The sequence below is a fragment of the Pristis pectinata genome, chromosome 8 (genome assembly GCF_009764475.1).
Source record: "Pristis pectinata isolate sPriPec2 chromosome 8, sPriPec2.1.pri, whole genome shotgun sequence".
Taxonomy (NCBI): Eukaryota; Metazoa; Chordata; class Chondrichthyes; order Rhinopristiformes; family Pristidae; genus Pristis; species Pristis pectinata.
This window is the reverse complement of record NC_067412.1, coordinates 102,063,474-102,351,831: the sequence shown is the minus strand read 5'-3', so window position 1 is coordinate 102,351,831 and position 288,358 is coordinate 102,063,474. Positions and strand designations below refer to the sequence as shown.

Here is a 288,358-nt window from a genome sequence, read left to right as displayed (position 1 = left end):
GAGAAAGATGATTGGAGGCAATTTCTGTGGTCCAGATTTTCTGTGGTCCAGATTTTCTGTGGTCCAGATTTTCTGTGGTCCAGTACCAGCCAGGTTCCAAAGGTGCCAGACTAGAGTGTTTCAACCTGTATTTTGTAAAGTACAATTAGCTGTTGAAATTCAAAAGACAGAAATGGGCAGAAACATAATTATTGGTGGAAGGGATAGGATATTGTGTGAAAATTTTGGCTGTAGTCTTGCCAGTATTAGGTTGCTATGAATTTCTGGATCTTTGACTTTCATGGCTAGAATGCACTGCCTGAGTGAATGGTGGAGGCATTTAAGACCTAGATAGACAAGCGTTTGAATCACCAAGGCATGTAAGGCCATGGGCCAAGTGCTGGTAAATGGGATTAGTATAGATAGGTGCTTGATGGTCAGCATGGGCATGGTGGGCCAAAGGGCCTGTTTCTGTGCTGTATGACTCTATGATACTATGATCATTCTGTGGTTAACAAAAGAGGTCAAGGGCAATATTAAGTCTAAAGTATATAAAGTGGCAAAATCAGGTGGTGGGCCAGTGGATTAGGAATTTTCAGGAACCAGCAGAGGAGGCCTAAAAATTTAACAAAGGAGGAGAAATGAGAATAAACCAGCATAAAATGTGGAAATAAAACAGCAGGAGTTCCTTTTGGAAATGTAAAATGGAAGGTAGCTACGGTAAGTATGGTACCTCTGGAGACTGAGAATTAATAACAGAAACAAGGAAATGGCAGATAATTAAGACCAATACTTTGCTTGTGTCTTCATGACTTGTTAGTCTAGGCCTTTGGGGTTACTAGTCTGGTAATTCAAATTATAGGTCGTCACAGCACAGAAACGCGCCCTTCAGCTCACTCTGTCCACCTATACAAATCTCATTTACCTGCACTTGGTCTGTACCCTTCTTTCATTCATGTACAACAGAAATGTTAAATATGTAAATACTAATCATGCTCCATTATGTTTGATCCTCAGCCTCCACGTACAGCTCACCCTGTGGTAAGGTTCTCCTGTGCTGATTGTGAACCAATGGTCATTGATAAATTACCCTTTGACAAATATGAACTTGAACCTTCACCTTTGACCCAGTACATTCTAGAGCGCAAATCTCCTCACACCTGCTGGCAGGTAAGTGCATTATTGCAGCGGCGACTGTTTATTCTATATTTGTGCCTATAGTCTTTTCCTTTAGGCCATTCTCATATTTATTCTTCCTGTAATATTGACAGGGAGTGGATAATAGAATGCTGTCTGCTACCCAACTGCAGAATGCTCAGGTGGGTGATATATATCTACATATACCATGCCAGTAGAGTACTCTTGCTCTTGTTAAAAGTCATCCATTGAAGACTCTCTTCACCTCATCAAAACTGACTCCCGCGATACCAGGTGCTGCTTTGTTACGAGTGCCCTCCTTTGTTAAACTCAGCCCCACATACCTGCTTCAGTGAATATAAAGATCCCATGTAATTGTTTGAAGAACAGGGTGTTCTCCAAATATCCTAACAAATAATTATCCCTTGAACAACACGTAGAAGAGTTTATCGGGCCATTTATACCATTGGTGTTTGTGAGCTTGTTGAACATTAATTGGCTGAATTATAGTCTGCCAGTTATTTAAATTTTGACCTTGCAGCTGGTTCTCTGACTTCTTGGGCAGGCATGATAGTGTAGCGGTTAGCATAACACTTTACAGCACCAGCGACCTGGGTTCAATTCCGGCCACTGTCTGTAAGGAGTTTGTATGTTCTCCCCGTGTCTGCATGGGTTTCCTCCGGGTGCTTCGGTTTCCTCCCACATTCCAAAGACGTATGGGTTAGGAAGTTGTGGGCATGCTATGTTGGCGCCGGAAGCGTGGCAACACTTGCAGGCTGCCCCCAGAACACTCCACGTAAAAAGATGCATTTCACTGTGTGTTTCGATGTACATGTGACTAATAAAGAAATCTATTCTATTCTTAGTCTACCGTTATTGTAGCCATAGTGCACAACATCAGCCCATAAGACAGGTCTGCCTGCACATCAAGTTTTCCTCAACCTCCACCACAAAGTCTACTTCTGCCCCATGTAGCCAATTACCTGATGAGCTGCCCCCACCACTGGCTTACCAGTAGTTTTTAGAAGTCATCAGGGCATCAACAATTCCTTAAATGATGGGGCCCGTGAAGCGCTATGGAATGGGAGTTGTGCTGTGGCAATAGATTGTGAGAATTCACTTTATGCTTGGCTCAGCAACTAGGCTACAGTGTCCAGCCTAATCCAACCTTCTGGACCCAAATTAAGATCCAGGTCCATCTCCAACTTTTTATGGACACGTATAACACTGGAGAACAGTAGGGTCACATTTTATTGGCACGGATTGCAGTTTGAAAGAGCTGGTGCGTGCACAATGGTAAGATTGTTTGAATTGCAATCCCTGCGATACCCTCCCTCAGATGTTACCCTTGTTAGAGGCAGGTATGTGTATATGAACTTCACTCAGTGACTGTTGGTGGTGGGCATGGAGCAAGTGTGCCTTCCTGATGGGCCTGGAAAATGTTTTGCCTTAAGGTGTGAACATATGCCCTTTGTTGGGGGGTGGTGGGGAAAGCTCTTATTTAGTTTTTATGAATAACTTAGTCAAATTAAAACTTTTCATGCATCTTCTGATCTTCTGAAAGTGGTTTTCCTTGTTGTGCCTTGCTGCATTATAAATCTCCTGCCAGGGGCACACTGCCATTTTCACAACTGGAGCCCTAGGATGGGAAGGTGCTGTGCCTAATTTCTCTTCACAAAGTTTATTTGCACCTTGTTAACAGCACTGTTGCAAATATCAAAATGGAGAGATTTTCATTTTCTGGGCGGAGGGGTGGGCGCCAATGGGTTGATAAGTTTTAAATTATTTGGTGACGGAGCAGATGTCACCAAACTGATATAAATCACTTGCATCATGATTTTCTGCTGCTAGTAATCTAACCTGGATAAAACAAACCAGAGACCTTGGTTCAAATGCTACCATGGAATTTAAATTCATTTATTAAACTGTAATTTTTAACTAAAATGCAAGATCACCAGAATGTTTGAAAACCCTTCTGTTTCACTAGTGTCCTTCAGGGGAAGAAGTCTGTTATCCAGCCATCCTTTCTTGCTCTGGGCTGTATGTGACTCCAGACCTACCATGTGATTATCCTTGGATGAACAGCATTCAAGTGTCAATCAGGGCTGGCAATAAATACTGATTCTCTAAATGTGAATTGAATTGGTTATCTTTGATTTGACTCTAGGATAATGAAAGTATGTTCTTTCATCTGGAGGAAAGCACCAAAGAAGCACCAGTGCTCCTGATGCAAATCAGTTTGAAATTACTGCAACTTATTTAAACACCACAATAAATACCATAATGATTATATACTAGTTGCACTGGTAATGGGGTCATTGATGTATTCAGTCCATTGTTCTGTGCTAGCTGTTTTGAAATTAGTTCTACTTCCCTGTTCTTTCCTCGTGGCCCTGTAATTGTTATCTCCTTCGAATATTCCTTTCAAATAGCGCCATTAATTCATTGTGTATGTATGCAGTTCTGCGCTTTACTGATTTTTCTTTTAAACTCTTTTCCCAGGTATTTGTGAGCAGTAGTGGAAAATACAGTGACCTGGGACATCCTTTCGGTTACCTGAAGGCGAGCACAACGTTAACCTGTGTGAATCTCTTTGTAATGCCTTACAACTACCCAGTGCTGCTCCCACAGCTTGGTATGTTTATATGCAACATAAGCTATTGGATTGGAAATGTACAAAAGTATGTTACTGACATATGTAGCATGGTTATTAAAACCATCAGCAAAAGAATTTTAAATCAAACATTTAAAGATGCTGTAGATTTATTTATTGTGCATTTTTGCATAGGGCCAGATTATACTGAATCTAGCTTGATGCTCAAACTCTGTCCGTGATATTGTCTTGCACTTATCTTTGGATGCAGAAGGCAAAAAGGGTAGATCCATTGCACTCAGGAAGCAGAGCAGGCTACAAGAGATGAGTAGCCATCAGGTGGCATAATGCTGAGGCCCAGCCCCTGGATCCTGATAACCTTCAACACCATGTTGGTAGACACATGTAAAACAATTCAAATGGATATATTTACTAAAAAATTAAATTTAAAGAGAAATTGCTTAAAATGCTTAAAAGTAATTAAAAACAAAGAAAATAATTCACTTACCTCGACACTCCTCTGACAGGAAGCACTATTCAAATAAATAAGATTGGCATCTGTAACCTGCAAACACAAGCATAACACTGAGGGGCTGAATGCAAAGTGCATTCAGTTCCTCCAGCACACCAGAGGTATAGGCATTTGAGCTCTAGGTCTTTGTGGACTTGCATGTTTGGTCACGTATGTGCATAAATTCAAGATGAGCTGTGAACAGCTGACACTCTTACAGAACTACCAGCTACCAGTTTGCTCAATTCTGCCCTTTTTCGGTAATTAATTAACCTATTCTGTTCTAGTTCGTAAAAGTAGCAAGTATAGCAGCTCCCAGATCTTCTGTAGTTTCTCAAGTGTAATGTTGATGCTGTTTTTAATGCCTTCATTCCTCATTGTCGCACTTGCAGGGGGTTGCTTCCTTGATGCTTGCACTGAGCAAGGCATTCTATTAGGGGAAAATTCTATTGGTGAGTAGCTAGACTGACTCACCAGAGATGACAATACTCCGAGGTCCCTCTGTTCCATTACACTTCCTAGTGCCCCACCATTCATAGTACAAGTCCTACGCTGGGTTGACTTTCCAAAATGCATCACCTCACACTTATCTGTATTGAAATCCATTTGCCACTCCATGGCCCACTTCCCTAACTGATCAAGATCCCCCTGTAATCTACAATAACTTTCTTCACTATTGACAAAACCTAATTTCATGTCATCTGCAAACTTGCTGATCCAGCCTTGTCCATTCGCATCCAAATAATTTGTATAAATAACAAGGGTCCCAACACTGACCCCTGCGGCACACCACTAGTCACCGGCCTCCATTCTGAGAAACAGCCTTCAATCACCACCCTCTCCTTCCTACCTCCGAGCCAATTTTGAATCCACCTAACTAGCTGTCCCTGGTTTTCATGTGACCTAACCTCCCAGACCAGCCTGCCATGTGGGACCTTGTTGAAGGCCTTGCTAAAGTCCAAATAGACAACATCCACTGCCCTACCCTCAACTACCCTTTTCAAAAAAAAAACTCAAAAGGTTCAAGCACAACTTTCTATGCATGAAGCCATGATAACTCCTAATCAGACTTTGTCTATCCAAATGCTGGTAGATCCTGCCCCTCAGAATTCCCTTTCCCCAACTTCCCCACCACTGATGTCAGGCTGACTGGTCTTTAGTTCCCTGACTTGTCCTTGCTACCCTTAAATAACGGAATGACATTAGTCACCTTCCGGTCTACGGGAACTTCACCAGTGGCTGACAATGAAGCAAATATCTCCAACAGCCTCTGCAACTTCTTCTCTCGCTTCCCACAAAGTCCGAGGATGCACTCAGTTAGGCCCTGGGGATTTATCCACCTTAATGCGCTGTAAGGCTGCAAATATCTCCCTGGTTATTCAAGACATCATCACTTGTTTCCCTCATCCCTTTAGTAAAAACTGATGAGAAACATTCATTTAAAAATCTCACCTGTCTCCTGTAGCTCTACGCATAGACAGCCATTGTGATCTTTAAGGGGGCATATTGTCTCCCTTGCCATCCTTTTACTCTTAATATAGCTATAGGACCTCTTGCGATTTTCCTTAACCTTGCCTGCCAGATCCATCTTGTACCCTCTTTACCCTCCTGATTTCCCTCAAGTGTATACTTAATCTTTTCAGAGTCATCAGTGGATTCTCTGGTCTGCCAGGGTTCCCTAAACTTACCAGATTTATTCTTCACCCTAACAGGAACATGCTGCCCCGGACTCTTGATATCACACTCTTAAATCTCCCACTAATGCAACACTATTATTCTTACAACTTTGAGCAATTTCCCTACACTTCTGCTCCAAGTTCTTGCTGACTATTGGGGGGTCTATAAATAAAGACCTACTAGAGTGACCTTCCCCTTCTTGTTTCTAAGTTCTACCCATTTGGCCTAACTGGATGATCCCCCAAGAATGTCATCTCTGTTGCTACGTCCTCTCTTATCAAAAAGGCAACATCCACTCCTTGCTTACCTGTACCTCAGTCATGCCTGTAACATCTGTATCCTGGAAAATTGCACTGCCAGTCCTGCCCTTCTTTCAGCCATATTTCTGTTATGGCTATAACATCCGAGTCCTCAGAGCCAATCCATGCTCTGAGTTTGTCCATTTCACAAGATCACAAGACAAGGGAGCAGAAGTAGGCCATTTGGCCCATCGAGTCTGCTCCAAAGAAAAGGGGAAAAAGAAATGAGAAATTGGGGGGACAAAAAAAAACACTATTCTAACCCCAATTTCTGGCCTTATCCCCATATCCCTTGATACCCTGACTATTTAGATATCTATCTATCTCTTCCTTAAACGCCTCCAATGACCTGGCCTCCACTGCTGTACCTGGCAAGGAATTCCACAAATTCACCACCCTCTGACTAAAGAAATTTCTCCTCATCTCTGTTTTAAACCTGTACCCTCTAATTCTAGGATTGTGCCCTCTGGTCCTGGACTCACCCACCAAGGGAAACAGCTTGACCACATCTACTCTGTCCAGTCCCTTCAATATTTTAAATGTCTCTATGAGGTCCCCTCTCATTCTTCTGTACTCCAGTGAGTACAGTCCAAGAGCCGACAAACGCTCATCATACGTAAGCCCTTTCTTTCCGGGAATCATCCTCGTAAATCTCCTCTGAACCCTCTCCAACATCAGCACATCTTTCCTAAGATATGGGGCCCAAAACTGCACACAGTATTCCAAATGAGGCCTCACTAGTGCCCCGTAGAGCCTCATCAACACTTCCTTACTTTTATACGCTATACCTCTCGAAATGAATACCAACATAGCATTCGCTTTCATTACCACCGATCCGACTTGGTGGTTAACCTTTAAGGTATTCTGCACGAGTACCCCCAAGTCCTTTTTCTCTCCTAGATAATAATCTGCCCATTTATTTCTGTTTCCAAAGTGTACAACTGCACATTTCTCAACACTGAATCTCATCTGCTATTTCCTTGCCCATTCTCTTAAACTATCTAGGTCTCTCTGCAACCTGCCTGTCTCCTCAATACTGTCTATTCCTCCACCTATCTTGGTGTCATCCGCAAACTTGTTAAGCTTCGTGCATTGAAATAAATGCAGTTTAAGTGAGTGTTCCTTTCCTTCCCTTTACAGTTCCCCTGGCTATCCTGATTAATAAACTTGCTCTGGCTGGTTACAACTTTATCCCATGACTTGCTTCTGCTCAGAGTCCCACCACACCACCCCCCCCCCCCCCCACCCTACCAATCTAGTTTAAACCCACCCATGTAGCACTAGCAAATTTCCCTGCAAGGATATTGGTCCCTCTCTGATTCAAGTGCAACCTGCTGATCGATCGAGGATTTGTTGATCAATCCTTGGGATAAGAACTTACTTCAAAGACAATGGTTAGGGGGACCTCGGTGACAGTATCAAATGTTACTAGAAAAACACCTCATAGGTTAACTGTCCATTTCCCTCCACAGATGCTGCCTGAACTGCTGAGTTCCTCCAGCATCTTGTGTGTTGCTCCACAATCCAGCATCTGCAATCTCTTGTGTCTCAAATGTTTCTTTGACTGGCTGAGCTGGCTGCAGCTGCCACATAGTGAGGCATCCAGCATATGGGCTAAACCTACATGGTCATGTCCTCAAAAAATCTGTTGCTGATGTACATCCCATGACACTATTAGTAGGATAAACCATCACCAGTCCTGGAAGAGACAAGCCCTTTCTTCACGCTAAGGATATCGTCCATTACCGTCATTCTAATAAATAGATTCAGAATTCATCTACCAACCAAGACCCTCTGGTACATCAGCAATTGCAGAATTGTATTTCATTGCGATACGTAATTTCATAGCCTGGCATATTCCTCACTGCTATTACAAGCATCCCAAGAAAGCAGCTTGGTGAAACTGAAACGGCTTCATGTATGTGAAATAGTGGAAGCAATGTGCATTGAACAGCATAGCAGTTCTAAAGAATTGTATCAAAATCTTCTAGTCATGAATGGTGACAGACAATTAATCACCTCAAAGGAAGTTTCCAAGAATATCTGCATATAAGGGTAGCAGAGCCCAACTCATGAGTGCCAAAAGTGTGCAGTTTGCATGATGTATCTTCTCCCTGAAGTCATCCTCATCACAGGAGCCACACTTCAGTTAATTCAGTTCAAATGATAACTAATACATCCCCCTCCCTAGTAGGACTCTCCACATACTGGTTCGGAAAACCCCCTTGAATGCATTTCACATATTCCTTGCCACGTAAGCCCCTTGCACAAAGGCAATCCCAGTCAACATTGGGAAGGTTAAAAACCCCTATGACTGCAGCACTATTGCTTTTACACCCTTTTATCTATGAATCTGTTCTTCTAATTCCTGTTTACTATTGGGAGGCCAAAAGTATAACCCCCATTAAAGTGACTGCCCCATTCTTACCCATAGAGCCTCATTGGCTGACCTCTCCGGGAAATCCTCCCTTACTGAGGTAATGCTCTCCCTGATCAGTGAACCACCCCCTTCTCTTTTGCACCCCCCTCTGTCATGTGTGAAACTTCTATACCCCAGAACATTGAGCTGCCAGTCCTTCCCATCCCTCAACCATGTTTCCATGGTTGCAGCAAAATCATAATTCCATATCCATGCTTTCAGTTGAGCCCCCCGGCCCCCTCATGCTTCCTTTGCTGTCTCAGCCTACTCTTCCCTCTGGATTTGCCTATTCTGCTTTCTGCATATGAGACGGCTCTTCTTCCTGTTTATTCTGGGTCCCAGCCTCCTGCCTCACTGATTTAAACATGTGATCAAGGTGGTCTGTTAATGCTAAAGCCATTGGGCATCAAGTGGAAAATATCTCAATAGTGGGAGTTATACCTCGCACAGAAAGTTGGAGGTCAATCATTTCAACCCTAAGACATTCCATCATTAGGCCAGGTGCATGCTGATTGCACAAGTCCATTCACAGCTCTTCAGAAAATAGGACAGTTTATGCCCACTTGCAACAAGTCCTAGACAAAATTTAGGCAAGAGTTGAGAAGTGCCGAGGGACAATTTTCCAGGCAATGGTCATCTCCAAGTCTCTCCATTATTTTTGCTGAGTCCGACAAGTTGTCATTGACTAGAAACTCAGCTGATACTGTCACAAACATAGAACAGTACAGCACAGGAACAGGCCCTTCAGCCCACAATATTGTGCTGAACTAATTAAACCAGTAATAAATGCCAAACTAAACTAATCCCTTCTACCTACACAATGTTCATATCCCTCCATACGCTGCACATCAATGTGCTTACCTAAGAGCTGCTTAAACATCTCTATCGTATTTGCGCCTCTGGCAGCACGTTCGAGCATCCACTACTCTGTTTCTTAAAAATAAACTTGCCCCACATGTCTCATTTGAACTTACTCCCTCTCACTTTAAATGCATGCCCTCAGTAAATGAATGCCCCCATCATACTAGGGAACCATTCATTTATCTTATAACAGCAAGATAGAAGCTGTCCTTGAGTCTTGAGCCAGGTTTTTGTATCTTCTGCCTGATGGGAGAGGGGAGAAGAGAGCATGTCCAAGGTGGTTGGGGTCTTTGATTATGCTGGATGCTTTACCGAGGCAGCAGGAAGTGTAGACAGAGTCCATGGAGGGGAGGCTGGTTTCTGTGATGTGCTGAGCTATGCCCACAACTCTGCAGTTTCTTGCATTCCTGGGCAGAGCAGTTGCCATACCAAGCTGAGATGCATCTGGATAGGATGCTTTCTATAGTGCATTGATAAAAGTGGTAATTCTATCAATAGTATGATGGAATATTCTCCATGTGGCCTGGTTTAGTAACTAGATTACTAAATGTGTTGGTTTATTATTGTCACTTGTACCGAGGTACAGTGAAAAACTTGTCTTGCATCCCGATCGTACAGATCAATTCATTACACAGTGCATTGAGGTAATACAGGGTAAAAACAATAACAGAATACACAGTAAAGTGTCACAGCTAGAGGAAGTGCAGTACAGGTAGACAATAAGGTGCAAGGTCATAACAAGGTAGATTGTGGGGTCAAGAGTCCATCTCATCGTATAAGGGAACTGTTCTATAGTCTTATAACAGTGGGGTAGAACCTGTCCTTGAGCTTGGTGGTATGTGCCCTCAGGCTCCTGTATCTTCTGCCTGATAGTAGAGGGAGAGAAGAGAGAATGTCCTGGGTGGGTGGGGTCTTTGATTATGCAGGCTGCTTCACCAAGTCAACGAGAAGTATAGACAAGAGTCCATGGAAGAGAGGCTGGTTTCTGTGATATGCTGGGCTGTGTCCACAACTCTTTGCAGTTTCTTGTGGTCCTGGGAAGAGCAGTTGCCATACCAAGCCGTGATGCATCCATACAGGATGCTTTCTGTGGTGCATCGATAAAAGTTGGTGACTGTCGAAGGGGACATGCCAAACTTCTTTAGCCTCCTGAGGAAGTAGAGGCACTGGCGAGCTTTCTTGGCTGTGGCATCTACATGATTGGTCTAGGACAGGCTATTGGTAATGTTCACTCCTAGGAACTTGAAGCTCTCAACCCTCTCGACCTCAGCACCATTGACGTAGACAGGTGCATGTGCAGTGCCCCCTTTCCTGAAGTCAATGACCAGCTCTTTTGTTTTGCTGACATTGGAGGAAAGGTTCTGTCATGACACCATGTCACTAAGCTCTCTATCTCCTTCCTGTACTCCAACTTATCATTATTTGAGATACGGCCCACTACAGTGGTATCATCTGTAAACCTGTAGATGGAGTTAGAGTAGAATCTGGCCACACAGTCATGAGTATATAGGGAGTAGAGTATGGGGCTGAGGATGCAGCCTTGTGGGGCACCAGTGTTGAGAATAATTGCGCTGGAGGTGTTGCTGCCTATCCTATCAGATTGCGGTCTGTTGTTCAGAAAGTCAAGGATCCAGTTGCAGAGGGAGGTGTCGAGTCCCAGGTCTCGGAGTTTGGCAATGAGTTTGCTTGGAATTATAGTATTGAAGTCAATAAATAATAGTCTAATGTAGCTGTCTTTACTGTCCAGATTATCCAGAGAGATGAGTGTAGGGCCAGAGAGATGGCGTCCACTGTAGACCTGTTTCGGCGGTAGGCAAATTGTCGTGGGTGAAGGTTTTCCAGGAGGCTGGAGCTAATGCGTGCCATGACCATTAAATCACTTCAGGATGGTGGATGTCAGTAGTCATTAAGGCACTTTACCTTGTTCTTCTTAGGTACTGGGATGGTCGTGGTCTTAAAACGGGGGGGAACCTCAGACTGAAGCAGGGAGAGGTTAAATATGTCTGTAAATAGCCTCGCCAGCTGATCACCGTATCTGGCCGGGGACACCATCTGGTCCAAATGCTTTCTGCGGGTTCACTCTCCAGAAGACTGATATTGTGTCCTCAGTAGTGACCGTGGTTTCAGGTGCATTGGAGGCTGTCAGGGTGGGTGGTGACAAACCACTCCCCTTCTGTTCAAAATGTGCATAGAAAGCATTAAGCTCAGCGGGAAGGGATGCACTGTTGTTGGCAATGCTGCCGATCTTTGTTTTATAACCCGTTATAGCATGTAAACCTTGCCATAGCTGATGGTTGTTCTAGGACTTGATTTTGGATGGTATTGTTTCTTGCCGTCTATGATAGCTTTATGGAGGTCATATCTCAATTTCTTGTAAAGATCAGGGTCACCTGATTTGAATGCTGCTGTCCTAGACTTCAGTGGAGAGTGGATCTAGTGGTTCATTCATGGGTTATTGTTTGGGAACACCTGAATTGTCCTCTTTGGTACACAGTCCTCAACTCACTTGCTGATAAAATCTGTGATTGTGGTGACATACTGATCCAGGCTGGCAGCCGAGTCTTTGAACGTGGACCAGTCCACTGACTCAAAGCAGTCATGTAGAAGCTCATCTATTTCCTCAGACCAGCACTGTACGACTTTCTGTACTGGATCCTTCTATTTCAGTTTGTTTGTATGCAGAGAGGAGCACAGCCTGGTGGTCTGATTTACCAAAGTGAGGGTGGGGAATGGCTTGGAAGACATCTTGCATAGCAATGGTCAAGGGTGTTTGGGCCCCTGGTGTGTCAGGAGACCAGGAGACGTGCTGTTAGTATTTTGGTAACACACTCTTGAGATTGGCCTGGTTGAAGTCACCTGTAATAATGAAGAGGACCTCAGGGTATCCTGTTTCAAGACCACAGAGTATAGTTCATTGAGTGCAGGCTTCATGTCCGTTTAGGATAGCTGAAGTGAACTCCCGTGGCAGGTAGTATGGTCGACACTTCACCATTAGATATTCCAGGCTGGGTGAGCAGGAGCTTGCCAGGACCGTCACGTCCGAGCACCATGAGTCATTGATTAAGAAGCAGACTCCTCCGCCTCTAACTTTGCCTGAGGACGCTGTACGGTCCATTTGCTGGATTGAGAAGTCCTCAGGTTGTATGGCACAAGTCAGGTGAAGCAGGTGTAAACTACGTTTCAGTGAGACAGCACACAGCAGTCCCTCACTTCTCTTTGGTAGGTCAGTCTTACCCTTGGTTCATCAACTTTGTTCTCAATGGCCTGGACGTTAGCTAGTAGTATGGTGGGGCGGGGGGGGGGGGGGGGGGGGGGGATCTTGTACCCATGCTGTTTCAGTCTCACCTGCAACCCAGCCCTCCTACCACGCTTCTGAGGTAAGTGGCTGTGACTCATCAGTCCTGGAGTGGAGCCACTTGGTAAGTGATTGCTTAAGGACAGACCTGGAGTGGATTCACCTGGACTGAAAGGCAAGTGACTGCTTGAGAACAGACTTGGAAGACCTGGAATGGATTCAGTTGGCCTGTGAGGTAAGTTGTTATTTCCATACAGGTCTGAAGTGGTCTGCCCCAACAGGTCTAGCGGGGCCTTGGTGTCGGGTCTCGGCCCCAGGTGCTCCGTAAGGTTGGGCTTCAGATCCAGAGGGGCCCTGATGTCAGGCCCCAGCATCAGGCGTCCCTGCAGGTCAGGCCTCACATCAGCTCGGGACTCAGCCTCCACTGGTTGGGCCCTGTGTCGAGTCGGGCCTTGGGATTCGGCCTCTTCACTCCGGGTCCTCTTGTCTCAGCGTCATGGGGTCTGGGAGTTGGGGCTCTGTGGGGTCGGCTCTTCACCCTGCGCAGGCTTCCACATGGACAGGCCCACCCTAGGCCTCGCTGGTCGTTTCCGTCTGGGTCTGGGAGGTTGGGTCAGTTGATCATTCGTTCCTGGAGGTCGGAGGATCGCCAGCCCTGTAAGAAGATTTAAAAGAACGTTATTAGTAATTCTTAGGGACACAGAATTTAAATTTAAAAGAGTAGAAAGATTATAGTAAAAATAATGAGTAGATCTGTAGAGAGCAGCTTGCAGTGAGTCGCCATGCTCCGGCACCATCTTGCCTTTATGGTTTGATTCCTGGCATGACAGGACTGACATGTGGAGAGGTTGGATCAATTAAGCCTATATTCATTGGAGTTTAAAAGAATGAGAAGGGACTTCATTGAAACCCGTAAAATTCTGATGGATGATTGCGACAAGGTCCAGAGTGGATGCTCCTGATGGCTGAGTCCACAGCTAGGGTCATATCTTCAGGACATCAGGTATGCCACTTAGAACTGAGATCAGGAGAAATTTCTTTACCCTGAGGGTAGCGAACCTGTGAAATTCTCTACCACAGAAATGGTGGAGGCAAAGGGTATTTTTCTTGATGCTAAAGACATAAAAGGTCATGCTGAGAGGACAGGAACAGGGGACTGAAGTGAATGATCAGCCATAAGCAAATTGACTGGTGACATGCTCCTATTTTCTGTGTTTTCTAATATGACCAAATAAGATTTGCAAGTTTATCTCTGGATGTATTTGATCAAATCTTTTGAGTTAGACCTGTTGATGTGGAGATCATTTGGTCGTGTAATACTTCATCATGTACCATTGTTACTGTCAAGCCACATCCAGATTGATTAAACTGTGACAATTAATGTTTGATTAAATTAACTACAGCTACTTTTATACAAGCTATTTTGGTTAATATACCAGATTATTATTCTTTACAGATGATTTGTTCAAAGTGCACAAACTAAAACCAAACCTGAAGTGGCGCCAAACCTTTGATAATTACTTGAAGACCATGCCTCCGTACTACCTGTTGGTATGTAGTAAATGCTGAAAACTTGTGTGATTTTGTTAGATAAGGCAAATGATCAATGTACATTCAGTTCCTGGAAACTGCTTTGCTGCTACTATTGGGACTTGCAGTAATTACATATCCATTGACACTATATAGGAAGAAAATCTGCATGCTGGAACTCTGAAATGAAAACTCAGCACGTCAAACAGCATCAGTGGAAAGAGAAACACAGTTAAAGTTTCAGGTCAAAGATCCTTGTTTTAGTTGAGAAGTACTATTGCTGCTTGCTAAAGTCTAATGTATATTCTCCAAATAGAACTAAATACCAGATTAAGTCAGTTACTCAAGGGAGCTGGTTACATATCTACCAGGTATGTTCTGCAGCATTCCATTTGTTCTCAGTTGACTCCACTTCTACTAATCTTACCTAAAAATGGCTTTTGCAAAGCTGATATGTTAATTTCACCATAGTGCATGCTACCTTTTTTCAATTACTTGACAGAATTTTAACATGAAGATCAATATTGCTGATTTTGTCCAGGGCCGTTGAGTATTGTTAATGCACAGTAGTGCTGCTACACATAACAATACCTGGGTTGCAGTATTCATATTGGAATGTTAAAGGTGGCAATATTTGTAGGAATAACATAATAGTACGGCAGGAGGCTCAACTTATTGTGTCTTTGTATTATTGCCTCAATATATGTAATACCTAGGTCTCTCTGTTGCTGCACCCACTTCAAAACTGCCACTTGATTTATATTGCCTTGCTGCTCCAATCAAAAAGAATCATACAGCATGGAAACAAGCCATTCGGCTCAACTTGTCCATTCTGACCAATGCGCACCCTTTCATATTAATTCCAGCATTTGGTTCCATAGCTCTCTATACCTAAGCAATTCAAGTGTTCATCAAGACGCATCTTAAATCCTGTCAGTGACTGAGCTTCAACCACTCTCAGACAGTCAATTTCAGGTACTTGCCTCTCTCTGGGTGAAGAAGGACCCCCTCATGTCACCGCTGAATCTTTTTCCCTTTGAGTAAATGTCCCTTTTTTGGCTCCAGGCTTCACCTTCCTATCCTGTCAGATTCTATCACGTGCAGCCCTTTTTGCCTGCACCTATCACCTCCCAGTCTGTCGCTATCTCCACTTCCCTCCTCCATTTGCCTATCACCCCTCCTCACCTGAATCCACCTATCGCATGTCAGCTCTTGCACCAACTCTTCCCTTATACTCTCTATCACCCCAATCTAGATGAAGGGTTTTGTTCCAAAACATTGACTATCCATTTCCCTCCATAGATGCTGCCTGACCTGCTGAGTTCCTCCAGCAGTTTTTTGTTCCAGATTCCAGCATCTGCAGTCTCTTGTGTCACCAGGATGTATCCTGGATTAGAGAGTATTAGCTATAAGGAGAGGTTGGACAGATTTTTCTCTGGCATGTTGGAGGCTGAGGGGGAATCATGAAAGAAGTGTATAAAATTGAAAGGTGTAGATAGTTTTTTTTCACCTAGGGTTGAAAAGTCAAATACTAGAGAGCAGAGGTTTAAGGTGAGAAGGAAACGTTTAAAGAAGATCTACATAGCAAGTGTTTTTACACAGTGGTAGCTGCCTGGAACATGCTGCCAGGGGAAGTAGTGGAAGCAGATACGATAGCATCATTTAGGAGGCATTTAGATGGGCATGTGAACAGGCAGGGGATGTTCCTGGGGCTGAAAAACTCATTGTCTAAATGGTGATAGATTGAGAAAAGGGAAAGTGCAGTTAAACCCGAGTGTCCTTGTACATCAGTCACAGAAAGCGAGTTATTGAGTAATATAGCATGGAAGGAGGCCCTTCGGCCCAACTTGTCCATGCCAACTATGGTGCCCACAAATCTAGTCTCATTTACCCACTTTTGGCCCATATCCCTCTAAACCCCTCCTATCCATGTACTTATCCAAATGTCTTTTAAGTGCTGCCTCAACCATTTTCTCTGGCAACTCATTCCATATACCCACCACCCTCTGTGTGATTGCCCCTCAGGTCCCTTTTAAATTTTTCGGCACTCACCTTAAACCTATACCCTCTAGTTTTGCCTAGACCCTATCTATACCCCTCATGATTTTGTTACCTCTATAAGGTCACCCCTCAATCTCCCATGTTCCAAGGACTAAAGTCCTAGCCTGCCCAACCTCTCCCTATAACTCATGCCCTCCAGTCCTGGCAGCATCCTCGTAAATCTTCTCTGCACTCTTTCCAGTTTAATGATTGTCTTTCCTATAACAGGGTGACCAAAACTGCACACAGTGCTCCAAATGGGGTCTCACCAATGTCTTGTACAACAGCAGCATAACATCCCAACTCCTCTAACTCAATGCCCTGACTGATGAAGGCCAGTGTAACAAATGCCTCCTTCACCCTGTCTACCTGTGATGCTTCGAACTATGTACCTGTACTCCTAGGTCCCTCTGTTCCACAACACTCCTGAGGGCCCGACCGTTCACTGTATAAGTCCTACCCTGATTTGACTTCCTAAAATGCAGCACGTTGCACTTACCTGAATTGAAAGCCATTTGCCAGTCCTCGACCACTTATCTAGCTGATAAGATCCCCCTGTAATTTTTGATAAACTACTTCATTGTCTACAATACCATCTATTTTAGTATTATCTGCAAATTTACTATCTGTGCCTTGTAGATTCACATCCAAATCGTTTATATAAATAACGAACAACAAAGGTCTCAGCACCAACCCCTGTTGCAGACCACTAGTCAAGTCTTAAGTCCAAGAGACAACCTTCGACCATCACTCGCTGCTTCCTACCTTCAAGTCAATCATGAATCCAGTCCACTAGCTCACCTTGGATCCAGTGCGATCTAACCTTTCAGACTAGCCTGCCATGCAGGACTTTGTCAAAGGCCTTGCTAAAGTCCATATGGACAACATCCACTGCACTACCGTCATCTATCCTCTTAGTTACTTTTTGAAAAGCCCTTAAGAGATTTGTGAGATACTATTTCCCACACACAAAGCCACACTGACTAATCCTAATTAGACCTTGCCTATCCAAATGTTGATAGATCTTGTCCCTCTAGTAACTTGCACACTACTGATATCAGACTTGCCAACCTGTAGCTCCTTGGCTTGTCTTTGCTGTTCTTCTTAAATAATGCCACAACATTAGCCATCCTCCAGTCTTCTGGAACTTCTCCTGTGGCTAAAGATGAAGCAAATATCTCTGCAAGGGCCTCTGCAATTTTTTCCCTAGTTTCCCACAAGGTCCAAGGATGCACTTGGTCAGCCCCTGTGGATTTATGCACTTCAAGGCCGCCAGTACCTCCTCCCTGGTAATTCGTATGTTGTGCAAGACAGCATGACTCATTTCCCATCCATCAATTTCTCCACAGTAAAAACTGATGCGAAATATTCATAAAAAATCTTACCCATCTCCTATAGCTCTACACATAGACAGCCATTCTGATCTTTAAGGGAACCTATTCTCTCCCTAGCTACCCTTTTGCTCTTAATATACCTACACAATCTCTTGGGATTTTCATTAACCCTGCCTTCCAGATTCATCTCATGCCCTCTTTTTGCCCTCCTGATTTCCCTCTTAAGCGTACTCTTATAGTCATCAAGGGATTCGCTTGTTGCTGATTGCCAAAACCTGCTCCTTTTTCCTGAACAGAGCCTTAATACCTCTTGTCAACCACGGTTCCCTAAACTTGTCAGCCTTGGCCTTCACCCTAGCAGGAACATGCTGCCCCTGGACTCTTGATATCACACATGTTCAGATGCAGCAAGTATTCAGGAAGGCAGATGGTATGTTGGCCTTCATTGCAAGAGTATTTGAGTACAGGAGCAAGGATAACTTGCTGGAGTCATACAGGGCCTTGTTCAGACCCCACCTGGAGCTTTATGTGCAGTTTGGATCTCCTTATCTGAGAAAGATGTACAGCAAAAGTTCACCGTTCCTAGGATAGCGGAACTGATATGATTGAGGCATTTGGGTTTAAGTTCAATGAATTTAAAAGAATAAGAAAGAATCTCATGGAAGCCGTAAAATTCTCACATGACCTGTCAGATTACATGCAGGAAGGTTGTTACCAATGGCTGGAGAGTTTAGAAACAGGTCACTGCTTCAGGATTTGGGGTATTCCAATTAGAATCGAGATCGAAAAAAATTTCTTCAGTTGGAGAGTAGTGAACCTGTGGATCTCTCTACCACAGAAGGCAGTTCAGACCAAATCATGAAGTACTGGAGGAATGTTGAAGGAATCAAGAGATACGGGAAGAGGGTTGGGGCAAGGTACTGAAGTGGATGATTGGCCATGATCATATTGCATGGTGAAGCAGGCTGAAGGACAAATGACCTACTCCTATTTTCTGTGTTATCTCACTAATGTATTTTGAAGGTGTTAGTTTCTCTGACCTCTGCTAAATTGTTACTCCATTGGAGTGATAGATCAGTACAGTGCAGGAGCAGGCCCTTCGGCCCATGTCTGTACCGAACACGATGCTGAATTAAGCTAAATCTCTTCTGCCTGCACATGACCCATCTTCCTCTATTCCCTGCATACTCGTGTGTCTGCCTAAAAGCCTCTTAAATGCCACTATCATATCTGCTTCCGCCATTACCCCTGGCAGCCTGTTCCAGGCACCTACCACTCTGTGTCTTTAAAAAAACTTGCTCCATGCATCTCCTTTGAACTTTGCTCCTCTAACCTTAAATGTCTGTATTCTAGTAGTTGACATTTCTCCCCTGTGAGAGAGATTTTGATTGTCTACCCTATTTATGCCTCTCATAATTATGAACTTTTTTATCAGGTCTTACCTCAGCCTCCACTGCTCCAGAGAAAACAACCCAAGTTTGTTCACCTCATACCCCCTAATCCAGGTAGCATCCTGGTAAACCTCTTCTGTACCCTTTCTATTCTTCCTATAATGGGGTGACCAGAACTGCACACAATACTCCAGGTGCGGCCTAACCAAAGTTTTATACAGCTGCAACATGACTTCCTTGCTCTTGTACTCTATGTAAACGCTTACACAGTTTAGCTATTTGAAAATATTGGGAGCTGAGGGTTAAAGCGTGCTCAGGGTTATGTAACCGTACCCTCACTGACTGCAACTCTCCATAGAAACCCACTGATACAATGGGGTGTGGTACCTGACCCTTTCATTGTGGGCTCATGCCCCTCTCTGCAGGGTCCTTATCCTGCACAATTATCTTAAATGCACAACAATTTATGTGCATGATTTCAAAAAGCTTATTACAAAGTCTTAGGTATTTGTGATGGTTAACAAAATAATATAAAGTTGATTTGTTTAATTTGTTATCCTCTCCTCTGATGTCTGATCATTGTATTTATGGTTCCAGCCATTGAAAAAAGCACTACGGATGATGGGGGCTCCCAACTTGATCAATGATAACAGCATGGATTGTGGACTCAGTTACAGTGTTATTTCTTACCTCAAGAAACTTAGCCAACAGGTAAATGCTTCCTGTCAGTGTTTGGCATGGGCAGGCTGTCTGCAGGACATTGCAAAAGTTATCCCCAGAGGGTAGGGGATGGTAATGGTTATTTCTGTGCATAGGATGGCTGTGGGATGGGTGGCATGGTCACAAGATCACAAGACAAGGGAGCAGAAGTAGGCCATTCGGCCCATCGAGTCTGCTCCATGAGCTAAGGAAAAGAAAAAGAGAAAAGAAAGGGAAAAAGAAATGAGAAATGGAAAATAAAACAACTATTCCTTTTTAGCCCCAAATTCCGGCCTTATCCCCATATCCCTTGATACCTTGACTAATTAGATACCTACCTATCTCCTCCTTAAACACCTCCAATGATCAGGCCTCCACTGCTGTACGTGGCAAAGAATTCCATAATTTCACTACCCTCTGGCTAAAGAAATTTCTCCTCATTTCTGTTTTAAACATGTACCTTCTAATTCTAAGATTGTGCCCTCTGGTCCTGGACTCACCCACCGAGGGAAACAGCTTAGCCACATCTACTCTGTCCAGTCCTTTCAACATTCTAAAAGAAGCATGAGGTCCGCTCTCATTCTTCTGTACTCCAGTGAGTACAGTCCAAGAGCCGACAAACGCTCATCATATGTAAGCCCTTTCATTCCGGGAATCATCCTCGTAAATCTCCTCTGAACCCTTTCCAACATCAGCACATCCTTCCTAAGATAGGGGCCCAAAACTGCATGCAGTATTCCAAATGAGGCCTCACTAGTGCCCCATAGAGCCTCATCAACACTTCCCTACTTTTATACACTATACCTCTCGAAATGAATGCCAACATAGCATTCTCTTTCCTTACTGCCGATCCAACCTGGTGGTTAACCTTTAGGGTATCCTGCACGAGTCCCTTTGTACTTCTGTACTTTGAATTTTCTCCCCTTCTAGATAATAATCTGCCCGTTTATTTCTTTATCCAAAGTGGACAATGGCACACTTCTCAACATTGAATCTCATCTGCCATTTCCTTGTCCATTCTCCTAAACTATCTAGGTCTCTCTGCAACCTTCCTGTCTCCTCAATACTCCCTACTCCTCCACCTATCTTGGTGTCATCTGCAAACTTAGCCACAAAACCATTTACTCCATCATCCAAATCGCTAATGTACAGAGTAAAAAGAAGCGTCCCCAATACCGACCCCTGCGGAACACCACTAGTAACCAGTAGCCAACCAGAACAGGATCCTTTTATTCTCACCCTTTGCTTTCTGCCTACCAGCCAATGCTCCACCCATTCTGTTATCCTACCTGTAATTCCATGACCTCTCATCTTATTAATTAGCCTCTTGTGCGGCACCTTGTCAAAGGCCTTTTGAAAGTCTAAATACCCAACATCTACAGCCTCTCCCTTATCCACCCTACCTGAGATTTCCTCAAAAAACTCCAATAGGTTGGTCAGGCAGGATCTTCCCTTCACGAAACCATGCCGGCTTGGACCTATCTTGCCTTGCACCTCTAGGTATTCCATAACCTCATCCATGGGGATCGATTCTAATAACTTTCCCACCACCAATGTCAGACTAATAAGTCTGTAATTTCCTTTATGCTGGCTCCCACCTTTCTTATACAGCGGAACTACATTTGCGACCCTCCAGTCCTCCAGAATCATGCCGGAGTCTATCGATTCCTGGAAGATTATCACCAGTGCCTCTGCAATCTCTAAAGCCACCTCCTTCAGAACCCGGGAATGTACCTCATCCAGTCCGAGAGACTTATCTGTATTTAGTCCATTTAGCTTTCCTAGCACCTTCTCTCTAGTAATATTAACTGAACTCAGTTCCATTCCTTGAGACCCCTGACTATCCAGTATATTGCTGATGTCCTCCACAGTGAAAACCGATGCAAAATACTCATTTAGTTCCTCTGCCATCTCTTTTATCATCCATTATAATCTCTCCCGCACCGTTATCGATTGGTCCTATATCAACCCATGTCTCTCTTTTACTCTTCAGATATTATCTGCCAACTTCCTTTCAAAGTTCATCTTTTCTTTCCTAATGACCTTAGTTTCTTTCTGCAGGTTTTTAAAAGTTTCCCAGTCTTCTATTTTCCCACCAATTCTTGCTTCCTTGTATGCCCTCCCTTTTGCTCTTATTTTAGCCTTAACCTCTCTCGTTATCCACATTCGTGCCTTTTTTCCATTCAAACCCTTTTTTTTCTTGGAATATATCTATCCTGCATTTTCCTTATTTCTTGTAGAAATTCTATCCATTTCTGCTCTGCTGTCCCTCCACTAGCTTCCAATCAACTTGGGCCTGCTCCTCTCTCATGCCACAGTAATTTCCTTTGTTCCACTGAAATATCGATGCACCAGTTATCAGCTTCTCCTTCTCAGATTTGAAACTGAACTCAATCATATTGTGATCACAAGTTCCTAATGGTTCCTTTACCTTTAGTTCCCTAATCACCTCCAGTTTGTTACACAGCACCCAATCCAAAACAGCCGATCCCCTGGTGGGCTCATCAACAAGTTGCTCCAAAAAGCCGTCCCGTAGACATTCCACAAACTCACTCTCCTGAGATCTACTGCCTTGCTGGATTTCCCAATCCACCTTCATGTTAAAATCCCCCATAATTATCTTAACGTTGTCACTCTGACACGTTTTTTTCTATTTCTAACTAACTTATAGTCCACATCCTGACTGCTGTTGGGGGCCTATATATAACTGCTATTATTGTCCTTTTACCCTTGCTATTTCTCAGCTCCACCCATAAGGATTCCACTTCTTCGGATCCAATGTCCTTCCTTTCTATTGATTTTATATCATTACTAACCATCAGGGCCACACCACCCCCTCCGCATACCCGCCTATCCTTCCAATACACTGTGTACCCCTGGACATTCAGTTCCCAATCACATCCGTCATAAAGCCATGACTCAGTGACTGCCACAATGTCGTATTTATTCATCTGTAGTTGTGCCACTAGGTCATCCACTTTATTCCTAATGCTACGTGTATTTAAATATAGTACATTTAGGCCAGTATCTGCTACTGATTTTGTTGTACCTCAATTGTTCAGCAAATTATTCTGACTTTTCACCTGCCTGTCCTTCTTACCATCCTCACTGCACACTATCTTGGACTTCTTTCTATAAACCTCTTCCTCTACCCTAACATCTTGTATCCTAACAACCTGGTTTCCATCCCCCTGCCAGATTAGTTTAAACCACCCCCAACCTCCCCCCCCCCACCCCAAACAGCTAAATTAAATATTCCCGCCAGGATATTGGACCCCTTGGAGTTTAGGTGTGTAACCCATCCTTAGTGAATAGGTCATGCCTCCCCCAAAAAAGGTCCCAATGATCCAGAAATTTGAAGCCCTGCCCCCTGCACCAGTCACTCAGCCACACATTCATCTGCCAGATCTTTCTATTCTTACTTCCATTAGCACGTGGCACAGGTAGTAATCCTGAAGTTACCACCTTAGAGGTCCTACTTCTCAACCTTCTTCCTAACTCCTTTTATTCCTCCTTCAGGACCTCTTGTCTTTTTCTACCCATGTCATTGGTACCTACATGTACAAAGACGTCTGGCTGATCACCCTCTCCCCTCAGAATATTCTGGACCCGGTCCGTGACATCCTGTACCCTGGCACCAGGGAGGTAACACACCATCTGGGATTCATTGTCGGGTTCACAGAATCTCTTATCTGTTCCTCTCACTATAGAATCCCCAATAACCACTGCATTACTCCTTCCCCGCTGGACCACAGTACCAGGCACAGTGCCAAGGTCCCGGTTGCTGTGGTCTTCCTCTGTCGGGTCATCCTCTCCAACAGAATCTAAAATGAGATACCGATTTTCAAGGGGGACCGCCACAGAGGTACTCTCTACAAACTCTTTATAACTTCTGTCTATTTCTTGCTCATTCTCCCTAATCAGCCAGATGTCAGCGAGCTGCTGCTCCAGACTCTCAACACGTTCCTTGAGGAGCCACATCTCGATGCACTTTTTGCAGATGTAGTCATCGGGGAGGCTGGTAGTCTCCCAGGGTCCCCACATCTGGCACTCCAAACATAGGACCAATCCCAGATGCAGACTGCTACGGCACTGTCCAATACTATACTACTAAGATAAATAAACCAGCGACTTACATCCGCTCTATAAATCTCGCCTCTTACCGGTGTTGGGGGAGGCAGTAGTGGGGAAAACCACATGGTGCAACATGAACCATCCAATACTGGAAGGTTGCCCATCTGATAACGGATCTGAACTCTGTTTTCTGAGCCAATTTGTGTAGCATCAGGGTTGTGATCAGCCCCAATTACTATCACTAGAAAGTGTATGTATGTGGATCGTGCAGTATCAGACCTAGCTGTCTCAGATTTTACCTCGAATATATGCTGTCTTTGTTCACTTGGTCTGATTTTGAATGTTGTGTTTGAGAGCAAGTAAGCAGTTTTAGAACATAGAATACTACAGCACAGTTCAGGCCCTTTGGCCCACAATGTTGTGCCGACATTTTATCCTGCTCTAAGATCTATCTAACCCTTCCCTCCCACATAGCCCCTTATTTTTCTATCATTCATGTGTCTATCTAATAGTCTCTTAAATGTTCCTAATGTATCTGCCCCCACAACCTCTGCAGGCAGTGCGTTCCATGCACCCACCACACTCTGTGTAAAAAAAACTTATCCCTGACATCCCCCTTGTGCCTTCCTCCAATCACCTTAAAATTATATCGCCTTGTGTTAGCCATTGTCGCACTGAGAAAAAGTCTCTGACTGTCCACTCGATCTATGCCTCTTATCTTGTACACCTCTACCAAGTCACCTCTCATCCTCCTTCTCTCCAAAGAGAAAAGCCCTAGCTCACTCAACCTATCCTCATAAGGCATGCTCTCCAATCCAGGCAACATCCTGGTAAATCTCTTCTGCACCCTCTCTAAAGCTTCCACATCCTTCCTATAATAAGGCGACCAGAGCTGAACACAATACTGCCAAGTGTGGTCTGACCAGAGTTCTATAGAGCTGCAACATCACCTCGCGGGTCTTGAACTCAATCCCCCGACTAATGAAGGCCAACACTCTGTACGCCTTCTTAACAACCCCACCAACCTGTATGGCAACCTTGAGGGATCTATGGATGTGGACCCCAAGATCCCTCTGTTCCTCCACACTGCTAAGAGTCCTGCCATTAACTTTGTGTTCTGTGTTCTGCCTTCAAATTCGATCTCTTGAAATATATCACTTCACACATCCGGGTTGGACTCCATCTGCCACTTCTCAGCCCAGCTCAGCATTCTATCAATGTCCTGTTGTAAGCTACAGCAACCTCCTACACTATCCACAACACCACCAACCTTTGTATCATCAGCAAACTTACTAACCCACCCCTCCACATCCTCATCCAAGGCATTTATAAAAATCACAAAGAGCAGGGGTCCCAGAACGGATCCCTGCAGAACACCACTGGTCACCGACCTCTAGGCAGAATATGCTCCATCTCCCACCACCCTCTGTCTTCTATGGGCGAGCCAATTCTGAATCCACACAGCCAGGTTTCCCTGGATCCCATGCCTCCTGACTTTCTAAATAAGCCTTCCATGAGGAACCTTATCAAATGCCTTACTAAAATCCATGTACACCACATCCACTGCTCTATCTTCATCAATGTGCTTTGTCACATCCTCAAAGAATTCAGTCAGGCTCATGAGGGGGAAAGAAATCTGGCACATGAATTGTAGGGAAATCGCTGTAGGACAGTTAGTCATACAGCACAGAAACAGGCCCTTCGGTCCAACTGTTCCATTCCGACCAAGGTTCTCCATCCAAGCTAGTCCCATTTGCTAGCATTTGGCCCATAACCTTCTAAACCTTTCAAATCTGTGTACCTGTCTTTTAAAAAATTGTTATTGTACCTGCCTCAACCACTTCCTCTGGCAGCTCAGTTGTTAGAACGTCTTTGATTTGTTACTTAAGTATTGTTGTTAAATGGAACAGCATGTTTTTATTAAAAAAATATGATTTTAAATGGAGAAAGACTGAGAATAAAGAAATTTGGGAGTCCTTTTTATACGAAACAGTTATCACATAGCTAGCAGGTAATTGGGAAGGCTAATGGAATGCTGGCTTTTATTTCAAGGCACTCGAGGCCACAGGTAGTGTACCATGAACAGTTTTGGTCCCCTTATTTAAGGAAAGATGTATTAACTTTGGAGGCAGTTCAGAGAAGGTTGACTGGGATGAATTGGGGTGTGGAGAGATTGCCTTGTGAAGAAACCTCAACTTGGAGTTTAGATGAATGAGAGGCAGTGCAGCTGGTAAACCCACTGTCTCACAGCACCAGAGACCCTAGGGAGTTTGCAAATTCTTCCTGTGACCGTATGGGTTTCCTCCTGGGTGCTCCTGTTTCCTCTGACATCCTAAGATGTGTGAGTTGGTAGGTTAATTGACTGCAGTAAATTGTCCTTTGTGTGTGTGGGAGGTGGGGGGGGGGGAGGTTTGTTGATGGGGAGAGAATAAAAAAATGAGATTAATGTAAGATTAAAGTAAATGGGTGGTTGATGGTCAGAGTTAGTGAGCTGAAGGGCCTATTTCTGTGTTGTAATTCTCTGTAACTGTTGAAACATGTTAGATTTTTGGGGCTTGACAGTATAAATGCTGGGAAAATGTTTCTGCTTGGGAGTTTACACCATAGTTTTGGAATAAAGGGACTCCCATTTGAGTCTGGGATGAATTATTTCTTCTCTAGCAGGGTGAGAGTCTTTGGAATTCCTTTTTCCAGAAAGCTGTGGAGGCTGAATATATTCAGAGCTGAGATAAATTTTTAATCAGTAAAAGAATTGAGGGTATAGGACAAGGGCAGAAAAGTAGATGAGGAATGTTGTATTAGTTATGATATTACTGAATGGCCTATTCCTCTACCTATTCCTTATGGTCTAAAAGATGTACAAGTATGATGTAGTATTTTCAGATTGAAATTTTTAATTTGAAGTACCGTATTTTGAGTTTTTTTGAGGCATTTTTGATCAGTTTGGGGGGAAAGTACACGTTGGTGGTTATGCTTCAAAGTGGAGAGTACTCACACTTTGAAGTTGGCAGTAGATTGACAGTGGTTAAAATCCTAATAGTCCCAAAGTCTCTAATTGGCAATGTTTTAGCCTTATTGGTAATCAACCAGCAGCTATTGTGGTGCCTGCAACATAGTGACAGATCTGATTTTCCAATTCTGGTCACAAGAGTTTAAAAAGCATATAGAGCCAAAAGAATGTGTGTAAAACTAAAATAAGGATGACAGCAGAAGTACCAGTTTATACCTCAAGGAAAGGACGGACAGACTGGGTCACTTTGTATTCCTAAAAAGGAGAATTTGAGGGGTGACCTGATGGATGTCTATGAAATTATGGAAAAGAAAAAGTATTCCAGTGTGGAAAAGGGAAAGACTAGATGCCATTTAATATAAGAAATTACTGGAAAATCAAGTGATTTCAGTCAGAAGTATCAAGAGAATAGTGAGAATGAGGAACTTGCTCCCACAGTAGTATGTATTTTGGGGGAAGCTGAATAAGTCCAAAAAGGAAAGTGGAATAAAAGAAAATGTTAAATGAACAAAGATGAGATAATGCTTAGATGGAACATGTACACTGGCATGTACTGATGGTCTGTCTATTCTGTGTGATTCTCTTCCAGCTGTGAATGCAAGGTGATACAAATAAACATGACAAATCAGGACCTTAAAAGTTCTCATTTCAGAAGAATGCAGAATATTTGGTCTATTTGTGTGCGATTGGTTGTTGGGGGTGAGGTGGACTGGGATTTGGGAAGGGAAAAGAAGCAAAGCACGTTCACTATCTTGTATTGCATGAAAACAAATATTGCTTAAGTGAGTGAGTTTGACAAATGAATGCAGGATATGGTTGCTGTAAATTCTTAACAGTCCTTTCTCAATTCAATTCTTGTAGGTTTGAGCATATGCAGAAACAACAAATCTTGATCAAATACCAAAGGAGTGGTATTGTTGCTTTTGCTGGGTTACTTGAATATGAAAGTAGATATTGGGTAGTGCAAGTCTACTGCACATCAGGGTAATGGCAACACTTACAGGGATGGCTGGCACCAAATCTGAGGGTTTTGACAGGATCTATATATGATAGAAATGAAACAAAACATAAATGCTGCAAGAACTCAGCCAGTCAAGTGGCATCTGTGGAAAGAGAAACCAGTCGATGTTTTGGGTCAGCCACCCTTCCTCAGGTTGTGGCGAAATGTTGCTCACCTGAAATGTTAACAAATTTCTCTTTCCACAGATGCTGCTTGACTGGCTGAGTTCTTCCAGCACTTCTGTTTTGTTTCAGATTCCAGCATCTGCAGTTTTATTTGTTTTCCATGATAGAACTGATGTATTTTTCAGGCCAAAATAGAGTCAGATCGTATAATTGCATCTGTTGGGAAAAAGACTCCACAGGAGCTGGGAATCAAGGTTAAGAACCAATCTAGTGTACTGTCCCTGGCTCATCGCAGAGATTTTAAGCAACTTCTGCAAGGAATCACTGGGGAAGTACCTCTCCGACCCTTGGAACTAAGCATGAAGGAATTTGCTGGCTTTCAGATAGCAATCCTAAGCAAGGTAAATGATGCTTCCATTTGTTAATGTTTGTGGAAGTAGAATTTGCTGATGATGCTGTGACAGAGGCTTTGTTGCCTTGTGAAGTATTTTGAGGAAAATTGTTTTTGAAATTTTTTTCCAAGAAAATTCAATTTAAAAGTGCCCTTGTCTTCAAAACATAGGATGTTAAACCTCAGACTTACAGGAATGCCTATGATATTCCTCGCCGGAGCCTGTTAGACCAGCTAACTAGAATGAGATCAAATCTACTGAAAACAACACAGAAATTGATTCGAGGGCAAGATGAAGGTAAGGAAAATGACTGGAATAATCCAAAATAGTGCATGCACACTGTTTTACATCTTGCTGATTACAAAGAGGTCCTTGTAAGATGCTATGCATTGGAGATGCAAAAAAAAGGTCAAAAAATATAGAAAACCTATGGGCTGGGTGTCTCGAGCAGTTGAAGGCCACAGTAGTGTAGAGAGGTGACACGGTAGCATAGTGGTTAGTGTAACTCTATTACAGCGCCAGTGACCCGCGTTCAATTCTGGCCACTTTCTGGAAGGAGTTTGTACGTTCTCCCCATGACTGCGTGGGTTTCCTCTGAGTGCTCAGGTTTCCTCCCACATTCCAAAGATGTACAGGTTAGGAAGTTGTGGGCATGCTATGTTGGCGCTGGAAGCGTGGCGACACTTGCGGGCTGTCCCCAGAACACTCTACGCAAAGATGCTTTTCACAGTGTGTTTCGATGTACACGTGACTAATAAAGAAATCTTAATCTTAACTGGTGCGCTGTGAGGCTGAATGTAGTTTTAGTTCACATGGAAGTTCCCTTTAGATGAAATCTTCTAAGGTTGGCATAAAAAGGCAGCCAAAGCTGGAAATGCTCTGATGCAATCAGTCAACTAAGGGTAGAAGCAGGGTAGGCCGGTCCAACCACTGGATAGTGGAGCATGCTGATGGCATTGGCCAAGCCAAGCAGGGAATACACCAGGATTGGTCTCACAGCTGTATTGTTCAGCTGCTGAAAGGAGTTTTGGAAATGTTCAGTTTCATTGCTTTGTTTTTAAGTAAAGCCACTATTAGGATACTTAAAGTAAAGAACAGAGTATAGTTTCAGATCTGCTTTTGTAACAGGATATTTAATCTGTCTAATTTCACCACAGTGATTAAATTACTAGACTAGTAATTCACCATCAAACTCACAGACAAGGGTGGTGCTGTTGTAGTCTGGCGGACTGACGTCTACCTTGCAGAGGCCAGGCGGCAGCTCTCAGACACCTCTTACCTACCCCTGGACCAGGACCTCACTAACGATCATCAGGCCATTATCTCCTGTACCATCACAGACTTCACCTGTGGAGATCTCCCCTCCACAGCCTCCAAACTTGTTGTTCCCCAACTCTGCACTGCCTGTTTCTACCATCTGCCCATCAAAACTTCCCCCCTCTTTTTCACCCTGCCCCTGCAAAAGTCTGGATCCACCTATCACCTGCCAGCTCTTGCTCCATCCCTTCCCTCCACATTCTTATATTGGCTATCTCCCCTCTTCCCTTCAGTTCAGACGAAGGGTCTCGACCCAAAATGTCAACTGTCCACTTTCCTGCATAGATGCTGTCTGACCCACTGAGTTCCTCCAGCATCTTGTGTTGCTAGTAATCCAGAGTAACAATCTGGACCTATAAATTTAAATCCCACCACTAGCTAGGAAATTCAAAATCAGTCAATTAAGTAACCTGGAGTTAAAATAAAGTCAGTGTTTGTAAAAGTGTCATGTAACTGTTATAAAAACTAGAGCTGTCATTTAATCATTGTTAAAGTGCAGTCTGTGTGGAGAGAAATTATTGTTATTGCATCTGTTACTATGTCATAGTCCTCCATATTTGCTATCTAATTTCTTTAATGAATTTAATTCCTTTAAATGAATCTATTCTGTAAGTATTCTGGGCTAGCAGTTGGTTAGAGTTAATCACACTCATTAATGTTAAAACAAGCTTGTTTTCTCTCTTCTCCAGTTCTGACTACAGGTCTTCAGCCTGAAGCATTAACTCAGTTTCTCTTTCCACAGATGCTGCCGGACCTGCTGAGTGTTTCCAGCATTTTCTGTTTCCCTTTCAGCTTTTTCTGCTCCAGGGAGAGCAACCCCAGCTCCAATCTAACCACTCAGTTGAAAGCCTTCATTCCTAGAACTATCTAGGACCTTCGCATTTTTCGTAAGGTCAGGTGACTGGGATGCAGTGTTCAATGCAGGTTCAACATAACTTCACTGATTTTCACTTTGCTTCCATTTATGAATCTTGTCTGCTTTACTAACCACGCTGTCAAGATCATTTGAACAGAAATTGCGGGAAATACTCAGCATGTCATGCAGCATCTCTGTCAACGTGTCCTGCTGCTTAAGTATTTAGGTGTGTATGTACCTTGATCTTTCTGTCTCTGCAACACTGTTTAGTGCTACTATTTAGTCTCCACTAGGTCAGAACTTCCATCCCAATGCCAGGACTTCCTCTGGAAGCCTAATTTCTGTAGTTAGCTCCAGCCTAAGCTGGTGGTTGTATATTTTGCCCAGCATTTGCCAGTTGCAGTTGTAGATAGGGAAGAAGGTTGTCTAGGGAAACAGATGAGGACATGTATCAGCTGGAAAGTTGAGCAGACTGATAGCAGATGGAATTTAATCCAGACAAGTGTAAGGAGGTGCACTTTGAAGTCACATTCTGGTAGGGTAAATGGCATAGATCTTGGGCATGTTGATGTACAGAGAGACCTTGGGGGTACGTCCATGTCTCCCTGAAAATAGAGGCAAAGGTAGATAGGCTAGTGAAGAAGACATCTGCTATGCTTGCCTTCATAAGCCAAAGGCACTAAGTATAAGAGTTGGGATGTCAAGTTGCAGCTGTAAAAAACACTGATTAGACCAAGTATTGTGTGCAGTTCTGGTCTCCACGCTACAGGAAAGATGTGGTAAAATTAGAGAGTGGAGAATAGATTCACCAGGGTGTTGCTTGGAATGGAGGGCTGTGAGATTGGATAGGCTGGGTTTATTTTTGGAGACACGAGACTGCAGATGCTGGAAGCTGGAGCAAAAAGCAAAATGCTGGAGGAACTCAGTGGGTCAGGCAGCATCTGTGTCGGGAAGTGGACAGCTGACGTTTTGGGTTGAGACCCTTCATCTGAACTGGTTTATAAAATTGTGTGGGGCATAGATAGGACAGATGGCTGGAGCCTTCTTTCTCAAAGCAGGGAGTTTAGAACTAGAGGGCACAGCTTTAAGGGGAGAAGTTTAAATGTGGTCTGAGGGATGTTTTTCACACAGAATGGTGGTTATCGAGAACGAGCTGCCAGGGGAGGTGTTGGAGGTAGATACAGTTACTAAGTTTAAAAGGCATTTGGACAGCCACTTGGTTAGGAAAGGTATAAAAGGATACGAGCCTAATGCAAGCCAATGGGATTAGCATCAGGATCAGCATAGACGAGGTGGGCCGAATAGGCCAGTTTTGGTACTGTACGATTCTGTAGAACTACCTTTGCTGCACTTGGAGTCCAGTAGGGTTCCATGATTTCATGGCCTCCCAATCCTCAGGTAGGGAAATCTGTCTGAGCCTGGATTATTGAATGGGAGACGTTGGCTTTTGTGAGTTATATATCAACTGTATATTATTTTAATTAATTTTGTCTGTGGGTATCCTTTTCAGCTGAAATGTTAAAGAATATTTTGTCTTTTTAAGTGTACCAGTTGTTACTGAATTTTTGTAAATGTCAGAGTTTCATAAATTTTAAATGGCTTTGATCAAAATGACAGATTTGACAGTTTGAGAACCTAGGGATGCACCTTGCTGCCCATCAAAGCGGTGCTGTGTGTGCAGCAGCTAACCACACCAAGGTAGCCCCTATCTCCACTGGGCTATAATGAAGTGCTGGGATCTGGGCTGCCAGTGGAAGACTGCATAAAGACCAATCTGGAGCCCACATGAACCTGTGATTCTGCCCCAATGCCCTTCCTTATTCTTTCTGCCAAAATTTCTCTGTTCTAAATTTAGATTGACAGTTTAAACTTTGGAATCAAAAACACAATTTCTAAATTTGTACCAAATTGGAGGGGATAGGTAATATTGAGGAGAATTACAACAAACTGAAAGACCATATTAATAAACTGGTCAGATAATTGTTAAATGAATTCAACACAAGTAAATGTGAACGACCACATTTTGGTAGAAAGAAGAGGAAGCTCACTTTATGTGATAGGGTGCAAATCTGTGTGGAGTCGAGGAACAAATGCATCTCAAGATGGGTGGGAGATATTTAAAAGGTATACAAAATATGCCTCTTATTGTATAGACAGAAGGGACATTGTGTAGGCAGAAGGGATTAGTAGTTTAATTAGTTCAGCACAACATCATGGGCCAAAGTGCCTGTTCCTGTGTTGTGCTGTTCTATGTTCTTTAAAATCGTGAGGGGCACAGATAAAGTGAATGATCAGCCTTTTTCCCAGGGTAGGGGAGTCTAGACGTGGAGGGCGTAGGTTTAAGATGAGAGGGGAAAGATTTAGAGGACCTGAGGGGCAACTTCATACAGAGGGTGGAAGAATATGGACCGAGCTGCTAGAGGTGGGTATAACAGACACGGACAGGTACATAGATAGAAAAGGTTTAGAGGGATATGGGCCAAATGCAGGTAAATGGGACTAGCTCAGGTAGGCAACTTGTTGGGCATGCTGTATGACTCTATGACTTTAATGCCCATCACCAATTAGCACCAGACTGAGTCCAAGATGAGATGTGAATGAGCTTATGGATATCAGCAGTTCTCAGCAATCTATTATGAAATAAGACAAAAATGAAATTTACAAAACACAGAAAATACTGGAAACACTCAGCAAGTTGGGCAAGATCTGTGAAAAGAGAAACAGTTAATGCTTCAGTCTGGGATCCTTCATCAGAATAAATCTGGTGACTCTAAACTCGGCATCCATGAGCTGCTGTAGTGATCCGTAGCAGCGGTACTGTCTTCCACTGCAATATGTAATGTCTGGAGCATTATGCTTCACTGTGCTGTTGCTGTCAAGTCAGAGAATCAAACCTAGTTAATTCAGAAGTGTGAAAGGGTAGGCTGACAGCAAGATTACTTAAAAATGAGGTGTAAAGCTGCAACACATGACTACATGAATTTAAATGGCTTGAAATAAAGCGAAGTGATGCCATAACCAATGAATCAGGTCAAAGCTCTACAGACTTGCCACAACCAATTGTGCATGATAATGGACAGTTTATGGAAGGAGGAAGCTCCAAAAACAATCCCCTTGGTAAATTGGTTTATTATTGTCTCGTGTACCAAGGTACAGTGAAAAACTTGACTAGCATACCATCCATACTGATCAATTCATTACAACAGTGCATTGAGGTGTACAAGGTAAAACAATAACAGAATGCAGAATAAAGTGTTACAGTTACAGAGAAAGTGTAATGCATGGCCATAATGAGGTAGATTGAGGTCAAGAGTCCATCCTCAATAGCAGGGCTCAGCAGGTGAGTACCAAAGATGAGGCTAAAGCTTTTGCAACAGAAAATACCAGAAATCCTGAGTGAATAATCCATCTCTGCTCCTCTGATCCCCATCATCACATCAGCCATACTTCGAGCAGTTCAGAGCTGCTTCCTCAGCTCTAGTGACCCTAGTTCAATCCTGACCTCTGCTGCTGTTGTGTGGAATTTGTATGTTCACTCTGTGACTGTGTGGGTTTCCCCCAGGTGCTCCAGTTTCCTCCCACATCCCAAAGATGTGCAAGTTGATGAGTTAATTGGCCCCTGTAAATTGTAGATAAGTGGTGAATCTGGGGGAAGTTAACAGGAATGTAGGGAGAATAAAAAAGGATTATGGTAAATTGGTCATGATGGCCAATGCAGACTCTGTGCTGAAAGGCCTGTTTCCATGCTGTATGATTCTCTGAAATAGCTGAGACCAGTAGATATAGTAAAGTCTATAGGACCAAGTGTCCCAGTTTTGATGCTGAAGAATTGCACTCCAGACCGAGCAATGCCTCCTGCCAAATTGTTCCTGTACAGTTAAAACACTGGCATCTATGTGGAAAATTGCCCAGGTGTGCCCTACCTTAAATCTAGGATAAATTCAATCTGGTTAATTACCAACCAATTAGTCTATTCTCAATCATCAAAGCAAAAGAAGATATCAATAGTGCTTATCAGGTGGCAGTTAGTGGCTGAGTAACTCTTTCATTGATGCTTAGTTTGGGTTTCACCGGGACCATTTAACTCCATATTTCTTTATTAATTTATTGCAACCATGGGATGAAGGAGTTGAATTCCAGAGGTGTTTGCTTTGTGCATCATTGGCAAAATGCAATCCAGTGAAGTTTCTTTTCAAGATTACTCTGACAACAAAAACAAAAATGTTGGAAAAGCTCAGCAGATCTAGCAGCATCTGCGGAAAGAGAAGCAGTCAACATTTTAGGTCTAATCCTTTGTCAGAACTGGGAGAGAGATGCAAGTTAATTTGGGAAAATATGGGGAAGAGATGTGACATCAAATGTTTTTCTGCATCTTGTCTATTTCCTGCACCTCTGCTTTTACCGCTGCTGGATGGAATGGAATAAGAACAGAGACACGAGTGCAGATGCTGTAATCTGGAGCAAAACAAACTACTTAAGGAACTCGCGAGATTTTCCAGATGCTGGAATCTGGAACAACAAGCACAAAATGCTGGAGGAATTCAGCAGGTCAGGCAGCATCTATGGAGGGAAATAAACAGCCGACGTTTCGGATCGACACCCTTCATCAGGACTACTGACCCTTCATCCCAGTCCTGATGAAGGGTCTTGACCCAAAATGTCAACTGTTTATTTCCCTCCATAGATGCTGCCTGGCCTGCTGAGTTCCTCCAGCATTTTGTGTATATTACTTAAGGAACTCAGTGGGTCAGGCAGCATCTATGGAGGCAGAAGGATGTCAACATTTCAGGTTGAGACCCTGCATCAGAAATAAAAACAGACTTTGCCTGGTCCTTCACTCCACCAGCCTCCACATTCAATGTTTCTCCTTTCATCTTCTCTACTCTGACAGCACCTACCAACCCAAATTATTTGAAGATCTAGAGGTCTATTTGAATAAAACATTCACATGAAGGTTATCAAGAGCCCTTCCACAGGAATTAAGTCCAGCCCATAGACAACTCCACTGCACATGTGAACTCCCATTGGTGTTCAAAAGGGCAGCACAGACTTTTCAGCTCTCAGTGCAAGTAAGAAGTTGCTGTCCACATTTCATTAAATAGACTTTTCTTTACATGAAAGAAACCAGTAAGTTTAAATGCAATTAATTGTTTTAAACAATAGTTTGTGTTTAAATAACTCTTTGAATATCTTTTTAATACTTCCCAGTTACTTTTAATGGTGGTGTCAAAGTTCACCAACATTCAGCTCTACTGTCAGCTTTGATAGCCAGTGAGCTTGAGGACAGGATCTCACTGGTTCTAGAAGCACAATTTTGATCAGAGAGCCTCTGCATTGCACACGCTGAGCTTCCCCGAACAACAGGGATTTGGCCATCTGGTGGAAAAGTGCACCCAGGATCACTCTGGGAGAAAAAGTGCAGTTCGAAGATAGTTGACTATTGATCAAGAACACAGCAGAAGATCTGCCCCAACGCTTGTTAGTTCACAAGGCCATCTAATTGAGAGAAATTAAGGGGATGGTAAAAAGCACCTGATTTACATGGAGAATTCACAATGTTATTGTTTCTGCGGCATTAATCCTGCATCTGCTCTTTGTTTCTTCATTATCTGCATTTGAGAGAAATATTAATTACCCTTGAACTAATATAGCAATGGGATCTCTGACTCTAGGGAATTATCACAAACATCTCTCCTAAACTCTTAAAAATTCCTGCCTCTCTTTTACTGATACAGTGCAGCCTTTTCCCTCCTATCTCAGCATCTGCCACTTGCTGCATCAGCTATAACTCAGCATAAGCAATGATATTCCTAAGGAATTTCGTAGGAAAATTTCCTGATGGATTCATGTAAACAGGGTATCTGCTGGTAATGCAGTTTATTTGGAGAACACAGGAGCCTCCCTGCATTGTTGGGTGTTTAATTATTATGCTGCTAGATGTGCAAAACTAGGTCACCATAAAACAATAACCCAATTTTATCTGATTTTACCCAGTTCTGAAGTTGTTCTTTGAGTTCTAACTCACTTGATTGGGAAGCATTTACATCTGTGTGAAACCAGTGCAGCATGTTAGCACGATAGGTGGCAGGATAATTTGGTGTGCATCAACTGACAAAATGCTGCAGATCTAATTAAACGCTCGTCATGAGAATGAATTTAAACAAAATGAGTTATTTTATGTTCACTCTAGGATGTAGCAATCAAATGTTTATAATTATAACTAACACATGTATTGTAGCTATGCAAGTCTGTAGCAGTTAATGCCACCTTTATTTCAGATTATCTGCACAGTATTCCTGTGGCACAGATGGGCAACTATCAAGAATACCTGAAACTTATGCCCCCGCCTCTTCGTGAGATTGACCCAGACCAACCTAAGCGACTCCACACATTCGGGAATCCTTTCAAGCAGGACAAGAAGGTAGGTTGCTGAATAGGTCACCAAGTTCTTTAAGTATTAGATGATTCTAGTTAGATGGAGCAAGCTTTCGGGCATGGGATGTGAAATTGTAGTGCTAAATACTCTAACCAAGTTCAAACAACAAAATAGCAAACATGGGCTGAGATCCTTTCAAATTTCGGACTGACCATAGCATTTTGATATCTTGTTTGCGATAGCTTGTTCTTAGCAGTGACCACAAACTGTTCAGAATGTTCGATAGCACCAAATGCCCAGTCACTAGAATTAGTCTGTTGAAGACTGGGAATAAGGCCAGTGAAAACTGAGAGTGGTGGCAAGATGGCTAAAGGTTATACCACAGATGGAGGGAATTGATGGAATACTTGGTGGTCCAGATTGTAATAGGAAAGTTTGTAGATGAGACCCCAAATCAGTGTTTGAATTTCACATTAAAACAAACACTCCCTGGCTCAGAATTCCCTTGCAACATTTGTGTGCTGGCTGCTTGAATTTCTGTGAAATCATTTCATTAAAGAGATTAGGGTGCCTACCATGAGGATCACAAGATTCACTATTTTTCTTCAGGTCCTCCATCTGTCTGACAACTAAAGCAAAAGAGGCAGATTATGTTGCATATCTGTGCACCACTCTGATCTTTACTTGTACATGTTTGGCTCTTGGGTGGTGCAGGCTACTCATAAGAACATTACAGCATAGGGCAGGCCCTTTGGCCCACCATGTTGTGCTGAACCAATTAAACCAATGACTCATAATTAATCTAATCCCTCTTTCTCACATATTGACCATATTCTTCCTCCTCTGCAATTCATGTACCTATCTAAGAGTTTCTTAAATGTTCCCATGCTATCTGCCTCTACCACCACCCCTGGCAGTGTATTCCAGGCACCCACCACTCTGTGTGTGTGTGTGTGTGTGTGGGGGGGGGGGGGGCGCAAGGGGGAGAACTTGCCCCACACATCTCCTTTGTACTCTTTTCCCCTCTCACCTTAAATACATGCCCTCTAGCACTAGACGCTTCAACACTGGGATAAAGATACTGGCTGTCTTTTCTATGTATGCCTCGCATATTTTTCTAAACTTCTATCAGGTCTCCCTTCGGCCTCCGCCGCACTAGAGAAAACAGCCCCATCTTGTCCAACCTCTCCTCATAGCACGTGTCCTCCAGACCAGGCAGCATCCTGGTAAACCTCCTCTGCACCCCCTCCAATGCCTCCACATCTTTCCTATAATAAGGCAACCAGAATTTAACATAAAACTCTGAATGTGACTTAACCAGAGTTTTATAAAGCCATTACATAACTTCCTGGCTCTTGAACTCAATGTCTCAACTAATGAAGGCAAGCATGCCATACGCTGCCTTTACCACCCTATCAACTTGTGCTGTCACTTTTAGGGAGTGATGTACCTGGACGCCAAGATCCCTCTGTTCATCAGTGCTGTTAAGGATCCTGCCATTAACTGTGTACACTCCCTTCACGTTGGATCTCACAAAGTGCAATACCTCACACTTGCCTGGATTAAACTCCGTCTGCCACTTCTCCTTCCATATCTGCAACAGATCTATATCCTCATCCTTCGGCAATCTTCTATGCCATTCACACCACCAATATACAGATCCCTGTGGATAAGTGGCTCTTCATCTCACAAGGCCTGCATTATTGCCAGTGAAGGCTCCAGGCCTGCAATTGCTGGAGCTTTGGGTCAGCCAACTTGAACTTTAAATCTTTAGTCTCCCAGCATCACATCCTTAAATCCAACAACCACCCTTTCCCACCTGTGGCTGTCCGGCCTCTCAAAGCAGCTGATGCCCCAAAGCATGACCTCCCACCCATTCCTCACCCACCACCTCACGATATAAGAAGCATTTGTCAGCCTGCCGCTGATCTAATGAGCTGATCCAGGTAGCGAGAGGTTTCAGGGTCCATATTTCTACTTCCATCTTTTGGTTTCTGAATAATTTGACATTCTATTAAATACCAGAAGAATGGAGTGAGCATAAACCACGTTGTTCTGTTTAATTTCCATGGAGATCTCATTACCTTCTGTATTTGCTATAATTGTGCTTTGCTTTCTATTATAAGGGAATGATGATCGATGAGGCCGATGAGTTTGTTGCAGGTCCACAGAACAAGGTGAAACGACCTGGAGAACATAACACACCGGGATCGCTGAAGAGAAGACGTAGCATGTCACCATTACTGCGACGGCCTCAAACTCCACCTGTCATCAATCACATTGGAGGAAAGGGACCTCCGGTTGCAGGAGTCCAATCACAGGGCTGTCCTGTAAAGCCTCTAGAAGTACATAATGGTAAAGGCATTTCTATTGCTGCAGTGTTAGAAATCGTGTGCCCAGCCCCTGGTTCCTGCTGTCAGGATTTAGAAATGACCCACATTCAGAGTTGTAGGATGATGGCCATCAATTTTTATGTCATGTCACTGAAATTGTGACGTCTATGAATTCACAGGATCACAGAGCAGGTGTAGCATGGTAGGGGACTATTTAAACCACTAAGTCAGTACCATCTTTATGTAAGAGCAACCCACCAAATCCACTCCCTTGCCCAAATTCTCTCCTTTCAAATACTCTTCCCTTCTTGAATGCTCCAATTGATTCCTTCACCATTACTACACTGGTAGTGGATTATAGGCCTCAACTAATTGTAATGTATAAAATGTCCTCAATTACTTTTTGTTCTTCTGCCCTAACTCTTGACCCCTGGACCATGGGAACAGTTTATCGCTGTGTCTATTCTGTGAATACACTCCATGACTTCAATTGCCTCTATCCAATCTCCCTGCAACCTCCTCTGTTCCAAACCTCAGCACATTCAGTCTATCCATATAACTAAAGTTCTTCATCCCTAGAATAATTGTGGTAAATCTCTTCTCCTTCTCCAAAGCCTTTACATATTTCATAAAATGTGGCCCCTAGGACTGAACATAATATTCCAGTTTCTGAAATATTCCATAATATTTCCATGTGTCTGAACCAGTATTTGAGAAAAGTTTAGAACATAGAACATTACAGCACAGTACAGGCCCTTTGGCCCACAATGTTGTGCTGACATTTTATCCTGCTCCAAGATATATCTAACCCTACCCTCCCACATAGCCCTCCATTTCTCTATCATTCACGTGCCTAAATGTCTTAAATGTCCCTAGTGTATCTTCCCCCTCAACCTCTGCCAGCAATGAGTTCCACGCACCCACCACTCTCTGTATAAAAAAAAACTTACCCCTGACATCTCCCTTGTATCTTCCTCCAGTCACCTTAAAATTATGCCCCCTCATGTTAGCCATTGTTGCCCTGGGAAAAAGTCTCTCACTCTGCACTCGATCTATGCCTCTTATCATCTTGTACACCTCTATCAAGTCACCACTCATCCTCCACTCCAAAGAGAAAAGCCCTAGCTCACTCAACTTATCCTAAGAAGACATGCTCTCCAATTCAGGCAGCATCCTGGTAAATCTCCTCGGCACCCTCTCTAAAGCTTCCACATCCTTCCTATAATGAAGTGACCAGAACTGAACACAACACCCCAACTGTGATCTAACCAGAGTTCTATAGAGCTGCAACATCACCTCGCAGCTCTTGAACTCAATACCCGGACTAATGAAGGCCAACATACCAGACGCCTTCTTGTGTGGCAACTTTGAGGGACCTATGAACGTGGACCCCAAGATCCCTCTGTTCCTCCACACTGCTAAGAGTCCTGGCATTAACCTTGTATTCTGCCTTCAAATTCAATCTCCCAAAGCGTATCACTTCACACTTTACTGGGTTGAACTCCATCTGCCACTTCTCAGCCCAGCTCTGCGTCCTATGAATGTCCTGTTGTAATCTACAGCAACCTTCTACACTATTCACAACAGCACCAACCTTTGTCATCTGCAAACTTACTGACCCACCCTTCCACATCCTCATCCAAGTCATTTATAAAAACCGCAAAGAGCAGGGTTCCCAGAACAGATCCCTGCAGAACACCACTGGTCACCAACCTCCAGGCAGAATACACTCCATCTACCACCACCCTCTGTCTTCTATGGGTGAGCCAATTCTGAATCCACAGCTGTTTTCCTGGATCCCATGCCTCCTGACTATCTGAATGAGCCTTCCATGAGGAACTTTATCAAATGCCTTACTAAAATCCATGTACAGCACTTCCACTGCTCGACCTTCATCAATGTGCTTTGTCACTTCCTCAAAGAATTCAATCAGGCTCGTGAGGCACGACCTGCCCCTCACAAAGCCATGCTGACTGTCCCTATCAGCCTATTCTTCTCCAAATGCCCATAAATCCTGTATCTGAGAATCTTCTCCAGTAATTTGCCCGCCCCATGAACTGATGGTGCTGATGGATTTTTAGATGTTAAAGAAATTGTGTGATGGGATTTAGTGCAGGAAAGTTGCATGGATATAAAAGATTAACAATGATCTTATTGAATAGCAGAGCAAGCAGGAGGGGATGAATAGCCTATTTCTTTCATATTTTATTTTCTTACAACAATGAAGAAATGCTCATTAGTAAATAACATTAAAACTATATATGTTCCTGAAATTATTCAATGGTCTTTATTGTTCTTTCACATTTAGATGCAAACTGTGTTGCAACAGATGAAGTAAGTGCAGAAAAGGACTTGTGGCAACCAGTGGATAAAACAATTGGAGATGTAGTGGAAATGGCTCCAGCCGAAGGACCTGCTTCAACATCTATTCACACGGCACCAGACATGCTGCTGCCCAGTGATTTTCACGCTGTTGCAGAACTCAATCACGTGGCTGACGATGCACTTGATTATAAACTTGGGCTGGATGTTGCAATGAGGGACTCCTTGAAGAGCCCATCTGAGATTGACAATGAAGCAGATGTGACACAGGAAAGCAATTCGGGCATCTCCTTGCCTACCTCTGAAGTAGCGCAAATTCAGCCAGTGGTAGAAGGGAATAATGCAGAGCTCAGGATCAAAGTCATGAAGGAGATTCGCAAGCCAGGGAGAAGTAAGTCTATTTTATAACTGCTCATTAATCTGAGTGCTAATGTGCGAAGCATAGGAAGCTGTATCAACATTTTTTGACCAACATTGTGTATAGTTTTGGTTACCCTGTTATAGGAAAGACGTAATTAAGCTGGAAAGAGTGCAAAACTTTGAGAATTTTGCTAGGACTCAAGGGCCTGAATTATAGGGACAGATTGGGCAAGCTAGGACTTTATTCATTGGAGCGTAGGAGACTGGGGGGTGATCTTGTAGAGCTGTATAAAATCACCAGGGGCATAGATAGGGTGAATGCACACAATCTTTTTCCCAGGGAAAGGGAATCAAAACTAGAGGGCATAGGTTTAAGTGAGAGGGAAAGGTTTAAATGGGACCTGAGTAGCAACTTCACACAGAGGGTAGCTAGTATATGGAACAAGCTGCCAGAGGAAGTGGTTGAGGCAGGTACAATAACAACATTCAAAAGACATTTGGACGGGTACATGGATAGGAAAGGTTTAGGGGGATATGGGACTAGCTTAGATGAGCATCTTGGTCGGCACGGCCATGTTTGGCCAAAGGGACTGTTTTCGGGCTGTATTACTCTGGATCTAACATAGCCTCTATTCGTTTCAACAAAGCATTATATAAGTTGAGGAAAATCCATTAAACAGGGAATTAATGCCAATCAGTTTAATCAAGAAGCTCCTGCAAGCCTACATTAAGTAAATTGTAAAGCAACGGGATCAAAGTGCAGAGGATATCTATTAAAACAATACATACATTGGACTAATTGAAGCATGTGGACAAATCTGCAGAAAAATTTATGCAGCAAAAATTTTGATTCAATTGCATTGAGAAATAGGGAGCAGTGAAAGTACATGTTAAGTCTCTTGAAGTCATCGAGCACTACTGCACATAAACAGGCCCCTTCAGCACATGAGATGATATCTTTATTAGTCACATGTATATCGAAACACACAGTGAAATGCATCTTTGCGTAGATTGTTCTGGGGACAGCCCGCAAGTGTCGCCACGCTTCTGGCGCTAACATAGCATGCCCCATAATTTCCAACCTGTACATCTTTGGAATGTGGGAGGAAACCGGAGCACCTTGAGGAAACCCACACTGTCACCGGGACAACATACAAACTCCTTGTAGACAGCGGCCAGAATTGAACCTGGGTCGCTGGCACTATAATGGCGCTATGGTAACCGCTACACTACGGATGATGGGCCTGGTTTTCTGTCTAGTCCCATCTGCATGCACCTGGACCATAGCCCTCCATACCTCTCTCATCCATGCACCTATCCAAACTTCTCTTAAATGTTACAATTGAACCTGCATTCACCACTTCCGCTGGCAGCTCATTCCACACTCGCATCACCCTCTGAATGAAGAAGTTCCTCCTCAGATTCCCCTTAAATTGGTATTGGTTTATTATTGTCACTTGTACTGAGGTACAGTGAAAACTTGTCTTGCATACCGTTTGTACAGATCAATTCATTACATAGTGCATTGAGGTAGTACAGGGTAAAAACACTAACAGAATACACAGAGTAAAATGTCACAGCTACAAGGAAGTGCATTGCAGGTTGACAATAAGGTACAAGGTCATAACAAGGTAGATTGTGAGGTCAAGAGTCCATCTCATTGTATAAAGGAATTGTTAGTCTTCTAACAGTGGGATAGAAGCTGTCCTTGAGCCTGATGGTATGTGCCCTCAAGTTCCTGTATCTTCTACCTGATGGAAGGGGGGAGAAGAGAAAATGACCGGGTGGGTGGGGTCTTTGATTATGCTGGCTGCTTCACCAAGGCAATGAGAGGTATAGACAGTGTCCATGGAAGGGAGGCTGGTTTCTGTGATGTGCTGGGCTGTGTCCACAACTCTCTTCAGTTTCTTGCAGTCCTGGGCAGAGCAGTTACCATACCAAGGTCCCACATAATAGGTTAATCAAGAAAGTTCGGATGCATGGGGTCAGTGGAGAATTGGCTGTGTGGATCCAGAACTAGTTTGCCCACAGAAGACAGATGGTGTTGGTTGAAGGGACTTATTCAGGCCGGAGACCTGTGAGTAGTGGTGTTCCGCAGGGATCTGTACTGGGATCTCTGCTGTTTGTGACGTACATAAATGACCTAGATGAGTATGTTGATGGGCGGGTTAGTAAGTTTGCAGATGATACCAAGATTGGTGGAGCTGTGAATAGTGTAGAAGACTGGCTACGGATACAGCGTGATATAGATCAGTTGCAGATGTGAGCGGAGAAGTGGCAGATGGAGTTTAACCCGGATAAATGTGAGGTGTTGCACGTTGGTGGGACGAATGTCAAGAGGCCGTGCACCCTGAAGGGCAAGACCCTTATCAGTGTTGAAGAGCAGAGAGACCTTGAGATTGGAGGAAGGTATAAGGGGGACGTCAGAGGCAAGTTTTTTTTACACAGAGAATGGTGGGTGTGTAGAACGCACTGCCAGCAGACATGGGGGCAGATACATTAGGGTCACAAGATAAGATATCTTTATTAGTCACATGTACATCGAAACACACAGCAAATACATCTTTTGTGTCGAGTGTTGTGGGGGCAGCCCACAAGAGTCGCCACACTTCCTGCGCCAACATAGCATGCCCACAACTTCCTACCCCATACGTCTTTAGAATGTGGGAGAAAACCGGAGCACCCGGAGGAAACCCACGCAGACATGGGGAGAACGTACAAGCTCCTTACAGACAGTGGCTGGAATTGAACCCGGGTTGCTGGATCTGCAAAGCGTTATGCTAACCGCTACACTACCATGCCTGCCCTATTTAAGAGACTCTTAAATCAACACATGAATGTTAGAAAAATGGAGGGCTATGTGGGAGGGAAGGGTTCAATAGATCTTTGAGCAGGATAAATGTTGGCACAACATTGTGGGCCGAAGGGCTTGTACTGTGCTGTAATGTTCTATGTTCTGTGGCTTGTTTTCTTCCCATGTGCCTGGGAATGATGTTTATGCAGCTGTATTGTGGTTTAAAAATGTTTTTAAAGCACTAAAAATAGTTTTTTTTGTGTGACAATAGCTTTTTAATTGAAACATTAATTAAACTGAGGTTTAACAAAACTTCAGACACTAATTTTTACAGGAAATATTATTACTTGCTCTGACACAGGATGAAGTCCATCAGTCCATGCTGGCTTCCAACAGAGCAATCCCTTCACTTCCATTCCTCCTCTGTTTATTTCCCTGTAGCTCTGCAACTTATTCTCTCTCACATACCCATCAACTCCCCTTTGATTCTTTTGACACTTGCCTATGCCTAGGAATAATTTACAGTAGCCACTAACCTACCTGCATATCTTGGGGTCTCTTGTCTATTTTGCAAATTCATTGACTGTTCTTTAATTTCAGATTATGACAGACTCTTCAGGTTATTGGAGGACATACAAGGTCCTTCAGAAATTCAGAGGAACTTTATTCAGAATACCATCAAAGAAGCTGCCAGGTATGTGTGTGTTTGCCTTGAGGCCCTCATTAACTTAAATCCATAGCTCCCTGGTCTTCGATCTCTTGAAGAGCCTTAAGGTGGATGTCCCCAGGGCCTGATGAGATCTATTTCAGGTTGTTGAGAGAGGCAAGAGGAGATTGCTGGGATCGTGGCAGAGACCTCCATATCCTCTTTAGCCACAGGTAAGGTCCCAGAGGACTGGAGAATAACCAATGTTGTTCCTCTGTTTAAGAAGGGAAATGGGGATAATCCAGCAAATTATTCTGGTGATCCTTGCAACAGGGAAATTATTGAAGAAGATTCTTAGGGATAGGATCTACTCGCTTCTAAAAAAGCATAGACTTAAGAAGGATAGTCAGCATGGCTTTGTGAGGAGGAGTTCATGTCGTACAAACTTGATTAAGTTTGTTGAGGAGGTGATGAAGATGATTCATGAGGGCAGGGCAGTGGATGTTACATACATGAACTTTAGGAAAGCTTTTGACGTGGTCCTTCAGCGTAGGCTGATCCAGAAGATTAAGGCACATGGTATTGATGGAAACTTGGTAGATTGGATTCAAAAGCTTTTTGACGTGGTCCTTCAGCGTAAGCTGATCCAGAAGATTAAGGCACATGGTATTGATGGAAACTTGGTAGATTGGATTCAAAATTGGCTTGGCCATTGAAGACGAGGGTAGTGGTGGAGAAGTATTATTCTGACTGAAGGTCTGTGACCATTGGGGTTCTGCAAGGATCGGTGCTGGGAACTCTGTTGTTTGTGATACTTATAAATGATTTCAATGAAAATGTAGATTGGCAGAGTTGTGGATAGTGAGAAAGGTTGTCAGCATTTAGAAGTGTGGGCAGATAAATGACAGATGGAGTTTAGTACAGACAAGTGTAACGTGTTGCACTTTGGGAGGTCAAATTAGAGGAAAATATACAGTAAATGGCAGGATTCTTAGCATTAATGCACAGAGGGATGTTGGGGTGCAAGTCCATAACTCCCAGAAAGAAGCAACACAAGTAGACAGGGTAGTAAAAAAGGCATACGGTATACTTGCCTTCATCAGTCATGGAGTTGAGTATAAAGTTGGGAAGTCATGTTGCAGTTCCTGGAGTATTTTGTGCATTTCTGGTTGCCGCACTACACGAAGGAGGTAGGAGGCTCTGGAGAGGCTGCAGAAGAGGTTTACCAGAATGCTGCCTGGATTAGAAAATATTAGCTGTATGGAGAAGTTGGACAAACTTGGGTTGTTCTTTTCTGGAGGCTGAGAAGTATACAAAATTTTAAGAGGCATAGATAAGGTAGATGGTCAGGTTTTTTTCCAGGATGGAAATGTCAAATACCAGAGGTCATAACTTTAAGCTGAGAGGGGAGAAATTCAAAGGAGATCTGAATGGTAAGTTTTTCCATACAGAGGGTGATGGTTATCTGGAAAAGGCAGATACAATCACAATGTTTAAAATGTATTTGGACAGGTACTTGGATAAGAAAGATGTAGAGGGATACGGGACTAACACAGGCAAATAAGATTAGTGTAAATAGGACATCATGGTTCAGCATGGACGAGGGTGGGCTGTAAGGGCCCATTTCTGTGCTGATGGTTCTGTGATCATGGATGTTCCCATACCTCATTCAATTTCATGCCCAGTCTCCATGATCCTTGTTCAACTCAGGATCAATACACAAATCTATTGATAGTCTTGAACATACTGAATGGCTGCATCCATAGTTCTCTTGTGTGGAAACTTTCAAATACTTATAATGCTCTGAGTAAAGACATTTCTACAACTTAGCCCTAAGTTGCTGACCTCTTATCCTGAGACTATATCTCCTGGTTCTGAACATTCCCGCTGAGTAAGCAACTCTTTGTCTTCTAGCCATTCTGAATCTTATACTTCAGTGAGGTCGACTTTCAAAAATTATTCTGCTGTCTTCCAGACTCTTTAATGTGCCTGGTTAGACTGGGTGGTGGTAAGTAGAAGCTGAGTATGGTAACTACTTTTCTTAATGTGACTTCGACTTGGGTGTACAGGCACAAATTTCCATTTTACAAGTGTAGTATATACTGTGAAAAAGACAGACTGGTAAAAGCGCAGGAATATTAGAGATGGGAGCAGGAGTATCCAACTGGCCTTTGAGCCTGCTTCTCAGTTTTTATTCTCTCCAGATTCCCCTCAACTGCTCCTTATTCTATCGCTCACCTACATACTTGTGTTAATTTTTAGCAGCCAATTAATCCACTAGCCCACACATCTTTGAATGTGGAAGCACCCAGAGAAAACCTACATGGTCACAGGGTGAATATGCAAACTCTACATGCAGACAACATTGGAAGTCAGGATCAAACTTGGGTTGCTCAAGCTGTAAGGCAGCAGCTTCACTAGCTGTGCCTTTGTGCCACCCTGAAAGTAAATAACAAAGATAAATGCTGTCATGTGGGTTTAGTAGAAATCACACCTTGGTTTGATTTATCATCAGAAGTTAACTGTGATCTAAACCCAAGAGAAAAATAGAGTGTAATTCCAAGTCAAATAAACTCAGGTGACTGGAGCTGTGAGGCAGCAGCTGTACTAGCTGGGCTATGGATTTTCTACCTTAGTGCAATTTTTTAGTACTATCCCAATGACCCTTGATTCCCTTTATGTCCAGAAATCTAACAATCTGTGTTCCGAATGTACACAACTAAATCTCCACAGCCCTCGGTAGAGAATTCTCCCAAAGGTTCACCACCCTCTGAGTGAGAAAATATTTCCTCATTTGGCAAGTGTATCCTTCCTTGGGTAAGGAGACCAAAACTAGTGCCATGTACAATAAGGCTTCCTTACTCTTCCATTCAAACCTACAGAATAAAGGCTGATATACCATTTGTCCTTTTAATTGCTTACTCTACATGTTGGGGATGTGCGGGCAAGGACACCTTGGCCACCTCTTTCAGAACCTGTTAGAGTTATACCACACTAAAACGAGCTCTTTGGTATACCAAATCCATGATGAGCATCAAGCACCCATTTATACTAATCCTATTTAATCCTCACCACATTCCTATCAACTTCCTCCAAATTCTACCACTCACCTACATACAAGGGGCAATTTAAAATGACAAATTAACCTACCAACCCGTACGCCTTTGGGTTGTGGGAGGAAACGACAGCACCCAGAAGAAACTCGCATGTCACACAGAGTATGTGCAGACTCTATATGCAGACAGCACTGAAGGTCAGGATTGAATGTGGGTCGCTTGAGGTGAGAAGTAGCAGCTCTACTAGCTCCACCTCTGGATTATAAATCATTGTCCTTGTAGTTTATTTGCTTTCAAGCTTTACAATTTCTCTGGTATTCCTTTTTTTGACTAATAGTTTCTTTGGTTTCTCATTCTTGCTGGACCCTTGATAGTCTAATATATCAGGCAGATTTTGTATGTCGTCATCTTGTTAATTCTGTGCCATTTCTGGTTTCCCCGTTGTAAATTCTCCTGCGTGATATAAAGGCAGTAGGTAGTGATGTGGAATGGTTTTGGGTGAAGTAGTGAATAGCAGGGGAAAGAAGACACAAGCAGGAGGAGTCTGTAGACCCCCAAAATATGACCTCTCAGTAGGTTAGAGCATAAATGGGGAAATATCAAGGGCATGGTTAAAGGGAACAGCAATGGAAAATATGTAGAGTATTTTTTTCTCTGCATCAGTCTTCACTGTGGAAGATGTGCTAATATCCCTGAGATATCATATGGGCTAATTTCAAATAACATGGTAGAACTTACAAAAATCACAATTACAAGATGTAAGGTATTGGGGAGACTCTGGGCTAAAGGTGGACAAATTGCCAGGACCCAGTGGACAACATGCTTGGGTTTTAAAGGAAGTGGCTGCAGAGATAGTAGAGCCATTGGTTGAAGGGTACCAGTATGACTTCCTTGTTCAAAAAAGGAGAAAGGCAGTGAACTACAAGCCAGTTAGTTTAACAGCTATTGCTGACAAGATGCTAGAGTCAATAATCAAAGAGGAACTAGCTAATCATTTAGGAAAGCTGAACATAAACCTGGACAAATTTGCTCAAATTCTTTGAGGATGTAACAGAGACTTGATAGAGGGAAACCTGTAGATGTATTTAGATTTCCAAAAGGCATTTGACAAGTTGCCACATAAGAGGCTGGTTCACAAATTAAAAGCCCATGGTATAAGGGGAGATGTGTTACAATGGATTGAAAACTGGCTGTCACATAGAAAATAGACAGTTGGAATAAATGGGTCCTTTTATAAGATTTTTTTATTAGTCACATGTACGTCAAAACGCAGTGAAATGCATCTTTTGCGTACTGTTCTGGAGGCAACTCTTTCAGGAGGTAACGAGTGGAGTACTGCAGGGATCAGTTCTTGCCCACAGTTGTTCACTATTTACATTAATGATCTGGGGGAGGGAACTGTATGTAAGGTTTCAAAATATGATAATGATACAAAAATAGGTGAAAGGGCATGTTATGATAAGTATACTGTGATTCTGCAAAGGGATATAGATAGATTGAATGAATGGGGAAGTATGAGGTCATGTACTTCAGTAAGATTAGTCAAAAAGTAGATTATTGTCTGAATAGAGACTTCAAGTGAATGAAGTACAGAGGAGTCAAGGTGTTCTAGTGGGTGAAGAAGAAAATGCTAGCAGGCAGGTCCAACAAGTAAGCAAACGACGTTTTGGTTTTCACTGCAGAGAGGTTGGCATTTAAAAATGAGGTTTTCTTGCAATCGTACAGGATGTTGGAATACATAGAGCAGTAGAGCACAGGAACAGGCCCTCTGACCCACAATGTCTGTGCCGAACATGGTGCCAAATTTTCACCATGGACGTCGAGTCCCAGTTCACTTCCATCCCACATCAGGAAGGCCTTGAGGCTCTCTGCTTCTTTCTTGAAATCAGACCCAACCAGTTCCCCTCCACCACCACCCTCCTCCATCTGGCAGAACTGGTACTCACCCTCAACAACTTCTCTTTAGCTCCTTCCACTTTCCCCAAACTAAAGGTGTAGCCATGGGCACTCGCATGGGCCCCAGCTATGCCTGTCTTTACGGTGCCTACATGGAACAGTCCATGTTCCAAGCATACAACTGTAACACTCCCCAACTCTTTCTCTGCTACATTAACGACTGTACTGGGGCTTCTTCCTGCACGCGTACTGAGCTCATCAATTTCATCAACTTTGCCTCCAACTTCCAATTTACTTGGTCCATTTCCGAACACCTCTCTTCCTTTCTTGATCTGTCTCCATCTCAGGAGACAGATTAACCACTGACATCTTTTACAAACCCACTGATTCCCACAGTTACCTTGACTACACCTCTTCCCACCGTCACTTGCAAGGATGCCATCCCCTTCTCTCAGTTCCTCTGTTTCTGCCGCATCTGTTCCCATGAGATTCAAGATTTTTCAGTAAATGGGGTTTCCCTTCCACCACCATCAATGCAGCCCTCACTCGCATCTCCTCCATTTCCCGCATGTGTGCCCTCACTCCATTTCTCACCTGTCCCCCCAACATAACAGGGACAGGTTTCCCCTTGTCCTTGCCTACCACCCTACGAGCCTCTGCATCCAATACCTCATTGTCTACAACTTCTGCCACCTCCAAGGGGATCCCACCACCAGGCACATCTTCCCTTCCACCCGCTTTCCAGAGGGATCACTCTCTCCGTGACTGCCCTGTCCACTCGTCCCTTCCCACTGATGACCCTCCCTGCACTTATCCCTGCAACCGCACTAGGTGCTACACCTGCCCCTACACCACCTCCCTCACCACCATTCAGGGCCCTAGATTGTCCTTCCAGGTGAGGCAGCCCTTCACCTGTGAATCTGAGGGTGTCATTTATTGCATCCAGTGCTCCCGGTGCAGCAGCCTCTACATCAGTGAGACCCGATGCAGATTGGGTGACCACTTCGTCAAGCACCTTCGCTCCGTCCGCCACAACCGCCAAGATCTTCTGGTGGCCACCCACTTCAATTCTACATCCCACTTCCATACTGACATATCTGTCCATGGCCTCCTCTACTGCCATATTGAGGCCAGACACAGGTTGGAGGAGCAACACCTCATATTCTGCCTTGGGAGAGTCTCCAACCTGACGACCTTAACATCGATTTTCCTAGCTTCCAGTAACCTCTCCCCTTCCTCCCCCCCCCTTTTATTCCCCCTTCTTCCCCCCCCCTTGTCTTCCCTCATTCCCGTGGCCCCCTCACTGCTTCTCTTTCCCCTCCTCCACCCTCATGACCTGCCTACTATTCCCCACCTCCTTCCCTTTATTTCATGGTCCACGGCCCTCTCCTGGATTCCTTCTTCAGCTCTTTGCCTCTTCTAACTATCACCTCTCAGCTTCTTGCATCACTCCCTTTCATCCTCCCTCCTCCCACCCACCTACCTTCCTTGTCTCACCTGGACTCGCCTGTAACCTGCCAACTTGTGCTCCTCTCCCTACCTTTTTATTTTGACTTCTGCTCTCTTTCCTTCCAGTCCTGACGAAGAGTCTCGACCCAAAACGTTGACTGTTTGTTTCCCTCCGTAGATGCTGCCTGACCTGCTGAGTTGCTACAACACTTTGTGTGTGTGTTGTTCCAAATTCCAGCATCTGTAGATTCTCTTGTGTCTCCAAATTAAATTAAAGCTCTATGTCTGCACATGATCACTGCATGTTCATTTGTCTAAATGCCTCTTAAATGACAGTTGTATCTGCTTCCACCATTACCCCTGGCAGCCAGTTCCAGGTGCCTGCCGTTCTCTGTGGGGAAAATAAAAATTGCTCCACTCATCTCCTTTAAACTTTCCCCCTCTCACCATATATGCATGTCACTTAATATTTGACATTTCTACCCTGGGGAAAAGATTCTGACTGCCACCCTATCTGTGCCGCTCATAATTTTTTAAGACTAAAGCAGGCTTGGAAACTGTATAAAGTGGTAGATCAGCAGTGGCAGACATTTAAGGAAAGGTTTTGTGATTGTGAACTAAGATGTATACACTTGAAAAATAAAGAATGGATGCTCCATTTGTAAATAAGGAGGGTATGGCTCATATCAAGTTGAAAGAAAAGGCTTATAATGTAGTGAAGATTAGTGGTGAGCCTCCAGATTGGGAATTTTCAAAACCAGAATATGACAAAAAGAAAGAATAAGCCAGAAAGAAATGTAAAAGCAGTAAGACTTTCCACAAGTTTATGGAAAAAGTAGCCAAAGTAAATGTTGGTTCTTAAGAGGGGATTAGGAAACTAATCATTGGAAATTACAGAAATTTTGAACAAATATTTTGTCTGACTTCATGGCTGGAGACACTACAGGCATCCCCGAAATAGCAGAAAATCTTGTGTTAAAAAAGAGGGAGGAGCTTAAAACTATCAGTAGAGAGAAAAGTGCTGGATGCAGTAATGGGATCAAAGACTGGGTGACCTGCATGCTGTGGAATTGGCTGCAGTAAATGGTGACTGCGTTGGTTGTGAACTTCCAAAGTTCCCTGGATTCTGGAGAGATCAGAACAGTTTGGAAAACCACAGATGTAATGCTTATATTCAAGGAAGGATGGAGACAAAGCAGGAAGCTATGGGTCATCTGTCATTTGGAAAATGCTAGAATCCATTTTTGGGGAAGTAGTAAAAATCAATGCAATTAAGTTGACATTTTGTGAAAGAAAAATTGCTTTTGACAACTTTGAGAGTTCTTTGAGGATGTATTAAGAAGAGTGGATAACGGAACTGTGACCATGCCAATCTGACTAATCACATCTGCCTGTAGAAGGTCTGTTTCTCTCCATTCCCTGCCTGTTCATGTGCCTGTCCGAATGCCTCTGAAACATTACCATCATCTTCCACCACCTTCCCTAGTAGCCCATTCCAGGCACCTACTACTTTTCTGTATTTAAAAAAAAAACTTGCTCCTTTAAATTGTTTCCTTCTCACAAGTCTATGCCCTCTAGATATAAGATAAAAGATATTTATTTATTTATTAGTCACGTACATCAAAACACACAGTGAAATGCGTCTTTTTGCATTGCTAAGAATGTGCTGGGTGCAGCCCACAAGTGTCGTCACGCTTCCGGCGCCAACATAGCATGGCCACAACTTCCTAACCCGTACGTCTTTGGAATGTGGGAGGAAACCGGAGCACCCTTGAGGAAACACACGCAGACACGGGGAGAACGTACAAGCTCCTTTACAGGCAGCAGCGGGAATTGAACACAGGTTGCTGGCACTGTAATAGCGTTACACTAACCACTATACTACTGTGCCACCTCTAGTATTTGACATTTCCACCCAAGGAAAAATAATCTATCTACCCCATCTATGCCTGTCATAATTTTATATACTTCGATCAGGTCTCCCCTAGCCTCCAATGCTCCAGAGAAAACAATCCAAGTTTATCAAACCTCTTATAGCCAATACAATCTAATTCAGGTAACATTCTGGTGAACCTCTCCTGCACCCTCTCTAAAACCTTCACATCCTTCCTGTGATTCCATGACCAGAACTACACACAGTACTCCAAATGTGGCCTAACCAAAGTTTTATACAGCTGCAACATGACTTGCCAACTGTTATGCTCGACATCCCCGACCAATGAAGGCAAGTAGGCTCTAACCACTCTATCTACTTATGTTGCCACTTTCAACAAGCAATAGACTGGCACCCCAAGATCCCTCTGTACATCAGTGCTCCTAAGTGTCCTGCCATTTACTTTCCTCTTACAAAGTGCAGCACCTCACACTTGTCTGGATTAACTCTATCTATATTTGCCCACATTTCCAACTGTCTATAAACTGCTGAATCCTCACTATCCACAACTCTGCCAACTTTTGTGTCGTCTGCAAATTTACTAATCACCCCACCTACATTTTTGTCCAAATCATTTTTAATAGACATATCTATATCACACACTCATGTTCAGCGCAGACATTGTGGGCCGAAGGGCCTGTTCTTGTGTTGTACTCACAGGTCAGGCAGCATATGGAGGGAAATAAACAGTCAATGTTTTGGGTCGAGACTTTTCATCAGGACTGGAAAGCAAGAGAGCAGAAAAAGGGTCTCAACCTGAAACGTTGACTGTTCATTTCGTTCCACAGATGCTGCCTGACCTGCTGAGTTACTCCAGCATTTTGTGTGTATTGCTTCAGATTCAGCATCTGCAGGTCCCAGCACTGATCCCAACAGGTCCCAGCACTGATCCTTGCAGAACACCACTGGTCACAGACTCCAGTCAGAATAACACTCCTCGACCACTATCCTCTGTCTGCTGTGACCAAGTAGATGCGATGTCTTTGAATTTTAAAGGTGTTGAGTAAGGCACCACATGAATGGTTACTGTACAGGGTAAAAGCTCATGGCATTGGCCTTAATATACCAACATGGTGCTGATGCCAGCAATCAGCCTTGATCTTACTCAATTCCAGAGCAGGCCCAAGGGCCTATTGCTCCTTCTGATGATGCGATAAATCTGTAATTTTGGCCCTTTGGATATCACAATTTTAACCATATCTTCAGCTGGCAGACCCAAAGCTCTGGAATTTCCTCTCTTCATTGTTTTCTAACTCTTTCTTTAAGATGCTCATTGAACAAGTGTTTATCAGTTGTAATATCTTTTTAATGACAAAATAGAATATGTTGGGAATACACAGTGGCTCAGGCAACATCTGCAGAGAGAAATATCTGAGTTAACGTTTCAGGTTGATGACCTTTCATCAAAACTTGTTTTTATATTTTAAATTTTCAGGATTTGCAGTATGTTTCTTTGGGGTAACTAATCTTACATAATTTGGTCTGAGATTTTGTTTGATAATACTTTTTGAATGACCATAGACATTTGGGTGTGTTGAATATAATATGTCTTTATCTTTCTAATTCTTGCTGTACATTTTATTCGCCAGGTTTAAAAGACGAGTATTAATCCAGCAGCTAGAAAGAGTACTGGAAGGTGTTACTTCAAGGTCTCTGACAGGACAGATCAACCATGTCAACAACAGATAATCCAACTGCAGGATTAAGGGCCAGCAATTTGCTTCCCTGTCATGAACTGGCACGTTGAATGGCGCATGAACTGCTCATAACTTGTTTGATTTAAGCATCCTGTCACTGCACTGTGGAATGGCACAATTGTTGCAGAACATGTGGAGCAGAGTCCCTAAAGGCTGGTCGAAGAGCTTTGCCAATACTGTGACAGCCATTGCTTTTGGAGATGGATATGGTGAGCATCAAAGAGAGGAGGAGGAGGAAGAATTGATGAAATGATCCTCTTTTAGCTACCTTTATTCACTTGGTTATTGAAGCTTTCTGCGTTCAGATATGGTGCCTCCTTTGGCACATGATCCAAGCACTGGTATATAGGGAAGAAAATGTGAATTTTTATTTTTAAAGAAAATAAAAAGCTAAATATGTAGATGAAACCATCTACCTCAGACTCACTTTACAGTTTTGTAGGTAGATAACATGTGGCCAATTCCTTCCCAGCTGTGTTTCACTCCATGAGGAGCACTGACTGCTGTGAGGAATTTGCACAAAATGGACACCAGGGGATTGACCTTTTTATTGTTCATATAAGAGGAATTATTTTTGGATGACATTGTTACAAATTTAAAACACCAAATTGTCATATTTTAAAGTGTGAAATAACTTTTGTAACTGTTATCTATTGAAAATAAATGCAGTTTATCATGGTATTTTGTATTTACATGTGAATACACATATCGAATACATTTTCAGGTGGCACTTTATACATTTGTAGGACATCACTTTTGATCTATTTGATAACAAAGATGTATTTCAATTATTGTGGAATTATCTTTATATTTAATCCTTTCAGAATGATAAAACAACTTTCATCTTTGAATATTGCAGTTTTGAATGCTGGAAGTTTAGAATGTCTGGACTGCGTAATTCTATGATTTATAGATACTATCTTTTAAAACGTAGCACATTTTACTGAATGCATGAATGTGTAATAGTCACACCTCTGCTAGACGTGTAATCTGATCTTTCTGTGGTTTATAATTTCAAAAAAAAACTTATTTGGTTAAAACTTTTTAGACCAAAATATATTTTAATTGTATTTTAAAGAGATATAATTTGAATGAACAAACCATTATACATAACCTGGTGGTCAGGTTTCTGTTTGTCTATTTGTATTTACATGGATGGAATACAAAAGGAGGGAGCTCTTGCTATAAGTGTCTAGGGCATTGTTTAGACAAGAGCTGGTATACAGCATAAAATATTGGTCTCTTTATTTAGGGTGGGGAACATTTGCTTTGGAAGCAATTCAGAGAAGGTTCACTAGATTGTGTGCAACTCTGGTTGCCTCATTACAGGAAGGATGTGGAGGCTTTCGAGAGGGTGCAGAAGAGGTTTACTGGGATGCTGCCTGGATTATAAGGAGAGACTGGACAAACTCGGGTTGTTTTCTCTGGAGCATCAGAGCTTGAAGGGAAACCTCATACAAGTTCATAAAATTTGATAGACATAGATAGGATAGACAGCTGATATTGTTTTTCCAGGATAGAAATGTCAAATACAAGAAGACGTCCATTTAAGGCAAGAAGTGGGCAAGTTTTTTTACACAGCAGTGGGTGCCTGCAGTGGGCTGCCAGGGGTAGTGATCAAAGCAGAATCAAGAGTGGCACTTAAAAAGCTGTTGGACACATGAAAATGGAGAGATATGGATAATGTGCAGGCAGAAGAGATTTAGTTTAATTTGGTATTGTATTCGGCATAGACATTGTGGGCTGAAGGGCCTGTCCTGTACTGTTCTATATTGATATATGGGATAAAGTGGAGGTCTTAATAGAAACAGTTGAGCAGGTTGGGCATGTACTTAGTGCTGTTTAGAAGAATGAGAGTTACACGATTCTGAGGGAGATTGACAGGGTGGATCCTCTGAGGATCTTTTCCCTCATTGGGGCGGGAGTTGAACTAAAACTAGAGGGCATGGTTTCTGGATAAAACTTCACCAATTTGAGATGGACGTGAGGAGGAATTTCTTCTGTCCAAGGGCTGAATTTTTTGATATCTATAACTCAGGGAGCTGTGGAGATTAAATCATTGAATATGTTCAAGGCTGAGATTCAACTGTAGGGTGATTGACGGGTATAGGGATTGGGCAACAAAGTTAAACTGAAACCAACATCCAGATCTGCTGTGATTTTATTGATTGGTGGAGCAGGTTCAAATGCTGCGTCACTTCATCCTATATCATTTCTTCTTGTTCTCATTTTTGGATTTTGTACTTCCACAATCAAAATCATTTAGAACATCCACAGAAGCTGGGAAACTCCATGCTCAAATTTTGGTCAAGGTATTTACTTTCTCATGAATGGACATGGTTAGGTGAAGGGTGTGATCCAGGTTTGTCATTCCAAAATGATTATAAATGTTTAACTTTGGACTTAATCTCAGAGTAAGAAAAGGAAACTGATTAATGAGTTACCATGCAGAACAAAAATAGTTTTTAATCATTCACAGGGTTTTTTTAAAACAAGCTTTTAGAAACATAGAAAACCTACAGCACAATTCAGGCCCTTCGGCCCACAAAGCTGTGCCAAACATGTCCCTACCTTAGATATTACTAGGCTTACCCATAGCCCTCTATTTTACTCAGCTCCATGTACCTATTCAACAGTCTCTTAAAAGACCCTATCGTATCCACCTCCACCACCGTTGCTGGCAGCCCATTCCACACACTCACCACTCTCCGAGTAAAAAAACTTACCCCGACATCTCCTCTATACCTACTCTCCAGCACCTTAAACCTATGTCCTCTTGTGGCCACCAATTCAGCCCTAGGAGAAAGCCTCCACCCAATCAATGCCTCTCATCATATATACCTCTATCAGGTTCCCCCTCATCCTCTGCCACTTCAAGGAGAAAAGGCCGAGTTCCCTCAACCTGCTTTCATAAGGCATGCTCTGCATTCCAGGCAGCATCCTTGTAAATCTCCTCTGCACCCTTTCTATGGCTTCCACATCCTTCCTGTAGTGAGGCGACCAGAACTGAGCACAGTACTCCAAGTGGGGTCTGACCAGGGACCTATATAGTTGCAACAATACCTCTCGGCTCCTAAATTCAATTCCCCGATTGATGAAGGACAATACACCATATGCCTTCTTAACCACAGAGTCAACCTGTGCAGCCGCTTTGAGCGTCCATGGACTCGGACCCCAAGATCCTCCACACTGCCAAGAGTCCTACCATTAATACTATATTCTGCCATCATATTTGACCTACCAAAATGAACTACTTCACACTTACCTGGGTTGAACTGCATCTGCCACTTTTCAGCCCAACCTTGCATCCTATCTATGTCCCACTGTAACCTCTGACAGCCCTCTACTATCCACAACACCTCCAACCTTTGTGTCATCCTCAAACTTACTAACCCATCCCTCCACTTCCTCATCCAGGTCATTTATAAAAATCACAAAGAGTAAGGGTCCCAGAACAGATCCCTGAGGTACACCACTGGTCACCGACCTCCATGCAGAATACGACCCTTCAACAACCACTCTTTGCCTTCTGTGGGCCAGCCAGTTCTGGATCCACACTGCAATGTCCCCTTGGATCCCATGCCTCCTTACTTTCTCAATAAGCCTTGCATGGGGTACCTTACCAAATGCCTTGCTGAAATCCATATACACTACATCTACTGCTCTCCCTTCATCGATGTGTTTAGTCACATCCTCAAAAAATTCAATCAGGCTCATAAGGCAGGACCTGTCCTTGACAAAGCCCTGCTGACTATTCCTGATCATATTATACCTCTCCAAATGTTCATAAATTCTGCCTCTCAGGATCTTTATATTGTCCTTTTTTAAATGGCTTGAAGAGGCATTTTGGGCAGTGGTTAACACTGCTGCTTCACAGCTCAAGCATGGATTGAGGTTCAGTCCTGACCTAGGGGTGCTGTTGCGTGGAGTTTGCATATTTGCCCCATGACTACTCCCAAATCCACCAGGTGTTCTGGTTTTCTCCCACATCCCACAGATATGCTGATGTGTTAATTGTCTACCATTAATTACCCCTTAGTACGTCGCAAAAGAATCAAAGGCGAGTTGAATGGAGTTGCAGGACTACAGAGAAATAAAGAGGAATGGGACTAATGAGATTATTTTCCTGGGAGTCAGCATGGGCGCAGTGGGCTGAATTGGTTCCTTTTATGTCATAAAAATAGCAGAGCGTTAACCACATTGTTGGGTTTGAGTCATATGGAGAGCAGGTAAAGGCATGTAAAGCTAGGTAAAGGCAGCCAGTTTTCTCTGGTGAAGTACATTCATGAATGTGATGTTTCCTGGTCAGTATTACTCAAGGTATTCATTATATTTCGGTTGTATTTATTACTTGTATTTGCTGCTGTTGGATTTGAGTTGTTATCTCCGGATCTGTAGCCCAGCCTCAGGACATTAGTAATAACCACTGCACTGCCATGCCCGTGTGACAAGGTGTCCAGTCTCGTCCCTGAGTCGGGGGTCTGAGTGTGCAGTGTCCTGTGGCGAGGGTCAGGGTGCTCAGTGCTGCAGCAATCTGCTGCTGTTTTATTTTGTTGGGTTTAAGGGCTTAATCTCAAGTACAGTTTTCCTCAACTGGCCAGGGGCTGGTGCTAGTGTCCTCGGCTGGTCTTCACTGCTCATGCTGCTCGCTTGCTCTGCGCTGTGTCCTGTGGTTATAAAGTTTGTCCTACGGACAAAGACGGGTTGTTTGGTGGAGAAAATCCAACTGTGATATAGAAGCTTTGCCCGCTACCAGAAAACCGCCCCACCTGCTGCCAGCAGCTCGTCAGCTGGAAGCGCGGTGCACATGATCTTCACTGCTTAAAAAATCCTGGCACCGTTTTCCAAATGTTCTCTAACCTCTTTAATAACGGACTCTAGCATATTCTCGGGTACTGATGTCCCCAGGATGCAGACGGTCGGCCCTGGGGATCGAACCGCCGACACCCTACCTCCCTGGGGGGCTCGGCGCTGCCCCCTCCTGGTCGCCGAGGCTTCTTGCGCCTGGGCTGCGCCACGGGTTGGGGACTGCAGCTCCGAGGCCGAGGGGACAGCGGCGGGTGAGGACAACCGCTGACGTTTTACTTTGCCATCGGCTGCTGATGTCCCGCGGTGTCCGGCACTGGGACGGAGAGAGGTCCGGGACCGCTGGGCAGTCCGGGGGGTGGCTTTCGCCCGGACCTGATCCCAGAATTGTCATGGGCTCGGGTAGCCCAGGGTGCTGCTTCGCGCTGCTCCCTCTTGGAATTTGCAGGAACAGGTAGGCAATGAAAAGGCAGATGGGAGCAGTTAGGGTTGGCAACACGTTGCTGTGCTGTGGTGCCTGACAAGGCTGCATCCTCGGCCCCCTACTCTGCTCCCTGTGCACTGGTGCCTGTGTGGCCAGATTCTGCTCTAACTCCTACAAGTTTGCAGATGATACCACCGCAGTAGGCCATATCTCAAACAGTGATGAGCCTGAGTACAGGAAGGAGAGAGCTTAGTGACATGGTGTCATGACAACAATTTTCCCCTCAATGTCAGCAAAACAAAAAAACTGGTCATTGACTTTAGGAAGTGGAGCAAAGTAATATAAGAAACAGGAGCAGGAGGAGGCCATCTGGCCCGTCGAGCCTGCTCCGCCATTCAGTAAGATCACGGCTGATCTGTCCGTGGACTCAGATCCACCTCCCTGCCTTTTCCCCATAACCTTCATTCCCCCACTGTGCAAATATCTATCTGTGTCTTAAATATATTTTCCCATGGCAAAAATGGCTAATACAAGGTGGCATAATTTTAAGGTGATTGGAGGAAGATATAAGGGGGATGTTAGGGGTAAGTTTTTTTACATAGAGAGTGGTGGGTGCGTGGAACACACTGCTGGCAGAGGTTGTGGGGGCAGATACATTAGGGACATTTAAGAGACTCTTAGATAACCACATGACTGATAGAGAAAGGGAAGGGTTAGATGGATATTAGAGCAGGATAAAATGTCAGCACAACATTGTGGGCCGAATGACCTGTACTGTGCTGTAATGTTCTATGAGGTAGCCTCCACTGCTTCCCTGGACAGATAATTCCACAGATTCACTACTCTCTGGGAAAAGCAGTTTCTCCTCATTTCTGTCCTAAATCTATTCCCCCAAATCTTGAGGCAATGTCCCCTAGTTCTAGTCTCACCTACCAGTGGAAACAACCTTCCTGCCTCTATCTTATCTATCCCTGTCATAATTTTATATGTTTCTATAACATCCCCTCTCATTCTTCTGAATTCCAGCGAGTATAGTCCCTGGCGACTCAATCTCTCCTCATAGGCTAACCCCCTCATCTCCAGAATCAACCTGGTGAACCTCCTCAGCACCACCTCCAAAGCCAGTATATCTTTCCTCAAGTAAGGAGACCAGAACTGCACACAGTACTCCAGGTGAGGCCTCACCAGTACCCTGTACAGTTGCAGCATAACCTCCCTGCTCTTAAATTCAATCCCTCCAGCAATGAAGGCCAACATTCCATTTGCCTTCTTGATAACCTGTTGTACCTGCAAACCAACATTTTGTGATTTATGCTCAAGCACTCCCAAGTCCCTCTGCACAACAGCATGCTGCAATCTTCCACCATTTAAATCTGATCTTCTATTTTTCCTTCCAAAGTGGATGACCTCACATCTACTAACATTGTACTCCATCTGCCAAACCCTTGCCCACTCATTTAACCTATCTATATCTCTCTGTAGACTCTTCGCCTCCTCTGCACAATTTGCTTTTCCACTCAATTCAGTGTCATCAGCAAACTTAGATACGCTGCACTCGGTCCCCTCTTCCAAATCGTTAATGTATATCGTGAACAGTTGTGGGCCCAGCACCGACCCCTGCGGCACCCCACTCACCACTGATTGCCAACCAGAGAAACACCCATTTATCCCAACTCTCTGCTTTCTATTGGTTAACCAATCCTCTATCCATGCTAATACATTACCCCCACTCCATGCATCCCATTCTTAAGGACGTCTTTTATGCAGCACCTTGTTGAAATGCTTTGTGGAAATCCAAGTACACAACATCCACCTGTTCCCCTCTATCCACTGCGCTCATTATATCCTCAAAGAATTCCACTAGGTTTGTCAAACAGGACCTGCCCTTGCAGAATCCATGCTGTCTGCATATCCAAATGTCTCGCTATTTCTTCCTTAATGATAGCTTCAAGCATTTTTCCGACGACAGACGATAAGCTAACTGGCCTATAGTTACCTGCCTTTTGCCTACTTCCTTGTTTAAACAGTGCATGACATTCGCTGTCTTCCAATCCCCTGGGACCTGCCCAGAGCATAGAGAATTTTGGTAAATTATCACAAACTCCTCTACTATAACTTCTGCCATTTCTTTCAGTACCCTGGGATGCATCCCATTAGGACCAGGGGACTTGTCTACCTTTAGGCCCACTAGTTTGCTCATCGCTACCTCTTTAGTGACAGCGATTGTATCGAGGTCCTCACCTCCCATTGCAGCCATAACATCTCTCTTTGGCACATTAGACGTGTCCTCCACTGCGAAGACCGACACAAAATAGTTGTTCAAGGCCTCGGCCATTTCCATATTACCCAATATTAATTCCCCCTTCTCACCTTCCAAGGGACCCATGTTCACTTTAGCCACCCTTTTCCACTTTGCATAATTATAAAATCTTTTACTATCTGTTTTTACTGGTTTCCTCCCACATTCCAAAGGCGTACGGGTTAGGAAGTTGTGGGCATGCTATGTTGGCGCCGGAAGCGTGGCGACACTTGTGGGCTGCCCCCAGAACACACTACACAGAAGATGCTTTTCACTGTGTGTTTCAATGTACCTGTGACTAATAAAGATCTCTTATCTGATCTTACCTCTTTATATTTTGTCCAAGTTTACTTTCATTATCTATTTCCCTTCCCTTATTGCGTGGTTCTTTGTTGCTTTTTAAAGTTTCCCCAACCTTCCAGTTTCCCACTACTCTTGGCGACTTTGTATGCATGAGCTTTTAGCTTGATGCCTTCTCTTATTTCCTTAGTTATCCAAGGCTGGCTCTCCCCACCCTTACTGTCCTTGCTTTTAACTGGAATATACTTTTGTTGAGCACTGTGAAAAATCTCCTTGAAAGTCTTCCACTGTCCCTCAACTGTCCCACCGTATAGCCTGTGTCTCCAGTCGACACTAGCCAACTCTTACAAGACTCAGCTTTCGTCCAATTTATTAAAGAACAGATTTCATTTTTCTTTTTAATTAATTTTACTGAAAAAATTTCCAGTGGGATAATATGGGATACTTTTAAAGCATATATCTGTGATCAAATTATTTCATATTCTGCTGCTTTGAAAAAACGAACGAATAATGAAATACGTATATTGGCTGACAGGATTAAAGAAATTGATAAAAAATATTCTGATACTCCGAATCTGGAGCTTTTTAAAAAGAGAACAGAACTCCAATTACAACATAGTTTATTATTAACATCTTCAATTGAAAATCTACTACTTAAAAACAAAAGTCAATTTTATATGCATGGTGACAAATCTGGCAAATTATTGGCCAACCAATTGAAAGCTACTTTATCTAAACGTCAGATTAATAAAATTCGTAAATCAGATGATCCCTACATGATAGATCCTGTTCAAATCAACAAATCCTTTCAAGAATTTTATTCTTCTTTATACCAATCAGAATCCACTGAGGATCCTACATTAATGTATGAATTTTTAAGAGATCTGAAGATTCCCCAACCATCTTTAAATGAATGTTCTACATTAGATGCTCCCATTTCGGAGGAAGAAGTAAAGAAAGTAATATTTTCAATGAACTCGGGTAAAGCAACCGGCCCTGACGGATATACAGCTGAATTTTTTAAATCCTTCTCTGGTATTCTTGTTCCCTGGTTAGCCAAAATTTTTAAAGATGCCCTATCAGTGGGTAAACTACCACAATCTTTCTATGAAGCAACTATTTCTTTAATTCTTAAAAAGGATAAAGATCCCACTGATTGTGCATCTTATAGACCTATTTCTTTATTAAATGTAGATTCAAAAATATTTTCCAAAATATTGGCTTTTAGACTGGAAAAGGTTCTCCCACAAATTATCTCTGAAGACCAGACAGGATTCATTCAGAATCGTTATTTACATTTTAATATTAGGAGATTAATGAATATTATATATACCCCTTCATCCCAAATTCCAGAATGTGTTGTTTCACTAGATGCTGAAAAGGCATTTGACAGAGTCGAATGGGAATATCTATTCAGTACACTTCAAAAATTTAATTTTAGCCCTAAATTTATACCCGCGATTAAAATGATTTATTATACACCTATGGCTTCAATACTTACTAATAATCAAAGATCCCCTTTGTTTAGGCTTTTTCGAGGTACTAGACAAGGTTGCCCGTTAAGCCCTTTATTATTTGATATTGCTTTAGAACCCTTGGCTATTGCACTCTGGGATTCTTCAAATGTATGTGGCATTACTCGCAGACAGATGATTCATATCTCTCTACGCAGATGACTTGTTACTTCATATTTCTAATCCGGATGAATCTATCCCCGCAGTACTATCACTACTAGATCAGTATAGTGTTTTTTCTGGCTATAGATTAAATCTTAATAAGAGTGAACTTTTTCCATTGAATATGCAAACCCCAGTTTATAGCCAATTACCTTTTAGATTGGTAACTGACTATTTTATGTATTTAGGTGTTAAAATTACTAAGAAACATAAGGACTTCTTTAAAGCTAATCTATTGCCTTTAATTGACCATGTTAAACAATTATTTACTAAATAGTCCCCACTGTCTCTATCATTGGTAGGCCCAATTAATGCGGTTAAGATGAATATTTTACCAAAATTTTTATATTTATTTCAAGCGATTCCAACTTTTGTCCCAAAATCTTTTTTTGACACTATTGATTCTAAAATTCTTTCATATATTTGGCAGAATAAAAACCCAAGGTTAAGTAAGAAATATTTACAAAAACTAAAAAAGGATGGTGGTTTGGCCCTCCCTAACTTTAGATTATATTATTGGGCAATTAATATCAGATATTTAATTTTTTGGAATCAAGGTTTAGATGTAATTCAATGCCCCAAATGGGTTCACCTTGAGTCCCAATCAGTACTTGAATTTTCATTAGTTTCTATTTTAGGAGCTTCACTCCCTTCTGCACTTACCAAGTTAAGTAAACATATGATTAACCCAATTGTTAAACATACAATACGAATATGGTTTCAATTTCGTAAATTTTTTGGATTGAATAAATTTAACCTGTCAAGTCCCATTCAATCTAATTTTTTCTTTCATCCATCCAGAGTTGACTCAGCTTTTTCCATATGGAAGAGGAAGGGAATCGTATGTTTCCGTGATTTATTCATTGATAACTGTTTTTCATCTTTTGAACAATTGTCTAATAAATATAATTTGCCTAAATCACACTTTTTTTGAAATTTGCAGATTAGAAATTTTTTTAAAACTACTATACCCTCTTTTCCAACACCTTACAAAATTGAAACTACGGGAAAAAATTTTAGGACTTAATCCTTATCAGAAGGGCTTGATAGCAATAATTTATGATTTAATTATGAAAATACATCTAGAATCATTGGACAAAATTAAGAATGAATGGGGAAGCGAACTCCAGACATCTTTACCTACAGAGACTTGGAAGAAAATTCTTCATTTAGTTAATACATCTTCAATGTGTGCCAGACACTTGTTGATACAGTTTAAGGTAGTTCACAGGACCCATATGTCCAAAGATAAGTTAGCTCGTTTTTATAACCGTATAAATCCTATATGTGACAGATGTAAATCGAATGTGGCTTCTTTGACACACATGTTTTGGTCCTGTCCTCTTTTGGAAAAATATTGGAAAGACATTTTTAACATTATTTCAAACATATTGAAGATTGATTTACAACCTCACCCTATCACTGCAATTTTTGGATTACCAAGGATAGAGTCTGGCCATCGATCTGCTTCCGCTAACCGTATGATTGTCTTTGTTACATTAATGGCCAAACAATCCATTTTGCTTAACTGGAAGGATCCAATACCCCCTACTACTTTTCAATGGTTCTCTCACACTATATCATGTATAAACTTGGAAAAAATTAGGAGTGGTACTGTCGATCCTTCGCTTAAATTTGAAGATGTTTGGAGTCCATTTATTCAATATTTTCACATGATATAGATCCCCTTTCAATAACTTTCCAACTTCGAGGAACAGAGTTGACGACATAATATTGCTCTGTTTCTACTGAGAAATTTTAACCCAGTTTTTTTTTTCCTTTTTTTTATTGTTTGTTTTTTTTTGACATTTTTTTGCTTAGTTTATATTGTTTACAATTTTTCTTATTGATTTGGGTTTTTTTAATTTATATAATAAATCTTTTTCTTTCCTTTTATATTCATTTACTAAGAGATCGTTGGATCTACAGATTTTTTATATTTTATTGTTCTTTATGATTATCCATGCCGTGATTGTTATCCTGATCTCTTTGTATTACATGTATAAACATTGATGTTATATATCAATCTGTATTAATTTGAAAACTAATAAAAAGATTGAAAAAGAAAGACACTAGCCAACTCCTCCCTCATCCAGTTGTTGTCTCCCTTGTTTAGGCATAATACACTGGTTTTAGATCGAACTATTGCACGCTCTATTTGTATGACAAATTCAATCATACTGTTATCACTTTTTCCAAGAGGATCCCTAACTACAAGATCGTTAATTTTACCTGTCTCATTGCATTGGACCAGATCTAAGACAGCATTTTCCCTTGTAGGTTCACTAACCTGCTGTTCAAGAAAGCTATCACAGATGCATTCTATGAAATCCTCTCCAAGACTGCCTTGACCAACTTGATTCATCCAATCTATATGCAAATTAAAGTCCCCCATGACAACTGCCATTCCATTCTTACATGCATCAGATATTTACATGTCCCTATCTGTGTCAATGGTGCTGAGGTGGAGATGGTTGAGAGCTTCATGTTCCTGGGTGTAAATATCACCAATAAGCTGTCCTGGTTCAGCCACGTAGACACCACGGCCAAGAAAGCTCACCAATGCCTCTAATTCCTCAGAAGGCTAGGGAAATTTAGCATGTCCATGATGACCCTCACTGATTTTTACAGATGCACCACAGAAAGCATCCTATCCATCACGGCTTGGTACAGCAACTGCTCTGCCCAGGACTGCAAGAAATTACAGAGAGTTGTGAACACAGCCCAGTCCATCACACAAACCAGCCTCCCCTCCATGAACTCTGTTAACACTTCTCGCTGCCTCAGGAAAGCAGTCAACATAATCAAAGACCCCACCCACTCCAGTAATTCTCTCTTCTCCCCCATTCCATCAGGCAGAAGATACAAAAGCTTGAAAACGTATACCACCGGGCTCAAAGACAGCTTCTGTCCATCTGTTATCAGGCTCTTGAATGGACCTCATGTATGATAAAGAACTCCTGATCTCTCAATCTACCTCATGACGGCTCTTGTACTTTATTTGTCTGCCTACACTCTCTGTAACTGTAATACTACATTCTGCATTCTGTTATAGCTTTTCCCTTGTACCACCTCGATGTACTTATGTATGGAATGATCTGTATGGATGGCATGCAAACAAGAGCTTTTCACTGTATCTTGGTACATGTGACAATAATACACTAATTACCAATTCTTAAACACCGGCTGTGGAAAAGACTGGGTATTCTGTGGAATGGTAGAATCGCAAAGGATAGAAAAACATGTAAGTTCTGTATCACGGAACATATGTCACAGAACAAATAGGTTCTGTGTGTGAATCACACAGGAGACCATTATGATGATGGGGAGCAGGAACTGACCATTCAGCCACTTGGTGATCTTCTACCTCAGCATCACTTTCCTGCACTACCCCTATCCTCTGGTTCCGGAAAGTCCTGTCAACTTTTTGAATGAACTCAATGACTGAGTCTCCACAGACTTCAAGGGTAGAGAGTTCCAGATTCACCACCATCTGAGTGAAGAAATTCTGCTCATCTCAGTCCTAAATGATCAACACAGACTGTGACTCCTGTTACAGACTCAGTGAAAGTCCCTTTAAGTTAGAGAGTGTGTGTGTGTGTGTGTGTGTGTGTGTGGGGCGTGCTTACGTCAATAGAAGATAAAGGACGTAATGACGTGGTTGAAGAAGGCAGAAGAAGAAAGAGAGAGAGAGAGAGAAGGGAGAGAGACACCAGCCTGCTAGTTTTCTCTATCGATGGATGAGAAACAATAACTGTGTTTGCCACTGAAATCCATGTATGGAAGTTGGAAGTAATCCGGTGGAGTTCACGTTGTTGCTGACCTGTAGAAGGAAACAGGTATTTGTGTGGACGACCACGATTCGGATGCTTTTCGGGGTGAGGAAGTCACTACCGAGTAAACACTGGAGTGTCATTTGGGTTCCATCGTGGAACATTTGGATTTCGTATTTACTCTCTCTCTGTTTCTCTACATCTACGTCTTATCTTCAGACAACGGTGGTTGTTGAAGAAGCCTTGCTCATGTTTCACCTTATGGCTAGCGGAACTGAACTTTAAGAACCATTCCTGATCGTGGAGTTTTGGACTTTGCCACACACACACGAAGAGTTTAGTTTTGGGGTTAACGTTCAAGGTTTAACATTTTTGAATTCTAACATACTAACATTTTTACTTTTATTTTACGTATTATCCTAAGTAGTGATTAATAAAATAGTTTTTAACACTGAATCATGCTCAGTGTGTTTCTTTTGTTGCTGGTTTGTGACACTCCCTTACTTCTAGATTCTCCCTGGTTCTAGATTCCTCAGCTAGGGGAAACATTCTCCCCATGTCTGCCCTTGTTTCAATGAAGTCACCATTGCCTTGCCGTTCTACTGTGATGGCAAATTGTTGTGCTGAACTTGCACTTACATGTGAGACGTGGCTGAAAGGTGAACTTTTAACTGCAAAGCACAAGCACTCACAGATAGCACAGTAGAGACTGTGAGGAAGGATAGGCGGTTGAAAGGGCAAAATTGCAGTCAGTTGGATGTCAGCTGAAGTGTGTCTATTTTAAACCAAGAAGTATCAGGAACAAGGGTGATGAACTTAGAGTGTGGGTCAGTATATGGAACTACAATGATGTGGCCATTACAGAGATTTGGCTGTCACAAGGGCAGGAAAGGCTGCTGGATGTTCCAGGGTTTAGACGTTTCAAAAGGGACAGGGATGGAGGTAAAAGAGGTGGGGCAGTGGCTTTGCTGATCAGGGACAGTGTCACAGCTGCAGAAAGGGAGGATGTCCTGGAGGGATCGTCCACTGAGTCAGTGTGGGTGGAGGTCAGGAACAGGAAGGGAGCGATCACTCTATTGGCCCCCCAACAGCAACAGAGATGCTGAGGAGCGGATCGGGAGGCAGAATTTGGAAAGGTGCAAAAATAACAGGGTTGTTGTCATGGGTGATTTCAACTTCCCTAATATTGATTGGTACCTCCTTAGTACAAAAGCTTTAGATGGGGCAAAATTTGTTAGGTGTGTCCAGGAAGGATTCCTGACACAGTATATAGGCAGACCGACTAGAGGAGAGGCCTTTCTGGATTTGGTACTAGGCAATGACCCTGGTCAGGTGTCAGATCTCTTGGTGGGTGAGCATTTCAGAAATAGTGACCACAACTCCCTGACCTTTACCCTTGCCTTGGAGAGGGATATGAGCAGACAGTACGGGAAAGTATTTAATTGGGGGAGGGGGAATTATGATGCTATTTGGCAGGAACTTGGGAGTGTAAATTGGGAGTAGAATATCTAGCGAAGAGGAAGAAAGAAGCTTGCTTAAGATTCAGGAAGCAAGGATCATCTAGGGGTCTAGAATTACAAGGTAGCCAGGAAGGAGCTTGAGAATGGACATAGGAGAGCTAGAAGGAGACATGATAAGGCCTTGGCGAGTAGGATTAAGGAAAACCCCAAGGTGTTCTACACGTATGTGAAGACCAGGAGGTTGACAAAAGTGAAGGTAGGACCGATAAGGAGTAGAGGAGGAAATATGTACCTGGAGTTGGAGGAGATAAGGAGGTCCTTAATGAATACTTTGCTTCAGTATTCACCTGTGAGAGAGACCTTGACGTTTGTGAGGACAGCGTAAAACAGGCTAATAAGCTAGAAAATGTTGATGTTGAGGATCTGCTGTAATTTTTGAAAAACATAAGGATAGATCAGTCCCCATGGCCAGACAGGATATATCCCAGGATACTACAGGAAGCGAGGGAAGAGATTTCTGAGCCTTTGGCGATGATCTTTGTGTCCTCACTGGCCACAGGAGCAGTATCGGATGATTGGAGGGTGGCAAATGTTGTTCCTTTGTTTAAGAAAGGAAGTAGGGATAATCCTGGGAATTACAGGCCAGTGAGTCTTACTTCAGTGGTGAGCAAATTATTGGAAAAGATTCTTAGGGACAGGATTTATGAGCATTTGGAGAAGCATAGGCTGATTAGGGACAGTCAGCATGGCTTTGTGAGGAGAAGGTTGTGCCTCACAAGCCTGATTGAATTCTTTGAGGATGTGACAAAACACATTGATGAGGGTAGAGCAGTCGATGTGGTGTATAGGGACTTCATTAAGGTACTTGATAAGGTTCTGCATGATAGGCTCATTCAGAAAACCGGGAGGCATGAGATCCAGGGAAACTTGGCTGTGTGGATTCAGAATTGCTCGCCTATAGAAGGCAGAGGGTGGTTATAGATCGAGCATAATCTGCCTGGAGGTCGGTGACCTGTAGTGTTCTGCAGGGATCTGTTCTGGAACCCCTGCTCTTTGTGATTTTTTAAAAATAACTTGGATAAGGAAGTGGAAGGGTGGGTTAGTAAGTTTGCAGATGACACGAAGGTTGGTGGTGGTGTGGATAGTGTAGAAGGTTGTTGAGGGTTACAACAGGACATTGATAGGATGTAAAGCTGGGCTGAGAAAGTGGCAGATGGAGTTCAACCCGGGAAAGTGTGAAGTGATTCACTTTGGAAGGTTGAATTTGAAGGCAGAATACAGGGTTGATGGCAGGATTCTTAGCAGTGTAGAGGAACAGAGGGATCTTCAGGTCCATGTCCATAGATCCCTCAAAGTTGCAGCACAAGTTGATAGGGTTGTTAAGCAAGGGTATAGTGGGATTGAGTTCAAGATCCGCGAGGTAATGTTGCAGCTCAATAGAACTCTGGTTAGACCACACTTGGAGTATTGTGTTCAGTTCTGGTCACCTCTTTATAGGAAGGATGTGGAAGCTTTAGAGAGGGTGCAGAGGAGATTTACCAGGATGTTGCCTGGATTGGAGAGCATGTCTTATGAGGATAGGTTGAGTGAGCTGGGGCTTTTCTCTTTGGAGAGAAGGAGGATGAGAGGTGACTTGATAGAGGTGTACAAGATGATAAGAGGCAAAGATCAAGTGGACAGTCAGAGACTTTTTCCCAAGATGAAAATGGCTCATACAAGAGGGTATAGTTTTAATGTGATTGGAGGAAAGTACAGGGGGGTATCAGTAAGATTTTGTTTACACATAGAGTGGTGGGTGCGTGGAACGCACTGCAGGCAGAGGTCGTGGGGGCAGATACATTAGGGACATTTAAGAGACTCTTAGATAGGCACATGGATGATAGAAAAATGGAGGGGTATGTGGGAGGGAAGGGTTAGATTGGTCTTAGTTAAAAGGTCGGCACAACATCGTGGGCCAAATGGCCTGTACTGTACTGTAATGTTCTATGTTCTATCTGCCGGGACATTGGTGGTGGATTTGTGGTGCTCAGTCCCAGACTCGGGTCCTTCCTTGTGAGTATTGGTCCTGGCTCCTTGTGCTCTCCCAAGTTTTGTTCTGGTGTTATCCAGTTTCCAGGACCTTCTCCCTCCTTCTCTTCTCTCATGGGATGGTTCCACATTGTCAGTGTCTGTGGAGGAAGAAGTGGAGTAAATGCTCTGATGAGTTTGTTAAAGGAAGCATATGTAAGGTGGGAAGCTGAAATCGGACAGGGCCTTTGAAGACTATAAAGGAAGCTGGAGAGAAGTTAAACAGGGAATCAGGAGGGTTAATGTTGCCGTGAAATGTCTTTGGAGAGTAGGATTGAAGAGAACCCCCAGGCATTTTACTCTTACATTAAAAACGAGGGGGTAACTGAGGAGAGGGTAGGACCACAATGAAGGAAGTTTGTGCCGGGGGCCAGAGGAAGTGGGCGAGGTACTACACAAGTACCTCACATCAGTATTCACCAAGGAGAAGGAGATGGAAGATAGTGAGATCAGGGAGGGGTATTCATTCTGTCAATGGCACATACTACAGCCAGTGTGTGCTGGTGGTGGGAGGGGGGAGTGTTCAGTGTGGCGGATGGGGTGCTAGTTGATGAAGCTGTACTGATCCAGGTCAGAGGAGAGTGCTCCATCAATGAGCCCAACACAAGTCTGAGGAACAACACCTTATCTTTCACCCACAGGTCTCAATATAGAATTCTCCAAATGTAAGACACTCACTTTATCTTTCTATATCAGACCTGACTGTTTCTGGTCATCCATCAGTGACTTTAGCTCAGCTTTACTCTCTCTACTCATCTAGCCCAACGCTGGGCAAGTCCCACAGCCCTGCTCTGAGCAACATATAACACAAAGAAACAACCTGTTTCTAATCACCACATTGGGTCTCACCCTATCAGAGATATTCCCCATGTTTTACCTTTCCCATCCACCCTTCTCCACAACTGAAAACCAACTTGTTTTCTTTCTTCCCTAGTTCCGATGAAGTGTCTTATTCCTGAAGTGCTAACAGTTTCTTTCCCCACAGATGCCACCTAAACTGCTAAGTGTTTCCAGCATTTTCTGTTTTTAGTTTGGATTTCAAGCATTGGCATTATTTTTGAAGTATTCTGTCATGGTCCTGACTTGTGCCTTGGAGATGACAGGTTCTGGGGTATCAGGAGGTGAGTCACTCAAGGCAGGATTCCTAGCCTTTGATCTGCACTTGTAGCTGGTCCAACTGAGTTTGTCATCAGTGGTGAGCCAGAGGGATGATTTGTGACAGTAATGCTATTGAATGTCATGATTAGCTGGTTAGCTGGTGGTCATTATCTGTGACACAGATGTTGATGCAACCTCTGGTGGACCCCTCTCCATCTGCAGAGCAGTTCTGCACCCCCTCAGTAATGTGCTCTACCCTGGCATAAGGGAGATAACATATCGTGTGAGGAAGGAGCTGAAGCAGGGTCCCTGCCCTGAAACATCAACTGGTTTCTCTTTCCACAGATGCTGCTTGACTGGCTGAGTTCTTACAGCATTTCTGTTTCTGTGTCAAATTCCAACATCTGCAGTTTTATTTGTTTTCCGTGTCCTGTGAGGATCCGCATTGATGTTCAGGTCCTCCTGACCAGAGAATCCCTTCTGACACCAATATTGTTTACGTTTCCCTGTCTCTGCAGTCCTAGGTTTGAACTGCATTGCTTTAAGTTGAGTGGCTTGTATCTGAGAGAGAGAGAGAGAGAGAGAGAGAGAGAGATTACTCTGGTGGTAGTACCTTTGAAAGCAGATAAATCACTAAGCTTGGATGAAATGTATTCTGGTTCCTAATAGAAACAAAGGAGAAAACATTTTTGAGGTGTAGAGGGGCTTTGGAATGCCTGCCCACGGAGGTAGCAAGGAAGCTAAACAGGATGTCATTTGACTGAGCCAGGAGCAGGGAGGTTGTGCTGGAATTGAATAAAACACCAGTCAGACCACAGCTGGAGTCCTGAGTACAACTCTGGTCATAGAACTGGAGACATTGCAGAGGAGATCAGCAAGGACAGTGCCAGTTCTGGGGGATGTAGTGAAGAGAAGTGACTGGGCCCAGGCTGTATGTAGGGAGTGGGGAACTTTGCTCATTGTCAACGATTTGACCAAGTGAATCAAATGATATATTTCCAAATTTTTGACGTACGAAACTGGGTGGGATAGTGAGTAGGGAGGAGTGTGTAAAGAGGCTTCAGGGATATGGACGAGCTGTGAGAGTGGGCGAGAACATGTCAGATGGAATGTAATGTGGAAGATTGTGAGGTCAGAGCAGGAATGTGTGTTCACTGGTGAGATGTCTGATTGTATTGACCTGGGTATGTTTGTACACAAATCACCAAAGGCTGGTGTGCAGGTGAAGCAAGTGATTGGAGGATAAATGGTCTGAAGACAGAAAAAGATTTGAGATGCAGGAATCTGGACCAGAAAGCAGAATGCTGGAAGATCCCGGAGGCAGATCCCAGATAAGAGGCACAGGTCGAGTGGACAGTCAGAGAATTTTTCCCAGGGCGACAATGGCTAACATGAGGGGACATAATTTTAAGGTGATTGGAGGAAGGTATAAGGGGGATGTCAGGGGTAAGTTTTTTACACAGAGAGTGGTGGGTGTGTGGAACGCACTGCTGGTAGAGGTTGTGGGGGCAGATACATTAGGGACATTTAAGAGACTCTTAGATAGACACATGAATGATAGAGAAATGGAGGGCTATGTGGGAGGGAAGGGTTAAATAGATCTTAGAGCAGGATAAAATGTCAGCACAACATTGTGGGCCAAAGGGCCTGTACTGTGCTGTAATGTTCTATGTTCTATCCCAGTGGGTCAAGCAGCTATGCAGAAGTCTTGACCCAAAACATCGACTTATATTTTTTGCCTCACAGATGCTGCTTGACCTTCCAGTGTTCTGGTTTTTGGGTTAATGGAATGTTGGCCATTACTAGAGGGATTGAATCTTGCTGCAAGTGTACAGGGTGTGGTGAGAGGGCCACAAGTGCGAGTAGATGAACCACCTCAGTTTCTTCTTCAGATCCCCACCAAGACCACACTTCTTCAGACCTCAGTCTTCATCCAGACCATAGAACCATAGAACACCACAGCACAGAAAAACAAGCCACTTGGCCCTTCTAGTCGAAACGTTATTCCACTAGTCCCATTACCTGCACCCAGTCCATAACCCTCCAGACCACTCCCGTCCATGTATCTATCCAATTTATTCTTAAAACTCAAGAGTGAGCCCACATTTACTACATCAGATGGCAGCCCGTTCCACACTCTCACCATTCTTTGAGTGAAGAAGTTCCCCCTAATGTTCCCCCTATCCCCTTTCACCCTAAAGCCATGTCTTCTCGTACTTATCTCTCCTAATCTAGGTGGAAAGAGCCTACTTGCATTAACTCTGTCTATACCCCTCATCATTTTGTAAACCTCTATCAAATCTCCCCTCATTCTTCTGTGCTCCAAAGAATGAAGTCCTAACCTGTTCAATCTTTCCCTGTAACTCAACTCCTGAAGACCCAGCAACATTCTAGTAAATCTCCTCTGCACTCTTTCAATCTTACTGATATCCTTCCTATTGTTAGGTGACCAGAACTGCACACAATACTCCAAATTTGGCCTCACCAATGTCTTATACAACCTCACCATAACATCCCAACTCCTATACTCAGTACTTTGATTTATTAATGCCAGGATATCAAAAGCCTTTTTTACAGCCCTGTCTACCTGCGACACCACTTTCATGGAATTATGTATCTGAACTCCCAGATCCTTCTGTTCCTCCGCAATCCTCAGTGCCCTACCATTTACTGTGTATGTCCTACCTTGATTTGTCCTTCCAAAATGCAACACCTCACACTTGTCTGCATTAAATTCCATCTGCCATTTTCTGGCCCATTCTTCCAGTTGGTTCAGATCCCTCTGCAAGCTTTGAAAGCCTTCCTCACTGTCCACTACGCCTCCAATCTTAGTGTCATCAGCAAACTTGCTGATCCAATTTACCACATTATCATCTAGATCATTGATATAGACAACAAATAACAATGGTCCCAGCACAGATCCCTGAGGCACACCACTAGTCACAGGCCTTCAGTCTGAGAAACAATCGTCCACTACCACTCTGTCTTCTCCCACACAGCCAATTTCGAATCCAGTTTACACCCTCTCCATGGATACCTAGTGTCTGAACCTTCTGAACTAACCTCCCATGTGGGACCTTGTCAAAGGCCTTACTAAAGTCCATGTAGACAACATCCACAGCCTTTCCTTCATCTACTTTCTTGATAACCTCCTCGAAAAACTGTACAAGATTCGTTAAACACGATCTACCACGCACAAAGCCATGCTGACTATCCTTAATCAGCCCTTGGTTGTCCAAATACTTGTATATCCGATCTCTCAGAACACCTTCCAATAATTTACCCACTACTGATGTCAGGCTCACTGGCCTGTAATTACCTGGTTTACTTTTAGATCCTTTTTTAAACAACGGAACAACATGAGCTACCCTCCAGTCCTCCGGTACCGCACCCATGGCTAAGGGCATTTTAAATATATCTGCCAGGGCCCCTGAAATTTCTACACTAGTCTCCCTCAATGTCCAAGGAAATATCTCATCTGGCCCAGGGGATTTATCTACCTTATTCGCTGTAAAGCAGCAAGCGCCTCCTCCTCTTTAATCTCTATATGTTCCATGACACAATTGCCTGTTTCCCTTCCTTCCACATCCACTATGCCAGTTTCCTGCATAAATACTGATGCAAAAAAATTGTTTAAGATCTCCCCCATCTCCTGAGGCTCCACACATAGACGACCACTCTGATCTTCTAGGGGACCAATTTTGTCCCTTACTATCCTTTTACTCTTCATATACTTGTAGAAACCCTTTGGATCTACCTTCACATTATCTGCCAAAGCAACCTCATGTCTTCTTTTTGCCTTCCTGATTTCCTTTTTTAGTATTTTCTTACATTTTCTATACTCTTCAAGTACCTCATTTGTTCCTAGTTACCTATACCTGCTATATACCTTTCGTTTTTTCTTAACCAGCTCACCAATATCCCTTGAAAACCAAGATTCCCTATGCTTGTTAACTTTGCCTTTAATCCTGGCAGGAACATGCAAACTCTGCACTCTCAAAATTTCGCCTTTGAAGGCCTTCCACTTACTGAGCACATCCTTGCCAGAAAACAACTTATCCCAATCCACTCTTCCTAGATCCTCTCATTTCCACAAAATTGGCCTTTCTCCAATTTAGAGCCTCAACTCAAGGACCAGACCTGTCCTTATCCATAATTAACTTGAAACTAATGACATTATGGTCACTGGACCCAATATGCTCCCCTACACATACTTCTGTCACTTGACCTGTCTGGTTCCCTAATAGGAGATCAAGTATTGCATTCTCTCTCGTTGGTACCTCTATATATTGATTTAGAAAACTTTCCTGAACACATTTGACAAATTCCAAGCCACCCAGCCCTTTCGCAGTGTGGGAGTCCCAGTCAATATGTGGAAAGTTAAAATCCCCTACTATTACAACTTCCTGTTTCTTACATCTGTCTGCTATCTCCCTACAGATTTGTTCCTCCAATTCTCTCTGACTATTGAGCGGTCTATAATACAACCCTATTAGTGTGGTCACACCTTTTCTGTTCCTCAGCTTCACCCATATGGCCTCTGTAGACAAGCCCTCCGGGCTGTCCTGTCTACGCACAGTTGTGATATTTTCCCTGACCAGTAATGCCACTCCTCCCCCTTTCATCCCTCCCCCTCTATCACGTCTGAAACAATGGAACCCCGGAACATTAAGCTGCCAGTCCTGCCCCTCTGCATCCAAGTGTCACTAATAGCAATAATATCGTAATCCCACGTGCCAATCCACGCCCTAAACTCACCTGCCTTACCTACAATACTCCTTGCATTGAAATAGATGTACCTGAGAACATTTCTATCACGTACAAACCTTTGATTTCTGTCGATACCTGCAGTCCTCGCATGACCTTTTTCCTCCTTCACATCACTATCTGCTCTAACACTCTGGTTCCCCTCCCCCTGCAAATCTAGTTTAAACCCTCCGGGGCAGCACTAGCAAACCTACCCGCAAGAGTGTTTGTCCCCCTCCAGTTCAGGTGCAAACCGTCCCGTCGGAACAGATCCCACCTTCCCTGGAACAAAGCCCAATTATCCAGAAACCTGAAGCCCTCCCTCCTTAGCCACGTATTTAGCTGCATGATCCTCCTATTTCTAGCCTCACTAGCACGTGGACCTGGTAGCAATCCTGAGATTGCAACCTTGGAGGTCCTGTCCTTCAACTTTGCACCTAATTCTCTAAACTCTTTTTGCAGGACCTCCTCCCTTTTCCTATCCACATCATTGGTCCCTACATGGACCACGACATCTGGCTGCTCACCCTCCCTCCTGGGCCAAATTGTACACTTTGGAAGTAGAAATAAGCGGGTAGATTATTATCTAGAAGGAGAGAAGATTGATAGTGCGGTAGTACAAAGGGACTTGGGGGTACTTATACAAGATACCTTAAAAGTTAACCACCAGGTTGGATCGGTGGTTAAGAAAGCGAATGCTATGTTGGCATTCATCTCGAGAGGTATAGTGTATAAAAGTAAGGAAGTGTTGATGAGGCTCTACGGGGCGCTAGTGAGGCCTCATTTGGAATACTGTGCGCAGTTTTGGGCCCCGCATCTTAGGAAGGATGTGCTGACGTTGGAGAGGGTTCAGAGGAGATTTACGAGAATGATTCCAGGAATGAAAGGGCTTAAGTACGATGAGCGTTTGTCGGCTCTTGGACTGTACTCGCTGGAGTACAGAAGGATGAGAGGGGACCTCGTAGCGACATTTAAAATGTTGACAGGTAAGGATAGAGTAGATGTGGCTAGGCTGTTTCCCTTGGTGGGCGTGTCCAGGACCAGAGGGCACAATCTTAGAATTAGAGGGTACAGTTTCAAGACAGAGATGAGGAGAAGTTTCTTTACCCAGAGGGTGGTGAAATTGTGGAACTCCTTGCCACGCACAGCAGTGGAGGCCAGATCAGTGGGGGTGTTCAAGGAGGAGATAGACAGATATCTAAATAGTCAGGGTATCAAGGGATATGGGGATAAGGCTGGCAAATGGGATTAGAATAGTTTTTTTTTCTCTCTCTTTTTTTCCCACCCCATTTCTTTTTCCCTTTTCCTTGGAGCAGACTCGATGGGCCGAATGGCCTGCTTCTGCTCCCTTATCTTGTGATCTTGTGATCTTGTGATCTTGTGAACTTGTGAGGTGAGAGTCACTGCCCCTGACGTCCGGGCAACATTTGACTGAATGCGGCATTACAGAGCCCAGGTAAAACTGGTCAATGGGTATTGAGGGGGAGTCAGCCCTCACACAGAGGAAGATGGTTGTGGTTGTTGGAGGTCTATCACTGCAGGAATTCCTCAGGACAGCCCTCACACAGTGGAAGATGGTTGCAGATGTTGGAGGTCTATCACGGCAGGAGTTTCTCAGGATATGGTTCCAGGACCAACCATCTTCAGCTGCTTCATTAATGGCCTTCCTTCCATCATAAGGTCAGAAGTGGGGGTGTTCACTAATGATTGCAGTGTTCAATTCCCTTTGCAACTCCTCAGTGAATGAAGTAGCCCCTGTCTGCAAGACACCATGAAGACATGGGCTGATTACTGGAATATTCACGTTGCACAAGTGCCAGGTCATAATACTCAACAAGAGAGTCCAGCCACCTACCTTTATTCAATGGCTTTACCATCACTAAGTTCCTCGCCATCAAAATCCTGGGGGACCCCCCAGGCAAACTAAACTGGACCAGCCACATAAACACTCCGATTACACAAACAGTTCAGAGGCTGGGGATTGTGTGGCAAATGACACATTTCCTGACACCACTGTCTTTCCACTGTCTACAAGGAGCAAGTCAGGAGAGTGATGAAATGCTGTGCCCTGCCCGAGGAGAACAGTTCCAACAATTGTCAAGAAGCTTGATATTATCCAGGAGAAAGCGGTCCACCTCATCAATCCCGTACCAGTAAGAATAGAAACACAATGAGCCAGATTTCCATAGAACAATAGAACCATAGAACAATACAGCACAATACAGGCCCTTCTGCCCACCATGTTGTGCCGACCTTTAGACCATGCCTAAGACTATCTAACCCCTTCCTCCCACATATTCCTCTATTTTAAATTCCTCCAAATGCTTATTTAACAATCCCTTGAACTTGACCAACGTATCAGCCTCCACCACCACCCCAGGCAGCGCATTCCATGCCCCAACCACTCTCTGGGTAAAAAACCTCCCTCTGACATCTCCCTTGAACTTCCCACCCATTACCTTAAAGCCATGTCCTCTTGTATTCAGCATTGGTGCCCTGGGAAAGAGGCGCTGGCTGTCCACTCTATCTATTCCTCTCAATATCTTTTACACCTCTATCATGTCTCCCTTCATCCTCCTTCTCTCCAATGAGTAAAGCCCTAGCTCCCTTAGTCTCTCCTCGTAATCTATACTCTCTAATCCAGGCAGCATTCTGGTAAATCTCCTCTGCACCCTTTCCAACGCCTCCACATCCTTCCTATAATGAGGCAACCAGAATTGGACACAGTACTCTAAGTGTGGCCTAACCAGAATTTTGTAAAGCTGCATCGTCACCTCGCGGCTCTTAAACTCAATCCCATGATTTATGAAAGCTAACATCCCATAAGCTTTCTTAACTACCCTATCCACCTGTGAGGCAACTTTCAGGGATCTGTGGATATGAACCCCCAGATCCCTCTGCTCCTCCACACTCCCCAGAATCCTGCCATTTACTTTGTACTCTGCCTTGGAGTTAGTCCTTCCAAAGTGTACCACCTCGCACTTCTCTGGATTGAACTCCATCTGCCACTTGTCAGCCCAGCTCTGCATCCTATCAATATCCCTCTGTAAGCCTCGACAGCCCTTCACACTATCCACAACACCACTGACCTTCATGTCATCTGAAAACTTGCTAACCCACCCTTTCTACCCCCTCATCCAAGTCGTTAATAAATATCACGAAAAGTAGAGGTTCCAGAACCGATCTCTGTGGGACACCACTAGTCACAGCCCTCCAATCTGAATGCACTCCCTCCACCACAACCCTCTGCTTTCTACAGGCAAGCCAATTCTGAATCTACACTGCCAAGCTTCCCTGGATCCCTTGGCCTCTGACCTTCTGCAGAAGCCTACCATGTGGAACCTTGTCAAACGCCTTACTAAAATCCATGTAGACCACATCTACTACACTACCCTCATCAATCTTCCTCGTCACCTCCTCAAAGAACCCTATCAGGCTTGTGAGGCAAGATCTTCTCTTCACAAAGCCATGCTGGCTGTCCCTAATCAGTCCATGATTCTTTAAATGCCCATAGATCCTATCTCTAAGAATCCGTTCCAACAGCTTGCCCACCACAGACGTAAGGCTCACTGGTCTGTAATTCCCTGGACTATCCCTACTACCTTTCTTGAATAAGGGGACAAGATTTGCCACCCTCTAATCCTCTGGTACCATCCCTGTGGACAACGAGGACTCAAAGATCCTAGCCAACGGTTCAGCAATCTCCTCCCTCACCTCACGAAGCAGCCTGGCGAATATTCCGTCAGGCCCTGGGGACTTATCTGTCCTAATATTTTCTAACAGCTCCAACACATCCTCTCTCTTGATATCTACATACTCTAGAACATTACCCTCACCAACACTGTCCTCAGTGTTATCAAGACCCCTCTCCTTGGTGAACACTGAAGAGAAGTATTCATTGAGAACCTCACCCACTTCCACAGCTTCCAGGCACATCCTCCCACCTTTGTCTTTAATCAGACCTACCTTTACTCTAGCCATCCTTCTGCTCTTCACATACGAGTAAAAAGCCTTGGGATTTTCCTTAACCCTATTCGCCAAGGCCTTTTCATGTCCCCTTCTTGCTCTCCTCAGCCCCTTCTTAAGTTCCCTCCTTGGCACTCTATATTCCTCATGGGCCCTGTCTGATCCTTGCTGCCTACACCTTATGTATGCTGCCGCCTTCTTCCTAACTAGTTGTTCCACCTCTCTTGTCACCCACGGTTCCTTCACCCTGCCATTCCTTCTCTGCCTCACCAGGACAAATCTATCCCTAACATCCTGCAAGAGATCCCTGAACATCAACCACATCTCCATCGTACATTTCCCTTCAAAAATGTCATCCCAATTTACATTCTCAAGCTCTAGCCTTATAGTCTCATAATTTGCCCTTCCCCAATTAAATATCTTCCCATCCTCTCTGCTTCTATCCTTGCCCATGACAATGCTAAAGGTTAGGGAGCGGTGGTCACTGTCCCCAAAATGCTCACCCACTGAGAGATCTGTCACCTGACCCGGTTCATTACCTAATACTAGATCTAATATGGCATTCCCTCTAGTCAGCCTGTCAATATACTGTGACAGGAATCCGTCCTGGACGCACTTAACAAACTCTGCCCCATCTAAACCTTTAGCACTAAGCAGGTGCCAATCAATATTTGGGAAGTTGAAGTCTCCCATGATGACAACCCTGTTATTCTTGCACGTTTCCAAAATTTGCCTCCCAATCTGCTCCTCAGTATCCTGACTGCTACCAGGGGGCCTATAGAATACTCCCAGTAGAGTAACTGCTCCTTTCTTGTTCCACCCATACTGACTCTAGAGAGGATCCTTCTACATTATCCACCCTTTCTGCAGTTATAGTAGTGTCCCTAACCAGTATCGCCACCCCTCCTCCTCTTCTCCCCCCCTCCCTATCCCTTTCAAAACTCTGAAAACCAGGAATATTCAATATCCATTCCTGCCCTGGTTTCCACGTTAAAATCTATTTATTAATAACTACTTGCAATAATAAGAGAAAAGAAACAATTGGATATTAGATATTGATCAAAATAAACCAAAGTGTGTGTGTGACTAGTTCCCAAACCACCCAGTCGAGGAATAGTTCTCAAAGTTTTATGATGGCAAACCAGTTCAGCTCAGCAAGTCATGAAGTAGAACAATGAGCAAAGGCTTCTGAAAACCACAGTAGAATGTAGAGTACAATGTAGAGAGGAGTTTATGAAATCCACAAGTTCCACGATGGAACCCATACGACACCTCAATCACTGAAGATCTCCATTGCTTTGTTCCGAAGTACCTGCCACACCGAGGGCACTCGATACGTGGCTGCCCACTGATATACCTGCTTTCCAGTAGAGGTTAACGACAAAGTGTATGGATGTATGGATTGTAAAGTGACAGTCACAACGACTGTGCTTCACCCATAGATACAGGTGAGTGGCAGTCAGTGCTACCAACTCTCACCTCTCTCTCTCTCTATTTCTCTCTCTCTCAGTCTGTCTGTGCCTGCAGTTGCCAGCACTTCAGTGAATCTGCCTGCTTTTTTCGCTCCCACTCACCGCCGTCAGATTAAAGCCACACACACTACTGCACTACCGTTCAGGTGCCTTAAAGGGACACTCACCAAGTAGCAACCTGACTTGTAACCCTCAACACCCATCCCTCCACCACTGGCACACAGCGTTGTTCCTGGACATTACTCTCAGTTAGTGGTTTCTGTGGTCATTCTCAACGGGGATTTGGTCACTCTGTGCTAAGTATTGACATGTGAGCACATGAATTAGTAGCAGGAGCCAGCTGCTTGCTCACACAAACCTCCCCGACCATTCAATAAGATCACGTCAGAGCTGATCGCAACCTCAAATGCACATTGCTGTTTAGTCACGGGAAGCTTTCACTCTTCTGCTTAACAAAGGGATGAGTTTATACTGTACTTGGGTCAGTTTCTTAGAACAGGTAACTGGCTATCATTGACGGGTTATGTGTAATGAGAGAAGGTTCATTAATGATCTCTCAATAAAGGATTCTGTGGAGAGATTTACGTCTGAAACCCCTCTAATAAAGACCGACAAGAGACAACAAATAAGGGAGTGGGTAAGTAGTTGCAGATATTTAAGGAAATATTTCTTAATTCATGGCAGGGACCAAGTGACCGAGAAGAGAGATTGGGGATGATGTTAAACTGAAAGAAAATGATGCCCAGATGCAGGGGTAAGTGTGAGTGAGAAATCAGACTAGAAAAGTAAATTGTAAAAGGGTCTCTCAACCTACGGTGGGACAGAAGGAATTAACTCAAACAGCAAAGGCTAAAGGCACAGGAAGAGAAGGGCAAAGGGACGCAAGTGTTGGAGCAGGCAGCTGGGACCATTGCTCACTGCCTGTAGTCTCCATGGTGATGTAGCAAGGTGACCCTCAGATTGGGTGTGAATAGTCACCATTAATCACAAAGGTTAACATTACTGTTAATCACAGAAGCTGGAGGAGACAAGTCTGTAGGTTCAAGTGATCCACAACTGACCCCACCTCCTCACCTCTGCTTCCTCTCACTCAAGTAACAGGAGAAGGAGGGGAGATGTTATGGAGGGTGAATGCATGCAGGCTTTCCCCCTCAGGTTGGGTGAGACTAGAACTAGAGGACATATAGGGTGAAAGGTGAAATATTTGAGGGAAATCTGAGGGGGAACTACTTCACTCAGAGGGTGGTGCGAGTGTGGAACGAGCTGGTGGTGGATGTGGATTCAATTGTAACATTTAAGAGAAGTTTGGATAGGTTCATGGATGGGAGGGGTTTGGAGGGATATGGTCCAGGTGCAGGTAGATGGGACCAGGCAGAAGATCAGGTCGGCATGGACTAGATGGGCCGAAAGGCCTGTTTCTGTGCTGTAGTGCTCTATGACTTGCTGTAAAAGTACAATCACTTCCATGGGAGCCAGTCCCCGAGTGACCACACACAGACATTCCCCCCCCCCAAACTCCCCCCCCACCCCGACTCCCCACACACATCACACGCAGTCCCTTCCCCTTCGTGTATTTACAAACTTGTTCAGGGAGAGAGTCCCAAAGACTCCTGTCCCCGTGAGGGAAGCGAACTTTGCCTTCTCTGCATTACTTGGGTGACCCGTTAGATTTTCTTTAAACGGCCCAAGTTCTGGTCTCCCGAATCGGAAACCCGAGTCCCTCCCCCTTCTCCCAAGCGTTGTCTGTCCGACCTCCCCCCCCCCCTCCCCAACATCTCGGCGCTGCTCCCAACTAATTAACTCATGCGGAGAGCGAGGTGTCTGCAGTTCTCTGCACAGGCGGGGGCTGGAACCGCGTCAGTTCCCCCGGGGTGAACGTCTCCGAAGCGGGAGAGGGTGGGTCGGAGGGTGGGGTCGGTGGGGGACCTGAGGTCAGGGGCCCGGCGGCTGGTTCGGGCAGAAGCCCCGGGAGGGGGAAGATCCCAGATTTGGGCAGAGACGTCCCGTCCTGTCCTGGGATAGAGCGGCGTTTCCATGGTTACCCCTGGCCCTGAGGGGAAGGAGCTTTATGTTCGTCCAATCAGAGGCCGAGCTGTCGGTGGGTCCGGAGCACATCTGTCCTCCGCCAGATGTGCAGCTCCTGCGCTGCGGAGCGGCCGCGACTCCAGCTGTGGGCAGCGGCGGTGAGTGCCGGAGGTCGACATCTGTCGGCGGGACCGGCACCACCCCCCCACCACCCCCCCACCCCCGGGCGGAGGGGGGGGCTCGGTCCTGCCGGGGGGGGGGGGGTGAGAGAGGAACGCTGAAGAGGGCCGAACGGCCGCCCAGCGGGAGGGAGACTGACCCGCTCTGGGCTTTAGCCAGAGCGACCACTCGGCCCGACGCTCCGTGCTATCAGCGGGCTAGCTGTGCTGCGGGTGGGGGGGGTGTGGGTGAGGGGGGTGAGGGGGGTGGGGGGTGTGGGTGAGGGGGGTGGGGGGTGTGGGTGAGGAGGGTGGGGGGTGTGGGTGGGGGGGGGGTGGGGGGCGCAGCCACTTCCTACCCGATTTCTGCAGCCGGTGTAACCCGGGTGCCGGAGGTGTGAGCCCGGTCAACCACACCCCCCCCCCCCCCCCCGCCCCGGCGCGGACCTGAGCGCAGCGGCCGGAGCTCCGTCTGAGGGGCGGAACCTGGGGCCACACCCGGGGACCGCGGTCGGGCAGCATCTGTTGAGGGAGGATCGGTCGGCGGCTCCGGTCCAAACCCTGCATCGGGACCAAGAGGGGGGTGGGGGTCAGGGAGGGGGAGGGGTCATTATGGGGGTGGGGGAGGGGCTGAGCGGTGGGGTGGGGGTTGAGGGGGTGAGGGAGGGGGCGGGTGTCCCAGGCCCTAAGGGAACGGTCCGGTGGTGAACTCACGGGTGACTGAGTAACAGGAGGGTGCCATTCGGCCCCTCGACGCTGTTGTCCCATTCAGTAAGACCCTGGCGCTGACCCCACGTCCTGGACAAATGCCCCCACCCCCACAGAACCACCGATTGACCCCGACCCCTTCTCCAGGGCCCTGGCCAGGGGAGACATGGCCGGCAGCCCCGGGGGCGGGGGATGGGGCAGCACCAGAGTGGGGGTGACCCCCAACCCGCCGGCCCCTGGATGTGGCCAACACTCGCTGACCTGAAGCAATGAATCCCCCCTGCACCCCCCGTGCCCCCAGCACCCCCCGTGCACCCCCCGTGCCCCCCAGCACCCCCTGCACCCCCCGTGCCCCCGATTTCCCCCCCGTACCCACCCACCGTGTGTCCAACAGAGTTTGACCAAACATCATGTGGGACAGATGGTCTCTTCCCCCCTCCCCTCTCCCCCCTCCCTCAGTGCCGCCCATCCCACAGTGACTGCCCCTCCCTCAGGGCCGCGCCCCCCAACCCACAGCGCGGCGCTCCCTCGGGGCCGCGCCCCCCCAACCCACAGCGCGGCGCTCCCTCGGGGCCGCGCCCCCCCAACCCACAGCGCGGCGCTCCCTCGGGGCCGCGCCCCCCCAACCCACAGCGCGGCGCTCCCTCGGGGCCGCCCCCCCCAACCCACAGAGCGGCGCTCCCTCGGGGCCGCGCCCCCCAACCCACAGCGCGGCGCTCCCTCGGGGCCGCCCCCCCAACCCACAGAGCGGCGCTCCCTCAGTACCACCCCTCCCACAGTGTGACCCCTCCCCCAGAGCTTCCATTTTACTGGCTGCTTTACAACACAGACTGAGTTTCAATTAAATGCAGGGAGGTTGGATCAGGTGGAAGTTCAGTGGGAGGGGTGCTTCCTCTGGCAGGACGTCTGGTCTATTCCCAGAGTTTCCCTCAGATTCTGCTTCATTCCCGCGACTGCCAGCAATGTGGTCTCAGGCTGACCTGTAAATGCAGCATCGTAGTCGTGGCCATGCTGTGAGCTGTCTCACCCTGAACTTCACTGCATTCTCACCTGTAAAGAGACTTGTTTATAATTGTTTACTGGAAAAATTAAGTTGGGATAAATGTTTTTGCAGAAAGCATTGTTGGACCAAGGAGGCAGAGATTATCCATCAGTTCAAAGGGAATGAAAAAACCCAGCAGCCCTCTTCAACTGGGAGAGCGCATTGGGATTGTGCTGCAGAGACAGAAAGGAGCAGGGGTCAGTAGTGCTGGGGAGGTCTACTCCTGCCCACACTCTCACCACACTTGTAGGAAGCATCAACCATCACCTCTGGAAAAGCCGCAGAAAGAATTGCTCTATGGATTGTGTACAAACACTCTGTGTCTTGTGTGCAGTTCTGGGTGCAGAAAGGATGTCAGTAATCTGGAAAGGGTGTGGTAAAGATCCGTAAGGATGTTATCAGGACTGGAGGACTTGAGTTATGAAGATAGGCTGGGGCTATTTTCCTTGGAGCACAGGTGGCTTTATAGAAGTTTATAAAATCATGAGGGGTGTAGATAAGGTCACAGTCTTTTCGCCCAGGAATTGGAATTGGTTTATTATTGTCACTTGTACTGAGGGACAGTGAAACACTAGTCTTGCATACTGATCATACAGATCAATTCATTACACAGTGCAAGGTATACAGAATGCAGAATAGAGTGTAACAGCTACAGAGAAAGTGCAGCGCAGGTAGACAATAAGGTGCAAGGTCATAACGAGGTAGATTGTGAGGTCAAGAGTCCATCTCATCATACTAGGGAACCATTCGATAGTCTTACAGCAGCAGGATAGAAGCTGTCCTTGAACCTGGTAGCACTTTCAGGCTTTTGTATCTTCTGCTTGATGAGAGGGGGGGAGAAGAGAGAACAGTACTACCTCAATGCTCTCTGTACTAACTCAATGTAACTGCACTGTGTAATGAATTGATCTGTACGATTGGTGTGCAAGACAAGTTTTTCACTGTACCTCGGTACAAGTGACAATAATAAACCAATACCAATGTCCAGAGTGGGTGGGATTTTTGATTATGCTGGCTGCTTTACCAAGGCAGTGAGAAGTGTAGACTGAGTCCATGGAAGGGAGACTGATTTCTGTTATGTGCTGGGCTGTGTCCACAACTCTCTGCAGTTTCTTGTGGTCCCAGGCAGAGCAGTTGCTGTACCAAGCCGTGATACATTCAGATAGGATGCTTTCTATGGTGCATCAATAAAAGTTGGTGAGTGTCAAAGGGGACATGCCAAATTTCTTTAGCCTCCTGAAGAAGTAGAGGCACTGGTGAGCTTCCTTGGCCGTGGTGTCTACATAGTTGGACCAGGACAGGCTACTGATGATGTTTGCTCCTAGGAGCTTGAAGCTCTCAACCCTCTTGACTCAGCACCATTGATGTAGACCTCTATCCATGGACCATACAAACGTTCTGTCAATAATTCCAGTTGTTTCTTAAAATCCTTGAATAGAGACGTTTGGATCACATAGCAGTCAGCAGGATGGTGGACTCGACACCTGTCCTCGGCTATGTTTTCCATGTTGGTGTCCAGTTCAGTTCCTCCTGGTCCCTCAGTGTGAGGTGAAAGAACGATTGGATCAGTCTGAGTGCAGAAGATTCTGACCAGACAGAGCCGATAACAGCTGTGTGAAGTGTGTCAGACCATCAGCTCCTCTGTGGCATGTGCTGTTCTTAGCAACAGGGAAAACATCTGAAGTTACAAAGGAAACAACAAGTTATAACAATGACTCACACACACTTCCATAATGAGATATCTTGCCCAGAATTGTTGGCCCAGCAACTGTCCAAGAGATGTAGTGCCTTGTTCAAGTCAGAAAAATATTATTTTTGGGTTCAACTGACATTTTCAGATTCAAGTGGCACATTGATCGTGAGATCCTCATCTGAATGGAAGGGCAGATCATTGCAGGGAGGGTCACACTCTGGGAGGGACTGTACTGAGAGGGAGGGTCACACAGTGGGAGGGGCAGTACTGAGGGAGGGTCACACTGTGGGAGGGGCGGTACTGAGGGCAGGGCGCTGGTCATCAACCAGCTGGTGGCCTCCATGCTGTGGTACCAGCTGGCCACGCTGGTGCCGCCCAACGTCTTCGTCGCCACCACCCAGAGGAGGTTGACGGACTTCTTCTAGGGTGGCCGGAGGCACTGGGTCTCCGCGGCGGTCCTGAGTCTGCCGTCGGTGGAGGGGGGTCAGTCGCTGGTGTGCGTGCGCACCTAGCTGGCAGCCCTCCGCCTCCGGGCGCTGCAGAGGTACCTGTACACCGAGCACCCCCCGCGGTGGCACGCGCTGGCCACCTTTTTCCTCCGCCGGGGTTGCTGCCTCCGGGAGGGAGCACGTCTCCCGGTGGTGGGCGTCAGCCGTGCCACTCTGCGGGGGCTTCCCGGGTTTTACCAGGATCTGATGCGGGTGTGGGGCGCGGTGTCGTGCGGCGAGCGCATGGCCGCTCCCCTTCCAGTCGCGGAGGGCGCCGGGGGGGATGCCGGGGGGGGTCCCGGCTGCGTCGGCCCCCACCCTGCCGGAGTTGCTGGTCGGGCCCAGGGCCCGGCATCTCTCGCGGGAGGCAGCTCAGCACAACTTGAGCCGCCTGGAGGACATGCCGAAGGTGCCGTTCCATGAGGCGCCGAGGTGGTTCTTGTACGGGCTGCACCTACACACCTTTCACTTCCTCGTCCTGGTCTGTTGGCCGGACATACCGTGGCGGTCCGTCTTGCCGGCAGGCAGCAGGGAGGGTCCCAGGTGGAGGTCTCTCTACGCAGGAGTCCTCCCACTGTATATCGGGGACCTGGGGTGGAGGGTGTTGCACCGGGCCGTGCCGTGCAACCGTTTTCTGAGCCAGTTCACCGACACCCTGGCCACCTGTCACTTCTGCGGCCAGGAGGAGACGGTGTACCACGCGTACGCAGAGCACAAGAGGTTGCAGCCCTTCTTCGAGTATCTGCGGGGGCTGCTGCTTAAGTTCTGGCTACACTTCAGCCCGGCGCTGTTGGTTTACGGGCACCCGGTGCGGTGTGGGGCGAGGCACGCGGAGGATCTCCTGCTGGGTCTTCTGCTGAGCCTGGCCAAACTGGCCATCCACGGGACGCAGTGGCGGGCGGCCGAGGGTTCCGGCAGGTCAGCCTGCCTGCCCATCTTCCGTGCTTATGTGCGCGCGTGGGTGTCTTTGGAATGGGAGCACGCGGTCTCCACGAGCACCCTGGCCGAGTTCCACGCTCGGTGGGCCCCCCAGGGGATTGCATGTGTCATGGTCGACACCAATATGATTTTGATATAAAGTATTGAGTGTTGCAGTGGGGGGTGTAGTGTTGCGCGGGTATTAGTTTTGCCTAGTTTCTTTCTGTATTAGATGTACTGTATTTGATTTTGGGTGTTTTTTGTAGTGCTTTTAGTGAATAAACGTTTTGTAAAAAAAAGGGGCAGTACTGAGGGGGGATCCCACTGTGGGAGGTACTGAGGGGGGGTCCCACTGTGGGAGGGGCGCTACTGAGGCAGATGTTAATGCATTGAAAGCAGTTTAGAGAAGGTGTCCTGGACTAGTACTTGGAGTGGGTGGATGGGCATGAGGGATAGTTGGACAAGCTGGGTTAGGTATCTGAAAGAGGTTAGAAGAGTGAGAGGGACTTGACTGAAACCTACAAGATCCTGAGTGTTCTCGACAGGGTGGAGGTGTAAGGGATGTTTCCTCTTGTGGATGAACCCAGATCCACTGTTTAAAAATGAGTTGTTGCCCATTTAAGACAGAGGTGTGGGGAAACTTTGTTCCTCAAGTGATGGCTGAAGCCAAATCTGAATTTTTTTTAGGCAGAGTTAGAGAGATTCTTGATCAGTGCGAACGTGAAAGGTTACACGGGAGTTGTGTTACCATCAGATCAGTGATGGTCTCACGAATGGTGGACAGAATATCCTTCACTTGCACGTGATTCGTATGAAGCTACATTCATACACCAGGTAGAACATCTGTTCTCCTGGGTTAATGCTGATTTCTCCACCATCAGGGGCACAGGGTCCCTGAAGCAGCTGTATTGAGGGGCTGGTCAGTGGGGAGGTGCCCATGTGGGCTTTGGGATTGACAGAAACCTCGCTGAGTAGTGAGCTTTTACTTGTGATAATCTGTCTGGGCTGTGAGCTCAGGACTGTTGAAGGGATGAGAGAAAAGAGAAAGCTGCAGTGTTCCCCTGGGAGCAGAAGGGAAGGGATTGCTTGTGATGGGCTGTGTGGGGTGTTGGGAGTGGGTTTTGGGGGAATCTCTGTGTGTGGTCACTGGCTCCGATGGAAGTGATTCTTACAGCAAGTTACCTGAGCGAGAGGAAGCAGAAGTAAGGGGGGAGGGGGGAGGTTGTGTCCAACACAATTGTCTCCTCCAGCCTCTGTGACCACCTTTGTGATTGATGGTGGCTATTCACACCCAATCTGAGGGTCACCATGGAGACTACAGGTGGTGACCAATGGTCCCAGCTGCCTGTTCAAACACTTGTGTCTCTCCACCCTTCTCTTCCTGTGCCTTTAGCCTCTGGCCTGTTGCTGTTTGATTTAATTTCTTCATAAATATTACAGTGATCTTGTCTTTCAGCATTTTCCACTGGGGTCTTGGGGTTGGGCTTCACCATCCAATCACTGCCCCCCCCACCCCTCTCACCAAACCCAACCCACAGCTGTCCAAACCCAAGCCAGTCGTAGAGTCATACAGCATGGATACAGGCCCTTTGGCCCAACTTGTCCATGCCAACCAAGATGTCCATCCAAGCTGGTGCCATTTGCCTGCATTTGGCCCTTATCCTTCTAAACCCTTCCTGTCCCTGGACCCGTCCAAGTGTCTTTTAAACACTGTAATTGTACCGACCTCAACCACTTCCTCTGGCAGCTTGTTCCACATTCCCACCAACCTCTGTGTGCAAACATTTCCCCTCAGGCTCCTTTTAAATCTTTCCCCTCTCATCTTAAACCTGTGCCCTCTAGTTTTAGACTCCTCCACCCTGGGAAAAAGTCTGCGACCGTCCACCTTATCTGTGCCCCTCATGATTTTATAAACCTTTATAAGGTCACCCCTCAGTCTCCTTCACTTCAGGGAAAACAGTCCCGGCCCGTCCGGTCTCTCCTTATAACTAAAGTTCTCCACTCCCAGTAATATCCTCATGAATCACTTCTGCACCCTTTCTGCATCTTTCCTACAGCTGGGTGACCAGAACTGCACACTATACTCCAAGTGTGGTCCCACCAACGCTTTGTACAGCCACATGGGAATCAGTGGGATGACCTAGGCAGCCAGCTCCCAGGGGATGCTATCGATGGACATCCACTGCCCCTTCCCCTCCTCTTCTCCTCTCAACTGCTGCATGTTGCTTTTCTCTCCCCTCCTCTCCTCTTTTAAGATGCCCTTTCACAGGGCTATCAGTTGACTGCTCTCAGTGTCAGATGTGGTGTGATAGCACTCCTGTGAAATGCCGAGGAACATTTGCTGTATGACAGGCTCTGTATAAATACCGATTGCTGGCCTGTGCTAATTATAAGTTGTTGTTCTTCTATTACTGAGAACTCCCACCCCAGTGTTCTGCTATAAACAGTACGCAGAACGTAGCCCAGGAACAGGCCCTTCGTCTTAGAAAGTCTGTGCTAACCATGATGCCAATTTAAACTTCACATCTGCCTGCACTGGGTCCCTATTCCTCCATTCGCTGCCTGTTCACGTGCCTGAGTAAATGCCTCAAGCATTGGTATTGTATCTGCTTCCACCACCTCCTCTGGCAGCGGGTTCCGGGCACCCACCACTCACTGTGTTTTTAAAAAAAGAAAATTTTGTTTCATTCAAACATTTTCCCTCTCACTTGCCCTCTAGTGTTTGATACTTTGATCCAAAAGACTCTGGCTGTCTACTCTATCTATGCTTCTCAAAATTTTATAAACTTCTATCGGGTCTCCTCTCAGCCTCTGTCACTCCAGAGAAATCAATTCAGGTTTGTCCAACCTTTCCTTAGAGCTCACAACCTCTAATCCAGGCAACATCCTGGTAAAGCTCTTCTACACCCTCTCCAAAGCCTCCACATTCTTCCTGTAATGGGGTGACCAGAACTGCACACAATACTCCAAGTGTGGCCTGACCAAAGTTTTATACAGCTGCAACATGAGTTCCCGACCGACTGGTGAAAGCAAGTGTTCAGTACGTCTTCTTTACTACCCAATCCACTTGTGTTGTCGCTGTTAGGGAGCTATGGACTTGCACCTCAAGATCCCTCTGTACATCAATGTTCCTAAGGGTCCTGCCATTTACTGTAGTACTTCCCTTTTACATTTGAGCTCCCAAAGAGCAACACCTCACACTTGTCTGGATTAAACTCCATCTGCCATTTCTCTGCCCGCATTTCCAACTGGTCTATATCCTGCTGAATCCTTTGACAACCTTCCTCACAATCCACAATGCAGCAAATTTCCATGTCATCTGCAAACCTACATTTTCATCCAAATCATCTATATATCAACATCACAAACAACAGAGGTCCCAGCACTGATCCCTGCAGAACACCACTGGTCACAGACCTCCAGTCAGAATAACACCCCTCCACCACTACCCTCTGCCTTCTATGGCCAACCCAATTTTGAATCCAATCGATCAAGTGTCCATTGATCCATGTGCCTTAATCTTGTGGTTCAGCCTCCCATGAAAGACCTTGTTGAAAGTCTTACTAAAGTCCATCTGTAAAGCCCTGCCTTCATCAATCATCTTTGGTCCCCTCCACAAAAAACTGAATCAAGTTTGTAAGACATGACCCCCCCCCCCCCAACAAGTCCACGCCTTTCCAGATGAGAGTAGATACTATTGCTAAGAATATTTTCCGGTAATTTCCCTACCACTGAAGTGAGGCTCACTGGCCTATAGAGCAAGGATCAGACAGGGCTCTGGAGAGTTACAAGGTAGCCAGGAGGGAGTTTGAGAATGGACTTGGGAGAGCTAGAAGGGGGCATGAGAGGCCCTTGGCAAGTAGGATTAAGGAAACCCCAAGGTGTTTCTACACCTATGTGAAGAATAGGAGGATGACTAGACTGAGGGTAGGACCAATCAGGGATAAAAGAGGAAACGTGCCTGGAGTCGGAAGAGGTAGGGGAGGTCCTTAATGAATACTTTGCTTCAGTATTCACCAGAGAGAGAGACCTTGATGTTTGTGAAGATGGCGTACAACAGGCTGATACACTAGGGCATGTCGACGTGAGGAAGGAGGATGTGCTGGAACTTTTGAAAAACATTAGGATAGATCAGTCACCGGGGCCGGACGGGATATATCCAAGGTTATTAAGGGAAGTGAGGGAAAAGATTGCTGCACCTTTGACGATGATCTTTGCATCCTCAGTGGCCACAGGAGTAGTGCCAGATGATTGGAGGTGGCAAATGTTGTTCCTTTGTTCAAAAAAGGAGTAGGGATAATCCTGGGAATTACAGACCAGTGAATCTTACTTCAGTGGTGGGCAAATAACTGGAGAAGATTCTTAGACACAGGATTTATGGGCATTTAGAGAAGCATAAGCTGATAAGGGACAGTCAGCATGGCTTTGTGAGGGGCAGGTCATGCCTCACGAACCTGATTGAATTCTTTGTGACAAAGCACATTGATGAAGGTAGGGCAGTGGATGTGGAGTACATGGATTTTAGTAAGGTGTTTTATAAGGTTTCTCATGGAAGACATTCAGAAGGTCAGGAGGCATGGGATCCAGGGAAACATGGCTGTGTGGATTCAGAATTGGCTTGTCCATAGAAGACTGGTGGTTGTAGATGGAACGTATTCTGCCTGGAGGTCGATGACCACTGGTGCTCTGCAGGGATCTGTTCTGGGACCCCTGCTCTTTGTGATTTTTTTATAAATGACTTGGATGAGGATGTGGAAGGGTATGTTAGTATGTTTTCAGATGACATGAAGGTTGGTGGTGTTTTGGATAATGTAGAAGATTGCTGTAGATTATAACAGGTCATTGATAGGATGTAGACCTGGGCTGAGAAGTGGCAGATGGAGTTCAACCTGGAAAAGTATGAAGTGATTCACTTTGGAAGATCGAATTTGAAGGCAGAATACAAGGTTAATGCAGGACTCTTAGCAGTGTGGAGGAACAGAAGGATCTTGGGATCCACGTCCATAGATCCCTCAAGGTTGCCGCGCAGGTTGATAGGGTTGTTAAGAAGGCGTATGGAGTGTTGGCCTTCATTAGTCAGGTAATAAGTTCAAGAGCTGAGGTGATGCTGCAGCTCTATAGAACTCTGGTTAGACCACACTTGGATCATTTTGTTCCGTTCTGGTCACATTATAGGAAGGATGTGGAAGCTTTAGAGAGGATACAGAGGAGATTTACCAGGATGCTGCCTGGATTGGAGAGCATGTCTTATGAGGATAGGTTGAGTGAGCTAGGGCTTTTCTCTTTGGAGAGGAGGAGGATGAGAGGTGACTTGATAGAGGTGTACAAGATGATAAGAGGCATAGATCGAGTGGACAGTCAGATACTTTTTCCCAGGGCGACAATGGCTAACACGAGGGGGCATAATTTTAAGGTGATTGGAGTAAGGTATAAGGGGGATGTCAGAGGTAAGTTTTTTACACAGAGAGTGGTGGGTGCGTGGAATGCACTGCTGGCAGATACAATAGGGACATTTAAAAGACAGATAGACACATGAATGATAGAGAAATGGAGGGCTATGTGGGAGGGAAGGGTTAGATAAATCTTAGAACAGGATAAAATGTCAGCACGACATTGTGGGCTGAAGGGCCTGTAATATGCTGTAATGTTCTATGTTCTATAACTTGCTAAAACATCTTTGACTATTCTCATGTCTTCCAGGACCTCGCCTGTAGCTAAAGTTACAAAGATCTCTGTCAAGCCCCCAGCATCCCCTCTCTTGCCTCTCTCAATAACCTCAGATCGATCCCATCAGGCCCTTGGGTCTTATCCACCTTAATGGTCTTCAGAAGACCTATCAGAATACCCCTCCCTGATCTCATTATCATTCAATACAAAGTACCCATTTCGTAGCTCGCCCACTTCCTCTGGCTCCAGGCATAAATTCCCTCCTTTATCCGTGAGTGGTCCTACCCTCTCCCTAGTTATCCTCTTGTTTTTAACGTATGTATCATTTGCCTTGGGATCTCTGTAATGTGACTCACCAAGGACAATGCCCCTCCTGTTCCCTGCATAACTTCCCTCCTGCTTCCTTTATGTTCCTCAAAGGTGCTGTCTGATTTCAGCTTCCTAAACCTGACCTGTGTTTCCTTTTCCTTTTTCAAGGAATTTGCAAAATCATCCAAGGTTCCAGAACCTTGGCATCCTTGTCTTTCTTCCCAACAGGAACATGTTGGTCCTGAATTCTGTCCAGCTGGTCTTTAAACAACTCCCACATATCAGATGTGGACTTGCCCAATAACAGCTGCTCCCAATCTACCCTCCCCAGCTCCTGCCTAATGCCGGTGTAATGAGCCTTTCCCCAATTTAACACTTGCCCCCAGGGTCCAGTCTTATCCTTATCCATTAGAAAACCTACGATCACTTGTTCCCAAAATGCCCTCCCACTGAAACACCGATCAGGCCAGGCTCATTCCCCTGTACGAAGTCTAGTGTGGTCCCTTCCCTGGTTAGACCACAAACAAACTGTTTTAAGAAACCCTCCTGGATGCACCTAACACATTCTGCCCCACCTGTCTTTGGCACTAAGGGAGTCCCAGTCAATACTGGGGTAATCACCCTCTGCAGCAACCCTGTTGCTTTTAGATCTTTCCATGATCAGTCTACATATCTGTTCCTCTATCTTCCACTGGCTATTGGGAGGCCTACAGTAGAACCCCACCAGAGTGACTGCACCTTCCTTATTCCTGAGCTCTGGCCATGTTGCCTTAGTGGGTGAGCCCTCCAGGATGTCCTCTCTACGTGCTGCTGTGGTTTAGGGAACAGGAGCAGGAACTAGCCACCCAGCCCCATATGCCTGACCTGTCACTGAATAAGGTCGCAGCTGATTGGATGTTGGCCTCAGCTCCATCCATACACGGACCCTGTAACTTTAGACCTCGATAGACCAAGAATCTGTGGTGTGGAGCCATTGAATATATCTCTGCCGAGTATATTCAATGGCTCCACACCACAACTCTCTGGGGGAGAGAATTCCACAGATTCACAGCCCTCTGAGGGAAGAAACTCCTCCTCGTCTCCATCTTGTCCTCTAACTCTGAAATTAAATCTCCTCATTGTAGGTTTCCCACCAAGGGAAACGTCCTCTCAGCATGCACCGTCAATGCCCCTCAGACCGTTATGTGTTTGAGTGAGATTGTCTTCTGAACCAACACGTCTTTTTATCAACCCCTTCATCCCAGGGGACATCACAATTCTGATCTCCTGCAGTGAACAAGAGAGACCCTTTTGTTCGTTTGCTTTTAACATCTATTTTCTCTCTTTTAATCATCATTTGCTGCCACTATTCTCTTCATCATTTTCTCTGAACTTAGGCACAATCTCTTCCTGGTGACTCTCTTTTTCCTCCATAGAATACATCCTTGTTGTTAATTATGGAATCTGTCCTTAAATATCTGCAATTCCTTATTGACCCTCTTATCTTTGTCTGTTAACACAGTCCGCTATAGCCAACTCTGACTTCACACATCTGTAATTGTCATTATCTGAGTTTAAGAGGCTGCTTTCAGATGCAAGTTTCTCACTGAATGTGAATTAATAACATGCTATGAGCACTTTCCCAGAAGATCCTTTACTATGAGATCATTAATTATACATGACCGGATCCGAACTCACTCCCTGGTTGGTCCCCAATGTACCTTTATAAGAAACTGTCCCAAATATACTCTGAGCACACCACCCACACTCTTTAGTTTAAAGGGTAATCTACAGTCTGTTATTAGATTCCTTGAACACTTTGGACCTGAGCTTCTCATTCCTTCAGCTGATCTTCCTCCTTTGTTCCCACATGGACAACAGCTGGGATCTTGGAATTGGAACTGGTTTATTACTGTCACTTGTACTGAAGTGCAGTGAAAAACTTGTCTTGCAGACCGTTCATACAGAATCAATTCATTACATGACGCATCGAGGTAGTACAGGGTAAAACAACACAGAATGCAGAGTAAGGTGTCACAGTTACAGAAAAAATGCAGTGCAGGCAGACAATAAGGTGCAAGATAGATTGTAAGGTCAAGAGTCTATCTTATCGTACTAGGCGATCGTTCAATAGTCATAACAGCAGGATAGAAGCTGTCCTTGAGCCTGGTTGTATGTGTTTTCAGGCTTTTGTACCTTCTGCTTGATGGGAGAGGGGGAGAAGAGAGAATGTCTGGAGTGGGTGGGTCTTTGATTATCTTGGCTGCTTTACCGACACGGCAAAAAGTATCGACAGAGTCGATGGAGGAGAGGCTGGTTTCAGTGATGCGCTGGCTGTGTCCACAACTCTCTGCACTTTCTTGCAGTCCTGGGCAGAGCAGTTGCTATACCAAGCCGTGATGCATCCAGATAGAATGCTTCTATGGTGCATCGGTAAAAGTTGGTGAGTGTCAAAGGGGACAAACCGAATTTCTTTAGCCGGATGGCCTCCGCTTACTGTGCTCCACGTCTTGAAGTCAATGACCAGCTCGTTTGTTTTGCTGACATTGAGGGAAAAGTTGTTGTCATGACACCATGTCACTAAGCTCTCTATCTCCTTCCTGTACTCCAACTCATCATTATTTGAGATTACCCACTACGGTGGTATCATCTGCAAATTTGTAGATGGGGTTAGAGCAGAATCTGGCCACACAGTCATGAGTGTATAGGGAGTAGAGTAGGGGGCTGAGGATGCAGCCTTGTCTTCCTGTCCTCACTCCAAGTTCCTCTCCAGTCATGAAGAAATGTCCTTCAGTCCTGGCGCTGAGAGTCAACACAGCCTTTGGGACTTGTGCTGATGACTGCAGAGACAGTATCTGTTCACCCCACCAACCACCTCCCCCCCGCCCCCCAGTAACCTAGAATGTCCCTTGCTACCACTGCACTAGTGTTCGTTCCCCAACCTGAATGCCCCTCTACACCCCCATACCATCGTGCATCAGTTCACTCACCCACCCTGCTGTCCTCAACCCCATTCACACAGGCTGCAGGAACCTCACAGCTTTGGCCAAGAGCAAAGGCTGAGGCATGTACATCACCTCTGGATCCTCACTCCTACCTGCTTCATTTATAGTCACATCCTCCTGTCCACTGACCGCTTCCAACCTAACGGGCGTGTCTGTCTCTTGGAATGAACTATCCAAGTAACTTTCTCCTTCTTAGAAGCAGCGGTGTGGCTGCAGTTCAGACTCTGAGCCGAGGTTAGGCTGCAGCCAGTTATGGTGGGTGTGAAACTGGGAGGTTGCTGACACCAGCTCCCACCACACACCACCTGCCTTTCAGCCCTCCCAAACTTAGTGTATTTAATTGGTAATGAAACTTTTTATTTTTGATTATAATATAGCTTATTTAATCTTCAGGTTTTGAGCTATTGATTTGTAATACCTCTTGCTCTAGATTATAATTTAAAGTCAGCCTTTTAAGATTGAGAAAAGGAACTACAATCTATGTGATTGTTGCTGTCTCACTGTGAGTTTGTAACGATCCTAAATTCCACCAATAATGACTCACTGTTGAATCGTTGCCTGGACCCCAGAATGCTTCCAAAACACCACCAGGAAGTTAAACATTCTTTGAATATTGTGTACTTAACAGTAAAATAAGCGTTTCTGAATTCTCTCCAAACTTTCCAATTTGTAAGGTCCCACAGGCTTCCTTCTTTGGCCCTTTGTTTGATTTTCCTTCACAATTTTGTACTGAAACAACCTCATAAGTTATGACAGCACTGGAAAAAATCCTGTCTCCTCTTATCACAGTTTTGTAAAGACGTGGCAACTGTCTCAGACAGATTCCGACAAACCAAACAACTCCTGTGTGTTCAGCAGTGAAATCTGGAGAGGAGTAATGTCCCTCCCCTCTAATTCTGTCTCAGAGCAGGTCCCATTAGAAGTTTTGGAGTAGGTTTACCCAACCCACACCACTTCACACAGTTACACCACCCCTCCCACAGGTCAGTGAGGAGAGTCAGCTGACGGGCAGTTGGGTGTGGCCACTCAAGTGTTCAGATGTGGGGCTGGCGTGGAGATTTTGCCCATTACTGGGGCCTGGGAGAACCTCCAGGTCAGAGTCATAGGGTCGTACAGCACAAAAACAGCCCCTGCCCCTGCCCCGGACCCTGTCCCTGCCCCAGTCCCATTCCCAGTCTCTGCCCCTGCCCCTGCCCTGTCCTCAGGGGTAGTGCGGTGTGCTGGGTGAAATTTTGCTCCTGTCTCAGTTGTGTGTCTGTTTGGTATTTGTGTGTCCATGGTACTGCTGAAGTTGTTTGTTGCTGTGCTGTTGTTGAGAAGGTATTTACTGCGGTCACTGTAAACACAACAATTGTCCTACACAGGGCTGCGGTTCAGAAATCTGCAGCACTCTCCCGGGCTGTTACATTGCAGCCTGTAATCACTTGTGGCTGCTGCCTTCTCCCTTGGCACTGTTACCATGACATATCCACAGGCCTGAGGGAAGAGATCTGCCCAATAAACAAGCAACTTTAATTAAACTAAAGCCACACTCCAGTGACCGAACATGTCAAAAATGTTGAGACCCTCAGCACTGCGGAGGGGATTCAGTGCCAGAATGAACTCTGATGGCAGGAGCTGAGAGTTGGATCAGGGAGATGGGGGGGGACATTACTCATGAGCTGACAGTGGATTGAAATGACTAAAATGTAAGGAATCCATGGATAAACTAAAACAATTGTTCATTCCTGTCTGGTACAGAAATAAAATAGAAAGGCTGGCTCAACTGTGGCTAATGAGGGAAGTTAGGGATGGTGTAATATCCCAAGGAGGAGGCATCAAAATGCAACAAACCTGGGATCAGTTTTGAAGGCAGTAACAGGATTCAGGGATTAATCAGCAGGAGAGAATATGAGAGTGAGCTTGCAGAGAACCTACAAACTGATTGTAAAATTTTCCATAGGAATGGGGTGGGAATGGAAACCGGTGAGGACAAACGTAAACAGGGAATGTTGTAAAATGTTGTGGAACCAACGGTCCGGAACCAAAGGAAAAGAGTAGAAGTGGGGAAATGGTGCAAGGGAACTTGGTGGGAGTGAAGGCTAACATCCCAAGCCCCAGTGGTCCAATCCCAGAGTATTGAAGGAAGAGGCCCTGGAAATAGTGAGTATATTGGATGTCATGCCCAACATTCCTTGGACTTTGGATTTGTTAATCCCACTGTTTTAAAAATGGAATTAGAGTACACAGAGAATTATGGACTGGTTAGCCTGACATCAGCAATGCTGCGGCCCATTACCGGAGATATGACAGCAGAACACTTGGAAAACAGCGAGAGGATCGGACAGAGTCAGGGTGGATACACAAAGGGGAAATGGTGCTTGACAAATTCTAGAACCAGCAGTCACTGTTTAAAAACAAGTGGCTGCACGTTTAAGGCAGAATGGGTGAATATTTTTTCTCTGAGAATGGGTGAGTCTTTGGCATTCTTCCCCGCAGAGTCTGAATACTTTGGAACAGAGGTGGTTACATTCCTGGTGAGGCAGGGGTGAAAGATTACCTTGAGTAACTGGGAATGTGGACATTGAGATGATGTTGTGAACAAGGTGACCTCTCACCTGTCATTCAGACCAGTGTCTTTCCCAATCAACTTCAGTCTAATGTTTGGCCCTGGACAGAAATAAAGGTGCTGGATTTCAGGGAAATGTCACTGGAAAGGCCATCCACAGACCTCCCCTTCCACGGCTGTGTCCACCCTGATACAAGCCAGGGCAAGGCTTCAACTATCTGACAGAGTGCCGGGCAGGGTGAGTCAGGGCCGTGCATTATAAATAAACCCTGGGACGAGGGGATTATGAGGCAGCTTTGTACTGCCGCATGTGGGACCCGCCTCTTGTGGAGCCGAGATATGTGACCAGAGGTGACCGAGGACACTGCAGCTGTGTGTCCCCTCAGCCCACTTCCATCTTCATCAGCTCACAGCCTCCATTCCTCCCAGGGGTCAGCGGGTCCCCGTTACACTGAGTCCAAGGGTGGAGGGAAGAACTTCTTGCTGGAGTGTAGCACAAACACCAGTATTGACCTGTTGGGCCGAGTGGTCTCATAGAATCACAGAACAGTACAGCACAGTATAGGCCCTTCGGCCCACAACTTTGTCCTGACCTTTAAACCGCCTAAGGCTCTCTAACCCCTTCCTCCCACTTATCCCTCTATTTTAAATTCCTCCATATGCTTATCTAGCAATCTCTTGAATTTGACCAATGTACCTGCCTCCACCACCCCAGGCGGTGCATTCCATGCCCCAACCACTCTCTGGGTAAAAAACCTTCCTCTGACATCTCCCTTGAACTTCCCACCCATTTCTTTACAGCCACACCCTCTGGTATTGAGCATTGGTGCCTTGGAAAAGAGGTGCTGGCTGTCCACTCTATCTATTGCTCTTAATATTTTGTACACCTCTATCATGTCTCCTCTCATCCTCCTTCTCTTCAAAGAGTAAAGCCCTAGCTCCCTTAGTCTCTCCTCATAATCCATACTCTCTAAACCAGGCAGCACCCCGGTAAATCTCCTCTGCACACTTTCCAATGCTTCCACATCCTTCCTATAATGAAGTGACCAGAACTGGACACAGTACTCTAAGTGTGATCTAACCAGAGTTTTGTAGAGCTGCATCATTATCTCGTGGCTCTTAAAACTCGATCCCATGACTTATGAATGTTAACATCCCATAAGCTTTCTTAACTACCTATCTACCTGTGAGGCAACTTTCAGTGATCTGTGGATATGGACCCCCCAGATCCCTCTGCTCCTCCACACTATCCAGAATCCTGCCATTAACCTTGTACTCTGCCTTGGAGTTTCTCCTTCCAAAGTGTACCACCTCACACTTCTCCGGATTCAACTCCATCTGCCACTTGTCAGCCCAGCTCTACATCCTATCAATATCCCTCTGCAATCTTCGACAATCCTCCACACTATCAACAGCACCACCGACCTTTGTGTCATCTGCAAACTTGCCAACCCACCCTTCTACCCCGTCATCCAAGTCATTAATAAAAATCACAAAAAGCAGAGGTCCCAGAACCGATCTCTGTGGGACACCACTAGTCACAGACCTCCAATCTGAGTGTACTCCCTCCACCACAACCCTCTGCTTTCTACAGGCAAGCCAATTCTGAATTCACACGGCCAAGCTTCCCTGTATCCCATGCACTCTGACCTTCTGAAGAAGCCTACCATGTGGAACCTTGTCAAATGCCTTACTAAAATCCATGTAGACCATATCTACTGCACTACGCTCATCAATCTGTTTGGTCACCTCCTCAAAGAACCCAATCAGGCTTGTGAGACATGATCTACCCTTCACAAAGCCATGCTGGCTGTCCCTGATCAGACCATGATCCTCTAAATGCCCATAGATCCTATCTCTAAGAATCCTTTCCAACAGCTTGCCCACCACAGACTTAAGGCTCACTGGTCTGTAATTCCCTGGACTATCCCTACTTCCTTTCTTGAATAAGGGGACAACATTTGCCACCCTCCAATCCTCTGGTACCATTCCCCTGGACAACGAGGACTCAAAGATCCTAGCCAACGGTTCGGCAATCTCTTCCCTCACCTCACGGAACAGCCTGGGGAATTTTCCGTCAGGCTCCGGGGACTTATCTGTCCTAATATGTTCTAACAGCCCCAACAAAAGTCTCGTTCCTGGACTCCCCAAAGTCGCCATGTGCTGGTGTTCACTTCTGGGCCAACTGGTCCCACTGGGAGATCAGTCCAAGAGCTTCTCAAAGCCTGACTCCTGTGCGGCCAACGTTTGTCCCGTGGTAGTCACACAGCCCATGAGGTCAGGGGTCAGGCAGCCCATAAGGTCAGGGGGTCAGTTGGACCTTTTGGAGAAACTATTGAGCTTCCAGAGTCCTTGTCCTAATCCCAACGCTGTGGCCCTGGGTAAACCCAGTGACGAGGGGAGTGAGGGATCCCCGCCACTGCTGCGTCGGTTCCCGTTAATTCTGCTCACAGCCCAGTGTGCCCTTTAGCCCATCGAGCTCTCCTAGCCCAGTGTGCCTTTGGCCCCGTCCTGCCGCCAGCACCCGTGGGTGCGGCGGGTTCACACGGAACAGCTTCCACTGATGGTCATGGCTTCGGCTTCACACAGTGAGAGCCGGTGCGGGAATGCGGCCCCGACCAATCGCCGCCCCCCCCTCAGCTCAAATACCTAAAATGGTCAACTCACTATTGAGGAGGATTAAGGTTTAGTCAGGGAGGCTGGGATTGTCCCGGGGCCCGGTATTTAATAGGTTGCTGACAGGGGGCAGGATGGAGAGGGCTGTGTGCGTGTCCTCACCGCACTCCCCGGGACAATGGCTTTCCACAGGACTCCAGGTAACGGTGCGGCCGCCCCGGCGCCTCCGCAGGGCAGAGGGTGGGGGTGGTGGTTCTCTGCCCCGCACCCTCGGTGGGGCCATTCGTTCTGAAGCTGTTCAACGTCCCGAGCTGACAGCCCCGCGGAAACCCGTGGACCCCCGATCCCCGACCCGAGCCGCGTCTCCGGAGAACCGACACCGTTATACTGCAGCCTGCGTTCCGGGTGTGGAGGGAGGGGGGAGAGATTGAATGAAAGATCATCAAAAACTCAGTGGGACCGGCCCCCCAGTGAATATGTGTGTGTGGGGGGGGGGGGGGGGGTGGTGGTAGTGGGTGTGTTGGTGTGTGTTGCTGTGTTTTGTGTAGCGTGTGTTTTTTGTGTGTGTGTGTGTTGTGTGTGTGTGGGTGGGTGTGACCCATCCTCAGCAAGAGCTGGGACATTGTGTTTACGACTGAACTACTGACACCGTGCCCGTTTCGGGGTCAATGGGATTTAATAATTGTCAGACGATCAGTGATGGAACAGTCCCCTGGGTCTGCTGTGTGATGTGGAACCCAGTGTTACGTTCACTCATTGAATGGTGTGGAGTGATTTCCTGAGGCGATGTTGTCCTGTCTGACTGAGCAACGCAACACCAGCTGCCTCACCCACTGTGCCCAGGAGAGAAAGCACCGTTCGTTCACCGCTCAACTCACCCTGAAGTTAAAATCCAGGAGCGCTGTGAATGGTGGAAGCTGAGTGTGGGGAAAGCACTGTGTTCCCCCCTCTCTCCCACTCCCTCCGATAGCCCTCCCACCTTCCCTCTGCACCCACCCACCCACCACCCACTGATCCCCTTCCCCAACTGGTTCTCTACTGAATAGTTCCCATTATCACTTTCCCTACTTGTCACCCTCCATCCTCCCCCCCCCCCCCTCCATCTGCCCTCCCTCCCCCTCCCTTCCCCTCCCCCTCTCCACTCAGTCCTGGTGCAGGGTGTTGACCCGAAACATCAACAATTCCTCTCCCCCCACAGATGCTGCTTGACCAGCTGAGTTCCTGCAGCAGGTTGTGTGTTGTTCTGGGTTCCACAATCTGCAGTCTCTGGGATTAGGTCAGAATAGGAAAAGTTGTTTTAAGATGCAGAGTGAGGGAGGGGGTGGAGAAGATAGGATAAGATCTTTATTAGTCACATGTACATCGAAGCACACAGTGAAATGCATCTTTTGCGTCGAGTGTTCTGGGGGCAGCCCGCAAGTGTCGCCACGCTTCCGGCGCCAACATAGCACGCCCACAACTTCCTGACCTGTATGTCTTTGGAATGTGGGAGGAAACCGGAGCACCCGGAGGAAACCCACACAGACACGGGGAGAACATACAAATTCCTTACAGACAGCAGTGGGAATTGAACCTGGGTCACCGACGCTGTAATAGTGTTACACTAACCGCTACACTAAGGCTGTGTGATGGAGAGAAGGTGCGAGAGACTGAGTGAGGAGAGCTGGTGGTGTGATATTTAGGAACAGGACAAGAGCAGGCTGTGTGAATGTGGCGACAGGTTCACCACCTGAAGTTGTGGAGCTCTGTGTGGAGACCAGACGCTGTAGTGAGAATCCAGAGGCAGATCAGCGTAGGGCAGAGAATGAACGTGGCAGGGAATGGGGAGCCCAGTGTCACCCTGAATGCTCATGCCCCTCCAACATTGAGGGCCCCAGATGCAGGAGACCGGAAGTGCAAGTGAATCGGTGCTTCACCTGGAGACACTGTTTGGGTTCCTGGGTGGTGGGAAGGGAAGAGGTGAAAGAACAGGTGTTGCATCTCCTGTGGTCGCATGGACAGGGTTTGGGAAGGGATGTTGGTAACTGAGGAATGCACCAGAACATCCAGTGCAACAGTACCCTGGAACGCTGGAAGGAAGGATGAGCTTTGTGCCAAGAGGTGGGAGATGGTGGAGGACATTGAATGTCGAGCTTGGTGGGCAGCGGGTGGCAATGAGGGAAACATTCTGATGGAGGAGCAGTGAATGGGGAGGGTGCAGGTTGGAACCACTGGTGTGGAAGGTGGGGTCATCAGGTGGATGTGATGGAGAGGGAGACAGGAGAGTTAATGCAACCTGAGTGTTACTTGGCTCCTTCTAGTCCATTTGCTGTTTCTCTCTGATTGGTATTTTTATTGGCAATCATATTTGGTAATCATACTGGTAATTGTACATGGGTGCCAAATAATATGTCTGCTTTCTGTCACTTCAACTTCATAAATCTGGAGAAGGTTTAATCTCCTGACTGTCCAGATAAACACAGCCACAGGATAATGATTTTTGTCTCTTGAGATCCACAAGTGCTCTGCATGATTTTTTTTTTATGGAAGTGCTTTACTGTAAGGCTCTCGTAATCACTTAATTTATCCATAACTTGATTACTCCTGGGAATTTTAAAAAGCAGTTGCATTAAGCAAGATAATCAAAATAACAAAGTACAGCTCAGCTACAGAAAGATGCATTGACAATTCCTGAGCAGATCTAAACACGAGGACTGGAGGAAAGAAGTGTTCAGTCTGTGGATGTCAGCATCAGAAAGCTGACAGTCTGCTGCAGGGAGCAGAGCCAGTGATTACTCTCTGACCCTGAATGCTAACTGTAATCACAATCTTGTTCCCACAAATATGCAGGTCATTTTAGAAGCCAATTAATATATTTTCCACATTAAGTAATAGCACTTTAAATAACATCCTTCTCTGAGTAACACTGTGAGAGATTTGTGAGTTTCAGATCTGACTCTGGTATCCTGATCAACCCCTGCCTATCTCTGTCCCTCTCCAGTCCCCTCACCCACCTCGTCTCTGTGGCACTCTGCTTCCACCTTTCATTTCCAAAAATAATAATTCTACCACCCAAAAATGTTTACCAAGAGGACAGATTAATCCTTAACCCCTCACCTCAACTCATCAAGAACCCCCTTTGGGTTAACCTGCAGCTTGTGTCCATGACCTACAAAGATTCATTTATCTTAAATCAGTCTTGTGGTTTGTATTCCCGCTGACTCTCTCGAACTCCTGAGTGACAGATACACAATACACAATTAGATTTGTGAATGTGCGTGCACATCAGGGGTGTGTGTGTGCACGCACATGTGCATGTGTGTGTCTGTGTACACATGCGCATGTGTGTGTGTGCACATGTGCATAGGTATGTGCATTGTGTGTGTGCGTATGTGCATGTGTGAGTCTGTGTACACATGCGCATGTGTGTGTGCACATGTGCATAGGTGTGTGTGTGTGTACATGCGCATGTGTATGTGTGTGCGCGCACAGATATATATTGGACATGTGCATAGGTATGTGCATTGTGTGTGTGCGTATGTGCATGTGTGTGTCTGTGTACACATGCGCATGTGTGTGTGCACATGTGCATAGGTGTGTGTGTGTGTACATGCGCATGTGTATGTGTGTGCGCGCACAGATATATATTGGGGTCTCTGGATTTTATGCATGTGCATGCCTGCTGGGATGAGTATGTAAGTGTGCATGCAGCTGTTTGTGTGTGCCTGCGGACACAAATGTGCATACATGAGTGCACATGTATATGCATTTGTGTTTACATGTGTGCTTGTTGGCATGTGACATTCTCATATGAGTATGTTTCTGTGCGTGTGTGTAAAGTCACACATCTGTATGTGTGTTGGCATGTGTGTGCATATAAGCAGACATGCACATATGTGAGCAGGCTAGCCTGCATGTGGCTGCATGTACACTTGTGTGTTTATGTGTACACTAACACTCGTGTATGTACACACACGTTGTGGTTTTATGCACACACACTAACATGTTTGTGTGTAGTTGTGTCACCCAGACTTATTTGTGTTTGTGTGCATACATGCCTCTGTGTTTGTGTGAGCTCATTTGTATGTTATATCTGCATAAGTGTTTGTGTTTGTATTTTTGTATGTGTATGCAGGCATGTGTACACACGAGTGTCTGTACATGTGTATGCTCGGGTGTCAGTTTTTGTGGGTGTTTGCATGTGGTTGTGTGTGATTGCATGATTGTGAGTTCATGCTCCTGTGTGTGTATATGTTTGCACACTAGTTTCTGTGTTCCTATGGATGAACTTGGATGAATTTAGCCATTTGTGCACCTGTAACTCAGAATCAGAATCAGATTTATTATCACTGAGTTGAATGTTGTGAAATTTGCTGTTTTGTAGTAGCAATACAGTGCAAGACTGTAAAAGAAAATCACCATAAACCATAAATAAATAAATAGATACATAGTGCAAGAAGAAGGGGTAACAAGGTAGTATTCATAGGTTCTTGGACCATTCAGAAATCTGATGGTGGACGGGAAGAAGCAAGTGTGTCGGGGTGTGTGTGTGTGTGTGTGTGTGTGTGTGTGTGTGTGTGTGTGTGTGTGTGTTTCTCTGTGTGTGTGAGTGTCTGTGTGTGTCTTGGTGTGTGTATGTGTGTGTATTTGTGTCTGTACGTATGTGTGTTCTGTGTCTTGGTGTGTGTGTGTGTGTGTGTGTGTTGCTCAGCAGTGTGACGAGTTCAAGGTTAGGGGAAGGTTGTGTTCTGCATTTCTTGGCCAATGACTGAGATTTTTCCATTGTGGAGTCAGGCTGAACTGACTCATGCTGCAGAGATTTGTGTACGGTCTGGTCTCCTGCTGCCTTTCACGGTGGAGCTCAGAGGCAGAGTGAGAGATCTCATGATACTGGAACCTTCCATCCACACAAATCCAAATTTGTCTTGGCAATAGGAGGCCAGTGGTGATAGTGGAGGTTGTTTCTGTGATTGGAAGTCTGTGCCAAAAGGATCGGTGCCAGGATTGTTATATACACGAACGATTCAGATATAAATGTAGGAGGTGTGATCAGGAATTTTGCAGATGTGACAAAGATTGTTAGTGAGGAGGATGGTCCAAGGTTACACAATGATATTGGATGGGGAGAAGGATGAAAGATGCAATTTAATCCTGAAAAATTCAAGTATAATGACTGATGAGGGCTGGACACACACTTAATAAAACTTGATAAGACATAGGTTGGGCAACAGCTGGAGACTGTGTGCATTTCTGGTCACCACACAACAGGAGGGACATGGGTGGACATCTCTGAGAGGGTGCAGGGGAGATTCCCCAGGATGCCGTGGAGGAAGGAGGGTTCAGTGATGAGGAGAGACTGGAGAAGGTGGGGCTGTTCTTCCTGGAGTGGAGGCTGAGGGGGAACTGATGGAGGGCATCTGGCAGATTCCCTGGACTCTGAAAACTCAGCTGAGGTCTCTGTGGGAAATCATTTTACAAGTGGGTGGATTGGGAGCAGGACAGGAGGTGTGTGGCTGGAACCCTGGAACCATAGAACCCCAGGACCCCTGAACACCAGGACCCCTGGACCCCAAGATTCTGGAACCCCAGGACCCCGGAACCCCTGTGGAGTTCACAAGTCACTGATATTTATTCATATCTTCCTGTTCACAGAACGATATTATCCAGGCACTGTCATTTTATTTCGAAAGTACACTTTATTCACAAAATCATACAAAGGAAAACACCAGAAAGGAATGTAAACAGGTTTATATTAAATCATTCCATTCTGTTGTAACGTGACAACCCGATGGTTCCTCCTAAGCGTAGCCACCAGACTCGGACCTCCATGTCCAATGGAATGAGAACCTTGCTCTCTGCTCCTTCCCACTGATGTCCTGTGCTGGGACGTTGTACTTACTGCAGAGCACCGGCCGCATGTTCCAACTCACCGCTAACGCAATGGGGAGCAAAGGGAGGACAGATGTTTATCCCGGGACACAGTAACGTCCTCCTGTCCTTCAAACGGCACCAGTGGCATCAGTCAGTCAATTAAAGGACAGTGACGCTCCCTCAGTACCGCCCCTCCCACAGTGACGCTCCCTCAGTACTGACCCTCCCACAGTGTGACCCTTCCTCAGTACCGCCCCTCCCACAATGCGGCGCTCCCTCAGTGCGGCGCTCCCTCAGTGTGCAATGATTAATTAGCATCAGTGTGGTTTTATGACGAGAATGTAATGTTTAGGTTCGTAGAATCAAGGAGACGTATGGCCCTTCGGCCCACGTCTGGTTTACCCACATTCCGTCCGTAGCCCTCTACACCGGCACTGTTTCCTTCTGTAATTTTATTAGAATTCTTTGAGAATGTAATGAGCAGGGTGGATGAAATGGAACCAGTAGATGTAGTGTTTTGGATTTGCAGAAGGCACGTGATAAATAGCTACGTGAAAAGTTACTGCACAAGATAAGATCTCACAGTGTTGGGCATACTATGTCAGCAAAGATAGAGGACTGGACAACAACAGAAACCAGAGTCAGATTAGCAAACTGTGAGCAGTGTGTTACCTCAGGGATGCACCTGTGTACAATCTCTGTCTGTGAGTGAGATGGAGAGATCCCGGGTTAACTCCCGATACTCGGACATCACTGAGTAATTCTGGCATCAAGGTGTTTCTGGAGCCAGAGGGACGGAGAGCCGCAGGTGGAAAGATCAGAGCCAGGGGCTCGGACCTCGGACCTCGGCGGCCACTCTCACACCTTGTGTGATGGTCAGCAAGGTCGAGCAGACCTGGAGGGGTTGTGGGCGGGGAACTGTCTACGTTACGGGTCGGACGTTGCCCCAGGACAGGTCTTAACCCAAAGCGTCGTCCCCACAGACGCTGCTCGACCCGCTGAGTTCCTGCAGCAGATTGTTTCTTGCTCCAGGTTGCAGGGTCTGCCACTTCCCTGTGACCCCAGCGGCAAAGAACGACTCACTAACGTGTCTCTCCTGTACGCAGAGCCGTACTACAGGTTCGCGGAGCGGACAATGAGTGAAAAAACTCAGCTGCCACCACTGCAAGCAGCCGCTGCAGGGACAGAAGTACGTCGAGAAGGAGGGGCAGCCCTGCTGCGTCCGCTGCTACGAGAAATTCATCGCCAACACCTGCGCCGAATGCAGGAAGCCGATTGGCTGTGGTTCCAAGGTGGGCGGTCTTGGGGGGGGGCGGTGGTTGCTTCACCTGACCCTCCCCTGCCCCTCCCGTCCCCTGCCCCTGTCCCCTGCCCCTCCCGTCCCCTGCCCCTCCCGTCCCCTGCCCCTCCGTCCCCTGCCCCTCCGTCCCCTGCCCCTCCCGTCCCTGCCCCTCCGTCCCCTGCCCTCCGTCCCCTGCCCCTCCCGTCCCCTGCCCCTCCGTCCCCTGCCCATCCCGTCCCCTGCCCATCCCGTCCCCTGCCCCTCCGTCCCCTGCCCCTCCCGTCCCCTGCCCTCCCGTCCCCTGCCCCTCCCGTCCCCTGCCCCTCCGTCCCCTGCCCATCCCGTCCCCTGCCCCTCCGTCCCCTGCCCCTCCCGTCCCCTGCCCCTCCGTCCCCTGCCCATCCCGTCCCCTGCCCTCCGTCCCTGCCCCTCCCGTCCCCTGCCCTCCCGTCCCCTGCCCATCCGTCACCTGACCTCACACTTCCAATGATCCCAAACCCTCACCTTTTCCTTCTCCAGGATTTCTCTTCCCCTCGGAAATTCCCGCAGGATCTGCCCTTTCCCGCCTCCCAGGGAGCACCTTTCCCATCCCAACAACTTGCTGTGGGAGGGTTTCTGTCCATTCACCCTCCTCCCCTCCCCTCCCCTCCCCACTGACGCCCCTCCTCCGTGCACCCTCCGCCCTGCTCGACACTCTCAGCCCATTCGCTGCTTTATTTCTCGGTCTCCAGAGAAGGGATGGGCTGGGGGATTGGGAATGCAGCCGTTAGAGGGGGCGGGACATTTTGACTGAGGAGGGACGTATCCTGCAGAGAGCAATGACAGAACCCTTGTACCGCTGGGCATGTTGTTCAGGCCAGTGGAAAAGCACAGCTGAGTAAATTTGCAAGTTACAGGGAGATGCAAAAACCAAAGTGTGGGACAACACAGAAACAGGCGCTTCGGCCCATCCTGTCCATGCTGACCTTTCTGCCAATCGACACATGCCATTTGCCCACAGATGGTCCAATCCCTTCCCACCTACGTCCGTGACACATCACACGCTCTCCAACTCTTCCATAGCTTTAAATTATCCGGCACACGCAACTTCATCTTCACCATGGACGTCCAGTTCCTGGATACCTCCATTGCCCATCACGAAGGCCTCACCACCCTCCGCTTCTTTCTCAACCAGAGACAGCAGCAGTCCCCTTCCACTAACTCTCTCCTCCGCCTGGCTGAACTTGTCCTCACCCTAAACAACTTCACTTTCGATTCCTCTCACTTTCTACAGACCAAGGGTGTAGCTATGGGCACTCACATGGACCCCAGCTATGCCTGCCTCTTCACTGGCTACATTGAACAGTCTCTGTTCCAAGCCTACTCCGGCCCCACTCTTCAACTCTTTCTCCATTATACTGACGACTGCATTGGTGCCACCTCTTGTACCTGTGCAGAACTCGACAGTTTCATAAATTTCACCACGAATTTTCACCCTGCTCTCCAATCCACTTAGACTCTCTCTGACACCTCTCTCTCCTTCCTTGATCTCTCCATCTCCATCTCAGGAGATTCCTCATCCACTGACATCTTCTACAAACCCACTGACGCCCACAGCTGCCTCGATTACAGCTCCTCCCACCCTGTCTCTTGCAAGGATGCGATCCCTTTTTCTCAATTTCTCTGCCTCCGCCGCATCTGCTCCCATGATGAGGCTTTCCACTCCAGGACACCCGAGATGTCCAACTTCTTTTCTAACAGGGGCTTCCCCCCGACTGTGGTCGAGAGAGCTCGCACCTGTATCTCTGCCATTTCCCACACCTCTGCTCTCACCCCCACCCCTCCCAGACCCAGAAGGGATAGGGTCCCACTTGTCCTCACATTTCATCCCATCAGCCTACGTGTCCAAGACATCATTCTCCGCCACTTCTGCCATCTCCACGGGACCCCACCACCAAGCATATCTTCCCCTCCCACCCCTTCCTGCCTTTCGCAGGGACCGTGCTCTCCGCGACTCCTAGTTCACTCCCCCACCCATCCTAGGAACTTTCCACTGCCCCCGCCATAGGTGCAGCACCTGCCCCTACACCACCTCCACCACCTCCATCCAGGGACCCAAACAGTCCTTTCAGGTGAGACAGAGATTCACCTGCACCTCCCTTAATATCATCTACTGCATTCGGTGCTCCAAGTGTGGCCGCCTCTACATTGGTGAAACCAAACGCAGACTAGGTGACCATTTCACAGAACACCTGCGCTCTGTCCATAACTGCGATCTGCATCTCCTCATTGCCGGTCACTTCAACTCCCCCTCCCACACTCTCACTGATATGTCAGTCCTCGGCCTCCTCCACAGCCGGGAGAATTCCAAGCGCAAACTGGAGGAACAGCACCTCGTTTTCCATCTTGGAACCTTGCAGCCTGATGGCATGAACATTGAATTCTCCCACTTTAAGTAATCCCCACACCCCTTCCCCTCCCACGCTCCCCAACCATGTCCCTTCTTTTCTTCCCTGAAGAAGGGTCCTGACCGGAAACGTTGACCGCCTGCTTTTCTCCACGGATGCTGCCTGGCCTGCTGAGTTCCTCCAGCATCATTGTGTTTTTCATCTAGATTCCAGCATCTGCAGTCCTTTGTTTCTCTGTATTTCTCCCGTATCCTCTATGTCTGACGAAATGTCTCTTAAAAATAGTGACTGTAGCTGACTTCACCACCTCCTCTGGCAGTGTGTCCCTCACTGTGTAAAATAACTTTTGCCTCACCTTCAACCCACACCTTGTTTTTGATATACCTGCCATGGAGAAGGATTCTGTGCTCTTATAATTTTATACACCTCTGTCAGGTGGCCCTGATGTTTTGTATGGGTGGCCCTGATGTTTTGTACAGGTGGTCCTGATGATGATCCAGCCAATGCAGTATGAATTGTGACAGTCTTCCCTGGAGATGTGAATCTCCAAACAGTTCAGATCGTTCAAACATCTGGAAAGATGGGATTGATTAGGGGTAGTCAGCATGGCTTTGTGCACAGGAGATCATGTCTTACGAACTTGATTGAGTTTTGCAGTTGGGAGGTCATGGTGCAGTTGTACGGGATGCTGGTGAGGCTGCACTTGGAGTGTTGTCTTGAGCTGTGGAAAGATGTTATTAAACTGGAAAAAGTGCAGAAAAGATTTACAAGGATGTTACCAGGACTTGAGGGAGACATTGGACAGGCTGGGACTTTATTCCTTAGAGTGTAGGAGACTGAGGTGATCTTATAGAGGTGCATAAAATCATGAGGGGCAGAGAAAGGGTGAAGGCACTCAGTCTCTTCCCCAGGCTTGGGGAATTAAGAACTAGCGGGCATAGGTTTAAGGTGAAAGGGGAAAGATTTAATAGGAATTTGAGGGGCAACTTTTATTACACAAGGGGTGGTCAGTATGTGGAACGAGCTGCCAGAGGAAGTGGCTGAGGCAGGTACAGTAACAACTTTTGAAAGACACTTGGACAGGTCCGTGGATTGGAAAGGTTTAGCAGGTTATGGGCCAAAGACTGGCAAATGGGACTAGCTTGGATGGGATATCTTGGGTCGGCATGGACCAGTTGGGCCGAAGGGCCTGTTTCCGTGCTGTATGACTTTATGGGAAAACCCTGATGACTCGAATTTATGGGATCTGTGTCCATTCGTCCTGTCCCAGTCAGACGGGTTTCCTCTCTAAAACGTGCGAATGTCAGAAACTAGAGGCGATGCCTCCAGGCTGCAGCTGCAGCCGCCGCCTCCGTCTCTTCGACAGAAGTTCTGTGAAATTCGTCAAACTTTGTTCAGTCCCCACCTTCAGCCTCTGTCCCCACCTGCTGGGAAAAGTCAGAACTGCAGCACCTGAAGACGTGAATAAGGTGATCTCTACTGTGGACACTTGGTCTCTGGGCGTCTCTGTCTGGAAGCGGTAATCGCTGGCGAGGTTCCTTATCCAGCCCTGCTTGTCCTGAGGAGCTGCTTCCTGAAACTTGATCCCACTTCAGTTGAAGTCAATCCATAATCCGTCACAGACAGCATGGAACAGGTAGGGTTGGCCGGGTGATGGTGACTTCTGGTACCTCAGGTGTGATTCCAAGTCCCTCACATGGTGGCAGAGACTGGAGCGGATAAATCCCAAAGTCCCGATGATCTTCCAGAGTTCTGTAGATTCTAGAATTGTTCCTATTGTTCGGCAGCTGGTAGTTGTGACATTTTTAAAAATAGGGGTGGTGGGGGAGAACAGGGACCCACCGACCCGTTGGCCCAAGTCAGTGGTAGGAACCCCTGGGAATGGGAGTGACGGATACAAGGCTGAGCGGAGGCAGTTTATCAGGCTGATCATTGCGGAACAGCGGGGGGCGGTGCTCACCGTCCGCATCAAGGATGTAGTTGAGGGGACCAAATGTCACATTTCCGAGTTAGCTGAGGATGGGATTGTGAGTCGGAGGGGTTTGTAGAGAGATTTCCAGGGATGTGGACAAGCAGAGTGAGTGGGCGAGTCCATGCTGGACAATTGTGTGAGGTCAGAAAAGCGGAGTGTTTGTTAAATGTGAGAAATCCAGGAATGTTCATGTTCAAGTACCTGGGTCGGTCGAACGCAGGTCATTTGGGTACCTGGGTCGGTCGAACGCAGGTCACTGGGGTGCCTGGGTCGGTCGAACGCAGGTCACTGGGGTGCCTGGGTCGGTCGAACGCAGGTCACTGGGGCGCCTGGGTCGGTCGAACGCAGGTCATTGAAGCTGCAGCAAATGATTTATTACAAAAAGGGGCTGGTTGCAGGAGTAACGCCTGATTGCGTTTATACGCAGCCCTGGAGCGACCGCTGCTGGACTACTGTGTACGGGTGACCGGTTCCTAGGACGGTGGGTTTGTCATTTGAGAAGAGATTGAATGAACTGAGTTCAGAAGATTTAGTGGCGATTTCATTGAAATGTATTGAACTCAGCAGGTTAGATGCGGGAAGCGCCTTTTCCCAGACCGTCCGTTTCCTGAGGGAACAGTTGGAGAATGAATGGGCAACTGTTCAGGAATGGGATGATTCGTTGGGCGATCTACAACTCGCTCACTGGGCGGCATGGACGAGTTGGGCCGAAGGGCCTGTTTCCGTGCTGTATTACTCGAAGAGCGGAAATGTCTTCACCAGAGGACCAAGAACCTCGGCACTTCTCCGTCTGGGGCTTCAAGTTACTGAATTCATTCAAAACAGGAATCTGCAGATTCCCAATCCCTACGGTTCCTCATTAATCACAGCTGGAACTGCAACAGTTCCTCTCCTCGGACTGCAGATGCTGGAATCTAGATGAAAAACACGATGATGCTGGAGGAACTCAGCAGGTCAGGCAGCGGCCGTGGAGAAAAGCAGGCGGTCAACGTTTCGGGTCAGGACCCTTCTTCAGGGCTGAAGATAGGAAAAGGGGAAGCCCAATGTATAGGAGGGAAAAGCAGAGCAGTGATAGGTGGACAGAAGGGCGGGGTGGGCACAGGGTGGTGATAGGTAGATGCAGGTAAGAGACAGTGATGGCGGTGTGGGGGAGGAGGGAGAGCAGATCCCCGGGGGATGGGTCAAAGGGAAGGAGAGAAATGGGAAAAAGGTAGAAAAAAAGAGGCTGGACAGGGAGAGAAGCAGCACGGTGGGGGCTGGGGTGGGGGTGGGGGGTGGTGGGGGTGGGGGGTGGTGGGTGGTGGGGGTGGTGTGGGGGGGGTGGGTGGGGGGAGGTTGTGGGGGTTACCTAAAGTGGGAGAATTCAAATGTTCATGCCATCAGGCTGCAAGGCTCCAAGATGGAAAATGAGGAGCTGTTCCTCCAGTTCGCGCTTGGAATTCTCCCGGCAGTGGGGGAGGCCGAGGGCTGACATGTCCCGTACCCGCCCATCACTGCCGTCTCACCGTCGGTCTCTGTCCCCGTCCTGCAGGAACTGCGGCACGGCGACAAGTACTGGCACGAAGGCTGTTTCCGCTGCTACCACTGCAGCCGCTCGCTCGCCAACGATTCCTTCAGCATCAAGAACGAGCGCCTGATCTGCACCAAGTGTTTGCCCCGGACTGATGCGTCCACCTGCCACAGCTGTAAGCGGGCGATCAAACCAGGTGAGTGCGGTCAATCTGGTGACTCTGGTTAACAATCATCCTGGTTAACTCTCCGCCGTTAGTTCTCAACTGTTAGGAAATAACCTCGATGAGACTTTACCCAGTTAACTCTTTGATTAGCAGTTAACCTGATTACCAGTTGGTGCCGATGTGTGTCCGCTCTCGGTTTGTCCCGGTTCACCCGTTCTCCGCCGGTCGGTACCGGGACCCGGTCACCTCCCACCGCCGGTCGGTACCGGGACCCGGTCTCCTCAGCTTCAAAGTCTCCCTGAGGTGTCGACCGGAGCGTCTGCAGGACACGCCAGGTCCGCAGTGCAGCCATTCGGTCCCTCGAGTCCCACCTTGCTCCCTCCCAGGACCTGTGGGTAGAGCCGCTGCCGCCCAGCTCCAGAGACCGGGTTCGAGCCCGACATCCGACGCTGTCTGTGTGGAGTTTGCACGTTCTCCCCGTGACCGGGTGGTGCCCCCGGTTCCTCCCACGTCCCGGAGACGGGCGGGGTCGGTGGGTCATCGGCCACCCTGACCCGTGCGAGAGACAATCATTGGCAAAGCTACAGAACAGTGAGGCGGGGAATGGTGGTGAGATTGCCCGGACGCGATGTGACGCTGAGCCCCGGCGGTCCTGGGCTGAGGTCCGTGATCTTCCCGCAGGGACGAAGAGCTTTGAGTACGGCGGGTCCCACTGGCATGAACGCTGCTTCACCTGCCAGCGCTGCCTGAAGGAGATCGGCTCCGAGAGCTTCGTCCCGCAGGGCGACCAGATCTTCTGCGTGTCCTGCAACGAGAAGAAGTTCGCCAAACACTGCACCCACTGCAGGAAGGTGAGGGGCCGGGGCTGTCACCGGGGGGTTGTCACTGGGGGTGGTGGGGTCACCGGGCCGGGGTTGGGGGGCGGTCACTGGGGCGGGGGGCAGGGGGCAGGTAGCCGGTAGCCGGTGACCCAAGCACCGGGCAATTACAGGGCGGGGACTGGGCTCCCGGTCAGTTTTGGGGTCAACGCTTCACCTCCTCCGGTTCCGGCCTGGAACCTCGGTGGATGGGAGGTGGAGAAGGGGAGAGGGAGCGCTGGCACCGTGAGGGGCGGGGGTGAGGGGGAGGGCAAGGGGGGAGGGTTGAAGGGGAGGGGGAGGGTTGATGTGGTCGGTGGGTCTCCTGGGATGTGTCCGGGGACGGGTCCCGGACCGCCCCCTACCCCCATGCCGCTCGGTGTCTGACCCCACCCCCCCGGCTCCTTGCAGGCCATCACCAGCGGGGGGGTGAGTTACCGGGACGAGCCGTGGCACACCGAGTGCTTCGTCTGCAAGACGTGTCGGAAGCAGCTGAGCGGAATGCGGTTCACTGGCCACGAGAACTTCCTCTACTGTGTCGACTGTTATAGCAACTTCATCGCCAAGAAGTGTGGCACCTGCCACAAAGCGGTCACCGGTAGGTCCGAACAGTGACCCCCACCTCAGCCCGCCGGCCACTCGGCCCCTCACCTCTCCGCCCCCTCAGCATCTCCTCCGAGAGACACGGAGCCCATGCCCTGGTTTCCAGAACCACCCCCCGCCACCTCTCCGCTCCTATCACTGTGAGCAGCCCCGCTCTCGGTCCTGGCGGCTGTTTGCCCTCTGCTCACAACCTCTCTCCACCTCCTCTTCTGAGCCCTCTGTGATATTCCTACCATGGGGGAAAAAATTCTCTCTACTCTATAATCTACCTTTATCAGGGAAAACAGTCTCAGCCTATCCAGTCTCTCCCTGTAAGAGGGTGGTGGTAGATGGAGCGTATTCTGCCTGGAGGTCGGTGACCAGTGGTGGTCACCAGGGATCTGTTCTGGGACTCCTTTGTGATTTTTATAAATGACTTGGATGAGGATGTTGAAGGGTGGGTTAGTAAGTTTGCTGATGATACAAAGGTCGGTGGTGTTGTGGATAGTGTAGAAGGTTGCTGTAGATTACAACGGGACATTGATAGAATGCAGACCTGGGCTGAGAAGTGGCAGATGGAGCTCAACCTGGATAAGTGTGAAGTGATACACTTCAAGAGATCGAATTTGAAGGCAGAATACAAGGTTAATGGCAGGACTCTTAGCAGTGTAGAGGAACAGAGGGATCGGGGTCCACATCCATAGATCCCTCAAGGTTGCCACACAGGTCGGTAGGGTTGTTAAGAAGGTGTATGGAGTGTTGACCTTCGTTAGTCAGGGTATTGAGTTCAAGAGCCGCGAGGTGATGTTGCAGCTCTATGGAACTCTGGTCAGACCACACTTGGAATATTGTGTTCAGTTCTAGTCACCTCATTATAGGAAGGATGTGGAAGCTTTAGAGAGGGTGCAGAGGAGATTTACCAGGATGCTGCCTGGATTGGAGAGCATGTCATATGATGCTAGGTTGAGTGAGCTAGGGCTTTTTTCCCCACCCACTGTGTGATCCTACTGTAATCTGTAACAACTGCCCTTGCTCTCCACAGTAACAGAGATGAGGCAGCAGGTTCCTCAGCCCAGTGTCCACACTGACCAAACACCCAGGTTATTGCTTTAATGTTCCATGTGCATCTTTTCCCAGGATTTGGTGGAACTGAGATTGTGACTTATGAAGATCGTCAGTGGCACAAAGAATGTTTCAAGTGTAAGAAGTGCTACAGCAGCCTGGTCAACCAGCGTTTTCGCAGCCACAACAGGGATGTGTACTGCGAGGACTGTAGTAAAAACCTGTAAAGTCAAACCACACATGCAGAAACAGCTTGCATTCACTGCTCAGAATTATATTAGTCCATTTAAAAGCAAAAGCTAATTAAGGCAACAAGATTCATCAATGGCAATGACATAGCACCTATTGGGAATGATTTCAGATGTTAGATATACTTTGTGGTTTCTGCAGTATTACCCTGATAGAGAGGAAGCAATGAAAGATTTGACTATGTCATGGAAAGTTCTTTAAAATGCCTGCAATATTTAATCATGTAACTTTATAGACAAGCTTATGACAATATTAAATGCTGGAATTTTAAACATAGAATGCCATTTACTCAATATGTTACTGTAGTGCTTAACTGCATGCATTACCTGAAGTTTCTCCAACTTCTGGGCTTGAGTGAAATGTGGTGCATGGAAATGTAAACTGAAGCTGGCGTAATGTTTGCAGGAAATATTCTGCTGCATTAATATCCCACAGCAGGTTACCAACCTGCTGCTGAGTGACTGTACAGCACAGAGCTGAGACTTCCTGCCGTAAAGAATTGAATACTTAAACACACAATATTCAGTTTTTGAATTCACAGTAGTTTTGCCTTTATTCACTGTCACATGGGTAATTTCCAGACTAACCTTAGGTTGCAACTCAGTTCCTTTGAAATAACATTTGTCATATGGAGATGCACATCAGTTATATACCCTGTTAACTATATATACTGCGTGTGACCTGTTAGCATGCAAGGTCACAGTCCAATGTACCAGATTATTTGGAGCATAAACATATTACCTTTTAATAAAGTCTCGTCTCCAAGTGGCCGTGCAGTGTTTGAAATTAATTTTCAGCGCACAAACGTATTCCTCAGCCTGGCCCCCCTCAGCCTCAGGCCATCAGCTGTGGACTGGCAACTCTGTGAAACCTCTTCCCACATCAAGGCACACACCGCCCAAATGGCTGATGAATATTCCTTTGAAAGGTAGTTGAACATGATTGGGGGATTGAGGAGCAGCATTTATAGACACACTAGGATGTGACCTTGATTGGACCTACAGCCAGGAGTAGGATGGGGCTAACAGCCTCCCTCTCTGATTCACTAGCAATCAGAGAATGTACTTTGGTTTGTGCAGCACTTCACAAGCCAGCCACCCAGGCTTGTGCCAGAGGTAATGGTCTGTACGATCCACCCCTCCGTTCCTTTCCCCATTAAATGTGCCAATATTGTTTGCCTCGACCATTGTGGGAGATGTTTCCATATTGCTCCCTGATTTATAGTGACAGTCCATGGTCTTCACTGTCCACTTCCCCGCTATGGGAGGCATCTCCTCCATGACGACCCTTTGAAATTTGATGCATGAGGGACAGACACACATACTGATAGCACAAGGACCTCAATTACTCTTCAACAGCACTGTACTCAACCCTTTCATCCAAGTCAGGAACATATTGTCCAATGTTTCTGCACTGGTCCTGATTCATTTCCTATTAAGTCTTTTACCAATGTCATCTACCCCAACTCTGAACCTTCACCTTCTATATGGCACTTTCTGAAAATCTAAATAAACTCCATCCACTGTTTAACTTTTATGTTGCTACTCACACTAAGATTTATTAATCTCAATTACCCTTTCAAAAAACCATGTTAGGTCATGCTTTCTGAAGTATCCCCATTTCACTTTAATAAGAACAGAAACTGCTGGACCAGGCATATTCTGTCATGTTGTGATCACTAGTCCCCAGAGGATTCTTTACAATGAGATCAATGATTTACCATGTCTCATCACACAAGGTCTAAAATAACCTGCTCCCTGACTGGTTCAACCGTACAATGTTCTTGAATGTATTAGACCATCTTCTAGCCTCCATTTGCCCATCTGTGTTTAGAGTCAGGCACTGAATCAGGCCCTTCAGCCCACCACATCCTTGCCAGTCATCAGGTACCCACCTGTACATCCAATTCCTCAGCATTTGGTCCATAGCCTTTCCTGCCTTGGTGATCCAAGTGCTAATTGAAATAGGTCTAAATATTACACATCTCTCTGCCTCCACCATCTTCTCAGGCAGTGCATTCCCTCTGGGTGAAAAAATTCTTCCTTGGTTCCCTTCTTAATCTCTTGACCTAAACTTGAAACCTACGCTCTCCTGTTTTAGATCCCTTTGTTGGGGGGAGAGCTTCCTACTAACTAGGCTAAGCCCCTCAACTTTGCAAACCTCTATCATTAGTACAGATGAGTACTATGGCAGGTGTGGACATGGGCCAGACGACTTGCTTCTGTACCGTATGACCACGCCCCACCCTCCTCTGTCTCCTCCACTCCGAGGACGGGAGTCACTGTCCCATTATTGTATTCACTGAGAAACAGTAAAGGTAATTACAGCTGATCGAAGCATGCTGAAAACAGATTAAAATTAAAATAAGCCATTGTTATTTTAAACCTGTAAAATTTATTTAAATGATACACATTGCTATTTACATACAGTTGTGAACAGGGCACTGAGCAAAAGCAACATCTGCACAGCGCAAAGGGCAGTTCTGCTAGAGATTGTCATTTTCTTGCAAAGATTTCAAGTTAATTATCTTACAAAAATACACAAAATGATTGATCTAAGGCACTGTTCTAGTCTAAATAACTGTCACTGAGGTGAGTTCGACTGCCTTCAGTACGTGTTACAGACCAGAAGATTCCCACTTCTATAAACTGCACCAGCAACAAAACAGTTAAACACAGTAAAAAGCAGCCAAGTAATGGCTTTCATTTAGGAGTGGATATGGCTGAGAAAGTTTATTCACTGTAGCCTGGGGCCCCGATCAGATTAATAAAGAACTATTGAGTAACATATCAGGAGAAAATACCTAGTAAACTTAATAGATGGAACTAGTGCTGTGAAAAGATGCAGCTTCCTATGGATGGCGGTAGCTAATTCAGTTCAGGAGCCAAGGATGCAAGCTTCACATCCATCAAAGGTGGATGGATACGACCTAGGCTGCAGTGAAGAGGTTGTTTAAAGATGTATTGCCTTGGTTTCTTAGTTATACCTCATTAATACAATATGATGCTAGGAAGAGTACTTAATAAAAAGACCATGAAGAGTCTCTGGCCCAATACTGTTTAGAATGTACAACCAAATAACACTTAGATGTATACAGAGAAACTTAAATACATTAAGCCAAAGAAAATTTCTTACCTTAAAATAAGTGTAATACATGTAAATGCTAAGCTGCTACCAACAAATAAACTGTTTACTGGCTGAAACTATTTCATTAACGTACATTAGTGCAGGCTTATTAAAAATACAATATTCTAGAAGGATGAAATTGAAACAAGGAGCCTATTAAATAATAGGTTAATTCACAATTCCTATTCCAGTACAACATTGAACAGTGTAAATGTAATGAAACTTCAACCAATAATTTCATATCAGTGAGCTCCAGCAGCTCTCATTCCCTGCAATAACGGTCCCTTCAAAACACATCTCTCAATTCATTGTTAGCTCGTCCCACTCCTAATACTGCTCTGAGCCAAATCCATTTAAACATCGAGGTCTGGGGGAGGTGCAGGATAACGAGGAGGGTGAGTGTCAGCTCCTACATTCTATCCAATTACTAACATTTCCAGAACATTACTGATCTTGTACAGGCAATCAGACTAACGATTGCCAATTAACTGCATCACAAGTCTGATTTTGTAATTCAAGTCAAACAGATTCACAACTGAATCACAACTTTTCTTCAGCTCCATCAGTCTATGTGAACCATAGCTAGCTTATTACTGTCACTTTATTAAAAAAAAAGCTTTAATAAACGAGGCACCATTCACCCTATACATAACACCTACATAAACTTCTCCATGTGACCAGAGCAGCAAACCAAAGCTAATTCAACCAATATGAAAATAAAGGTGGATCTAAGTAACTCGTTTGACAAGAGAGAGAGTTAGGAAAGGAATTAAATTTGACAGATTAACCCAAAAACAGGTTAGAAAAATCTACTGAAATTACAACACAATCAAGGAGCAAGCTCCTGAAATATGTAACGGTGTAAACCAGCATCCTATGTGACATTTCACCTCGGTAAAAGGTGACTCGTTAATTCTTCTGCGCAAAATGAAAAGTCCTCTAGAAGCAGCTTCAAGTGACAGGGCCTTCAGCACTTGGTAAAATACTGAACGTGGAAGGTGCAATTCCAATCAAGACATTCAGAGCTCTAGGAAAATAGAACACATTACACATGTAGAGTCAGGAGGTAGCACTGAAACAGGCCCTTCGGCCCATTGAGTCTGCGCCAACCATCAACCACCCATTTACACCAATCCCAGTTTTCATTCTCCCCACATTGTCTCACACTGAAGATAAGGAACAGATTTGTGCCTCAAGCTCACCTTCTCACCTGAACCCAGACCCTTTAGCTCCCTAGGACTCCATCAATCTCAGCCCTGAACATTTTAAATGATCACCTTTGGGGACAGGACCCCTTCAGAGGATTATTGGAATATGAGGACATTCCAAGGATTTAATGTTTCAGATCAAAGATAGTTAACTTAAACCTCTCTGCAGAAAGACTGCTAACCATTGCCAACATTAGTTTATACCCTTCCCCAAGAACAATACTGTGTCTCTTCAGCCTTTTACTAATGAAGAGACAAAAGACACTGCAGATGCTGGAATCCAGAGTAAAAAGCAAACTGCTGGAGGAATGTTAACCATCTTTTTGCCTCCACAGATGCTGCTTGACCTGCTGTTTGTTTTTTTTGCTTTTAATAATGAGTATGTCCTTGCAGTTCTGAATGAATCTTGTGTTTGCTTTTACATCTTTGTCAGGGACACTTCTGTAAATGTAGTGACCTCACTAATAAAAGAATGGACACTGAAGATTTCTCTCCATCTAAAAATAACTCAACAAAGCCTGCTACAGGTGACAAGTCGCAGTTCCAAAGGTTTCCCAGCTTATTGTTTTGTTACATCTCAGTTTGGTGGGGCCTTCGTGAACTGCTGCTTTGCAGTCTTCAGATACATGTGCAACAAAATCTGCTGGAGGAACTCAGTGAGCTGAGCAGCATCTGTGCGGGGGGGGGTGGGGGGAGGGAGGAATTGTTGACATGTTGTCTTGGTGCAGGGTTTCAACCCCAAACATCAACAATCCCCCCCACCCCCCACCGATGGCTGCTCAACCCACTGAGTTCCTCCAGCAGGTTGTGTGTTGCTCCAGATTCCAGCATACAGGAGGCCTTCCCTGAATATAATACTAATTTGATGGGCATTTTTACACAACCAATTGCTTAAAAGAAACAAATTCAAATTTTGAATCTGCAATGGTACGATTCGAGCTGATGTCTCTGGATTATTAGCTCAGGAACAGTGAATTACATTACTCCACCATGTTTCCCATCAACTCATACCCGAGTTTGCTGACAGGACGTAGCACTACACCATTATCTCACAGACCCTAAGGAAGCACTGAAGCAGACTGTACCTGCCACTCCCCCGACAGGTTTGGTCAAAGACGTCACTGCTCCGTTTTCTTCAAATCCAATACTGCGGCTCTCCAGAATGCTTTGGTTACAGTCCTCAGCATCGCAGGCTGCCACAGTTAACTTGCTGTCGGTCTTTGAACAAACACCAAGCTCAATAAACTCATCAATGATCCACGTACTTGACTTTCCATTCTGATGTACAATACTTTCACCTACTTCATTTACACGTAAAAGTTCCGATACAACACAGTTGTCCTTTGGTACAGCGCTTAAATAGGAGAATAATGATAAACACAATTAATGTAAGAACCCAATCTTTTGATTCTTGATGTTATTACTCACTGATTTTACTCAATAATCACACAGCTCTGGATTTACCATCACCTATTTTTAGCTACTATTTGGATTTGCCAGATTAGCTTCCTGTTAACAGGCTTATTACCAGTTCTAATAAAAGTCACTGACATTGAACACTGACCTAGTTTCTTGCCCCACAGATGCCCAGGTGACCTGCTGAATATTTCCAGCAGTTTCTGCTTTGATTTCAGATTTCTAACATCCGCAGTGATTTGCTTGCTTCCCAAATCTTTAATTAATCAAAGAACACACCTCAGTTCACCTTTAAACAACTCATGAAGTGGGAACAAAAGCTTGTGGCTCATCACAGTAAGGAGACCCACTCAAAGCATTTGACCCAAGTTCTGACCAAGGTGCTGGACTTGTACCATGAACTGTTTCTCTTTCCACAGATGTTGCCTGACCTCTGAATGTTTCCAGCATTCACCCATGGAACTGTCTGTGCTGCAGATCCCCTTAGCTAGTTACACAAGTCATCTTGTGCTCAGAAATCCCCATACAACACAAGTGAGGCAAACAGGAATGGGAGCAAGGGGCAGACTTTAGTTCCTTGAGCCTCTTCCATCATTTGATGAGCTTGTGGACGATATATGGTTATATAGTCACACATTTTCCCCACACTGAGTTTGCAAAAACCTATCAAATACAGATTTAAAATTTACGATCGACTTGGCATCAACCACTGTTTGTGGTGAAGTCCCAAACTTCTACTGCAATTACCAAATCCAGACTGATGTTCCAATGTACCTGGGGAACGTTACAGTTAGAATGGTGGAGTGGTTGCAGCAGACCAACAGCTGGGGATCCAGCACTGATTCCTGCACAGCTGGGGATCCAGCACTGATTCCTGCAGCAGAGTAGAAGGACGCTTAACCCCACTGTGATAAGACTATTGAACGGTTCCCTTATACAATGAGATGGACTATGACCTCACGATCTACTTTGTTGTGACCTTGCACCTTATTGCACTGCACTTCCTCTGTAGCTGTGACACTTTACTCTGTACCCGTTATTGTTTTTACCTGTACTACATCAATGCACTCTGTACTAACTCAAAGTAACTGCACTGTGATGAATTGACCTGTATGATCGGTTTGTAAGACAAGCTTTTCACTGTACCTCTGTACAAGTGACAATAATAAACCAATACCAAAGGATGTCACATGGACCAGCCAGTCCCTCGTGTCAATGTCACAGCCTCACAACCCAAAGGTGACTTGTCTAACTGTGGTGTTGGAAAGGAAGCTGTTTAAGTATCTGAGGGCAAGAGCTTGCAGGCAATAGGGAGAGGGTCGGAGATTGGGATTCCATGGAACATTCAGCCAGTGGGCTCACCAGGCCGTGCTGTAATCAATGAGATCCTGTAGACTAGTCCCATGGCATTGCTGGATTGCTGCTTCTTAAACTGCTTTTAATCAACTAACCCATTTTATTTTGTCTTTGTACCAACTTGTGTAAGATTAAACTGGGTGAAGCACCTTGGGAAATTTTATTGTTAACGGCACTGAACCCATTCAAGTTATTCTTAGAGGGTCAGGACACAAGGACTTAAAATCTCAGCATTGATGGGAGGAGGGACAAAGTGATGGAAGGGTCAGATATGGGTAGCAGCAATAGTTATGTGTTAAACACAATCTGAATATAAAAATTAGGGTTAGGAATGCTGGAGGAAGGGGTTGAGGCAGATACATTAAAAAGGTACTTGGACAGGCACATGGATAGGAAAGGTTTAGAGGGCATGGGCCAAATGCAGGCAAATGGGACCTAGCTTAGATCAGAATCTTGGTCGGCATAGACCAGTTGGGCCGAAGGCCAGTGCGCCAAAAGCCTTCTTCACCACCTTGTCTACCTGCAACACCACTTGCAGGGAACCATGCACATGTATCTCCAAGGTCCTTCTGTTCTACAACACACCCCAGGGCCCTACCATTCACTGTCAAATTCCTACCCTCGTGTGTCTTCCCAAAATGCAACACCTCACACTTAATCCGAATTAAACTCCATTTGCCATTCCTTGGCCCAGCTGATCAAGATCTAATTCCTGATCACCATCTTCACTGTCAATGACACCAACGCCTATTTTAGTGTCATCTGCAAACTTACTAACCATGCCCTGTACATTCTCATCCAAATCATTGATATAGATGACAATCAGCAATGGGACCAGCACTGAACCCTGGGGAACACCACTAGTCACAGGCCTCCAGTCCGATAAACAACCTTCCACCATCACCCTCCGTTTCCTAACATCAAAGCAATGGTGAATCCAGTCAGCTAGCTCTCCCTGGATCCCACGCAATCTAACTTTCCATAGCAGCCTACCACATGGAAACTTGAAAAGGCCTCGCTGAAGTCCTTTGATAAGGACAAAGCAGAGGTTGGACAAACTTGAGTTGTTTTCTCTGGAGCATTGGAGATCAAGGGGAGACCAGAGTCTTTTTCCCAGGGTAGAAATGTCAAGTACTAGAGGACATGTGTTTAAGGTGAGAGGGGGAAAAGTTTAAAGGAGATGTATGGGGCAAGTTTTTGTTATTACACAGTGGTAGGTGCCTGGAACCGGCTGCTGGGGGTAGTGGATAGAGGTATTTAAGAGGCTGTTAGATAGACACATGAATATTCAGGGGATGGAGGGATATGGATCGTGTGCAGAGAAGATTTAGTGTAATTTGGCATCGTGTTCAGCGCAGACAACACGGGCCAAAGGGCCTGCTTCCATGCTGTACAACTGTGTGACTCTATACCCAATTAAAAAAATACTGAAAAAGTAAAATAAATTGTTGGAAATACAATGACATTTGGTGCCTGTGTCTCTGCAGAAGTGGTCACCTCACCCTCCCCCCACCCCCAGACTGAGCTGGACATTACACAAGTTCTATAAAGGTACAGGTACCCACCTTACACCCATCACTGACTCTTTGTTCAAATGCACTGTAATGTTATTAGTTTGGTTGACACCATTTAATCCCGTTGGCTCATGTCCTGCAGCTTCAGACAACTCGACACCATCTTGTGCTTGGTCTTGAAGCTCATCGATCCCATTAGTACTATCTAACAAATACAAAAGCCATGAGAGATAAGTTGAGCGGTTGCTTTGACAACTGTAGTCGCACCTTGGGTTTGTTTTAAACAAAAGAACGAGCAGCAAATAGCCCTTCCTGTGCAGCACCATTAATACTGCAAGGCTCTGTAATTAGACCAATGTCTGAAGGTGCATCCCATGTATCAGGGACTGGTGCAGAGCTGGCATGTCAGAGTAACGCAGGGGAAACGGATAGAGAGGGGTTGCAAAGGGCAGTCTGGCAGAGTGGAGAGTATGGGACGGCCTCAGTCCCACAGCGAGGGCCACAGGGCCGTGAGAAGGTGGGACTGCAGAGCACGCTTCCTCTCTGGCCAATGACTTCCCCTCATTCAATGTATACCCCTAGCTGCAGCAAATCCCCCAGGCTGAGTGCTGGCATACCTGCTAGAGGCTGTACTGCCCCTCTCTGGGCTCCATGAGGATCCCCTGCAGCAGCTAGTGAGAGCCAGGGACAATATACCACCAGTGACCCAGGCCCATGTCTGTCCTGGAACCAGCACCTCCCAGGGCTCCTGGGCAAGTGCTGACATCGGTGTGGGGGGGGGGGGGGGGGGGTGGAATCTGCACCCATATTTTTACCCGAATTACCAGCAATCCTATGGCAGCTGATCAGAAGCAACTTGCCTGCGTGGGAGGGATGCTCAGGACTGTTACTGTTTGTAGAGGTTTCAAGCAGCAATTTAAAATTTGTGTTCACTCACCCACTTCATCTGCATCCTCATTCCTGGGTTCGTCCTCGCTGCTTTCTTCAGCCGCTGCATCATGCATCCTCTCATCTTTCTGTGTAAAGAATGTGGACATTTATATCATCCAAGAGGCCATTCAACCCCTGACAGATCATGGTTAATCCTCAAGTTTTACCCAGCAAGAATCGTTCAATCATACATGTGGAATTTTCAACTGCATCCCAACCTTGGCAATATTTTGGAGAGGGACACAGTCTGCAAACTTTATTTTTTTTAACTCCAACATTTTACCCTGCGAGTCCTTGGGCTTCTGTAAGGCACATTCTCCACGGGTAGAATTCAAGCCCTACACTGTGGATACACTGCAGCACCAAGTGGGAAACCAGAGTCACATCCACCCTTCTCATCACTGCTGCACAGCCTACTTACAAATTTCCAATTTTACTCAAAAATTTTAGTACCCAAATCAGAGTGAAATTCTTGCCTGTGCTTTACCCACTTTATGGCAGCACAGTGGCACAGCTAGTGGGGGCACTCATCTCTCAGCTCCAGCCACCAGCTGCTGTTCGTGTGGACTGACAGTGTGGGTTTCCCGAGGCGCTCTGCTTTCCTCACACATTTCAAAGGTTGGAAGTTTATTTGGCCACGATAAATTACTCCTAGTGTGTAGCTGAGTGGTAGGATCTAGGGAGACTGATAGGATTAATGTAAATGGGTGCCTGATGTTTGGTACAATGCAGTAGGCTGAAGGGCCCGTTTCCATGACTATATTTGACCTGTCAGTTTGATCAGTGATCATTTGTTTTTGCAGGGTTTCAGTATGCACACTGCAGTTTTCTCATGTACACGTTCATCAAATCGGGATGTTGCTAGTCAGGCCAGCATTTATTGCCCATTTCTAATTGTACTTAAGATGGTGAGCCACTTGCCACTTTCTTGTCTTCCCGTACAGGTCTCCCACTGCGGTTGAGTATGGAGTTCCAGTACACAGACCCAGAAAAGGAATGAAAATACATTTCCAGACAGGGTGATGTACAACTCAGCAGAGAACCCGCAGGTGGTTGTGTTCCCCTGTGCCTGCTACCCTTGTCACTGGGGGAAGAGATCACAGGTTTGAAGGTGAGTAACTGCAGCATATTTTGTAGATGTTACAGAATTAACCATGGTGTGCTAGCAATGGAGAGAATGAGGGCCCATGGTGATGGATGGGGTACCAATCAAGGGCTGGTCTGGCCCTGTGTCACTGGAACTTCACTCATCCAGAAAAGTATTGATGAAAAGTCATTGACCTGAAATGATGGCTCTATATTCCTCTCCACAGATGCTGCCTGACCTGCTGAGTATTTCCAGAACTTTTATTCCATCATGCTCTTGACTTGTAGAAAAGCTTAGAAGTATCAGAAAGTGAGTCACATGCAACAGGATGCCCTGACCTGCTCTTGTAGCAAGTATTTATGACTGCCCCAGTGAGCTTCCTGTTCAATGGTCTCCCTTAGCTGTTGGTGTGGGAAGAGTAGTCAATGGTAACGCCAATGATGGCAAAGAGGAAGTCAGTCTTCTATGCCTTTGGTGTTTGTTTCTATCAAGACAAAAAGTGCCAGGAAGTGGGTGGGGGGGGGGGGGGGGCACTGCAGGTAAATTACACTAAAAACCATTTCAAATTAATTCACCTTTGACTGTTGTTGATCATCCTTCCTGGTTCTCTTCATAATCTCTTTAATTCTCTGTAAGTTACAGGAAAACATTAACTTGTGCAAGACATTAGGAAATTGAATGGAATATTCAAACTACATAAATAGAGATTATACATGGAAAAAAGTGAAAGCTTGCAGCTAGGATCCAAGCTAATTCCAGTTTGAGACCAAAATATTTTTCTCATACTAGGAAGCACAAGAAGCCAAGGGTTAAAGATTCAGTACAGACACCCGGTCAGGGTAGAGGGAGTATTCGCCTGCACGCACACATACCACCTCCAGACCGGTCAGGCACAAGTTCCACAGGTTACAGAAGAACCACACATCAGTGTAGTGATGCAGCTGGAGTGCACCAGATTAAAACCAAGTAACTAATGACTTGAAGCTTTGCAGTTTGTGAAAACAGACAGGTATCTGCAGTCAGTTTTGGCACACCTCACCTTCCCCCTGCAGGTCTTCAGTGTGCCAGGCTTGTCTGCCTTGAGTGATGAATAAGCTACAAATGGGTTAGTTTGATTAGAGTTTCATGCAATTTCACCTAGGAGTCAATTCCAATCTAGAGACCTTCCTCATGTAAAGATTGATGTATCTGTAAATACCGGGGCAAACCTGCAATAACTGGGCAGTTCGAGGGCAGGGTGAAGGTGCAGATGCCCACTCAGCAGCCTCAGCCAGGCTCCAACTGCAAACTCCATAGCCTTCAGGCTTCAAAATTCCTCCATTAATCCACACCAGGTTAAGCTGGGGCAAGTACAGAAAGGCCACTGACATCAATGGGATACGCAATTAGCTTGATGGTGCAAGATTTATTTCTTGGACTGGAGGCCCGTGACTAGTGGTGTGCCTCAGGGGTCGGTGCTGGGGCCATTGGATAAGAATGTACAAGGCATGGTCAGTAAATTTGCAGATGACAATAAAATAGGTAGTGTATTCTCAAACTATAGCATGTTTAAACTTGGAAAAAATTAGGAGTGGTACTGTTGATCCTTCGCTTAAATTTGAGGAAGTTTGGAGTCCATTTATTCAGTATTTCCATATGATATAAGCTGACCTTTTTCAGATCCCTTTCAATAACCCTTGAATACAGAGGAGCGGAGTTGATGACAGTAATTTTTTTTTCTTTTTAATTGAAGAAATATCAGTCCATTTTTTGTTGAAGTTTTTGGCTTTTTTTTTGGTTTATCATCAATTTTTTTTTGATTTGGGGGCTCTTCTTTCATGTAATTAAATTTCATTTCTTTTCGATCTTTCCTTTTGTATTTGTTCACAATAAGAGAACGGGAGGTCTAGCTTACTTTTTTTTACTCCTTGTGATTATATATATTCACTGTTATGATTGCTATCCTGATCTCTCTGCACCAGATGTAGAATTACTAATGTTAGATATATTATTTTGTACTAATGTGAAAATCAATAAAAAGATTGAAAAAGAAAAATAGGTGTAGTGGACAATGAAGGTGGTTATCAGCTGAGCGGGCTGAGGAGCGGCAAGAAGAGTTTAATTCAGATAAGTGCGAGGTGTTGCTCTCACTTTCACAGTGAATAGTAGGGCCCCGGAGAGTGTTGCAGAACAGAGGGACTTTGGAGTATTATGTTCAGGTTTGGTCACCCTGTTATTAAGCTGGAAAGAATGCAGAAAAGGTTTACAAGGATGTTGCCAGGACTCGAGGGACGAAGTTTATAGCGAGAGGTTGTACAGGCTAGGACTTTATTCCTTTAGAGCGTAGGAGGACTGAGGTGATCTTATAGAGGTGTATAAAATCATGAGGGGCAGAGATAGGGTGAATGCACTCTGTCTTTATCCCAGAGCTGGGAATCAAGAAATAGAGGGCATAGGTTGAGGTGAGGGGAAAGATTTAAGAGGAAGTGAGGGTCAACTTTTTTTTTAATATTTACACACACACACCCCCCCCCCCCCCGCCCCAAAGGGTGCTATCCGTGTTGAATGAGCTGCCAGAGGAAGTGGTCGAGGCAGGTACAATAACAACATTTAAAGAAGTTGGACAAGTATGTGGATTGGAAAGGTTTTAGAAGGTTATGGGCCAAACACTGGCAAATGGGGCTAGCCTTGGATGGGGCATCTGGGTCAGCATGGACCAGTTGGGCCGAAGGGCCTGTGCTGTATGACTCTATAACAAGAGGGCACAAGTTTAAGGAGAGAGAAAGGAGTTTTAAAAGTGGATCTGAGGGGCAAAGGTGGTTTTTTTTATATATACAGTGAGTGGGTCACACTGGAATCCTGTCTGGAAAACAGTTCCTCTCAATAGTTCCCAGTTCCCATCCACCCGACACCAACACCAGAACACTAGCCCCACACACCCGGAGAGATCCGTCCAACACCAGAACACTAGCCCCACACACCCGGAGAGATCGTCCAACACCAGAACACTAGCCCACACACACGGAGAGATCCGTTCCAACACCAGAACACTAGCCCACACACCCGGAGAGATCCGTCCAACACCAGAACACTAGCCCACCACACCCGGAGAGATCCGTCCAACACCAGAACACTAGCCCACACACCCGGAGAGATCCGTCCAACACCGGAACACTAGCCCACACACCCAGACAGGACAGGCTTGAACCTCTGGGTGAGAATGCAATATGATTATTGTGACCAGAAACCAGTGTTTCGTGCTCTGTTAACATTATTGAGCATCACTTCCAACTTGTTTCTCATGTTCCAAACATGCCAACTTTAACAGCCTTCCTCAGAAAGTGACAGGCCCTCTGACAGCATTGTCCCTGGAAGTCTGTGGTCAGAGGACCAAGCCCCGTTTGAGAGGAGATGGGAGGTGGGGCTATGAAACACACGACTGCCGTACAGTGGGGAGGGGTAACAGCGGCTCACTTCGAGTCAGTGCAGAAGCGGGTCTTTAGTCTCAGCTGAAACCCATCTAGAGGGCACTGAAGATAAAGTCCAGTGAGGCCTAGGGTCAGACTTCCGTTGGGTCCAGCTCTGGGACACAACTGCAGACACATGTACGGCTTTTTAACGTGTGGTGAAACCACGCCATCTGTACTACTTTGTATTATCCATGTGTTTTTATGATTCCCCACCCTCATCTATAAACTGGAGGTTTTCAGAATCCAAGGTTGGATGGTGGCCAATCAACCTTCTCCCCTAGCTGTGCCCTGAGTTCTTATGCAATGGGCCCTTGCCCTGCAAACAACTAGGGGATGCTAGGATCCCACCTTCTTCCTCTCGAGACGCTCCTGCTGGTTCTGCTGCATGATTCGCTCTCGCTCCAGTCTCTGCCGCTCAGCCTCTTCCACAGCTTTGGCCTCTGCCTCTTCTCTCTGAAACATGGGCAGCAAAATGTCATCGCTGCAACTCCCAGATCAGAACACAAAGAGCCAATGGTCTTCCCAACAGACGTGATTACTTTTATATTTTATGATCCATTAAAAGGATAATCTTGGCATTAAAAAGTGGACATTTCTAAATGCTGTACTCATTAACATACTCGTTAACACATCTGCTGAAAGACAAACTTCACCAGTGTATTTATGGGTTACAACAAAGTTTGCCATGTTTTAAATCCCAGGAAGCTGTTCTTTTGCAGATACTCCAGAGGAGACTTGGCTGATAGGTGGAGAATGCAATCAAACAAATAATTTCCCCAAAAGATTATGAAGAGCAGTTTTAAGCATGCTTTATAAATTACAGAGAATTAAGTGGCAATAACTTAAAGACTATTAAAATGAATGGTACGGGGAAGAGAAGCAGCACTAAGATAGCTTTCACATCTTACTCAATGGTGGAGCAGGTAAGGGTCTGAATAGCTACTCCTATTGGTGTTTTCTTGTGCTCTATGAAAGTGGGGGGCAGGGGTGGGTGTGTGCGCGCGTTAAGGGAGAACACAGACGGATTGGGGTGGGTAGAGAGGACAGTGGGGGCAGGAGTGGGAGAGTGAACAGGATGAAAGTGAGCACAGGCAGAGAGATGTAGCAACAAACCAACCTCTTCCAGGCACAAAGAGTCATCAGAACTTGGGTTTGCTTTGATTCGTTTGTTCTCCACCTGCTGGCATGGGGCAGCAGGAGGTTGAGGACAATTCCCCAGCAGTGGGGCTGATGGCAAACATTTGCAGCCCTGCTTGGATCTGAGCCGGAGTCCTGAAACTCACTCAGGCTCACCCCAGTCACCAACACTCAGAGGTGGAGACAAGGAAGAGTCAAATCTCAGGACTGGTCTGCCCAGGCTCCTCTCCCCTTACACTATTTGTCAATATCCAAGATCAGCAGTAAGTGTAACGACAGAGTTACCATCACTGCTCAAGACACAGAATGGAAGAACTTTATAGAGGAGTGTTGTCAGGTTAGTGGAGGTTATAAGATTATAGAGGTACCAGAACATGATGAGAATTTTAAATGATGCAGGAGTTTATAAAAGAAAAGCATTTCCAGTTGGATCATTAAAATATATTGGTTTACTTGCAATCAATTTCGTAAAGAAATGTTGATTAACAGCACTAGTGTGCAGAAATCATGATTTTCCCAATGGGCTCAGAAATGTGCAAATAATCTTCCCTCAAATGTTTGATTGAAGTTTAAGTCACATGACCACAAGGACGTTGGTTCAGTGTATGAACTATTTCAGGATGTGTACATTTTTAGTACAGTGGTTTGGAGGGTTACATATCCAGCTTCCCATCAAAAGCATTCATTAACTGCTGGGGATCCCAGGTAAATCTAGCTCACTTAAGAGCAACAGAATCTTGTATTTTTACTGATTTAAAAATGCATTAAATATTTTATATTTGATAATGATCCAGGCAGAAGGATGGTTAACCCTGCATAACTTCAACAAGCATGTAGAGCTGAGCAACCTCTGCCTAACTTACATGACCATTGGGAAGCCAACTGCTAAGCATCAGTCTTTGTGGCTTTCTGGCATCCCACATAAGTAATTCAGCCTTGTTCCCTGGTGCACAAGCCATACTTCAGAGATGAAAATCAATCCTCATTTCAAAATACTTATGAAAATTGGAGAATAGACAATGTTGTTCCTCTGTTGGGCAACAGGGACAAACCAGGAAATTATAGGCCGGTGAGCCTATGTCAGTGGATCTATTTTCATTTGGAAATCAGGGATAGTCAGCATGGCTTTGTGCAGTCTCTCAAATTTGATTGAGGTAAGAAAGATGATTGATGAGCACAGGGCAGTGGATGTTGTCTACGTGGACTTGAGTAAAGAAATTGATAAGTTCTCTCATAGTAGGTTGGTCCAGAAGATTAAGTCACATGGTATCCATGGTGAGTTCACAAGCTGGATCCAAAATTGGCTTGGCCATAGGATGGAAAGTAGTGGTGGAGGGGAGTTATTCTGACTGAAGGTCTGTGGCCAGTGGTGTTCTGCAGGGATCAGTGCTGGGACATCTGTTGTTTTAATATATACATAAAAATGGATCAGATGAAAATGTAGGTGGCCTGATTAGTAAGTTTGCAGACAATATGAAAGTTGGTGGTGTTGTTGATAGTGAGGAAGGTTGTCAAAGGATACAGCAGGATATAGACCAGTTGGAAATGTGGGCAGAGAAATGGCAGATGGAGTTTAATCCAGACAAGTGTGATGTGATGCATTTTGGGAGGTCAAATGCAAGAGGAAAGTCTACAATAAATAGAGGGGCCCTCACCAGCATTGATGTACAGAGAGATCTTGGGGCGCAAGGAAGCATATGGTAAACTGGCTTTCATTGGTCAGGACCCTTACAGGATTGGCCTGGGGGCCATTGGTGCAATGTCTCTAACAGGTAGGGGCTGAATATTTAAAAAGCTGTGCTTTTTCTCCGCGGGCTTTTCCCTTACAGGATCGGCCCGGGAGCCATTGGAGCAGCGTGTCTCCAATAGGTAGGGGCTGAGTATTTAAAACAAAGTGTTGATTGGTTGATTAGAAGGAGTGAGTAGAGATAATTGGCAGGGACAAGTATAAGGAGGGATAATGGAAGAGGAGTGGCGAGTGTGAGAGTGGCTCAGGGTAGGATTGGAGCTCTGAGGCTTTGGCTCAAGAGGCTGAGGAAGAGCTTGCTCCCAGAGAAGTAAGGCTTGGTAAGTTCCTTTAACTTAATTAACTTAGGAGTAGGTAGGCAGCAGTTAGGGCAGTCATGTGCTCCGTATGCAGTATGTGGGAAGTCAGGGACAGCACACTTGTCCCTGATGACTACACCTGTAAAAGGTGCATCCAGCTGCAGCTCCTGACAAACTGAGTTAGGGAACTGGAGCAACCAGATCATTCGTAAGGCAGAGGCAGACATAGGCAGGAGTTTCAGGGAGATAGTTACCCATAAAAGTCATGAGGCAGGTAGCTGGGTGACTGTCAGGAAAGGGAAGGGTTATAGACAGAGAGCAGAGCACCCCTGTGGCAGTTCCCATCGACAATAAGTATACCGTTTTGGATACTGCTGTTGGGGACGACCTACCAGGGACAAGCTGTAGTGGTCACGTCTCTGGCACCGAGATGGGACCCTCAGCTCAGAAAGGAAGGCGGGAAAAGAAAGTAATGATAGGGAATTCGATAGTTAGGGGGACAGATAGGATGTTCTGTGGGAGAGAGCAAGAATCCTAGATGATGATCTGTTGCCTCCCTGGTGCCAGGGTCCACGATATCTCAGATAGAGTTCTTGATATTCTCAGGACGGAGGGTGAGCAGCCAGATATCGTGGTCCATCTACCATAGAACAATACAGCACAATACAGGCCCTTCAGCCCACCATGTTGTGCCGACCTTCAAACCACTCCTAAGACTATCTAACCCCTTCCTCCAACAAATTCCTCCACATGCTTATCTAACAATCCCTTGAACTTGACCAACATATCAGCCTCCACCACCACCACCCCAGGCAGCGCATTCCATGCACCAACCACTCTCTGGGTGAAAAACCTCCCTCTGACATCTCCCTTGAACTCCCCACCCATTACCTTAAAGCCATGCCCTCTTGTTTTGAGCATTGGTCCCCTGGGAAAGAGGCGCTGGCTGTCCACTCTATTCCTCTCAATATCTTGTATACCTCTATCATGTCTCCCCTCATCCTCCTCCTCTCCAATGAGTAAAGCCCTAGCTCCTTTAATCTCTCCCCATACTCCATACTCTCCAATCCAGGCAGCATCCTGGTAAATCTCCTCTGCACCCTTTCCACCACCTCCACATCCTTCCTAAAATGAGGCGACCAGAAATGGACACAATACTCCAAGTGTGGTCTAAACAGAGTTTTGTAAAGCTGCATCATTACTTCGCAGCTCTTAAACATGATCCCACTACTCATGACAGCTTTCTTAACTACCCTATCCACCTGTGTGGCAACTTTCAGTGATCTGTGGACATGAACCCCCAGATCCCTCTGCTCCTCAACACTGCCCAGAATCCTGCCATTAACTTTGAATTCTGCCTTGGAGTTAGTCCTTCCAAAGTGTACCACCTCAGTTCTCTGGATTGAACTCCATCTGCCACTTGTTAGCTCAGCTCTGCATCCTATTACTCTTATTTTCGCATCTTTCCAAAAACTGCTTCCCAATCTGCTCCTCAGTATCCCTACTGCTACCGGAGGGCCTATAGAATACTCCCAGTAACTGCTCCTTTCTTGTTCCTCACTTCCACCCATATTGACTCTAGAGAGGATCCTCCTACATTATAGAGAAACATGGACTGATTAGGGACAGCCAGCATGGCTTTGTGAAGGGAAGATCTTGCCTCACAAGCCTGATAGGGTTCTTTGAGGTGACCAGGAAGATTGATGAGGGTAGTGCAGTGAATGTGGTCTACATGGATTTTAGTAAGGCGTTTGACAAGGTTCCGCATGGTAGGTTTCTTCAGAAGGTCAGAGACCAAGGGATCCAAGGAGGCTTGGCTGTGTGGATTCAGAATTAGCTTGCCTGTAGAAAGCAGAGGGTTGTGGTGGAGGGAGTGCATTTGGATTGGAGGGCTGTGACTAGTGGTGTCCCACAGGGATCGGTTCTGGGACCTCTACTTTATGATATTTATGAATGACTTGGATGAGGGGATGGAAGGCTGGGTTAGCAAGTTTGCAGATGACATCGGTGGTGCTGTGGATAGTGTGGAGGGCTGTCGAAGCTTACAGAGGGATATTGATAGGATGTAGAGCTGGGCTGAGAAGTGGCAGATGGAGTTCAATCCGGAGAAGTGTGAGGTGGTACACTTTGGAAGGACAAACTCCAAGGCAGAATTCAAAGTTAATGGCAGGATTCTAAGCAGTGTAGAGGAGCAGAGGGATCTGGGGGTTCATATCCACAGATCACTGAAAGTTGCCTCACAGGTGGAGAGAGTAGTTAAGAAAGCTTATGGGATGTTAGCTTTCATAAGTTGTGTGATCGCGTTTAAGAGCTGCGAAGTAATGATGCAGCTTTACAAAACTCTGGTTAGGCCACACTTAGAGTACTGTGTCCAGTTCTGGTCGCCTCATTATAGGAAGGATGTGGAGGCGCTGGAAAGGGCGCAGAGGAGATTTACCAGGATGCTGCCTGGATTAGACAGTATGCATTATGAGGAGAGACTAAGGGAGCTAGGGCTGTTCTCATTGGAGAGGAGGAGGGTGAGGGGGGACATGATAGGGTATACAAGATATTGAGAGGAATAGAGAGTGGACAGCCAGCGCCTCTTTCCCAGGGCACCAATGCTCAATACAAGAGGACATGGCTTTAAGGTAATGGGTGGGAAGTTCAAGGGAGATGGCAGAGGGAGGTTTTTCACCCAGAGAGTGGTTGGTGCATGGAATGCGCTGCCGGGGGTTGTGGTGAGGCTGATACGTTGGGCAAATTCAAGAGATTGTTAGATAAGCATATGGAGGAATTTAAGATAGAGGGATATATCGGAGGAAGGGGTTAGATAGTCTTAGGAGTGGTTTGAAGGTCGGCACATCATGGGCTGAAGGGCCTGTATTGTGCTGTATTGTTCTATGGTTTTATTATCCACCCTTTCTGCAACTGTAATAGTGTCCCTGACCAGTATCGCCACCACTAGGGACCAATGACATAGATTGGGAGGAGGAGGGAGGTCCTGCAAAGAGAGTTTAGAGAATTAGGTGCAAAGTTGAAGGACAGGACCTCCAAGGTTGCAATCTCAGGATTGCTACCCATGCCACGAGCTAGTGAGGCTAGAAATAGGAGGATCATGCAGCTAAACGTGGCTAAGGAAATGGGGCAGGAGGGAGGGCTTCATGTTTCTGGACAATTGGGCTTTGTTCCAGGGAAGGTGGGGACCTGTTCTGTCGGGACGGTTTGCACCTGAACTGGAGGGGGACTAACATACTTGCGGGTAGGTTTGCTAGTGCTGCTCCGGGGGTCTAAACTAGATTTGCAGGGGGAGGGGAACCAGACTGTTAGAGCAGATAGTGATGTGGAGGAGGAAAAAGGTCATGCGAGGACTGCAGTTATCGATAGAAATCAAAGGTTTGTACGTGATAGAAATGTTCTCAGGTGCATCTATTTCAATGCAAGGAGTATCGTAGGTAAGGCAGGTGAGCTTCGGGCATGGATTGGCACGTGGGATTACGATATTATTGCTATTAGTGACACTTGGATGCAGGAGGGGCAGGACTGGCAGCTTAATGTTTCGGGGTTCCATTGTTTCAGACGTGATAGAGGGGGAGGGATGAAAGGGGGAGGAGTGGCATTACTGGTCAGGGAAAATATCACAACTGTGCGTAGACAGGACAGCCCGGAGGGCTCGTCTACAGAGGCCATATGGGTGGAGCTGAGAAACAGAAAAGGTGTGGCCACACTAATAGGATTGTATTATAGACCACCCAATAGTCAGAGAGAATTGGAGGAACAAATCTGTAGGGAGATAGCAGACCGAGGTAGAAACAGAAAGTTGAAATAGTAGGGGATTTAACTTTCCACATATTGACTGGGACTCCCACACTGTGAAAGGGCTGGGTGGCTTGGAATTTGTCAAGTGTTCAGGAAAGTTTTCTAAATCAATAATAGAGAGGTACCAACGAGAGAGAATGCAATACTTGATCTCCTATTAGGGAGCCAGACAGGTCAGGTAACAAAAGTATGTGTAGGTGAGCACTTTGGGTCCAGTGACCATAATGTCATTAGTTTCAAGTTAATTATGGATAAGGACAGGTCTGGTCCTTGAGTTGAGGCTCTAAATTGGAGAAAGGCCAATTTTGTGGAAATGAGAGGATCTAGAAAGAGTGGATTGGGATAAGTTGTTTTCTGGCAAGGATGTGCTCAGTAAGTGGAAGGCCTTCAAAGGCGAAATTGAGAGTGCAGAGTTTGCATGTTCCTGCCAGGATTAAAGGCAAAGGTAACAAGCATAGGGAACCTTGGTTTTCAAGGGATATTAGCGATCCGGTTAAGGAAAGAGAGGTGTATAGCAGGTATAGGCAACTAGGAACAAATGAGGTACTTGAAGAGTATAGAAAATGTAAGAAAATACTAAAAAAGGAAAATCAGGAAGGCAAAAAGACATGAGGTTGCTCTGGCAGATGATGTGAAGGTTAACCAAAAGGGTTTCTACAAGTATATTAAGAGTAAAAGGATAGTAAGGGACAAAATTTGCCCCCTAGAAGATCAGTGGTCATCTATGCGTGGAGCCTCAGGAGATGGGGAGATCTTAAACAGTTTTTTTGCATCAGTATTTACTCAGGAAACGGGCACAGAGGATATGGAAGGAAGGGAAACAAGCAGTAGTGTCATGGACCATATAGAGATTAAAGAGGAGGAGGTGCTTGCTGCCTTACAGCGAATAAAGGTAGATAAATCCCCTGGGTAGATAAGATATTTCCTTGGACATTGAGGGAGACTAGTGTAGAAATTGCAGGGGCCCTGGCAGATATATTTAAAATGTCCTTACCCATGGGTGTGGTGCTGGAGGACTGGGGGGGGTAGCTCATGTTGTTCCGTTGTTTAAAAAAGGATCTAAAAGTAAACCAGGTAATTACAGGCCGGTGAGCCTGACATCGGATATACAAGTATTTGGACAGCCAAGGGCTGATTAAGGACAGTCAGCATGGCTTTGTGTGTGGTAGATCGTGTTTAACGAATCTTGTAGAGTTTTTCTGAGGAGGTTACAAGAAAGTAGATGAAGGGAAGGCTGTGTATGTTGTATACATGGACTTTAGTAGGGCCTTTTACAAGGTCCCACATGGGAGGTTAGTTCAGAAGGTTCAGACACTAGGTATCCATGGAGAGGTTGTAAACTGGATTCGAAATTGGCTGCGTGGGAGAAGACAGAGTAGTAGTGGATGATTGTTTCTCAGACTGGAGGCCTGTGACTAGTGGTGTGCCTCAGGGATCTGTGCTGGGACCATTGTTATTTGTTGTCTATATCAATGATCTGGATGATAATGTGGTAAATTGGATCAGAAAGTTTGCTGATGACACTAAGAATTGGGAGGTTAGTGGACAGTGAGGAAGGCTTTCAAGCTTGCAGAGGGATCTGAACCAACTGGAAGAATGGGCCAGAAATGGCAGATGGAATTTAATGCAGACAAGTGTGAGGTTGTTGCATTTTGGAAGGACAATCAAGGTAGGACATACACAGTAAATGGTAGGGCACTGGGGAGGTGGAGGAACAAAGGGATCTGGGAGTTCAGGATACATAATTCCTGGAAAGTGGCGTCACAGGTAGACAGGGTTGTAAAAAAGGCTTTTGGCATCCTGGCATTTATAAATCAAAGTATTGAGTACAGGAGTTGGGATGTTATGGTGAGGTTGTACAAGACATTGGTGAGGCCAGATTTGGAGTACTACATGCAGTTCTGGTCACCTAACTATAGGAAGGATATCAGTAAGATTGAAAGAGTGCAGAGGAGATTTACTAGAATGTTGCCAGGTCTTCAGGAGTTGAGTTACAAGGAACAATTGAACAGATTAGGACTTTATTCCTTGGAGTGTAGAAGAATGAGAGGAGATTTGATAGAGGTTTACAAAATTATGAGGGGTATAGACAGAGTTAATGCGAGTAGGCTCTTTCTACTTAGATTAGGAGAGATAAGTACAAGAGGACACGACTTTAGGGTGAAAGGGGAAAGGCTTAGGGGGAATTTCTTCTCACAAAGTGGTTGTGAGTGTGGAACGGGCTGCCATCTGATGTAGTAAAACTTAAGAGTGAGCCCACATTTAAGAATAAATTGGATAGATACATGGACGGGAGAGGTCTGGAGGGTTATGGACTGGGTGCAGGTAAATGGGACTAGTGGAATAATGCTTCAGCACAGACTAGAAGAGCCTAATGGCCTGTTTTATGTGCTGTAGTGTTCCATGGTTCTATGGCATGGAGTATAACAGTTGGCAAGTCATGTTGCAGTTGTACAAAACTTTGGTTAAGCCACATTTGGAGTACTGTATGCAGGTCTGGTCACCACACTATAGGAAGAATGTGGAGGCTTTGGAGAGGGTGTAAGAGGCTTACCAGAATGTTGCCTGGTTTGGAGTGTATTAGCTACAAGGAGAAGTTGAACAAACTTGGATTGGTTTCTCTAGAACACTGGAGGCTGAGGTGCGATGCGATAGAAGTATGTAAAATTGAGGGGCAGAGATAAGGTAGATAATGAGTCTCTCTCAGGATGGAAATACACACACACACACAGAGGGGTGGGTGCCTTGAACGGGCTGCCAGGGTGTCTGCAAGTTGGGCGTTCATGACCTGGGACAGCTCGTAGTTAGAAACCTGAAGGCTAAGAGCTCGCAGGGTTACGAGGAAGGGGGTGGGGAATGAAATTGACTGCATTGCTCCACAGAGAGCCAACAGGATGCAATGGCAACAATGGTCTCCTCCTGTGCCATTATTTGCTCTTTAATTTCTGGTTTATCCTGACTTGGAGGCTCGGGGAATTTTAAGATATCTTTTATCAGTCACATGTACATTGAGACACACAGTGAAATGCATCTTTTGCGTAGTGTTCTGACAGCAGCCTGCAAGTGTCGCCACACTTCCAGCACCAACATAGCATGCCCACAGCTCTTCACCTGTATGTCTTTGGAATGTGGGAGGAAACTGGAGCACCCGGAGGAAACGCACACAGTCACGGGGAGAACGTAAAAACTCCTTACAGACAGCAGCTGGAATTACTGGGCTTCACTGAATGTTACTGATGATAATGTTTAGTTGCTTCTGGAAAGATGCAGCAGAACAAGGTACAGGTCCTCCTCAGTTCCATTTCTGAGAACCATTCGTAACCCGACAGTTCACAATCGGAAATGCGGCTGCCTGGCAATATATTTAAATAAAAACAAAAGCCAACCTCTGGGAACACGCAGTTCAACCAGGGCGTTTAACTCAACCAGATATTGCTGTAGAGTTCTCACAGAAGATGCCTGCAGCCTACAGCATCTGGCAAATCCATCCCATTGGTCTCCCAAACGCTCGTTGATACGTACAGGCGGTACAGAAGTCGGGCGTGCAGAACCCGTACTACATTCTGCAGAGCAACATGCTGCTTTTACATGGCAGATCATAAACATCATAGCAACTAGCTGGCTCATTGAACAAGCTGATTGGCTAGGTAGGTATGATCTTAAAAGGAACATGGGTTGGCTTTGGATAAAACAAAATGCTACAACTGGCTGTTAACCATGACATTTCTAGTACGAAAGGTGATTGGTCCATGTTCATAGAACCAATGATCATACATTGTGCAACTTGCAGTGTACGCACCAGAAAACCGACTCTAGTCACAGTTAAGGAACAAGGCACAAGAAGTTTTGCATATACATGTCTTGTCAGTGTTTTAAAATTTAGAATTAAATTTTAAATATTTTCATACAAACTAAATTTCTCTGTAAACAGTGAACTCTGACCTGGAGCTTTAGATCTGCAAGGCGTTCCTGCTCCTCACGCTCTCTGCAAAGTCTTTCCTCTTCAGACTTCCTTTGATTCTCCTCTTCTGCAAGCTTTCGCTCTTCTCTCTGCACGCGGGCTGCTTCTTCCCTGTGAACCTTCTCTTCAGCCTCCTTCTTCTTTAGCTCTTCTTTCCTGAGCCTTAAAAGTTCAAATCTCTGCAGTAAGTTTCAGCCCAAATTTTTCGAACACTCAAACACAAACAGGATGCTGAGAGAAGTCAGATATTCAACCACCAACTGGAGCAATTCACTCCGCTCCAATCACCAGACTGCCGTTCAATGCCTTTCCTTCCCCTACCTAGAAGTTGGATCTAGTTAGGGGAACCTGAACCTAGAACCAGCACCTGAACCTGAGTGGGGCCAATATCCTTGCGGCCAGGTTTGCTAGGGTGGTTCAGGAGGTTTAAACTAGATTGCGAGGGGGATGGGAACCAGAGGAGTAGGTCAGAGGAACAAGGGGATGGGGAAAAGTCAGATCTGACAGGTAGAGAGGCTTTGAGGAAGAAGAAGCAGAGTACAGGCTATAAAAGTAGAAAGGTGGATGGGCAGAAGTGCATTTACTTAAATGCAAGCAGCATCAGGAATAAGGGAGATGAACTGAGAGCTTGGATAAGTACATGGGACTACGATATTGTGGCTATTACAGAGACATGGCTGACATCAGGGCAGGATAGATATTGAATATTCCTGGATTTCAGTGTTTTAAAAGGGATGGGGGGGGGGGGGAAGAAGAGGAGGAGGGGTGGCGATACTGGTCAGGGACACTGTTACAGCTGCAGAAAGGGTAGATAATGTAGAAGTCTAGTCAATATGGGTGGAAGTTAGGAACAAGAAAGGGGCAGTTACCCTCCTGGGAGTATTCTATAGGCCCCCCGGTAGCAGTAGGGATACTGAGGAGCAGATTGGGAGGCAAGTTTTTGGAAAGGTAAGAAAATAACAGGGTTATTATACTGGGAGACTTCAACTTTCCAAATATTGATTGGCACCTACTTAGTGCCAAAGGTTTAGACGGGGCGCAGTTTGTTAAGTGTGTCCAGGACACATTCCTGACACAGTATGTGGACAGGCCGACTAGAGGGGATGCCGTATTAGATCTAGTTTTAGGTAATGAACCAGGACAGGTGACAGATCTATTGGTGGGTGAGCATTTGGTGGACAGTGACCATTTCTCCATAACCTTTAGAATTGTCATGGACAGGGATAGGAGCAAAGAGGACAGGAAGATATTTAATTGGGGAAAGGACATGTGACTAATAAAGATATCTTATCTTTATCTTATGAGGCTATAAGGTGAGAAGTTGTGAGTGTAAATTGGGATGACATTTTTGAAGGGAAATGTACTAAGGAGACGTGGTTGATGTTCAGGGATCTTTTGCAGGATGTTAGGGATAAATTTGTCCCAGTGAGGCAGAGAAGGAATGGTAGGGTGAAGGAACAGTGGGTGACGAGAGAGGTGGAACAACTAGTTAGGAAGAAGGCAGCAGCATACATAAGGTGTAAGCAGCAAGGATCAGACAGGGCTCGTGAGGAATATAGAGCAGCAAGGAAGGAACTTAAGGGCTGAGGAGATTGAGAAGGGGACATGAAAAGGCTTTGGCGAATATGGTTAAGGAGAATCCCAAGGCTTTTCTCACATAAGTTAAGAGCAGAAGGATGGCTAGGTTAAAGGTAGGTCCGATTAGAGACAAAGGTGGGAGGATGTGCCTGGAAGCTGTGGAAGTGGGTGAGGTTCTCAATGAATACTTCTCTTCAGTATTCACCAAGGTGAGGGGTCTTGATGACGCTGAGGACAGTGTTGGTGTGGATAATGTTCTAGAGTATGTAGATATTAAGAGAGAGGATGTGTTGGAGCTGTTAGAAAATATTAGGACAGATAAGTCCCCGGGGCCTGATGGAATATTCCCCAGGCTGCTTTGTGAGGCGAGGGAGGAGATTGCTGAACCATTGGTTAGGATCTGAGTCCCTCGTTGTCCACAGGGATGGTACTAGAGGATTGGAGGGTGGCGAATGTTGTCCCTTTATTCAAAAAAGGTAGTAGGAATAGTCCAGGGAATTACAGACCGGTGAGCTTTATGTCTGTGGTGGGCAAGCTGTTAGAAAGGATTCTAAGAGATAGGATCTATGAGCATTTAGAGAATCATGGACCGATTAGGGACAGCCAGCATGGCTTTGTGAAGGGAAGATCCTGCCTCACAAGCCTGATAGGGTTCTGAGGTGACAGTAGGTAGTGCAGTAGATGTGGTCTACATGGATTTTAGTAAGGCGTTTGACAAGGTTCAGCATGGTAGGCTTCTTCAGAAGGTCAGAGACCAAGGGATCCAGGGAGGCTTGGCTGTGTGGATTCAGAATTAGCTTGCCTGTAGAAAGCAGAGGGTCGTGGTGGAGGGAGTGCATTTGGATTGCAGAGCTGTGACTGGTGGTGTCCCACAGGGATTGGTTCTGGGACCTCTACTTTTTGTGATATTTATTAATGACTTGGATGAGGGGGTGGAAGCTTGGGTTAGCAAGTTTGCAGATAACATCGGTGGTGCTGTGGATAGTGTGAAGGGCTGTCGAAGCTTACAGAGGGATATTGATAGGATGCAGAGCTGGGCTGACAAGTAGCAGATGGAGTTCAATCCAGAGAAGTGTGAGGTCGTACACTTTGGAAGGACAAACTCCAAGGCGGAGTACAAGGTAAATGGCAGAATTCTGGGCAGTGTAGAGGAGCAAAGGATCTGGGGGTTCATATCCACAGATCACTGAAAGTCATCTCACAGGTGGATAGGATAGTTAAGAAAGCTTATGGGATGTTAGCTTTCATAAGTTGGGGGATCGAGTTTAAGAGCTGCAAAGTGATGATGCAGCTTTACAAAACTCCAGTTAGACCACACTTGGAGTACTGTGTCCAGTTCTGGTTTCCTCATTATAGGAAGGATGTGGAGGTGTTGGAAAGGGTGCAGAGGAGATTTACCAGGACGCTGCCTGGATTAGAGAGTATGGATTATAATGAGAGATTAAAGGAGCTAGTGTTGTTCTCATTGGAGAGAAGGAGGATGAGGGGGGACATGATAGAGGTATACAAGATATTGAGAGGAATAGATAGAGTGGACAGCCAGCGCCTCTTTCCCAGGGCACCAATGCTCAAACAAGAGGACATGGCTTTAAGGTAATGGGTGGGAAGTTCAAGGGAGATGTCAGAGGGAGGTTTTTCACCCAGAGAGTGGTTGGTGCACGGAATGCGCTGCCTGGGGTGGTGGTGGAGGCTGATACATTGGACAAGTTCAAGAGATTGTTAGATAAGCATATGGAGGAAACCCATTGCCACAAACCCACTGACATGTGGGCACATTGTTTGGCTGGACAGGTCTGACACAGGAACAATATATCTTAGAGGGATATATGGGAGGAAGCGGTGAGATAGTCTTAGGTGTGGTTTGAAGGGCGGCACAACATGGTGGGCCGAAGGGCCTGTATTGTTCTATGGATACTTGGCGTGCTAAAAGATTGTTGCATTCAGCAGTAATCCCTCAACCTCAAACCAAATAAAAAATCAGGAAAATGATGTGAGTATAGATGAAAAGAAGCAGTAAAACAGGACCAGTGAGCTTTCTGACAGGACCAGGCTCCACTGAATGTACTTCACAACTGGGCTACACAGTGAAAGACAGTCCCCATGCCAGCTGGACTGCAGCAACATACTAATGGGTGCTGTGGAGGAGAGATGGGGCAGGGAAGAGAGAGGGCACTCAAGATTTTCCAAAAGGGATACAATTCATGCTTCATGTAATACACGTCTGGAGGAGATCTAGTGTATAGACTGGAGGCAAGCAGGAAGGATACTGTAAGAGCTACCATTCAAAGGATGGTTGGATGGAGCACTCCCAGACAGTGGAAAAATTCTGCAAGAAATTACATGACCTTGCAAATTATGGCAAAATAAGCTGTATAAAATACTGCTCATCCAGACACAGGCACACACGGTTTAGACCAGCCACAAACCCACTGACATGTGGGCACATTGTCAGACCTGTCTAGCCAAACACAGGAACGATAAGGAGCAGGGAGTCCATTTTGCTGCTCTCACAGGAGCTTGAGGAGCCAGGAGACCATGGCCTCCACCTCTAGGTACATATTTGCTGACTATTCAGTCACACAGTGAGAGTGGTGCAGTGCCATAGACAAAGGTTCCATGGAGTATGTGCTGGAAATACTCAGTGGGTCAGGCAGCATCTGTTGAAAGAGAAACTGAGTTAATATCAGGTTGAAGAGTTTTCTTCAGAACTGGGAAGAGGAGAAAATGAGTGAGTACGAAGCTGGAGGGGGTAGGGAAGGAGTTAACAGGGCAAACACCTCTGATGGGGTGAGGCGGGGACTGTCCTGGTGATCTGCAAGGTCATGTAGTCAGAGTAACACAGCAGGGAAACATGCCCTTCAGCCCAACTTATCCATGCCGATCAAGGTGCCCACCAAGCTAGTCCCATTTGCCTGCATTAGACCCATACCCCTCGAAACCCCTCTTATCTCAGTACCTGTCCAAATGTCTTTTAAAGATCGTTATTTTACCTGCCTCAACCACTTCCTCTGGCAGCTCGCTCCATATACTGAGGTTGCCGCTAAGGTCTCTTTTCCCTCTCACCCTATGCCCCTCATGATTTTATACACCTCTGCAAGGTCACCCCTCAATTGCCTACATTCCAAAGAACGAAATCCCAGCTTGCCCAACCTCTCCCTATAATTCAGGACTTCGAGTCCTGGCAGCATCTTCACAAATCTCTGCACTCTTACCCAGTTTAATGATATCTTTCCTATAAGCAGGTGACTAAAACCGTACACAATGCTCCAAGTGCAGTCTCACCAATGTCTTGTACAACTGCAACATGTCCCAACTCCTGTACTCAGTGCTCTGACACATGAAGGCCAGTGTGGCAAATGCCTTCTCCATCCTGTCTACTTGTGATGCCACTTTCAGGGAACTATGTACCTGTACTCCTAGGTCCCTCTGTTCTACAACATTCCCCAGTGCCCTACCATTCACTGTGAAAGTCCTACCCTGGTTTGACTTCCTAAAATGCAAACCTCACACTTATCTGGATTGAGAGCCATTTGCCAATCCTTGGGCCACTTACCCAGTTGATCAAGACCCCCCTGTAATTTTTGAAAACCTTCACTGTCTACAACACCACCTATGTTAGGTCACCTGGTTGAAGGGTTAATGGGGGCATTTAGGGAGGGAGAACATGGTCCTTTGTTCACTAAAGCTATGAGATGAGGGCAGTTGGAGAGTGAGAACACAAAGTATTGTAATTGTGAAATGCAGAGCTGCAGACATGCCCGACAGGTCAGGCTGTGCAAATGGAGAGAGTATTTCAGGTGGACTAGCTGTTCTGGCGCAGACAGAGTAAGCCTGAAAACACACACCACCAGGCTCAACAACAGCTTCTGTCCTGCTGTTATAAGACTATTGAATGGTTCCCTAGTACATTAAGATGGACTCTTGACCTCACAATCTACCTCGTCGTGGCCCTTGCACCTTATTGTCTGCCTGCACTTTCTCTGTAGCTGTGACACTTTACTCTGCATTCTGTTATTGTTTTACCTTGTACTACCTCAATGCACTGTGTAATGAATTGCTTTGAATCAATGGTATGCAAGACAAGTTTTTCCACTGTACCTCAATACATGTGACAATAATAAACCAATTCCAATAAAGATAGGATTTCCCCTGCTCTCAGTGCACACTCCACCAACCTCACGTTCAGTGGATCATTCTCTGTACTTTCCACCACATTCAATGTGACACAACCACTGGACACCTCTTCTTCCATCCTCTTTCAGCATTCTGAAGGGACCATTCCCTTCACGATTCCCTGGTTCACTTGCATCCCACAGAATCAGAGAGGTGCAGCATGGAAACAAGCCCTTTGGTCCAAGTCTGTACTAAGCATCAAACACCCAGTTTTATAACCACTCCTACTTAACCCACCTTAAACCACTACACCGCACCCCCAACACCCCCCCAAACATTCCCCTTCTCATGACATCTTTCCCTGCAACGACAGGAGTTAGGAATTTGTTCAGTTTTGGTCACACTGCAGAAGGAAAGATGCCATTAAGCTGCAAAGAGTGCAGAGGAGATTACGAGGATGTTGCCAGGACTTGAGGGATCTGAGCTATGGAGAAAGGTCGGGCAGGTTGGGAGATTTTCATTGGAGTGTAGGAGAATGAGGTGATATTATAGACGTGTTATAAAATCATGAGGGGCATAGATAGGGTGAATGCACTTGCTTTTTCCCCAGGGTTGGGGAATAAAGAACAGGGGCTGGTGACTCCTACAGTTTTGTCTCTTCTCTTTCAGGAACTACGCTGGGACCCGGGTCCTGGCGAATCGCTTAACTAGGGCTGTAACTGAGTAGTGGCGGGGGGGGGGGGGGTCGTCAACAGATTGGATAAGTATGGATAAGTAAAAGGGAAGGAGGGTGCAGGAGAGGTTACTGAAGTCTCCAGAATAAAGAATAAGACAAAGTTTAGAAATGGATAAGAATTTAACTTCAGGCAAAATGAAGACAAATTTGAGAAGTGTGGTAAATACAGGACTGAAGGTGTTATATTTGAATGCACGCAGTAGACAAAATAAGGTAGATGAGCTTATAACGCAGTTAGAAATTGGCAGGTATGATGTTGTGGATACCAGAGACATGGTTTGAAAGAAGATCACAGCTGGGAGCTAAACATCTAAGGATACACATCCTATCGAAAAGACGGGCAGGTGGGCAGAGGGGTGGGGTGGCTCTGTTTGTAAAAAATGAAATCAAATACTTAGAAAGAGGTGACATAGGATCAGAAGATGTAGAGTCCTTGTGGTAGAGTTAAGAAACTGCAAGAGTAAAAAGACCCTGTTGGGAGTTATATACAGGCCTCTGAATAGTAGCCAGGATGTGCGGTACAAATTACAACAGGAATTACAGTGGTCATGGGGGATTTCAATATTCAGGTAGATTGGGAAAATGAGGTTGGTACTGGATTCCAAGAGAAGGAATTTGTAGAATGCCTACGAGATGGCTTTTTAGAGCAGCTTGTGGTTGAGCCCATGAGGGAAAAGGCAATTCTGGATTTGATGTTGTGACATGAACCAGATTTGATTAGGGAGCTTAAGGCAAAGGAACCCTTAGGAGGCAGTGATCACAGTATGATAGAATTCACCCTGCAATTTGAGAGGGAGAAGCTGAAAATCAGATGTATTGGTGTTACAGTTGAGTAAAGCTAACTACAGAGGCATGAGAGAGGAGCTGGCCAAAGTGATTGGAAGGGGACCCAGCAGGGATGACAATAGAGCAGCAATGGCAGGAGTTTCTGGGAGTAATTCTGAAGACGCAGGATCAGTTCATCCCAAAGAAGAAGCATTCTAAAGGGAGGATGAGGCAACCGTGGCTGAAAAGGGAAGTCAAAGACAGCATAAAAGCAAAAGAAGGTATACAATATTGCAAAAAATTAATGGGAAGTTAGAGAATTGGGATGCTTTTTAAAAACCAACTGAAGGCAACTAAAAAAAAAGAAAATCAATAAGTGGCGGGGGGTGGGGAGATGAAATATGAAGGTAAACTAGCCAATAATATAAAAGTGGATATCAAAGTTTTCAGAAATATAAAGAGTAAAAGAGGCAAGTTGTGGACATTGGACCGCTTGAATATGATGCTGGAGAGGTAGTAATGAGGAACAAAGAAATGGCAGACGAACTGAATAAGTATGTGTCAGTCTTCACTGTGGAAGCACCAGCAACATGCCAGAAATTCAAGAGAGTCAGGGGACAGGAGTGAGTGTAGTAGCTGTTACAAAGGAGAAGGTGCTTAGAAAGCTGAAAGGTCTGAAGGTGGATAAATTAACTGGACCAGATGGACTACACCACAGGGTTCTGAAAGAGGTAGCTGAAGAGATTGTGGAGACATTAGTAGTGATCTTTCAAGAATCAGGAGGGTCAGGAATGGTTCCGGAAGACTGGAAAATCACGAATGTTACTCCACTCTTTAAGAAGGGAGAGGGGCAAAAGACAAGAAATTATAGGTCAAAATCAGCATGGTTTCCTTAAGGGGAGATCTTGCCTGACAAATCTGTTGGAATTCTTTGGAGGAAGTAACAGCAGAATAGACAAAGGAGAGTCAATGGATTTTCAGAAGGCCTTTGACAAGGTGTCGCACAAGATAGGAGCCCGTGATATCACAGGAAAGGTACTAGGATGGATAGAAGATGGCTGACTAAGCAGAAGGCAAAGAGTGGGAATAAAGGGAGCTTCTTCTGGTTGGCTGCCGGTGACTAGTGGGTGTTCCGCAGGGGTCGGTGTTGGGTCCGCTACTTTTCACATTATATGTTAATGATCTGGATAACGGAATTGAGGGCTTTGTGATCAAGTGTGCGGATGATACAAAGATAGGCAGAGGGGCAGGTAGTGTTGAGGAAGCAGGGAGTCTGCAGAAGGATTTGGACAGGTTGGGAGAATGGGCAAAGAAGTGGCAGATGGAATAGAGCATAGGGAAGTGTACGGTCATGCACTTTGGTAGAAGGAATAAAGGCGTAGACGATTTTCTAAATGGAGAGTGAATTCAGAAATCAGAGGTGCAAAGGGACTTGGGAGTTAAGTTGTAGGTTGAGTCGGTAGTAAGGAAGGCAAATGCAATGTTAACATTTATTTCAAGAGGACGAGAATATAAAAGCAAGGACTGTAATGCTGAGACTTTATAAGGTGTTGGTCAGACCACATTTGGAGTATTGAGAGTAGTTTTGGGTCCCATATCTAAGGAAGGATGTGCTGGCATTGGAGAGGGTCAGAGGTTTACAAGAATGATCCTAAGAATGAAAGGGTTAACATGTGAAGAGCGTTTAATGGCTCTGGGCCTGTACTCACTGGAGTTCAGAAGAATGAGGGGGAATCTCATTGAACCTACCGAATATTGAAAGGCCTGGATAGAGTGGACATGGAAAGGATGTTCCTAGTAGCAGGAGGGTCCAGGACCAGAGGGCACAGCCTCAGAATAGAAGGATGTTCCTTTAGAACGGAGATGATAAGGAACTTCTTTAGCCAGAGGGTTGGAAATCTGTGGAATTCATTGCCACAGGCTGCTGTGGAGGCCAAGTCATTGGGTTTATTTAAAGTGGAGGTGGATAGGTTCTTGATTAGGCAAAGGTTATGGGAGAAGGCAGGAGAAATGGGGTTGAGGGGAAAAGTAAATCAGCCATGATCGAATGGCAGAGCAGACACGATAAGCCAACTGGCCTAATTCTGCTCCTATGTCTTATGGCCCATGCTCTTCCCACTTTCCAAAGACCAAACACAAGAGAAGATGCGACTTGTTATTCCTCCAATTTAGTGTACAGTCTTCAGTGCCCACAATGTGGACATAGGTCATACAGCACGGAAACAGGCCCTTCAGACCAACTGGTCCATGCTGACTGAGCGAGCCCCATTTGCCCGTGTTTGAACTATATCCCTCTAAATCTTTTCTATCCATATACCTGTCCAAGTACCTTTTAAATGTTGTTAATGTACCTGTCTCAACCACTTCCTCTGGCAGCTCGTTCCACATACCAAGCACTCTCAGTGAAAAGGTTGCCCTTCAGGTTCCTATTAAATCTCCCCCCCTCACCTTAAACCTATGCCCTCGAGTTCTCAATTCCCCAACCCTGGGAAGAAGACCATGTGCATTCACCCTATCTATGCCCCTCATGATTTTATACACCTCTATAGGATCACCCTTCAGTCTCCTACAGTCCAAATGAATAAAGTCCCAACCCACTCAACTTTTCTCCACAACTCAGTCCCTCAAGTCCCGACAACAACCTTGTAAATCTCCTCTGCACCCCTTTCCAGCTTAATGGCATCTTTCCTATAGCAAGGTGACCAAAACTGAACACAATATTCCAAATGCAGCCCCACCAAGGTCTTGTACAACTGCAACATAATACCTGAACTTCTATACTCACTGTCCTGACTGAAGGCCAGTTTCTTCACTACCGTCTCCCTGCGGTGCCACTTCAGCGGACCACGTACATGCAGCTCCTAGATTCACTGTGAAAGTACTCTCATTTGTCTTCCCAAAATGCAAGACCTCGCACTTATCTGAATTAAACTCTATCTGCCATTCCTCAGCCCACTTACTCAGTTGATCAAGATCCCTCTATAAATCCTGATAACCATTTTCACTGGTCCCCTCTACACTGGAGAGGCCAAGCACAGATTTGGTCACTATTTTGCAGCACATTCCTGGCCAGTTCTGATGAAAGCTAATTCAGTTTCTCTCTCCACAGATGTTGCTCCACCTGCTGGGCTTTTCCAGCATGCTCATTTACCTTGCACTTCCAGATCCTTCATTTCTGTTTATACTTCCTTCAGAGAGAATAGCTGCCATCAACAAACCATCAGCAACCTCTCTCAGCTGACACTGATCCATGTCATCCATTTGCTCTCAGTCTCCATGCTACCACAAATATGCTTTGTTTTCCCCTCTCAATGCCTGTTCTCTAACTTTCCCTAGTTCTGATGAAAGGTCATTGACTTGAAACATTAACCGCTTCTTGTCACACTGACACTGGTATCTCCAGTATTTCTGTCTTCAATGGCACCTGGAAGCGCATGGTCAAATTTTGTGATTCGGCTGCAATTATCACTTCCGCTGCCCACTTTGGCTATAATCAAACTTAGATCACACAGCACTGGAAAACAAACAACGTGACACGATCCGATTTCTAGGCTTGAATAGACTGAAGTCTCCTTTATAAAGGATTCAGCACCACTCAGTGCAAAGCACTACATAACTATGAAATGTTTGTTTCCAAGTGCTCCTTGGTTCTCCAATGATTTCATTCCCAGCTGTTTCCTCTAATGTATTGCAATGGAAAATGCAGTAATCACAGAGAAACAAAGGACTGCAGATACTGGAACCTAGATGAAAAAACAAGATGCTGGAGGCATGAAAAAACAACAAGATGCTACAAAATGGTAGAACACCTACGCTCTGTTGTAACCAAGATCTGCATCTCCTCGTTGTCAGTCACTTCAACTCCCCCTCTGCCTCCATCACTGAGTCAGTTCTCAGCCTCTTCCACTGCCAGGAGAAGTCCAAACGCAAACTGGAGGAACAGCAGCTCATTTTCCGTCCTGGGGCCATATGGCCGAACGGGCCTGAACATCAAATTTCCCACTTGAAGTAAACCAACCCCACCCCACCTTTTCTCTTCCCCTTCCCAGTCATTCTTTTTTCTCCTCGCCATTTTTCTCTCTCTCCTTATGCCACCTGCCTCCACATCTTTGACCCGTCCCCCGGTGGGTCTGCTCTCCCCTCCTCCCCCGCACCTGCCTTCACTCTCTTACCTGCACCTACCCATCACCACCTTGTCCCACCCCACCTCCCCTCTTTTGTCCACCTATCACTCCCTGCTTTTCCCTCCTATATATTGGGCTCCCCCTTTACCTATCTTCAGTCCTGAAGAAGGGTCCTGACCCGCCTGCTTTTCTCCACGGATGCTGCCTGACCTGTTAAGTTCCTCCAGCATCTTCTTGTTTTTTTGTGCAGTAATCACATTAGGCAGGCAAGCCTAAAACTATGGACACTGTAACAAAACAATTCTAGTCAGCCGGCTCTGTGACTTGAATCCAAAACACATTTGCTAACGTAAGGAAGCCTGAACTTAAAAGTAAACAGATGTTTTGGTAAATCCCAGGATGTGGTTTGAGTGCAACTTACTTCTCAGCTTCCGCTAGGCGCAGCCTTGCCTGCTCTTCACGCTCCTTCTGTTCACGAGCTAGGCGCCTGTTCTCAGCCAGGATTTTAGCAGCTTCTTCAGCAGATGTGGTTCCTGCATCAACAGAAAGATGAAGGGCTGTAAATCAAATATTAGTGAGCCTTAAACTTGTCTCATGGTGTGAATAATACACAAAAAAATTAAGTTAAAGCATATTTCTGATGAAGGATCTTCAACCTGAAATGGAAACTTTTTTTTTAAAAGATATCTTTATTAGTCACACGTACATCGAAACACACAGTGAAATGCATCTTCTGCATAGAGTGTTCTGGGGGCAGTCCCGCAAGTGTCACCACACCTCCGGCACCAACATAGCATGCCCACAACTTCCTAATCCGTACGTCTTTGGAATGTGGGAGGAAACCGGAGCACCCAGAGGAAATGCACGCAGACATGGGGAGAATGTACAGACAGCGGCTGGAATTGAACCCCGGTCGCGGGCGCTGTGAAGCGTTACACTAACCGCTACACTACCGTGGCTCCTAAAAGAGAGTGCATAGGTGAACAACAATTGTCCATTTTGCTCCACAGCAAAGATAAAACAGGAAAGATGGATCAACTGTGGCTAACAAGGTAAGTCAGGGATAATTTTACATCCAAGGAGGAGACAAAAATGTGGTCTAAAAAGCAGCAAATCTAAGAATAGGGAATATTACAGAATCCAGTAAAGAACCACCAAGGGATTAATTAAGAGGAAGAAATAAAGAGTATGGTTGGGGAGCATAAACACTGATCATGAAATTTCAGTATGGAAGAGCTTACATTTGTTCCATGTTTAAAGTTAAACATTTTGACCAGCAAGCTTGTAATTACCATTTAAACAAGGGAAATGTTTACAATGCAACACATTATCAAGTGAAAATTTAAAATTAGAGACTGCAGTGAAAGTTCTTATGTAAGAGAGAGTTGGACAAGCTGCTTAATCATCAGCATCTATTAAGTGCATAGATTCTTGATTTAATTTGCAAATGCCAATCACCGCAGGGGAAGTTTGAATATCAGCAGATCAACACCTGGGTCTTAGGCTTGTCTCCGACACCAGCCAATGAACTGAGCTTAGTTCCCAAGGGATCTGGATGTTAGCAAATTCAGTTCTTAACCTAGGAAAGGTGGTTGGTCTGACAAATAGAACTGCCATGGTTTAGGTTTGGAGCTGTGTGTGGGGGCTGGGGAGAAGACGTCATGCATTGATCCAAGGTGCTGAACTTGTTTGCTTGCACTGGTATTGGTATACTATTGTCACTTGTACCGAGGTACAGTGAAAAGCTTGTCTTACAAACCGATCGTACAGGTCAATTCATTACACAGTGCAGTTACATCGAGTTAGTACAGAGTGCATTGATATAGTAAAGGTAAAACAATAACAGCAGAGTGTCACAGCTACAGAGAAAGTGCATTGCAATAAGGTGCAAGGTCACAACAAGGTAGATTGTGAGGTCATAGTCCATCCCATTGTATAAGGGAACCGTTCAATAGTCTTATCACAGTGGGGTAGAAGCTGTCCTCAAGTCTGATGGTACGTGCCCTCAGGCTCCTGTATCTTCTACCCAATGGAAGAGGAGAGAAGAGAAGAGAGAATGTCCCAGGTGGGTGGGGTCTTTGATTATGCTGGTTGCTTCACCAAGACAACGAGAGATAAAGACAAGAGTCCAAGGAGGGGAGGCTGGTGTTCGTGATGTCCACAACTCTCTGCAGCTTCTTGCGGTCTTGGGCAGAGCAGTTGCCGTACCAAGCCGTGATACATCCTGATAGGATGCTTTCTATGGTGCATCGATAAAAATTGATGAGAGTCAAAGGGGACAAACCGAATTTCTTTAGCCTCCTGAGGAAGTAGAGGCGCTGGTGAGCTTTCTCGGCTGTGGCATCTACCTGATTTGACCAGGCCAAGCTGTTGGTGATGTTCACTCCAGGAACTTGAAGCTCTCAATCCTCTCAACCTCAGCACCATTGATGTAGACAGGTGCATGTACACTGCCCCCTTTCCTGAAGTCAATGACCAGTTCTTTTGTTTTGTTGACATTGAGGGCAAGGTTGCTATCATGACACCATTCCACTAAGCTCTATCTCCTTCCTGTACTCCGACCCATCGCTGTTTGAGACACGGCCTACAACGGTGGTATCATCTGCAAACCTGTAGATGGAACTAGAACAGAATCTGGCCACACAGTCATGAGTGTATAGGGAGTAGAGTGGAGGGCTGAGGACGCAGCCTTGTGGGGCACCAGTGTTGAGAATAATCGTGTTGGAGGTATTGCTGCCTATCCTCACTGACTGCAGTCTGTTTGTTGGAAAGTCAAGGATCCAGTTACAGAGGGAGGTGTTGAGTCCTAGGTCTCGGAGTTTGGTGACAAGCTTGCTTGGAATTATTGTATTGAAGGCAGAGCTGTAGTCAATAAACAATAGTCTAACATAGGTGTCTTCACTGATCCCTCACATTAACAAATGCACACAAGTGAGCATTACTGGGTTGGAGGAAAATGAAGCAAAGGTGTTAGAGATTTCAGTACAGGAGGCTGGAATATGTCACATTGCTTCTACCAACTCAAAAACAAGTAGATGGGGGGGGGGGGGGGGGGGGAGAGAACGAGCAAGCGAGAATCACCTATTTTTAAACATTGAAAGTTGCGATCTGCAATGCATTGCTTGCAAGGGCTGTGGAAGCAGATTCAATAGGAACTTTCAAAGGGAATCTAGAAAAGTATTAAAGCAGAAAAATTAATAACTGGGAGTAAAGTGGGGAGGAGCTCAAAGTACTGCCCGAGGAACAGAGTGCTGAATGGCCCCCTTCTATGCTGCATGATTTTATCCTCCGATTACATTTCCCTACTTCCTTCATTTTTGTTTACAATATCCTTGGGCAGAAGTAGAAATTTCTCCTCCTAAAAGTTGGTAGCCTAATGCACTCTGCTGTTTTGGAACAGTTCTTGAAACGGTCATGGGTCTAAACAGTAGACTCTGGAAAGATGACCAACAATACCCATGGATATACCAAATACTTGGCCAAAGTAGGCCTTATGCTAGATTATTTCTTAACATACACTGTTAAATAATTAGTACAATAGTAAGCGCACAGTAATGGTGAGTTTTGTTTCTGGGAATGTACTGTTCCACAAGAGCCCATTGGATGTGTTACTTTTGTAGATTAAAATGTTTCCAACACTTTGGTGGAGAGGGGTTACCCTACAACCAAAAGAATACTGACCCAAAACATGAAAACAACAGTTTCTCTCCAAAACTGTTGCTGGGCTGCTGAGAATTTCTAGCAGTTTCTGACTTAATTTCAGATTTCCAGCAACAATAGTTTACTTCTGTGAAAGGTAAAGCAACCAGTAAGGTCACATTTGGGTGTTTGTTATGTTATACACGCAGCTTTGCAAAGTGCAGGGGTTCAGCACAATGAGAAAGTGTGCGATTTCAGCAACTGTACTGACCTCAAAAAAACTGAATCAAACAAAATGGCAACAGCTGGATAGATGACGCTCTGTCCTCAAATCCAAAGGGTTTTGACTGAAAGATGCTCTACATGCAGAGAGACATGGCAGGCCCACACAAGTAACAAGCTCAACACAACTCACCACCTATGTTGGTGCTTCACTTCCTTTCCTGTCCAGCTTGTACAATAAGTATTAGCATCTGCAAATCTCACTGTTCTAGCTCACGCCTGGTCAGATAAAAAGTCTATTAATAAATCATGGCCCATTTTACCTTCACCCTGGTGTATAATTGACACCTTGCAAACTAAAATCACAAAAGTCAAATGATGTGCACTCCTTGGGAACCACTGCACTTTCCCCACTTGGTCTAAGCTTTTTTTGGGAGGCCATTACTTTCTAACAGGTTCTTTCTATTGCATTATTAGAACTTCAGTTGACAGCTCTGTGGTGATGTTCAGAAATGTTCCAGCTTTATGTTTGTTGCACGGAATGCACAAACCAGGAATAAGCTATTGGGCTCATTAGGCTGGTCATAAGATTGTGGATATTTATGGTACAACAGGCAGTCAACACAGCCATGTCTATGCCAGTGAAAGAAAAGCTTCCTGGCTAATCTCACTTCCAGCTCTTGCTGAGAATCCTGCAGATCATGGAAGTGTTCACCATTGTCCTTTTTGACAGAGTTCCAGACCCCACCAGTCTGGCAGGAGTTTCTTAGAGTAAGATGCAGGATCAGTTCATCTCAAAGAAGCAGCAGCATCCTAAAGGGAGGATGAGGCAACTGTGGCTGAAAAGGGAAGTCAAAGACAGCATAAAAGCAAAAGAGAGGGTATACAATAGTGCAAACATTAGCGGGAAGCTAGAGGACTGGGAAGCTTTTAAAAACCAACAGAAGGCAACTAAAAAAGCAATAAGGGGAGAAAAGATGAAATATAAAGGTAAGCCAGCCAATAATATAAGAGGACGCCATAAGTTTTTTTCAGATATATAAAGAGTAAAAGGGAGGCAAGAGTGGACGTCACACTGCTGGAAAATGACACTGGAGAGGCAGTAACGGGGAACAAAGACATGGCGGATGAACTGAATAAGATTTTTGTGTCAGTCATCACTGTGGGAAGACACCAGCAACACACCAGAAATTCGAGAGAGTCAGGGAGCAGAGGTGAGTGCGGTCGCTATTACTAAGGGGAAGGTTCCTGGGAAGCTGAAAGGTCTGAAGGTGGATAAGTCACCTGGACCAGATGGACTACACCCCAGGGTTCTGAAAGAGGTAGCAGAAGAGACTGTGCAGGCATTAGTAGTGATCTTCCAAGAATCACGAGAATCAGGAATAGTTCTGGAGGACTGGAAAAATCACAAATGTCACTCCACTCTTTAAGAAGGGAGGGAGGCAAAAGACAGGAAATTATAGGCCAGCAAGCACTGAAGTCAGGCTAACTAAGATGTTTATATTAAGGATGGAGGTTTCAGAGTACTTGGAAGCACATAAAATAGGCCGAAGTCAGCACAGTTCCCTTATGGGAAAATCTTGCCTGACAAATCTGTTGGAATTCTTTGTGGAAATAACAGGCAGGATAGACAAAGGGAGTCAGTGGATGTTGTTCAATTGGATTTTCAGAAGGCCTTTGACAAGGTGCCGCACATGAGGCTGCTAAACAAGATAGGAGCCCGTGGTATTACAGGAAAGGTACTAGCATGGATAGAAGATTGGTGACAGGCAGAAGGCAAAGAGTGGGAATAAAGGGGGCCTTTTCTGGTGGCTGCCAGTGACTAGCGGTGTTCTGCAGGGTCAGTGTCGGGTCTGCTACTTTTTCACATTATATGTAATGATCCGGATGACGGAACTGATGGCTTTTTGGCCAAGTTTCCGGATGATACAAAGATAGGTGGAGGGGCAGGTAGTGTTGGGGAAGCAGGAGAGACTGCAGAAGGACTTGGACAGGTTGGGAGAATGGGCAAAGAAGTGGCAGATTGGTATTGGTTTATTATTGTCACTTGAACTGTGGTACAGTGAAAAGCTTGTCTTACAAACTGATCGTACAGGTCAATTCATTACACAGTGCAGTTGCATTGAGTTAGATGGAATACAGCGCAGGGAATTGTAGGGTCATGCACTTTGGTAGAAGGAATAAAGGTGTAGACTATTTTCTAAACAGGGAGCGAATTCAGAAATCGGAGGTGCAAAGAGACTTGGGAGTCCTAGTGCAGGATTCCCTAAAGGTTAACTTGCAGGTTGAGCTGGTAGTAAGGAAGGCAAATGCAATGTTAGCATTTATATTGAGAGGGCTAGAATATAAAAGCAAGGATGTAATGCTGAGACTTTATAAGGCATTGGTCAGACCACATTTGGAGTATTGAGCGCAGTTTTGGGCCCCATATCCAAGGAAGGATGTGCTGGTGTTGGAGGGGGTCCAGAGGAGGTTTACAAGAATGATTCTGGGGATGAAAGGGTTAACGTACGAAGACCGTTTGATGGCTCTGGGTCTCTACTCACTGGAGTTTAGAAGGATGAGGGGGGATCTCATTGAAACCTACCAAGTACTGAAAGGCCTGGATACAGCAGACATGGAGAGGTTGTTTCCAATAGTGGGAGAGTCTAGGACCAGAGGGCACAGCCTCAGAATAGAAGGACATCCCTTCAGAACAGAGATGAGGAGGAATTTCTTTAGCCAGAGGGTGGTGAATCTGTGGAATTCATTGCCACAGACAGCTGTGGAGGCCAAGTCATTGGGTTTATTTAAAGCAGAGGTGGATAGGTTCTTGATTAGTAAGGGCATCAAAGTTTATGCGGAGAAGGCATGAGAATGGTGTTGAGAGGGAAAAATAAAATCAGCCATGATCGACTGGCGGAGCAGACTCAAAGGGCCAAATGGCCTAATTCTGCTCCTGTCTTATGTCAGTCTGGCCATGGATATTGCCAGGACTTGAGGACCTGAGTTACAGGGATGAGTTGAATATGTTAGGACTTTATTCCTTGGAGCAGAGAGAATGGGGGAGATCTTATATTGGTATACAAAATTATGAGGGGTAAAGATAGGGTGAACGCATGCAGGCTTTTCCCCCTCAGGTTGGGTGAGATTACAACTAGAGGTTATAGGTTTAGGGTGAAAGGCGAAATATACAAGGGGAATCTGAGGGCGAACTACTTCAGAGGGTGGTGCGAGTGTGGAACGAGCTGCCAGCGGATGCGGGTTCAATTGTAACACTTAAGAGAAGTTTGGATAGGTGCATGGATGAGAGGGGTATGGAGGGCTATGGTCCGGATACAGGTAGATGGGACTAGGCAGAAAACCAGGCTTGCATAGACCAGATGGGCCAAAAGGCCTGTTTCTGTGCTGTAGTGCTCTATGACTCTAAAATATACCACTCCCCTCTGAGCCTTCCACCTTAACTCTGCATAAACAGAATGGACCAATTTGTATCAATCAGTTAAATTGCCCCTCAGCTGCCCATGTTCCAAGAAAAACCACAGCCTAGCCACTCTCTCCCTATAGCCATAATTCTCCAGCCCTGGCCTCATCAGCCTTGTAAACCTCCACTGCACCCCCTCTAATGCTAACAATATGGTGATTCTGTAATCTGAACCTGGCACAAGGGCTCAGCCAGTAGGGTCATTGATTTGGTTTTAGGAGCATATTCCCTGATCTGTAAAATGGAATTAGGTTTATCCACCTGCACAAACATGCTGAGATTCCCTGCAGACTGGGACCACAGGAACAAGATCATCCCTAACTGCAACCCCCCCCCCCCCCAGATTTCCAGATTCACTTACTGGCCTGGGTGGACAATGAAAGGATGTTTACACCCACTAAGGAATCTAAAACCATGAAGCACCATGAACCCTAAGTGACCATCATTGTGTGCATATCTGGTTGCCCCATTACAGGAAGGATGTGGAGGCTTTGGAAAGGGTACAGAGGTGTTTACCAAGATGCTATCCAGATTAGAGGACACGAACTATAAGGAGAGGTTGGACAAACTTGGATTGTCTTCTCTGTCAGAGGCTGAGGGGAGCCCTGATAGAAGTTTATAAAATTATAGAGACATAGTTAGAGCAGACAGACAGAATCTTTGCCCCAGGGTAGAAATCTCAAACAGCAGAGGACATGCTTTTAAGGTTAGAGGGGGAGCAGTAGGTGCCTGGAATGGGCTACCAGGGGTAGCAGGCAGTTTGGTGGAGTTTAAGAGGCTTTTAGATAGACATATAAACAGGGAATGGAGGGATATGGATGATACATGAGGAAGACATTTAGTATAAATTGTCATCAAGGTTGGCACAACATCGTGGGCTGAATGGTCTGTTCAATGCTGTACTGTTCTACGCAAGCACGTTTCAGGATAAAGGGTCAGCCATTTAAAGTGAGAGATATCTTTGGATTTCTCTAGCCAGGGAGGCGCAGCGGTGTCAGTAAATTTATTCAATGCCGTTAGATTTTTTGAGCAATTGGGGTCATGGGAATCAGACTGGAAAGTGGAATTAAATGGCAGTGCAAACATGAACAGTACAGCTGACTCCTGCCCGTTTCTTATGCCTTCTCTCTTACAACAGCCTGAAGCACCTTGGCTGGAGTCAGTTCTACGTCACCACTATGCCCTTACTCCTTAAAGTCTGTGTACACTTCACAGCATCACAGATTGTAGAATTATACAGCACAGGAACAGGCCCAACCGGTCCATGCCAACCAAGATTTCCAACTAAGCTAGTCCCGTTTGCCCACGTTTGGCCCATATCCCTCTAAACCTTTCCTATTCATATACCTGTCCAAATACCTTTTAAATGTTGTAAATGTATCTGCCTCAACCACTTCCTCTGGCAGCTCATTCCAAATACTGACTACCTTCTGTGCGGAAAAAAAAAGTTGCCCGTCAGGTTCCTATTAAATCTCTTCCCTCTCACCTTAAACCTATGCCCTCTAGTTTTTGATTCCCCAACCCTGGGAAAAAGACTGTGCATTCACCCTATGCCCCTCATGAAGGAATACTATTTGCAGTTCAAATTCAGGATAATTCATAGCATGAACCTTGGACAACAGAATTACACTGGCTGCTCTTATTTGTCATTGTTGGGTTGGATGAAATTTTTACCACATCAGAAATATAGGCAGCGATCAGCCACTCAGATCCCTGAGTACACCCTACCATTGAATGAGATCATGGCTGATCCTTCCTGCTCAGGACCCATTTCCTCAATGTTTAACAATTCATCACTTTCAATCCTGAATTTCTCAGTGTAAACGTACACAGCCCTCTGGAGTACGGACTTTCAAAGACTTGCACCCCACTGCTGAAAGAAATTTCTCCCCTCAGTCCTCAATAACTGAATCCTATCCTGACCTTGCAAGACATCCACATCCCCATCCCCCTGAACACACATATTTAATAACTTTTTAAAATAATTCTCTCTAGTCTTCCAATCAAACTTCCTACCTCCCACTGAAGATGCCACTTTGGATTCCATAATCTCTCCCCATGACTACTCTCCTTCCATCATTACTGTTTCTTCCATCAATAAGTATCACCCACATTACTTCTTTACATTTCCTTGTGACATGGAAAGAAGCCATCAGCTCATTGAGTGTGTCAGCTCCCCAGAGCAGTCCCAGTTTCACACTTGTTTCTCTGTAACTCATTTTCTCACACGTGCCCAACACTAGGAGTAATTTAGAGTAGCCAATTAACCCAATTACTTCCTCCACATCTTTGGGATGCGTGAAGAAACCCAGGCACCCAGAGGAAAACCAGGGAGAATGTGAAAATCGTCACACTGACAGCACCAGAGGTCAGAATTGGACCAGTCTAAGGCAGGTGTATTACTTGCTATAGCACTGTCTTCTGATTACTGTTCTCTGCTCACACCCTAGGCTTTACGCCTTGAACACAGTCACCACACTACATCACCTTTACAATGACTTATTCTCAGATGAAGGTAGTAGCATAGAGAATGATGTTTGAGGACCCACTGTGGCAGGAGGGAGAGATTCCAGGAGACAATGGTGAACCACCATTATGTGTCTGCATCAGGAAGCAGGGTGTCGCTCAGAAAAGCTGTACTAGAGAGAATCTCATGAAGGTGCCACCAGGCCTGACACTGGCAGTGCCAGTGGGCTTCAGATGAGATGATACAGCAATGCTGCATCTGATTGAGCCTTCTTGTCCTTCAGAATTACATCTCATGTTTTCCTGATTTTCCTTCACATTACTGGAAGCCTTGCCTTCACATGTCTAAGTCCCAAAATTTCACTCAATTCTCTCCACCTTTAACACAAGACCTAAAACCTACTCAGATAACCAACCTCTTGGTCACTTGTCCCAACATCTGAGGCTTGGTGTCAAATTTTGACTAATTATGCTCAAGGCGTCTTGGGGATTGCCATGGAGGTTGGTAGCAGTTCTCCAGCTCGACTCAGGAGGTATACAAGATACTGCCTGCTAATTTGTTTTAAAGCTCGATCTGTTGCACCTCATCTGATCAGGCCATACCTGGTTTCTGCTCAGAATCTTTGGATTTGCTAGACGATGTTGAGGATTCTTTTTCTGTGCCAGTAACTTCCAATTTCTGCTTTGGTTTTCCCTCCTTCTCCATTTTCCTTTTGGTTGCTGTTGCACCAGTGGAAGCAGCAGGAGGTCGGTGAACAGGCAGAGGTTTATGGACGGATGTGGGGGATGGAGGGTGCGGCTTAAATGTGCTGGGAGGAGGAGGAGGAGGACAGTTCTTTGGACTCGATCTAACATTTAAATAAAATAAGAGATCAATAACAATCAAAGATGCACGTCTGATATTCACAAAGTATCACCATCATTTCAGAGAACAAAATTACAATATAACAATCTCATTTCCAAAACCATTTGTGCTTTATGTTCCTATAACTCAGAATGAACCACGTTAATATTAAAGGACCTGCCATTCTGTCCATCATAGAACAGTACAGCACAGTATTGGCCCTTCGGCCCACGACGTTGTGCTGACCTATATGAACACCTACTCCATGATCAATCTAACCCTTCCCTCCTACACAGTCCATAACCCTCTATTTTTCTTACATCCATGTGCCTAAGAGTCTTTTAAATTTCCCTATTGTATCAGCCTCTACCACCAACCCTGGCAGTGCGTTCCAGGCACCCACCACTCTGTGTGTAAAAAACCTACCTCTATCATCTCCCCTGAACATTCCTCCTCTGACCTCAAACTGATGTCCTCTGGTATTGGCCATTGCTGCCCTGGGGAAAAGGTGCTGGCTGTCCACTCTATCTATACCTCTCAATCTTATACACCTCTATCAAGTTGCCTCTCATCCTGTGTTGGTCCAAAGAGAAAAGCCCTAGCTCACCCAACCTTTCCTCATTAGACACATTCTCTAATCCAGGCAGCATCCTGGTAAATCATCTCCTTGCCCTCCCTACATCCTTCCTATAATGAAGCAACCAGAACTGAACATAATACTCCAAGTGTGGTTTTATGGAGCTGTGACATTACCTCGCAGCTCTTGAACTCAATCCCCCGACTAATGAAGGCCAGCACACCATACACCTTCTTAACAACCCTATCAACTTGCATGGCAACTTTGAAGGATCTATGGACATGGACCCCAAGATCCCTCTGTTCCTCCACACTAAGAATCCTGCCATTAACCTTGTACTCTGCCTTCAAGTTTGATCTTTCAAATTGTATCACTTCACACTTCTCCAGATTGAACTCCATCTGCCACTTTTCCACCCAGCTCTACATTCTAGCTACATCCTGACGTAACCTACGAAAACCTTCTACACTATTCACAACACCGCCAACCTTTGTCTCATCTGCAAACTTACTAACCTATGCCTCCATTTCCTCATCCAAGTCATTTGTTAAAAAAAAAATCACAAAGAGCAGGGGTCCCAGAACAGATCCCTGCAGAACACCACTAGTCACTGACCTCCAGGCAGAGTACTCTCCATCTACCACCACCCTCTGCCTTCCATGGGCAAACTAATTCTGAATCCACGCTGCCAAATCTCCATGGATCCCGTGCCTCATGACCTTCTGGAGGAGCCTACCATGGAGAACCTTGTCAAATGACTTACTGATGTCCATATACCCCACATCCACTGCTCTACCTTCAATGTTTTGTCACACTCATCCTTGACAGAAAAGCAGCTCTTTAGATTACTCCCAACATCCCAGCTTAATATGCAGAGTATTTACTTGACCATTGATGGCGAAATTGATCTCTTCACTGTGTTCAATGGTGATGAGGGTCTCCGAGCGCCCGTGTTTGATGGTGATGGAGGTCGCCTGGTGCCTGTACTCGGTGAAGAGGGTCTCCTGGCACCCGGGTTCGATGGCGATGGGGGTCTCTTTGCTAGATTTGGGGAAGGAGACCGTCTACGGCTTGCAGTTGTAGCTGGAGATGAAGGGCGCTTTTCTTTGACTTGCTTCTGTTCATTTAAAGCAAAAAACACCCTCATTATTTCATGAAAACAACTCCCCATTCAAACCCATCACATACCCCATCAGCATCACTCCACATTAGGAATATAAGCTCTCTGGCAAATGTTTCGTTCTTGACCCTGTCGACCCTTTGAAACTCTGGGTGGATGCAGAGCCTGTCATCCTCGCACATAACATGACCCTTCAGTCCATCATTAGGGAAGCCCTGTTCCTCCAGTTCATGGGCTTTGTCCATTTTAGGAAGGAGAGAGAGAGCAGAGTGACATGTCTTGACAACAACCTTTCCCTCAATGTCAGCAAAACAAAAGAGCTGGTCATTGACTTCAGGAAAGGGAGCAGTGCACATGATCCTGTCTACATCAACGGTGCTGAGAGCTTCAAGATCCTAGGAATGAACATCGCCAATAGCCTGTCCTGGTCCAGCCATGTAGACGCCACGGCCAAGAAAGCTCACCAGCGCCCCTAGTTCCTCAGGTGGCTAAAGAAATTTGCATGTCCCCAAACCTTACCAATTTTTATCAATACACCGTAGAAAGCATCCTATCCAGATGTATCACAACTTGGTATGGCAACTGCTCTGCCTGGGACCGCAAGAAACTGCAGAGAGTTGTGGACACAGCCCATCGCATCACAGAAACCAGCCTCCCCTCCATGGATTCTGTCTATACTTCTCGCTGCCTCAGTGAAGCAGCCAGCATAATCAAAAGGCCCCATCCACCCTGGACATTCTTCTCCCCTCTCCCACCAGGCAGATGTAAAAGTCACATACCACCAGGCTCAAGGATAACTTCTATCCTGCTGTTATAATACTATTGAATGGTTCCCTAGTATGATAAGATGGACTCGACCTCACAATCTACTTCATTATGACCTCGCACCTCAATGTGTACCTGCACTTTCTCTGTACTGTAACACTTTACTCTGCATTCTGTATTGTTTTACCTTGTACTACCTTAATGCACTGACGTAAAGAATTGATCTGTATGAATGGTATGCAAGACAAGTTTTTCATTGTACCTTGGTACATGTGATAATAATAAATTCCAATTATCCCTGCAGGACACCACTGGTCACAGATGTCCAACCAGAATAACACCCTTCCACTACTACCCTGTCTTCTATGGCCAAGCCCATTCTAATGCTTTCTGAATAAACGCATCATGAGCTCTTCCACTGACCTGCGTGGCCTCGACTGGCGTCACACCTCCAGCAACGGCATCCACCAAGTTCTGTCGATCAATGCTGCGGCTACGCAGAGGCTTGTTGGCAGCGTTGATGGGGGAGTTCACAGGACCAGCTGAAGCTGAACGAGGACAGAGATGAGACTCTACAAAGTTAGAATATTAAGCAGGAAAGCAAGAAAAGGCAAGTGGAGAGAAGGAAAGAAATTGTGTAGGTTAGGACAAATGAATTGCGAAGTGCATATCACTACACTTTACTATTAGGCAGCAATACCACACTATGATTAGTAATTCAGAAGGTGAAGAAACATGACATTTGAGAACTTGCTTTCAGGTGCTTAATTAATTCGTGTCACCTGTGAACAGCAAAAAGCAGGACCACAGTATATTCCAGTGAGAAACATGGTGCTGATTTCACACTGAGTGAATGGTTACTGAACTTCAGGCTGAGAATGTGCTACTGCCATTTCTATCCTCATTATAATGCACTACTCATTACAGCCAAAGTCAGTCTATAACGATTCTGGTTCAACAAGCTCTCTCCCAAGTAAGGAATAAGAGGATAGACTGTATAACAATAGTTGGGCTCCATGGAGCAGCCAAGTTCACATCCAGTACAAGGCTGGTACAGAAATTTAAAAATTCCAAACCAAGAAAAGGGCTTAAGAGTATACTGTAGACAGTAGAAGGGAGATGCTTCACATCAATGAAAATTAAATAAGCAGCCAAACATGAAAATACATCTTTAAGCATATATAATATTAAATTAAACCAGTCTTTAAAATGAACCAACTGTGGAGCAAAGATCTTGACAGATCTGCTCCAGTTTCCCCAGTTAACCTTTTTCTGGACTTCAGTTCTCAGAAGCAACATCTCCACACTACAGGAGCAAAAGAGGGTGCAGAAAAGATTCACAAGAATGTTGCCTGGATTGGAGGGTTTGAGTTACAAGGAGAGACTGGATAGGTTGGGACTGTTTTCCCTGAAGTGAAGGAGGCTGAGAGGTGACCTGATAGGAGGTATGTAGAATTATGAGCAGCATAAATAGAGCAGGTAGCCCAAGTCTGCTTCCCATGATAAAACTAGAGGGCATAGGTTTAAGGTAAGAGTGCGTAAGGGTAAATTTTTCACACAGAGTAGTTGGTATCTGGAATAAAGAGGTGGTGGAAGCAGGAACAGTAACATTTAAGAGGCATCTGGACAGGTACTTGAATGAACAAGGCATAGAGGGATAAGGAATTAATGCAGGCAAATGGGATTAGAACAGACAGGCATAGAGGCGATGGGGTTGAAGGGCCTGCTACTATGCTGTACAACTCTATGACATTTTTGGCAGCAAATGATTTTTCCATGCATTAGTGCTTTGGATTTTAAAAATATGAGCAAAAATAAAGCATGACAACTAACATGGTGAAATATCAGTGGACTTAGACTGATAAATATCTTTCAAATCTTAAACTCTTGGGCTTTTTTGCTAATGTTGTTTCCTGTAATAAAGGAAGGAGTATTGTTAAACATTCTGAACTAACAAACCATTAGCCTGTTGAGGATCAGATTACAGGCCAGGCCATGATGGAGGCTGAGGGGGGAATACGCGAGGCTGGGCCTGATTAAAATGTCTACTGTCAGGCTCTGAGCTCCAGACAAAAGCACCGTGCATTTACTCCTTGCCCTAAACAGAAAGCCAAGAGGGGGACAAACACATTCTAACAAAGTAATGGAACTTGTACTAAAAATTGAAACATTAGATTAGTGTAATCTCTCTTCCTCTTTGTGTAATGAAAATAAGGCAGGCCAAAAGAGAAAAACATTGGGGAAGAGAGCATGATCAGAAGATGCAGTCAGATGGCAGATACAATAAAAAGCTTTGCGGGTAAATAAACTCTTTACTCATTGCACACAACTGGGCCCAAGGAATACTCTGGGTGGCTCACTTACTCTAAGGTTTGAGCCTCTACAACATGGTGCTGAACACAAAGGAGCCAAACGTCTCAATGAACATGATGTTCTCCACATCCATAATGAGGGAGCTAGTGGACCCTGCTGTGGTGCACGGTGACCACTTCTGCAGTAAGTGCTGGAGGAACTTCTGCTCACAACTGATGAGCTGGAGGCGCAGCTTCTAACACTGCGGAGCATCGGGGAGGGAGAGAGTTATGTAGATACTGTGCATCGGGAGACAGTCACCCACCTTAGAGCAGGAAGTGGATAGAAGGGGGACTGTCAGGGGAGAGAAAAAGAAAAAGAAAGGGAACAGGCAGATAGAGCAGAGGACCCCAGAGGCTGTTCCCCTCAGTAACAGGTTTTCTGCTTTGGAAGCTGTTGAGGGGGATGACCTGCAGGGATCAAGCAGCAGAAGCCAGGTCTCTGGCACTGCGACTGGTCCTGCTGCTCAGAAGGGAAGGGAGGAGAAGAGGAAGGCAGTAGTGATAGGGGACTTGATAGGGAAACAGATAGGAGGTTCTGTGGAAGTGAGCAAGAATCTTGGATTCTTGGTTGCCTCCCAGGTACCAGGATGTCTCTGATCGGGTCCCACAGTATCCTTTAGCGGGAGGGAGAACAGCCAGAAGTCATGGTACATGTTGGTACCAACGACATAGGTAGGAAGAGGGATGAGATCCTGAAACTGAGTTTAAGGAGCTAGGCAGAAGGCTGAAGAGCAGGACCTCAAGGGTAGCAATATCAGGATTGCTGCCAGTACCACGTGATAGTGGACAGGAGGAGATGGCAGATGAATGCGTGGCCTGAGGAGGGAAGGTTTTAGATTTGTGGATCATTGGATCTCTTCTGGGGAAGGTGGGACCTGTACAGAGAGGACGGGTTACTCCTGAACCCAAGGGGGGCTAATATCCTTGCAGGAAGGTTTGTTAGGGTGGTTGGGAGGGTTTAAGCTAGTTTGTGAGGGGATGGGAACCAGAAGGGTAGGTCAGAGGAAGAAGTGGATGAGGAAAAGTCAGATCTAACATGTAGAGAGGATTTGAGGAAGGAGAAGCAGAGTATAAGGGTATAAAAGTAGAAAGGTGGATGGGCTAAAGTGCATTTACTTAAATGCAAGTAGTATCAGGAATAAGAGTGATGAACTGAGAGCTTGGATAAGCACATGGGACTATGATATTGTGGCTCTTGCAGAGACTTGGCTGTCACCAGGTCAAGAATGGATATTGAACATTCCTGGTTTTCAGTGTTTTAAAAGGGATAGGGAGGGGGGAGAAGAGGAGGAGGGGTGGCGTGGCTGGTCAGGGACACTGTTACAGCTGCAGAAAGGGTGGATAATGTAGAAGGATCCTCTCTAGAGTCAGTATGGGTGGCAATTAGGAACAAGAAAGGAGCAGTTACTCTACTGGGAGTATTCTATAGGCTGCCCAGTAGCAGTAGGGATACTGAGGAGCAGATTGGGGAGGCAGATTTTGGAAAGGTGCAAGAATAACAGGGTGTCATCATGGGAGACTTCAACTTCCCAAATATTGATTGGCACCTGCTTAGTGCTAAAGGTGTAGATGGGCGGAGTTTGTTAAGTGTGTACAGGACTGATTCCTGTCACGGTATGTTGACCGGCTGACTAGAGGGGATGCCATATTAGATCTAGTTTTAGGTAAATGAACCTGGATAGGTGACAGATCTCTCAGTGGGTGAGCATTTGGGGACAGTGACCACTGCTCCCTAAACCTTTAGCATTGTCATGGACAAGGATAAGAGCAAAGAGGACAGGAAGAGTATTGAATTGGGGAAGGGTAAATTATGAGGCTATAAGGCTAGAATTTGGGAGTGTGAATTGGGATGACATTTTCGAAGGGAAATGCACTATGGAGATGTGGTCATTGTTCAGGGATCTCTTGCAGGATGTTAGGGATAAATTTGTCCCAGTGAGGCAGAGAAAGAATGGCAGGGTGAAGGAACTATGGGTGACAAGAGAGGTGGAACAAGTAGTTAGGAGGAAGAAGGCAGCATGCATAAGGTTTAGGCAGCAAGGATCAGAAAGGGCTCAGGAGGAATATATGGCAGCAAGGAAGGAAATTAAGAAGGGGCTGAGGAGAGCAAGAAGGGGACATGAAAAGGCCTTGGCGAGTAGGGTTAAGGAAAATCCCAAGGTTTTTTTTTCACGTACATGAAGATCAAAAGGATGACGAGAGTAAAGGTAGGACCGATTAGAGACAAAGGTGGAAGGGTGTGCCTGGAAGCTGTGGAAGTGGGTGAGGTTCTCAATGAATACTTCTCTTCAGTATTCACCAAGGAGAGGGGTCTTGATGATGCAGAGGACACAGTGCTGGTAAGGATAATGTTCTAGGGCATGTAGATATCAAGAGAGAGGATGTGTTGGAGCTGTTAGAAGATATTAGGACAGATAAGTCCCTGGGGCCTGACGGGATAGTCCACAGGCTGCTCCGTGAGGTGAGGGAGGAGATTGCTGAACTGTTGGCTAGGATCTTTGAGTCCTCGTTGTCCACAGGTATGGTACCGGAGGATTGGAGGGTGGCAAATGTTGTCCCCTTATTCAAAAAAGGTAGTAGGGATAGTCCAGGGAATTACAGACCAGTGAGCCTTACGTCTGTGGTGGGCAAGGTGTTGGAATGGATTCTTAGAGATAGGATCTATGAGCATTTAGAGAATCATGGACCGATTAGGGACAGCCAGCATGGCTTTGTGAAGGGAAGATCTTGCCTCACAAGCCTGATAGGGTTCTTTGAGGTGACCAGGAAGATTGATGAGGGTAGTGCAGTAGATGTGGTCCACGTGGATTTTAGTAAGGCGTTTGACAAGGTTCCACATGGTAGGCTTCTTCAGAAGGTCAGAGGGCATGGGATTCAGGGACGCTTCGGCGAGTGGATTCAGAATTGGCTTGCCTGTAGAAAGCAGAGGGTTGTGATGGAGGGAGTGCATTCAGATTGGAGGGCTGTGACTAGTGGTGTCCCAGAAGGGTCGGTTCTGGGACCTCTACTTTTCGTGATATTTATTAATGACTTGGATGAGGGGGTAGAAGGGTGGGTTAGCAAGTTTGCAGACGACACAAAGGTCAGAAGTGTTGTGGATAGTGTGGAGGATTGTAGGAGATTGCAGAGGGATATTGATAAGATGCAGAGCTGGACTGAGAAGTGGCAGATGGAGTTCAATCTGGAGAAGTGCGAGGTGGTACACTTTGGAAGGACTAACTCCAAGGTGGAGTACAAGGTTAATGGCAGGATTCTGGGGGAGTGTGGAGGAGCAGAGGGATCTGGGGGTTCATATCCACACAGCCTGAAAGTTGCCTCACAAGTGGATAGGGTAGTTAAGAAAGCTTATGGGATGTTAGCTTTCATAAGTCGGGGGATCGAGTTTAAGAGCCGCGAGGTAATGATGCAGCTCTACAAAACTCTGGTTAGACCACACTTGGAGTACTGTGTCTAGTTCTGGTCACCTCATTATAGGAAGGACGTGGAAGCATTGGAAAGGGTGCAGAGGAGATTTACCAGGATGGATTATGAGGAGAGACTAAGGGAGCTAGGGCTTTACTCTTTGGAGAGGAGGAGGATGAGGGGAGACATGATAGAGGTGTACAAAATATTAAGAGGAATAGAGTAGACAGCCAGCGCCTCTTTCCCAGGGCACCAATGCTCAATACAAGAGGGCATGGCTTTAAAGTAATGGGTGGGAGGTTCAAGAGAGGTATCAAAGGGAGGTTTGTCACCCAGAGAGTGGTTGGTGCATGGAATGCATTGCCTGGGGTAGTGGTGGAGGCAGGTACACTGGTCAAGCTCATGAGATTGTTAGATAAGCATATGGAGGAATTTAAATTAGGGGGATATGTGGAAGGAAGGGGTTAGATAGTCTTAAGCGAGGTTTAAAGGTCAGCACAACATAGTGGGCCGAAGGGCCTGTATTGTTCTATGGTAACACATTAATGTGATACCAGCACTAAACCACAAAGCGTAGTCACAATTCAAAAACACCTGAATGTTCCTCCTCTCTCATTTTCACAATTTGCTTGAATAAAACAAATACTGGAAATGTGAAATACAAGCAGAGAATGAGAAAGCATAGTCTTTCAGCATCTCTTAACAGGGAAAAGACAGGACTTACATGCTGAGGATGCGCTCCTTGGAAAAGGAGCAGGTAATGACTCTTACAGATGCTGCAAAGCTCATAGCCGACTGATCAATTATAACAGTTAATCATCAAATTTCCTTTTATTAGCATTGCCCAGATGTCACTAAATTATCTCCTGAAATATTTAATCTTATACAGCACAGAAATGGAAACAGGCCCATCTGCCCAACTGGAAACAAGTATGAAAAAAGAAAGATTAATGAAGACAAATGTAGGCATGTCTCTTACAGTTAGAAACAGGAGAATTTATGATGGGAAACAATGAAAAGAATTAAGCAGATCTGTTGGTTGTCTTCATGGAACAGGACATACCCAGAAATGCTCAGGAGCCAAGAGTCAAATGGAAAGGGGGCATCAAAATTAATATTAGCTTTAAAACAAAATGAATGGTGCTGCAAACTGGTAAATCCCCAGGGCCTGATAATATGCATCACAAAGTACCAAAAGTAGCAGCCGTGGGAATTGTGGATACATTCGCTGTCACTTTCCAAAATTCAACTGATTACAGTACAGTTCCTGCAGGCTGGAGTATGGCAAAGTAACCCCATGGTTCAAAGAGAGACAGAAAATGGGGAACTACAGAGCAGGAAAAATGTTAGAGTATATAATAAAGGGTGTGATAACAGGACACAAAAAAGGAAATCAAAGGGATTAGACAAGAGTCAACATGGATTTACGAAAGGGAAGTCATCTATGACAAACTTATTTGAATTCTTTTTTTATATAATAACCAGTGGACAGGATGCATTTGAATTTTCAGGCCTTTGCTTTAGTTTTGCTTTTGTGGGATATTTGGTTACGTCAACATGGATTGAAAATTGCTTGACTGCTTGGGGTGACAGAAGTGACTAGCTGGGTACATCAAAGATCAGTGGTCGGGCTCCAGCTATTCACAATACGTATTAATGATTTGGATGAGGGAACCAAATGTATTATTTCTAAGTTTGCCACTGACAAAACTGAGTGGGATTGCAGGTTATACAAAGATGCTTTAAGGCAATTTCAACAAATTGAGTGAGTGGACAAATAGACGGTGAATCCAGTATAATATGGATAAATGTTAGTCTACTTCAGGAGGAAAAGAAAGGAAGAGAATTATTTCAATTGTGAGACATGGGTGAAAGTTGATCTACCAAGGGACCTGCACATCTGAGACACCAGCCACTGAAAACAAACACGGAAAAGCAAATGGTGCATTGACCTTCATTACAAGGAGTTGACTGCTGTCATGCCACAATTACACCGAGCTTTGGTGAGACCACACCTGGATTACTTTGATTTCCTTACCCAGGAAAGGATATACTTGTGAAAGAGGGAACGCTGCAACGTTTCACCAGTGTGATTCCTGGGAATGGCAGCACTGCCGAATGAGGAGAGATTGGGTGAACTCAGCCTTTATTCACTATAGAAGGACAAGAGTGGATCTCACTGAAACATACAAAATTCTGACAGGGCTATACAAGTGACATGGGAAGAGCGTTTCTCATGGCTGGAGGTCTAGTACAAGGGGTTACAGTCTGGGAGGAAGAGACGCATGAGAATGCAGATGCTGCAATCTGGAGCAAAGAACAAACCGCTGGGGAATTCAGTGGGTCAAGCAGCATCTGTAGGCTAAAGGGATCAGTGACATTTTGGATTAAAACCCTGCATCAGGAACGAGATGAAGTGAAATTTCTTCACCCAGAGGGTGGTAAACTTGTGGAATTCTCTGCCACACAAAGTAGTGGAAGCCATGTTGATGAAAGTATTTAAAGTGACTGATGAGCACAAAGGGCATCAAGGGTCAAGGGAGAGTTTGTGAACAGGACATTCAGATAAATGGTCAGCCATGGAGCGCAGTCCAAGGGTTGAATGGCCTACTCCTGTTATTTCCTTGTTCTAGGTTTTCTATAATAAACTGTGGTAGGATAAGGAAAGGAGCACTCAAGACAAATTAAAAACAAACATTCTTGGTTAAGGACATTAACTCAATGATTTAATATTGTGATCTTTCCCCCCCAATTGGTTCTAAGGTACTACCTGCCCACTGTTACCTAGCAAGTATCCAAAGGCCACCTGCCGGTCTCACTGCATTCCCTCCTAGCTGCTTCCCCTCTGCCTTGGTCCTCAGTGTCCCACTCTACCCGCTTCACCAACACCCTTTCCCCTCCTCAATGTCCTTCCCCTTTGCTCTACCCTAAGTACCCCTTACTTTCCAACCCACTTTGTTACAAGCTGATGATGAGCCTCAGTTGCCTGGCCGGCTGAACTAAAGTGCACAAAAGGTCAGTGTGCAAGCAGGTTAATCGCAGTCACCTTAAGCAAGTTCCTGTATATTAGGGACATGGTCTTTGGAGGAAGAGAATTACCTGCAGAACCTTGTCCGGCTTCTGGTAAAGCAGCAGCACTCTTGCTCCTAGCTAAAGATGACTGTGTGGGCATCAGCAGACGGCTGATTATACTACTCTCCATGGGACTGTTCTGAGAACGTCGAGCTGAGGGACAGGAATGAATTAGAAATAAGAGTCAACATGGTTTAACTAGAAGGGGAGGAATGGGAGAATAGTTAATACGTGACAAAATACGTTTGTTAGGTGAGTGAATGCTAATAGAAAACAAAACCTAGAAAGGGTTAAAAATGTTACACTCTCAAACAATAGAAGGCAAAGCAAGTAATGGGCCAAGAAATAGTAATTAGGTACAGTGAGCCCAAACATGACAAACTAGCCTGGTCATTAATAAACATAAGCATGACTGCTAGCTACAAAGAAAAAGGCATGGTCAAACAAAAGAATGTGGTTAAGCTCAGCATCACATTAACCTGACAGCAAGAGCAACACGTGCTTGAAGGGGTACATACACTAACAAACACTTGTGTGTGAGAGTATGAGTGTGTGATGTTAACCTGCTGGTCAGTGGGTGGAGATGACCAAACTCCAACAATCAGAATCCAAGAGACTATTATAAGTCCTAGCCACAGCCTGTGATCAAATAGCAAAACGCAGTGAGAAACAGCGGCAAGTCAGGTCTGCATTGAGAAATTGGAAATTATGTATTAACCTCAAGAAGGATTATTATTCTGATTTAGGGCAACCTTGTGTTATGAATTAGTGAGTACATTCTATTGAAGAATTCAACATTTGAACAGGATGAGATACAAACAAACATTACGAGATGAAATAACTTCCAAACTCAAAAAAGGTCAACTACAGACAGGGTGCAAGTAGTTTTTCACCTGCATAATTGTATCGCACACTGGACAGATTGTGGGAGAATTAAAGTGACAGGAGACTGGAAGCTCACGGGCATCATTGAAGGTATTCTGCAAAGCAGTTCACAAACCTGCATTTGGTTTCTCCAGTGATGAACGTGGAATGTAATGCCATAAATTAGAAATGCAAGCAAAATGAAGCTACACCTGAAAGGACTGGTTCCATTGGTGGTGGTAGGAGAAACGGGCAAGTGTCATCTTTCTCACAGTTGCATGGGAAAGTGCTGTAAGAAGGGGAGCAGTCAATGGAGACATATGGATGGGCCTGGAGTTGAGGGAATGGCCCATTAGAATGCTGAATTGGGACAGGAGGGCAATGTCTTTCATGGTGGAATTCCATTGGAGGTGGTAGAACTGATGGAGGATGGTCTCCTGAATGTGGAGACTGGTGAGGTGGGGTGGAAGTTGAGAACAAGGAGAACTCTACAGTTGCTCTGGTTCAGAGAGGTGGTGCGACTTGAGGTGTGGGGAATAGAGGAGAAACAGCTGAGAGCTCCATTGATCATGGTAAAGGGAAAGCCATGGTTAATGAAAATGGAAGACATTTCAAGGCCATGGAATGGAAAGTCTCATCAGAGCAGATGCAACAGATGGAGAAACTGGGAGAATGAAATGGAAGGCTTTACGTACTTCAACTGGTGCAACTTTTTAATCACAGATACATTGCATAACAGTAAATAAGTGATTAATATTGGATGAGTTGTTAGGTTCATTAAATATGTTTAACAATTAAGTCACAAAATAGGAGGAAATGTCTGATGCAAGTCATCAGCCACCTTGAAGTTCTTCTCTTGGGAGTTTGTCTACTTGAGTAGACGATCGAGGATTACTGGCCAATCTACTTAGCGAGGAGCTCCTCTTCTTATCCGCTGTGCCTAAGAATCAAGGGCATTGTCCATTATTTATTGAAACATCCTAACCAACAAAGATCGCATCCACATTTTCTGGGCTCACATCCAAAACTTAAAACTTGCTGAATTCTTGCTTAATTTAGATGAAAAGCGCATAGAAATAAGACAAACATCTGCCTGATGTTGAATTGCCTCCGAGGCTACATGCTATTTCTTTGAAGGTCTATTGAAGAATGGACATAACAAATCTGCATAGTTAACACGGCGAGAAAACATTTACTGCATCTGCTGGCCCCACCAGAGGTATTTCCTGTAGCAGCTGAGAGGGTTAACAAAACATTCTGCTTAACACAGCACTTCATCCTTAGGACAAACAACCAAATCAACTGCAATTCCTGTGAATTTGCTGAAGGTGGTATATAATGTATGCACCGACTGGAGAAACAGCTTGGGAATGGACCAACAATTCTCCCATGGAACTACAGATCAAACTGCTGCTCTCCATTTTCCTGCACACAATAGCGTAACAAAGAAGGCACATTGTGTGTTACCCACGATTCTGTGGGTAGAATTCACAGCTGAGTGAGGAAGTGGAATGTTCAAGTCACTCCAGAGATCCGGGACTGGAATATGTAGGGTGGCGGGGGGGCAGCCCAGCATCGCGGAGACAAGACTGTGCAAAGGTACTGAAAAGCAGATGAGGAGGCTACAGAAGGATACTGATAGGTTCAGTGACTGGGAAAATGGAGATTAATGTGGGAAAATGTTAAATTTCCATCTTGACACGAAATAGCATATTATCTAAATGGTGAGAGTCTGTAGAGCTCTGAGATGCAGAGAAACCTGGGTTGGTACGTAGGCACTGCCAATAATTAGGAAGACTAACAGTTGACACCAAAAGTAGTGGCATGGTCAACAGTGAAGGTGGTGGTCCAAGGTTACAACAGGATCTAGATCAACTGAGAAAGTGGACCAAGGAATAACAGATGGAATTTAACTCTGACAAGTGCAAAGTGATGTATTTTGGGAAGTTAAACCAGGGCAGGACTTACAGTGAATGGCAGGGACCTGGGCAGTGTTATTGAATAGTGAGATCTTGGGGTACAAGTAGGTAGTTCCCTTAAGGCGGTGACACGGATAGACAGAGTGATGAAGATGGTGATTAGTATGTTTGCTTTCTATCGGTCAAGGTATTGAGTGCAGAAGTAGTGTAGAGTTCACAACTGAGTTACAATTGTAACAGTTGTACAAATTACTGGTAAGGCCACACAGAGTATTGTGTAGTTCTGATCACCACACTATAGGAGGGATGTGATTAAGCTGGAAAGGGTGCAGAAAAGGTTCACAAGGAATATTGCCTGGATAAGACCGTTTTCCCTGGAGCAAAGGAGGCTGAGTGGTGACCTTATGGAGGTTTAGAAAATTATGAGGGGCATAGATAAGGTAGACAGTTCCCCACCACCCCCCCCCCCCCCCCATAGTAGGGAAATCTAAAATTAGGGAGTTCTAAGGGGACTTTATGGGCAAGTTTTTCCACATAGAGGGTGGTGGATATGGAACCAGCTGCCAGAGGTGGTGTAGAGGCAGATACAATTACATTCATTAAAAGATATTTGGACATGTACATGGATAGGAAAGGCTTGAAGGGATATAGGCTAACCACAAGCAAATGGGATTAGTACAGTTGGGCATCTTGGTCGGCATGGATGAGTTGGGCTGAAGAGCCCGTTTCCATGCTGTATAACTGTACAAATCTAACAGAATGCATCATGTATTGCTAGGACTGAATATAAACGTAGAGGTTACCCTTTAGTTACATAGGCGACACCATACTAAGAATACAGTGTACTGTATTGGTCTCCTTATTTAAGGAAGGGTGTTAATGCTTTGGAAACAGTTCAGAGATGATTCACTGGAGTAATGCCTGGATTGGGCACATTGTCTTCAGAGAAGTTGAACAGGCTCCGGTTGTACCTGGTGCATTTCACAGCTACTTAATGAGGGCAACGCAAATTGATTAAAACTCAAGACCCTGAGAGATCTTGACAGGATGAATGGAGAGAGAATGTTTCCTTCTGTAGGAGAATCTGGAACAGGATGGGTCATTGTTTATAATGAAGGGATTGATCACCCGTTTACAAGACAAATATGATGGAAACATATTCTCTCTCAAAGAATCGTCTTTGGAACTCTCTTCCTCAAAGGGCAAGCTCCCAGATACAGAGCGGAGGACTATGATAGAGACACCTATCTGGACAGAGTTAGAGAGAAAAGATGTGTTACAGGGCCAAGAGGAATTAGATGGCATGAAAGAAGATTGATGAGGAGCATAAACACCAGCAGAGCACATGAGCCAAATGACCATTTCACTGCTGTTTATTAGATATCAATGTGGGGCTTGCTACGCACAACCAGGTGCTGTTTTCCTAAATCACAACAATAACAACAGCTTAATAGCGCAATTAGCTGTGAAATGCTTTCTGAAAGGGATATATAAAGTGCTAGAGAAAAGCAAGTCTCTTTGATTTTCTATACAAATCTTTGAATAATAGGAACTAACCAAGTGGTATTAGTTTTCTGCAAATCCATCAATACAAACTCCCACATCCCAACACCATGATCAATCCACATTCATACATCTAATCAATGCAGTGATTCCCAATTTTTGATCATCTGTTTCTGAGGTACATATTGGTGTGACTGGAGCACTAACAGCTAGTTTAATAAGAAATGTATTCTAAAATACCAAGAGTTTATAAACAATGGAAAATTTGATTGGATCAGTTTGAACACAATAAGGAGAACACAACAGCTTTTAAAAAAGTGCCCATCCCAAGATAACTACATGATTTCTAAAGAAAAGTTAGCATGGTTGGCAACCAGATGTTCTAAAGTACTTTTAAAGTCAGTTAGGAAAATTTTCTCCAGATGGGAGGATCTGTAAATCTGAAAGATTCCAGAGAAGAGACAGCTTTACACCGTAGCAGCAAGGACATGAATATTTGAACCATTTTACTGAAATCAGCACTACTGCACTCATCATTGTCCTAATTTAGGGCACATTTAGCAATGCTTGGAGAATTCATCTCAACTGAAGATCTAGGGAAATCCATGGGCCATGCTGTATGATCCACATGTTATCAATATAAAATACACAATGTCACAGCAGTCAGTACTTTCAGAAAATGGTCAACAGTATATTGGAACTGATTCATACCCTAAGATAAAGATAACAGGTCCATCATTAGTGACTTGCACATTTAGTATCAGTTAGGGAAACAATTTAAAGTTCATTGCCTTATAAAACATCTGCAGAAGCTGATTGCAGTCAGTGTCCATCTTCTCAAATACAGAAACCCTCATTCATTTATGTGAACTGAGGAGCCCAATGCAAGTCTTTAATGTTGGCCCACTCAACTCATGCAACCAGATCAGTCTTTTGCAATCACTGTTTTACTGATTCATCCCAACTTTGAGAGGTTACAGTTTACCATTGTTCACCAGTGCAACCCAGTATAAAAGGCACACACTCCAATTCATGACGCCCATCTGTTGAAAATTAATACAATGCTTTAAAGTACAGCTATGACACAATTGGTACATCAGCACTTGTTACCCAGGAACAGGGCACTCACCTTTGTCGGGAGAATTTGGGAGAGCTGTTGAGGATGAAGACAAACGCTTATTCATTACTGGCCCTGCTTGCTTCATGAGATTCGCACTGGAAGTAGACCGTTTGTCTACAGCTACAAAAAAAAGTCCCACTGAGATAAGAATACAGGAAGTGCTTCTGGAATCTTTTTTAAAAATATGCCATGCATGTTGCAGATGAATCTTATCCTGAAAGCACACTCTTGAAGAAGCTCGCATCAGTTCAGTCTCTCAGTGACAAATTTAGTTGTCTTTTGAAATTTACTGGCTTTTGAACAAAAGAAAAAGCAGGAGTCAACTGAATGGCCCCTCCAGTTAGCTCCACCATCAACAGGTCCATGGCTGATCTGACAAAAACAATGCTGGAAATGCCCAGGTCAGGCTGCAGCGGTGGGGCGAGAAACAGTGAACATTTCACAGGCTGCAGCAGTGGGGCGAGAAATGGTGAACATTTCAGGTAAATAACCCTTCATCACAACTTGAACAATGAAACAATGTGGATAGAGGAGGGGTGGAGAGAACAGAGGAAAGCTGGTAACAGGACGGAGACCTGGACAACCTTAGTCTCCACCCTACCACAGGCATCCCCTCCATCCCTCCCACTACAAATTAAAACACACATTCTCACTTTTCCAGTTCTGATGAGGGTCATTGATCTGCAATTAACTGTTTCTCTCTCCACAGATGCTGCCTGACCTGCTGGCAGTTCTAGCACTTCATTTTTATTTTATATTACCAGCATCAGCAAGATTTCTTTGATTTTCAGCGATATCAGTCACTGAAAATCAAGACCAATACAACTACCATCTCTAAAGCCACTTTAAGATGGTAGGACACAGACCATCAGGTCAATCTTTAGTCTGATTCATTTGCTTAGCATCTCATCTCCAACAATAGTGATTGTTTTCTCTTTCCTTCATGGAATTTCCACTAATTGTGGAAATGCTTTTAATGTTTTCTACCATGAAGGAAGATAGAAAATTAGTCCAAGGTCTCCACCATTTCCTTTTTCTCCCCCCCCCCCTCCCTGCCAATAAATCCCCAGTTCCAACCAACATTTACTTTGGCTACTCTCTTCCTTTTTATATACTTGTATATTATACTTGCATTTACTGCTGGCTTACTCTCAGCCTATGCTCCCCCTCATTTATTGGTTACTCTTCATTGATTTCTCACATTCTCTCGTTCATCTGGACTACAGATAAGCTTTTCAACACTGTCTTTGATACCATCCTCAACTTCTTTAGCTCTGGATCGGTCATCTTTCTCAAGGGTTGACAACTCTCAATTGAACATGTTTGTTGAAGATAATGAAATAACCTGTAAACATCTGCAACTGCTCATCTACCGTCTTGTCTTATACGCCATTTCCCTGGTCTACATTAGCCAATTCTGCTTTCACACCTGTAATTACCTCTATTTAAATTCAAAGCATGAGCTCCAAAACTATGATTTTCGAATAGTGTTAACCTATCACATTACATGCTGGAAATGTGGCTTGAATTTGTAATTGAAAATGTTCAAAATTGGGATTGTTAAAATAAGAAATTCATTAAATTGTAACAGAAATCACCGTTACAATTTCCCTACGCTAGGTAACATTTCCACAGTCTCAGGCATTAATTTCAAACTTGCTTTACATAACATCCCACTTATTGCCACATGAAGTTCCAGTGGGATTTTGATTCTTGTGCAACGTGGACAGCCTGTGTAGCACTGGGCCAGCAGTGTGTTCAGACCACAGCATGTTCTTGGGCTTGGTCTAACCCTGCTCCAAAAGGGACCATTTTCAATGTCAGCACCATCTCTGGGCTAGTCCCCAGCCCCTCCTCCAACCAGCCCTACCTCCACCCCAGGGCCCAAATCAAAGTGCTGTTCACTACCCTTCACCAGCTCACACACCCACCCCAGGCTCAACTCAAAGTGTTGTCCAGCACCACCTTGGACCCTCAGAGGTGAGCATTCTACATGTTGTAATCCTGAAGGCTTCAGACCAAGAGATGGGAAGTGAGATAAGGTTCAGCAACCATTTTTTGGATGGTGTGGACAAGAGATGAATGGCCTTCCTGTGCTGTAAATTTCTGCCAGACAGACAGATGCAGATCTAAGTGGATGCTTTCAGGATAAAATATCACTGTACAACTCTTACAAACCAGATGCACGTATCCAGGCCCAGGTATTTCAAGGAAAGCAGCAGGTACTACATGCTGGCAATGCTCAAGATTAGTTTCCCCTTTATAACCACCACTAAAGTTAGTTTGCAACATTCATTAACATATTAAAGATTAATTATTCAGCAATAGTCAGTCCAAACTTCTTCTAATACCAGAACCATCTTCAGTGGAAGTCTGAGAGTCTGAGGAAGGAGGGGGGCAGTCTGACAAACTGAGAGGTGGAGTTAAGGAACTGTCAGGTTCACCTAAACAAAAGAGAATTAATAATTTAACAAAATGAGACTAATATAGACAAATATCAGTGACAGCAAAAACTGGGAATGAGGTAATTAGTGGTGGGAGGATCTGACCAAGGGGAACAGGACTGGGAACAAGATGCAATAATTGTTTTTGACGCTGATCCAAGCTTCTTTTCACAATCACATTCTCAACCCATTGAGAACACCACTTCCCTACTCATCTGCTTGGTGGCCCCACAGAAAAAATTCAACCCCTCCATTGCCAATAACTGTCACTAATTAATAATTATTAATAATTGTTAATGATTGCTTTTGTTTTAATTGTGTTCTTTTTGTAAAAAATGTGTATAATTTAGGTCTTTCTTGTGAATGCTGCTTATCTGATGTTATGTGCCTGCGATGCTGCTGCAAGTTTTTCATTGTACCTATGCACACATGTACTTGTGTATATGACAATAAACTCGACTTTGACTCGGCAACATTCGTTCTCCTTATAAATGTAATTGGAAACTTCACTGCATGGGCTTTCTTGTACATTATTGACGTTGTACTGAGATGTATTTGGGTTGTGGGTAGAGATGATGGAAACCGTGGGCCTGCTGAAACAGACAGGTATCAAAAAGGATCCAAATTGTTTAGTATAAGTGACAATTATTAAGGAAGAGCCTGGGCAATGACCTTTTACTGCCAGTAGTGCAACAATTCACCTTCATCAGGTGATGACATTTCTAAAGCTATTACCTATTATTAGTAAATGAACATTTTCACAGTAGGAGAAAATATATCATGGGAAAGTTGGAGTTAAGGAAAAGATGATTTTCCTGCAGCTATACAGACTGAAAGATTTTAAGGAAATGAGCTGCCAGTTTTCCTCATTATTGATTACCTATTCTGCCTTCACTTTGGCCAAGAACAAATGTCCCCTTATAAATTCAAGAGTATTTTAAAGCTAAACATACCCTGTAAACCAAATTCACATTACTGGCTGCGAGTCAAATATTGTACAAAGCATTGAGGTTACTTGTACATCTGGGAAGAAGTACTGAAGCAGCATTTTCCCAGATAGCCTGCATAAAAGGGCATTTACCATTGGAGTTTTCCTTCTCAGTTGACACAGCTCCTCCCCAGGACCACCTTTTCTGTCTCTGCTCCAAGCGTTGGCTCCGTTCTAAGGTGCGTCGCATCACAGCCTCGTAGCGCTCCTATCAGTTTCAAAAAGAGGAGGGAAAGTGCACAAGATGACGTTGCACATCGAGTTATTTTGATCAGAATCTTCTTCCCAAACTGTACGAGTCAGGGGTTTTCAACTTGCTGCCTTGGAACATAATAGTCCAGCACAGGAACAGGCCATTCAGCCCACAATGTTTGTGTTGGCAATGATGCCAATTTAAATTAATCCCATCTGCCTCCACACAGTCTATATCCCACCATTCCCCACCTATTCATGTGTCTGTCTATGTCTAAATCTGAGGTTCCCACCTGTTTTAAGAAGATCACTATCACCTTAGAAAAACAAGGAAACATGCCTTAATGACTACCATCCAGTGGCTCTGACATCCACCATCATGAAGTGCTTCAAGAGGCTGGTCATGGTACGCATTAACTCCAGCCTCTGGGGAAACCTCAACCCACTGCAATTTGCCTACCGCCAAACAGATCTATAGTGGACACCATCTCCCTGGCCCTACACGTTTCTCTGGAGCATCTGGACAGTAAAGACACCTACATTAGACTATTGTTTATTGACTACAGCTCTGCCTTCGATACTATAATTCCAAGCAAACTCATCACCAAACTCCGAGACCTGGGACTCAACAACTCCCTCTGCAACTGGATAGTTGACTTTCTGACCAACGGACCACAATCAGTGAGGATAGGCAGCAACACCTTGAACACGATTATTTTCAACACTGGTGCATCACAAGGCTGTGTCCTCAGATCCCTACTCCTACACACTCTTGACTGCGTAGCTAGATTCTGCTCTAACTCCATACACAAGTTGGCAGATGATACCACCGCAGCCGGCCGTATCTCAAATAACGGTAAGTTGGAGTACAGGAAGGAGATAGAGAGCTTAGTGACATGGTGTCATGACAACAACCTTTCCCTCAATGTCAGCAAAACAAAAGCACTGATCATTGACTTCAGGACAGGAGGTGGTGTACATGCACCTGTCTATATCAATGGTGCTGAGGTCGAGAGGTTTGAGACCTTCAAGTTCCCAGGAGTGAACATCACCAATAGCCTGTCCTGGTCCAACCACAGCCAAGAAAGCTCACCAACACCTCTACTTCCTCAGGAGGCTAAAGAAATTTGGCATGTTCCCTTTAACACTCACCAACTTTTATTGATGCACCATAGAAAACATCTTATCTGGATGCATCACAGCTTGGTATGGTAACTGCTCTGCCCGGGACTGCAAGGAACTTCAGAGAGTTGTGAACACAGCTCAGCACATCACAGAAACCAGCCTCCCCTCCATGGACTCTGTCTATGCTTCTCGCTGCCTCGGTGAAGCAGCCAGCGTAATCAAAGACCCCACCCACCCAGGACGTTCTCTTTCTCCCCCCTCCCATTGGGCAGAAGATACAAAAGCCTGAAAGCACGTACACCACCTCAAGGGCAGCTTCTATCCCGCTGTTATAAGACTATTGAACGGTTCCCTTATACAATGAGATGGACTCTTGACCTCACAATCTACCTTATGTCCTCGCACCTTATTGTCTACCTGCATTGCACTTCCTCTGTAGCTGTTACACTTTATTCTGCATTGTTTTACCCTGTACTACCTCAATGCACTGGGTAATGAATTAATCTGTACGAACGGTATGCAAGACAAGTTTCTCACTGTACCTCAATACAAGTGACAATAATAAACCAATACTAATCCTCGTGAAACTCTTCTGCACCTTCTCCAAAGTCCCCACATCCTTCCTGTAATGCAGCAACCAGAACTGCACACAATGCTCCAAATATGGCCTAACCAAAGTTTCAAACAGCTGCAGAAAGACTAGAGAAACAAAGGACTGCAGATGCTGGAATCTAGATGAAAAACATGATGCTGGAGGAACTCAGCAGGCCAGGCAGCATCCGTGGAGAAAAGCAGGCGGTCAACGTTTCAGGTCAGGACCCTTCTTCAGGACTGAAGATAGGAAAAGGGGAAGCCCAATATATAGGAGGGAAAAGCAGAGCAGTGATAGGTGGATGAAAGAGGGGAGGCGGGGTGGGCACAAGGTGGTGATAGGTAGATGCAGGTTAGAGATAGTGATGGGCAGGTGAGGGTAGGAGGGGAGAGCAGATCCACCAGGGGATGGGTTAAAGGTAAGAAGAGAGGGGGAAAAAAATGCTAGGAAAAGGAAGAAGAGAAGCAGCATGGTGGGGGCTTTGTGGGGAAGGGGAGTAGGGATTACCTAAAGTGGGAGAATTCAATATTCATGCCGTTAGGTGGAAGTGATGGAGGGTGATGGGTTGGATATGTAGCTGGTGGAATGAAATGTGAGGACAAGGGGGACTCTAACCCTGTTGAGTCTGGGAGGGGTGGGGTTGAGAGTGGATGTGCAGGAAATGGCAGAGATACTGTGGTCAACATGTCATTCTCTGCCATCTCCAACAGGACCCCACCACCAAGCATATCTTCCCCTCCCCACCCCTTTTTGCCTTTCGCAGGGACCGTGCTCTCCGCAACTCCCTCGTTCGCTCCAGCCCCCCACCCATCCCGCTCCTACCCCAGGAATTTTCCTCTGCCTGCAACACCTGCCCCCACACCACCTCCATCACGGGACCCAAACAGTCCTTTCATGTGAGACAGATTCACCTGCACCTCCCTTAATATCATCTACTGCATTCGGTGCTCCAAGTGTGGCCTCCTCTACATTGGTGAGACCAAACGCAGACTAGGTGACACCTGCGCTCCGTCCGTAACCGCGATCTGCATCTCCCCGTTGCCGGTCACTTCAACTCCCCCTCCCACACTCTCACTGATATGTCAGTCCTCTGCCTCCTCCACTGCCAGGAGAATTCCAAGCGCAAACGGGAGGAACAGCACCTCATTTTCCATCTTGGAACCTTGCAGCCTAACAGCATGAACATTGAATTCTCCCACTTTAAGGAATCTTCACCCACCTTTCAGCACCCCCACCCCCCACGAAGCTTCTTCTCTTCTTCCCTTTCCTAGCCTTTTGTTTCCCCTCCCTCCTAACCTTTGACCCATCCCCCGGTGGATCTGCTCTCCCCTCCTCCCCCACACCTGCCTATCACCATCTCTTATCTGCATCTACCTATCACCACCCTGTGCCCACCCCACCTCCCCTCTTTTGTCCACCTATCACTGCTCTGCTTTTCCCTCCAATATTTTGGGCTTCCCCTTTTCCTATCTTCAGTCCTGAAGAAGAGTCCTGCTTTTCTCCATGGATGCTGCCTGGCCTGCTGAGTTTCTCCAGCATCATAATATTTCTCAAACAGCTACAAATATGACCTGCCAACTTTTATGCTCAATGCCTCGATGATGAAGGCAAACATGCTGTACATCCCATGCACTTTAATACTCTGGATTAGCCTACCAACAGGGACATTGGTGAATGCTTTAGTAAAGTCTATGTATAACATTCACTGCCATGCCCTCATCAATCACCTTTGCCTCCTCCTCAAAAAACAATCGTTCATAAGACATGACCTCCCCACCACAAGGTCATGCTGCCTATCATTAATGTCCATGCTTTTCCAGATGAGAATAAATCCCATCTCTAAGAATCTTCTCCAATAATTTCCTTACCACTGATGTAATGTCCACTGGCCTATAATTTGCTGGATTATCCCTACTGCTCTTCTTAAACCCCAGGACCAACATTGGCTATTCTTCAGTCCTTTGGGTCCATGCCTGTGGCTATAGCAGATACAAAGATCTCTGTCACGACACCAGCAATTTCCTCTTATCTCTCTCAATAACCTGGGATAGATCCCTTCAGGCCCTGGAGACTTACCCACCTTAATGGTCTTGAAGAGACTCAATACTTCCTCTTTGCTTGATATCAACATGCCCGGTACATCAGCAGACCCCTCCTTGATCTTGCTATCCTCCATGTTTGTCTCAATAGTAAATATCAATGCAAAGTACTCATTTAGCACATTGTCCTTCAGTGCTCCTACCCCCTCCCTAAAAGGCATTGGGATAGTTAGATAAGCAGCATTTGGACAGTTACATGGATAGAAAAGGTTTAGTGGATATGGGCCAAACACAGGCAAATGGGACTAGCTTAGTTGGTCGGCACAGATGAGTTGAGCCAAAGGGGCTATTTCCATGTTGTATAGCTCTATGACTGGCTACTCTCTTCCATGTACAAAATTCCTTGGGATTCTCATTAATCCTAATCGCCAAGGACATTTCATGGTCCCTTTTAGCCCTCCTGATGCCTTATTTGAGTTCTTTCCATCTTCCTTTGTACTCCTCAAGGGTCCTGCCTGATTTCAGCTTCCTAAACCTATATACACTTCCTTTTCCTTTTTGACTAAATTTGCAGCATCTCACATCATCCAAGGTTCCCGAACCTTGCCATCCTTGTCTTTCTCTCTAACAGGAACACATTGGTCCTGAAATCCGATCAGCTAGCCTTGTGGATTTACCAAATAACAGCCGCTCCCAATCTACTCTCCCAGCTCCCGCCTAATTCTGTTGTAATTAGCCTTTCACCTGTTTAGCACATTATCCTCCCCAGAGGTCCAGTCTTATTCTTATCCATAACTACATGAAAATTATGATCACTGTCCCCCAAAATGCTCTCCCACTGGAACTCCAATAACCTGGCCAGGCTCATTTCCTATACAAAGTGTAGATAATCCAATCAGGAGAGGCCATACTACAAAGTGTTTCAAGAAATCCTCCTGGATGTACACATCAAATTTTGCCTCATCGAAACCTTGGCACTAAGAAAGTCCTAGTCAATATTGGGGAAACTAAAATCAGCCATTACAACAACCCTGTTGCTTTTACATCATTCCATAATCTGCCTACATATCTGTACCTCTATCACCCACTGGCTATTGGGAGGCCTATAGCATAACCCCATACTCTTAGCAGTGTGGAGGAACAGAGGGATCTTGGGGTCCTCGTCCATAGATCCCTCAAGGTTGCCACGCAGGTCGATAGGGTTGTTAAGAAGGCGTTTGGAATGTTGGCCTTCATTAGTCGGGGTATTGAGTTCAAGAGTCGTGAGGTGATGTTGCAGCTCTATAGAACTCTGGTCAGACCACACTTGGAGTATTGTGTTCAGTTCTGGTTGCCTCATTATAGGAAGGATGTGGAAGGTCTAGAGAGGGTGCAGAGGAGATTTACCAGGATGTTGCCTGGATTGGAGAGCATGTCTTATGAGGATAGGACTGAGTGAGCTGGGGCTTTTCTCTTTGGAGAGAAGGAGGATCAGAGGTGACTTGATAGAGGTGTACAAGATGATATGAGGCATAGATCGAGTGGACAGTCAGAGACTTTTTCCCAGGGCGACAATGGCTCACACGAGGGGACATAATTTTAAGGTGATTGGAGGAAGATACAAGGGGGATGTCAGGGGTAAGTTTGTTTGTTTGTTTTCTTTTTTTTGACACAGAGTGGTGGGTGCGTGGCATGAACTGCCAGCAGAGGTTGTGGGGGGCAGATACATTAGGGACATTTAAGAGACCTTTAGATAGACACGAATGATAGAGAAATTGGGGAGCTAGGGTGGGAGGGAAGGGTTAGGTAGATCTTAGAGCAGGATAAAATGTCGGCACAACATTCTGGGCCGAAGGGCCTGGTACTGCGCTGTAGTGTTCTATGTTCTATAGTGATTGCACCTTTCTTTTTTTTCTGCGTTCCACTATATTGACTCAATGGATGAGCCCTCCTGTATGTCCTCTTGAGATGCCACTGTGACATTCTCCCTGATCGGTAGTGCAACTCCACAACCTCTCCCACATGCCCCTCTATCACGTCTGAAATCTGTAACTCCAGGAGCATTGAGCTGCCACTCCAACCCTTCTCTCAACTAAGTCTCTGTAATGGCCACAACATCGTGGGCCAGTACAGGCTCCAAGTTCATCTGCCTTACCCATAATACTCCTTGCATTGAAATACATACATATTAGGTCTTCAAGATCAAAAGATTACCAGAAGGAATGGTAATGTAATGAGGATCGGGTCCAATGAGGCTCAAGGGATATTCTCCCATTATGGAGGACACCGGGAGAGGCAGAGGGTGGGAAATACAGTATGGGGGGGGGGGGGGTTCTGACTGCAGTGGATCCCAGCCTCAGGGGGACAACCTCCCACATTTGTGACTCACCTTTTCCTCTTCCTGCTTTTGCTTCCTCTTCTCTTCCACTGCGACTCGCTTCTGTTGTTCCTTCTGCCGTTGTTCTTCCAATTTCTTCTGTCGCTCTTCCACTTGTTTCGCGTACTGAAGTCGTGCTTTCTTTTCTTTCTCTAGCAATTGATATTCTTTTGCAGCTGTTGGCATAAGAGTAAAGCAAGACAGTTCATTACTGAACGAATCACAAAATACATCAGACGGATCTGGACCAAACACAGGCAAATAGCTTAGATGGGAACGACGGTCAGCATGGACCAGTTGGGCATCAGGGCCTATTTTTGTGCTGTGTGACTCTATAACATTAATGGAGCATAAATATAAAATGATGCACCTCACCGATCCAAGGTCAGTGCAGAACAGACATTCCATAACTACTATTATCTTCATTTATATTGTGTTTTTATTATAGGCAAATGTCCCAAGGTTTGTACAGGAGTGTCATCACACAGAATTGGTCAAAGGCATAAAAAAGGGCAGATGACAAGAGCTTGAAGGTGGTGTGTTTTGAGGAAACAGAATCATACAGTACACCTTTTGGTCCACTGTCTAGGCCAACCATCTACACTAAGCCCATTTACCAGCATTTGCTCTTTAGCCTTGCCAATTCAAGTGCTCATCTAGATACTTCTTAAATGTTGTGAGACTACCTGACTCCACCACCCCCTCAGAGTGTGTTCCAGACTGCAACCACCCTCTTGGTGATAAAGTTCTTCAGATCCCCTCTAAACCTCTTATCCTTTAACCCAAATCTATGCCCTCCAGTTTTAGAAAGCCCTATGGAGAAAGCAGATTTCTATACCTACCCCATCTATGCCCCTCATAATTTTGTATACCTCTATCAGGTTCCCTCCCACTCCCCCTCCACCCACCTCCCCCAGCCTCCTCACTCCAAGGAAAACAAGCCCAGCCTCTCCAGTCCTGTCATAACTAAAACACTCCATTCCAGGAAACATCCTGGTGAATCTCCCCGCATCCTTTCCAGCACAATCAAGTCCTTCCTAAGTGTGGCAACCAGAACTATCTGCAGTAATCCTGCTGTGGCCAGAATAGTGTTTTATAAGGTTGTATCAAGACTTCTTTGCTCTTACATTCTGTACCCTGGATTTCATATGCAAGTATCCACCCTCTCTCACTAATTTGATCAAGTTTTTTTTGAAGTAACCAAGAAGGTCGATGAGGACAGGGCTGCAGACGAGGTCTGTATGGACTTCAAGAAGGCCATAAGATTCTGCATGCTAGGCACAGATCAAACACCATTTAAAAGATTGCAGATGACACCAATGTTTTTGGTAAAATCTCAGACGGCAATGAGGAGGTATATAACAGTGAGATAGATCACCTGGACGAGCAGTGTCGCAACAATAACCTCGTACTCAACGTCAACAAGACCAAGGAATTGATTATGGACTTCAGGAAGGGGAAGTCGGGACAACATGCACCAGTCCTCATTGAGGGGTCAGCGGTGGATAGGGTGAGTAGCTTCAAGTTCCTGGGTGTCAACATCTCAGAGGATCTGCCCTGGGCCCAACACATTGATGCAATCACGAAGAAGGCACGCCAGCGGCTATACCGCATTAGGAGTTTGAGGAGATTTGATATGTCAAAGTCTCTTGCAAATTTCTACAGATGTATGGTGGAGAGCACTCTTACTGATTGCATCACAGACTGGTATGGAGGGTCCAATGCACAGGATTAAGAGAGGCTGCAGAGGGTTGTAGACTCAGCCAGCTCCATCACGGCACAACCCTCCCCACCATCAAGGACATCAAGAGGTGGCACCTCAAGAAGATGGCTTAAAGTGACAGGGGAGAGATTTAATTGGAACCTGAGAGGCAACTTTTTCCACCCAGAGAGTGGTCAGTATACGGAATGAGCTGCCAGAGGAAGTGGGTGAGGCAGGTGCATCAACAACATTTAAAAGGTATTTGGACAGGTACAGATAGGAAAGGTTTAGAGGGATATGGGGCAAACAGGACTAGCTTAGATGGTTGGCACGGAGCAGTTAGGCCAAAGAGCCTGCTCCTGGGCTGTACGACTCTATGACTATCTACCTGTGCTGCCACTTTTCATAATCTATGGACTTGTACCAGAGTCCCAGTGCCCTGCCATTCATAGTGCATGCCCATAGTGCATATCCTTATTAATCCTCCCAAAGTATATCACTTTACATTTACCAGGATTAAATTCTATCTGCCATTGCTCTGTAACTGGGCTGAAAAAGCAAATTTCAGAGCTTCAAACCAGCACAATTGAAGGCATGGCAGCCAATGGATAAGCAATTTATAGATGGAAAGGTGGATTTGAAAGCAAGGATGAGAGTTTTAATACTCATCATGGGGGTCAAAGATAAAACTGAGGCAGCAGACTTTGGGATGAACTCCAGTTTACAGAGACAGGCTAGGACAGCAGTCTGCGGAACTTGGCGCCATTGCCAATGCCGGTGTTTATTGTTCATCCTTAACTGAGATGATTAGAAGGTAGCAGTCCTGAAGCCACAGGTTACAATTTGAACAAGATGGGTTTTTAATTATGGAAACAAGAGATTGCAGGTGCTGGAATCTGGAGCTACACACAGTGCTGGAGGAACTCAGCGGTCAGGCAGCATCAATGGAGGGAAATGGACAGTCGATGTTATGGGTCAAGACCTTTCATTTGCACGTTTAAAGAAAGTGGGGAGATAGCCAGGACAAAAAGGTGGAGGGAAGGGGTGGAACAAGAGCTGGCAGGTGATAGGTGGATCCAGGTGAGAGGGCGATAGGCAAATGAGGGAGGGGGAGAGTGGGAATGTCAGAGGTGATAGATGGAAGTGACAAGGGGATGAAGATCATGGAATCTTATAGGAGAGGTTTTTAATTACACCCAGCAGTCACTTAGTTATTATGTGAATGAAGCAACATCTGCAACTCTATTATGTGAATGAAGATTTTCAGATTCCTGATTTATCTAAATGCTTGAATTTAAATTCCTTCGCTGCCATCATATCAGGATTTCAGGCCTCTGGCTCCCAGCTCAGCTATTTAAACACATAGCGACAATGATTTCAAGGACACAGAAGAGGAGCCATCGAGAGCTGCTGAACAATCATCTGCAAGATGTAAAATTTTCTCAGCAAATGCAGTACATGAACTTCATTCAGTGGTTTGCCAGAAGAGGCAACAGGGAGGTGAGCAGAGTCCCAGGAATGGCAGCAAGGTACTGCTGCAGCAGTAGGGGCAGTGATTTCCAGGGGACAGTTGGGTTCTGTAGGGGTTGAGGCGAGGGCAGGGAATTTGACTGGGTGGGATAATGAAGAACATGGAGAATGAGAGGAGAGTGAAAATTAGATTGAGTAGAATTGCAATTAAACCAAGACAACCGAGGAGCTGAGGTATGGTGCTGAAGGATGACTGCTTTTCCTTACATGATCAGGACAGTCCTCACCTCTATAGATCTAGTCTCAGTCACACTCTGTGCAGCATTTGAACAGAGGGTAAAGGTGGTCACAGATATGAGAGTTAGTAAGGGGAGCTGTGGCCACAAGATCCATACTCTGCCTCACCTCATTCCCCCATTGTTGCCCAGTCTTACTGACCATGTGCCAGTCATGCCAGTTTAGACACTTGATGCAACCAAGGCTGGCACAAACTTCCCTGCTGTCTGATGTGTAGGAGTCTGATCACTCGTCCCCAGCCTCAGGAACTTGGCCATAATGCAACTTAGAACCTGTATCCACCACGTCAACTTTAAACATCATTACCAACAGAGCTCAATTACTGCTTACTAGAATTCACAAATGGACCTGGACTGATCCTTTGAGGCGAGGCTCTGCACATCAACACCGTCTCCTGTACCATTAAACTGCCACATCAGCAGGGATAACAAATGGCTAGAGCACACCTTTATTTCCACCCCCCCCACTTTGAAGTGGTCACAGTCTCATGACAGACAATAGTGGGAATAAGAAGCTTGCCTTCCTTCTTCAAAATGGGTCTAGTGTTCACTGTACAAACTCAAGCTTCCACTTACCCATCTCCTTTTCCTTTTCTTCCCTTCGTGCCTTGGCTAGTCTCTGTCTCTCAACGGTCTTTAAAATGGAGCCATCTATTACTGTTAAGAGAAGTGACAATTTGTTAATAAACTACAGATAATCTATTCAATTAAAACTTAGTTTTAATTGTAGAAATTTACAGACTATCTTTGCTTTATTGGACATCCAGTCATTAGAAACAACTGAGCCATCATACAGGGCTAATGGATTTGATCAATGAAACGTGACTCCCTGAAACTCTGGCACAAAATCCAACTGGGGAGAACAACTGATGACAATACATGAAGTTGGGAGGCAGATGAATGTTTATTTATTTTGAATAATTGACAAGATGCTTGTGCTTTCCAAGAACCAACCAAATCAATGTTGTTGGATGCCATTTTGGCCCAGACACCAGAAAATTGGAACAAGAGTGGCCCACCTGGCCCTTCAATATCATCTGTTTCAGGCCTTTTTTTGTGCCAGTTCTCCTTGGCCCTTAATTCTCTAATCTTTTTTTAAAAAATTATCTACGACCTCTTTAACGATCTCAATTTATGTAGCCTCCACAACCTACCAGGGTAGAGAATTGCAGAGATTCACCATCCGAAATGGAATTCAATGACCACCCCATTATCTCCTAACTATCACCTCTTGTTCAAGACTCTCCCACAAATGCAAGAATCTCAACATCTGGCTTGTCATGCCACCCTGGGATCTTAATTGATCGCTTCACCCCTCATTCTTCTGAAATCCATAAGTAAATGGATTAAGTATTCACTCTCAATAGAAATTACCTTATTGAATCATTCTGGACTGCCTCCAACGCTAGTAGATCCTTTCCTAAACAAGGGGGACAAAAACTACACATTCCAGGTGTGGCCTCACCATTGATCTGCACAATTGTCAGATACTGAAAAAAATTCCATTCCACACTTTCTGCTGGGTCTTTATACAATGACAATATTCAACAAGCTTAACAGCAAATTAAAACGATAATGCATATTTTAAAACACAAAAGTACAAGAGGAGCCTTCCATCCACGATGTCTCAAAAATACTCTCCACTTAGTGGCAATCTAACCACCCTGCCATTACTCTCCCAGGATTCTCAGCCTCTAGGGCAGCAGGAACATGGGATCACTACCAACTGCAAGTTCTCTTCCAAACTGTACACCATCCTGACTTGGAAACATACCAACAGTCCTTCATTGTCACTGGGTCTAAATCCTGGAAATTCCTCCTTAACAGCCCTGTGGGAGAAGCTTCATGAGAAGGAGCACAATGGTTCAACAAGGCAGCTCACCTTCAAAGGCAGCCAGGGATGGGCAATAAATGCTGGCCTTGCTAGCAAAGCCAAGATCCTGGAAATAGGCAAGTTTTAAAAAAACATGTAAATGAATAAAAGCATGATTTTCAAATTTCCTGAATACAGAGCTGAATACAAACACTGGATGGAAGTACCATAGACTGTACATTGTCCCACATGCCAGGATCACCAATTCCCTCTTGGGAATCTGACTGTCAGCATTCAGCAGTGCTCCAGGTACCTGGTTTGGTTGGTGCTTTCACAATGACTGGTGACGGATCAGCAAGGACCGGACTATTTACACTTTGGCTTCTTCTTTCATCTGCTTGTGCTTGAGCTGCAGCAACTGAGAGAGAGAAGGGGGAAGGGAGAGGTAGGAGAATGAAAGAAAAACAATCATACAGCAGGCAAAGCCTTTTGGACCACTGAGTCCCCTCCTTGAAATAGCTCTCAACATTGATGATCTAGCCATTTCCTGGTGCCAGGCCACAAACTAAAACTTGTATCTTCTGACTTATTGCAGGAGGATTTGAACTCTCAGTCTCTGGAGGCTAATCCAGGACCATGACTATCCTCCTCTACCCACACGCATGTTTTAGGAACTTGGATTTCAAGACCATTTGTGGTAGGTGTCTAACTGCTGTTAGCATACCAAGATAAACAGAATACAGAGTGATCCTTAATCAGATCACTGCCTATACACCAGGCAGAACATTTTATAGTATTATATTCCAACAGTCCAAGTCAGATACACAGAAGAGGGGGACAAGACTAGTGAAAAGTCTTACTGTTACAGAAAGGAGCTAAGTAAATGTAATAGGTTAGAAAAATTTGAAGTTAATTTAATCACAGTATGGTTAAAGCAGTGGAGGCCATTTGGTCCATCAAGTCTATTCTAGCTCAATGCAAGAATAAAATTAGCCCTAGTCCCAGTTTCCTTTTGAATGCCACAACTGCATTTCCCTCCACAGCAGTCACTCGGTACAATGAAATATTTCCTCCTCTAGTTCTTCTGCCAGTCCGCTTTTATATCCTCTGGCCTTGCCCTCTCGATTGACAGGAACAGTTACTTTCTACCTATTTGGCCCATACCCTACAAGTTTTTAAATATTGTCATCAGATCTCCTTGCAATATCTTCTGTTGTAAGAACAGCCACAGTTTCTCAGTTTATCCACACAGAATTTTAGTAAGACTCCTTTGTATCCTCTCCAAAGATTTTATATCTTTCTCGGTGCAGTGCCCAGAACTGTACTTTAGCAAGGTCTTTGACAAGGTCCTGCATGGGAGGCTGCTCCAGAAGGTTAAGTCACTTGACATTCAGGATGAAGTAGTCAACTGGACTCAACGTTGGCTTAGCGGGAGAAGCCGGAGAGCAGTAGTAGATGGTTGTCTCTCTGACTGGAGGCCTGTGACTAGTGATGTGCCACAGGGATCAGTGCTGGGCCCATTGTTGTTTATCATCTATATTAACGATTTTTCTGATAACACGGTAACTGGATCAGCAAATTTGCAGATGACACCAAGATTGGGGGCGTAGTGGACAGCGAGGAAGGCTATCAAAGCTTGCAGTGTGATCTTGACCAGCTGGCAAAATGGGCTGAAAAATAGCAGATGGAATTTAATGCAGACAAGTGTGAGGTGTTGCACTTTGGGAGGACAAACCAGGGTAAGACTTACACAGTGAATGGTCAGGCACTAGGGTGTGCAGTAGAACAAAAGGACCTGGGAATACAGATCCAAAATTCCTTCCATCACAGGTAGATAGGGTCATAAAGAGAGCTTTTGGCACATTGGCCTTCATAAATCAGGGCACTGATTACCATAGAACCATACAGCACAAAACAGGCCCTTTGGCCCACCATGTTGTGCCGTCCATCAGACCACCCTCACACTACCTAACCCCTTCCTCCCGCATATCCCTCTATCTCACATTCCTCCATATGCCTATCCAACAAGCTCTTGAACCTGTTCAATGTATCTGCCTCCACCACCACCCCAGGCAGTGCATTCCATGCACCAACCACTCTCTGGGTGAAAAATCTCCCCCTGACATCTCCCCTGAACCTCCCACCCATAACCTTAAAGCCATGACCTCTCATCTTGAGCATTGGTGCCCTGGGAAGGAGGTGCTGACTGTCTACTCTATCTATTCCTCTCAATATTTTATATACTTCTATCATGTCTCCTCTCATCCTCCTCCTTTCCAGTGAATAAAGCCCTAGCACCTTAAGCCTCTCCTCATATTCAATACTCTCCAATCCAGGCAGCATCCTGGTAAATCTCCTCTGCACCCTCTCCAATGCCTCCACATCCTTCCTATAATGAGGCGACCAGAACTGAACACAGTACTCTAAGTGTGGTCTAACTAGAGTTTTGTAAAGCTGCATCGTCACCTCACGGCTCTTAAACTCAATCCCGCGATTTATGAAAGCCAACATCCCATTGGCCTTCTTAACTGCTCTTTCCACCTGTGAGGCAACTTTCAATGAACTGTGAATATGAACCCCCAGATCCCTCTGCTCCTCCACACTGCCAAGTACCTTGCCATTCACCCAGTACTCTGCCCTGGAGTTTGTCCTTCCAAAGTGTACCACCTCACACTTCTCTGGATTGAACTCCATCTGCCACTTGTCAGCCCAGCTCTGCATCCTTATCAATATCCCTCTGTAAGCTCCGACAGCCCTCCACACTATCCACAACACCACCTATCTTAGTGTCGTCTGCAAACTTACTAACCCAGCCCTCCACCCCCTCATCTAAGTCATCTATAAATATCACAAAAAGTAGAGGTCCCAGAACCGATCCCTGCGGGACACCACTAGTCACTGCCTTCCAATCCGAGGGCACTCCTTCCACCACAACCCTCTGCTTTCTACATGCAAGCCAATTCCTAATCCACACAGCCAAGCTTCCTTGGATCCCTTGGCCTCTGACCTGAAGAAGAAGCCTACCATGAGGAACCTTATCAAACGCCTTACTAAAATCCATGTAAGCCACATCCACCGCACTGCCCTCATCAATCTTCCTGGTCACCTCCTCAAAGAACTCTATCAGGCTTGTGAGGCAAGATCTTCCCTTCACAAAGCCATGCTGGCTGTCCCTAATCAGTCCATGATTCTCAAGGTGTTCGTAAATCCTATCCCTTAGAATCCTTTCTAACAGCTTACCCACCACAGACGTGAGACTCACTGGTCTATAATTCCCTGGCCTATCCCTATTACCTTTTTTGAACAAGGGGACCACATTCGCAATCCTCCAATCCTCCGGCACCACCCCCGTAGACAACGAGGACTCGAAGATCCTTACCAGCGGTTCAGCAATCTCCTCCCTAGCCTCTCGAAGCAGCCTGGGGAAAATCCCGTCAGGCCCCGGAGATTTATCTGTCTTAATATTATTTAACAACTTCAACACGTCCTCTCTCGATATCAACAACCTCGAGAACATTACCCCTACCAGCACTCCCCTCCGCATCATCAAGACCCCTCTCCCTGGTGAATACCGAAGAGAAATATCCATTGAGAACTTCACCCACTTCCGCCGCCTCCAGGCAAATTCTCCCACCTTTGTCCTTAATCGGACCTACCTTCACCCTAGCCATCCAGGAGTTGGGATGTTATGTTGAAGTTGTACAAGATGTTGGTGAGGCCAAATTTAGAGTATTGTGTGCAGTTGTGGTCAGCACCTACAGGAATGATATCAATAAGCTTGAAAGAGTGCAGAGAAAATTTACACGGATGTGGCCAGGACTTGAGGACCTGAGTTTATAGAGAAAGGCTGAATAGGTTAGGACTTTATTCCCGGGAGCAGAGGAGAACAAGGGGAGATCTTATGGAAGTATACAGAATTATGAGTATAGATAGGGAGAATGCATGCAGGCTTTTTCCCCTCAGGTTGGGTGAGACTAGAACTAGAGGTCATAGGTTTAGGGTGAAAGGTGAAATATTTAAGAGGAATCTGCGGGGGAACTACTTCACTCAGAGGGCGGTGCAATGTGGATTGAGCTGCCAGCGGAAGTGGTGGACGTGGGTTCAATTGTAACCTTTAAGTTTGGATAGATGCATGGATGAGAGAGGTACAGAGGGCTATGGTCTGGGTGCAGGCAGATGGGCCAAAGGGCCTGTTTCCATGCTGCTGTGTTCTATGACTATCTTGGTGCAAACCTCCAGATGCAACTCAGTCATACAGATGTCATGCAGCCTAGACACAGCCATTCGGCCCCACCAACCAATGGGCACCCATCCATATTTATCCCAGCACTTGACCCATAGCCTTCAAGTCAAATGGTCATCTAGACACTTCTTAAACACTGTGACCGTTCCACCACCCTCAGGAAGTATATTCTAGGTACTCACCACTCTCTGGTGAAAAAGGACCCCTTGGGTCCCTTCCAAATCTTTTGCCCCTTACCCTAAATCTATGTCCTCTGTTTCTTCTACCTCTGACATGGGAAGAACTTTCCTGCTGTCTATCTATACCCTCAATTTTATATACCTCAGTCATGTCCCCTTTTAAACTCCTCCACTCTAGGGAGAACAGACCCAGCTTCTCCAGTCTCTCATCACTGAACTGCACCATCCCAGGACTGAACTAGTGTTTTATTTTAAAGGATAGGTTCGTACCCTCCTACTCAGTGCCCCCATATACAAAGCCCAGGATCCCATTTGATTTTATAAACACCTCCTCAACTTGCCCTGCCATTTTCATCAAACTCACAATCCCAGGTCTCCAAGTTCTTCTGAAGACAAAAGAGACTGCAGTTGCTAGAGTCTAGAGCAAAAAAAACAGAACACTGGAAGAACACAGCAGATCAAGTCCTGATGCAAGGCCTCGACCCAAAACATCAACTTACACCTTTTGTCTCCGCAGATGCTTCCTTGACCTGCTGAGTTCTTCCAATGTTCTGTTTTCAGCTACAAGTTCTTCTACTTTTCTTTTTTGACTGAGTCATTCAATAGCACAGAAACAGATCCTTTGACCTACTCAGTCCATGCTGACCATCAAGCACCCATTTACACTAATGATAATTTATTCTCCCCACATTTCCATCAACTCCCCTCAGATTCTACCATTGATGGGCAGGCACGGTAGTGTAGCGGCTAGCGTAACGCTATTACAGTGCCAGCGACCTGGGTTCAATTCTGGCCACTGTAAGGAGTTTGTACGTTCTCCCCGTGTCTGTGTGGGTTTCCTCTGGGTGCTCCGGTTTCTTCCCACATTTCAAAGACATATGGGTTAGGAAGTTGTGGGCATGCTATGCTGGCGCCAGAAGCGTGGCGACACTTGCGGGCAGCCCCCAGAACACACTACGCAAAAGGTGCATTTCACTGTGTTTCCATGTACATGTGACTAATAAAGATCTCATCTACCTAAATATTAGGACCAACTAGCCTACCAACCTTCAGAACTGTGCCCTCTAGTTTATATTGCCTCTTCTCATTCTTACCAAAACACAACACTTCACATTTCTCAGCTTTAAATTTCATCTGCCACATATCTACTCATTCCACCACCTTGAATCAATAGCTATCCTCCTCACAGTTCAATGATCCTCCAACGAATTTGGAAATTGTGTGCTGTGCACCCAGTTCCAAGTCATTTATAATAGGCTTCCTCAAAAGATGATGCTATCTGCAACCAATGAGAAAAGCAGTCAACATAATTCATCTCCCCAAGTCAGACTTGGGTCACTGCACCCTTGTGAAAGTTAACTGGAAGCAAACTCATGCTAACCACTGGCAATGCCTGTTGCATGGACTACAAAGTACAAATTGTACAATTGACACAAGGCTTGTAGACTGGACATCATTTAATTTGTAATCATGCCTGATAATATACAATGGCTAAATGTTTTAAAGTTTAAATAAATGCAAGATACTTCCATTATTATGCAAAATGAAAAGCAGTAATTATAGGCTATGAGGAAAGTGATAAAAAGTAGCACTGACTGAATATTAGGACTATGATGGCACTGTGCAGCTCCTCAAACTGTTCTACAATTGGCGTCTCAGGACTCCAGTTACTGCCTTTGGTCAACATTTTAGGTCGTTACCCAAATAAAAACAATCAATTGCATTGAAAGCACCACTGACATCCAACATCCACAGGGTAGAGAGATCCAGATTTCCACTCCCTGTGTGAAGTGCTTATTGGCATCACCCTGGAACATTATGCCTTATTACAGAGGAAATAGTTTTTCCTGTATCTAATCTACCACATTCTTCAAACATTTCACCACTTAATCACTTATTCCCTCTCCATCTGCACACACAGTCCTGAACTAATGTCGGTCTAGATAGTGGGCTCAGCTCCTGGGATAAAGTTTAACACACAACTGCCAGCCTCAGATGGAAGCTGCACCATAAACAAAGTCCTGATGAAGGTCTTGACCTGAAACGTCCACTGTCCATTTCCCTCCATAGACGCTGCCAGCTTTTTGTGTTGCTCTATAAACAAAGTTAACACTTGACTGCAATAATTGGAGATAAGAACAGAACACACATGCATACCTATCCAGAACAGAGGGACAATGCCGTACATTTTGATGAAAGTTTCTCTGAGATTGATACATCATAAATTTCACACACTAATTCTTTATGTTGCTTTGTAAAAATTAAACATGAAATCTAAACACATCTATACATGAGATGCCAACCTATAACTTCCCTTTGAAAAGCAAAGCACATATTGAGAGCATTTCTCAAACAGAAGAATTCCATCTTTCTTCCTTAAACTATTCATCCCTACATTACAGTGGCTGGTTGAAAAGTGCATTGGGACATTCCAAGATTGTATAAGACAACAAAAAAATACCACGTGGTCAAACAGGGTCTGTACTGAGTGTTTCAGATTTCCTGCATCTGCAACTTTTTGCTTGCCAAGATTGGGAAGGATAAAATAGAAATGCAAACATCTCTTTCAAACCTACCATTTCCCCATCATGCACTCACCAATCCTGGAAAAATCTATTCTACTACCACCTAGTGAAATTCGAACTTTAAAGATAAGACAAATCAGTGGTGGGAAAAGAGAGAGAGAGAGAGACTTTCACCTCAAACAGGAACCTCATGGCACACAACAAAACTTGTAACAAAAAGGAATTAAATTCAAAACTCAGAGACCGTTTCAGAGACTGAATCACTGCAAAGTAATACACTCATCATAGCCACCCTGTTCCAGGAGAAAACAAAAAGGATCAAAATGATTATTTTAACACAGCAACTAATCTTACTCCAACATACATGCCTAGATCCGTATGGAGATTAGCAGTGAGAACAGATTGCAACTGGTTTCCTTCACTAAGTACATAAAAATCTACAGTAACAGGGTAATTTTGATATTTCCAATATTTTTGTTGTGTATGAAATAGTAATTAATTTTGAGGTTCCCATTGTACAGGATTATATAACATTTCTAGGGTTTCAATTCTTCACTATCTACCAAAATAACCAGAACACAAGCATGAAGACCTACTTAAAAAGTTTGATTTTATACTTTTTACTTCAATAAAACTGCATGGATAATGATAAGCATCTGTTTTGCTTTAAGCAAAAACAAATACTTTTGCTTGAAGCAAAAGCAGATACTTGCATAGATTACCAACAAACTGCACTTTGTGGGTGAGTACCAGATTCCGTTGGCTAGTGTCATAATTGGCAACTGCTGGTTCTGTAAAAATGCAGGTAAGTAATGAATGACTAAATGAACACAGCACAGTATGGGCCTTTTGGCCCACGATGTTGTGCTGACCTACATAAACACCTATTCTGTGATCAATCTAACCCTTCCCTCCTACATACCCTCCTTTTTTCTTACATCCAGTCTAAGCAGTCTTTTCAACAGGAAAATTTAATCAGCTTCTACCATCACCCCCAGCAGTGTGGCCCAGGCACCCACCACTGTGTAAAAAAACCTACCTCTGACATCTTGCCTCAACTTTCCTTCTCTGACAAACTGACGTCCTCTGGCATTGGCCATTGTTGCAGATATTACTTATTGTCATCACTTATAGTTAATACATCTGCCTAAGGACTTGTTATAACCAACACCTGATTTCACCAAACATTAATAGCAAGCGAAAAGGCATATGAAAAATTCAAGCCCTAAGGAGTTCTAAGCAGATGAACCTCTGTACACAGATATGATGACTGATCACACCAGCTACATATCCATGCAGCACAGAGAATGAGGGCATGTGCGTAAAAAAGCAACACAAAGGAGCTGGAGAAACTCAGTGGGTCAGGTACCATCTACGGAGGGAAATGGACAGTTGACGTATCGGATTGAGATCCTTCGTCAGGACTGGGGTCTCGTGATGAAGGGTCTTGACCCCAAACATCAACTGTCCATTTCCCTCTGTAGATGCTGCCTGACCTGCTGAGATGCTTCAGCTCCTTTGTGTGTGGCTCCAGATTTCCAGCATCTGCAGTCTCTTCTGTCTCCAAGTATGTACAAAGTTAGTTTGTTCAATTCCACCAGTGCTCTGCTTAGTATTTAGTACAATATAGCATTTACTAATTAACTGAACAGTACACTTTAAGAAGGCAGGGAGGAAATCCAGCAACATTCTCCAGAGCAGTATCAAATGAGCAATTCTTTAAAAGTCAATGGCCCTGATGTAGTTAACAATTTGTAATGGATGAAGAGAGTCATTTAAACATCTTCAGCGATGCAATATCCACAACATTGTACCTGCTTCTCTGAGGAGAGAATTCCAGATTTCCACCACCATTTGTTTGAAGAACTGCTTCCATGAATAGCCTGCCTCTGATTTTAACATTATCTTGTTCTGAATTTCATTACCAAAGTAGTTTATTTCCATCAACCATACTTCGTTTCCCCCACAGACGCTGCTTGACCAGAGTTCCTCCAACAGTCTGTTTTTTGCTCCAGATTCAGGCATCTGCAGACTCTTGTGTAACCATATTATTTCCCTTAATGATCTTAAACACCTCTTCAGCCCATAATTTTCTATATTCCAGGGAATACAAACCTCATTTGTGCGACTTGGCCTAGTAATTTAACCCTTACAGCCCCAGTTTTAATTAAGGCCAATGCCTCTTCCTGAGATGCAGTGCCCATATCTGAATATAGTCACTCCAGGCATGAGCCTGACCAAAGCTTTCAACAGCTGAAACATAACTTCCTGTGTATTTTGGCTCCCTCGAGAAAATAACCAACATTCCAGGAAGCTTTTAAATTATTTGTTGCGGTGCCCAACAGTTTTTAGGGATTTCTGTAAGCTCCTCAATTTCTCTCATCTACAGCTCCTTGCTTTCCACTTTAGAAAATAAATCAAGAACAGGCAGAAAAAATAATTTCTTTGAATTATTTTCACCAATTCCTTGTGTTATGGTGTCATACAAACCCAAGAAATGAGGATGCATGGTCCCACAAATCTGCTCCACCATTCAGTAAGATTATGTCTTCTCATCACAGCTCCACTTTCCTGCCCATTCCCCATGACACTTCACTTCTTGAATATACTCAATGACACAGCTTCCAGTGCTAGAGTATTTCAAAGATTCACAACCTGATAGAATTTCATCTCACTGCCATCTTATATGGGCAACCTTTGATACCGAAATTATGACACTAGTTCCAGATTACCCCACAGCATCCATCCTGTCAAATATCCTTGACCCTGTGTTTCAAAAAGAGAAACTCTTATTCTTCTAATCTACCCATCCTGCTCAAGCTTTCATCAATTTCAAAGGCACTCCTTTAGTTTGAGCAATGAACCTAAAGAACATTTCCCAAACAGTCTATCCTTCCATAAGTAATGAGACCAAAACTGCAAGGAGTACTCCAGGTACGGTCCCATCACTGTCCTGTACAGTAAGACATCTCTACTTTTATACAAAAATCAAAAAAATGTAGATGCTGGAAATCTAAACTAAAAACAGAAAATACTGGAAGCATTTAGCAGATCAGGCAGAATCTGAGGAAACAAATAAACGTAATGCTTTAGGTCTAAGATCCTTTGTCAGAACTGGAAAAGAGAAAATCTTAGATTGTGGGGATGGTGGGGGAGGGATAGTTGGGACAAAGGGAACATCTCCGGTAGGGCAAGGAAAATATCCTGGCGATAAGCTGTGAAGTCATCTCGTTGAAGGGCTAATGGGAACAATTAGGGAGAGAGATCATGGTCCTTTGTTCATATGAAATGAGAGCAGTTAGGAATATAAAGATTGCATAATACAGGGCTGTGGACATGCCCAACGGGTCACCTTGTGTCAATGGAGAGTGAAAAACTGAGTCAATATCATGGATGGATGAACTGGCCAGATCTGATGCAGATAAATAAGGGGAATTAGCAGAAGTTGCAGGATTCGATATCGAGTTCAAAATGCTGCAACGTGCCTGTGCAGAAAACAAACTGCTGTTCAAGCTCGCACTGGCCTCATGAAAACAGTACAGAAGGCCATAGATAGCTGGGTATGACAGAGCGGACTGGAGAATTAAAGTGCATGCAACAGGAAGCTCAGACTCGCCCCTGCAGACTGAGCGCAGAATCTCTGCAGTTACCCAATCTGTGTTCCATTTCTCCAAGGCAGAGACACCCCCACCGCGAACACCGAATTGAATACATTGGATTGGAAGTAGTACAAGTGAATCTCTGCTTCACCTGAAGGGACTTTTTTTTTGGGTCCCTGGGTAGATTCAGAGTTATACAGCACAGAAACAGGTCCTTCAGCCCAACTTGTCCATGCCGACCAAGATGCCCATCTATGATAATCACACTTGCCTCAATCCTTCTAAACATTTCCTATCATGTACCTATTCAAATGTCTTTTAAACATTGTAATTATACCCACCTCTACCACTTCATCTGGCAACTTGTTCAATAAACCCATCACCCTTATGAAAAACTTGGTCCCTCAGATCTCTAAAATTTCCCCTTTCACCTTAAACTTATGCCCTCTAGTTTTAAACTCCTTTACCGAGGGGTGAAAAAACCTGACTACCTTATCCGTGTCCCTCATTTTAAAAACATCTAAGGTCACCCCTCAATTTTTGCTCCAAGGCAAACAATCCCAGCCTATCCAATCTCTCATAACTCAAGCCCTCCAGACTAGGTCCTGAATGCAACCTCTCTAGCTAATCACATTCTTTCTACAGCATGGTGACCAGAACTGCACTCAATACTCCAAGTGTGGTCTAACAAATGTGATAGAGATGAAAGGACAGATGCTGCATTTTCTATGGAGTTGCATGGAAAAGTGCTGTAGGAAGGGAGTGGTTGGTGAAGTCAGTAGAACAGACCAGGTAGTTGAGAAGAGAACTTTCCTTTCTAAATGTTGAATGAGAAGTGGAGGGGGAAAGATGTATTTGGTGCTGAAATCTCATTGAAGGTGGCGTAAGTTTGCAAAGGACCTTGAATAAAGAAGCTGGTGAGGCAGAAGGCAAGGATGGGAGATACATCTGTCACATTGGTGGGAGGTGGGTGAGGGGGGCACAGGTAACTCTATCACTGCTCTGTCCAGGAGAAGGGGTGAGAGCAGAGATGTGGCCATGATCTCTGCTAATTACAATGGAGTGGTCACTATGATTCAGGAAGACCAACTTTTAATATCCTAGTTATATTAAGTCCAATAGACCCAGAGACTTATCAGCTTACAGCTCCAACAGTTTGATCAGTACCACTGCACTGGTGATTGTCATTTTCCTAAGTTCCTCCCTCTTTTCCCAACTTGCAGCTAATTCTGGGGTGAATAGGAGGAGGTGGCAGATAAATGTGTGGCTGAGAAGTTGGTGCAGGAGGGAGGGTTTTAGATTTCTGGATCATTGGGATCTCTTCTCGGGAAGGTGGGACCTGTACAGAGATGACGGGTTACACCCGAACCAGAAGGGGGCCAATATCCTTGCGGCGAGATTTGCTAGGGTGGTACAGGAGGGTTTAAACTAGTTTGTGAGGGGGAAGGGAACCAGAGGAGTAGGTCAGAGGAAGAAGGGAATGGGGAAAAGTTAGATCAAACAGGCAGAGAGGCTTTGGGGAAGGAGAAGCAGAATACAGGCTGTAAAAGTAGTAAGATAGATGGACTGAAGTGTGTTTACTTAAATGCAAGAAGTGTCAGGAATAAGGGGGATGAACTGAGGGGGACTATGATATCGTGGCTATTACTGAGACGTGGCTGACGTCAGGAGAGGAGTGGATATTGAATATTCCTGGTTTTCGGTGTTTTAAGAGGGATAGGGAAGGGGGGAGAAGAGGGGGAGGGGTGGCAATACTGGTCAGGGACACTGTTACGGCTGTGGAAAAGATGGATGTTGTAGAAGGATCATCTCTAGAGTCCGTATGGGTGGAGTTAAGGAACAAGAAAGCAGTTACTCTACTAGGAGTATTCTATAGGCCCCCCGGTAGCAGTAGAGATATAGAGGAGCAGATTGGCAGGCAGTGTTTGGAGAGAAGCAGAAATAACAGGGTTATTATAATGGGAGACTTCAACTTCCCAAATATAGACTGGAACCTGCTTAGTGCCAAAGGTTTAGATGGGACAGAATTTGTTAAGTGTGTCCAGGAGGGATTCCTGATGCAGTATGTTGACAGGCTGACTAGAGGGAATGCCATGTTAGATCTAGTTTTAGGAAATGAACCGGGACAGGTGAAGGATCTATTGGTGGGTGAGCATTTGGGGGACAGTGACCTTTGCTCCATAACCTTTAAAATTGTCATGGACAGGGACAGGTGCAGAGAGGACAAGAGGTTTTTCAATTGGGGAAGGGCTAACTACGAAGCTATAAGGAGAGAACTTGGGAGTGTAAATTGGGATGTCCTTTTTGAAGGAAAATGTACCATGGGGATGTGGTCGATATTCAGGGATCTTATGCAGGATGTGAGGGATAAATATGTCCCGGTGAGGCAGAGAAGGAATGGCAGGGTGAAGGAACCGTGGGTGACGAGAGAGGTGGAACGACTTGTTAGGGAGAAGGTAACATATGTGAGGTATAAGCAGCAAGGTTCAGACAGGGCCCGTGAGGAATATAGGGTAGCGAGGAAGGAACTTAAGAAAGGGCTGAGGAGAGCTAGAAGGGGACATGAAAAGGCTTTGGCTAGTAGGGTTAAGGAAAATCCCAAGGCCTTTTTCAAGTACGTGAAGGGTAGGAGGATGGCTAGGGTGAAGGTAGGTCCGATTAAGGACAAAGGTGGGAGAATTTGCCTGGAGGCGGCAGAAGTGGGAGAAGTTCTCAATGAGTACTTCTCTTCGGTATTCACCAGGGAGAGGGGTCTTGATGATGCGGAAGGGAGTGCTGGTAGGGGTAATGTTCTCGAGGTTGTTGATATCAAGAGAGAGGATGTGTTGAAGTTGTTAAATAATATTAAGACAGATAAATCTCCGGGGCCTGACGGGATTTTCCCCAGGCTGCTTCGAGAGGCTAGGGAGGAGATTGCTGAACCGCTGGTAAGGATCTTTGAGTCCTCGTTGTCTACGGGGGTGGTGCCGGAGGATTGGAGGGTTGCGAATGTGGTCCCCTTGTTCAAAAAAGGTAATAGGGATAGGCCAGGGAATTATAGACCGGTGAGTCTCACGTCTGTGGTGGGTAAGCTGTTAGAAAGGATTCTAAGGGATAGGATTTATGAACACCTTGAGAATCATGGACTGATTAGGGACAGCCAGCATGGCTTTGTGAAGGGAAGATCTTGCCTCACAAGCCTGATAGAGTTCTTTGAGGAGGTGACCAGGAAGATTGATGAGGGCAGTGTGGTGGATGTGGTTTACATGGATTTTAGTAAGGCGTTTGATAAGGTTCCTCATGGTAGGCTTCTTCAGAAGGTCAGAGGCCGAGGGATCCAAGGAAGCTTGGCTGTGTGGATTAGGAATTGGCTTGCATGTAGAAAGCAGAGGGTTGTGGTGGAGGGAGTGCCCTCGGATTGGAAGGCAGTGACTAGTGGTGTCCCGCAGGGATCGGTTCTGGGACCTCTACTTTTTGTGATATTTATAGATGACTTAGATGAGGGGGTGGAGGGCTGGGTTAGTAAGTTTGCGGACGACACTAAGATAGGCGGTGTTGTGGATAGTGTGGAGGGCTGTCGGAGCTTACAGAGGGATATTGATAAGGATGCAGAGCTGGGCTGACAAGTGGCAGATGGAGTTCAATCCGGAGAAGTGTGAGGTGGTACACTTTGGAAGGACAAACTCCAGGGCAGAGTACAGGGTAAACGGCAAGGTACTTGGCAGTGTGGAGGAGCAGAGGGATCTGGGGGTTCATATTCACAGTTCGTTGAAAGTTGCCTCACAGGTGGAAAGAGCAGTTAAGAAGGCCAATGGGATGTTGGCTTTCATAAGTCGCGGGATTGAGTTTAAGAGCCGCGAGGTTATGATGCAGCTTTACAAAACTCTAGTTAGGCCACACTTAGAGTACTGTGTTCAGTTCTGGTCGCCTCATTATAGGAAGGATGTGGAGGCATTGGAGAGGGTGCAGAGGAGATTTACCAGGATGCTGCCTGGATTGGAGAGTATTGAATATGAGGAGAGGCTTAAGGTGCTAGGGCTTTATTCACTGGAAAGGAGGAGGATGAGAGGAGACATGATAGAGGTATATAAAATATTGAGAGGAATAGATAGAGTAGACAGTCAGCGCCTCCTTCTCAGGGCACCAATGCTCAAGATGAGAGGTCATGGCTTTAAGGTTATGGGTGGGAGGTTCAGGGGAGATGTCAGAGGGAGGTTTTTCACCCAAAGAGTGGTTGGTTCATGGAATGCACTGCCTGGGGTGGTGGTGGAGGCAGATACATTGAACAGGTTCAAGAGCTTGTTGGATAGGCATATGGAGGAACGTGAGATAGAGGGATATGTGGGAGGAAGGGGTTAGGTAGTGTGAGGGTGGTCTGATGGACGGCACGACACGGTGGGCCGAAGGGCCTGTTTTGTGCTGTATGGTTCTATGGTAACGTTTATCCTCAATGCTGAAGATTGGTGAAAAATGTTTAAATCAGCTGCAATCTTGTTTTCCATTAATTCACTAGACATCTTCTATAGGACCAGTGCTCACTTTGTTAATGCTTTAAATTTATTTTTAAAATTGGAACTAGCTTGGATGGAGCACCTTGGTCAGCATGGACCAGTTGGGCTGAAGGGCCTGTTTCCGTGCTGTATAACTCTACGACTATCTACAACTCTTACTGCTTTTATATTTTTAGCTATCTTCATTTCCTAATCTATTTTTTCTTTTCTTTATTAATCTTCCAGTAATTTAATGGTGAATTTTTATATTCCGTTCAATCTTCTGACCTTCCCAATGATAACAGTTGGGTTACCATTACCCGTTTCACCATCGCCTCTAACTCTCTAAATTTCCCCTTACCTGAACCCTCCCTCCAATTATGTAAAACACTGTTCACAGTTCTAGTCATTTGAAAGGAAACCAGTCGCAGTCTGATTCAAGTAATGCCAGTTCCAACGTAACAGCACCTCCTTCCCCAAGTACTGATGCCAATGACCCACAACTGAAACCCACTCCTCCAATACTAATTTTTGAGCCACCATTCAATTCTGATGTTATTGACTGTGTGCCAATTTGCACATGGCTCAGGTAGATATCCAGAAATTAGCAGCTTTGTGGTTCTGGATTTTAATTTACAACATAGCTGCTCAAGCTCCCTCAACTGAACCTCAATGACACTGGTACCTTCATGGATCACAACAATCAGACCTATTCCCACTCCAAGTCCCTCTTGCATCTGAGGACATAAACTTAATCCTGATACAGGGGAAGCAGCACAACATTTGCACTTTTGCTTGTGTTTGTACGAACAGTATTCAGTTCCCGTATCTATGCTGTCCCTCAACTTACTATATTCCTTTTCACTCCTCCAACCTTAACCGGCCCATACCACAGTGGTGAGGTTAGTATGCTCGTTCTCCATGCAGTCTCTAATTTACGCAGTCTGCAAGAGCCTCATACCTGTTAGACAAGTGCAGAGGCTCACAGGCAGTCAGTCACACCCTTCCACTGACCAAACCTACAGTACTTAACTTTTGTTCCCTGATGCAAAAGTGATTGAAGCTCAGACGGGCACCGCTAGTTTCCATGTGCTATTACCACAACACACATGCCCCATCATGTCTCTCATAATTTACTTCATTAAGTTTTCCAATTATTTATAAACAATTATAATTTTAAAATACAAATTTTATTTGCACTGTTTGCATATGATACTTTAGTGAGAATCTCTTTCAGGAAGAAATAACTACAGTAATCACCAGCCAATTAATTCTTGCCTTCCTCTGATGCAACATTTTGATTACTTCCTTTTTCGCAATTCAATTCAGGTTTCTGCTGTTGGTGCTCATTAATTCAACTCTGATCTTTCTTGAAAGTACAGATATGGCACCTCTTCCACCTACCTTACTTAATTCCCGCAATCACCAAAATCCTGGGAGTTTCATACTTTTCAGAATTCATATGCAGTGGAAGTTGACTTTGCAGTACTTATGCTGTGCATTAACAGAAGTCTCGATTTATTCTAGCTAAATACCAAAGGTCTGAGTCAGACCCTGCTGACAGTAAGTAACCAGTTCTAAACTGGTCACCTAATTGACTGCAACTATTACAGGCAATTCAACTACCACTGACTAACATCATGAAAGAAACTGCAAGTTAAATGTAAAACTTAACCAAATCTTAGGACAAGATGGCCTTAAAATTCACCCACTCAAAATTCCAAGTTTTGCAACCTGTAAAATTATTACTCCACAGAGATGGATTCCATGCTACTTACTGCATGCTAGCAAGAGCCTCTGTAATTGCTCTTGCCCACGTTAACATCACGTACATTTAATGTGAGCACTCATTGCGTGTAAAGGAATGCTGATCATCTGATTCTCCTCTAGTTCCTGACCATGAAGACTATTCTATTTCATCCCTCCAACTCTGCAGTTCTTCAGTAAATTTTTTGGCCTTTGATACAGCAATTATTAGAATGCTCACAGGAAGGAAAAAGAACATCTGCGATCCATTACAGAGATGACAGCAAGTAATTTCATTTTAAATGGGATTTTCCCATAAAAGAATTATTGGATTTCATTTTAAGCATGCACTTGCAAGGTTATCACAACTGCATAGGTTTGTAAAACAGACTGGACAATGGACAGAGGATAAATGAAGTGGTAAACATTCTCCTCCAATGGTGAAATAAGAACAGTGACTACTGGTAATAGCCTACTGGGCCACATCTGTGAACAAAGTCATGTTGAGTGGATGACCTCACACTTAAACCAATTCTTGATGAAAGGTCATTAGTCTGAAACATTATTTGTTTCTCTCATCACAGGTGCTGCCTGATCTGATGGGTATTTCCAGCATCTGCAGTAAATTTGGCCTTTGTCCACCAATGTTCAATAATTACTGCCCACACCAGAACGCTGAAGTATTTTCTTTTCCTGGTGTGAGAAATTCCTCACGACCATGACAGCTACCTAAATACAGCTGTTTAACCTACCCATGGCATACATATTCAGTTCCCAACACTACATTTAGAAAGGATAAACCAGCTTTGGTCAGTCTGCAGAGCAGATCCACCAGATTACTACTCAAGTGTGTTACATAAATTATCTAAAATATAGATTAGTGTGGTCTTTTCCTCCCATATCCCCTCATGGTGTCTTTAAGTTCATCTTGTCCAGGAGAGTGAACTCCTGCACCCTCGATGCTAGAACACAGAACACAATAGTAGAGCACAGTACAAAGTTACAATACAACAACAGCATTTCCAAAACCATTTGTGATTTATGTTCATATAACTCAGAAAGAACCACATTAATATTACAGGGCCTGCCATTTATCCCATCATAGAATATAGAACAGTACGGGCTCGTCGGCCCACAAAGTTGTGCTGACCTATATAAACCTTATCCACATTTGATCTATTCCCTCTCTCCTTCATGCATATCCCTCTATTTTGCTTTCATCCACGTGCCTATCTAAGAGTCTTTTAAATGACCCTATTGTCTTGGCCCCGACCACCACTCCTGGCAGTGCGTTCCAGGCACCCACCACTCTAACAAAAAACCTACCTCTGACATCTCCCGAACTTTCCTCCGTGCACCTTAAACGGGTGACCTCTAGTATTGGCCATTACCACCCTGGGGAAAAGATGCTGACTGTCCACTCTGTCTATGCCTTTCATAATCTTGTATACCCCTGTAGCAAGTCGCCTCTCATCCTCTGTCACTCCAAAGAGGAAAGTCCTAACTTGCTCAACCTCTCCTCATAAGGCATGTTCTCTACTCCAGGCAACATCCTTGTAAATCTCCTCTGCAACCTCTCCAAAGCATCCATGTCCTTCCTATAATTTGGTGACCAAAATTGAACGCAGTATTCCAAGTGTGGTCTAACCAGAGTCTTATAGAGCCTCAACATTACCTCTTGGCTCTTGCCCTCAATCTCCCAGCTAATGAAGGCCAGCACACCATACGCTTTCTTAACCGCCCTATCAACTCATGCAGCAACTTTGAGGGATCTATGTACTTGGACCCGAAGACCTCTGTTCCTCCACACAGCTAAGAATCCCACCATTAACCTTGCACCCTGCCTTCAAGTTTGATCTTCCAAAGTGTATCACTTCACACTTCTCCTGCCACTTCTCCGTCCAGCTCTGCATCCTGTCTATATCCCATTGCAGCCTACGAAAACCTTCTGCACTATCTACTACACCACCAACCTTCGTGTCATCTGCAAACTTACCAACCCACCCTTCCACTTCTTCATCAGTCATTTATAAAAGTCACAAAGAGCAGAGTCCCAGAACAGATCCCTGTGGAACACCACTGGTCACCGACCTCCAGATCCAATACTCTACTTCTACAACCACCCTCTTCTTCTGTGGGCAAGCCAATTCTGAACTCACACAGCCAATTCTCCATGGATCCCATACCTCGTGACTTTCTGGATGAGCCTACCGTGCTACTCTCACTAAAAAGCTGACCACCCAACTTTCCTTCTTGGCCCACGTTAGCAGATTATGTTAAGTTTCCTGTCTCCTCAGATACTGTTTTCTCTCCTTCAAATCTGCCACTTAAACAATAAACAGCCCTTAACACACTGTCCTTGCAAATGACCACACCATCTTTCACCACCCCTTCCTCTCCAAAGTCCTTGATTGTCCTGTGACCAGTGTACATGGGCTTGGAAGGCTCCAGCACACTCTAAGACTTGATACTCCTCACCTGGGTCCCTCCAATCAGGTTCCCACCTCTGCTGCAGGACCCACAGCACTAATGCAAATTGCTAGTGCCATCTTGTGCAATAGTGACAAAGATTGCCCCTACTCATTCTTCTCAGCCTGTTTACTGTCTTTGCACAGCATGGTTGATTCCACCATCCTACAATTCCTTTTCACTGCCATCCGGGAAGGTGGGACCACACTCACTGGGTCCATTCTATTCAGTCAAAGCCACAGAGTCACCAGCAATGGCTTCTCTCCTGGTATTGTTACTTCTGGTGACCTTCTCCCCCCCCAGTAAGCTGTCCTTAACCTGCCCCAATTTCTTTTACATGCTGTCCCTAAACTTCATCTGAAAATGAAGATTCAGTTTCCCTGAGAACACTGATAACACCTAGCTCCATATCCGATATCCAAAACTGGATGAGCAGAAACTATCGGAAGACCAGAGCCATTTTCTTCAATTCTCGCCTCAAGCTTCGGAGCATAAACAGCAACTCCATTCTACAGAGAACATTTCACGACATTCCCGTGCATGCAGTAGACAATCCCTAACTGACCGTCCCTAACTGACCGTCTTGCTTTTGTTAGTCAGGGCATTGAGTAAGGAAGTCACGTGGCAGCTATGTAAAACTTTGATTAGGCTGCCAATGGAGTATTGTGCACAATTCTGGTCGCCCCATTATAGGAAGGATGGGGAGGCTATAGAGACGTTACAGAAGAGGTTTACCAGAATGCTGCCTGGATTAGAGGGTATGAACTATAAGGAGAGGTTGGGCAAACTTGAGTTTTCTTTAGAGTGTGGGAAGCTGAAGGGAGACCCGATAGAAGTTTATAAAATTACGAGAGGCATAGATAGGGTAGACAGTCCGAATCTTGTTCCCAGAGTAGAAATGTCAAATACCATTTCTAAAACTGTTGAAGATTTCTGCCTCCACCATCCTTTCAGGCAGTGAAGTAATTTGTGAAATAATTTGCTCTTAACTATCTAATTCCATCTAATCAACAAATCTAGATATTGACCACTTTGCAAAGGAATTTTTTCCCCTTTTTATCCTCTCTATATTTGCCACAATGTTAAACACCTCAGTTAAATCTGTGCAGAAAGAAACAATCCCAGCCTAGGCAGCTTCTCCAGGTGCTGCAACTCCCTGCAGGTCCTCTCGGCACCTCTCTAATGCTATGACATCCTTCCTGTAACGTGGCAACCAAAACCATGCAACATATTCTGGTCATAGCTTTCCTAGCATGACTTCCTGCTCTTGCATTCCATTCCTTGGCTAATAATGGCAATTATCCTAAATGTATCCTTAACCACCTTGTTTATCTGTCCTGGTATCTTTAGGGATTTATGAACATTTATTCCAAGATCCCCCTGCTCTTCTGCACTTCCTACTATCCTACCATTTATTGTGTTTTACCTTGCTTTATTTTCCCTCAAGTGTATTACCTCGCACTTCACCAGACTAAGTTCCATTTGACACTTTTATGCCCACCTAACTAATCCATGAACATCTTTCCACAGACTAGAACTTTCTTTCTCACTACCAACCACACTGCCAGTTTTGGTATCTTTGGTAAACACCTTAACCGTAGAACCTACATTTGAAGTGAAAGGCATTTATAATGTTTGCCAAAAAGCTGCCTAGGCCTGAAACTTGCAGAACCCCACTACAAATCACTCTCTAGCCTTAAAGAAAAGGAAGATTCTGAACAGATCTCCATTGATGTATCCAATTTAAGGTTTATTAGCCTATGCAATTGACATAGCCTAACCATATCAAAGCAGCAGCAGACACTGTAGCAATTAATCAACTGAAGAGTAGACATAGGTCAATGATAACAGACATTTTCTGAACAATTTCACATTTGCACAAGGGATTTTCAGTGTTCCCACCTGACCTGGATGGAAATTGTTTGCGAGCACCAACTTGCATTATGATAAATGAAATCAAAGTAGATGCTACGTGGGTGAAAATCAAAACAAAAAATGCAGATGCAGGAAATTTGAAATAAAAACAAAAAATGCTGGAAAGAGGCCAGGCAGTATCTGTGTGAGGAGAAAGTTAACGTTTCAGGTCCAGGACCTTTTATCAGAACTGAGAGAGAGGGACATACTTTGTCAATGACAAAGGATGAGAGAAAATCTGCTATGCTTATGACATGCTCTCCACTTTGTTGGCTCTGGTGCATTGGTAGGGCACACTGAGTATCATATCTATCAAGTCTTCATGGCTTCTTTGGGCCTTACCTACAAGCTAATTCAATTCTGTTCATTGAGGACAGTGGTGTCCATTTTACCATGCAATACATTAGTCTGTTTTAAATAACAAATGATAATGTAGTCAGTCTATCCAAGAGAGCTGTAGATGCAGAGTTACTGAAGATGTTCAAGACTGAGGGAGGGTGTTTTTTGGACTTCAGGAGGGAAACCAAAGGTTAAAGGGATCGAACAGGAAAGTGAAGTTAGGGCACAGAGCATAAGGATTTGAGAAATAGTAGGCGGTCATTCAGTTCCTTCAGCCTGTTCCACCAATCAGCGAGATCATGCCTAATCTTTCATCTCAGTATTAGTCCCATATTCTTTTAATATCCAGAAACCTATTATTATTTGTTTGGAACACAATGAGTGAGCCTTCACAACCCTCTTGAATAGAGAATTCCAAAGATTTACCACCCTTTGGCAGAAGAAATTGTTCCCCATTTCAGTCCTGATGGCCTACCCGTTATTCTGAGACCATGACCACTAGTTCCAGGCTCCATAGACCAGAGAAACATTCTCCCTATGTTGAGAAACAAAGGACTGCAGATGCTGGAATCTAGATGAAAAACACTATGATGCTGGAGGAACTCAGCAAGCCAGGCAGCATCTGTGGGGAAAAGCAGGCGGTCAACGTTTCGGGTCAGGACCCTTCTTCAGGATCCTCGAGCCTGCATCTACAGGACCATCTCCCTACGTTGACCCTGTCGAGCTCTCTAAGAATTTTGTTCATTTCAATGAAGTCACCGCTCATTCTACTTAAACTCTAGAGAAGAGGCCAATCTCTCCTTGTATGACAGACACATCACCCCAGAAACTAGTCTGATAGGCCTTCTCTGCACTCCCTGTTGAGCAAGTATATCCTTTTTTTTGGGGAAGGAAACCTGAACTGGTCACAATACTCCAGCTTTGCTCTCACCATAACCTACACAATTCTAGTAAGGCATCTCTACTCTTGTCCTCAAATCCTTTTGCAATAAGGTTATACATACCATTTATCCTCGTGATGCCTGTGCATCGCCTATTAGTTTTCAGAACCCGCATACAAGGAAACTCATGTCCCATTGAACATTAATATTTCCCAATCTCTCATCATCTAAAGAAAAACTGTGCATGTGCTTTTTTGCACACACAACCTTCCATTTTTCCACACTGTACTCCACCTTCCGTGTTGTTGCCTAATAACCTAGCTCGCCTATATACCATAGAACAATACAGCACAATACAGGCCCTTTGGCCCACCATGTTGTGCCGCCCTTCAAACCACACCTAAGACTATGTAGCCCCTTCCTCCCACATATCCCTCTATCTTAAATTCCTCCATATGCTTATCTAACAACCTCTTGAACTTGTCCAATGTATCAGCCTCCACCACCACCCCAAGCAGTGCATTCCATGCACCAACCACTCCCTCCCTCTGACATCTCCCTCTGACATCTCCCTTGAACTTCCCACCCATTACCTTAAAGCCATGTCCTCTTGTTTTGAGCATTGGTGCCCTGGGAAAGAGGCGCTGGCTGTCCACTCTATCTATTCCTCTTAATATCTTGTATACCTCTATCATGTCTCCCCTCATCCTCCTCCTCTCCAGTGAGAACAGCCCTAGCTCCTTTAGTCTCTCCTCATAATCCATACTCTCCAATCCAGGCAGCATCCTGGTAAATATCCTCTGCACCCTTTCCAACGCCTCCACATCCTTCCTAAAATGAGGTGACCAGCACTGGACACAGTACTCCAAGTGTGGTCTAACCAGAGTTTTGTAAAGCTGCATCATCACTTCGCGGCTCTTAAACTCGATCCCCCGACTTATGAAAGCTAACATCCCATAAGCTTTCTTAACTACCCTATCTACCTGTGAGATGACTTTCAGTGATCTGTGGATATGAACCCCCAGATCCCTCTGCTCCTCCACACTGCCCAGAATCCTGCCATTTACCTTGTACTCCGCCTTGGAGTTTGTCCTTCCAAAGTGTACCACCTCACACTTCTCTGGATTGAACTCCATCTGCCACTTGTCAGCCCAGCTCTGCATCCTATCAATATCCCTCTGTAAGCTTCGACAGCCCTCCACGCTATCCACAACACCACCATCTGTGTGTCATCTGCAAACTTGCTAACCCACCCTTCCACCCCTTCATCTAAGTCATTAATAAATATCACAAAAAGTAGAGGTCCCAGAACCAATCCCTGTATATCTCCTTGAAGCCTCTACATCTTCATCACTTCTCAGTCTTGTCCCTGGAAAACTTAAAAATATGACATTTGGTTAACTCCACTGCAAAGCTCTTCATACCAGCAATCTTAAACTTAAAACAGTAAATTCCCACGTATTGTATAATGTGAAATATTTGATAAATCAATAGTTCAGCAACCAGTTTTGTACCATAATGGAATACCACAAACTCTTCACTCCTGTATTGCTGCCTTCAAGCTATGCTATTCCAATATCGTCCTGCTGGCCTCCAATCATACAACCTCTAAACTCTAGTTCATCCAAAACATTACCGTTCTATCCTGTCCTAGTCCTGCCCACTCACCGTTCAGCTCTACTGTCGCTCCAAGTGGTCCTCCCAATTTAAAATTCTCATTGTGTTTAAATAACTTTCACTAGTCTAACACTTACCCCATTTTACAATATCCCAGCACAAAATCCTCAGCACACTTACAAATCCTGTTAATAATTGGCTTACATGGTAAAATTATATTCTTTTAACGAATAAAAGAAATGCAATTCAATCACGCATTTCAGGTGACAGTAAACAGAGAACAAAGATCAATTTACAATTCTAATTCAGATCATATTACTGCAACAAATTCACCATCAATATATGTGGCACATTGTGCCTCGAGTTTCACGTTCCTGTTTCCTGGTTTCCTTCAGTCCCTCCTTGCTATTTCAATTTTTAGGATCTGTTGAGAGACTTCTGAGTTTGCTATAAGTAGAATATCAGCGGACCTGTGTGTCTGAATGCCTTCGATAAGGAGCCACACAAGGCCGTTAAGCAAAGTTAGAACATGGGATTGTTGTACATTTAAGAGATGGAAAACAGTTGGAATAAATAGGTCATTTTTGGGTTGGAGGCTGTAACTCAGCATCTGCAGGGACTGGTGATTTGGATGAGGGGATGAAGTATGATATTTAATTCAGGATTGCTGAGGATACAAAGCTGGGTGGCTATGCAAGTTGTGAGGAGGATGCAGAAAGGTTTCAACAGAATATAGACAGGATCAAATAACAATCAACCAGATAGAGATCTACAAAATTATGTGAGGCATAGAAAGGGTAGATATGAGAAAAGTTCTTCTCATAGAGGTATCTCAAACTAGAGGGAATGGGTTTAAGGTGAGGAGTTTCAGAGGGGAGCGGAAGAAGAATTTTTTTTTTGCCTAGCGGGTGCTGAAGTCTAGAATGCACTGTTTGAGAAGGTGACAGAGGCAGGCCCTCTCATAACATTTAAACAGCATGTAGGCAAACATTTGAATTGCCAAGGCATAGATGACTACGGACCAGATGCTAGTAAATGGGATTAGTATTGATAAGTACTTGATGATAGGTATGGACACAGTGGGCCAAAAGGCCTGTTTCAATGCTGTAAGACTGTGACTAATTATCCTGCTTGTCAACGCCCCGATGGTCCTTTTGCCACTTACCTACGTTAAGGAGTAATTTACAGTAGTCAATTAACATGTTTTTGATAGGTGGGAGGAAACCAGAGCACGCTACAGAAAGCCACCATCATAGGTAGAAGATGCAAATTCCACACAGACTGTGCTTGAAGTCAAGACTGAACCCAGGTCCTTGGAGCTGTGAGGCAGCAGCACTCACTGCTGTACCACTTTGCCACCTGTCTCATATGTTAGTTGTGCAAGCAATAACAGGGTGGCACAGTAGTGTAGAGGGTGGCACGGTAGTGTAGTGGTTAGCGTAACGCTATTACAGCACCAGTGGCCGGGGTTCAATTCCCGCCGCCATCTGTAATGAGTTTGTACGTTCTCCCCGTGTCTGTGTGGGTTTCCTCCGGGTGCTCCGGTTTCCTCCCAAATTCCAAAAAGACGTACAGGTTAGGAGCTGTGGGCATGCTATGTTGGTGCCGGAAGAGTGCCTCCCAGCACATTCTCAGTAACGCAAAAAGACGCATTTCACTGTGTGTTTCGATGTACATGCAACTAATAAATAAATATCTCATCAAACAAGTACCAATTTCATCTCTGCAGGTAACCAAGCTGAACAAGTAATTTATCTATAGTTGTTAATATTCAATGGCTGATCTATGGAGATTCAGTTTACAGATATGATGAACACATTTGAATCAGGATGAAAATCATGCAAGTCTTATAAGAAGGAGTTGCAAGAGCAGTACTGTATGTGTTAGGAAAAGTTGTGTTTCTAGTATGTCCCCATCACCAAATCTTTTGTTTTGAAACACCCGAGCCAGTTTCTGAAGCACAAGTTCTCTAGTTTGCCTTCTTTGTATATAAAAGATATTAAGAAACAAAAAGCCACCTCAAAAATGTTACATTCAGTGACTTAAGAACAAGACTTTTTCCACTTAGTTATTTAAGACCAATTTGATTAGTAGAAATCTGAATCCAAACTTGGATCTCAGCACATGTACTTCACGGAAGACACAAGGTACCAAAACCATCTCAGTGACAGGATGCTATGCATCTACGTACAGAGAACCTCTGTTTTTAAACCTGGCACAATCGCAAATAGAGTTAGTACGCATGGGAATGAATGAAGGATAGGATACAGAGATCAGTGGAAATCCATGAAACGAGGGGGCAGGAAGGTTTCATTCAATAGCTGCCTGGTAATTTGGAAAGGCTACATGCAACAGAGACTTATCTTTCTTAAAACAAAACTGTCTTGCTGACGAAAGATTAACAGCTTGCAGTATGTGTTGTTAACAAATCCAAATCCTTCTGTATGAAAAGCTGCTTTCAGCTGCCAATACTGATTATAGACCCACCTTTTCAGAAAACAACATATCAGCTGCAGGAAGAAGAATTCAAATACTAGATCCGCAATGACACTGTATTACAGCTTCCAGTCTGTACATTAACAACTCTCACATTGTTTAACACAGCTGCGTTTTGGTAAGTCTTACACAGATCATGGCTCCCGGCGTCACCTTAAAAGAACAGATTAGTGCTCCACATTCAGCAACTGTCAATTAACCAAGATTGATGCAGATGAGAGGGGCCATTCAGGTTCACCTTCGCTCATCTGTTCAGAAAAATCCTACAGTTCAGTCAGAAACAGTTACAGGGGTAACTAAGAGGAGCGGCTAGTGTGTAAGTGGCTCAGGGTAGGAGTGGAGCCTTGAGGCTTTGGCTCAAGAGGCTTCGGCGAGCTGAGGAAGAGCTAGCACCGAGAGGTAAGGCTGGTAAGCTCCTTTAAGTTAATTAAAGTCAGATTGGGTAATGAAGGCAGCAGCTAGGGCAGTTGTGTGCTCCGAATGCAGTATGTGGGAAGTCAGGGACAGTACGCTTGTCCCTGATGGCTACACCTGTAAAAGGTGCATCCAGCTGCAGCTCCTGGCAAACCGTGTTAGGGAACTGGAGCTGGATGAACCAGATCATTTGGGAGGTAGAGGCAGACATAGATAGGAGTTTCAGGGAGATAGTTACACCTAAAAGTCAGGAGGCAGGTAGCTGGGTGACTGTTAGGAAAGGGAAGGGGATTAGACAGAAGGAGCAGTGCACCCCTGTGGCCGTTCCCATCAACAATAAGTATACCGTTCTGGATACTGCTGGTGGGGACGACCTACCAGGGACAAGTTGTGGTTGAGTCTCTGGCACCGAGGCGGGACCCTCATCTCAGATAGGAGGGAGGGTAAAGAGGAGAGCAGTAGTGATAGGGGATTCGATAGTTAGGGGGACAGATAGGAGATTCTGTGGGAGAGATCGAGAATCCCGGATGGTCTGTTGCCTCGCTGGTGCCAGGGTCCGTGATATCTCAGATCGAGTTCTTGATATTCTCAGGAGGGAGGGTGAGCAGCCAGATGTCGTGGTCCATGTAGGAACCGATGACGTGGATAGAAAGGAGGAGGAGGTCCTGCAAAGAGAGTTTAGGGAATTAGGTGCAAAGTTAAAGGACAGGACCTCCAAGGTTGCAATCTCAGGATTGCTACCAGGTCCACGTGCTAGTGAGGATCATGCAGCTAAATACATGGCTAAGAAGTTGGTGCAGGAGGGAGGGCTTCAGGTTTCTGGATAATTGGGCTTTGTTCCAGGGAAGGTGGGATCTGTTCCAAAGGGACGGTTTACACCTGAACTGGAAGGGGACTAACATACTTGCGGGTAGGTTTGCTAGTGCTGCTCCGGTGGGTTTAAACTAGATTTGCAGGGAGAGGGGAACCAGAGTGTTAGAGAAGAAAGTGAGGACGAAAATGATCATGCGAGGTCTGCAGGTATGGACAGCAATCAAAGGTTTATACATGATAGTAATGTTCTCAGGTGCATCTATTTCAATGCAAGGAGTATTGTAGGTAAGGCGGATGAGCTTAGGGCGTGGATTGGCACATGGGATTATGATGTGAGACATGGTTGCAGGAGGGGCAGGACTGGCAGCTTAATGTTCTGGGCTTCTGTTGTTTCAGACGTGATAGAGGGGGAGGGATGAAAGGGGGAGGAGTGGCATTACTGGTCGGGGAACAGATCACAGCTGTGCGTAGACAGGACAGCCCGGAGGGCTCGTCTACAGAGGCCATATGGGTGGAGCTGAGGAACAGAAAAGGTGTGGCCACACTAATAGGGTTGTATTATAGACCACCCAATAGTCAGAAAGAATTGGAGGAACAAATCTGTAGGGAGATAGCAGACCGATGCAAGAAACAGAAAGTTGTAATAGTAGGGGATTTTAACTTTCCACATATTGACTGGGACTCCCAAAATGCAAAAGGGTTGGATGGCTTAGAATTTGTCAAATGTGTTCAGGAAAGTTTTCTAAATCTATATATAAAAAGGTACCAACGAGAGAGAATGCAATACTTGACCTATTAGGGAACCAGGCAGGTCAGGTGATAGAAGTATGTGTAGGTAAGCATTTTGGGTCCAGTGACCATAATGCAATTAGTTTCAAGATAATTATGGATAAGGATAGGTCTGGTCCTCGAGTGGAGGTTCTAAATTGGAGAAAGGCCAATTTTGTGGAAATGAGAAAGGATCTAGGTAGGGCGGATTGGTATAAGTTATTTTCTGGCAAGGATGTGCTCAGTAAATGGAAAGCCTTCAAAGATGAAATTTTGAGTGTGCAGAGTTTGTATGTTCCTGTCAGGATTAAAGGCAAAGGTAACAAGCATAGGGAACCTTGGTTTTCAAGGGATATTGGTGAGCTGGTTAAGAAAAAGAGAGAGGTGTATAGCAGGTATAGGCTACTAGGAACAAATGAGGTACTTGAAGAGTATAGGAAATGTAAGAAAATACTAAAAAAGGAAATCAGGAAAGCAAAAAGACGACATGAGGCTGCTTTGGTAGATAACTTGAAGGTAAACCCAAAGGGTTTCCACAGGTATATTAAGAGCAAAAGGATAGTAAGAGACAGAATTGGTCCCCTAGAAGATCAGAATGGTCGTATATGTGTGGAGCCTCAGGAGATGGGGGATGTCTTAAACAGTTTTTTTGCATCAGTACTTACTCAGGAAACTGGAATCGTGGATATGGAAGGAAGGGAAACAAGCACTAATGTCATGGAACATATAGAGATTAAAAAGGAGGTACTTGATGCTTTACAGCGAATAAAGGTAGATAAATCCCCAGGGCCTGACAAGGTATTTCCTCGGACCTTGAGAGAGACTAGTGTAGAAATTGCAGGGCCCTGGCAGATATATTTAAAATGTCCTTAGCCACGGGTGTGGTGCCAGAGGACGAGGATAGCTCATGTTGTTCCATTGTTTAAGAAAGGCTCGAAGAGTAAACCAGGTAATTACAGGCCAGTGAGCCTGACATCAGTAGTGGGTAAATTACTGGAACATGTTCTGAGAGATAGGACATAAGTATTTGGACAGCCAAGGATAGTCAGCATGGCTTTGTGTGTGGTAGATCGTGTTTAACGAATCTTGTGGAGTTGTTTTGAGGAGGTCACTAAGAAAGTAGATGAAGGTAAGGCTGTGGATGTTGTCTACATGGACTTTAGTAAGGCCTTTGACAAGGTCCCACATGGGAGATTAGTTCAGAAGGTTCAGTCAATGGGTATACATGGAGAGGCTGTAAACTGGATTTGAAATTGGCTGAGTGGGAGAAGACAGAGAGTGGTTGTGGATGGTTGTTTCTCAGATTGGAGGCCTGTGACTCGTGGTGTGCCTCAGGGATCTGTGTTGGGGCCTTTGTTGTTTGTTGTATATATCAATGATCTAGACGATAATGTGGTAAATTGGATTAGTAAGTTTGCGGATGACACTAAGATTGGAGGTGTAGTGGACAGCGAGGAAGGCTTTCAAAGCTTGCAGAGGGATCTGGACCAAATGGAAAAATGGTCCAGAAAATGGCAGATGGAATTTAATGCAGACAAGTGTGAGGTGTTGCATTTTGGAAGGACAAACACAGTAAATGGTAGGGCACTGAGGAGTGCAGAGGAACAAACGGATCTAGGAGTTCAGATACATAATTCCCTGAAAGTAGAGTCACAGGTAGACAGGGTTGTTTAAAAAAAAGGCTTATGACATCCTGGCATTTATAAGTCAAAGTACTGAGTATAGGAGTTGGAATGTTTTGGTGAGTTGTATAAGTCATTGGTGAGACCAAATTTAGACAATAGACAATAGGAGCAGAAGTAGACCATTCGGCCCTTCACGTCTGCACCGCCATTTTGAGATCATGGCTGATCCTCAACAATCAATATCCTGTTCCTGCCTTGTCCCCATATCCCTTGATTCCCCTATCTATAAGAAACCTATCTAGCTCCTTCTTGAAAGTGCCCAGAGAATTGGCCTCTGCTGCCCTCTGAGGCAGTGCATTCCACAAATTCACAACCCTCTGGGAGAAGAAGTTTTTCCTCACCTCTGTCCTAAATGGCCTAGCCCTTATTCTTAAATCATGCCCCCTGGTCCTGGACTTCCCCAACATCTGGAACATATTTCCTGTCTCTATCTTGTCCAATCCCTTAATAATCCTGTATGCTTCAATCAGATCCCCTCTCAATCTTCTCAATTCCAGCGTGTACAATCCCAGTCTCTCCAACCTCTCAGCATAAGACAGTTCCGACATCCCCGGAATTAACCTCGTAAACCTACGCTGCACGCCCTCTATAGCCAGGATATCCTTCCTTAACCCTGGAGACCAAAACTGTACACAATACTCCAGGAGTGGTCTCACCAGGGCCCTGTACAAATGCAAAAGAATCTCTTTGCTTTTGTACTCAATTCCTCTTGTAATACAGGCCAACATTCCATTAGCCTTTATCACTGCCTGCTGCACTTGCTCATTCACTTTCAGTGACTGATGAACAAGGACTCCTAGATCCCTTTGTATTTCCCCCTTACCTAACCCCACACCATTCAGATAATAATCCGCCTTCCTGTTCCTGCTCCCAAAGTGGATAACCTCACACTCATCCACATTAAACTTCATCTGCCAAGTATCTGCCCACTTACCCAACCTATCCAAATCACCTTGAATTCTCCTAACTTCCTCTTCACATGTCGCACTGCCACCCAACTTTGTATCATCAGCAAACTTGCTAATGTTATTCACAATGCCTTCATCTAAATCATCAACATAGATCGTAAACAGCTGCGGTCCCAGCACCGAGCCCTGTGCCACCCCACTAGTCACGGCCTGCCACTCTGAGAAACATCCATTCACCCCTACCCTTTGTTTCCTATCCGCCAACCAGTTTTCTATCCATGTTAATACCCGCCCCCCGATTCCATGAGCCCTAATTTTACCCACCAATCTCCTGTGCGGCACTTTATCAAATGCCTTCTGAAAGTCGAGGTATACAACATCCACTGAATCTCCCTCGTCCATTTTTCCTGGTTACACCCTCAAAAAACTCCAGTAGATTAGTCAAGCATGATTTGCCCTTGGTAAATCCATGTTGACTCGACCCAATCCTATCACTGCTATCCAAATATGCCGTTATTTCATCCTTAATAATGGACTCTAGCATCTTCCCCACCACAGATGTTAGGCTAACTGGACGATAGTTCCCCATTTTCTCCCTCCCTCCTTTCTTAAAAAGTGGGATAATATTAGCCATTCTCCAATCCTCAGGAACTGACCCCGAATCTAAGGAACATCGGAAAATGATCACCAATGCATCCACAATTTCTAGAGCCACCTCCTTCAGTACCCTGGGATGCAGACCATATGGACCTGGGGATTTGTCAGTCTTCAGCCCCATTAGTCTACCCATCACCATTTCTTTCCTAATGTCAATCCACTTCAGTTCCTCTGTCACCCTCTGCCTTTTGTCCATCCTTACCTCTGGGAGATTTCTTATGTCTTCCCCCGTGAAGACAGATCCAAAGTACTTATTAAATTCAACTGCCATCTCCCTGTTTCCCATAATAATTTCACCCAATTCGGTCTTCAAGGGCCCAACATTGTTCCTAACTAACTTCTTTCCCTTCACATACCTAAAAAAGCTTTTGCTATCCTCCTTAATATTCCTGGCTAGCTTGCCTTCGTACCTCATTTTTTCTTCCCAAATTACCTTTTTAGTCAAATTCTGCTGCACCTTAAAAATTTCCCAATCTTCTATCTTCCCACTCAGCTTGGCTCTGCCATACTTCTTCCTTTTTAACACAATGCTATCTCTGACTTCCTTTGTCAGCCATGGTGGCCCCTTTCCCCTCTCTGAGTCTTTCCTTCTCTGGGGAATAAACTGATCCTGCACCTTGTGCATTATTCCCAAGAATACCTGCCATTGCTCTTCCACTGACAATTCTGCTAGGATGCCCGCCCAGTCAACTTTAGCCAGCTCCTCCCTCATGGCTCCATAGTCTCCTTCGTTCAACTGCAAAATTGACCCTTCTGATTTGCCCTTTTCCCTCTCCAATTGCAGATAAAAACTTATCATGTTATGGTCACTACCTCCCAATGGCTCCTTTACTTCGAGTTCTCTTATCAAATCCTGCTCATTACACAGCACTAAATCCAGAATAGCCCTCTCCTTGGTTGGCTCTCGTACCAGCTGCTCCAAGAATGCATCCCGGAGGCACTCTATAAACTCCCTTTCCTGGGGTCCAGTACCAGCCTGATTTTCCCAGTCCACTTGCATATTGAAATCCCCCATAACTACTGTGACATTACCTTGCCACATGCCAACAGTAACTCACGATTCAGCTTGCACCCAATATCCATGCCACCGTTCGGAGGCCTGTATATAACACCCATTAGGGTCTTTTTGCCCTTACAGTTCCTCAGTTCTATCCACACTGACTCTACTTCTCCTGATTCAACGTCCCCCCCCCTTGCAAGGGACTGAATCTCATTCCTCACCAACAGGGCCACCCACCCCCTCTGCCCACCTTCCTGTCCTTACGATAGCATGTATACCCTTGAAAATTCATTTCCCAGGTCTGATCTCCCTGCAGCCATGTCTCCGTTATCCCAACAACATCATACTTACCCATTCGTATCTGAGCTTCAAGCTCGCCTACCTTATTCCTGACACTCCATGCATTCAGATATAGGATTTTTAACCCATTTCTCCTCTCTCCATTCGTATTCATGTTCCGAAATTGTGTAGTTCCTACCTGTCCTCTACCCTCCATCTCGCTATCCTCTCTCTCATTCTGGATCCCCTCCCCCTGCAAATTTAGTTTAAACCCCCCCCCCCACCCCCCCCGAGCAGCATTAGCAAACCTTCCTGCAAGAATGTCAGTACCCCTCCAGTTCAGGTGTAAACCGTCCCGTTGGAACAGATCCCATCTTCCCTGGAACAAATCCCAATTATCCATAAACCTGAAGCCCTCCCTCTCGCACCATCCCCTCAGCCACGTATTAATCTGCCTAATCTTCCTATTCCTCTCCTCACTCGCATGTGGCACAGGCAGCAATCCTGAGATTGTTACCCTGGATGTCCTGCACCTCAATTTAGCACCTAACTCCCTGAACTCCTTACGCAGGACCTCCTCTCTTTTCCTGCCCACGTCGTTAGTCCCTACACGGATCACAACATCTGGGTTCACGCCCTCCCTCCTGAGAATAACCTGAACCCGATCGGAGATATCCCGGACCCTGGCACCAGGGAGGCAACAGACCATCCGGAATTCCCGATCATCCCCACAGAATATCCCATCTATCCCCCTGACTATAGAATCCCCTATCACTACCGCTCTCCTCACTTCCTTCTTCCCCTTCTGAGTTGAGGGTCCACTCTCGGTGCCAGAGACCAGACCTCTGCAACTAGTTCCTGGTAGGTCATCCCCACCAACAGTATCCAAAGCGGTATACCTATTATTGATGGGGACAGCCACAGGGGTGCTCTGCTCTCTCTGCCTGCTCCCCTTCCCTCTCCTGACAGTTACCCAGTTACTCTCCTCCTGTCTTATCGGTGTGTCTATTTGGAATATTGTGTGCAGTTCTGGTCGCCGAACTACAGGAAGGACGTCAGTAAGATTGAAAGAGTGCAGAGGAGATTTACTAGAATGTTGCCAGGTCTTCAGGAGTTGAGTTACAGGGAAAGATTGAGCACGTTAGGACTTTATTCCTTGGAGCGTAGAAGAGTGAGGGGAGATATGATAGAGGTTTACAAAATGATGAGGGGCATAGACAGAGTTAATGCAAGTAGGCTCCTTCCACCTAGATTAGGAGAGATAAGTACGAGAGGACATGGCTTTAGGGTGAAAGGGGAAAGGTTTAGGGGGAACATTAGAGGGAACTTCTTCACTCAAAGAGTGGTGGGAGTGTGGAATGGGCTGCCATCTGATGTGGTAAATGCGGGCTCGCTCTTAACTTTTAAGAGTAAATTGGATAGATACATGGACGAGAGAGGTCTGGAGGGGTATGGGCTGGGGGCAGGTAAATGGGACTAGCAGAATAACATTTTGGCACAGACTAGAAGGGCTGAATGGCCTGTTTTCTGTGCTGTAGTTTTCTATGGTTCTATAACAAAAGTGGAATAATTTTTTTGAACGAATGCAGGGTTCCCGACTCCATTGGCCCACCCAGAATCTTGCTCCATGAATGCAATAAATCTAAAACTATTTTCTTGGTTTGAAGTAACCTCCCAGATCTCCCTTTACTGGTCATGATGTTACTCTGAAAGATTAAACTGGAAAAACCCACTTCCCCAGTTCCTTGATATAATGGTCCTAATGCAGTCAAATAGGATCCTCCTCAGCCAACTTACATTCTCTCCAAGTGCACTGAGCAGTGTTAATTTAAGCAAAGTTCTGTGAAAGCTTTAGGAAGTCATAACAGCAAATGTTTCACAGCAGAAATTAATTCCTTTTTATTTTCGCTACCTATGGACTGAGAATGTTTATTACGAGTGCAGTCTGTAACTCAGTCTCACCAACTGAGCAGCACTGTATTTATTTTATATTATATCTCCTTACAGCAAAGAAGGATTCCACTTGGCCCACCGAGTCTTTGCTGGATCTCAGAGCAATCCTATTTCTCAACTTAGTTCCCAAAAACCTATTCTCTTGCATGTGCTCATTAATACCCCCTTAAGATATTTTTATTAGTATATCAAAACACACAGTGAAATGGATCTTCTGCGTAGAGTGTTCTGGGGACAGCCCGCAAGTGTCACCATGCTTCCGGCGCCAACGTAGCATACCCACAACTTCCTAACCCGTACGTCTTTGGAATTGCTGATATGATAGCGTCTTTCGAGAGACTGTTAGATCGGTATATGGAGCTGAATAAAATAGAGGGCTATGGGTAAGCCTAGTAATTTCTAGGGTAGGGACATGTTCGGCACAGCTTTGTGGGCCGAAGGGCCTGAATTGTGCTGTAATTGTTCTATGTTCTATGTGGGAGGAAACCGGAGCACCCAGAGGAAACCCACGCAGACACAGGGAGAACATACAAACTCCTTACATACAGCGGTAGGAATTGAACATGGGTCGCTGGCGCTGTAATGGCATTACACTAACCACTACACCACCATCCCTTGATTCTCCCACCTACATTATGGATAATTTACAGAAGCCAATTAACGCAACTATCCGAACACTGCACAAAACTATCCTAGATGCTTCACAGGTTGAAAAAAAACACTAAACCATGTAAGGAAATGGGTAACCAAAAGTTTAGCCAAAGACATCGATCAAAAAAAGGCAAAAATCAGAATTGTACAGCATGGAAGCAGTCCATTTGGCCCAACTCATCCACTGACCAGTGGGCACTCTTCCAAATTAATCCCATTGCACAGTACCTGGTCCATAGCCCTTCATCCCCAAGTGATTCAAGTGCCCATGTACTTCATACTGTTAGTGACCCAGCTTCAACCACATTCTCGGGCAGTAAATTCTAAGTACTCACCACTCTCTGAAGGTCCCCCTCATGTCCCATCTGAATCTCTTCGCCCTTACACTAATCCTATCACCTCTAGTTTTATCCACCTCTGATATGGGGAAAAGTTTCCTGCAGTCTAACCTATCTATACCGCTCAATTTTTGATTGAGAGGTCTAGAGAATTCTAGAGCTCAAGGTCCAGGCAGCTGAAGGCACAGCTACCAATGAAGCTATCAGAATGAGAGGACCACAAAGCCAGAATGGGAGTTGCACAGAGAAGTTAAAGGATAGCAGGCCTGAAGGAGGTTACGGTACCTTGACAGGGCAGACTATGCCTAGGTAACCCTGTCCATAATAAAAAAAAAGGACAAACCCAATCTGATGCCTCAACCAGAGTTCTGATGCCTCAACCAGAGTTCTGATGCAAGGTCTCAACCTGAAATGTTGATCATCACTTTGCCTAACCCACCAAATTCTTCCAGATTTCTGCTCCAAATTCCAGCATCTACAGTCTCTTATGCCTCCACAAATTCAATCTGCCTAATTATCACCCAGTCGGACTACTCTCGATTATAAGTCAGAGTCATACAGCAAGGAAACAGGCACAATAGCCCACCGTGGCTGTGCTGGTCATCAGGTACCCATCTGTACCAATTCCATCTTCTGGCACTCTGCCTGTAGTATTTCAGGTGCCCATCTAAGTGATAAAAGCTGTCATTTACAGACCTAACAAGAGCTTACTCACCAGTACCCTGCTCACCAATAACCAGTTTGGGTTTTTGCTAAAACGTGGCCCAAGGGCTGAATTCTACCAGTGAGGTGGAGTGGCTGCCCCTGATATCAAGGCAACATTTGACTGAGTGTGGCATCAAGGAGTTCTGGTAAATCTGAGGTCAATGGGTTTTAAAAGGAAAACACTCCAATTGTTTGAGGCATATTTTGCAAAACAAAGGTAGTCACGGTTGTTGGAGGTCTCCAACCTCAGGACGTTGCCACACCAGTTTCTCAGGACACTACCCTATGCCCAACCATCTTCACTTTCTTCCTTCAATTGCAAGCTCAGAAGCAGGGGTGTTCACATGCCTCGCCAACGTCCCAATTTTATTCACAGCACCTTAAAAAAAGCCCATGCCTGCACGTACAAAGATCTAGAATACATTCAGGCATGGACAGATAAGTGGCAAGTGTCTCACAAAGCATCAAGAAATGACCATCTCCAACAATCAGTTCTGCCACCACAGAGCTCTAGTGACCTGGGTTCAATCCTGACCTCTGGTACTAATTATGTGCAGTTTGTTAGTTCTCCCAACAATCTAATTGGTTTCCCCTGGGTGCTCTAGTTTCCTCCCACATTCCAAAGATGTGCTGGTATGTTAATTGCCCAATGTAAATTCCTCCCAGTGTACTGGGGTTGAAGGAGAAACAGGGGGAGTCGATAGGCATGAGAGAATAGGTTACAGGAAAATAGCTACGGGTGGGTGTAGGACTGGGAATGTTCAGAACCAACAGAGAAGGCATCCATTCGGCCCATCGATCAGCATAGACTAAATGGATGCCTTCTATGCTGTTTAAAAAACACAAGAAAGACAGACTATTACCTATCCAAACATTTTCCCAAGTCCTCAAGGTCAGAACTGTCTGTTAACTCAGCAGAGCAGCTAGAGCATCAGTTATTGGGTTTTTTGGTGAAGCAGCTTTTCACTGATAAAGATCTCAGATGATATGAACTGCTCATGTAAATCTGAATAGTGTCACAATGCAACATAAATTTTCTGTAAACAGAATGCAATCCACAGTAAATGAAAACCAAAAACACAAGATGCTGGAAATCTGAAATAAAAACAGAAGGGTCTTTAACCTGAGACATGAACTCTGTTTTTCTCTCTCTCCACAGATGCTGCCTGACCTGCTGAGTGTTTTCAACATTTTGTTATTAATGTAAATCACAGGATCGTTAAGCGAACAGGCTTGAACATACAGTTTCTCTGTGAAGGACTTGCTGCTGAGGGAACAGTCTAGAATTTCACATGGATTTTACTGTTCCAGGTATAGCCAATAATTAACAATATTAATGTATTTTAAATGCAGACCAGATTAAACGATAGCATCTTAAATACAGTGATTTGCATCCATTATTCTGAGCCATCAAACAGCATGAAAAAGAACAGCAACTTTCTACATTTTCAATATGGGTTGGACAAGTGCTGAGAAATATATCAAACAATTCCAATAATGAATTCTTCCCTTCAAGCAAATGCTGAACTGCTCAATGTTCGTTAGATCAGAGGGTGACTTGCTTACCAATCTGAAACTAACCACATTTTGTTCAGTTCCTGTCACAACTGGCTGGCTGCTCATAAACTCATTCAGCAAGAAGCTCACAGATCCATAACAATCATCCACTGTACAGAGGAGCACAGAACAGGCAGCCTTTCAAACCCAGTGTACCATTCAATTAGAATGTACAACATGACAAATGGCAGGAATAGACCATTTAGCCATTGTCCCTGCTGCACCAATCCATAACATCTTAGCACTGCTTTCCTGCACTAACCCCATTTACTTTGATAGATTTTTAAGTTTTAAGGGCATTAATCTTCCTTGAATATACTCAGCGAATGAGCCACCGCAGCCCTTTTCCAATGATTCACAACAGTTTGGTTGAAGAATTTGACATGCTGTTGAATAAGGGATGTTGATCTATTCTATACCTACACATTCAAGTAGCCACTCTGGCATTAAGCTAGAAGTCAGTAATACATTCAAATTATTGATCCAACTATTTAGTATTAGAGCTTTATCCCAAATGGGTAGGCGCAGAGATATGATGGAATGAACATGGTGTGTACTTTTATCTACAGACCCTCAGGATCAAAATCTGAGGGTTTGTTTAGGAAGGTAGGCCCTAGGTTTCAAAGAGTTTGATGAAGTTGTATCAAGCTATTAGAAACCTGCACAATGAATAATGTGATAGCACTTATATTATCGACTATATACCTACCTTATAAAAGCACACTTTTCTGCTAACAAGTGGCACTAGGGAAAGCACTCAGTTAAACCGTGCACGTTTGTTCTCAACCCTGAGTGGACTGAACTTGGTAAAATCATTGGATGCATTTGTAATTCTATCATGTTTATCATTCCAGTAGTTCTTTTCTTAACTTTTTACTTCTGACTTCTCTCTCCTCCTCTCACCACTCCAATCCTGAGGTCGAGAGGGTTGAGAGCTTCAAGTTCCTTGGAGTGAACATCACCAATAGCCTGTCGTGGTCCAACCACGTAGATGCCATGGCCAAGGAAGCTCACCAGCACCTCTACTCCCTCAAGAGGCTACAAAAATTTGGCATGTCCCCTTTAACACTCACCAACTTTTAGCAATGTACCATAGAAAGCATGTGGATGCATCATGGCTTGGTATGGCAACTGCTCTGCCTAGGATAGCAAGAAACTGCAGAGTTGTGGACACAGACCAGCACATCAAGGAAACCAGCCTCCCCTCCATGGACTCTTGTCTATACCTCTCGCTGCCTCGGTGAAGCAGCCAGCATAATCAAAGACCCCCCACACTCGGGTCATTCTCTCTTCTCTCCTCTCCCATCAGGCAGAAGATACAGGAGCCTGAGGGCACATATCACCAGGCTCAAGGACAGCTTCTATCCCATGGTGATAAGACTATTGAACGGTTGCCTTATACGATGAGATGGACTTTTGACCTCACAATCTACCTTGTTTGACCTTGCACCTTATTGTCTACCTGCAAATCACTTCCCTGTAGCTGTGGCACCTTACTCTGTATTCTGTTATTGTTTTTACCCTGTACTACCTCAATGCCCTCTACTAAATGCACTGTGTAATGAATTGATCTGTACGATCGGTATGCAAGACAAGTTTTTCCACTGTACCTCGGTACAAGTGACAATAATAAACCAATACCACGCACCATATCCACAGAAGACACCATCTCCAAATGTATGCATTGGGAACCATCTGATATCTGGCTGGTTTCTTCACTATGCAGACCACGAAATCCTGGAATTCTGAAACCAGGGGATTACTGGATTCTGTTTTACTACTGAGAGATGGGGATGCAAGAGGGATGCTTAGAGGCTACAGTTTGTGTTGATGTAATTTAGAACTACTTTGCATTAATTTTAATGAAAAGGCACCCAGAAAGAAGCAACAGAAACTGATATTAGAATGGAAATCTAACAAGAAATGCCCTTTTACAGTAGCAGTAAGTTTGATTGCTAGGGTAAAGCGGCAGTTTGCTTGATGTAAACTAGCGTCAGAGTGCAGATCTACAAAAGGTGGTCTATTTCCACTAGCAATATCACTTACTACACACGTAAGAGCAGCCACATTAACATAAACCCACCCTGTAGGTATATTCAAAATGTTAAAGCCCCCCAGCTCCCACTCCCTACTACAAGCATGTTATTGCAATGCTATTTGATTTGAAATATGCTTAATATAGCAACCGAATTTTGAATACCTGACAATTTATTTCATGCTTCCTGTGGACTACATCAAGGCTCTTTGCCACAATGAAAGATGAAAGGAAATATAACCAACTCAAGGCAAATAAATGTAAAAATAGAATCTCAGCCAGCAACTGGGTGCCCAGACATGAGTACTCCAGCAACTAAAGCTCTGACTTAAATATATTCACTTGGTTTGAAAATAAACTCCTTCTGTATTCCTACAGTATAAAGCACAGCCTAGGAGCTCCAGTGGTGCTTCAGGCAATCATTTGATAATAACTACCTTCAATCAAATAGAATCATACAACACAAAGCAGTTATTTGGTCCATCGCAGCCATGCTCTTGAAAGGACTCTCCAATTACTCCCCTGCTCTTTCCTACAGCGCTGCACTGGGATCCAATTTCACTTTGGAAGTTATTGCTGAATCTTCTTCCACTGGCCTTTCAGACAGAAAATCCCACATCACAACACACAGAGTAATAGAGTATTCATCTTCCCTGTCCAAATCACTTCAATCTACACCCTCTGGTTAACAATGCTTCTGCCTTATATTTAGTGCGAGGTTATCAATTAAATACCTCTGCTCCCAGAACAACTCTGCACCACTTTCCTGCACTAACCTAATGTCCCTTGATTCACTAAATATCCAAACATCTATCAAGCTCTGCTTCAGTGCACTTAGCCTGCAGCCCTTAGGTAGAGAATTCCAAAGGTTCACCATGCTTTGGGTAAATTTAAACCATAGAACAATATGGCACAATACAGGCCCTTCGGCCCACCATGTTGTGCCGCCCTTCAAACCACACCTATGACTATCTAACCCCTTCCTCCCACATATCCCTCTAACTTAAAAATTCCTCCATATGCTTATCTAACAATCTCTCGAACTTGTCCAATGTATCAGCCTCCACCACCACCTCAGGCAGTGCAATCCATGCACCAACCACTCTCTGGGTGAAAAACCTCCCTCTGACATCACCCTTGAACTCCCCACCCAATACTTTAAAGCCATGTCCTCTTGTTTTGAGCATTGGTGCCCTGGGAAAGAGGTGCTGGCTGTCCACTATCTATATCTCTCAATATCTTGTATACCTCTATCATGTCTCCCCTCATCCTCCTCCTCTCCAATGAGAACAGCCCTAGCTCCTTTAATCTCTCCCCATAATCCATACTCTCCAATCCAGGCAGCATCCTGGTAAATCTCCTCTGCACCCTTTCCAACACCTTCCTATAATGAGGCGACCAGCAATGGACACAGTACTCCAAGTGTGGCCTAACCAGAGTTTTGTAAAGCTGCATCATCACTTCGCGGCTCTTAAACTCGATCCCCCGACTTATGAAAGCTAACATCCCATAAGCTTTCTTAACTACCCTATCCACCTGTGAGATGACTTTCAGTGATCTGTGGATATGAACCCCCAGATCCCTCTGCTCCTCTACACTGCCCAGAATCCTGCCATTTACCTTGTACTCCGCTTTGGAGTTTGTCCTTCCAAAGTGTACCACCTCACACTTCTCTGGATTGAACTCCATCTGCCACTTGTCAGCCCAGCTCTGCATCCTATCAATATCCCTCTGCAAGCTTCTACAGCCCTCCACACTATCCACACCACCACCGATCTTTGTGTCATCTGCAAACTTGCTAACCCACCCTTCCACCCCCTCATCTAAGTTGTTAATAAATATCACAAAAAGCAGAGGTCCCAGAATCGATCCCTGCAGGACACCACTACTCACAGCTCTCCAATCTGAATGCACTCCCTCCACCACAACCCTGTTTTCTACAGACTAGCCAATTTTGAATCCACACAGCCAAGTTTCCCCGGATCCCTTAACCTCTGACCTTCTGAAGAAGCCTACCATGCGGAACCTTGTCAAATGCCTTACTAAAATCCATGTAGACCACATCCACTGCACTACCCTCATCAATCTTCCTGGTCACCTTTCTCCTCATCTTAGTCCTAAATGGCAACCTCTTATTTTGAATGACTTCACAATCTTTCCACATTATATTCCACCTGGCACATTCTCACTTTTTCTGTCTCTATCTCCCTCAGCTCATACTGCTATCAGTTTTGTTTCACCAACAAGCATTGAAATATTACACCGTGCATTAACAAAACACTGACTACAGATAGTGAGCAGCTGAAGGGCCAGTACCAATCACTGTGGCACCCTACTTATAACACACTCTCAACCTGAAAGTGACCCTCTTACTCCTACTGTCTTCTGTCCATTAGCCAATCCTGATCACACCCGTACATTACTCCCAACCCTGCCTGCTCTAACTTTAACCTTACTGAAGGCCTTCTGAAAGACCATACACACCACGTCTACCAGTTACTCATTAATTCTGTTAGCTGCAACTTTAAGAAAAGCTCATTGATTTGTCAAACACCCTTTCATAAATTCACATTGATTCTGCCCAATCTGATTGTTATTTTCCAAGTATACTGCATAATCAAAGTATATCCTAGCATTTTCTCTATTAGTGACGTTAAGCTTATATGTCCTATAAAAAGCCTGGTTATCTTCTGCACGAGGAAGAATCCTGTTTGTCCTGTTTTCAGGGCACACAACCGCATTTGATTTCTTTTCCCACCATACCTGAAAGTTTCTAGTGCAGCCTCAAAACTGCTCCACAAACCGTGTGGGTTAATTTGTGCTAATCTCATGTCCAATTGTTAACCAAACCAAGCTGTTGTCACAGACCATGACAAAAACTTTCATTTATCTTTGAAGAAGAATTCAGACATTATATAAATGGACAAGATTGCATTCAACTTGCAGAAAGATAGTAAGACAATCAGATCTTAAATAAGCATAATGCTTTAGATGTTTACCGTCTCTACAATGGCATGAGACGTTACAGTCTTGGGTTGATAAATGGCAAACAGGTCACAAACAATCTCCAATCACTTTACTACCACTCAATTCCCCTACTACCAAAAACCAGGATTTTTTTGGGGGGGGGGCGGGGGGGCATTGGGGAATGTAATGCAGCCAGAGAAAAAATTTCAAATCTTCAGTTATTGATTTTTGCTAGCTAAAGCATTGGAAAAAGATAAAATTAAGGCAGGGTCAGTTAGGATGCAAATCCTTTATAGCCTAACTGACATACAGAGCGGGCTCAAAGGGCTGAATATTGTTGCTAGATTTTTGAATGGGAGGGTGGTGCAGTTAAGGGGAAACAGTGCAGAATCTGGGGAGTTGGTGAAAACGTAGGATTAGTGTAAATGCATAGTTGATGGCCAGTAAGGCCTTGGTGGGCTGAAGGGCTGTTTCCATGCTGTATCTCATCCATTCAACACTAGATGTTTGTAGACTTTCACTCCTCCACTCTTTACTCATAGCCCCACAGAAAGCCCCATTTCCAACACACATTCAGAGAGCAAGTTCTAGATCATAACCTCTGTGTAAAAGGTCTTCCACACCTCTTTCATCCATTGCTTTAAATGTCGCTCCTGGTTCTTGAGCAACCCAATAAGAGGAACCCCTCGTACATTGGTTTGCTTAATTCTAACCAAATTTATCATGACCTCATTTACCTCTATCCAATCTCCTCAACCTTCTTTGCTTTAACAGCAACCCAAACTTTTGCAGTTTAACATTGCAGCTGAAGTCTCTTAACCCTGGAGCCATTCTATTGTGTTTTTTTTCTGCAGCCTCTTCAGAATCTTCATATCCTCCAAAACTGGATACAGATTCATTATAACCTTGTTATTTCTGTATTCTAGGGCTCTATTAATGAAGCTCAGGATCCCATTCTCTCAACATGCCCTGCCAATTTTAAAGATTTATACACATGTACCAGGCTTTTCAGTTCCTCCTTCAGTTCCTTTAGAACCATGTCATTTAGTCTGTCTTCTTTCACAATTCCTTCTGCCAAAGTGCATCACTTCACAGTTCTGTATTAAATTTTGTACATCACCCATTCTTCCACTTCTTGCTATCCTATTATTATTTTGCTTAGAACACTTCCAGACTTTGTGCTACATGTGCCCATCTTCTCAATGACGTCTGTCATTCAAGAAGCAACTTGTTTTGCATGGCACTGCTGTACCAACTGAAAACAATGCACAAGCAATTCCATTCCACTGCCAGAGTAAAGCAGAGAATTGAAGTAGAAATCACACAGAAAACGAACCAGATTAATCTTATCGAATGGCAGAGCTGCCGCAAATCTACAGCTGCTTCTGTATCTTAGGTTTATCAGATGGGAGTTGAAATGAGAACCAAGGGTATGCATCAGGTGAGGAGCCGGATGAACAGGGGCTGTCAGTATGAGTGAGTATACAGTGCTGAACTGGAATGACCTTCAGAATTATGGACAATGGACAGGAAAAGGATTGGAACAAGAGATGGTGTTAGATTGTGGAATTACTTCCTGGTTAGTCTTTGACCATGAACAACTGAGACATGAATGAGAACTGGGACGGGAATGAGACACAGCAGGTAACAGAAGTGAGTGCTGGGGAACACTTTGGATCTAGCAATCATAATTCCATTAGTTTCAAGATAATTACGGAAAAGGATAGAACTGGTCCTATGGTTAAGATTCTAAACTGGAGGAAGGCCAATTTTGATGGCATCATAAGGGATATGGCAGGCGTGGATTGGGATAGGTTGTTTTCTGGCAAAGAGATGCTTGGTAAGTGGAAGGCCTTCAGGAGTGAAATATGGAGAGTACAGAATCTGTATGTTCGTTAGGATAAAGGGCAAGGCTAAAAGGTTCAGAGAACCTTGGTTATCGAGGGATATTGAGGCCCTTGAAAAGAAAAAGGAGGTGCATATCAGGTATAGACAGTTAGGATCAAATGAGGCGCTTGAGTATAAGAAATGCAAGAGAACACTTAAGAGGGACATCAGGAGGGCTAAAAGGGGACCTGAGGTTGCTCTGGAAGACAAGGTGAAAGAGAGTCCAAAGGGTTTCTATAGTTATATTAAGAGCAAAAGGATAGAAAGGGACAAAATTGGTCTTCTTGAAGATCAGCTTGGTCATCTATACATAGAGCCAAGAGAGATGGGGGAAGATTTTAGATGGACTTTTTGCATCTGCATTTACTTGGGAGTCAGACACAGTCTATATAACTAAGGAAAAAAAGTAGAGAGGTTATGGACCAGATTTGGATTACGAAAGAGGTGGTGCTGGCAAATTAGGGTGGATAAATCCCCAAGGACTGATGAGGTCTCCCCTCAGACCTTGTGGGAGGCTAGTGCAGAAATTTCAGGGGCCCTGGCAGAGATATTTAAAACGTCCGGAGGACTGGAAGGTAGCTAATGTCGTTCCATTGTTTAAGAAAGGCTCCATGAATAAGCCAGGAAATTATAGGCCAGTGAGCCTGACACCAGTTGTGAGTGAATTATTGGAAGGTATTCTGTGGATATATAAGTATTTGGATAGCGAGGGCCTAATTAGGGATAGTCAACACAGATGTGTATGTGGCAGGTCACGTCTAACCAATCTAGTAGAGTTTTTTGAGGCAGTTACCAGGAAGGTTGATGAAGGGAAGTTGGTGGACATTGTGTATGTGGACTTTAGCAAGGCCTTTGACATGGGAGGCTGCTCCAGGTTAAGTGACTTGACATTCAGGATGAAGAAGTCAACTGGATTTTACACTGGGTTAGTGGGAGAAGCCAGAGAGTGGTAGTAGATGGTTGTCTCTCTGACTAGAGGTCTGTGACTAGTGGTGTGCCGCAGGGATCGGTGCTGAGCCCGTTGTTGTTTATCATCTATATTAATAAATTAGATGATAAAGTGGTAAACTGGATCAGCAAATTTGCAGATGACATCAAGACTGGGGGCTTAGTGGACAGCGAGGAAGGCTATCAAAGCTTGCAAAGTAATCTGGACCAGCTGGGAAAATGGGCTGAAAAATGGCAGATGGAATTTAATGCAGACAAGTGTGAGGTGATGCACTTTGGGAGGACAAACCAGGGTAAGACTTACACAGTGAATGGTAGGGCACTGAGGTGTGCAGCAGAACAAAGGGACCTGGGAATACTTATAGACAGTTAAACATATAAATACAATTCCATAATTCCTTGAAAGTGGCATCACAGGTAGATAGGGTCGTAAAGAGGCCTTCATTATCAGGGCACTGAGTACAGGAGTTGAGATGTTATGTTGAAGTTGTATAAGACATTGGTGAGGCCAAATTTAGAGTATTGTGTGCAGTTCTGGTCACCTACCGACAGGAAATATCAAAAAGCTTGAAAGAATACAGAAAAAATTTACATGGATGTGGCTGGGACTTGAGTTACAGGGTTAGGTTGAATAGGTTAGGACTTTATTCCCTGGAGCACAGGAAAATGATGGGAGATCTTATAGGGGTATAGATAGGGTGAATGCATGCAGGCTTTTTCCCCTCAGGTTGGGCAAGAACTAGAGGTCATAGGTGAAAGGTGAAATATTTAAGGGGAATCTTAAGGGGGAACTACTTCACTCTGAGGGTGGTGCAAGTGTGGAACAAGCTGCCAGCGGAAGTGGTGGATGTGGGTTCAATTGTAACACTTAAGAAGTTTGGATATGAATGAGAAAGGTATGGAGGGATATGGGTCTGGGTGCAGGTAGATGGAACTAGGCAGAAAATCAGGCCAGCATGGACTAGATGGGCTGAAGGGCCTGTTTCTGTGCTGTAGTGCTCTATAACCCTAATGTGAAGATTAAAAAACTATTTACAACCAACTGGAATGTATCAATAACCCAGCTTTGGCAGCTTATTGGTAATACTCCTACAAACAAGAGTATCACAGTAAGAAGCAAGTAGAATTTAAGGTCAGGTTGGTATACGATTCCAAACCTGTTGCCTAACTCCCAAGTGTCAGCCATAGCTCAGTAGCATTTCCTCTAAGAAAATTTCATGAGCTGAAATTCAAATTTGAAGACTTAAATCCAGGTTGACACACCATTTAGTGTTGTGGTAATGCTGGAGGCAATTTCCTTTGGATGGGATGTTAAATCAAGCTTGCTCTCTCACAGACATACAAAGGAAGAGCAGGGAGTTATGGCCAGAGGCGATATTTATCCCTCAACTTCATAGAAACAACTTGTTGTGCACAACTTGGCTGCACCATTCCCTACAATACAACATCACTTACAAAGCATCCCAGGGTGTTCTTAAAGTGATTTGAAGGGCAAAAGAGAAATCCCTCTTCCTCAAAATTCATTTCAACTATAAGAATGCTTTATATTATTCATTACAGACATAAATATACAAGTTATACAAATACAAAAACTAACATAATGAATAAGTATACTGAGGTATGTCAAATGCAGCAAGCATTGCTGTTGCACGATAATATACAGCTGATACGTTTGTATACATTTACCCAAAAGATTTCTGATGATTTAAGCAAGGTAAATACTTCAGGTGAGTCTGGACAGGAGCTGCAATGTGCTTTCATTTATTGAATTATTAATATTTCTTGCAATGCTGATCTCTTTTGGGTATCTGGCAATGCATTTGGCATTTTCCCCCTAGAGATTACAGAATCTCAGTTATCTACCCCACCCCAACAAGAAACAAGCAATGTGCAAATTCTCAGCCTAGCACAACACTGCTGTACATTCAGTTTCCTACTCACCTTCAGGATTGAGACAGTACTGATTATGAAGTAGCATGGTACAATTATGAAGCATTGAAAACCCTTGCAAAGATCAGCTTCTCATGACGGTTTCATAATCTGTTTTACGAATTTATCCAAAGCTTCCTATGACATCAAGGTTAACTCTTGCCATCGCCATCTGATCTCACCATCAGAAAAAAACTCAAGCTGCTGAAGCTTCCAGACAGCAAGTCACTGTCAGTAGGATGGAAGCCATCATTTGAAATAACTTTAGGGAAGTACTAAACTTGCAAAATCTAACAGGTAATTCCAGATGCAAGCTAGAAAACGCCAATCAGTGCAGTTTGAAAAGTTTAGAGGCAATAACACAGAAAAATAAAACTGCTTCTGGAACTCCAATCATACAACAATAGGAGCAAAGACGAGTCAACGTTGCAGGGTTCTGTCTCCTTACAACCCACTCTCAGCTCTCTTATCCTAACTACACTCACCTCAATCACTGCCTCCCCTCCGCTACTTCTCCCCACCTCACGCACCCCTCACCATCCCCCTCCCCCCCCGCCCTCAGCCTCTCCCCACCTCACGCACCCCTCCGCTACTCCCAGCTCACACTCCCCTCAGCCCACAACCGCCCTACTTCACGCAACCCTCCCCTCCCCTCCCCTCCTCACCCTCAGCCTCTCCCCCTCCTCAGCCTCTCCCTACCTCACCCCCCACTGAACCTGGCACCACTCTCATCCTCCCCTCACCCATCTTCCTCCCCTCATCCGCACTCCCACTCCTGGCTCCGTCCACAGCCGAGGCGAGGGAGAAGCTGGGTCCCGGTCCCGCCGCATCCCCCTCACCATACTGGGCCCGCAGCTCCTTCAGAGACGTCGCGCCCTCCGCCATCTTGCCTCACTGAGTGGGCCGCACATGCGCAGAATCTAGAGCGGCGGGGAAAGGGGCGGGGCTTGGGGCTGCGGGGGGAGGGGGAGGGGGAGGGGGGGGAGGGGGAGGGGGAGGGGGAGGGGGGGGGAGGGGGAGGGGGAGGGGGGGAGGAGGGGGGAGGGGGGAGGAGGGGAGGAGGGGGAGGGGAGGAGGGGGAGGGGAGGAGGGGGATGGGAGGAGGGGGAGGGGAGGAGGGAGGAGGAGGGGGAGGGGAGGAGGAGGAGGGGGAGGGGAGGAGGGGGGAGGAGGGAGGGGGAGGGGGAGGGGAGGAGGGGGGAGGAGGGAGGAGGAGGGGGAGGGGAGGAGGAGGGGGAGGGGAGGAGGGGGGAGGGGGGAGGAGGGAGGGGGAGGGGAGGAGGGGGGAGGAGGGAGGAGGAGGGGGAGGGGAGGAGGGGGAGGGGAGGAGGGGGAGGGGAGGGGAGGAGGGGAGGAGGGGAGGAGGGGGAGGGGAGGGGAGGAGGGGGAGGGGAGGGGAGGGGAGGAGGGGGGGAGGGGAGGGGAGGAGGGGGGGGGAGGGGGAGGGGGAGGGAGGGGAGGGGGAGGGGAGGAGGGAGGGGGAGGGGAGGAGGGAGGGGGAGGGGAGGAGGGAGGGGGAGGGGGAGGGGAGGAGGGAGGGGGAGGGGAGGAGGGAGGAGGAGGGGGAGGGGAGGAGGGGGGAGGAGGAGGGGGAGGGGAGGGGGGGAGGGGAGGAGGGGGAGGGGAGGGGGGGAGGGGAGGAGGGGGAGGGGAGGAGGGGAGGAGGGGGAGGGGAGGGGAGGAGGGGGGGGAGGGGAGGGGAGGAGGGGGGGGAGGGGAGGGGAGGAGGGGGGGAGGGGAGGGGAGGAGGGGGGGAGGGGGGGGAGGGGAGGAGGGGGGGAGGGGGGAGGAGGGGGGAGGGGGGAGGGGGGGGAGGGGGGGGAGAGGGGAGGGGGTGGGAGGGGGGAGGAGGGGGGAGGGGGGGAGGGGGGAGGGGAGAAGGGGAAGGGAGGGGAGGGGGGAGGAGAGTGGGGAGTGGGAGGAGGAGGGGAGGGGAGGAGAGTGGAGGGGGTGGAGGAGAGTAAGGGGGTGGGGGCAGTGGGGGAGAGGGGAGAGGGAGGAGAGTGGAGGGGGTGGGGAGTGGGGGGCAGAGTGAGAGAGTGGGGGGAAGAGTTGGGGGTAGGGGAAGGGGGGGAGGGGAGGGTAAGTGAGGGGAGGTGAGGGGGTGGGGGAAGTGAGGGAGTGGAGGGAGAGTGGTGAGGAGAGTGGATTGAGGGGCAGAGTGTGGGGAGGGGAGGGGTTGAGGGGAAGACTGGGGGCAGGGGGAGAGTGTAGGGAGTGGGGGCAGAGAGGGAGGGAGTAGGGTGGAGTGGGGGGTTGGGGAGAGTAGAGAGTGGGAGTGGGGGGAGGGGGAGTGGGAATGGGGAGAGGGAGGGAGTGGAGGGGGAGGTGGGGGGAAGGGAGTGGGGGGAGGGGGGAGGGGAAGTGGAGGGACAGGAGTGGGGGAGGGGTGTGGGAGGGGGAGAGAGTGGGGGAGGGGAGTGGAGGGGGTAGGGGTAGGGGAGAGTGGGGGGTAGTGGGGGGGTTTGGGTTGGTGGGTGGGGGGAGGGGAGGGGGAGAGAGGAGGGGTGGGAGGGGGAGCAGGGGAGGTGGGGGAGTGGGAGGTGGAGTTGGGGAGAGTGGGGGGGAGAGTGGGGGGAATGGGTAAGGGTTAGGGAGGGGGAGGTGGGGAGGGGAAGGGGTGGAGGGGTGTAGGGATGGGGTGAGGGTGTGGGGTGGGAGGTGGTGGGGAGATGGGGAGTCTGGGGTAGGGGTTGGTGGTGGGGTTGGGGGAGGGGAGGAGAGGTGGGGGGAGGGAGTAGGGGGTGAGTGGGAGGGACAGGGTGAGGGGAGGGGGGAGTGGGGGAGGGGTGGGGGAATGGGGAAGGGGAGGAGAGCGGGAAGAGGAGAGGGAGGTGGGATGAGGGTGGAGCGGGGAGGGGAGAGGGGTAGGGGGAGAGGAGTGGGAGGGCAGGGGAGGGGGAGGGGAGGGGAGTGGAGGGGGAGGGGAGGAGAGGTGGGGGGAGTGTGAGGGAGATAACAGGGAGGGGGAGTTGGGAGGAGGAGGGGAGGGGGAGGAGACACTGCTGTCTAAAACCCCTCCAAAGTGTGATGCTCCCTCGGTACTGTCCTCGAGAGAAACAGCACGGAAACAGACCCATCAGCCCATCGAGTCTCTGCTGACCATGAACTGCAGCACCCACAATGCAACACCTTCTCTCACCCGGTGCTCATGGTCAAACTTGTCAAATGTGGATCAGTTTCAATCTTTTATTAGGTCTTTATTTTGGAATCTTTTCCAGAGCTGCTAATTCCAATGTCAGACACATGATTCTGGAGCTGTTCCTGGAGAATGAGATTCTCCCTTTGCGTTGTTTTATCTGTGGATTTATTTTCTGAACCTGGGTAAGGAGCTGCTTCGCCCTGCGGAGCCCATCCTGTGGTCAGCTGTCAGGCACCCTCTCTCACTGCAGCTCCACCATATCTGCAGTGTGCAGTGCTGCCATACTTGGGTTATTCCTGATGTTTGGCCTCTCTGATGACCCATGAGAAGTGCTCCTCTCACCCAAGCCATCACTGGTAATGTATTCCCACCTTTCTCCACCATGTTAGAATTTGACCCTTCTAAAACCTACAGCTTGCTGTGATTTGGAGATGTGGAGTTGAAGCCAGGATATCAGGGTCTGGCCAAATCACTGGTGGTTTACTCCCAGTGGGCAGGGTATTGCAGCTAACACAGTGTGCAGGGCATCAGAATCCCACTGGTGTAGGGTATTGGTATTGGTTTATTATTGTCACTTGTACTGAGGTACAGTGAAAAGCTTGTCTTACAAACCGATCGTACAGGTCAATTCATTACACAGTGCAGTTACATTGAGTTAGTACAGAGTGCATTGATGTAGTACGGGTAAAAACAATAACAGTACAGAGTAAAGTGTCACAACTACAGAGAAAGTGCAGTACAATAAGGTGCAAGGTCACAACAAGGTAGATCGTGAGGTCATAGTCCATCTCATTGTATAAGGGAACTGTTCAATAGTCTTATCACAGTGGGGTAGAAGCTGTCCTTAAGTCTGGTGGTACGTGGCCTCAGGCTCCTGTATCTTCTACCCGATGGAAGAGGAGAGAAGAGACAATGACCCAGGTGGGTGGGGTCTTTGATTATGCTGGCTGCTACACCAAGACAATGAGAGGTAAAGACAGAGTCCAAGGAGGGGAGGCTGGTGTCCGTGATGTGCTGGGCTGTGTCCACAACTCCCTGCAGCTTCTTGCGATCTTGGGCAGGGCAGTTGCCGTACCAAGCCGTGATACATCCTGATAGGATGTTTTCTATGGTGCATTGGTAAAAGTTGCTGAGAGTCAAAGGGGACAAACCAAATTTCTTTAGCCTCCTGAAGAAGTAGAGGCGCTGGTGAGCTTTCTTGGCCATGGCATCTACGTGGTTTGTCCAGGCCAGGCTGTTGGTGATGTTCACTCCCAGGAACTTGAAGCTGTCAACCCTCTCGACCTCAGCACCATTGATGTAGACAGGTGCCTGTGCACCGCCCCCTTTCCTGAAGTCAATGACCAGCTCTTTAGTTTTGTTGACATTGAGGGAAAGGTTGTTGACATGACACCATTCCACTAAGCTCTCTATCTCCTTCCTGTACTCCGACTCATCGCTGTTTGAGATACGGCCTACAACGGTGGTATCATCTGCAAACTTGTAGATGGAGTTAGAGCAGAATCTGGCCACACAGTCATGAGTGTATAGGGAGTAGAATAGAGGGCTGAGGACGCAGCCTTGAGGTGCACTAGTGTTGAGAATAATTGTGCCGGAGGAATTGCTGCCTATTCTCACTGATTGTGGTCTGTTTGTTAGAAAGTCAAGGATCCAGTTATAGAGGGAGGTGTTGAGTCCTAGGTCTCGGAGTTTGGTGACAAGCTTGCTTGGTATTATTGTATTGAAGGCAGAGCTGCAGTCAATAAACAATAGTCTAACGTAAGTGTCCTTACTGTCCAGATGCTCCAGAGCTGAGTGAAGGGCCAGGGAGATGGCATCTGCCGTAGACCTGTTTCACCGATAGGCGAATTGCAATGGGTCCAGGTTGTCTGGTAGGCCGGAGTTGATGTGTGCCATGACCAACCTCTCAAAGCACTTCATGATGGTGGATGTCAGAGCCACTGGTCGGTAGTCATTGAGGCATGTTACCTTGCTTTTCTTTGGTACCGGGATGATAGTGGTCTTCTTAAAACAGGAGGGAACCTGAGATTGATGCAGGGAGAGGTTGAATAGGTCCGCAAATACTTCTGCCAGCTGATCAGCACGAGATCTGAGCACGCGGCCCGGGACACCATCTGGGTCAGGTGCTTTCCTTGTGTTCACTCTTCGGAAGACTGATCTTACGTCCTCCACTGTGATCACAGGTTCAGCTGCGTTGGTGGTTGTCAGAATGGAAAGCATCTTCACAGTGAAAGGGCCATCATGTCCATGGTAACTGAGAACAGGCTCCTCAGTCTAACCCCATCTGGGTCCATAGTCCTGAAGGTCACAACAAGTCAAGGTCAAGCACCCAAGTACTGTTTAAATGTGAGGGTTCCCCTACCACCCCCTCAGGTAGTGAGTCCCAGACCTGGACCATCCGCTGGTTAAAACATTTCCTTATGATTTTCATAAGAATGAATAATGTAGTCTGTGCTTTCCAATGGTGTCAGTGCTCGTGGATCAGAATGGGCATAAGGAGTAGGCCTACCCCACCATTCAGTTACAGATCTCTTCTGTGTCACTTCCCTAATAAACCTTGATTCCTTGATCTTTCAAATACTTACTTACCTCCGCCTTAAATATTTCTAATGATCCACCACCCTGTGGTGCAGAAGTCCAAAGATTCACTACCCTCTGACAGGGCAAACCTCTACACACCTCAAGTTTAAATGACCGGCCTCTTACCTTGTAACTATGTCCCCTTGTTTGTGAAAACTCATAAACGCATCTCAACATCTACCCTGTCAAACACCTTTAGGCTTGTGCATGCTTGAATGAGGTCACCCCTCATTCTTCTAAACTCCGTAATACAGCCCCAGCGATGACTCAGGCTGCTGTCTGGATGCGAGTTCTGCTTAACGGGTCAGCATTGAAATCTCCTCCACAGCAGTTACCTGGGTGACGGTGTGCGTAGTTTGGCTGGAGGCTGATTCATTCTATTGTAATGTAAACTGAAAAAGAAGGCAGCATATCATACATGGAAAATTCAAACCATAATTAATGCTTTGAGCTTTGAAAGTTAAGAGAGTTGTTGGATTTTAACTGATGCTTTTAACATTTAAGTAGATAGTGGTCTGTGCCATATTTATCTTGTAAAGGCAATGGTGCGAACTACAAAGGTTACAAGAACATAAGCACATCACCGACAGAAGCAGGAGTCAGCCATCCAGCCCTGGAGCTGAAACATTGACCATCCCTCTGCCTCCACAGATCTGCCTGACTGCTGAGTTCCTCCAGCAGCTTATGTTTTGATTTGGCCCCTCCACCCCTCCTCACCATTCAATAAGATTCTGGCTGATATGATCGTGGCTCCGTTCCACTTTCCTGTCCTTTAACCCTTGATTCCTCTGGACTTCAAAAATCTGTCAATTTCAGCTTCATTGATCTCTATAAATGAGAACCATCCCAATGATATAAAAAGCATTGGGAATTCCAGACCACATCACGAAACATTTCCTACATCTCTGATCTCACCCCTGCTCCTCTTTTTTCTCTGGTCCTCATCGTCCACACCAACAGACCGCAGTCAGTGAGGACAGGCAGCAACAACTCTGCTACAATTATCCCCAACATTGGTGCCCCACAAGGCTGCATCCTCAGCCCCCTATTTTACTCCCTCTACACTCATGACTGCATGGCCAGATTCTGCTTGAACTCCATCTACAAGTTTGTAGATGACACCAGCATAGTGGGCCGTATCTCAAATACCGATGAGTTGGAGTACAGGGAAGAGATAGAGAGCCTAGTGGCATGGTGTCATTACAACAACTTTTCTCTCAATGTCAGCAAAACAAAAGAGCTGGTCATTGACTTCAGGAATGGGAGCGGTGTACGTGCTCCTGTCTACGTCAATGGTGCTGAGGTCGACAGGGTTGAGAGCTTCAAGTTCCTAGGAGTGAACATCACCAATAGCCTGTCCTGGTCCAACCACATAGATGCCACAGCCAAGAAAGCGCACGGTGCCCCAATGACCCTCACCAATTTTTGTTGATGCACCATAGAAAGCATCCTATCCAGATGCATCACAGCTTGGTATGGCAACTGCTCTTCCTGAGACTGCAAGAAACTGCAGAGAGTTGTTGATGCAGCTCAGCACATCACAGAAACTAGCCTCCGCTCCATGGACTCTGTCTACACTTCTCGCTGCCTTGGTAAAGCAGCCAGCATAATCAAAGGCCTCTCCCCGCCCGGACATTCTCTCTTCTCTTCCCCTCCTATCAGACAGAAGACACAAAAGCCTGAAAGCACGTACCACCGGGCTCAAGGACAGCTTCTATCCCGCTGTTATACAACTATTGAACTAACCTCTTGTACAATAAGATAGACTCTTGACCTCACAATTGACCTCGTCATGACCTTGCACCTTATTGTCTACCTGCACTGCACTTTCTCTGTAACTGTAACACTTTATTCTGCATTCTGTTATTGTTTTCCCCTGTACTACCTCAGTGCACTGATGTGATGAAATGATCTGTATGGATGACATGCAAAACAAAGTTTTTCACTGTACCTCGGTACATGTGACAATAATAAAACAATTACCAATTACTAAGCCTCTGCATTGAAAAGATTATCCTTCACAATTTTTGCTAGTTCCACCACTAGACACATATTCCCCCCCACCCCCTACCCCTCAGCATTTCAAAGGGATTTCTCCCTTTGTGACTCCCTGGTCTGCTCTTCTGATCTGCCTGCTACTCCCTCTCTTGTCGTACTTTTCCATGTAACAACAGGAGAACAACACCTGTCGCTTCACCTCTCCCCATCCAGGCACCCAAACTGTCTGTCCAGGTGAAACAGTGATTCACTTGCACTTCTTCCAATCGGTGTTCACAGTGTGGTCTCCTCTACACTGGAGGACCAAACACGGACTGGGTAACCGCGATGCAGAGCTCCTGCACTCAGTCTCAGGGTGACCCTGAGCCACAGCTTTGATTCTCCATCCCACTCCCACTCTGACCCATCAGTCTGTGGTCTCCTGCACTGTCAGCATGAGGCTTGATCCAGGCTTGAGGAACAGCTTCATCTTCCTCACCTTCTGTCTGGGCACGTTGTAGTCTGCAGGACTCAACATCGAATTCTCCAACTTTAGATAACTCACTCTTTCTATCTGATGTATCAAGACTGCCTGTTTTTGCCTGCTATCATTTTGGCTCAGTTTTTCTCCGTATTCTTTTCCTTTTTTTATGTATAGCCTGACCTGCCAACATGACCCACATACGTACATTAACTACACAGCACACAGACACAGGACATAGGACATAGGACATAGGACAAAGGACAGTACAGCACAGGACAGGCCCTTCAACCACCATGTTGTGCTGAACTAATTAAATTAATGACTCCTAATTAATCTAATTCCTCTTCTCTGCACATTGACCATATCCCTCCTTCTCTGCATATTCATGTGCTGAGGGTTTAAACTAGATTGGCAGGGAGATGGGAACCACAGCACCAGGTCACAGAACAGAGGGACTGAAGATAAGTTAGATATCCTGAACAGCAATACTGTAAGGAAGGATAGGCAGGAGCTGAGGGATATGAACTACATGACAGATGGATTAAGATGTGTTTATTTCAATGCAAGAAGTCTTCAGAATAAGGGCGATGAATTCTGATGTGGCAATTACAGAGACCTGGTTGAGAGAAGGACAGGACTGGCTGCTTAATGTTCCAGGGTTTCGATGTTTTGGATGAGATAGGGAAGTAACAGAGGGGGAGGGATTGCATTACCCTTTACGTTGTATTCTATTATTGTTTTTACCTGTACTACCTCAATGCACTCTGTACTAACTCAATGTAACTGCACTGTGTAATGAACTGACCCGTACGATCAGTATGCAAGACAAGTTTTTCACTGTACCTCGGTACATGTGACAATAATAAACCAATACCAATAACAAGTACCAATTACTAGTCAGGGACAATACCACAGCTGCACTCAGGGGAAGGAATTGGTGATTCATTGACTGACCCTCTACGTATAGAACTCAAAAATAAGAATGGTGCCGTAACCCTGATGGGTTTATGCTACAGCCAGGTGACTGACCTTTCATCGAGTGAACACAACTCCTGAAGTTATGAATAAGGATAAGAGTGGACCTTGCAAGAAAGTATTAAATTGGGAGAGGGCAAATTATGAGGGTGTCACACAGGAGCTAGGGAGAGTTACGTGGGAAGAGTTGATTACGGGCAAATTCACATCTGACATGCAGGGGTTGTTTACATACCAGCTGTACTGAGTTCAGGACCAGTTTGTTTCAGTAAGAGGGAAGGACAAGGCTGGCAAGGTATGGGAACCTTGGATGATGAGAAAGTTGGTGAATCTAGTCAAGGGTATGTAGGGCTTAGGAAGCTGGAATTGAACAGGGCACTTGAGGACTATAAAGGAGCCAGAAAGGAACTCAGGAAGGGACATGGAAGAGCTAGAAGGGATCATGAAAAGTACTTGGCAAGTAGGATTCCAAGGCATCCTACACATACATCAAGAGCAAAAGAATAACTGGGGAGAGGGTAGAACCACTCAAGGATAAAGGAGGGAATGTGCTTAGAGGCGGAGGATGTGGGCGAGATTCTAAATGAGCACTTTGCATTGGTATTTACCGAGGAGAAGGATGTAGAGGATAGTGAGCTGCATCCTAAGCTGCATGCTCCGCTCTGATCTCACTGTCCTCTATACCCTGTCCCTGACCAGTAATGCTAGGAAAGAGGTACTGCTGGGCCTCTTGAAAAACATGAAAGTGGACAAGTCCCGAGGGCCTGATGGGACATACTCCAGGTTATTGAGAGAGGTGAGAAGTGAGATGGCTGGGGCTTGACCAAGAAGTTTGTATATTCGCTAGGCACGGGTGTGGTGCCAGACGACTGGAGGGTTGCTGATGTCGTTCCTTTGTTCAGGAAGGGAAATAAGGATAATTCTGGAAACTACAGACCAGTGAGTCTCACATCAGTGGTTGGGAAACTAATGGAGAGGATTAATCAGAATCAGGTTTATTATCACTAACGTAGATATGAAATCTGTTGTTTTACGGTAGCTGTTGATGGGGCTGGCTGGGTCTACAACTCTCTGCAGCCTCTTGTCATCCTGTGCATTTGAGGCTGCAGTACCAGGCTGTGAAGGGATTTATGAGCATTTGGAGAAGCATGGTCTAATTAGCAACAGTCAGCATGGCATTTTGTGGGGAAGGTGATATCTGACTAATCTGATTGAGATTTTCGAGGAGGTGACGAAGGAGATTGATGAAGATAGAGCAGTGGTTGTTGTCTACATGGATTTTACAAGATTTGGCAAGGTCCCACATGGTAGGTTCATCCAGAAAGTTAGGATGCATGGGATCCATGATGATTTGGCTGATTGGATCCAAATTGACTTGCCCATAGAAGTCAGAGGTTAGTGGTTGATGGGACTTAACTCTGGCTGGAGGTTGGTGACTAGTGGTGTTCTGCAGGGATCTGTACTGGGACCTCTGTTGTTTGTCGTATATATGTGATTCGGATGAAAATGTGGTCGGGTGGGTGGGTAAGTTTGCAGACGACACAACGATTGGTGGTGTTGTGGATTGCATAGAAGATTGCCAACGGATACAGCAGGACATAGATCAGTTGCAGATATGGACTGAGAAATGGCAGATGGAGCTTAATCTGGGCAAATGTGAGGTGCTGCACTTTGTGAGATCCAACATAAAGGGAGAGTACACAGTTAGTGGCAGGATTCTTAACAGCGTTGATGAACAGAGGGTCCAGGTACATGGCTCCCTAAAAGTGGACACACAGGTTGATAGGGTGGTAAAGAAGGCATATTGCATGCTTGCCCTCATTAGTCAAGGCATTGAGTTCAAGAGTCAGGAAGTAATGTTACAGCTTTATAAAATTCTGGTTTGGTCACGTTTAGAGAATTGCATTCAGTTCTGGTCGCCTCATTGTAGGAAGGATGTGGAGGCATTGGAGAGGGTGCAGAGGAGATTCACCAGGATGCTGCCTGGTTTGGAGGACATGTGCTATGAAGAGAGGTTGGACAAGCTGGGGCTGTTTTCTCTGGAGCGGTAGAGGCTGAGGGGAGACCTGATGGAAGTTTAGAAAAATATGCGAGGCATAGATAGAGAGCCAGTATCTTTTTCCCAGGGTTGAAGTGTCTAATATCAGAGGGCAGGTATTAAGGTGAGGGGGGAAAGTACAGAGGGGGTGTGTGGGGCAAATTTTTGTTATTTAACATTGAGAGTGGTGGGTGCCTGAGATGCACTGCCAGGGGTGGTGGGAGAGGCAGATAGCATAGGAAACTCTTAGACAGGTACATGAATTGCAGAGGAGGGAGGGATATGGTCAATGTGTGGGGAAGAGGGATTAGATTAATTAGGAGTCATTGGTTTAATTCGCTCGGCACAACATAGTGGTCCAAAGGGCCTGTCCTGTTCTGTACTGTCCTATATTGTGTGTCGTATGTTGTATGTAACCTCACCACAAGAGGGAGTGAGTGATCTCTGGGCTCGAGATGGTCAGCACCACTGGTGCAGTCCCCGATAAAGTCATCGTCTGATAAACCTCTCTCCTTAGTTACTGTGTCTTGTGGCCATAAACACAGGCTGACTCCAGGATATACTCCAGAATTCAATCTGCTGCTGTTTACATGAAGCTTTATTGAGAAACAAGTTAAATATTTGAAGGATTTTCTGCACGAATTACTTGTTAGTGTTCCTGTGTTTATTCATACTTGGGGAGCTGGGCATCGTGTCAAGGCCAGTGATTATGGCTCCTCTCTAATTGCCTTCGAGAACCTGATAGTGATCTGTCGAAGTGTACTCCTTCCGAAGATGTGCTTTCCCTCTGCTGTGGTTGATAGAGCCCTCACTCACATCTCCTCCATTTCCCACACGTCTGCGCTCACACCCCTCCTCCCCCCAGACAGAACAGGGATAGATTTCCCCCGGTTCTCACCTGGCACCACACCAGCCTCTGCATCCAGCACATCACCGTCACCATGTCCCACAGCTGCAACGAGATCCCACCACCAGCCACACCTCCCCCTCCCCACCCCTTTCTGCAGGGACCACTCCCTCCGGGGCTCCCTGGTCCACTCAGCCCCTCCCCGGGCACTTTCCCCTACACCCATAGGTGTCCCCTCACCTCCCCCCTCACCACCATCCCAGCCCTTCCAGGTGAGGCAGAGATTCATGTCGTCCACTGCATTGGGTGCTCCTGATGTGTCCTCCTCTACATCGGTGACACCAAGAACCATTGTGAGGAACCCCTGTGCTCTGTCTGCTCAGCCATCCTGAGCTTCCCGCTGCAGGTTATTACAACTCCCCTCCCCATTTCTACCCAACCTTTCTGTTCTCAGCATCCTCCACTGTCCAAGTGAAGCCCGATGCAAGCACCTCATAGTCCACTTGGGTAGTCCAAACCCGATGGTATGAGCATTGAGTTTTCCAATATCAGGTAACCCACACCCCCTCTCCCAGTCCCGCCCAGGGTCCCTGTTCACCTCTTCCATCCCTTCACCCTCCCCCACCTGGTTCTGCTGCCCATCACCTGCGCACCTATCCACCTGGGTTTCTTCTCCCGTGGTTCACCCCATCATCCCTCCTTCTCTGGTTCCATCTGTCACCTACAAACCTCTCCCACTTCCCTCTTTATACCAGCCGTCTCCCCTCTGCACTCTCAGTCCTGATGCAGGGGCTCGACCTGAAACATTGAACATCCCTCTGCCTCCACAGATGCTGCCTGACCTGCTGACCTGCTCCAGCTTTTGATGCTGGTAGTGAGTTGTTTCCATCCTCCTGGTGAAGGTGAACCCACGGCTGTAGGAGACGGAGTTCCAGGACTTTGGAGATGAAATGCGTGGCTGAGGAGTTGGTGCAGGGGGCAAGGTTTTAGATTTTTGGATCATTGGGATCTCTTCTGGGGAAGGTGGGACCTGTACAGATTGGATGGGTTACACCTGAACTCGAGGGGGACCAATATCCTTGCAGGCAGGTTTGCTGGTGTGGTTCGGGATGTTTGCAAGGGGGATGGGAACCGGAGGGATAGGTCAGTGGAAGAAGTGCTTGGAGTAAAGTCAGATCTAACATACAGAGAGGCTTTGAGGAAGGAGAAGCAGAGTACAGGGTATAAAAGTAGTAAGGTTGATGGTCTAAAGTGCATTTACTTAAATGCAAGAAGTATCAGGAATAAGGGAGATGAACTGAGAGCTTGGATAAGCACATGGGACTATGATATTGTGGCTCTTGCAGAGACTTGGCTGTCACCAGGGCAGGAATGCATACTGAATATTCCCAGATTTCAGTGTTTTAAAAGGGATAAGGAGGGGGAGAAGAGGAGGAGGGGTGGCGTTACTGGTCAGGGACACTATTACAGCTGCAGAAAGGGTGGATAATGTAGAAGGATCCACTCTAGAGTCAGTATGGGTGGAAGTTAGAACAAGGAAGGAGCAGTTACTCTACTGAGAGCATTCTTTAGGCCCCCTGGTAGAAGTAAGGACACTGAGGAGCAGATCAGGAGGCAGATTTTGGAAAGGTACAAAAATGTTATCATGGGAGACTTCAACTTCCCAAATATTGATTGGCACCTGCTTAGTACCAAAGGTTTAGGCGGGGCGGAGTTTGTTAAGTGTGTCCAGGACGGATTCCTGTCACAGTATGTTGACAGGCCAACTAGAGGCAGTGCCATATTAGATCTAGTATTAGGTAATGAACCGGGATAGGTGACAGATCTCTCAGTGGGTGAGCATTTGGGGGACAGTGACCACTACTCCCTAACCTTTAGCATTGTCATGGACAAGGATAGGAGCAAAGAGGACAGGAAGATATTGAATTGGGGAAGGGCAAATTATGAGGCTATAAGGCTGGAACTTGTGAGTGTGAATTGGGATGACATTTTTGAAGGGAAATGTACTATGGAGATGTGGTTGATGTTCAGGGATCTCTTGCAGGATGTTAGGGATAAATTTGTCCCGGTAAGGCAGAGAAGGAATGGCAGGGTGAAGGAACCGTGGGTGACAAGAGAGATGGAACAACTAGTTAGGAAGAAGGCGGCAGCATACATAAGGTGTAGGCAGCAAGGATCAGATAGGGCTCAGGAGGAATACAGGGTAGCAAGGAAGGAACTGAGGAGAGCATGAAGGGGACATGAAAAGGCTTTGGCAACAAGGGTTAAGGAAAACCCCAAAGCATTTTTCACTTATGTGAAGAGCAGAAGGATTACGGGAGTAAAGGACTAAAGGGATAAAGGTGGGAAGCTGTGCCTGGAAGCTGTGGAAGTGGGTGAGGTTCTCAATGAATACTTCTCTTCAGTATTCACCAAGGAGGGGGGTCTTGATGATGTTGAGGACAGTGTTGGTAAGGGTAATGTTCTAGAGCATGTTGATATCAAGAGAGAGGATGTGTTGGAGCTGTTAGAAAATATTAGGACAGATAAGTCCCCGGGGCTGAATGGAATATTCCCAGGATGCTCCGCGAGGCGAGGGAGGAGATTGCTGAACCGCTGGCTAGGATCTTTGAGTCCTCGTTGTCCATGAGAATGTTACCGGAGGATTGGAGGGTGGCAAATGTTGTCCCTTTATTCAAAAAAGGTAGTAGGGATAATCCAGCAAATTATAGACCAGTGAGCCTTACATCTATGGTGGGCAAGCTGTTAGAAAGGATTCTTAGAGATAGGATCTATGGGCATTTGGAGAATCATGGTCTAATCAGGGACAGCCAGCATGGCTTTGTGAAGGGCAGATCATGTCTCACAAGCCTGTTAGTGTTCTTTGAGGAGGTGACCAGACAGATTGATGAGGGTAGTGCAGTAGATGTGGCCTACATGGATTTTAGTAAGGTATTTGACAAGGTTCCACATGTAGGCTTCTGTAGAAGGTCAGAGGGCAGCTTGGCTGTGTGGATTCAAAATTGGTTTGCCTGTAGAAAGCAGAGGGTTGTGATGGAGGGAGTGCATTCAGATTGGAGGGTTGTGACTAGCGGTGTTCCACAAGGATTGGTTCTGGGACCTCTGCTTTTCGTGATTTTTATTAATGACTTGGATGAGGGGGTGGAAGGGTGGGTTGGCAAGTTTGCAGACGACACAAAGGTTGGTGGTGTTGTGGATAGTGTGGAGGATTGTCGAAGATTGCAGAGGGATATTGATAGGATGCAGAGCTGGGCTGACAAGTGGCAGATGGAGTTCAATCCAGAGAAGTGTGAGGTGGTACACTTTGGAAGGACAAACTCCAAGGAAGAGTACAAAGTTAATGGCAGGATTCTGGGTAGTGTGGAGGAGCAGAGGAATCTGGGGGTTCATATCCACAGATCACTGGAAGTTGCCTCACAGGTGGATAGGGTAGTTAAGAAAGCTTATGGGATGTTAGCTTTCATAAGTCGTGGGATCGAGTTTAAGAGGCACGAAGTAATGATGCAGCTTTACAAAACTCTGGTTAGACCACACTTGGAGTACTGTGTCCAGTTCTGGTCTCCTCATTATACGAAGGATGTGGAAGCGTTGGAAAGGGCGCAGAGGAGATTTACCAGGATGCTGCCTGGTTTGGAGGGTATGCATTCTGAGGAGAGATGAAGGGAGCTAGGGCTTTACTCTTTGGAGAGAGGGAGGAATGGAGGAGATATGATAGAGGTGTACAGAATATTAAGAGGAATAGATAGAGCAGACAGCAAGCGCCTCTTTCCCAGGGCACCAGTGCTCAATACAAGAGGGCATGGCTTTAAAGTAATGGGTGGGAAGTTCAAGGGTGATGTCAGAGGGAGGTTTTTCACCCAGAGAGCGGTTGGGGCGTGGAATGTGCTGCCTGGGGTGGTGGTGGAGGCAGATATATTGGTCAAATTCAAGAGATTATTAGATAAGCATATGGAGGAATTTAAAATAGAGGGATATGTGGGAGGAAGGGGTTTCATAGTCTTAGGCGAGGTTTAAAGGTCGGCATAACATGGTGGGCCGAAGGGCCTGTACTGTGCTGTACTGTGCTTTGTTCTGTGTTCTAAATAACAGCCCCATATTTCCATGGCTGATTGTGTCTGAGTTGGAGGGGAACCTGGAGGAGGTGGTGCTCCCATGTTCCTGTTGTCCTCGTTCTTTTCCGTAGGGGAGGTCTCAGGTTCGGGAGGTGCTGTCAGAGTAACCTGGGCGATTTACTGCCGTGTTTCATAGATGGTGCTCACGGCAGCCAATCTGTTCTGGTGTTGGAGATGAGGGTGGGGAAGGGCTGCCAATCAAATCCTGGGTGGGGCCCAATCTCCTTTACTGGAGCCACACTGATCCAGGCAGATGACGGGTGTTCCATCACACTCCTGACTTGCCTCGTTAATGGTGGAGTCATTGGCTGCAGGTATCCAGCTTCTCACCTGCTCTTGTAACCACAATACATATGAGGAGCAGATTTTGGAGAGGTGCAAAAATAGCAGGGTTGTTGTCATGGGTGATTTCAAATTCCTGAATATTGATTGGCACCTCCTCAGTGCAAAGGGGATGGGGCAGAGTTTGTTTGGTGTGTTCAGGAAGGATCCCTGACACAGTGTGTGGACAGGCTGACAAGAGGAGAGGCCGTACTGGACCTGGTACTGGGCAATGAGCCTGATCAGGTTTCAGATCTCTCGGTGGGAGAGCATTTTGGAGATAGTGTCCATAACTCCTTGACCTTTACCATAGCCCTGGAGAGGGACAGGAGCAGACGAAATGGGAAAGTGTATAACTGGGGAAGGGGGAATTATGATGCTATTAGGCAGGAAGTTGGGAACATAAATTGGGAACAGATGTTCTTGGGGAAGTGCACAATGGAAATGTGGAGGTTATTTAGGGGGTACTTGCATGGGGTCCTGGATAGGTTTGTCCCATTGAGGCAGGGTAAGGATGGTAGAGTGAAAGAACCGTGGTTGACAAGAGATGTAGAATATCTTGTCAAGAGGAAGAAAGAAGCTTACCTGAGGTTTAGAAAGCATGGATCAGACAGGGCTCTGGAGAGTTACAAGGTAGCCAGGAGGGAGCTTAAGAATGGACTTAGGAGAGCTGGAAGGGGGCATGAGAAGTCCTTGGCGAGTAGGATCAAGGAAAACCTCAAGGTGGCCTACACGTATGTGAAGAATAGGAGGATGACTAGAGTGAGGGTAGGATCAATCAGGGATAAAAGAGGAAACATGTGCCTGGAGTCGGAAGAGGTAGGGGAGGTCCTTAATGAATACTTTGCTTCAGTATTCACCAGAGAGAGAGACCTTGATGTTTGTGAGGATGGCGCACGACAGACTGATATGCTAGGGGATGTCGACCTGCGGAAAGAGGATGTGTTGGAACTTTTGAAAAACATTAGGATAGATAAGTCACCAGGGCCGGACGGGATATATCCAAGGTTATTGCGAGAAGCGAGGGAAGAGATTGCTGTGCCTTCGGTGACTATCTTTGCCACAGGAGCAGTGCCAGATGATCGGAGGGTGGCAAATGTTGTTCCTTTGTTTAAGAAAGGGAGTAGGGATAATCCTGGGAATTACAGACCAGTGAGTCTTACTTCAGTGGTGGGCAAATTACTGGAGAAGATTCTTAGAGACAGGATTTATGGGCATTTGGAGAAGCAGAGGCTGATTAGGGACAGTCAGCATTGCTTTCTGAGGGGCAGGTCATGCCTCATGAGCCTGATTGAATTCTTTGAGGATGTGACAAAGTACATTGACAAAGGTCGAGCAGTGGATGTGGTGTACATGGATTTTAGTAAGGCGTTTGATAAGGTTCCTCATGGAAGGCTCATTCAGAAAGTCAGGAGACATAGGATCCAGGGCAACTTGGCTGTGTGGATTCAGAATTGGCACGCCCACAGAAGACAGAGGATGGTGGTAGATGGAGCTTATTCTGCCTGGAGGTCGGTGACCAGTGGTGTTCCGCAGGGATCTGTTCTGGGACCCCTGCTCTTTGTGATTTTTATAAATGACTTGGATGAGGATGTGGAAGGGTGGGTCAGTAAGTTTGCTGATGATACGAAGGTTGGTGGTGTTGTGGATAGTGTAGAAGGTTGCTGTAGATTACAACAGGATATTGATAGAATGCAGAGCTGGGCTGAGAAGTGGCAGATGGAGTTCAACCCGGATAAGTGTGAAGTGATACACTTTGGGAGATCGAATTTGAAGGCAGAATACAAGGTTAATGGCAGGACTGTTAGCAGTGAGGAGGAACAGAGGGATCTTGGGGTCCATGTCGATAGATCCCTCAAGGTCGATAGGGTTGTTAAGAAGGCATATGAACTGTTGGCCTTCATTAGTGGGGGTATTGTGTTCAAGAGCCGCGAGGTGATGTTGCAGCTCTGTAGAACTCTGGTTAGACCACACTTGGAGTATTGTGTTCATTTCTGGTCACCTCATTATAGGGAGGATGTGGAAGTTTTAGAGTGGGTGCAGAGGAGATTTACCAGGATGTTGTCTGGACTAGAGAGCATGTCTTATGAGGATAGGTTGAGTGAGCTAGGACTTTTCTCTTTGGAGAGAAGGAGGATGAGAGGTGACGATAGAGGTGTACAAGATGATAAGAGGCATAGATCGAGTGGACAGTCAGAGACTTTTTCCTAGGGTGACAATGGCTAACACGAGGGGACATCATTTTAAGGTGATTGGAGAATGATATAGGGGGTATATCATGGGTAAATTTTTCACACAGAGATTGGTGGGTGCGTGGAACGCACTGCCATCAGAGATTGTGGGGGCAGATACATTAGGGACATTTAAGAGACTCTTAGATAGACACATGAATGATAGAAAAATAGGGAGCTATGTGGGAGGGAAGGGTTTGATAGATCTTGGAGCAGCATGAAATGTTGGCACAGCATTGTGGGCTGCAGGGCCCGTACTGTGCTGTACTGTTCTATGTTCTATGTGGCTGATCCTGTTGAGTTTCTGGTCAATAGGGAGGCCCAGAGTACTGATGCTATGTAATCTGGTGATGGTAAAGCCACTGTATGTGCACAATGGGTGATTAGATTCTCTCTTGTTGCTCCATGTCTGGGCACCTTCATCTCATGAATGGCACTTGCCAGTTATCAGCCATTGCCTGAGGGTTGTCCAGCTTTTGCTGCATGTAAATGTGGGCTGAGAAGCTGTGAATGGGACTGAACATTGTGCAGTAACCAGTGAACATTCCCACCTCTGACCTGCTGATGGAAGGACGGTCGGTGATGAAGCAGCTGAAGATAGTTGAGCCCAGGACACTGCCTGAAGGACCTGTTGCATTGATGTCCTCGGGCTGGGTGAACGAGCCTCCTTCCCATCTGAGAACAAATGCCACGGCTGTGGTATTCACCCTGTTCAACTCCTCCAGTCCAGAAACGACCGAGAGCAGCGAGGACAGAAAGGACCTTGAGACAAGACCACACACTGGCTGTAGCGCTGAAGACATGCCCTCCAGGCTGCTGTGCAGGGGACTGCTGGGGCCTGACAAACAGTGAACCTTCACAGGTCAGGTGCTGGATGAGGGTAGGACATAAACCATGAACGTTAGGGCCTAGGGAGTGCTGAAGGAGGCAGCACCTGTGGACAAAGAAGGCATGGGGTACTGGTCTTCATTATCAGAGCAGGAGGTCATGGTACGACTTTAGAAAACTTTGGTTACACCCTAGCTGGAGTACTGTGTGTACCACAGGAAGGATGTGACTACACTGGAGAGGGTATAGATGAGATTCACCAGGATATTGTCTGGGAAGGAGCACAGAGATTGGATAGACTGCCCTTTTTTTGTAGTGGAGGAGGCTGAGGCGTGGGGTGAGGGAGCTGGTTGGTATTTGGCAGACTCTGCCTGAGGAGGTAGTAGAAGCAGAGACTCTCACAACACTGAAGAAGTATCTGGACAAACACTTGAATCATCAAGGCAGAGAAGGCTATGGACCCAGTGCTGGTAACTGGGATCAGTGCAGAAGGCTATGATGGTATGGACACAATGGGCCGACGGGCCTGTTTCTCTGCTGTGTAATTCTATGACTCCTATGGTGGAGCAGAGTCAAAGGGTAAGGTTTTCTAATGCATGGGTGTTGGTGCTGGAAGGTGTTCTCGTGCCTAAACTTATCCAAATACCGTCACAAACTTCCAATGTTAAGAGCGGTAAAACCATGTTTCTTGTTCCTTGGAAATGATGCAGTGATACTACAGTGGAAGATCAGTGGGAGAACAGTTAGGGAACAGTGATCACAACTCCTTAAGTTTTAAGATAGTTGTAGACAAGGATAAGTATGGACCTTGCAGGAGAGTATTACATTGGAGCAGGGCAAATTACCAGAGTATTAGGCAGGAACTAGGGAGAGTTAATTGGGAACAGCTGTTTTTGGGCAAGTCCACATCTGACATGCGGAAGGTGTTTAAAGACCAACTGCACAGAGTACAGGACAGGGATGTTCCAGTAAGAAGGAAGGACGAGGATGGCAGGGTGAGGGAACCTTGGATGTCGAGAGAGGTGGTGAATTTAGTCAAGAAGAAAAAGGAAATGTATGTAAAGCTAGGAAGCTAGGATCAAACAGAGCCCTTCAGGATTAAAAAGAAGTCAGAAGAGAACTCAAAAAGGGAATTAGGAAAACCAGGAGGAGCCATGAAAAGTCCTTGGCAAGTAGGATTAAAGAGAATCCCAAGGCATTCTATACATACATCAAGAGCGAGAGGATAACTAGGGAGAGGGTAGGACCACTCTAGGATAAAGGAGGGAACATGTGCTTGGAAGTGGAGGAGGTGGGAGAGGCCTTAATGAGTACTTTGCATCAGTATTTACTGAGGAGGAGGATAGGGAGATCAGTGTGGAGCATGCTAATATGCTGGGGCATTTTGAGATAAAGGAGGAGGTAGGGTCAGGTCTCTTAAAGAGCATTAAGGTGGATAAGTCCCCAGGGCCTGATGGGATATACCCCAGATTATTGAGAGAAGCAAGAGATGAGATTACTGGGGCCTTGACCAATATCTTCGTGTCCTCTCTAGCCACAGGCGAGGTCCTGGAGGACTGGCGAGTAACTAATGTTGTTCCATTATTCAAGAAGGGAAACATGGATAATCCTGGTAACAATAGACCGGTGAATCTCACATCAGTGGTAGGGAAGTTACTGAAGAGGATTCTCAGGGAAGGGATTTGTGAGTATTTGGAAAACAGCCTAATTAGGGACAGTCAGCATGGCTTTGTGCAGGGCAAGTCGTGCCTTACTAACTTGTGTTTTTTGAGGAGGTGACGAGGGTGATTGATGAAGGTGGAGCTGTGGGTGTTGTCTACATGGATTTTAGTAAGGTGTTTGACAAGGTCCCTCATGGTAAGTTCATCCAGAAGATAAAGATTCGTGAAATCCAGGGTGACTTGGCCATTTGGATTCAGAACTGGCTTGCCCGTAGAAAACAGAGAGTAGTGGTCAATGGGACTCATTCTAGCTGGAGGTCTGTGACTAGTGGTGTTCCTCAGGGATCCATACTGGGACCTCTGCTGTTTGTGATGTGTATAAATGACCTAGATAAAAATGTACATGGGTGGGTTAATAAGTGTGCAGATGATACGAAGATGGGTGGTGGTGTGGATAGTGTAGAAGACTGGCAAAGGATTCAGCGGGATATAGATCAGTTGCAGATATGGGCAGAGAAATGGCAGGTGGAGTTTAACCCGGCCAAATGTGAAGTGTTGCACCTTGGGAGATCAAATGTAAAGAGACAGTACACTGTTAATGGCAAGACCCTTAACAATGTTGATGAGCAGAGGGATCTTGGGGTCCAAGTTCATAGCTCCCTGAAAGTGGCTACGCACGTTGATAGGGCGATAAAGAAGGCATATTGGCATGCTTGCCTTCATTAGTCGAGGCACAGAGTTCAAGTGTCAGGAAGTAATGCTGCAGCTTTATAAAACTCTGGTTAGGCCGCATCTGGAGTATTGCATTCAGTTCTGGTCACCCCATTACAGGAAGGATGTCGAGGCTTTGGAGAGGGTGCAGAAGAGGTTTACGGGGACGTTGCCTGGATTAGAGGGAGTGTGTTATGAGGAGAGGTTGGACAGACTTGGGTTGTTTTCCCTGGAGCGGCAGAGACTGAGGGGAGATCTGATAGAGGTTTAGAAGATTATGAGAGGCATAGATAGGGTAGACAGCTTTTTCCTGGTGTTGAAATGTCTAATACCAGAAGGCATGCATTTAAGGTGATAGGGCATAGGTTCGAAGGAGATGTGCAGGGCAAGTTTTATTTTACACAGAGAGTGATGGGTGCCTGGAATGCACTGCTTGGGGTGGGGTGGAGGCAGATACGATAGGGGTGTTCAGTAGCTTCTTAGATAGGCACATGAATGTGCGGGTAATGTAAGGATATGGATATGTAGGCAGAAGGGATTAGTTTAGGTGGGAATTTGATTACTAATTTAATTAGATTGGCACAACATTGTGGGCCGAAGGGCCTGTTCCATGCTGTACTGCTCTATGTTCTATGCTCTATGTATCACCAGTAGATGGTCAGGTGCATGCACATTGTGGCAGGTCGTACACACATACACTGAGACCAGTAAATATAGGCAGCTTATGGATGTACTGAGGCATAAGTCTTACATCCCTGACCCAATGTGCCTGTATGTACCTGCCCCAGTCCCTGTATGTACCTGCCCCAGTCTGGTTGTGACAGGTAGGTTCAGCTACATTAAACCAGACATATGGGATGTATATTTAGGAAGGTAGAGACAGGAGTATGGAGAGACATGAGGACAAGTATGTTTACAGATGTGTATAGTTTTATCAAAGCAAATGCAGGAAATTTGAAGCAGTTTCTGATTTGTGGCAATAAATTGACTAACGATAACAATGCGGAGGGCTGTTGAATCAGAAAGACCATACAGTTACAGGGTGTACACTTTGGGATATTTTATAATGCAGCGAATTGCTTGTTCCGTGCTGGGAACCAAGGCAACATGTTGCAATATTTACAGAGGCTAAACTACCCCAAGCAGCCGCCACAAGCCCGGGAAATGACGGAGGAAGGATGGATATGTTGGGGCATATCTCTCAGAGCAGCTGAGATCCCATTGCCTTGGAACCTGCCGTCAGGGGAAGTGACCAACCAGCAGGTTTCCGCTTGGGTTGTCAGGCAACTGACCCGAAGCAACAGAGGTTTCTCTTCTTCCAAGTAACCATGAATCGACAAAGGTTAATCCAAGATGCTGAGGGAGCACCGCACTGTAGGAGGGGTGGTACTGAGGGAGGGTCACCCTGTGGGAGGGGCAGTACTGAGGGAGGGTCACACTGTGGGAGGAGCGGTACTGAGGGAGGGTCACACTGTGGGAGGAGCGGTACTGAGGGAGTGACAGCCCAAGAGGATTCCAGACCCCTGAGGAAGTTTCAGGCGACACACAGAACATCTCACTGAGTTTACCGACATTTCACACTTGGACTCTTCCTTTCAGAAGGATTTTCTGTGAAGAATCAGGAATGTTTAATTTACACCACACATCGCAGTGGCCTCTAATCCTTGGAGTTCTCATCTTAATCCACACACATCTGGCAGGTAACAATCAATATATTATCTTTAATAACAGAGATCAAGGGAGTTCCTTTGGTTTTCGGTGAAAGACCTTCTGCTGTTGTGTCTTTGTGCTGGTGGTTTATATCCTGACCAGAGGTCGTGTCTTCACTGACATCTCATCCCAGAGAGCGGTGAGGTATTACATCACATTGTGCACTGGCTGAAGTCTGCCCTAAACTGGGGGGCATCTCCCTCCACTGACAGCGTCTCTCCACTGGCAGCACCCATCCATTGGCAGTCTCCCTACACTGGCAGTGTCCCCTAACTGGCAGTCTCCCTCCTCTGGCAGCGTGGAAACTCCCTCTACTCATCCACCTGTGTGCACACTGCCTGTCCTTGCTCGATATCTGCTACTGGGACTCCCTTCATGCCAGAGACTTAGATGGGGCAGAATTTGTTTGGTGTGTCCAGGAGGGTTTTTGTAGATAGTTCAACCGGGGAAGGGACCGCACTTGACCTTGTATTGAGGAGTGAGCCTGGCCTTATCGGTGTTTCAGTGGGAGAGCATTTTGGGAATAGTGATCACAACCCCCTAATTTTCTAATGGATAAGGATAACACTTGACCTTGGGGGAAATTGTTAAATTGGAGAAAGGATCATGACAACAGTGTTAGATGGGAGCTGGGAGAGTCGATCAGGAGCAGTTGTTATTGAGCTGGTCTGCATTTGACATGTGGGAATCAATTAAAGACCAGCTGTTCAGAATTCAGCACCAATGTAGGGAAAAAGACAAGGAAGGGTAGGTTCAGGAACCTTAGGTAATGAGAGGTGTTGCAAATTTAGTGAAAAAGGAAAAGGAAGCATATGTAAGGTATAGGAAGCTGAAATGGGACAGGATCTTTGAGGAATATAAAGGAGAGAAGTTAAACAGGGAATCAGGAGGGATGGAAGGGGCCATGAAATGTCCTTGGTGAGTGGGATTAAAGAGAATCCTGAGGCATTTTATACTTGCATGAAAAACAAGAGGGTAATTTAGGGGAAGGTAGGACCACTCAAGGGTAAAGGAAGGAATTATCCCTGGAGTCAGAGGAAATGGGCAACATACAAAATAAGTACTTTGCGTCAGTATTCACAAGGGAGGAGAGGTGGGTTGTTTTCTCTGGAGCATCAGAGGTTGAGGGGAGACCTGACACAAGTGTATGTCTATCAGAGGCAGAGATGAGAGGCATAGTCAGTCTTTTCCAAGGGTGGAAATGTCACATACCAGAGGGCATAGATTTAAGGTGAGAGGTGGACAGTTCAAAGGAGAGAAGATTTTACACGGAGTGGTGGGTGCCTGGAACAGGCTGCCGGGGAGGAAGTGGAGGCAGATACCACAGAGGCTGTTAGACAGACGTGAACAGGGAGGGGATGGAGGGACGTGGGCAGTGTGCAGGCAGACAGATTGGTTTAGTTTGGTATCAGGGTCGGCACAGACATGGTGGGCCGAAGGGCCTGTTCCTGTGCTGTACAGTTCCACCTTGTATGTTGTAGGTGGCTCTGTGTCCGATTGGCAGATCGTGGGGTGTCCTGAGTCGGGGCACTGCCTGTTGAAGGTCGAGTTTATTGTCAGACGCACAGGTCCGTGTGTGGACGGGTGCGGTGAAACCCCTCCCGGCAGCAGTGACCCGGGCACAGAGCGTCAGAGAAACAACATCCACAGGAAAAACATGAATCAAACATTTTTACAACAGAACAAAAAAAGCCCATTTTAGTGCAAAGTGATCAATGGTCCTTAGTGTGGCTAACTGCCGTGGTGGGTGCGGTGCGGGACCCGGGGGCCGTGCGGGTCCCGGGGGGTGGGGGGGGGGGTGGTGCGGGTCTCTGGGGGGTGTGGGTCTCCGGGGGGGGGTGTGGGTGCGGGTCTCTGGGGGGTGTGGGTCTCCGGGGGGGGGGGTGTGGGTGCGGGGAGGTGGGTGCGGGTCTCCGGGGGAGGTGGGTCTCCGTGAGGGGGGGTGTGGGTGAGGGGAGGTGGGTGCGGGTCTCCGGGGGAGGTGGGTCTCCGTGAGGGGGGGTGTGGGTGCGGGGAGGTGGGTGCGGGTCTCCGGGGGAGGTGGGTCTCCGTGAGGGGGGGTGTGGGTGAGGGGAGGTGGGTGCGGGTCTCCGGGGGAGGTGGGTCTCCGTGAGGGGGGGTGTGGGTGCGGGTCTCTGGGGGGTGTGGGTCTCCGGGGGGGGGTGTGGGTGCGGGTCTCTGGGGGAGGTGGGTCTCCGGGGGGGGGGGTGTGGGTGCGGGGAGGTGGGTGCGGGTCTCCGGGGGAGGTGCGAGCAGGGGTTGATCTCTCTTTCCCCTCTACAGGCGGGGTGCCCATGGACGGACTGAAGGCGACCTTCTCGGTGGTGTCCTACTGCGGGCAGCTGCGGGAGGGGGTGGTGGTCTCGCCGCTCAGCAACCTCACCGTCTGCATCGACATTTACCCGACCCACAGGCTCGGCAAGTGGGCGGCGTTCACGTACCAGCGGGCGGCGGCGGGCGAGCGGCAGGAGTTGGGCATCGGCGGCCACAGCGGCCACCTGCGGGTGTGGCTGGCGGGGACGGTGACCGACGTCCCCCGCCCGCTGCCGCTCCGCGCCTGGCACACGGTGTGTGTCAGCTGGAGCTCGGCCACCGCGCAGCTCGTCGTCTACATCAACGGCTCGCTGAGCCACGAATCCCAGAAGGCGGCGGCGGCGCTCCCCGGCGGCGGCTCCCTCACCCTCGGCCAGTTCCAGCTGTCAGCGCCCAACGCCTCGCTGCCCCAATTCGACCCGTCCTGGGGCTTCCTCGGCCACCTGTACTACTTCAGGCTGTGGGACCGCGTCCGCGGCGGCCCCGAGCTGGCGGCCGCGCCCTGTGCCCGCGGCTCCCTCCTCCACTGGTCCCACACACACCTCCGCTTCACCGGCAACACCCTGCGGGCCGACCCCTCCCTCCGCTGCGGTGAGAGGGGAAGAGGGAGGGGAGGGAGGGGGCAGAGGGCAGAGGAGGAGGGGAGGGAGAGGGCAGAGGAGGAGGGGAGGGAGGGGGAGAGGGGAGGGGGCAGAGGAGGAGGGGAGAGGGGGCAGAGGAGGAGGGGAGGGAGAGGGGGAGAGGGCAGAGGAGGAGGGGAGGGAGGGGGAGAGGGGAGGGGGCAGAGGAGGAGGGGAGAGGGAGAGGGGGCAGAGGAGGAGGGGAGGGAGAGGGGGAGAGGGCAGAGGAGGAGGGGAGGGAGGGGGAGAGGGGAGGGGGCAGAGGAGGAGGGGAGAGGGAGAGGGGGCAGAGGAGGAGGGGAGGGAGAGGGGGAGAGGGGTGTGGGGAGGGGGAGGGGAAGGGGCAGACGGGAGGGGAGGTAGAGGGAGGAGGGGAGGGGAGAGGAAGGGAGGACCGGAGAGGGGTCTCCTCAAAGCCGGCCCCGCTCCCCGGGACCCCCGAAGTTGCTTGCTGAGGAGGGGCGGGTCACGCCGACACCTGGTGTGTTCGGTACAGATCTGACAACCTCCCGGCTTTTGTGCCTCTGTGCCCGGGATCCCGTGGTTTCACTAACGTGTCCCGCTCAATAAATGCTGCCTTGTCACTGGTGTCCACATCTCGGGAAGTCCACGTCAGGGCACCAACCTCAGTCCCTCATCGCCAAAACAAACGCATCACTGCCGTTTGTGGGAACCTGTTGTAGACACATTGGGTGTGATGTTGAATGGGATGTTGGTGTGGATGAACCTTCATCCATTTCTGCTCTGCTGGTTCTATCACTGAGTCATTTCATGGTTTTCTGTTTTTTTCTTTGACTCCAGCTCTTCCTTCAAGCACGTCGAACCCTGCCTCTCCCACAGGTAAACCCACCTTTGTGCACAGGTGCTGGCTGATGTGTGTGACAGACAGCTCATACATTTGACCTTTCCCAGCCTCACATCACGACCTTTCTCCGGTTTCACTGTGAGAGGATTACATCCGAGCAGCAGTGCGGCGGAGAGCTAAGGCCGCGAGTGCGGCAGGGACCGGTCGCTGTGTGCAGTGACAAGTCACTTATCTACAACCCAGCAGTCTCTATTGGTGGCCATTGCTGATCCATTTCCAACCTGATAGGTTCCATTTCTAGGTGGCTATTTCAACGCAAATGAGGTGTCCACACTCAGTAAAACATCGGCCAAAGCCAGGTGCACACTGTGTCCGTGCCCAACAGTACAATTCCGCAGTATAGCGAGGAGCAGGGGAAGTAGGGATGTCAAACCTCCAGATTGTTCAGGAATCCCCGATACTGAGGGATCAAAGCCTAGAGGTGGAATTGTTGATGTTAAAAGGGATGGTGATGTTCCATTTCCAAGAACACTGTAGTTCTGGGTGAGGAGAGTGTTGGAGTGGGAAATGACGAGTATCACCCAAAGGGTGTGTAGGGAGTGCCCTGGAGACAAGAGGACTGGTGAAAGGCTGGGGAGGGACATTTCCGGGAGGAGGGAATGTGATCAAATCTCCAGTAAACTGTATCGAGCTGGTAATGCCAGGCAGAGTTAGACCCTGGCCAAGGTGAGAGCACCTCCTCCAAGCAGCAGTCTAGGTACGGAGCTGGTACTCTGGTTGAATGACCAGACCAGTAGTGCAGACAATTCTGTCTTCACACCCACCCCTGTGGATGCCCCTTAACTTCTATCTGAAGAGAGTTTCCTCAGCAGGAAACCCAATTGTACCACTACCCATACGTTCCAACAGAGCAGGAGTAACCTGTATGGAGCACCGGGACTGACCAGTCAGTAATCCGGACGGGGCAAAGATGCTCCCAGCCCAGTCGACTTTACAAAGTCCTCACCACCCTCTGGGCCTCGTCAGAGAGCTATCCCCAGACAAACAATGTCCCAGACACCCACATCACAAACCCCACCAACAGAGAGACCCACCCCAGGAGATGAGTAGGATTAGTGGAATTTCCTTTCTGCTTTTGGGAGCTTGTTCTCTGCACATTGAAGGCTACACCTCCTCCCACTGTGACCACCCTTCCCCTGGGCTCCCCTGGCCTTACTGCACCTTAGGACATGCCGACATTGATGTAGTCCTTCCTTACCTTCTGCTGGGGGCCACTGAGTTTGGATGGACATAACCCACCACTACTCACTAAATAGCAGACCACTGCGGCTTGGCCGTCCCCCCGCTGCCCGTCCCCTCCCTCCCCGTCCCCCCGCTGCCCGTCCCCTCCCTCCCCGTCCCCCCGCCGCCCGTCCCCTCCCTCCCTCCCCGTCCCCCCGCCGCCCGTCCCCCCGCTCCCCGTCCCCCCGCCCCCCGTCCCCTCTCTCCCCGTCCCCCCACTCCCCGTCCCCCCACTCCCCGTCCCCCCGCTGCCCGTCCCCTCCCTCCCCGTCCCCCCGCCGCCCATCCCCCCGCCCCCGTCCCCTCTCTCCCCGTCCCCCCGCTCCCCGTCCCCCCGCTCCCTGTCCCCTCCCTCCCCGTCCCCCCGCTGCCCGTCCCCCCGCTCCCCGTCCCACCAGACACTGTTCATTTGTTCAATTTCTGACCAAGTTTCAAAGGATATTCCAGTTCTCCAGGTCTAGAATTGTCAATGGAATAAAGTCAACAGTTTATTCAATAAATGTTTTCTATCATGTTTATTCTCCAAGTAAGGAATATTATTGCCATTATAAAAGTATTAACTGCAAGACTATTTTCTGCCTTAGATTTGTTCACAACACCAACCTCTTCTGATCGGACCACCTCATCAACATTGTCCTCAGAGAGGACCACCTCATCGCCATCCTCAGAGAGGACCACCTCATCACCATCCTCAGAGAGGACCACCTCATCGCCATCCTCCTTTGATAGGACCACCTCATCGCCATCCTCCTCTGATAGGACCACCTCATCGCCAACCTCCTCTGATAGGACCACCTCATCGCCAACCTCCTCTGATAGGACCACCTCATCGCCAACCTCCTCTGATCGGACCACCTCATCGCCATCCTCCTCTGATCGGACCACCTCATCGCCATCCTCCTCTGATCGGACCACCTCATCGCCATCCTCCTCTGATAGGACCACCTCATCGCCAGCCTCCTCTGATAGGACCACCTCATCGCCATCCTCCTCTGATAGGACCACCTCATCGCCATCCTCCTCTGATAGGACCACCTCATCGCCAACCTCCTCTGATAGGACCACCTCATCGCCAACCTCCTCTGATAGGACCACCTCATCGCCAACCTCCTCTGATAGGACCACCTCATCGCCAACCTCCTCTGATAGGACCACCTCATCGCCAACCTCCTTTGATAGGACCACCTCATCGCCATCCTCCTTTGATAGGACCACCTCATCAACATTTTCCTCTGATCAGACCATTTCATCAACATTGTCCTCTGATAGGACCACCTCATCGACAGGCTCCTCTGATTGGACCACTTCATCATCAATGATCTCAAAGACAGTTACCACTGCGAGCCTACCCTCAGGTTTGGTTACCAAATCATTATCGGGCTCCTCACCTGTGACATCATTATTTCTCAGTATTTGGGTTTTTAAGGAAGTGTGTTTTGCTAATACATTTATATTGTGTGGCATGGTACTGGTATGAAGGTTCCATACTTTCCATTCCAATTGTCTACCGATGCATGAATACACAGGGGGCACTAATCAATGACAGAGGATTAATGACCAAGCCTCAGGAGCAGAGTCCCATGATAAGAATGACAATGGATCTATGACCAGATACTTTGCTGAAAATCTGAAATAAAGCAGGTAGTACTGGAAAGACTCAGCAGGTCAGGCAGCATCTGTGGAGAGAGAAACAGGCTTAATGTCAGGTCACAGGGATCTTCAAGAATCAAATCACTCCTCTCACTGGGTCTCGAGATCCTTGCTCAGATAATTTCAACTTCAACCAGCTGCACCATACAAACTCCCCTTCAGAGTGATCCTGCCACCAGTCTCTGATACCATCTCTTCTTCACATCTTGTGCCTTGCCATGTTTTCACTATCCTGCCCGACCTCCTCTCCTCCCCCCACCCGACGATTAATCCTTAGCAGAGGTGTCAGCTTCATCACCTTCTGTTCCATTGAGTTTCTCTTTTACTGCCTGTCTTAGTGCTCGCTTCTTCAGCCAGGAGTCTTCACCGTGGTTATTGGACCATCTCTCTCGTCTTCAGAATTGCTGCTCCACCAGAGTCCCTCTCTTCGGCCTCTTACTCTCATTAAATCTTTTACTTGCAAACCACTGGTGTGACATTAACCATCTCAGTTTCCCAACTCTATTCTCTGGGTCTCACCTGACCTACACACCAACATTGCTACATCTAACACCTCCTCACATCTCCTGGACTGTGACCCCACTGTGAAAATCAGCCAGCATTTCCCAGATGATCACTATCTCCTCTGGTGATCTCTCCACAGCATCCAACCTCATTGTCTCCAACCAACACTTCCCACTTCTACCTCCTACCTTGGCCTCACGTGGGACTCCACTGCCCAAACTCTCTCCTTCCTGGATTGACTCTTACGCTCTTACACTTTAATTCAGTTTCCTCCCACCAGACTTTGGTGCCGGCTGTCACTTTGACACCTAAGCTTCCTGTCACTGACTGCCTCATGTCCACCACTGATGCCTGATCTATGTACAGGTCTGTCCCCAACAACGTTATGTCATGGCCTTTCATACTTTGCTCTAACAGAATCCCAACCCCTGCCCCTTCCCCTCCAGCACCTGCCTTACGTGTTCCCACATTAACCCACTCACCTCCTCTGCAGAAGGTGTAGCTGTGGGAACTGGAAAGCTCCAGCCTGTCCTGCTCCTAGTACTTGGATCATTCCTGGATCCCTCCCTCTGGTACATTAATGACTATCTCCAGCCCTTCCCTGAGGCAGACAATGTCTTTCCCACGGCTGCCAAATGCTCCCCAGCACGCACCCCACACTGACATTTCTGACCCCTCCCCTCCTCAGCTCCAGTCCAGCGGATGGTCAGTGCCTGTGGAGCTCTGGTCAAACTTCACCACCTGAAACGTTACCAAGGAGACTGCGGACCTGCCGCTTCATCGCTAACGACTCACCTGCCTGAGATTTCCCACTGCCCCCGTGCTCTCCCCCCCACTGCCCCACTCCCCCCCATTGCCCTGTGCTCTCCCCCCACTACCCCACTCCCCCCATTACCCCATGCTCCCCCCCCACTGTCCCACGATCTCCCCCCACTGCCCTGGATCAGTCACACACTAACCCCACTGCCCTGCTCTCTCTGTAACTGTCCTGATACTGCTGGGTTCCCACCCTGACCAGTGGACCTGCTGCCACACCACGCACAACGTCAGCATGGTTAGTGTTAGCTCAGTGAGCTGTGGGCCAGCGGTCAGCTGTGGGTCAGGGGTCACCTGTGGCTGCTGTTGACGAGGGTCCAGCTGTGGGGCGGATGGCGAATGGGTCTGGACAGAGCTGTCTGCAGCCTGCCTCCCTGCATCCTCTGTGCTCTCTGCTCTCACAATCTGTGCCTCTCCTATGTCTTACAGTGAATTTCTTCAAGACCTCGATGACCAGTGTTGTGAATGCCTCAGCTGGACTGCCCACGCTGACAGATGTGCAGAACATGACCAACAGCTGGGTAAGTGAGGCTCCTCTGTCCCCATGGCTGGTCCATGAACTCACGGCTCATCTCCAGCACAACTGATGCAGTGGCTCCTCGACTGTGGGTTGGCCGTGCCCTGGGGTCGGACTGTGCCCTGGGACTGACCCTGTGGAGACCAGAGAACAGAAGCAACTCCTTGAACCGTACAACTTACTGGGCTTGGCAGGAAGATGTGAGAGAATGTTTCCCCTGGCCGGGGTCCCGCTCTCAGACCACAGGGGTTTCTCCTGGCCGGGGTCCCGCTCTCAGACCGCAGGGGTTTCCCCTGGCCGGGGTCCCGCTCTCAGACCGCAGGGGTTTCCCCTGGCCGGGGTCCCGCTCTCAGACTGCAGGCCGATCATCAGCACTGAGCTGAGGAGGAAGAGGCAGGGGGTTAGTGCAGGGTCAAGGGGCTCGGGCAGCAGATCAGCTGTGACCTTCCTGGATGGGGGGGGGCAGGACAGGGGGCAGGACGGGGGACAGAATGGGGTCAGGACGATTGTGGCTGTTAGCATTATTGCTGTAGTTATGTTGTTTGCATCGTTTTTCTCTGTATTAGTTGAAGTATTTTTGACACTGGATCTCCTTTTGTAGTGCTTTTAGCAAATAAACGTTTGTTATGAAAAAAAGGTGGGCAGGACGGGGGTCAGGAGTGGGGGCAGAATGCCCTCCTCCTGCTCCTGCTCCTGGATCTCATACTCTTATGTTCTCTTCCCAAATGGCAGGTTTGAGGAGTTTGGTCTGAGATGAAGAGGCTAAGGTAATGCAGATAGGTGCAGGGTCGGACTTCCACAGTGAATGGTGGGGCCCTGGGGAGTGTTGTGGAACAGACGGACCCAGGCGTACATGTACATGGTGTGCCCGCAAGTATCATCACAGGTAGACAGGGTGGTGAAGGTGTTTGGCACGCTGGCCTTCATCAGTCAGGGCACTGAGTACAGGAGTTGGATGCTATGTTGCAGTTGTACAGGACATCAATGAGGCAACACTTGGAGTCTGTGTTCAGTTTTGGTCACCCTGCTATAGGAAAGATGTCATTAAGCTGGAAAGAAAATTTATGAGGATGTTGCTAGGACTCGAGGGCCTGAGTTATAGGATGAGATTGGGCAAGCTGGGACTTTTTTTTCACTGGAGTGTAGGAGAATGAGGGGTGACCGTATAAAATCTTGCAGGGCAGAGATAGGGTGAATGCACATAGCTTTTATCCCAGGGTTGAGCAATCAAAAATTGAAGGCACAGGTTTAAGGTGAGACGGGAAAGAATTAACACGGACCTGAGTGGCAACTCCTCCACACAGAGGGTGGTGGGTACGTGGAACGAGCTGCCAGAGGAGGTGGTTGAGGCAGGTACAGTAACAACATTCAAAAGACACTTGGACCGGTAAAGGGATAGGAAAGGTTTAGAGGCATATGGGCCAAATGCAGGCAAATGGGAGTAGCTTAGATGGTCAGCTTGGTCAATATGGACCAGTTGGGCCAAAGGGCCTGTTTCCATGGTGTGTGCCTCCATGATTCTGCATGTGCAGGTCCAGGGAGAGAGATACTGTGTGTGGGATTGTCAGGCTCCGCCCTTCAGCCAGCTCCTCTGCTCTCCCATGCCTCCAACACCTGCCCCAGTCCCACAACACCTTAGCCCAAAGGTGATCAGTGGGTGTCCAGGCCTGGGCCCCGGGATGGGCAGGAGGAAGTGTCCTGGTCTGGGATGGGCACAGCTCAGGGTGGGTCAGAGCATGCCCCAGGACCACCCTCCTGCCTGTGAACCCACTGACACTGTCCCCAGCACCAGGGACTCGGGTCAAAGGTCATGCTTTAAACCATCTATCCCTCACACTGATATTAGGGAAGACCAGAGCAGGACTGGTGACAGGCCACTGATCTGAAGCAAGACCTGGGTCTTCTCTTCACGGACGCTGCCTGACCCACTGGGGATTTGCAGCTCAGCGGCTAATGATCCCAGGCTTGGTTGGGAGGGAAGGGCAGAGTGTTCGGGGACTGTTCTGTCTGCTCATTAACCCTTTCACTGCCCCTGCTGCAGCTGAGGAGCATCTTCAACACGGACATTGTCCTGCTGGATGTGAAAGTACTGAGGATTAAACAAAGGTGGGTCCTGCTGTGTGCTGGGTGGGGGGGGGGGGGGTGTGGTCAGGGGGAGGGGATCACAAGGGGTAAGGTCTGTGGCGGAGGTGTCACTGTGAAAGGTCACCGGAGGGTGGGGTCACTGGGGGATGGGGTCACAGGGAGGGGTCACCAGGGGTCAGTGTGGGTGGGGTCAATAGGAGAGGGGTCACTGGGGTGGTGTGACTGGGATCAGTGAGGGAGGGGGTCTGTGTGGGAAGGGGTCACGAGAGATAGGGTCTCCCTTCCCTCCCCTCCCTACCCCTCCCCCACCCCACATTCCAACCCCCTCTAGGTGAACCTTCCCCCTCAGGTCCCTCTGAACCTTTCCCCTTGAACGTGAGATGCCTCCACTGCTGGGGAACGGCGACAGTTCCAGGGCAAAGACCCACCAATAACCGCATGTTCTGTTCCTTCCAGGCCCCCCCACGACCAGGGAACCAGTGTCAACTCTGTAATGGTGAGACACAGCCCCACCCACCCCGGAACTCACTTCCCACCCATAGTGGAGGGTGGGTGGGGGCTCAGGGACACACAGATTACCCCACCCCATCCAAACATGGCTTCACCCCACACCTAAAGACGGCACCACTGGCACTCTCTCCCGCAGTGCGGGGCTCCCTCAGTACTGCCCCCTTTTTTATTTCAACAATTCGTCTTTATTACATACTACACACGGACTACAAATCAACTACCATCACAGACAACAAAACAACACAATTCTACTGAATATCTTGGTAAACGCAACAACACTCACCCGCTCCCCCCCCCCCACCAACCCTCCAGTCTCAGACACGGCCTGGAAACCACCATCCAGACCGACTGATGGAGGCACAGACGGAGGCACAGAACTGCGCACAGCATTTCACAAAGCCAAAGACTGAAAGGTGACGACTTTGCAGGAGCCATGCCTCCAGGAGCTGCAACTGCTGCGTAGGACTGAGGCCCCGCCATCTTAGAGCCTTTACAGCCGCCATGACAAGGCACAACGCAGTCAGTAATCACAAAACACCGCTGGCGCGATAAACAGCGACACAACCAGCAGGGCACACCAGTAATTAGTCCCGTAAAGGAGCAGTGCGGAGAAAGGAGAGGTGGGAGTCTTCTCCAGATAAGCAGACAGTCTGTGGGATGAAACTCCAGCGCCGTCCCTCCCACAGCTCTCGGAAATCAGACTCCAACACCTGGCAAAACAGGGTCCTTGCAAGAAGAAAACTGCTCCAGCCCACCGCTCCAGATGAAAACCACACTCCCCCACCGCCCAACATTCTCCACAACTGCACCTTTGGATTTGTATAATCACATCTTCAGTTCAATGGGAGAGCGCACTCAGTACCGCCCGTCCCACAGTGTGACCCCCTCACTACTGCCCCCTTTTTTTAATATAAATGTTTATAAACTAAAAGCATTACAAAAACACTACAACTAATACAGAAAAGAAGACAAACTTAAGCATCTACAGAATTACAGCAAAATAATGCGAACTAAACACCTGTTAAACGCACACGCAACACTTCAGACAAGAATCGCATTTGTACCGTCCACGACACACGTGATCCCGAGGGGCCCACTGAATGTGGAACTCAGCCAGGGTGCCCGCGGAGACAGCATGCTCCCTCTCCAAGGACACCCGCACGCGCAGATAAGCACGGAAGACAGGCAGGCAGGCCGACTGGCCGGAACCCTCGGCCGCCCGCTGCTGTGTCCCGTGGATGGCCAGCTTGGCCAGGCCCAGCAGGAGACCCACCAGGGGATCCTTTGTGTGCACCGCCCCACGTCAGTACTGCCCCTCCCACGGTGTGACCCTCCCCCAGTACCACCCCTCCCACTGCGGCGCTCCCTCCCACACGGGTTGGTGTAGTTCCATGCAGATTCCAGTTCACATTTTTGTTTGCAGGTACCGCAGACACTTCTCACCTCAGACAGGTAGGGGCTGCATGATTTACTGGTGAACAGGCTGAGACCAAGGCTTCAGTTCCAGACGACTGACCCTCTGTGGATCCCGCAGGTACCAATGTGAGTTCCGGCTGCAAGCAACGTCCTCCAAACCCGAGTCCCAGATCAGGACGGAGATCGAAGTCCAGCTGAGGAACAAATGTGACCTGGAAACGGGGTCACTGGCAGCAGTCCCCGGGACCATCCTTGTCCAACACTTGGGTATGGACCCTGGCGCCCGCTGTACCAGTCTACACCAATCGCATTCACTTGCATTAGGTCCCTGTCTGGGTGGTTCCTACATGTGGTGAGCAAGAGGATGTCTGCCAGTGGTGTCAGGTAGAGAGGGGTCAGGGAGGGGAAGGGAGGGAGGGAGGGGGAGGAGGAGAGGGGGAGGGAGAGGGAGGAGAGGAAGGGGAAGGGGAAGGGAAGGGGAGGAGTGGGGGTTGTGTAGAAACGGCACCACAACTGGGAGCAAACTCTCTTGCACAGTTTGTGAGACGGATGTGAATTTTGGGGGGTTTTGGTTAATAAGTTCACAGATGAGACAATGGTGGGTGGTGTTGTTGACATGAGGATGACAGTCATGGGCTAGTGGGTGATGTTGATCAGTTGGTAACACAATGGCAGATGGTGGTGCATTGTGGCTGTTCTAACAAGGGGAGGACATACACAATGAATGGCAGGGCCATTGAGGGATGGAGGGATCCTGCTGTACGTCCAGCGATCCCTGAAGATGGCAGATAGATAGTGTGATGAGGTGTAAGTTCATTAGCCAGGGCATAGAATATAAAAGCAGGCAGGTCTTGCTGCAGCTTTGTAACATTGGTTAGGCCACAGTTGAGGACTGTGTGCAGTTCTGGTCACCACACTACAGGAAGGATGTGCTTGCACTGGGAAGGGTCCACAGGAGGTTCACTGGGATGTTGCTTGGGATGGAGGGTCTGGGTTGTGAGAGATCGGAGAGGCTGGGTCTGTTCTCCCTGGAGCAGAGGAGGTTGAGGGAGGACCTGATGGAGGTGTACAAAATGATGAGGGGGATGGATAGGGTGGATAATAAGAAGCTTTTCCCCCTCATAGAGGTTTAGGGTGAGATGGGATCTGTGGGTGGTTAGGGTCCAGCCACACTGCTGGAGGTTGGGGGGAGAAGTATCAGGACGAGCACTTGAATCACCAAGACAAAGAAGGCCATGGACTAAGTGCTGGTAAATGGGATAGATGTAGATGGGGATGAACAGGATGAACAGTGGGCCGAAGGGCCTGTCTCTGTGCCGTGTGACTCCTGTGGTGGGCAGGGTAAGAGTGACTGGAAGATGTTCCTGTCCCTTTCGCATCAACCTGACGAAACCATACCTAAACATATTTATAGCTTACGGTCACAAGGTCCAATGTTAGGAACAGAAGATAAAACCAGTGCTAGGAAGTGGAGTATAGATGGTGCTCAACGGTTAGCACAGGCACAGTGGGACCATCAGTCTTCAGGCCTGGGGTTGAACCTTGGACAGTGCAGCCACTGGCGTGTGGCACAGGCTCAGTCACACCGTTCTGGTGTTGGGAGGGTGGGGTGAGGGCAGAGCGGGCTGGATACATGGAACTGAGGGCTGCCCCGCCAGGTACCCACATTCCCACAGTCTCAGTGTCGGGAGTCCTACAGCACAGAGACAGCCCCTTCGCCCACCGAGTCCACACAGACCACCAACCACATGTTTACACTACTCCCACCCCAACCCATTTCATTCTCCCCACCCTCCCACCAACTGCCCCCAGATTCTACCACCCACCTACACACCGGAGGACGTGGGAGGAAACCAGATCACCCGGGAAACCCACTGGTCATCGGGAGAACGAGCGAGCTCCAGCTCTGGAGGTCAGGATCGAACCTGGCTCTCTGGAGCTGTGAGGCAGCAACACTCCATGCTCTGACTGGTCCAGCACAACACCTTGAGCTGGGCTGACAGATGCTGAGAGGAGCGAGGGTCACCTGGCTCGTGGTATTGGAGGACCCACCACAGCAGCTTCCTCATGCAGGCTGGAGCCACAGGCACAGTGAGGCCAAGACTGGCCCAGTCATCTTGGGTGAGACCAGATGATGCAGGAAAGGAGGAAGGGGGGGGTCACTTCTCCAACTCCCAGGTGTCAGGAGCAATGCAAACCCACCCCCCAGTAACAACTGCACAGAGGCAGTGTGAGATGCAGGGCAGCTGGCTCCAGGTCACTTCCTGCCCCCGCCTGTTGTTGTCATGGTGGCAGTGTGCAGTCCGTGTTGGGACTTTGGGTGAAGGAAAGCCCTCACACACTCTCCCAGTTACCTCACTTCTAATGGTCCTTTCTACATTAACAATGGTTGGATGAGACTGTCTAAATATCAATAACGTTTTCTGTTCCTGACCCATTAGTGCCTGGCAAGTGTCAGAGAGACCTCTGGACAACCGCAGAAAGGATATATATCTGGCCGTCCACATCGCCCTTGAAGACAGCACAGCTAAGTTGTAAAACCCACCCAAGCGCCCTCTCCTACAGAGAATGGTGAGGAATTTCACAGCACCTGGGCTCCTGGGTACAAAGGGGAAGAAATCTGTGGCTGTAAAAATGATCCCAATCGCAAACTGACTGCAGATGATGCTGGCAGATGGCAGCTCCTTTGTTACACTCAAGTCTTTACAGTGCAAAATATTATAAACGTTCCATTAACACCGGAAAATATGGGTGGGGCGGGGCAGGGTGGGGTGCGAAATTGAAGACCACCTTCATCACCAAGGGATGCTATAAAGCAAACCAACAGCCGAGAGGTTCCCTGGCCCAGATGGCTTGCACCCTGGGAGGTTACAAGAAGTGGCAGTTGAGATAGTGGGTGCACTGGTTGTAATCTTCCAAGGTCCTCCGAGTCTGCAGGACTGGACTGGAACTGCCAACAGGACACTCCTTGGAGGAAAGGCGGGAGGCATACAATGGGGGACTGGGCAATTCGCCTGAAACATTAGAATCAATCAAGGAATTAAGTAATCACCGAAGGTCTGGAAAGTAGAAATGTGACCAGTGGGGTCAGCTTGGTTTCATGAAGGGGATGCCACATCTGACAAGTTTATTTCAGTTCTTCGAGGAAGTCTCAGTCTGAGGAAATAGAGGGGAAGCCGTAAGTGTAACATGCTTGGATTTTCAAAAGTCTTTTGGCAAAAGTGCCACACAAAAGGTGATTGAACAAGGTGTTGAAGATGATATATCGGCACAGGATTGGCTAACTGGTGGGTAGGGATAAGGTGGTTAGGTTACCAGAGGGCTCCACAGGGATCAGTGTCGGTCTGTTAATAAAATAAAACATAGATCAGTACAGCACAGGACAGGCCCTTCAGCCCACCATATTGTGCCCAACTAATTAAACCAATGACTAATCCCTCTTCCCCACACATTGACCATATCCCTTCTTCTCTGCATATTCACCTACCTAAGAGACTCTTAAATGTCCCCATGCTACCTGCCTGCACCACCGCCTCTGGCAGCGCATTCCAGGCACCCTCCGCTCTCTGTGTAAAAAAATTGCCCCACACATCTCCTTTGTACTTTCCCCCCTCACCTTAATACCTTCCCTCCAGCATTAGACACTTTAACCCTGGGAAAAAAGATACCGGCTGTCTACTCTATGCCTTGCATAATTTTATAAACTTCTATCAAATCTCCCCTCAGCCTCTGCCACTCTATTTATTAAATCTACATATTAAATATATTAATATCCTAAAGGAAAGAAGCAGATGTACTGCAGCCAGGTGTGCAAAAATAGAGAGGAAGAGGGCAAGTTGTGGGTTGGATACAAACAGTTTACAGAGCGAGATTGATTAGTTTAGTGAGGGGGCAAATCGAGTACGATGTGGTTCCCTTTGGAAGAGAAAATGACAACAAATTATTGTTATTTAAATGGAGAAAGACTGTGGAAAGCTGCAGCATAAAGGATCGTGTACAGGCAGAAGAGATTTAACATTGCGTTCAGCACAGACAGGGAGGGTGGAAAGGCATGTGTTATCTTCTCCCTCTGTTCCATGTAAAAGGATTTGGGATCCCTGCACATGAAGCACGGGGGGTGGGGGGGGGGGGCACACACATCACTGGGAAGGTTGGGGAGACCAGCTTTTCTTTCAAGGAGGCTGGAGTATAAAAGTAGGGAAGTGTTACATCAGGTCCCAGGTACCGGTGAAAACCTGAACCCAGAGGTCGCAGGTACTGGTGAGGGCCCGAACCCAGAGGTCGCAGGTACTGGTGAGGGCCTGAACCCAGAGGTCGCAGGTACTGGTGAGGGCCTGAACCCAGAGGTCGCAGGTACTGGTGAGGGCCTGAACCCAGAGGTCGCAGGTACTGGTGAGGGCCCGAACCCAGAGGTCGCAGGTACTGGTGAGGGCCCGAACCCAGAGGTCGCAGGTACTGGTGAGGGCCCGAACCCAGAGGTCGCAGGTACTGGTGAGGGCCCGAACCCAACAACTGCAGATGCTGGAAATCTGCGATAAAAAATGCTCTCCTCCATCTGCCCTCCTTCTGACCCGCTGCCCCTCCACCCTTGGGCTTGGGGTAAGGTTACAGTTCCATCCCACGTCAGGAAACCTGTGTCCCCTCTGTCCACAGTTCTGGACCTCACCCCCAGTCCCCTCACCACCACCCCCTTACCACATCCCCCTCATACCCTCCTCCCTCTCCCTCCCTGTGTACCTGGTGTGAGGGGGTAAGGCTGTGTTGTGTTCCGCAGTGAGCTAAGTGCTGTGACTGACCGGGCCGTCTGGTTGGACCCCAACATGACTGAGTGCAGAAACATTCCCAACAGCATCTTGGAGCTGGAGTCTGTGCAGGTCACCGCGGGTAAGTGCCCTCTGGTGCCACACGTCCTGGGACCCATCAGCCCGACATCGCACCCAGGGGTGGGACCCTCACTTCCGCTGGGACCACAGCGTACAAGGTCACGGTCAGCTTCTCCCT

General features: G+C 46.1%; 4 protein-coding genes across 13 annotated transcripts in view; 3 read left to right on the top strand and 1 right to left on the bottom strand.

The window, feature by feature from the left end:
• ints6l (integrator complex subunit 6 like) overlaps positions 1–56,361 on the top strand; it is a 115,836-nt gene extending 59,475 nt beyond the window's left edge. The window contains exons 9-20 of one of the 3 annotated variants that reach the window (XM_052020930.1): positions 997–1,149; positions 1,251–1,298; positions 3,619–3,751; positions 14,228–14,322; positions 19,664–19,777; positions 28,160–28,375; positions 28,537–28,663; positions 36,818–36,960; positions 39,042–39,270; positions 41,557–41,961; positions 45,325–45,418; positions 55,294–56,361. In XM_052020930.1, the coding sequence (XP_051876890.1) occupies positions 997–1,149; positions 1,251–1,298; positions 3,619–3,751; positions 14,228–14,322; positions 19,664–19,777; positions 28,160–28,375; positions 28,537–28,663; positions 36,818–36,960; positions 39,042–39,270; positions 41,557–41,961; positions 45,325–45,418; positions 55,294–55,393 (1,857 nt within the window). In that variant the 3' untranslated portion in view covers positions 55,394–56,361. Of the gene's footprint in view, positions 1–996; positions 1,150–1,250; positions 1,299–3,618; positions 3,752–14,227; positions 14,323–14,457; positions 14,953–19,663; positions 19,778–28,159; positions 28,376–28,536; positions 28,664–36,817; positions 36,961–39,041; positions 39,271–41,556; positions 41,962–45,324; positions 45,419–55,293 lie in introns of those variants that run through there. The other 2 variants (XM_052020931.1, XM_052020932.1) reach the window with 2 other exon arrangements.
• Positions 56,362–104,778: 48,417 nt separating this feature from the next.
• Positions 104,779–121,313, top strand: fhl1a (four and a half LIM domains 1a). The gene is made up of 6 exons (XM_052022342.1): positions 104,779–105,049; positions 111,635–111,786; positions 117,667–117,841; positions 118,493–118,662; positions 119,080–119,266; positions 120,388–121,313. The coding sequence occupies exons 1-6, from the start codon at positions 104,779–104,781 to the stop codon at positions 120,537–120,539; spliced, it is 1,107 nt and encodes a 368-aa protein (XP_051878302.1). The 3' UTR covers positions 120,540–121,313.
• A 1,626-nt stretch (positions 121,314–122,939) lies between these two features.
• map7d3 (MAP7 domain containing 3) lies at positions 122,940–248,136 on the bottom strand. 8 transcript variants are annotated; one of them, XM_052022150.1, is made up of 20 exons: positions 248,063–248,136; positions 199,566–199,670; positions 198,016–198,096; positions 193,984–194,147; positions 187,761–187,875; positions 186,587–186,679; positions 184,245–184,355; positions 180,535–180,633; positions 178,857–178,982; positions 170,425–170,573; positions 169,001–169,233; positions 167,299–167,543; positions 157,327–157,438; positions 145,571–145,751; positions 134,996–135,100; positions 131,774–131,827; positions 130,119–130,197; positions 129,233–129,386; positions 125,981–126,249; positions 122,940–124,714 (listed from the first exon to the last, which is right to left on the bottom strand). In XM_052022150.1, the coding sequence occupies exons 1-20, from the start codon at positions 248,106–248,108 to the stop codon at positions 124,707–124,709; spliced, it is 2,529 nt and encodes an 842-aa protein (XP_051878110.1). In that variant the 5' UTR covers positions 248,109–248,136; the 3' UTR covers positions 122,940–124,706. The 8 variants fall into 8 exon arrangements, with proteins under 8 accessions (XP_051878110.1, XP_051878111.1, XP_051878113.1 ...); XM_052022151.1 differs by having other exon boundaries at positions 122,943–124,714; positions 170,425–170,549; XM_052022152.1 differs by having other exon boundaries at positions 122,959–124,714; positions 247,967–248,091.
• A 24,998-nt stretch (positions 248,137–273,134) lies between these two features.
• The window catches only part of adgrg4a (adhesion G protein-coupled receptor G4a), a 32,622-nt gene continuing 17,398 nt past the window's right edge, over positions 273,135–288,358 (top strand). Inside the window, exons 1-8 of the mRNA XM_052022341.1 lie at positions 273,135–273,744; positions 274,575–274,613; positions 276,444–277,214; positions 279,259–279,350; positions 281,388–281,452; positions 283,476–283,624; positions 285,799–285,928; positions 288,132–288,241. Coding sequence (XP_051878301.1) covers positions 273,135–273,744; positions 274,575–274,613; positions 276,444–277,214; positions 279,259–279,350; positions 281,388–281,452; positions 283,476–283,624; positions 285,799–285,928; positions 288,132–288,241 — 1,966 coding nt within the window. The remainder of the gene's footprint in view (positions 273,745–274,574; positions 274,614–276,443; positions 277,215–279,258; positions 279,351–281,387; positions 281,453–283,475; positions 283,625–285,798; positions 285,929–288,131; positions 288,242–288,358) is intronic.

Bases quoted from the DNA above. Each gene is read 5' to 3' on its own strand.
- map7d3 (XM_052022150.1), bottom strand. From the start codon at position 248,108: ATGGCGGAGGGCGCGACGTCTCTGAAGGAGCTGCGGGCCCAGTATG. The intron at 187,876-193,983 runs GTGAGTCACAAA...TGAAACTGATAG, and splicing joins AAAAGCAGGAAGAGGAAAAG to GAGCGCTACGAGGCTGTGAT. The intron at 126,250-129,232 runs GTGGGTACCTGT...CTCCTATTTAAG, and splicing joins GAGTCAGTGATGGGTGTAAG to CGCTGTACCAAAGGACAACT.
- fhl1a (XM_052022342.1), top strand. From the start codon at position 104,779: ATGGAGAGGGCTGTGTGCGTGTCCTCACCGCACTCCCCGGGACAATGG. The intron at 105,050-111,634 runs GTGTGGAGGGAG...GCGGACAATGAG, and splicing joins TACTGCAGCCTGCGTTCCGG to TGAAAAAACTCAGCTGCCAC. The intron at 118,663-119,079 runs GTGAGGGGCCGG...GGCTCCTTGCAG, and splicing joins ACTGCACCCACTGCAGGAAG to GCCATCACCAGCGGGGGGGT.